This window comes from Talpa europaea, assembly GCF_964194135.1.
Source record: "Talpa europaea genome assembly, chromosome: 10".
Taxonomy (NCBI): domain Eukaryota; kingdom Metazoa; phylum Chordata; class Mammalia; order Eulipotyphla; family Talpidae; genus Talpa; species Talpa europaea.
Window position 1 is genome coordinate 5,747,893 of NC_140077.1, and position 222,011 is coordinate 5,969,903.

The 222,011-nt window shown below is 47.6% G+C and overlaps 2 protein-coding genes across 6 annotated transcripts; both read left to right on the forward strand.

Moving 5' to 3' along the window:
• Positions 1-10,922: 10,922 nt before the first annotated feature.
• NSMCE4A (NSE4 homolog A, SMC5-SMC6 complex component) lies at positions 10,923-23,906 on the forward strand (the record flags this gene model as incomplete). Its single annotated transcript, XM_084245163.1, has 11 exons — positions 10,923-11,214; positions 11,960-12,037; positions 14,184-14,314; positions 16,962-17,113; positions 18,856-18,955; positions 19,606-19,696; positions 20,503-20,597; positions 21,579-21,627; positions 22,243-22,337; positions 22,429-22,515; positions 23,649-23,906. 10 exons carry the CDS (start codon positions 10,923-10,925, stop codon positions 22,501-22,503), a joined length of 1,158 nt encoding a protein of 385 aa, XP_084101289.1. The 3' UTR covers positions 22,504-22,515; positions 23,649-23,906.
• Positions 23,907-31,678: 7,772 nt separating this feature from the next.
• ATE1 (arginyltransferase 1) lies at positions 31,679-130,268 on the forward strand (the record flags this gene model as incomplete). 5 transcript variants are annotated; one of them, XM_084245768.1, is made up of 13 exons in its annotated part: positions 32,138-32,258; positions 34,308-34,371; positions 35,852-35,914; positions 39,662-39,765; positions 41,770-42,024; positions 43,461-43,690; positions 45,459-45,587; positions 46,459-46,587; positions 57,932-57,964; positions 71,203-71,384; positions 76,058-76,157; positions 103,039-103,159; positions 130,090-130,268. In XM_084245768.1, 13 exons carry the CDS (start codon positions 32,153-32,155, stop codon positions 130,266-130,268), a joined length of 1,695 nt encoding a protein of 564 aa, XP_084101894.1. The 5 variants fall into 5 exon arrangements, with proteins under 5 accessions (XP_084101898.1, XP_084101897.1, XP_084101894.1 ...); XM_084245772.1 differs by lacking the exons at positions 32,138-32,258; positions 46,459-46,587 and adding an exon at positions 31,679-31,763; XM_084245771.1 differs by lacking the exons at positions 32,138-32,258; positions 45,459-45,587 and adding an exon at positions 31,679-31,763.
• Positions 130,269-222,011: the final 91,743 nt, after the last annotated feature.

Below are 222,011 nucleotides of genomic sequence, written 5' to 3' on the forward strand. Positions count from 1 at the left end.
CCTGGGCAGTGTGAGGCTGCTCCCCGCTCCCCACGCCCTGCTTTTCCAGGCTGGACTGGGAACCCCTGTCCTGAGATGGACAGAGCTCACCTGGGCTGAAGGTCTCCTGGGGAATCAGATCATTGAACCAGCATCAGAGTCCTGGGGAGTTTGCTGTCTTTCTGGACAACCCTCCGAGACCAGTCAATTGCATTTGACCTGACTCTGCCTTCCCTGTTAGCTGCCCCTCCTCCTAGGAGGCCCCTGGCCCATCAGACACGCAGCCTTCCCTGCAGGAGGCAGAATCCCTCAACACAATCTGACCTGCTCTTCTCCACGCTCATGAAATCGCACATTTGAGCAGGCAAAATTGAGGGCCTGTCTTCGTCCTTTACTCTGAAAACTTCCCATGCCCCATTTTTTCCCTCTCCCCACACCCACATCCCCACCCACAACCCCAACCCACCTCACAGAGACTACTGAACGGATGAGAGACCCATTCTGGCCCAAGTGGGGCCAATCAGATTTCCCTTGATGTTAGATGGGAGCCTGGACGTCCATCAAGGGAGTCACAGACACAAGGCAAGGAGGTTTGGGGGCCACGGGCCAGGTGCTGACCTGGGGAGGGGTAGGATGGGGGTTCCAGCAGAGGAGACCTACCCGCCTTGGGCCAGGGTGAGGCTGGAGGTAGCTGAGAAGCAGGGGTGTAAAGAAGTGCTACAGCCCAAAGCTCTGTCTTTCCAACTAGCCCCTCCTTGTGAGTTTCTGTTTCTCACAACCGCTGTCCCCTGACTGAAACCACACCAAGTTGCCCATGAGCCCCAGACTCCGGTCTTTTCTCAGTTCCCACCCTCCCTCATCTCCTCAGCATCGTATGCTAACCCCACCCCCTCAGCTTCTCCCCACGTGGGGCTTTTCTAACAAGGCTGCCATCTCCTCTCCTCGTCCCCTGACTTGTTTCTCCAACCCTCTTAGCGAGCCTGGTCTTCTCAGAATATCCCACTGGTTCCCACGCCTTCCATTATGGAATCCAGGCAGCTCTGTCTCCAACCATGACTTTCCCTCCTACCCCATCTGCTCTTTTAACTCGCTAGTAGAATATCCCCTTAGTAGACCCAGTTGATCCCCTCAACCTCTTGAGGTAAATGTGCTATCATTCTCTGTCAAGCCAAACTTCTCTCCACTGTCCTGTTTTCATCGAAAGACCATTCAGTCAGTCATGGCCCCTGCCCCACATGGCACCAGCCTGGGAGCTGCGTGGGCCTCTGGCTCCTGAGAGAAGAGCCATCAGCTCGCCCCCACCCCAGGATCTGCACATGGGTCGCTTGCTGTTTGCCGAATGAATGCAAGGAAGGAATGGTTAATGCCTCTTTTTCCCTCTCTGCTCCATTCCTCTTGCATCTCCAAGATACACTCACAAAACCTTCTGGAGTCTTCCTTCCCTTGGCCTCTCCCATTGTCCCCTTTCCAGCAGTCACTTCGCTCCTGTGTGAGCCCTTGTCCGCCCCGCACTAGAGCTGCTGCAGGAACAAGCTGGTCGCCCCGATGACAACCAAGAGCCTGACAATTCTGGGAAGAGGGTGGCAGCAGGGTTTTCAGATCTTCCCAAATCCCTCAAACAAACAGACAAAGCAACGAGAAGGAAAAGCCAAAAGCCCATGGAACTTGCAACTAAGCTAGATGCAGGTATTCCCCACGACCCAGAAGCAGAGCATTTCTTTGAAAACTTTCATAAGCCAAAATGACCTAAAGTGAAGACGTAATTACCATTAATTTATATGGATTTTTGGAGCATTCCTAAGCCCACAAAATAACCTGCCAAATCATATTAAATAACACATAAAATGTAAAAGAACACTAGCTTACAGTAAAAGCAAGAGTGACGTCATGATTACACAGCCTGTGTAAAGCAGCTCCAGGGGAAGGAGCTTGGTGGGGCCACTCTCACTGCTGGGGTGTCCCTGCCTCTAGGAAGTCTCCTGCAAACCAACACAATGCTATTTTTGTTTTTATTAGCAAAAGCAAAATTCCTCTTTGGATTTCTTTCAGGTAGCAAAACCAGGGACTAATGTAGATCTTTCGTAAAAGTAAAGGGATGAAAAGCAAATTTTTGAAAAGTGGGGGGGGCGTACCTCAAATATGCTTTCCCCTGAACCTCAGTAAGCAAAAATCAGAAGACCTATGTGGTATTGGTGCCTGTGCAAAAGGAAGCAACAAGGCACTTGGAGAAACCCCCCACATAGTCAGCAGGTGTTTACAAGAAAGAACGCTTGGCCCATGTGGAAGCAGCTATTGAAACTTGGAGGAGCTTTGCCCCCTACACACGTGCAGATGTTACATGCTAGATCGTAAGTGGGGCGCAAGGGACAAAGAACTTCAGTGTGTGCTCTGTTTTGCCAGCGGTGCATACAGAGGACTCACACCCTATGCGTCAAACGCGACTGTGGGATTCTCTCATCAGGCTTAGAATCTGCCTTATCAGCTGTGACCCTGATGATTCAGTTATGATGGGCAACCAGTCAAGCTCAGAAACACAGTTTTTTGTCAGATCACGTGGCCACTCGAGTTGGGAGCCACAACTTCAGAAACAGTTCTGAAAAGCCACGCGTGTGCGAGTCCAGAGACATTTCCAGAGAGCAGGAAAAGCCAGCAGCACCAAGAGCTCTGGTGCAGCAGGGCCTTCGGGGTGCTCTTAAATCACCAGTCAGCAGAGCCCTAAATACCTGAAAAGCTACTTTGCAATGGGCACAATCACAACAGAGGCCAGAAGAAATTTTAGGCATCATCTAACCCAACCTTTCATTCCACAAACCCAGAGACTAAGGTCAAGAGCAATAGGGTGGATAACCTGCCAGTGACCGGCGACTTATTAGAAAGAAAAAAACACAGTAAGCTGTTTTTAGGAGACACTCAGAGGGGAGTCAGAAGCACAGGTGTGTCTTTAATTTCCTTTCATGAGGAAAGAGAGAGAGAAGTGCATGTATCGCTCAAATCTTAGTAGCCAAACCAGTTTAAAGCCACACGTTGCTCAAAAGAACAAAGTCATCTGTTTGAAACTTACCAGTATCCTCTCAGTGAGGAGCAGAGAGGAGAAAGGGCCTCTCCTCCCGATGTTAGGACTCTCCAGCACTGCCTCTGCCCGCCTGCAGATTCGTTCAGGATCACATGGAAGCGTTCTATAAATGTGCATTGGCTTAAGGTTGGGAACGCTGGCGTGTAAGCAATCTGACCGGGCCTGGCAGTAGCTTTCCAGAAAGCTCTGCAATCCAGGGAAGATTACGGCGGGGGGGAGGTGGGGGAGTTTGCAGAGAGCAGGTACCAGAGGCGCAGCAACTTAGTTTACTTGGAGCAGTTTTATATTTTGACTCAGATGAGCCACTTTTCCAAACAAAACAGTCTTTTTAAAAAAAGCCATAAGGGCCTCCCCGGTGGTGCAGCGGTTGAGCGCTGGGCTGCGAAGCTGCCCGCAGCCTCTGCAGGGCCGGTTCGATTCCCGGCAGCCGGTGAGGGTTCCACATGGCGCGCAGACCTCTCCTGCCACCCCGCTGCTCCCCTCAGCAGTGTACTTCAGTCCCTCTGCCTGTTCTGCTCCCTGCTCTGGCTCTGGTGAATTCTCTCACCCTCCCGTGCTTCTGACTGTACCCAGTGCTTGTATAAATAAATAAGTAAATCTTTAAAAAATAAATAAACACAAAAAAGCCATAAAATTACAAGCGCATAGGGTAAAGAGGGGCAGCTCATCATCCCCTTCCACTAAGCTCACAAAGTCAAGTTGTCCTCAAAAACTGTGGCTGTGCTCCTTTGAGAAGAATGAGCAATAACTGGGCCAATTCTAAATGGCAAAGTTTCCTGAATTCCATTAGTACTGAAGGAATTAATCGTACGGCTATACAGTAGAAAACGAAGCAGCTGCTAGAAGGGGTGTGGAGCGCTTCCTGGCCCATGGGGAACTCTCCAAGATGCATCATTGAATGAACACTGGAAGGCACAGGGCGCCATCTTGAAGAGCGAATGCAGAGGAGGGCCTGCGGCCTGTGTATACCACCTTATGTGGAGTATATAGAGTGTGCTGCGTCATACTACACTATTGTACACAAGTCGACAGCACCTTCTGGAAATTCACCCAAGACACCAGTGACAGTGGCAGCCTGCAGGGGTGAGGAAAGGCCAGGGGTGGTGGAGGCTGACTTGGCTTCACATTTATCTCCGGTGTTCCCAGTTGACTAATGCAGAGTCATTCCTTCGGTCCTCACGCTAGCACCAACGCATCAAGCTCTGTGTGAAATGGCCTTGAGATAGACAAGTTGTTCTTTTTTTTTTTTTTAATTGAGGTGTCATTGGTTTACATGGTTCTTTGTGTTTTAGAGGTATTTAATTACTAGACTCACAGGCCAAAGGTCCCTCCAGAAAGCCTGCTGACAACCTGTCCGCTTACCTGCTGACGTGGCGCCACCATGCGGCAGTAGTGGAAGTGCAGCTTTTATCTTGCAGCCTGTGCCTGCTCCGAAAGGATGCTTCACCCAACACTAATTAATTCATTTAAAAAACAGGTTTTTTTAATTTAGAGAGATTTAAATTATTTCAAAACTCGCTCATAAAGTGAGATTTTATTAACATTTGATTTCATAGTACTCATCTTCCCAATTCAAATGCACATAAACAGAGCTTTGCTGAAAATGACGAATGTGGCACAAAGCACAAAGAAAACAAAACATTTCCCAGGCATTGCTCAGCACTGCTGCTTAGTTAAAAATTCTAGAGGGAAATAAATGCAAAGCAATGTTTAGTTTGACGGTAAACAGGTTGATTTATAAAAATTAAATGATAACGTTTAGGATCCATTAACTGCAGGCACAGTGAAAAGGGAACTCCCATGAACGAAGCAGACAGACCGCACAGATTTAACTTTTTTCCTTCCAGAGAGGTCCTTAAAATGATAGCAGAGGAATTGAAAAATAAAGTTTGTTGGGACCTTCAATAGCCAATGACGAGAGAGAGGGCTCTGTTTTATGGAAACCAGGAAATAGACTAGGGTCTGGCTCAGGGGAATAAGCAGAGTAACCTCAGCCTATAAGTGGGGTGAGAGGGTGGTGGGGGCTTGGGTCTGCGGCCCAAACCAGATCCAATCTCCCTGCAGACCCAAGAGAGGCCCCAAATACCAGGAACCACGGAAGGAGCAAAACAGGGACTAAAAACTAAAAATAGGGGTAAATTGGGCAAATCCTCGCCCAATCCTTCCCAATGCCCCCAAGCCGACAGAAGCAGAACCCAAAGTCCAAAGCCCCCATCTATTTTGAACTAAAACAACTCATGGAAGGCTGAAGGCAAACTTGAATATCTCAAATAATAGAATTAAAGAGAGATTTAAAACATGCAAAAACACAGAGGCTTCGGGAATCCACCCCTGAGGTCCCGCAACCGATCCTCAGGAGATGGAGACACAGGACACAACAGTGGAAGGAAGGGATGACCAAAGTAGCAGTTTTCCAAGGAGGCGAATTCTCAGATTGCAAGGGCCCAGGAGGTCCCTGGCACAGTAATAAAAATCCCTCTTCCAATTCTGTGGCTTGGCGGAGCTCCTCTACGGGTCCTCACATTGGGAGTGGGCTCTGTGGTGCTGCAGAGGCACTGGAGTGAGGGTTTGGGTTCTCTGAAGGCCCCACAGGGGTGGGCACCCCACATGCCACTCACATGGTGGTGGGGAACTCAGGCTTTGGAGCTCCACTGTGCCCCCTCCCTAGGTCTTCAGTTTCTTGCAGCCTGGAGGGTGGGTTCCTGAAGACAGGAAGGGCAATGTTCCAATCCCTGAAGGCTTGGACCCAGACGTTGTCACAGGGTCACTTCCGCTGTGTTCTGCGCTTGGGGAACAGAGCCCAGATGAGAGGGGAGAGGAATCCTCTCTTGGTGGGCGGACGGTCAAAGACTCATGGCTGCCTCCAACCCGCCACCCATCGAAGATGTTTCCAGACACAGAGCAGAATGGGTCACTTGCAAAGTGAGGTGGCTCAGAGCCAAGCTCATTTTCTGACACCGTATCTCGTGGCCCGTGCTCCAAGGGCTCTCCTGTGGTCCTTTTTAATTGTTATTCCAGCAACATCACAGTAGAGCAGGATGTAACTACCAGGAGTGCATCATTAGGCATGGACAGGAGTATAGGCTACATTGAGCTCACCGCTAAAAGTCCAATTCTACACTTCACCAAATAATTGACACCTTTTATCCAGCCTCCCCCCGCCCCATGCCACTGAAGTTTCTTGACTGTGCAAGAATTATTTTATCCTCAAAAACTTTTCTAGGGGCCTCCCCTGGTGGTACAGCAGTTGACCACTGGGCTGCAGGGCTACCTGAAGCCTCTGCAGCGCTGGTTCAATCCCCGGCCATCGGCGAGTGTCCCACATGGTGCGCAGACCTCTCCTGCCCACCCACTGCTCCTCTCAGCAGTGTGTTTCGTCAGTCTGCCTGTTCTGCACCCCCGCTCTGGCTCTGGTGGGTTCTCTCACCCTCCCGCGCTTCTGACTGTACCCAGTGCTTGTATAAATAAATAAATAAATAAATCTTTAAAAAAAAAAACTTTTCTAGGCTATGACTACCCTGCATCTTTGCATGACTCATCCCTCCTCATGATTCCAGCCCCATCTCAAATGTCACCTCTTCAGAGGAGGTGCCCCTGGCCAGCACCTCTAAAATAGCACTCTTCGGTCAGCACTTACCCCTGCGCCTGATTTAAATTCTTCATCGCACCTGTCATCACCAAGTCTTACTGTTCATTTTTGGTCTTGTTTATGATCTGTCTCCTCCATGATAGAAGGGCCCTTGTCTTGTTCAATATCCTATCTCCAGTGTCCAGACAGTGCATGGGATGTTTGTTGAGTAAATGTTGGATCAGAATCCATTTCAAGCAGACATGGGAACAACAGCTTTACATTCCCGATGAAAAACTTGTTTTCAACTCAAAATTCTATATCCAGGCAAATCACCAACCAGATGAGATTGTCAAATAGAGACATGTTTTTCAGATGGTTAGCACTTGTCTCTTTTTCTTTGGGAGAAAGGCAGTCAAACCGAGGCATAAACTAAGAAGGGTTTTAAACATGGAACCCAGGCAAGCAGAGGCCCGTGGTGACATGTGAGCAGCCAAACTGGAACTGCAGCTTATCCAGATTAAGGTGGACGACACATGGCTGGCCCCGGGACTGAGAGCCCCAGAAGACAGGGAGGGCTCCAGGATAGTGATTACGTGCAGAGTTTGGACACTGACAATGTTTCTTCCAAATGCAGTCAAAGCAGCCAGAAGCTATAGAGAGAAGCTAAAGCATAAGAAAGAAAAAGTAACTGGGAACCATGTGGGATCACTAGCTCAGTGTTAAACAACATTCACACAAGTCCAATAACCCCAGCATCGCTCATGATTTTTAGGTGCGAGACTCGACTAAAGTTGAAGCAAGAAGGTTTGCCTGTGATGGTGACAGAGAAGCCCTGGTGGTTTTCTGGTCAACCCTGTGCTGCAGTTTCCAGATCCTCCTCCTTTTATTATCCTTCGAGATAAATGAAAGCACTTATGCCCCAGCTGCTGGAAATGCTGCCGGCAGACTGGCCTCAGCTGCTGTCCCTGTGGGAATGGGCCTCGGCAGGAGAGAGATGCGTGATGTGAAATTCAACCTCCCCCTCCGCCCAGTCCTGCTTCCTCGCCTTCCCAACAGCAACCCTCTCCACACACCTGCCTGCCCATCTGCTTCCTGGTCTGCTTCCTGGAGAATCCAACCTGGGACAGTTGGTACCGGAAGTGGACTGGTCCAAAAAAAAACCCCCAAAACCAGACAGTAGGATATCTATGGGAATGGGATCATCCGCCACCTGGCTGGCAATGACACCATTGCGGGTGGCAGGCAGTGCACAGACCTCCCCTGGTCCAGGAGGCAGAGCAATTTTTAAACATGTCCCTCGTGGTGAGCCCAGATGGCACAGTCAGTGAGGGGAGCCTGAGCTGGTGCGATGTGTCCAGTGTTAGAGACATGAAAGAAAGAGGAACTCTGAGGTGTGCCAGGCTTGAGGGCCACTATGATAAAGACCAGAGACCTGAGGGGCGCTCAGCAGCAGCAATCACTGAGTGGGAAGACCAGAGGGTCAAGCTGGTACCCTGCAGGCTGGGGACAGCACGCAGAAGGAGCAGGGAGGGAGCAAATGATAGTAACAGTAACCAGACTCTCGAGTGAGAAGGAATTTTTAATTGTGGAAGGAGGGAAAGCTGGAAAAAACCCCAGAGGTGTTAGATTGGAATTAGGGGTATTGGGATCATCATCTCATGTTCAATCTATTATCTGTGTATCTATCTGTCTATCTCTATCCTTCTATTTACCTATCTGCCTGTCTACTCTCTTTACCTATATCAGTCTCTATCTCTCTGTCTATCTACCCGCCCATCTGTGTTTCTAGGTAGAAGATAGGTAGAAGATAAAGGTAGAAGATAAATGAGCTGCGTGTAAGTGCAGAGGCCACACATGCACATCCTAGCTCTGTTTCCAGGGACGATCTAGACACCATGATACCCGGCAGCAGTGAGCACATTGGGCACCAGAGCATGGTTTCTAAAGACCACTCCTCTCTAAAAGAAACCAGCATTCCTTGCAGAAACAGCTGCTCTGGATCCGAGGCCTGTGCATCTGGCTGTGCCTGCAAAAGTAGGGTCAGAGGTCAAAAGGGCATGAAATGACAGTGCGGACACTTGGAAGGGGCTCCCAGCTGCCAAGTTCGGGGCAACTGAAGCTTCAAAGAGTGAGTGTAGCAGAGAGCACCCAGGCGACACTTGCACTAGTAGATGAGTGAAGGAATAAGAAGCAAAAGCTCTTCCTGGTGTCAGTGTCCAGAACAAGCAAGTCTGTAGAAACGGAAAGTAGGTTAGCAGACCCGGGGCCTGGTGGGGTGGGTGACTGCCAACGGGAACGGGCGAGACCAGTAGGTACACTTGTCTCTAGGTGTTGACTATGTTCTGAACTTGACCGTGGTGGTGGTTGTCACTCTAACAACAATCATTGCGGGTCTACTTTAAAAGTGTAAGTTTGGGGCCTCCCCGATGGCGCAGCGGTTGAGCGCTGGGTTGCGAAGCTGCCCGCGGCCTCTGTGGCGCCGGTTCGATCCCCGGCTGCTCCCCGGCCACCGGAGGAGGGTCCCACATGGCGCGCAGACCTCTCCTGCCGCCCGCTGCTCCCCTCAACAGTGTACTTCGGTCCTTCTGCCTGCTCTGCTCCCCGCTCTGGCTCTGGTGAATTCTCTCACCCTCCCGCGCTTCTGACTGTACCCAGTGCATGTATAAACAAACAAACAAACAAATAAATAAATAAATAAAACATGCCTCTTAAAAAATTTAAAAAAAATAAAAAAAATAAAAAAATAAAAAATAAAAAAAAAAAATAAAAGTGTAAGTTTGGGCCTCCCCGGTGGTGCAGCTATTGAGCGCTGGGTTGCGAAGCTGCCCGCAGCCTCTGCAGCGCCGGTTCGATCCCCGGCTGCTCCCCGGCCACGGAGGAGGGTCCCACAGGGCGCGCAGACCTCTCCTGCCGCCCGCTGCTCCCCTCAGCAGTGTCCTTCGGTCCTTCTGCCTGCTCTGCTCCCCGCTCTGGCTCTGGTGAATTCTCTCACCCTCCCGCGCTTCTGACTGTACCCAGTGCTTGTATAAATAAATAAATAAATAAATAAATAAATAAATAAATAAATAAATAAATAAATCTTTAAAAAAAAAAAAGTGTGAGTTTGATGGAATGAGAATGCTAACCTATTTACATTGCCCTGCAGCTCCTAGGTCTTGCTTCTAAGCGTGTCTGAGCTCAGCAGCGTCTGTATCACCTGGGCGATAGATGTGGCTGATCAGAGGTCCCTGCCCAGACCTACTGACTTGTAGGTCTGTGTAGTAACTCAACCTAAAACACTGTCCCGTGGAGACGATCTGTTCTCAGCACCAAAGAGAACTTTTTGAAACCAGCGTTTGCAACACAACCCAAAATACCTGGAATGCAATTCAGACATGTGTCTTTAAAACTATACTGAGGGCCTCCCCTGCTGGCACAGGCGGTTGAGCGCTGGGCTGTGAAGCTGCCCGCAGCCTCTGCAGCGCAGGTTCGATCCCCGGCCACTGGGTGAGGGTCCCACATGGCGCGCAGACCTCTCCTGCCGCCCGCTGCTCCCCTCAGCAGTGTCCTTCGGTCCTTCTGCCTGCTCTGCTCCCCGCTCTGGCTCTGGTGAATTCTCTCACCCTCCCGCGCTTCTGACTGTACCCAGTGCGTGCATAAATAAATAAATCTTAAAAACTAAAATAAAACTATACTGAGTATAGCCCCTCGCTCTCGGACCTTTCACAGGTAGTTGAGCGTTTTCGCTCGCGAGCTCTCTGCCCACACGGACGTGCAGCCGCTGCTCGGAAGAGTCGGCCGGGCCAGGTCACTGTGACCGCGAAAGCCAGGCAAGCCTTCAACTCGGGGCTGCGCTCGCGTCCTCGGAGCGGGCCCAGCCGCAGGCTGACGCGCTTCGATGCCCGCGACGAGGCCGGGGACTGGGGTCCCGGGGCGGGGTCTGACGGGGCGCTGGCCCCCGAGTCCAGGCCGGCCCTGCCCGACGGCGGAGGCCCGGGTGCACCCACAGGCCCCGGGGGCCGCGCCGGGATGCTGCGGGGGTGTCCTGGGGAGCCAGAGAGCCCCCAGGAGAGGCCTGAGCGTCCAAGGCGCGCGGGGCGGCGGCCCGGGCCGGGGCGGGGGGCGCGGGGCGGGCGGCGTCGGGGCGCTCCCCCGCCCCCCCCGACCCCGCCCGCGCCCGCCGCCGGCCCCGGCCTCCCGCCACTGGCGTCGCTGTGGCCGCGCGGGCCGGGGCGCGCTCCGCGGGGACGGGCGCTCGCGCCGCCGGGGTTTCAGTTTCTGGCGCGAACTTCCGCCGCCCGAAGTTGCAGGCGCGGCGCGATGTCGGGGGACAGCAGCGGCCGCCGGGCGGAGGGCCGGGGCCGGGCCCGCGACCCGCACCGCGACCGCACCCGCTCCCGCTCCCGCTCGCGGTCCCCGCTGTCGCCCGCGTCCCGCCGCGGCGCCGCGCCCGAGCGCAGGGAGGCCCCGGCGCGCCCGAGCCCGGAGGAGGCAGAGCCGTCGGACTCGGGGGACGAGCTGCTGGACCCGGCCAGCCTGGAGGCGGAGACGGACCACGGCCTGTGCCGCCAGATCCGCCATCAGTACCGCGCGCTCATCAACTCGGTCCAACGTAAGGCGGGGCGCGGGGCGTGGGGCGCGGGGCGCGGGGCGCGGGCGCGGGGGCGCGGGGGCGCGGGCGCGGGGCGCGGGCAGGTGCAGCGCGCAGGCCCCGCGCAGCCGGGGGTCAGCGGCGCCGGCCCCCCGCGCCGCCCGGCCGCGCCCCGATTGGCTCGCCCAGGGCTTCCCCATCTGTCGTGCCGATCGAGCTGCACGACCTTGGCGGGGGCGCGCCGGCCCCCGAGGGGCAGCACCACCCAGCGGGAGGCCGGGCAGGCGCGGGCGGCCAGCCGGGCGCACAGGCGGGGCCCCCACCCCGGCCTGCTGGCCTGACCGCCAGGCGCCCGGCGAGCTGCCGAGCTGCCCGCCCGGCAGGGACAGCGGCGCCCCAGAAGTGTCACACATGCAAACCCTCGCACCCCACCCCGGACCCGCCCTCTCGGAAACCCGGGGGCGCCGTGGGGCCTTCCGCGCTTCCCGGGCTGGTGAAGGTGGACAACCGCTCCCTGCGCAGCGCCGCTCCGAGCCTGCCCGGGGAGCCCTTGGGGTGCAGGTTAGGGGCGCCAGGGTCTCCTTTGAAAGTTGCTGCCGCTCAGCGGGGCGCCTCCTTGCTCTTTCTGAGCTGTCTGGGTGGAAGAGCTAAAGCAGTCGCCCAGGAGCTGCTGGACTTCATGGCTACTGGCCGTCGCTTTGCCCACGACGCGTCAGGGGGTGATGCGCACGTTTCCCTAAACTTGCAATTTTCTTTTTTCAAATAGAAAACCGAGAGGATATACTGAATGCCAGCGACAAATTGACGGAGGCCCTCGAAGAGGCCAACACTCTGTTTAACGGAGGTAATTGGTCATTTGGGGAATGGCAGTGCCTGGTCACAGGCCCCTTGGCATCATTTTGCAGAGTTTTAGGAGCGGGCCACGTGGTGGGCATCCTTCAATTCCCTCGTTTATACCAGTGCTTTGGTTTTTGTTTCTGCTGAAACTGTTTTCATTGTAGCAAGGATAGAACTTGTTGCATCCCCTAAGCCTCAACTAGTCTTTACAAGATGCTGAGGGAGCAGCGGCCACATGTGTTAAGAAGCCTGCAGTGGTTCTGCTGCCTGCTAAGCTGGAGGACTTTTCTTGTTCGCTCCACCATCTTCCTGCTGTGGCTCCCGCTCCATTCCCAGGATCCACCGCCTGCGTGGGTGGCTTAGGGAGAGGCCTGGGCAGGGCCCTGACCTGGCTTCCTTTTCCTGTCCTTCTTCCAGCCTCCACCTGCTCCTCTGAAGCTCCTTGACCACTTACCCTTTGTGTTTTGGCCCACCTGTAACCCAACCTGGGGCATGTGAGAGACAAATCCCAGGCCCCGGAGTTGTAGGCCATGGGAAGGGGCTTTGAAATCAACCTTGGCAGCGGTGGTGTTAGTGGAGCAGCAATCTCTCTGTTTGATGACAGAGTTGGGGACGCCCCGATGTTGGCATGGAGTGAAGACCCTCAAACACGTGTCCCTCTAAGCCCCTCCTTTAACAGTTGTGCAGGAAGGGAGAAACTGCAATAAACAGGGCAGCAAAGAAGTGTCCGAACTCCGAACCCGCAATCCCTCATGTTCTTGGCGCATCAGAACCTTTATTTCTCGTCTTCCTAGTGTTGAAATGTCTCCTCTGAATGCTTTCCTATCTCTGCTCTCAGATCTATGGCTGTGGCCTCTTTTCCCTTCCTGTCTTGGTCTCACGTTTGCTCAGCAACTCTCACGTAGGCCTCATCAAAGCCTCCAGGAACCCATACTTCCCTTTCACCCCATTAAGTCCCTCCTCGCCCTCTACCTTTCCTTCTGGCCCTCACTCAGCTCAGGCCGTGTGCTCTTGGCCACTGTTGCGCGTTCCCTGTTCTGGGAGTAAGTTCGTTCCCGACCCACCCCCTCTGCTGTTCCCACGGTGCTGGCTGGATTCCCCGCTAATGACTGGGCCCCAGGTGCTGGCCGGCTCACAGGAATCCTGGTGTTCATGGATCGGGTCCCAGTTTTACCCTGGAGAGCCATTAAGCCGCCGTGGTATGGAGACTTGCTCTCCTCTCCCCATGGGCCTTGAGGCCAAGGGCGAGAGCTTTCTAGAATGGCCCAGGATCTGCTCCTCTTGAATCTGTCAGTTCTAGTGAGCTTTCCCGAAATAAGATTAAGGGGGGGGAAATCAAAAACTGGAGCTGACAAATTTACCAGCCTGGGGAATCTTCAGGAAATCGGTGATTCAGGTGAAAGGCCTTGGGAGCCAGCTAGGCTGGGGTGTTTTGTACTTGAGCTCTGCCGTGTGGGTTTCTTTGGCCTTTTCAGTTTGCCTTCACAGGGGCTCCCAGAGCACCCCACCCTCCCCTGGCCCCATGGGTCTGCTGAAGCCCAGCCCCCCGGGCCTGCTGTTTCCAGTGGGACCCTATCTCCTCCCTTAAACTTTGTCCTCGGTTTCCCTTTGACTTCCTTCTTGTCTCCTTTTATTTCTCTTTCCCCCTGTATAGCTCACATTAAATCCTCTGTCCTCTGTCAAGCCACCCTGACCATCCCCTCAGAGGTCCCTGCTGTGCGGCCTGCAGACCGTCTGCTTGGCCCAGCACTTGGCTGTTGTTTCTCTTCAGGCTCCTTGTCTACTCGCAGCACAGGGCACTCAGCTCCGCTGACCTCAGTGCTGGCGATGGGGTGACGAGGATGCCTTCCTGGGGCACAAGGGGAAGCTAGTTAACCCTAGCAGAGCGTGTTACACTGGGTTGTTACGAGACGGTGGTGTGGCTCCCAGAAGTGGGAAAACTGGAGAGAGCTGGTTTTTAGGAACGCTGGTCAGCTTCGCATGGAGGGTTTGGTGAGTTGAGGGAGGGGGTCAGTTTTTAAGGGCAGAAGGGTAAGTCGGAGATTGATTTTGGCCCGGTGGAAATGGCAAGTAAGTCATTGGAAACTTGGGGAAAATACCTGTGGCTGCTGTGTATGTATTTTGTCATATATGTATTTTCCTTCTTTGAATAGTGTCCCGAGCCAGAGAAGCTGTTCTGGATGCCCAGTTTCTTGTTTTGGCTTCAGATTTGGGCAAAGAGAAAGCAAAGCAGCTACGTTCTGATTTGAACTCGTTTGACATGCTGAGATACGTTGAAACGCTGGTAAGATCAGAGCTACCGTGTCTCTCTTTTTTTTTTTAAGAGGACTTTTTGTATTTTACTTTTTTTAAAGACTTATTTATCTATACAAGAACCGGGGTACAGGTCAGAGGCATGGGAGGGTGAGAGGATTCACCAGAGAGAGTGGGGAGCAGAACAGGCAGACGGACCAAAGACACTGCTGAGGGGAGCAGCGGGCGAGGCAGGAGAGGGCTGCCACACCATGTGGGTTTCTCCCTGGCTGGCGGGGAATCGAACCTGCGCTACAGAGACTGCGGACAGCCTCACAGTGCAGCACTCAACCCGCTGCACCATCGGGGAGGCCCAGAGCTACCGTGGCTGAACGGGAAACGTTTCCTCTGTCACATTTGTACAATCTAGTTGTATCCACGTGCAAATGGTTTTAACATCTTGTTTTCCTTTTGTTTGGTGTCCAGTTTTCCCAGAGAGGTAACCGAAAGGGACACATGAAGGTAGAACTCCATGGTGGAATTGGGCTGGGGCCTAGGGCAGTTTGAACTTGGCTAAGAAGACTGTGCTGGACTGTCATCACCGTGGGCTCGTCCGCACCCCAGCTCATTCTCAGCGGCCCTTGCCCTGGGTTGAGAGAAAGCCCACGTGGCTGGTGGCAGAGCTCAGTGAGACGTTGCCTGGGGCACGGACAGGTTTTGGTCTTTCTTTGACACTATTTCAGAACCATGCCAGCGTAATTGGGGTTTTGCTTTTTTGGTTGTTTTCCGTTTTATTGTTGCTTCACATTTCCTTGCCTCATACTATGTTTGCGTGCTTGTCAAACTTGAAATTTTAAAACTTTCCCTTGAGAGGGTCACCAGAAACACAGCGATCCGGACCCTGTGTCTTACACGGTGGTCTTCTGTCTCCTTGGTTGGGCTCAGAGTCAACCTCTGTCCTTGTATCTCTGCATGGATATTGAATTTTTTTTTTAAAGATTTATTTATTTATGCAAGAGCTGGGGTACAGGCCAGAGGTGTGGGAGGGTGAAAAAATTCACCAGAGACAGACCGGGGACCAGAATAGGCAGATGGACTGAAAAGACTGCTGAAGGGAGCAGCGGTTGTGACAGGAGAGGTCTGTGCGCCATGTGGGAATTTCCCTGGCCGGCCGGGAATCGAACCCGCGCTGCAGAGGCTGCGGCCAGCTTCACAGTGCTGCGCTCAACCCGCTGCACAACCGGGGAGGCCCCTGGATGTTCAATTTCTAACTGGATGTTTGTGAAATGGTTATTAAAACAGTTTAGCCCCTTGAGATCTGACTAGATCTGTGAACTGTTCTGTAGCGGTATGAGGTAAATGAGATTTTTGCTCTTTTTCAAATTTTAACTTTTTAAAAATTCAAACTTACTAAAATTTAAGACCTTAAAATTTTTGTTAACGTCTCTATTGTGGAGTATAATGCACTTAGATGCCACTAATACAACTCCATAAATAAAGTGAGTTGTATTCTCTTTTTAAATGTTACTTTTAGTTATCAGAGTAAGCTTTCTCCTTTAGCATACCAAAATAAATTCTAGAAGTCTTAATGTATTCTGTTAAAAACCTGAAATTAAGAGCTGTCCAGCTTGAGGGGGCTGGTAAAGGCGGGGTTAGGGGGGCTCTTTAAGTGTAATACCAAATAGACGGTAAGGTTTGACCAGACAAAAGTGGAAATGCCCTCCTGCGAGTGTGGGCTGCAGGAAGGGGTGGCCGGAGAATTGGGGGGGCTCTCATCCTCTCTATAATCTCTCTATTCTACAAAGTTTGATGGCCTTTGATAGGGTTAAGCCTTCTGAGGGCTTTTGGATTATTGTTTCTATATGATATTACCACTTTAATTTGATAACTTCTACGCATCTTATAATGTCACAAAAGTATGCTTCCATGAAAGTGAATTTAGTATCATACATTTTCTGATAGTTTGAGATAGAAGGGACAGTAGACTTCTGTCCACTCATCCCAGGAAGGCCGTTTTGAGTGGACAGTTCTCTCACCACACTCCGCCACTACTCCTGGGTCTGTTGACACCCCCCAGGTCTGAATCGAGGTCTCTGGGTGACTGGCTAAATATGGAAATCGGCCAGCCAGCTAAACGTCCCTGTTCTGCCCTGGAGCTTTTGATCAGGGATATGATTTTATATTTTTATGCTAATACAGGTTTGCTGCTACTTTAAAAATGAGCTACTTGTGACCCAGACCTTCCAGCGGGCTTAGTTCTTCTGGCGTCCCAAACCCCCTCGGCCTGCAGGGGAAAGAATAGGGCTCCTCAGCCTCATGGTATGGACACTGGGGGTGGGCAAGTCTTTGTTGCAGCACCTGTCCTGTGCCTTGTGGGATTTGAGCAGCACCCTGGTCTCACCCACTAGGTGCTAGTAGCACCTGGCTCCCAACCAAAATGTCTCTAGACCTTGGCCAAAGACCCATGGGGCCATCTCACTTTCTCACCAAGAGGTTCTTTGAGCATGGAGGAATCTTTTGTACCTTTGGCAATGAGAATTTATATAAAAGGTTATCTTTATAAGAAGACAGTTAGCCAGTGTTAGGGCACTAAAAACAGGCTTTGCCTCCAGACTCCATGCTTTAGTGATAGATTATTGGACGTGGTGGGTGATTGCCTGTGGCTTAACTGTGGTTTTTTGTTTTCTTCTTTTTTGCAGCTGACGCATATGGGTGTAAATCCACTAGAAGCTGAAGAACTCATCCGTGATGAAGATAGTTCTGACTTTGAACTCATTGTCTATGACTCCTGGAAAATATCAGGCAAAACAGCAGAAAACACCTTTAATAAAACCCATACATTCCACTTTCTGTAAGATTACTTTCAAAATCCAACAGACCAGCCATTTGTAAACCTGAAACTGCTTTTTATTGTAGAGACGAAAGCCAATTTGCTGTTTTGTAGAGGCGATGGTCATGATGTCTTTGTTTAGACTTTCTCAACTTTGATTTAGAAGCCCCTAGAATCTGGCTGTGGTTGGGACCTCATCCTGAATCATTTCAGCCAGAAAGGCTGTGGGCCAACCAGTTCTCCCTCCTGGCCCTTGCTGCCTACCAGGGAGGTTTTGGTCTGTGACAAAAATATGGGCCTTTGTTTCATCATCTTTAAAATCCTTGTCATGTAGAAGAATGATCATCCCTATGGAGGGTATGTTAAGATTATACCAATATCTGGGCTATTTATAATCCCTTGCTAGATGGTCACAGACCTGTATTTAGAAATTGTTGGAGTCACTGTCGCATAAACTGCCCAGTTCCTTTTTAGATACAGCTCTAATTTTGAAAAGCTTTTCTCTATGTGCATGAAATTGTCTTTTGGTTTTAATTTCCTAACGCAGTCCTATGTGAAAATAAGAGCATCTCTTACTGGGTCTTTTGTCCAACAGCCTTGAATACATTGTGTACCTGGCTGTGTACCTGGTAGATACTTTCTCTAATGCAGCCACCTGCGTTGTGTCTTCCTTAACTGATATAGGTTTCCTGGGTGTTTGTCGATTCTGATTCCCTCTTCTAAATCTCCTGAGATGTGTCTCAGAAGGCTTTGGAGATGCAGATGTGGTCAGTCTGTGTTGTGGAGCCAGGCATCTCTCTTTATAAATTTTAACCTTCTGATATCAAAGGTGCCAGAACCAGAGTGAGTGGGAGTGTGTGTGGGAGTGTGTGGGAGTATATTACAGCATTTGCCACAGTATAGAATCCCAATCTTTATTTCTTATTGCTTTCTAGACTCTTATCAGAAATCCTAGGATCTAGAGATAACCTTTTGTGGTGTGACTTAAACTTTCATTGTCCACCCCATTCCAGCCACGAGGAAGGATTCACAGCCTTGTGTCCTTGCGCTTACCGCTCCCTCGGTTCTCACTGTCCTTTCGTTCATCTTTCCCAGTGAGGTTTACTTAGAGGCTTCCGGTCACTTTTCAGAACAGTGGTATGGGTGTAGGGTCAGGTTTCCTGTCTCCCTGTACTCGAGTCCAGAGCTCTTGGAGCCCCCATAGCTTGCTGAAATGGCCCTGCGTGCAGGAATTTCTGCCCATCCCCAGTAGACTGACCTCCCGAGTCTGATCTTATTCTCTGGCCGTGACCTCCGCCTGCTGCATCTATTACTATAACTTACATCTTCTGCATTAGGGCTTTGGGGGTAGGAGCTGGAGGGAGTCTAAAGGGGCAAGGAATCCCATGCCACTATCCTAATTATCCTGAGACAGGTGTGCTCCGTAGTCCCAGACTGTGAACCCAAGACTTTAGTTCGTTCTCTTCCCCTACCTGTTCATGTTTCCCTGATCTCTGAACTTGGCTTTGCACAGTAGAGAAAAGGCTAGCTGGGAAGACCACAGGCAGGGCCACTGTCGAGAGCAAAATATGAAGGCTTTGGAGGGAGGTACTGAGTGAAAACGAAGCAGAAAGGATGTGTGAGCTGACAAGCATCTTGTCTGATGTCAGCTCCGTATCACTGATGCCTGGTCTGAATTAGACTAAATCAGGGGAACTGCTTTCATTTAGTGAAATTAGTTTGTTTAAAAACAAACCAAGGCCTGAAAGCATATTTTTCGTTAGGTTGGGTTCAATACAAGGAGAGTTGCCTGTGCCAAAGCCACGAACCGATCGGCCAAGGAAGGTCCCCATGATTGAAGAGCAGCGAGCAATGCCTGCCCAGGTTGGTTATTTATTTTTTTCTTACCGTTGCTTTTGAAAGCGCCTCGAGTTAAAAGAGCCTTTACTATAAGGTGTGAGCATCCTGGCCGTCTTTTCTAAGCTTTAGCGTCTGGAGTCACGTTCAGGCAGTCAAACACTTTATTGAAGCCTTTAAACATTTTATTGCCTTGACTGCTTGTCTTGACTGTTTTCACCACTCCTGGATTTGGATCCATTCTCCTGAGCCTGCGTGTCTCAGCTGCATCCTTGACAATTGGGGCTGGAGAACTCTTTGCTGAGAGGCCTGCCTTGTGCACTCTGGGGTGCTTAACTGCACCCTGACCACTGCCTGCTAAGTGCCAGGCAGCTCCCACAACCCAAAACAGCTCCAGCCATTAGCAGATGTCCCCTGGGGGTTGAGATCTCCAGAGGAGAAACTTTGAATTGTGCTATTTTAAGCTCAACCTGACAACAGTCCATCTGGTAATGTTACACTTCTGCTAAAAATTAATATACAAATGTTAACTGAAGCTGGAAAACCTTGTTTTAGAACTAAATGTTCAGATGGGGATAAAAATTGGTAGCAATCCCCAGTAAGGTACATGAGAGAACAGATAAGGCTGCAAGGCTGGCAAATAGGTTCCTCAGCTGACACTGACTTTATATTTACAGCTGAACAGAATGGAAGAATCGCATCAGGAAGCAACAGAAAAAGAAGTAGAAAGAATCTTGGGGCTGTTGCAAACGTATTTTCGAGAAGATCGTAAGTATGACACGGAGTTCCCTGATGGGGCCCTTTGCATTTCTCAGACAACATGAGAAGTGATTTGAGTTTAAAAGGCATTTTCCATTGTACGTGATGTTTGAGTCATTTTCATTCTTTTGTGGGATACGTATTGAAGGAGGCTTCCGGTTTAGAAATCCCATGTGAGAACTTGAAGTCACTTTTCATTTTTATTTTTAAACGATGAGGTATTTTTTTCCATTACATAATGAAACATGCTATGGAAGTGAGAAAAGTAAAAGGTCCAGTGCCTGCCCCACCCCCCACTCTCCCAAGAGGAGGCCACTTATAAAACACAATGTATATGTTTTCTGTTTAGGACAGTTGTGAAAATATGCACATAAGTAGTTGGGATTTGGGGTTTTGTGTTGCTTTTTCCAAAACTAATCATAGTATGCATGGTCTCCTGCTACATGCCTTCCACACCCCCTGTTTTCAGTGATCCCCTTTGTATGGCTGTCTCCTGAACAAATGTAACAATTATCCATTAGTGGACAAGTAAGTTCTTTGTAGCATTTTATTCTTGCTTAAATGTGAAAAATCTTGGCACATGCCCATGTGCTCCCCCTGATATCTCCACAGGACAACTTGTTAGAGGACTGCCAGGTCAAGGGCAAACAGATATGTAGTTGCTGTGCCTGACTGCCCTTGGGCAGGATGGCCTGAATCTACTCTACCCCACCAGGATGCATCCATTTCCTCTCTCCTCTCTGACTAACACTTGGAACTGCTGGCAAGCAAAAGTCATTTTCCCATTTTGAAGAATTTCCCCCTTTTCTCTACAGCGGATACACCTATGTCTTTCTTTGACTTTGTGGTTGATCCACATTCTTTCCCCCGAACTGTGGAAAACATCTTCCACGTTTCCTTCATTATACGGGTAAGATTTAAGATTATTTCTCTAATTGCTCGTGTGCCTATAAAAGGATAAATAATAAAAGCTGTAGGTAGGCGCTGACAAAGGTATTGTACTAACCAGTGAGTATTTTAGACCTATTGTAATAAGACATTAATTGACACATAGGCAGAGGAAACTAGCTAAAATTTGTGTGCTTTTTTACCTTTCAGAAATTCAAGAGAGAATTGGCAAAATTTGAATATGGAACTGTAGATTAAGTGGCATAATATAAATGTGGAATTTCCCCAGTTGGATCATTGTCAGGTTCTGTAAGCGAGTAAGATTGTTCTCATGAAATGAACCCCAAAGGGAAAGGAGCAGGTTGTCTGTGACTTACTCACAGAAAGAGTAATCATATAATATATAGAGCGAAACAGTGACAAAATAAATGGCAACACGTGAACAGATGGTGAAGCCAAGGAAAGATTATAGGGGAGGTCTTTATGGTAATCTTGTAACTCTGGGGGTTGAAATGACTTCAGAATAGAAGGCTAAAAAAAAAAGCCCTGTTCAGGAATGGGCAGGTCTCAAGTTGCATTCCTGCACGTGTGAGAAGAGTTTGATTTTAACCTTAGACAAAAATCTTGTATTGACCAAGGTATTTTTCCAAAAATGTTATCAAAGGCATATTTTATCAATGATAAATGATAGAATTATGCATCATAAAAAGTGAAATAGTCAAAAGTCAACCTGAATCAGTTAAACAGGTAGCAGTCTGGGTTGTAAAAGAACATCAGGCTGGGGGCTCTGTCTGGGTAAAAGCTGAATAGAAACCTGGGAACTACCCCGTAAATGAAGGGAAAACTTCAGGAAAATCTCATTCATAGGATCTCATGATTGCTATACATTTTCAACTGTTGGAGATAACAGAATTTTCTAATTGAGTGATTTTTTTTCCATCCAATGATTATAGGTTTTGAATCTAAATGTTGGTCTTCTCCTAAAAACATGTTTGTGTTTTAGGATGGTTTTGCACGAATAAGACTTGACCAAGACCGTCTGCCAATAATAGGTAAATGATACTACATTCAGAAAATTCCTCTTAGAGAAAATATCTTGTTATTAGAGCTTATACAATGTGTTTTCCCAACTGAGTTTTTATCTTCGGTAATAAACTTTTACGGTGCTATAGCTTGTTTGGATGAAAACACAACCATAGGGTGAACCAAATAAATTCACTGCTATCAATTCAACATCTACTGCTGTAAAGATGCACCAAGCACCTATCATTTCCCTCAAACAGAAAGTTTGTAATTACAGATATGATTGTAGTTTCCTTCTGTTTTCCCCTGCTGCCAGCTCCTCCTCTTCCTGAGACAATCTTTAATTTTTAGTTCAGTAATTTCATACTTACTATTACTCTTTTCCCACTAAGGTTTCCTGTAGCGAATGAATCACTTTCACTGCTGTTACTCTTACTTTGAAATTCTCAGTTTCATATTGAACTGACGAGACCTTAGCTTTTTTTAATGGAAGCGCATGGCATGGCTTGCTACCATAATAATAGCACTATAACAAGTCAGTAGTCCACGAAATCGATAGAGATTTCCGTCCTATGTTTTGTCAGTCTCTGCTCAGATTACCTCTTCCGATTGCATAACCTTTGCGAATTTTCTCTTTCAAACAGAACCTGTTAGTATTAATGAAGAAAGTGAGGGAATTGACCAAAGCACCCAAATTAGGAATCAAGGAATTATAGCTCTGAGTTACCGCGACTGGGAGGTAAAGCTCTGCCCCTGGCCCTGGCAGTCGTGTCCGTCATTCTGTCATGCAAGGTGAATCCCCTGCCCACACGTTTTTTATTCTCTGCCAGGAGATTGTGAAGACCTTTGAGATCTCAGAGCCCGTGATTGCTTCAGGCCAGAGCCAGGAGAGGCTAAGTGCGTGACGCCCACCCAAGGTAACATTTCCTGGGGGGGCAATGCTCATTTTTACTAACACGTACCTGGCTTTCCAGGCCTTCCTGCTTCTTCACTTCCCACTAGTGCCCCATTCCTAGAACTGTGAGGCTGGTGAGGAAGGCAGAGCAGGCCCGGGGCCTGCAGTTTCCTTCTTGGAATTGATTACTTGGATATTTTGAAGCTTTGCAGTTGAAAGAGACAGAGCAAGTGTTAGTTCTTGGTTTGGCTTGGCCCTGCCCCAATAAATTGGTAAGGTACATCAGTGGAGTATTGAGTTTTTCCATCAGTTTTGGTTCATTGTCCCATTAGATTTGTTTTTTCAAAAGTACAAAACAGAAAAGGAGGATTAGGGCAGAATTACCTTGGAATGATGTTAGTGAGTGAGCATTTCTTATTTTTGAGTTATGCTAGGAGATAATTGTTCATTTTTATGAAGGGGAACATCGCTAGGGAGAGATCGGAGAGCAGATGTAGTTCTGGTGTGGGGATTCTGCTGCTTCTGCCCTTTCTGATGTCCAGTGATGTCACTTAATCTCTCTCATTTTCATTTCCCTCACCTATAAATCTGCCTGTGGGTGAGGGGAGTTTGATTGGGTCATTGCTGAAGTCTCCTTTTTTCCAAGCTCAAATTTTCTGTGATTTTGAGAGTTAAAATGAGTTTTTCAGTACTTAATATAAACTTTGTTATACATGCTTTAATTTTTTTTTAAGATTTATTTATGCACATAAGAACTGGGGTCTAGGCCAGAGGTGTGGGGGTAAGAGGATTCGCCAGAGACAGAGTGGGGAACAGAACAGGCAGACCGACTGAAATACACTGCTGAGGAGAGCAGGGCAAGATAGGAGAGGTCTGCTGTGCCATGTGGGTACCTCCCTGGCCGGGGATGGAACTCATGCTGCAGAGGCTGTCGAGAACTTGATAGCGCTGAGATTTTAACCCCTGCACGAAGGAGGCCCTGCTTTAATCTTGTCCCAAAATAGCAGCACGTTGGATAGATGATGGGGTTGGTCTGGGCTCTGCTCATTGAAGAGGGCCCAGCCAGTGGGTCTCAGCTATGTATGTTAAGTCGACTTTCCATTTATCACTTAAAAACTGTTAACCAGTAGTTTTCCCTTTTTTTTTTTTTTTTAGGACTCAAGTGAATCGTGAACGAAAAGAAAGCGGGACGTGTTGTATATATTGTATGATTAAACATTTTTAAAGACAGATTGTTTTTAGTAAAATGTAGCTTTTGATAGTTAATGAATTTGTCGTGGTTGTCTTTGATTAAAGGAAACTCACTGCCATATTCACAAAAAGCTACAGTTCCTCTTTATTTCCTGCTCTAGGGAGAGCTGCTCCTTTCTCTAGCCCTGTCCCACTGTGCGCGTTAGTAGCCTTGGCAGAACATTCGCTACTCAAGCCAACAGGCACTAGGTTGAACCATGTGAAACTGTTTCTATAAGTAAAACATGGTCAAATAGCAGCACTTGCGTTTGATTCAGGTCTCTGTACTGGTGCTTTTGCTACTTATTTCCTCACAAAGAAACCTAAGATTTCTGTTTAACTCCTTACAAAGCCTGGTCTGATTCCGTCCGGTCTCTACTCTCCACCTTGTCACTGGGTGCCCTGCATCCTGACTGTCCTTCCAATCTCTCCCTCTTCCTCAAACCCACTTGTCCCTTTCTCAGCGACCACCTCCACCACCGCCCCCACCCCCAGGTTTGAAACACTTCGAGCTCACCAGTGATGTCCAGACTCCTGCCCCATCAGGCCCTCTGCTGACATTTCTAGGCCCACTTCCTCCCAAACGCCAGCCACCTCGCTCTGTGAAGCAGTTTTATTGAGGTATGAAACACATAGCATGTCATTCCCCCCTTTAAAGTGGCCGATTCATTTATTCTCCGGTCCATTCACAGGGCTGTGAACTGCCACAACCACCACCAGTCCAATTTTAGAACATTCTTCCCTGCCCATCCTGTCCCTAATAGCACCCTTCTTGCCCTTAGCCCCGATGAACCGCTAACCTACTTAAATATGTATAATTTTGCCTGTTACTATCCATAAATTGGCCAATTCTGGACATTTCACATACGTGAAATCCCACACGTGTGCCTTAACTGTTCAAGCACGTGCCTTAGAGCTGCCAGCCTCTTTTTTTCCAAATTTCTGTAAGAAACTTGAGAAGTGGCTACCTTGTGCACATTAAGGTGGCAAATCTGTAACTGCATTTTGTGCCTTTCTAGAACTATTTGAGTTTTCTAACTGTGCTGCCTCATTACTTAAAAAAATTACAGAATTTATGTAGTACAGGGAGACCATAAACCAATTTTTCTTTAGAATAGAAAAAGCAAAAATGTGATTCATGTTATCTCAAGCTCCTGTCCTACCCCAAAGCCTCCCTTCCCCTCCAGAACTTGGAACTGAACTAGTGCCGTGTCCTCGCCGAGTCTGGGGCACAGTGTTTCCAGCGCAGCCCCAGGGCTGGCGCTGGGCCAGGCCAATGGTGGCAGTGGGGAGCAGGCATCTGTGCTGGACCGGGCCATGCTTTCCTCCTGACTGCTCTGCCTGAGAAGTGATCATTTGAGGTGTATTTTCATCTTCATATTCCCCACAAACCGCTAACCTCTCTAGTCCTCATTTTCAATATACTTTTTCCACGGCAAACATGGACATGTACAGCTTTATTCTATTGTTCACTTCCCCAAATAGATCTGAAGCCCCTTGAGGAGGGCGTCCTGCAGTCTTGGGTATCTGGCAGGGTTAGGCTGAAGCTTACGTACGTGAGACCCCATTCAGTTTTTAGGTGCACTGGAGAATACAAGAGTTGTGCGATATTCTGTCTATATTCTATGGAGGGAAGCTAGGCCTCTTTATCAAGACCAACTCAGGGCCTCCCGGTGGCGCAGTGGTTGAGCGCTGGGTTGCGAAGCTGCCCGCAGCCTCTGCAGCGCCAGTTCGATTCCCGGCTGCTCCCCAGCCACCGGAGGAGGGTCCCCCATGGCGCGCAGACCTCTCCTGCTGCCCGCTGCTCCCCTCAGCAGTGTACTTCGGTCCTTCTGCCTGCTCTGCTCCCCGCTCTGGCTCTGGTGAATTCTCTCACCCTCCCGCGCTTCTGACTGTACCCAGTGCTTGTATAAATAAATAAATAAATCTTTAAAAAAAATAAGTCTTCTCACATTTAAAAAAAAAAAAAAGACCAACTCAGGAGCGTGGAATTGTAGGTTTCTTTCTTCATAAAAGAATATTGATTTAGTTTTTGTGAGCATTGTTGAAAAGGAGAACAGCTGGCGATGCGATAGACTTCAGAATACTGGAGTCTGGGGGTATAGCTCAGGGGTAGAGCATTTGACTGCAGAATACTGGAGTGAGTCATTAAAAAGTGGATCCCAATTTTTTTTGAGGACAAGGCTGTTTCCTCTCCCCTTGAATTTGGGCTGGTCTTGGTGACTTGTCTGGGCAACAGATAGGGCAGAATGATGTTCAGGGGGCTCAGAAACCAGGCCTCTGGGAGCACCATGTAGTAAGTCCAACTACCACGTGGCCCTGAGACCACTGGGAAGGGACAGGGAGAGGGACATGTTGAGCCAGCCTCTTCTGATGGCCCTGTCAAGGGCACACAGGGAGCACCACCGTGGGCAGTTCAGCCCATCCATCACCTGAGTATCCCCAAGTCTCCTGGTGCCAGTGGTGCTGCATGGGCAAAAATTGCCAGGCTGAGTTCTGCCTGAATTCCTGATAAGAACTGAGAGAGAATAACATGGTGGTGGTTGGAAGTGGCTGGGGTTTGGTGCAGGTAACCAGGTGACTGAAGCACATGGGAACGCCATGTTTGGGGTTTACCTTTTATTTTTTCCAGCTGGATGCAAAATTGGAGAGTATGGACTTTCCTGCACTAACAAGGAAGAGGGATGCTGACCTTAAAAAGAGATACAGTGATCTAGAAAATAATTGAAACTTTATTTCTTTTCAGTTGACTTTTCAAAAATGGTGGTATACACAGGACCTCCCTGGGGGGTCGTTTCTTAATTTCATACTCCTTTTTTGACTTTTCCCTCAGAATTGTCACTTCTATAAGTGCTTTCTGGTAAGGCTGGGCAATCGGATAGGCTGTGACCCACTCATATTCTTTTGCTTCCTCTGGAGGTTTCACCACTGGAGGCTTCAGGGGAGGAGCCACCCAGGTGGAGAGGGTCCCCCTGGCTCGTTCCTTGTTCCTCTGCTCTGTGAGGCTTCTCCCTCGAACCATCCGCTCCTGGTGCCGCTTTATCTGTTCCTTTGCCCAGGCTACCTTGTGCTTGTTCGTTTTCGTTTTTTGTGTTTTCTGGGTGTTTTCCGCTTGGGCATCCTTTGCCAGCATCAGCGTCTTTGTGAAAAGCGGCTCACTTGGAATTTTCTGGGGGAGTCGTCGGTACCTGTGGTCTCTGAGGCCTCTGGCGCGCTCGGCCCGGTGGACGTGTTTCCTTATCTGCTCCAGCTCCCTCTCGGGCACCAGGTCATGCCTTGGCTTGTCTCTTGAGCTTGCACGGGGCGGCTTCCCCTCCTCTGCCTCAGTTTCCCATTTCGCAGCCGCGCTGGGCTCCCACTCCCGGCTCGGCAGCTGCTCCCGGTGGCGCTGGCTGTAGTAGGTCACTGCTTTGGCAAACCGCAAGTCGAAAGACATGGCCTTAAGTTTATCAAGCGTTTCATTCTCCTGTTGGAATTTTTTGGCTAACAGTTTCCTCGCTTCTGGAGAATGGACACCACCTAAACTCTTGTCAAAGGGAAGTATTAGAACTTTTTAAGTTGCTGTCATTTATCATAGGCTGTGAACAGATCTCAAGTGGCTACTGGCCCTGCGCGGTGCGGTATCACCATGTCCAGTTTGGGTCTCGGAACCGTGAATCAGGTCTCCAGACCTCTTGCCCTCCCCTTCCCGGTGTTCCTCGCTGATGTCTGTGCCTCAGACTTCCTTGAAGAAACAGTCCCCCAGGAGCACCCTCTTCCCGCTAGAGCCACCACCAAGTCTCCCCCAGACTCTGCCTTCGAGCCTTTACTGTGGAGACCTTTTCTCTTCACCTCCCAGCCAGTCCTCCCACCTGAGCTTGTGGAGCTCCGAGAACTTTGATTTGCAATGACCACATTCCCTTTCCTGCGCCATTGCTGTCCTCCACACACACACCTGCATTGTGTAACACCCTTAAGCAGGAAAGGAAAGCTCTCCCTTTGGGCTCCATCCTTCCATCGCTCCTACCCTGACCGCTCCCCTTCAGTGTAGCTTGAAGCAGGCACCTGTGACCTCTCTCCACTTTAACACCCCACACTCGCTCCTCAGCTAGGTCTCCACTCCTCAGGATGCCGCTGCATCTAGGTCACGAGCGACCTCCAGGTTGACAAGTGTGATCCCTTCTTGGTCCCCTACTGCGTGTGACCTCTCACAGAGCACAGGAAAATGTAGCAAAGAAATTGTCACGTAAGCTGGAGCACAGTCCTGACTCAGCTTCCTTGGACAGGGACGTCTCGAGCACTGAACAAGGTGACTTACATGTTGGGCATTGCTCTAGAGCAGGGGACAGAGAAGCCGGCAGGACGGTTGAGGCATCCCAGGATGGCTGTGGATCCTCAACTTCACATCTAGACACTCCTTGACCCTGCCACTTGATTCTTCCTCCAAAGTATTTTCTTCAGTTTCCCCTTTCGTCTGCCATGTCTATCTCTGAATGTCCCCACCCAGGTAGCAGCCTCCTTAGCATCCCTCAATCCACATTTCTCTCCCTTGGCTCCCAGAGTGATCTTTGAATTACATACATCTGCGCATGACACTTTCCTGCACAGAACCCCATATCACCCTATTGCTCACAGGACAAGACCCCAAATCCCAAGAGGACATAAACCCTCTGGTTCCTGATCGCCTCTCTAAACCACCTCAGCTCGGCTGCTTGCTCGCTCTGCTGCAACCACACTGACCTTTCTGTTCCCTCAAAAACTGAATTCACTTTCCCTCCATTTTCATGTGTTCTTCCCCTGTGGGCTCCTAGCACATGCCTTGGCACTTACGTGCGTCACTCCCAGGTCTCAGCTTAAGCGTCACTTCCTCAGACCTTCGCCACATGCAAGCAAGAGCCCGCCTTTCCTGACACCACAGTTTGTGGCAAACTATGTGTTTAATGTCAATGGCTCTCACTGGACTAAACCCTCCGGGGGCTTGCTTTGTTCAGTGCTGTCTAGCCAGTACCCCTGGGGCTGGGGCCAATGCTGAACTGGACATGACAGGCCAAACGCTCTCTCTTGAGATACTCGGGCCATTTTCACCTGGGTGATAAACTGCAGGGTCCTAGTATTGGCCCCAAAGTTCACAGGAAATGTATTTCCTCACCTTAATCTTCTTTTCTAGTGGGGACTGGAAACCGACTGCAATTCGAGGGTCTTGAGTATTTTTGGCCCAAGCCAATCTGCAAAATTAAAACAGGAAACTACCCTAGGGTTTGGAGAAATGTTTCAGCAAACACGCTCTGACGTGGAGCCGCTCAGGGAGCTGACTGGGAACTCGAGGTTATGTTAAATTACTATTTTTTCTTAAAGCAAGGGGAAAAGTGCTCTCAGATGAAAGCATAAACAAAGAGTGAGCCTGTATCTGAGGCAGCACTTATCAGAAGCACCTTTAACACTGGAGAGGGGTGATCCAGTTGCTACTTCAAATACCACAAACCACTGTTTGTGTATACTGTGAACAGAACAGCGAATCAGCTTTGGTGAGAAGTTTTCAGAGTTGGTCAAAGTCAGCATTAAGTTCGGTTATGCATAAAGATATTAGCAAATAAATTTATAAATTATTATTAATTTTAACAACAGCAGTTATAACATTTCAGTAGTTTCATCAAAGGTCTTCATTTTAAATCGATAAGCCAATTTGATGGCAAGGAAGTTGTTTTAGTTAAGGCAGAAAAATACAGCAGAGAAACTGGTCCCTTAAGATAGTGTATGGTCATGTAAGCACCCTCAAGACCTCGTTTCTTAGCCTTATTAGTTGGCAAATAGATTCTATGTTTAGCCAACTCGGTTGCGAATATTCTGTTTCTCTGATTTCTTTTAGCAGCAAAAGGGAAGGACTTTAAAACAGAGCTGGGAAAAACAGAGTTATTTGCCTTTTTTAAGTAAAGCTAATTTCTTAGACTCATTTCTGCTTTCATATTTTTCTTTCCTAAGGGTTCTTAAATTATTTCCATAGCAACATTTATTGAACTTGCTATATACTAGGCATTGTGCTAGCAACACAAACGGGCCTTGCGGTTACCTAATCTTCCAAACCACCATATGTGGTGGGTCTCATTATCCTCCACTTCATGGCAAAGAGCACTAACAAAGGGTGGTTTAAGGTCCCAGGGGTGCTTTCAGGGGCTGGGTGTGTGCCTGCGTGACTCCAGGGCACGTCCTTCTCATTCCTGTGCTACCTTGTTCCCAGATAAATGAACATTTTCCTGCCTTTGCTTAAGGCAGGATGAACATAATACGTACTGTTCTTCTGCACTCAGATCCAGCCATTCTGAGTCTGACAGCAAAGGAGGGTGTGAGCATGGGGCCTGTACTGCTGGTTGGCCCTTCCCAGGGCTCCGGGCAGCACCCTCGGGAGCTGCCACTGTTCTCATAGCCTCATACTGCTTCTCTCTGGCGGCTCTTGCTTCAGCCAGTGCCTTCTCGGTTGCTAGCTTTAGGAACAACATCTTGGTTCTTCACTCTCTTCCTCTCAGTGTCTCTCCTCATCAGCTCTCAGCTCTCCTCTCTACCCTCTCATTCTCTGTGTGCCAGAGAACAGTACTCTGAACATCAAGTTTTGGTCCTCTTTCAGATCTCTTTCAGCAGATTCTACTATCTGCTGTTGTTCCTTGGGGCTGATTTCTAGGGCAACCAGCAGCAGTCACAAGCTTTTTATGAGTCATCACTATCCTGGGTTGAGACCACTGTGAGGTGGTAGGTGCTAGCCATCATCTGGTTGGTGAGGAATGGACTTCAGTGTGTGCTGGACCAGTGACCACAAACTGGGGCTGGGGGCTGTTTCACAAACCTGGGCATCCTATTTAAGTGCAATGAAAGAAACTTTTTTTTTTAAAAGATTTATTTTTATTTATGCATACACAAACTGGGGTGTAGGCCAGTGGTGTAGAGGATTCACCAGAAACAGAGTAGAGAGCGGAACAGGTGGGTCTACTGAAATACACTGCTCAGGGGAGCAGCGGGGAGACAGGAGAGGTCTGCTGTGCCATATGGGTCAGCTCCCTGGCCAGCTGCAGTGGCTGGTGATAGCTTCATAGTGCTGAACCCTTATGCCTCCCTTATGCCACCAGAGAGACCCAGTTTCTGCAAGTTTTATGATTTCAATTTTTTAGACATTGCAAAAAAAAAAAAAAAACAACCAAACAAACCCACAACACATCAGCTTTACTGTTAATTGGGAAAAACACAAGGTTAGACAGGCTTAAATTACGTGTGCACACAGATGGAACGATGAAGGAATATTATCTCATTGGAGAGACTCACTTTCTACTCTACCTCAGACTGTCGCTGTCTAAGACATCCTCTTTAAAAACAGTGGTTGGGGCTTGGAGGCCCGTAAGTAAATGTTTTGCTTGGATTATAACAATCTCAAGGAACTTTGAAAGTGACAGTTAAAAATGACATTAAAACACACAACAAACTAGATTTCATTTCTCTTCACAGAGACTAGGACAGGATGGCACTGAGATTCTAGGGGAGCAGGGCGGCAGCTGGCTCTGACAGCTGCTCCCCTTAAAAGTGGCCAGCGCGCCCCTCACCACGCGGGGCAGCCCCGGAGGCCGGCCCGTGGACCCCGGCCCGTGGACATGAGGGTCAGCGCCGGGGGGCGGCTGCAGGGGGCGGTGGGGGGCTGCAATGCTCACGCTGGAGCTGAGCCTCGCAAGACACGACTGTGCCCCGAGTCCCCACCTCCGTGCCTCAGTTTCCTCATCTGTAAACCGGGATGACGACGCGCGCGCTGGGGCGGGCCGGGACAGACTCCGCCGAGGGGGCGCCCCAACTCGGGGCGCCCCCACCCCGGCTGACGCCCCGGGAGGCGGCGCGGGCCGGGTCCGCTCGCCTCCCCGCCGCGGGCCCCCGCGCTCCGCCGAGGCGGCCCCCGGGCGCCGAGGGGCGGGGCGGGGCGGCCGGCGCGGCTCCCGGCGGCGGCCATGGCCTCGGTGGTGGAGTACAAGGGGCTCAGGGCCGGCTACCGCTGCGGCTACTGCGACTCCGAGGCGGGCAAGGCGTCCTGCGGTGAGTGTCCCCGGTGAGGCGGGGCCGGCGCGCCGCCTGCCGCCGCCCCTGCGCACCCGCCGCGCCCGGGCCGCCCGGCCCGGGGGCCGCTCAGGCCCGGCCGCCCGGCCGCCCGGCCCGCGGCCGGCGCCCGCTGGCTCCTTCCCAGCCCGCTCCGCGCCCCGTCTCGCCGCCCCCCCTCCCCGAAGATGGCGGCTCCTCTCGGGGAAGGCAGGGAAGGCGCGGACGGCTGCCCTCGGCCAAGATGGCGCGGGCGGCGTCAGCGCCGCGCGGCCCCGGGCCAGGCCGGGCCGGCCGCGTCGGGACGGCTTCGCGCGCCGCTCGGGGAGCCGCGGCGGGCGCGGGGCATTGTGGGGTGGCGGCGGCGGCGGCGCTGGAGGGCCGGCACCATGGCGGCCTGGGCCGCTCTTTCGCCCAGCATCGTGGAGTACTTCGAGGGCGAGGACGCCTACCGCTGCGGCTACTGCAAGAGCGAGTCGGGGAGCCGCTCCCACGGTGAGCGCGCCCGCGGCGACCCCCGCAGCCCCCGCCCGCCCGCCCGCCCGCCCGCCGCGGCCGCTGCCGGCCTGAGGAGGCGGGACGCGGCTCGGGGGGCGCTCGCGGCGCGGCGGCGGGTCGGGGGGCGAGAAGCTCCGGGGGCCTGTTCGCCTGCCGGGTGCTGGCGCGGGCGGCCGGGGAGGGTCCGCGCGGCGCAGTCTCCACACAGGTGCCCGTCGGCAGGAAACGGGCACGGCCGGGCACCCGCGGGGGGCGCCGGCTCACCTGCGCGCGGGGGGCGCCGGGGGAGCCCCCCTGGGGGGCCGGCGCGGGGTGGGGACCCGGAGCCAAGGCGCGCTCAGGTGCGCCCGGTCGCCGCGGGGGCGAGGCCTGGAGGACGACAGCGGGCACCGGTGCCCGTGGCGGCCGCGGGCGGGCGAGGGCGGCTCCGCACCCCCTTGTTGAGCCTTCCCCAGGGGCCGTGTCGTTCTCCACCCCCGGACGAGGACGGCGCACCAGCCTGCTTTCAGGGTGCCCCCCACCCCACCCCGATCCTTGAGGGGGCCTTTTTTTTTTTGTGAGACTAGTTGTTGGGCAACAAAACCTCGTTTATTTCCTGCCCTGTCCGGCTCTGGCAGAGGCAGAATCTCCTCCTGGAAAGAGTCATCCAGCCTTGTGGGGAATGGGGTGTCCATGGAGATGTAAATTTCGTGTTTCATTTAAAAAAAAAGTATAATTTCTCAACCGTAGAGGAATGATATGGGCGTTTATGGCGTGACCGTTTACTCATTACAGTTATTAAGTGCTTCTTGGAGTGAGAGGGAGTGGTGCAGTATAATGTGGCCATTAGGCCTGGCAGTTAGGAATATGAGTTAGGGCAAAAGGGTTCCCAGAGGGTAAAGGTTAAAGGGAGAAAAGAGACAGGAGGCAGATGACATAATTGCAGCTCCCAGGGAAAAAGAGACTCAGGAGAATTCTACTAAGTGGGAAGAGTGGCTGCCTGAGGGTATTAGATTTCTCCTTTCTCTTTGTCAGAATTTTAGTTTTGTTGCTGTAATGTATATGTAATCAACGAGTCCAAAATCAGTATTTTAGTAGATCGGTAAATATACTTTTCCATTAATTTTAGCAAGAGAATTAATATTGATTCTGACTAAAGTCCTAATGAAATCTGCCTTCAGCTTGTCACCTAGACATAACTGTAAATTTGTATAATTTTTACTTTATTTCTAATAATCTCTGTTATTGGGCACCTTACCTATTGGGTGGACAGTTTTTCTTATTCCTGTTTTACAAATGATGAAATTGAGGCTCATGGAGGAACTTGTTGGTGTTGATGGTCACCTCTAGGCTTCTGGACGTTTGATTTTCATTGTACTCTTTTCTCATCCTGTTCAACATGTACCTTTACATACTTCTGATGCAGCTTATAGCTTGCAAGATAAAAGCTCATTTTTCTTTTCACATTAATTCAAATATACCTTTAAATGTTTCTGCATTCTTCATTGTTTTCATGGTTGCAAAATGATCTTCTTGTATCAATGACATCATAGTCCCTGCCATCATTTCCCTATTCCTGGGCATTGGGTTATTTTCAGTTTTTAGGCTTAAAAGGAATAGTATGTACTTTCGTCATGTTCTCAGTTTTCAAGGCTATGCTGCAAATATGTAAAAACCAAGAGAATTTAAATACGCAAGAAAACATTTGCTTTCTAATTTTTCTGAGAAGATTTGCTTATTCAATTATTGAGGATGTTTTGTGGTTTAGAGGTTATGTCTAATCTGTTTGCAGTGAGGGCTAACATTTATGGTGTCATAAAAGCTATTGCCTAATCCTGAATTAAATGATCACTTTGATGTCTTTAATTTTTTTGGCTTGAAGTAAACATAGTTCCCATTTCTTGTATGTTATGCCAAACTAACAAATACCAAGTGTGTGTAAACTTCCGTTTCTCCAGTGTGAATTAGATTTTTTTTTGGCCTAAGCATTCACATTAAAAAAAAACACTGCTTTAAACAAGTGAAAAATTCAGCCTGCTATAGTTAACATACCACTTGCTTTTTCAGGGATGTGGGCGCATTCCATGACAGTGCAGGATTATCAGGATCTTATTGACCGAGGATGGCGAAGGTATAACTCCTTACTACAAAGATATGTCTACTCTTACTCAGGTTCTTCTCACGACTGAAAAATATTGTCTTCCTTTACAATGTTCTTTTTTTGTTGGGAAGAGGTTTAAGAAGTTTTTATTATATTCTTTTATAGAATAGAAAGGATCTCTCTTAGAGATGTTTATTGGGAAACTTCAGCTTAACGAGCCTGGTGAGCCATCACTAATAAGCTTTAGTAGTCCTTAACATTTGCCACTATAGTTCTGTAACAGGGTGGTCCCCAGGAAAGGGGGAGGTTCCCTGCCCCACCCAAGGGAGGGTGGAGCTGAGCAGGAAGAGGAGAAGCTGCAGAAGAGACTGAGGAAGGAAGCAGGATGGAGCCAGGAGACCTGGAGGAGGCGCATGGAGCCTAGAGACATGTGAAGAAACTGCGCTTGTCTTTTGGTCGTGGACTGGGTGACACAGATGTGGGTGAGACCTGTGGGGAGGTGACCATGGCAGCTTTTATCTTGATGTTGATTTTGCTCTTTTCCTTCCGGGCTTGTCTGGTTGTTTCTGACTCTTTTCTGTGGGTCCCCACTGGAAGATGCTTTAGACTTGTGGCAGGCTTTGGGGCCTTGCTCTGGGCCGATCCCATATGGATGGAGTTTTACCCACGAGGGGACGGGTAACTTTGGGTGCTTCATTTAGAAACTAAATTCTTTGCCTTTCCTGTATTGTTTCCTAGTTTTATTAAAGTTCCTTCCCATTAAAGTCTCCTATGTTTTGTGTTGATGCGGCGGATGGCAGAACCCATTTAGAATAGGCAGGTTTGCGGGGTTTGGGCTGCCCCTCTCCCTGTCCTATAACAGTTCCACTAATTCTCATGCTCCCTGCAGTGGGCTGAATGTTTATGTTCTTTCTCTATTTCTAGGTATCGCTGGTGTCTCTGTGTGTTCCTCTGTATGTTCCTTTTTTTTGACGACACCAGTCAGTTTAGATTAGGGCTCATGGCAACAGCTTCGTTTTAACAGTCACATTCTGAGGTACTGGGAGTTAGGGCTTCACCATATAAATTTTGAGGGGACAAAATGCAGCCCATAAAATCATTATTCTGTTATTAGTGGAGATCTAGAAGGCATGGAAAGGATCAGGTTAGTTTGCGGGTACTTTGTGCTGGTGCATGTCACGGCCAGCTGCGCACATCAGTCAGTGCATCCTGGGCCATTTTCTCTGATTGCCCTTATGGCATTGAGGAGCAGCGGTCAGCGGCGTCACAGAAGGGATTGCAGACGCTGAGGAGATGGTTAGCATTGGAGTGCAGACATAAAGGTTTAGGAAAGGGACTCTGGGTTCTGGTCCCTCGTGTGCCGGCTTTGCAAGATTGTTCCACTTATGAAGAGTTATCAAATCTTAAGAGTGTTTTTACATTTTGATTAGATTTTTGCTCTAATTAATGTGCTCCTGTGCTAATCTCCTTTGGTGCATGTAAGAAATTAACAATTATTTTTTAATTTTAGAAGTGGGAAATACGTGTACAAACCTGTCATGAATCAAACATGCTGTCCTCAGTATACAATAAGGTAAGGATTTTGAGTAATAAAGTGTTTTAAGTATTTGATTAATAGAAATATATGTAAGTGATCTGATAGGAAGATTGTTTATAATTTTTAGTAGAATCTTTTTTTTAAGTGGCAATTTCCATTCTAGGTAGGTGTTGATGGTAAGGAGAAGCAAATGGGTTATTTCTTTTTTACATACTAATATGTACTTGTATGCTAATCTATGGCCTTCATTAATGCATTTCTTCTTCTTTTTTTTTTAAAGATTTATTTATTTATTTATACAAGCACTGGGTATAGACAGAAGCGTGGGAGGGTGAGAGAATTCACCAGAGCCAGAGCAGGGATCAGAACAGGCAGACTGACGAAGAAATACACTGCTGAGGGGAGCAGTGGGCGGCAGGAGAGGACTGCGTGCCATGTGGAACCCTCTCCCGGGGGCTGGGGATCGAACCGCCGCTGCAGAGGCTGCGGGCAGCTTCGCAACCCCAGCACTCAACTGTTGCACCACCCGGGAGGCCCTTCATTAATGCATTTTAATGGTTTGGGTATAGATAAGAAAAAAAAACTATTCAGCTGTTTCATCAGTGGTACCATGGAATATTGGGAAAATAATGGTAAATGCTCAGATTATTTTTAGATGTCAGATTTATGTAGGGTTTAGTTTAGAGCTAAATAGCTTAGGTCTTTGTCCATGCTAGTGTGAAACTTGACACTATTCTAGCAGGCTCTGTAGGAGGAAGAAGAGGGCTGACACTTAATCTGCCACATCTATTTTCTTCATTGTAAGATCTAAATTAAGAAGAGTGTTTTTCCTCTAGAGTGTTTGCTTAACGTTTCATAATTTTTTGGGTTTCCTTGCATCCATCACCCCATCCTAGTATGAGGCTTTTCCTTTTCCTCTGACTCTGAAGAGCTGCCTCCCCTTTGAAGCCTTGGGTAGAGAGTAGGGTAGGCGCTTGTCAGCTTTAGTGGGTTGATACTCCAGGTAGCAAGGTAACACAGTTGTAGCTGTCACTCTGGTGACGAGTTGCTGAGGCTCTCTCCCTACCTAAGTTGCCCTTAACTCTTGTGCTTGGGTTGTAGTCTGTTTTGAGAGCTTGATGAAAGTTATAGATTACTGCAACAAAACAAAAGAATACGAGACGGAGCATGAAGACAAAAATAAGAGAAGTTATACGTATTCATTTTAGGATGATCACAGATTTCCAAAATCCTGTTGATTCCTGGTTAAGAATTCTTTTTCTTATCTAGCTGGACATAGGATTGGCAGAGCCCAAAGAAAAGAGGCAGGTATCTGGCTCGCTGACACCCTCTCGTTATACAGAGGATAAAATGACCAAGTCCTGAGCTGTCCTTTTTCAGCTTGCTGGTTATGAAGAAGAGCCTTCACCAGAGGCGGAAGTCATTTTCCTCCAGAGAGCAATTTATGATTGGATTATGGCCAGGATTCTGTTGAAATAATTCTGTTGCCCTGAATCCTGAGAATCTATAATCAGAAAAGGCCAATTTCATGAGTTAAAGAGAGAAGAGCATCTATAAGTTATCGAGTGCCTGTTACTTGCAAAGCACTATCTTAATATATTGCTTTTTTGAAAAAGAACTCAGTTAATTTGGCAAAACAAAGTATTGACTAAATGTGATGTTTTCATTATTTTGCATGGAGTCAGACCTTTCCTGAACTGTTCCTCTCTCCCTAACTTCAGTGCATATGTGTTGATCTTAAGGAATCATTTTGCACATTGACTCTTTTGGTTATTTTACTTTGTTTGCTACAGTAGTTCCAATGAGACCTAATAAGGGCAAGGAAGTTGTGACCTACAGCTTAGCTTCTTGTTAGGTAGACGTTGGCGGCGGACCAGATTGTGAGTATGAATTAGGATGAGCTTCTTTGGCTGTGAGTTGTTGGGTTTTTTTGTTTCTTTGTTTTTGTTTTAGTTTTCATTAGAATTATATATACACCTAATTTAAAGAATCAAATAGTCCCATCAAACTTATTTTGCTAAGTAGCAGTCCCTGGCACCCCCCATCCTGTTCCTGTGTGGTCACCTTCAAATCTTTTAAATGATTTCTTTTGGCTTTCCCCACCCTATCTTTAACGTGCTTAGGTAATGATAATACTTAATTCCTCCTGGCCTCTGTCTTGAGTGTCGTCCTGGGGATTCTTTTTGGTTCTTAAGCTGTCCCCTGTGCCCTTTTTCTTGCAATCCTCCGTCATTTCCGTGAAGCACATCTTCTGATAACTCTTGAGGAAAAACATGTAGGAGAGGTAAATATTTTGAGACTTTGCATGTCTGAAAATATTTTAATTTACTGCTCACAACTTAATTTATAGTTTGGGTACGGAGGGGTAGGTTGGAAATCACTCTCCTTTAGAACTTGGAAGGCTTTGCTCCAGCGTTCCTGCCGGGGAGTGGCATTCTGGTTCTTGTTCCTTTGTCCAAAACGTGTTCTTTCTCTTTGGAAGCTTTTTTGTTCTTGATGTTCTGATATTCACAGAGTGCTTGCCTCGTGTCTGCTGTCATTCACTGCGCACAGACTCGAGGGCTGTTCTCTGGGTACAGCTCCCATCATGTCCTTCATGAACTTCAGAGGGATGTTTCTGTGAATTATTTTGTTGATCTTTTCTTTTCATTTTCTTTCTTTAATGTATTTGTCATTTTTCCACACATTGAGACTTTTAGACTGGTCCTCTGCTTTTTCTTTCCTCTTTTTATGTATTTTTTGCTGATCTTTTGAGCTTCATTTTTCAAGTCTTTTGCTTCATTTCTGTTTTCTACCGTATTTTCTTCTGAGAGGGCTTTTGGTTTTTGGGCTTTTTTCTTTTTTTTAAATTCGCATCTGCTGTATGGGTGGTAGCTTAACAGCAAGGAAAGATTTCTCTGAGAATATTTTAATTTTTTTAGGTTCTCTTTTTCCTAGATACTCTACATTCTCCAAGTTTCTCTCCCCAGTTTTCAGGGCCCCTGACCCTTCTCAAGAGTCTGGTGACTCAATTTTCCAAGGTCGCTTTGGGAATCCTGTGTACCCCGGGGTCTTGTTTCTGTGGGCTCTAGACAGAGTAACCTGGCCAGGCTGTTCCACTGGGGGGCCCTTATGATAGCCTGTCAGGTCTGCTCACACTCTGGAGAGAACGTGTCATTTGCTGGTGCTCCAGCTGGATTGGGGAAGTGAGTTGGAGGCCGGCCTGGATTTAAATTTCCTCTTTTCAGTGCAACATCACTGCTTTCAACTGTGCCTTGAAACCCCCCCCCCCATGTAAAAACCCTACTTTTTACTCTTCCTAAGATTTGCAGTTTTCTGCTGAATCTAAGTAGATTTCATCTGTGAGGGGTGGGGAGTGGGTATGACATCTCTCTGAACCAAAAAAAGGTTTTCCTGGCATTCTGTTTTTAGACTTCCCTTCACTCATATTATCTGACGTACTCGGTCCCTAAGATTTTGTGGGGTTATACAGAGAAAATTGGGTAACACTTGGCTTTCCCACTGTTGACTTAGGATTCAACTTTCTTTGATCTTTACCACTTGTCCATCTGCTTTCCGAGTTCCAGCCTTTTCTCACATTCTCTTTTTCTTGGTGGTTTATGTTTTTTCCTTTTAACTGTAGTTTTAATGAGATTTGGGGTGAGAGTTGAGGCTGCTTTCAGCCTTTCCTGACCAAGAACTCTCAGGTGTGTACTTTGCCTTATTTTCTTAGACGCTACCTGGGACTGGTTTTACTTCTGAGTTTTGAGTTCACTTTTTAAATATTTTATTTTGCTCTCCTAGGTGCCGACCATTACAGTTTCAGCCATCAAAATCTCACAAGAAGGTTTTGAAAAAAATGTTGAAATTTCTGGCTAAAGGGGAAATTTCGAGAGGAAATTGTGAGGGTAAGAGATGGGATCTAAAAGCTATTTGCTTTTTTGAATTGTTGCTTTTCCCGAAAATTCTCACTTTCAATCCTTTCCTGTGGTTGGTTGTGCCGTTACTTCATGACAGTGAGCACCGCTCGCGCTGCTGCTTCTGCCACCTCTGGCTCCCAAGTCAAGGCTACTGGGAATGTCAAGGCTACAGAGAATGGCTGGCACGGGAAGAGGATTTTGAACCATTTTAAAGATCAGATTTCATGAAGTGTATCGAGATTTTATTTCTTGAATTGCTTTGACAGCTCTTATTTCACGTGGTCCCTAATAAGAGCCTATGAAGTAAATAGAAAGTGTTACTATCTTTGGAGAAAAAGCTCCTTAGATGCAATTTATACGATATTGCGCAGTGACTTTCAATGTACATATTTTCTGTATTTGAGTCAGGCTTTCCTTCAGTAAATTATTTTACCTGAAATTCTTTTAGATTTTAAATATTTAAATATTTAAAAATATTTTAAAGTATTTTACCTGAAATTCTTGATAAATTTTGAGCAAATTTTTTAAAAAGACAATAACAATTAATTCCCTTTGGCTGCGTATACTTTGTTATCTTAGTGTCTTTACTATTTTTTTTTAAGTTGTTCTGTTGGCAGTGCCTACCCCATGAGCCTAAGAATCAGGAATGCCACTCACTCTTGGAACTCACTCTCCCTACTGCCATAGGCGATGCCTAATCCTGGGAACCAACCCTCCGCCTTCCCCCTGAATCTTAGCTTGTTCATTCATTTCACATGTGTATTTTGAGTGCCTGCAATGTCCTAGTCCCTATGTTAAGCACATTGGTCAGCAGGACAGTTAAGTTCTTTGCCCTCATGTACAGCCCTTAGTGAACCAGGACTCAGGACAACTTGGAGCAGACTTGGCCGAGCTGGGCACAACATAGCTCAGAAGGTTCAGGGTCTTAGAGGATCGGGGTCAATTGGAGCATTGGAAACATCACAATTTTATGCGGCTTTTATTAGTATTTTCTGTTCCTAATCTTAAAAGTTAAATAGATTTTATTGGTTGGTCAGTGCAAATTTTTTTTCAGTGGCTGGGAATATGTTTTGAGTTAATATGCAGGTCCTCTTTGATACAACGCTATACATTTGTAAATTGATGGTTGACAGTCTTTTTAGGTAGCTGTTGCATTTGGTTCTTTACTTGACTTACGGGCTTTTGCATTATTTATATCTGAAATTTAGTTCATAGGGGTGGTGTGCTTATTATGGCAAAAGGCTAAACACCTATAACAAGGAGAGACCAAAATGCAGAGACTGAGGGACAGCAGAAATCTGGCTCTTTCCTCATATTATACTCCTGTGTGGGTGTCCCAGGTCTGCCTGTAGCTTTACTGCCCACCAGCCGTTCTGGAGTTCAGCCTGTGATTTGCAAGGTTGCTCTGGCTTTGACTGTTCCAGCCAATGAGGAGAAGAAAGGGTGTAACCTCCGGGTCACAAATCTCCTTTAAAACAAGTTAGGCAGAACTGGACATACAGCCTTGGTTATATTCCATTGGCAGGAGAGTGGTCTCAGCTTGTGGCAGAGTGTCCCCCTCTGTTGCTTTGGAAGCCAGGAGACTGGATTGGTGGACACACAGTCATTTCTTCCACTTGACATTGATGAAGGGGGCATTTTTCCCAGTATGTTTCTTTTTTTTTCTTTTTTAGATTTATTTATGTATTTATACAAGCACTGGGTATAATCAGAAGCACGGGAAGGTGAGAGAATTCACCAGAGCCAGAGCGGGGAACAGAACAGGCAAATGGATGAAATACACTGCCGAGGGGAGCGGCGGGCAGCAGGAGAGGTCTGCGCTCCATGTGGGACCCTCGCTGGTAGCGGGGGATCGAACCGGCGCTGCAGAGGCTGCGGGCAGCTTCGCAGCCCAGTGCTCAACCGCTCCGCCACCAGGGGAGGCCCACTATTATGTGTCTTAACTGTGTCACTTATCCTGGCTGGTGAACTTTGACTTGTTTTGATTTGTAGACGAGCCCATGGAGCCCACTGCTGAAGACGCTGTTGCTGGTGACTTTGCATTAATAAATAAATTGGATATACAGTGTGACCTAAAAACACTCAGCAGTGACCTCAAAGAGAGCTTACAGAGTGAAGAGAAGAAGAAAGGCAAAAGCTCCAAGAAGGAAGAATCTAATGAGTTAATTCAGTCAGAAGATATAAAAGAGAAATTGGGCTCTGGCGAACCATCACCTTCAGTTAAAGTGCATGCCGTCCCTAAGCCAGGTGTGAGCATTTGCTGTTAGGCCCTATTGAAGTCATAGTAAATGATTCTTTTTTTTTTTTTTTTTTTGTGCCTAAGACATAGTATAATAATATATAGTATATGTAATAATAATAATATTATTATTAATATATAGTATAATAAACCCCATATAGTATAATAATCCCTTCTTCCCCCAACTTAAAAAAAAAATGATTACTCATGAAATCTCTAATATAGATCCCTGTTTTATATGACTTATTTCCTGAACTAAGACAATAGGTCTTAGTTTTTTTGAAAGTGCTGAATGTTTCAAAAATTTGAAATAATAGTCGTATTGTCCCCTAGTACAGACATTTTAAAAGAGTTCTATTTCATCTTACTGCTGTAGGGCTCTAGAGATTGGAGAGTCAAAGTTCTATCAGTGACAAAGGTCTAGTGCTTGATGTTTTTATTCTTGCTCGGGAGACAAAGCAAGCTTGGTGAGTGGTTCTTTCAGGGTCACTGTGTCTGGGTACCTCACTTTTAGGGCTGATATCTGTGGCTACCCAACGCCTGAATCCATCAGATCCATCAATCCATCATTTTCATTGACTGACAGGAATACTTCCACAGAAGGAGCCTTCCCTCATCTGTTTATTTCCCATAAGAACTCACCACTATTGCCACTGACTTATATACAGTTGGAATTACTACTTTTAACAATGTATAATAACAGAATCCATAACATTTCTAAAGCATTTTTAATGACCAAACTACTTTGTTGCTTAGCTGTTTAAAAAGTTATGCCAGTCTGTAGTTGGGCATTTAGATTATTTTGAGGTTTTCTTTTGTGTTTGTTATTTGCCTCCACCTCATGATTTTCTCCAGATAGATTCTTTGAATGACTTAACAGAGTGAAGACATTCACTAAAATTTGTTGTTTATATTAGTTATAATTTGTGTATTTTAAGTAAGTATCAGATATTTGCTCTCTTGATTAAAGCAAACTGTTTGGCGAGAGCCAAACTAATGTGACCGCCTCAGGAGGAGAATATTTTTAACTCAGCTAGGATATTTTTTCATACAAAATCCCACCAGTGTATGTTATGGGATCAGAGCTCACTTACTCACCTGGCTCCTGAGTATTTGTCACTGCTTTCAGAGAATTGTCCCTTAAAAATGGGCTTGAGATAGCAGTGACCTGAAGTGGAAGATGTTTGATGATGTCCTTTTTGCATACAAAGGCAGAGAAATAAATTAATATTTTTCAATAAATATTTTTTGCAATGAGAGCTGCAGCAAAAGTTTCTATGGTAATTTAAAGGGAGGACTTAAAGATCAACTTAGACCCCCTACACCAGGATCCTCTGAAACATTTCACCCAAAGCCAGCCTAGCACTTGAAACTCTTTGGACTTAATCTGTAGAGTCTTTGAGACTTTTGGGAAAAAAAATTAATATTTTGAAATTCTTCTTAGGCAAAGGGGCGGATTTGAGTAAGCCTCCATGTCGGAAAGCAAAGGAAATCCGGAAAGAAAGGAAAAGGTTAAAACTCATGCAGCAGAATCCAGGCGGAGGACCAGAGGGTTGCCAGGCTCAGCGAGGACCACCACCTTTGTGCCCACCAAAGGCTAAATCCAATCAGCCCAAATCGCTTGAAGATTTAATTTTTGAATCTTTACCAGTGAATGCATCGCACAAGTTAGAGGTATCTTGGAGGGTGGTGTTTTGTTTGTTTTTTGTTGAGCGTGTTGTTTATTATTATTTTAGTCTTTTTGATCAGATGATGCGTTGCTGTTTAAATAATGGGAAAATACAGTATTGGAATGGAGTAGCATTTGTAGATATTAACTGAGTTATGCTACTTAAGAGAAACTTAAAATTAAAAAATAGGCATTTGACTGCTCAAGTTTCAAACATCTTTAGTTTTAGCATGTTTTTATGTAAGATACTCTGACTTTTTATATTTCTTGAAATTTAATATTTAAAGCAAAAAAGAAAATTTACTGTTTTAAAGACTATTTTTGACAGTTTTGATTTAGACAGTGAAAGAATAGATCACAACAGGCAAATCATTTTATCTATTCTAATAATATGATTTTGATTAAGGCGGCAAATGGTATTATTTTGGCTGCTGGTGCAAACCAGCAGTTGGCAATAACTAGTACTAAATTTGCACTACTGTAACCTTTTCTTCAGTTTCCCAAACCAGTTAGCAAAATTCTGATTCCCAAATTGATTCATATTTCCAGAGTAAATCTAGATTTTTCAGTATTAGTTTGATATTTATAAAATGCTTTCCTAAAACATTAGCCCTAGTCATTTTATCATGTTCTCATACCTGATTAGTAACTGGTCAGCCTTTGAATTTATAGCTTAATATCGTAAGAATATCACTTATCACTAAAGGCCTGATTTTAAAAAATTAACTTGGATGAGGTTTAAGGTCTAGGACAGTGTAAATTTTCAAACCTAAGTTTTAACAACTTGACACTTATAATTCCTTGGCCACTATGATTTTGAAAATGAGTTTCTCATTCCAAAATTTTCAAGAGAATTGAACATACTACATAAAATATTTTTTTGAGTAGTCTTATCTTTTGATCATACATCGTGCTGTATTCACGGCACCACACACCAGGGAATCAGCTTCTGCTTTTTCAATTACTGACACTTAGGGTAGATGGACATTTGGGATCCCCCGGGTGTCACTCTTTCTTTACAGAATTGCTTTTCATGGCACACGTGAAGAATTTCCAGTTATATCTTTTTATTGTATTTCATTTGATTTTCTGTTTTATTGTTCTGTTTTGCTAACACATTTTAACTGGAGTAAATAATGTTAAAATCAATGTTAGCCATTACTGTGTGCAATTACTGTTTTGAACTCATTCACATTTTACCTGTGAGCAAACTTAAGGTATACTGAGTTCACTTGTTTACATGACCAAGATGGAGACTATCTTGATCAACATTTGAGTACAGGAAATTCTCACATTGTGAGAATTGTTGTTTTATGCTCGTAAAAATAAAATAAGTTGTAAGTTGAGAGTTAGCAGCAATGCTTGAAAGAGGGTTCAAGAACTATTTTACATTTTAAGTCTTCCTGGATGATGGACCGAAGGTGAGTTGTATACAGCTATGATTAAAGAATACTCATTGGCATTTGGTGTCGTGAGTGCCGGAAGTGTTATGCCATTGCACAGGAGAGCGGGCTTGGTTCAGTCATTGAGCTGAATCTTAGAATTAGACAGGGCCCTTTACCTTCTTGATGTGTCTATAATTTGGAGAAGTAGCTTTTTTTTTTCCATTATTTACTAACTGGTTGATTTTTAATGTTAAAGTACTATTATCCATGTATGCTTTAATATTTGTGTTGAAATTTTGGTTCTTGTTGGGTGGGTGTAACTGTTAATGAATAATCTGTGAAATGAGTAAATGAATTAATGAGCATTGTTTTTTAACTCCTTCTGAAGGTGAGGGTGGTGAGATCATCTCCACCAAGTTCTCAGTTCAAAGCCACGTTTCAGGAGTCTTTCCAGGTCTATAAACGTTACCAGATGGTTGTTCACAAGGACCCACCTGATAAGCCAACTGTGAGCCAGGTCAGGAGGCCATGTGTAATTTTTTTTGCGCAGATGATATCCACTTGATATCATTGTATGAATTCTTGGTATGTTTGTGGTACATTTTATTTATATTGAAATTGCAGCGTATCTGCAAGGAGAGAGGGTTCTGAGGGGATGGACTTTCTGAAAGTGCAGATTTTCCCTAGGGCCACGTTCAGTGCCATTCATATGTAATTTCAAAGTGCAAAGTAACACCTAAAATAAATGATCTCTATTTAATGGCATTATGTTTGGCTGCCTTTATCTAGAAGTAATAGAGTTAAAATATTTACGATGAAAGAACAAAAAAAAATATTTTTATAGTAGGCATATTTTACACAGCCTGTTCATATACTTTATTCAGACATCATGTGTAGAAAGCTAAGTTCCTCTGTGTTGATGGACTCTCCACATGCAACTGAGTGGGACTAGGAAAGGAAGATAGGAGAATGACTCCTAGAGCCCCTCATGTACTTATAAACTTACACATCAGCTTAACCAAGAAAAATCCTGAAGAGGGAAAGCTTAAAATACCTAATAAGAGTAGAGGTGACAGAAGTAGTGACCGTTGTCATTGGCAGCAGTACTGGCACTAGTGAGCTGGGGCAAGTGCTAGAGAAAACTCCAAAATAAAGCAAAATAAATTGTGTTGACCCCAACGAGTTAAATTTTCATCAATATTAGTATAAAATCAGCGCTCAGGCTCTGCCAGTCAATCTATTCCAGGGTCTATCTGATTCATGAAAAGTCCCAGCGCTGAGCTTTGGAAGCGGATTTGCGGAGATCTTACTCTAGCCTCACCTTCAGAAGCACATCGTCAGGTAGAGGTGTTTCAATAGCGTTTGCTTCTATTTTCCTTGCTCTGAAGGTGAGGTTAGTACCTGTCTCCTTTGAGGACCCAGAGTTCAAGTCGTCCTTCAGCCAGTCATTTTCTTTATATGTCAAGTATCAAATGGCCATACACCAGGATCCGCCTGATGAATGTGGGAAGACTGAGGTACCTTTCATTACATGTTTTATCTTCTTATGCCATTTTCTTACCTGTTAAGTAGGTCTTTTCCATGTAAATTATTGAACTTTTGTCAGTGAGTCATGCCTGTGGTTTCCCAAGTTCTGGGATGCACTTTATCCACTGGAAAGGAAAATCTAAAATTATGAGACTAAATAGATGAACCGAGAAGGCACACCAGCTACCGGGCTAGGAATGGGAAGGTGCAAATAAGGACCAGATGTTGGATGACGTTTGTGAATCACTGCTAGTTTTCTGATGTCTAATGACTTTGTATCTTGTTTGAAGCACCTCTTGTTTTTCAGAGATGTATGCCCAAGAATTTAGGAATAAAATCTCATGATATATAATGTAAGTTGAAATAATTCACACGTGGGGGTGCCTTTCTCCACAGGATGTGTAGCAAACTTTGGCTTTTTTGATAGTGTGTGAGAAATGTATCCCTGGTTAGTTTTTATTTATTTATCTGAAGAAATAAAATTGGTTCGGTCACAAATGACTTGTTTATGTAGATGATCCAGCAGAATCTACAAGAAGCTGCTAGAACTCTAACTAGAGTTGAGCTGCGGGGCAGGACGTCACACCAGTATACAAAAGTCAGCTGTATTTCTACATTGAACAACAGGGAGTTGGAGATTGAAATGAAAACTACCATTTACAGTAACATCAAGAATATGAAATCCTTAGGAATAAATATGATGAAAGATGTGCAGGATCTGAATGCTGAACATTATGAAACACTGCTGAGAGAAAGAAGACTGATGCGGGTGCAGAGGAATCCTGTACCCTTGGGGAGCTTCTAGGCTGGCAAATAACCAAATAAGCATCACACACATTGAGAAGAGAAAAAGCCACATAGAAGGGTGATAATAATGTGTACCTCCTGCAGGCGTGGGGAAGGCCCAGCATGCCCGAGTCACTCACCCAGGTGTCGGATGCCATCTTAGCTAGGACCTTAGCTTAGCTGGGACCGGGAGGTTGGGGAAGAGAGAGGGACCTCAGTCAGGGAACACAAAAGTCGTTCTGTCTTCCCCACAGAAAAAAGAGGAGGTGGGATTATGTCTTTGAGAAATGGATTCATACAGAGTGAAGTTCAGATATAAATGTCCAAGACACCTTCCATCCAGCTTTCAGTTTCTGCTCATACCACACAGATTTTTCCCTTTTACTAAGAGGATGTTAGGAAGAAGAGTCTTATTTTGGATAGTTTCTGTGATCATAGGCAGAAAAGCTTGTTTTGTATTCCTGCTTCATACAATTTTCTGAAACAGGCAAGAAAGATTGAAGGCAACAGAAATGTGAAGAGGAATCAGCAGTAGCACCCACGGGAGGATGCAAGTGACGGTGCTGCCGGTACCCCTATAACTGGGGGTCACTAACAGTGCACCATGACCTTAAAAAATTCTCTAACAAAGGGTCTTTAATGACTCAACACTATTCTCAGTGGGAATGAGACTCTCTCCTGTTAAATCTAGTGACTGAATCCAGGCAGTTGTCTTGATAAAATATTTAAGCAGTGGGCCTCCCCTGGTGGCGCAGCGGTTGAGCCCTGGGCTGTGAGGCTGCCCACAGCCTCTGCAGCGCCGGTTCGTTCCCCGGCCGCCGGTGAGGGTCCCCCCCGTCCCCCCCACCTCCCACAATTTAAGCAGCAAGAAATTAAGCCTTGGCCAGTAGCTCCGTTGGAGGAGTTCTCCATGCACTGAAAATGTGGGCTTACAAGATGCCCCTGTTTCCTCTCACTGGAGGGTGAGCATAGGGTGTGGTTTTATGTCCATATGTGTGCATCTGTAATTCCACATTTGTATTATTATAGAATTAAAAGAAATTTGACTTAATTTTAGGGGATTATATATGCCTATCCCTCTTTTCCCCGATGCGCGTAGTGCGCAGGGAGAGACAGGAAGCCTGCTCGCTCTGTGGCCGCCGTGGGCCGTAGCCCGTGTCCCGCTGGGAGGGCCCCTGGTGGCATCGTTGCTAGCTACCCCCTTCGTTGCCGAAGACCCCGGGTCTGGCTGAGGGTTGGGCAGCGGCTGCCCTTGGGTTGTGACTCCTCTGACTATTCTCCTCCCAGTGTTGACTGGAACCCCTCTCGAACTGCCCGTGCCACGGCTTTGCTGTCTGCCGTGGACACCTGCCTGCTTTTACTAGGTTCCCAGAACGTCTGTCTGGGCAAGGACATCCTTTTCCGAGCGTGCCGCCCCCTGTCTAGTGAACAGAGCAGGTTCTCGGGCTTCATGCCAAGCTTTGCATGTTTCCCCTTCCTGCTGTGCCCCATGTTCAGGAGTTAGCGGCAGGCAACGCAGGAGTGGGACCGGAGCACGAGGGCCACTTTCTGGCCTAGGTTCCATATCACGTCATCTCGCTGAAAGCCAAGTGTGGGCAACACGGTGTTATGGATCCACAGGTGAAACGGGGGGAGGTGGGGCTCTGGGCCACGCACCCCGCAAATGTCATCAGGGCAGTTTTTCTGCTTGTAGAGAATTCACAGCGTTAATTACTGTGCTTTTTGAAAGAAATCTTTTTTGTTTTTTTAAAGATTTATTTATTTATGCATACAAGAGCTGGGGTACAGGCCAGAGATGTAGGGGGTCAGAGGATTCACCAGAGACAGAGTGGGGAACAGAACAGGCAGACTGATGAAATACACTGCTGAGGGGAGCAGTGGGCGAGACAGGAGAGGTCTGCTGAGAGGCCAGCAAGAGATCGAACTCGTGCTGCAGAGTCTGAGGATTGCTTCATAGTGTGGTGCTTTAACCCCTTATGCCACCAGGGAGGCCCCTGTTTTTGAAAGAAATCTTTAGATGGCTTTTACAAAAACTAATACACTTAATTTTGGAAAGCAGGTTTAGATTTTTCAAGATATTTAAGAAGTTTTTTAAAAGGCTTTTTTTTTCAAATAAAGATTTATTTATTTATACAAGCACTGGGTACAGTCAGACGTGCGGGAGGGCGAGAGAATTCACCAGAGCCAGAGCAGGCAGACTGACGAAATACACTGCTGAGGGGAGCAGCCTGCAGCAGGAGAGGTCTGTCGCGCCATGTGGGATCCTTGCCCAGCAGCCTGGGATTGAACTGGCGCTGCAGAGGCTGCGGGCAGCTTCGCAACCCAGCGCTTAACCGCTACAGAGGCCCTAAAAGGCTTTTTTTTTTTTAAATTTTTTTAAATTTTTTTTTTGTGGGACCTTCGCCAGCAGCCGGGGATCGAACTGGCACTGCAGAGGCTGCGGGCAGCCTCGCAGCCCAGCGCTCAACCTCTGCGCCACCAGGGGAGGCCCATCTAAAAGGCTTTTTTGAAAGAAGTTCATATATTATTTGAGACATATCCTTGGGATTAAGTAAATCTGAACTGTATATTTTTACTTTATATATGTATGTATTTATGTGTTTTATTCTAAAATAAATATGTTGTATATATTTTATGTTTAAATGTGTCTCAAAAACTTTAAAATTGAGGATTTCCAGCGTTCATGGGGACGGCCCCGTGAGCCCCGAGCGCCCATTGCTCGGCGTGAGTGCTGTCCACGTGTCGTCATGTCTTATTTTTCTTTGCTGTTCTTTGTTTTTTGGAGTATCTACAAATAAGTCCCTGATATTACGCCCATTAGGATTCCATTAGGTCACCCTGAGGCTATTCCGTCTGCCGTGCTTTCCCAGACAGCACTCTTTTCTAAATTAGTTCAGAGAAGTTTCCAGGAGAGACCCACATATAAGGGAATATTCACTTCCCAGCGGCACTTTCTTTGGGAAGACATCTCACTTTCAGGCCTCCCGGATCCCCGGGACCGTGACTGTGGTGAAGAGGGCTCACCCAGGTGCTGCTTCTGACCCCGGGGAATGAAGGTGGCAGAAGCCGTGGTCGTTGTCTCCTGCAGCCACCAGGTGGCGCTCCAGCCCAGGGCAGCGTTGCTCCTGGCGCCTCCCCAGTGGCCATGGGGCGATGGCACTGCTCTTTCCCAGTAGCCTCGGAAGGAGGGATGCGCGATTTTTTTGCCTCCATATTTTAGAAGAAATTTGCATAGAGGTCTTGAATCTGATAATTGCAGTGATTCTTTGCTTGTTAAACATTTAAATATTTTCTGGAACTTAACCTTAGAGACGCTTTTAGCTTCATTTCTCCCTCTTCACAGTCTTGCTCTGTGTACATGAATAGTTCATATTTAGAAAATTATTCACTGCATCAGAAGGACATTTTCCTTCGATTATGTGAAGAAATAAAGAGGGAAGACATGAAAATTGTGCAAAGAAACGAGACAAGTGTGTATAGGGAAAAACTCTTTTATAGATAATTCTGGCATATAATTAATGGAATTTGAATGATGTCAAGATCTGAGCATTTTGAAATTTTGTGGGCTTTTTTTCTTTTATATATGTTTGTAAGTCCAGGGCTAACTTACTTGAATAAAGTAGAGGGCTTTGGCAGCCATGTATAATTTAATCAAAAGAAACACATTTTTCGAGCATCCCTCTAAGTCAGGGCACTTTTGTATTTTGTTTATCTTAAGCTGCATGACAAGATATGTGTTGTTAATGGTAGTTAAATTACAAGGGCTTTTGAATCATTTGCTTAAAATAAGTCAGAGTAGAGGCACGATGGTCTCCCCAGCAGTGTTAATGTGGGGGAGAGGTGCATAGAGTAGAGTTAAAGTCTGCTCTGGCAACATTTTTCCTTTAAAGAGTCTTTTGGTCAGTAATTTCCAAAATTTGTCTGAGGTCATGAAAGAACCTCAGTGATAATATAGATGAACTTCTCTTATTTAGAGAATTAATTTTCCCAAAATAACGTGTGTGGTCAGCTCAGAGCAGTGTCTGCAGGTTTCACTGCTCTTTAGACATAGCATTACTGCAGGCACAAGTCACAGTGGGCCTAAACAATTACTGTAGAATGTCGGCGAATGAAATGTTCAACCTGAGCTAATTTTCTGCATAACCCAGACACCTTTATGGCTAAGTTTTATATACTCAAGCCACTTACAGTGACATTCTTTCCCCACTGGTGCTGTGTTCCTCCTGCCTTCTCTCACCTGCCCGTGAGGAATGGCTCTCGTGCCCCCTCAAGAGTGTCCTCCCCTTGCAGTGACTCAGTTGCTGCACACCCCAACTGCTCTGCCTTCATCCTCTTCCTTTCTCTTTTTGTGGTCATTTCTGGCCCTTCGTCTGGTCTCATTATTCTTTCTCTGTCTAATTTGCAGTTTTGAAACATTGATTGAGCACATCCTGGGTTTGGGAGGCATTTGGTAGTTAGCCAGGTAGTGCACTGGTCGGTGAAGGAGCAGGTGAAGCGGCAGAAGAGCCCTTGCTCTTGTGGTGTGAGCTCTTTGGGGAGGTGGGGCAGGGCCAGTGCCAGACGCTGGCAGCAAGCATGACACGCTGGTCAGTCACAGTGGCTGAGCAGCCGGTGACCATGTGGGAATAGGGGCGTGGGTGTGAAGGAGACGTGGATGTATTGGTTATGGACTTGGAAACCAGATTGTCACAATATTGTTAGTAAAGTAGCAATCAAGAGGAAAATGGGGAGAGGAACTTGAGGGTCCACCTGTGAGTTGGGGTGTAAGCTCTAGGAAGTGCCTTTTTTGAGTCTTCATTTCCACCAAAGACTGGGGCCTTGCCTTTGTTTGAGTGTCTAGATTCTGGAGTAACTTGATAATTGTCCTCTGGTTGAGGTTTAACTTAATATAAATACAGTAACTATTAGAGTTAACATGCGTATGTTTTTCCCTGAAGGCTGAGGAATGAGACAGAGAGTCAGAATGTTGGGTGTCAGATGATGTGTTTGCCCTGAAATGGATCATGACTCTTGACTGCCTACCTGCCTGGAACAAACGTGAATTACCGATGAATTCCAGGGGGTACAGGCGTGAGGGCGCTGCCATACCCCACGTGCTAGTCGCGTGTGCAGTTCCGTTCATTTGGGCAGTAAGAGCGATAGCACGGAGGGTGTGAACGCCCATCAGACACCCCTTAAATAAGTCTTCACTTCCCCACTTAACACCCACGAGACTGAGCAGGCTCCTGGGCCCTCTGTTCTCTCCACTTCAGGTTGGGGGGGGGGGAATAGCCCAACAGGGTGTGTAATGAGGATGAAGGAAGGTCATGCTCGACTGAGTGAGGGTGCTCAATTGACTAGCCTGACGCGATTTGCTGGGACACGGACTTAGCCCTTGCGAGTCTCGGGATGCGCAGTTGATGCTTCCACCTGTCCGGCCTGCACTTGCAAATGGAATCCTGTTTTTCCTTGATTACATGTTTTCAATTTACTATTAAATTAGAATTAGCCCTTTTAAAGGAAAAAATATTCTTGCATGTTGTTTCATGTAATTTTAGTCTTTAAAATCTTTACTCTACCACATAAAACCTGTGAAAGGTATCCTCTGGTGAGGATTTATTTATATGTGTATTTCTTAATTGCTTTACTTAGAAGTAGAGACAGAGGGGACTCTGTGTTTCTGTTCTTTTGCTCCGGTGATAGCTTTCCTGGCTAACTCTCAGAGTCGATCTCTCCTTCTGAAAATAAGCGGCATCACACAGTGTAATCTGCAGCACTTCTGTGCCCCTGCACTGCTCTCCAGGGATGTGCCGAGGGCAGAACCGCTCGCCGGTGGGGTGGGGTGGGTGGGTACCTGCGGATTTTCGCCCGGCAAGTGAGCAGCTGAGCTGACTGGTAAGAAATAGCCTTTGTTGCCAAGTGGAAAACTACCCAGATAGAAAAGTGTTTTTGAAACTTGTGATGTGAAGCAGAAGGAAAATCCAAATGATGGCAAAAGTTCTTGACAGTTGTCTTCTGTAATAAGTAAAAGCTGCTTTCAATTTCCTGAAAGAGTGTTGAGAAATTTACCTAGAATGAGTTAAGCACATTTTAGTGAGTGCAAAGCTCGTGTGATAGGAATGATCTTGCTGTGAGTTGCCGTTTGTCTTCGGTTTTTGTATTTTGGGTCTGCTTTCCCCATTAAATCTGAGGAGCCGCAAGTTTTATGACTCCTGCTAACAACTTGACAGGTGAACCCTACCGCCTATTGATGACTAGTCTAAACAAGGGAAGTTTGTGTTTTTGCTGTGGTAATTCATTTTATATGCCAAATAATTGTAGCTGACTGCTCACGTGATTAAAAAGCAGCTGACTTTTTTTTTTTTTTAATAGTTAGCTTTTCTGTGACATCATTCTAGAAATAGCTCAACATTTTATACTGAGAATGCTTCCCATTTTTCCTGGGCTGTTGGAGGTGGACGTTCATGCTATTCCGTTACTTGTGTAAACGTTAATGCCTCCCCTGTTCCCGTCCTGTGGTGGATCCTGGGCATGCAGAGATGTGTGGGCACGGGCCTTTGCACATTTTAGCTAACAAAGTGAATTTTAAAATATATTTAACAAACTTCTTTTCATTGATTTGTGTTAATGTTAAAGTGCTAATAAAGTTTTTGGAAATACATGCACCTGGCATAATGTGGAGATACTTGCTCTTGCAGTCAGCTCTTCTGGCAAGTGTGCAGGCAGTGCCTGGAACCATTACTGTGTTTGTTAATCAAGTGTTAGTTTTTAATAATAATTAAGTTATTGATATATTCTGTTATTATTTTGACCAGGGGACTTTTAAAATTAAAAGGTTTTAAAATTAAAAGCCCCCTGGTCAAAATATGTGCTAAGATGACACAGGCCCAGCAGAAGTGTTTTTGCCACCAGCTTATATATGCGGGTGACCCGCAGGGTAGCAGTGAGGAGGCTGGAATCCCACTTCAACAAATAGGTACACCTTGTCTCTATTCCATGGTTTAGAAAAAAATTGTGGCTTATATTTGCCAAAATTGCCATTCATTGTTCCTTTTTCTTTCAAATGTAGAAATTATTAAGCAGGAATGGATGTTTCAGAGACATAGAAACTTAAGTTGCATAAATGTTGGATATTTTACATTACAAAAGAATTGATTATATTTTTATTGGGATATTTTGACAAAATTAGTGTGTGTTCTTGCCTCTCTTCCCACCTCCAATAATTGGTATAATTAATGACAAGTCTTGAAAAAAGAATTTGGTAATCATAACTGACAGGATATTTAGCTGCAATTTTGTGTGCTTGGAAAATTTAGAACCGTTAATTGCTTCTCTGGAAGGAGCCAGAGATGAGACAGGCCGCCGGCACTGCAGGGTCAGGCCTGGGGAGCTAGAGGGAGCTGCCTGGTGGGGGGAAGGGCGCTGGGCAGCAGGGCATCAGAGGCCCCAGATTTAAACAGTGGGGCTGGTGCCTTTAGTGCCTGGATTCTAAAAACAGAACATGATCTTTAAGCTTTTAAAATATGTATGTTAAATAATAAACCAATTATTAGGATAAATGGCAAAGTTTTGTGAATTAAATTTTATGAATGTATCAAATAAATTATTGTTATTGACAGGGAACTTACCTGTTTAAGTTTGAAAAGCCAAATATCAAACAAATTTTCAACTGTATTAAACCCAATTAAATGAAATCTGATATTTCCTACTAGTCATCTTTAAAATACACAGAGACTATAGCCGTGTTTACCACCAGTTGTCTCTAAATGATGAAGTGTATTCCTACCTGCGATATCAGTGAGCTAATTTTGTAAACTATATTAAATTATTTTGTCAACATTATGCCTAAATATCTAAAATAGGATCTTTCTCTTACACATGTTAAATATTCCCATTAAGTGGTATTTTTGGCCACATTCACACAGCCATGGCCATATTTTTTTTTTTTTTCTGGGGCTGGAAATTACTGTAGATTTTATTTTTTAGAACAGTTTCATATTCACAACAAAGTTGAACCCTTTTTTATACTGATCAGACATTATGGTGGTATTTGTTAAAAGATGATAATTTCTCCTCTCAGTGTCAGCAGATATACAAGTATATTTTGTAATTATGTCTGCTTTTTGTAGTTCTTTCTAAAAACATTGCTATTTGTACTGTGTATATGTAACTTCAGTATGAGATAACTTGGTAAGTGAATAGCAGTGGGTTTTTCTGGTGCACTAATGAAGAAGCAGCATTTTTGGAACCTTTTTTATATCCTGTGAGTAGGAGAGTGAATGTGTATCTTGTGATTTGTTATTCTGTTTTTACTGCTTTGGGGATTGAGAACTTTTGTATATGCGTTTCATGTTTTGCAGCTTCAAACGGGGCAAAAATTTTTCGGTCTATTTTGAAAAGCTGTGCCAGGAATGTTTCATAAACACATGACAGAGGTATATGCAGGTTCCTGGAGCTTCAAGGAGACATTCGTTTTCTTTGAGAAGTTTATGTGCTTCTCTGTATCATAATTTAAATAACTTCCATTCTAATTGATGCATCAATTACTAGTGAACCAGAGCTACTAAAGCATACTGTGTGATAGAGTTAACATGCACTTGTTGGGGGAAAGCATAGAAAACTGCAATAGCGCATTTCTCATTTTATTTAATTAATTAATTTATTTAAAGAATAGATTTCGTCGTGTTCTTTTTTTTTTTTTTCAAGATCCACTTCATTTTTATGCATACGAGAGCTGGGGCACAGGCCAGAAGTGCCAGGGGGTAGGGGGGGTAAGGTGAGAGGACTCACCAGGGACTGAGTGGGGAACAGAATAGGCAGACCTACTGAAACATACTGCTGAGGGGAGCAGCAGGCGAGCCAGGAGAGGCCCGCTGCTCCATGTCGTTCCCTCCCTGGCCAGGGACCGAACTTGTGCATGCAGTGGCCTCAGCCAGCCTCGTAGGTTGCGTCCCAACCCCCTGCACCACCAGGGAGGCCGCATTTCTCATTTTAAATAGACACTCACCATGCCTCCTTTTTCTCCACTGTTAGGACTGGCCAGTTTTCCAGCTAGCATTGTTTGCTCTTTCTTGGAAGGGAAGGGATAGTCTTCTGTTGGACTCCTTTAGAAAGAATCTGAAACCACAAAAGTTGCACTTTGAATATTAATAGAATTATTTGTTTCAAATCAGCATTATACAAATTTTTAATTTTGGCATATCTTGCACTTTCAGAAAGTTCTCTTAATAGTTCGTATAATTGAGTATATTTAACAAAAATTTTTATGGTCTTTATTTTAGTGTACTCTTTCTAGGTGGTGTTAGTTAATTATGTGACTTTGGTATGTACTAGTTATATTTTAGGAATGTGTTTGCTTTAGGTTGGGGGGAGGAAGTGTCTGATAAAACTTTTTTTATGGGAAACTTAAAGTATTCACATAGTAGAGAGACCCCTGTATTGAATCATGTATCCATCTCCTGTCTTCACTAGTTTAATGCATTGCTCCGTCTTGTTTTATATGTACACTCCTCTCGTTCTCCTCATTACTTCCCGTCCAGCTCCCCAGTGATTTGAAGGAAATCCCAGACATCATGTAATTTCATTGAGAGGTATTTCAGTGTGTATCTATAAAAGAAAATCAAGTTATCTGTATTCCCTGTGAGTTCTAGCTAGCTTTGTTGTGAAGAGGAAGTCCAAGACAGCTTGGAAACAGGCCTGCACTTACATTTTTTTATTGTAGTGAATTTGCATTTAGAAAGATCAAGAGTTTATACTACATACTTGGATATTTTATTATTACAGTAAATCTCAAAGGATTTGAAATGTTGATTTTGTAAATCATATCAAAGAAAACATTATGAATTGCCATCATGAATACGTATGAAGCTTTGGGACAGTTCTCGTTTCAGTGCTGACCTGTGCGGTTTGCTTGTCATTTGTTCATAGCCCTCCCCCCCCGCCCCCCGCCCCCAGTTTGTCTCTTTATTTAAATGCTGAGAAACAGGTGGAACACTTAGTTTCAGAGGATATTCGATAAACCTCTGTGTACGTGAGAGGGAGAGAACAGAGAAAATTTATGCATGCAGACCCGGGAAACCTCAGAGCCCAGGTGTCTTTACTGTGGAGGAAGAAGTCCCTCCTCACTGGGGCTCAGCCAGCCTCTCTCCCCGGCCTCATTTTATTCCTCTGTCCTCTTGGCTCTCCCTTTGGTTTTATATCTTTTTTCTTTTGGTCGTTTCTTAACTGCCACTGGCATTTGTGATCAGGAAGATTGCTCAGTCCTCCCTTAAAGGATGCTTTTTTATTACATGGGGATTGTGAGATAAATTTTAAAAACCAAAGTATTTCAAGACTAATTTGTGCTTGCTTTAATATAGCTTTAAAAAAGTGTTTAAGACTTCTTAGTAGATCCAACTGTTCTATATTCTGGGTGAATATTCAATGTATGAAAACATTAATATAGACTTTACGGTTAACTTTAGATGCGCTTGCTGAAAAATTGTGTAATAGTCTTTCCCTTTTTTGTGTTTTCTCTTTTGCTGCCCATTTAATGGATGAAATGGATTCTCTTCAAATTGGACTCTGCAGTTCACAAGATTCCTTTGCAGTTCACCTTTGGAGGTAAGAGTTTACTCATTTACCTTGATGCTGGAATTGCTAATTGAGCATCACTGTTGGTGTCTTTTACTAGGCATTTATTGGTAAGTTTGGAGGGATCATTTTGTTGTGACGTACTTTAATAATGTTAATGAGACGAGTGCAGAGTTTTTTCCTCAGAGGAATTCCTGTAAGTTATAAAGCTGTTCATCTCCAAAACAGGTCATTTCTTCTTTTAAGTACATTTTCTTTTGCAATAAAGAGAGTAAAATCAGTCCTTCATTTTACAGCATCTTATTGTAGCTCTGTTACTACCATAACTGTTTAACGTCAGCCTTCCTCTTCATAAGTGGTCCTGGTGTCAAGAGTGAGCTGGAGAATCATGGGCAGAGGCTGTCAGCAAAGAAGTTTCATTTAGTTGAGAGATCATTTGAAAATCCAGAATAGGATGCAGAGGTGCAAAGGACTTGCCTTTCCCTGGGCTCTTAAACACAGGCTCTATTCTGGCTGCTTCGTTCCCCTTCTCATCTAACGCTCCCGTGGTTTTGCAGGGTGGACCTGAGAACCAGTGATAAATTCTTTGATAAAGAAAGAAGTATTAGATATTCCGAGAATTAGATATCCTTGTGAGCTGATGTTGATAAATAACTTGAAGAGGATCGGTGAGACTTCAGGAAAGGAGTAGGCAAGGGAGAAGCAGGGCATGCGCACAGGAAGTTGGGTTAACACCAGCTGGGTCTCATGTGGGGTCCTCACTATCACCAGCTGGCACTGGGAAATCTCACCCTCCCTGAGCATGAGTTTTCTTTTCTTTTTTTTATTTTTAAATAGTTATTTATTTATACAAGCACTGGGTACAGTCAGAAGCACAGGAGGGTGAGAGAATTCACCAGAGCCAGAGCGGGGAGCAGAACAGGCAGACTGACGAAGAAGTACACTGCTGAGGGGAGCAGCGGCCGCAGCAGGAGAGGTCTGCGCGCCATGTGGGACCCTCGCTGGCGGCTGGGGATCGAACTGGCACTGCAGAGGCTGCAGGCAGCTTCGCAGCCCAGCGCTCAACTGCCGCGCCACCAGGGAGGCTCTTCTTCTTTTTTTTTTTTAAAGGTTTATTTATTTATATAAGTGCTGGGGCACAGGCCAGAGGTGCGGGGTGTGAGAGAATTCTCCAGAGACAGAGTGGGGAACAGAACAGGCAGAAGGACTGAAGTACACTGCTGAGGGGAGCAGCGGGCGTGACAGGAGAGGTGTGTGGGGCCATGTGGGTTGCTTCTTGGCAGGCCAGGAATCGAACAGAGGCTGCAGAGGCTGCGGACAGCCTCACAGCGCTCAACCCGCTGCGTCACCTGGGAGGCCCTGAGCATGAGTTTTCTTATCTTTCAAATACAGTTAATAATTCTGATCTTTCAAATGAGCAGTCAACTTGGGAGCAGCTTATAAAGTGTTGTTCAAATTTTAGTAATCTTTTATATTCTCTGCTTAGGCTGTTCTTCACTCCCACACAATAAATTGCTGGCTTTCACTTAGTCTCTCTTTTGTTTCTTTTGTTAATATCACTCTGTTCCCCTCCTCACCCCCATCCCCAGCATGTCAAAATGATTTCCCCAGGCCTCCCTGGTGGTGCGGGGATTAAAGTCTCAGCACTATCAAGCTGTTGCCAGCCACTGCAGCCTGAGTTTGATCCCCGGCCAGGGAGCTGACCCACATGGTGCAGCAGACCTCTTCTGTCTCGCCCGCTGCTCCCCTCAGCAGTGTGTTTCTGTCAGTCTGCCTGTTCTGCTCCCCACTCTGTCTCTGGTGAATCTTTTCATCCCCTGCACCTCTGGCCTGTACCCCAGTTCTTGTATACATAAATAAAAAAAAAAAATCTTAAAAAAAAAGTAAAGATTTCCCTGTTCAGGTGGAGCCTCCATACGACATCGTCTCCGAGGCACACGTTCCCTCTTCTGCCTCTGGAACAATGTTCCTGCGATAGTGAAGCTGTTACTGTCGTATAGTGTGGCCCAGCCAGGGACATGGACCTTTTCTGGTGGCCAGCTTGAAAGATTGCCAGGGGAAACTAACCAGACCACGGAGGTTAGCGCCATCCGTGTCTGGTTACTTTTCTAAATAACCAGGATCAAGTGGAAAGCAGTTTTAGTGGTAGGATCCTAAGCTTTGAAATGAGAGAGTGGATGGCTATGAGCAAACCATTTAATCTTTTGATTAAAATGGAGATAATTCTTATTTATTGGGTGATAAAAATGAAATGAACATGATCCCTGTCACAATGTTTTTAAAAAATGTTTAGAAATGATAAAAATAAAACCATAAAAAACTTGAAGACAGATAAAAGTGATATAACCAATTCTTCAGTGGAAGAAGCACTTTCTAGCATAGAACGGGAAGTAACTCAAAAAAATCCATAATTCTGTTCATGAAAGCAAATGTAGTCAAAAGGCAACTGGAGAAAAAAGTGTGATAAAAAGTTATATATAGTTAATATGATCTCTTAGAATCAGTTTTAGATCTCTTAGAATCAGTTTTAAAACATGCTATTTTTTTTGCATAATATTTGGTTGGATTTTATCAGCTTGTTGATGAAATGCAAATGGCAGTAAATGTTTTGTAATTTAACCTTAAAAGTAATCGAAGAAATGTGATTTAAAGCAACAGTGCTATGCAGTCTTTCACCTATCAGGATTTCTCTGCAAGTGAATTCTTGTGGAGATGTGATGAGATGGGATGTTTTTAAACTTCATCATTTGCAGAAAGCAATTTGGTCCTACACATTAAGGACCTTTTATAAATTCACATCTTTTGCTTGAGTAATTTTGGTCTAAGGCTCACTACCAGAGAAATCTTCAAAGAGGGGGATAAAACTTGCACAAACGTTTGTTACAGCATTACTTATAGTGGTAAAATAAATTATAAACAAATAATTGTGCAGTGTTGTGAAAAGGTCACGTAACTCACGGTACAGCCAATCATGTGGCAGTGGTGTGAAAAGGTCATGTAACTCACGGTACAGCCAGACATGTGGCAGAACCCCTGCTGCCTGCGTGTTCATGAGTGATGTGGATGAGCCAATGAAAGTGCTTTTGCTAAACTAAGAGATAATAAAAGCAGGATGGAAATTATACATGCAGAACGCAATTTAAAAACATGAATGCAGAAATTGGAAGTTAGAAAGGAGACAGACAAAGTGTTAACATTAGCTACAAAATGTTAAATTGTTCTACTGTGCTCTTCAAAGAAGGAGCCCCAACAGAAGAGGAGTTGGATTTTCTAGTTTTGGGGTGATGGCTCTTGTCAGTGTTGGACTGGGGTGGACATGGGGAACTCTGATGGATGTGGAAATAGGGTCTGGACTTGAAAGGAGGGGACTTGGTGATGAGAGAACGCTGGTAATCTTTAGACTTAACTCATGGCAGCGAGAACTCAGGGGTAGCCAGTAATAGGGGTTCTGGGCTGAAGGCAGTCATTGTGCCTGGCTCCCCTATGCAGAGGTACTGGGAGGGCACTTTAGTGGGGCAGGTTACAGGTTGAAGATGTCACTAGACAGTGACAGAAATACTTGTAAGTACACCTCTCCTGTAGACTTTTCTCTAGGGGAAGCCCATTGCAAGAGGACCTTTTTTTCTTGCTTGAAATTGTTTCTTGCTAAGAATATGTTTCCATTCTTAGTAAAGGAGTAGTATATAGGAGGTGCTGAATGAGTATTTGTTGACTGAATTAATGAACAGATACCTAAATAAGGTCGATGGGAATAAGGCTGAACCTCGCACATCCATAATTTGGCAGAACTCAGCTAAGAGCACACAGGTCTAGTGTTTAGGTTTTGATACGGTTGACAGTCTTTCTTCCTAGCTAGATTGGAGGTGCATAGAGGGTCAGGGTCTTTGGCGACTTTGGTTGCTCTGAGGTGTAGATAGAATGGTGGTAGTCATACACCTAGCACCAAATAAATCTATGTACTTAATTACCTCTTGCTACTCTGGTTCAATATTGGAAATCTGTGTGTGGAAGCTTTAGTCTTTGGTGAGAAGTAGAAGGGAAAATATCACAGTGAAAGTTTAGTGACGGTGTCTGTTATTTTCTGTCTGATCTGCTTTCTCCACTTAATCATCTGGGGTTGTGTTTTGCCTTGGTTCAAGCAGTCTTGTTTTCTTACTGGGCTTATGGACATGAGGGAGGAAGGCAGAAAGCAAGCTTAAAAGATGACCAATATGCTTTCTTTGACTGAAGTGTTTGAGAACTATTTTAAGGGCTTTCTGTTGCTGTTTTTCCAACCTGGAATTTCACAGGGGCCGCTTTGTGCGGCTGTTCCCCCCAAGTCTCCAGCAGCACAGCGCTCAGGGATCTGCTCTTCTGCCCCCACAGAGCCTGAGACCCAAAGTTTAGCCAAGGAAGAGAATGTGGGGAGAATATTTGATTTGCCATTAAGCTTTTGTTTTAGCTGCAGAAGGAAAGTGACGAATATGGTAAATACCCAAACGTCTTTCCTAATTTTAAATAAAAGTAATTCCAGGAGAGACAGTAAAATATAAAACTTGCATTTAAAAACGAAGGAGACGGGGCCTCCCCGGTGGCGCAGCGGTTGAGCGCTGGGTTGCGAAGCTGCCCGCAGCCACTGCGATGCAGGTTCGATCCCCGGCTGCTCCCCAGCCACCGTAGGAGGGTCCCATATGGCGCGCAGACCTCTCCTGACCTCTCCTGCCGCCCGCTGCTCCCCTCAGCAGTGTACTTCGGTCCTTCTGCCTGCTCTGCTCCCCGCTCTGGCTCTGGTGAATTCTCTCACCCTCCCGCGCTTCTGACTGTACCCAGTGCATGTATAAACAAAACAAACAAACAAAATAAATAAATAAATAAAACATGCCTCTATAAAATAAAAAAAATAAATAAAAACGAAGGAGATGTTGCCTTTCCCTTTGTCCACAAAAACAAGTGTGAGTGAACCAAGCCCCTTTGTTGTGAAGTCCTGAACGGTTAACCGCCACGTGACTCTAACAGCACTGTCAGGTTATAGTAGTGACATCAGTAATTTGATCTGCTGTCATTTGAATGGAGCCATGTGTGGGGAGTCAGTTACCTCCCTCTGTGGGGCTGACCCTTTTACATTCTTGTAAGCTGAAGACTAATAGAGCTCATTAAGCTTTATGGGAAAAGAGCTTTTATCACCTCGTCAAGTCAGGCCGTGTATTTCCATTATATTCCTGATTTCGTGGGGCTCTGCAGCCACTGCCGTGCCCGCAAGGTTGCACGGGACCTCTCTCTCCCGGCGTCTTTATTGATATTTCTAGGTCTGAATGACATTTTGTGTGGCACCACCTACAGATGTCTTCAATTAATGTAGGTAAACAAAAGGGATTATGTATCAGAGACTAAGAGTCTTGAAATTCTCCCTGTGTCGGGCTCTGCCAGCCAGTCCTCGCTTCGGGCTGGGAGGTGCTGGAGAGCTACTGCGTCAGCCGCACCCTGCCTCCTCTCCGCTGTGTCCTCCTGGGCCATGTCTTAGGTCATGTAAATCATCCTCACATTCACCAAAACTCCCAAGGAGCTTGCACCGCTGGTGTCGGGGCGCTGCACTGGCGCTTCTCTTACCTTTCCCAGCCAGCCTCCTGGAGAGGTGGGTAGTTCCAGTTTGCGTCTGAAGAAAAGCGAGACCTGTGAGGTAGATGGGTTGAACTCAGTGTCAGAGCTACTAGTGTGTGACAGTGTTAAAATAGGAGAAGAGATGGGATGATTCTTCTGTAGGATTTTAAGTTTCACGAAGTGAGAATGATATTATTTTAAAGCAGACACTGATAAATTTGAGATGTATTTTCTAAGCCCTAGAGCAAGGTTTCTCAGCCTTGCACTGTCGACATTTTGGGTCTGAGAAGTCTTTTTTGGGGGTGTTGTCATGTTCACTGTGTGAGGTTCAGCTGAGTCTCAGGCCACCCGGTAGATGTAGCACCCCCCACCCTGAGTTGGGACAGGAAGTCTGCAGGCTTTACTGGATGTCCCAAGGGCTAACGTGGCCCTCAGAGCAGCCTTAAAAAAAAAAAAAGAAAAATAGGTACAGTTAATAGTCCGGCAGTGAAGATAACAGCACCTGTATCATTGTTTTCTGTCTCACAAACAGAAAAAAGAAAAGGTGAACCAAGAACAAGGGAGAAGAATGGAAAACAAACAGCAAGACGGTCCCCTTAAATCCAACCCCTTGTGTGAAAGAATCTAACCCAAAGCTGCTAATGGTTCCTGATAGGAATGTACTGTAATCGACTTATCTTATTTATGATATTGTTTAACTTAATTCTTTCTTCCCAATTTGGAAGTGAGTAGAGGTTTGCTGTCAGTGTCACGGCCTTATTTAACAGCCATGAATCAAGCAGTAGTAAGTTAGGTGCTAGTTTCTGCCAGCGGACACTGAGGGAGAGCCTGTAGTTTCTTCCTCCCTAGTGACTAGATTATCAGTGTAGGGTTTTGATGAAAGTGAGGTGTCAGAGGCTTACCCAGCATAAAGTTCTGTGTGGCACTGATAGAATTGTGTCAATAGGAATATGGAATGAATTCTTCCTAATCTTAAGGATGTCAACGTTGTTATTTTTATTACTTAGTAAAATTAACTTTTTAAAATTTTTTAGAGAGAGGAAATGTTACTTAAAGTAGAATAACAGAAAACATTGTCACTTTTATCTGTATTTTCGTTTTATTAAAATCATTTAACATAATTGTCTTCGGATAAAAATTTAGGTGGTAGTTGGAAATCATCACATTAGAATAAGCCTGTATGAACTAAAAAGTCCGTGTTGCCACTATTGAAGTCATAAGAATACAAAACTGAGATAATTAAAATGTTTTGAAGGCTATGGCCAATAAGCTTGGTTCCTCTAATGAAAATGGACTGTAAAATACTGCTATCTAGCGTGATACCAAATCGGCGTACTTGCAGTGTGTTATTGTCAGAATCAGCCAGCAAAGGACACAGTGACCTTGAAATGCAGACTTGTTTCTTGATGGTTATCATGAGAACTCTCGGTAGCTGAGCCCGTTGGGTCATGTTCCCAGCCACTTCGGGACTGTAGTTCTTCCCTCAGGAAGGGGTTTTGCCAGGAGAACAAGGACACGTTGAATGGTAGGCTTTGCGGTCAGCCTGGAAGGGCTTGGAAGGGCTTGTCTCTGAGGCCGAGAGATGGTCTCCTCTCCTGGTGGGTTGGGGGAAATTGCAAGTTCCTGGGTGGGAACTAGGTGTCCAGCCACCAGGTTTTCTCAGACTTAGACTTTTAAGGTATTTTCATTTCCTATCCTTTGGACATGAACCAGAAACAGGATTGAAATCTTTTCCCAACCACTGTCCCAACTCTTAGGATACACAGCAACGCTGGGAGCCAGCATGTGTGTGCATTTGGCAGCTGCAGTTAGTGTGCAGACTGCTGGGAAAGGAGGAATTAGTTGTATTAGATGTTTAAATCACTCACACAAAGATAAGTGACATATCACCCATGAGTACTGCTATTGCATTCGCCAAATTAAATGTAGTATATCTGATGCCTAATTTCTTAATTATAGAGCATATCATTATAATTATAGAGCATACCTTAAAGTCTGGTTTTTCTGTGTGAGGTTTTTTCCCCCCCTCTTTTTTTTTTTTTTTTAATAAGGGTTTATTTATTTATTTTTTTAAAGATTGATTGATTGATTGATTGATACATGCATACATACAAGCGCTGGGTACAGTCAGAAGCACGGGAGGGTGAGAGAATTCACCAGAGCCAGAGCGGGGAGCAGAGCAGGCAGAAGGACCGAAGTACACTGCTGAGGGGAGCAGCGGGTGGCAGGAGAGGTCTGCGCACCATGTGGGACCCTCCTCCGGTGGCCGGGGAGCAGCCGGGGATCGAACCGGCGCTGCAGAGGCTGCAGGAAGCTTCGCAACCCAGCGCTCAACCGCTGCGCCACCAGGGAGGCCCTTTTTCCCCTCTTTTTAAGAAATTGTGTAGATTGTGATGCTATGATAGTTGAGCGTGTCTTTGGGTTTTTCATTTTTAAATGAATCCAATCTTTAAAGCAGAGTTTGATGAAACTATCAAGAAGTCAAAACAACTGCAAAAGTAAATTATTTTAAAGCATTGTAGGCTTTTAATCAGGTGCTAAATGATAGTCCTTGGGACCACCACACATAGTTCAGAAGATTTCAGGACGCTATTGTCTAATTGTAGATTTTTGAGTATAACAGGTGTGATCCGGGAGACGTACTTTTGGAAGAGAGGACACAGGGGTGCTACTCTCCTAAAGCCCCTGAACACTTTTCCTGATGCTGCCTGTGAACCCCTCAGTCTTCCAGATATTGGCTGTGATGCCTGGCCTATTCCTCTGAGTCTTAACAGTGTTTTTTTAGGGCATAACTGACGGGCAGGGAGGCGGTGGGTCAGGAGACACGTGCACTTTTCCTGAGTAAACATGCATCCATTTGCCGAGCACTTGAACTTGAAGCCAGACTGGTCTTTGAATAGTGACCTTGTTTCTCCATGATTCAGTGGTGTCCTGCACAGTCATCAGTCACAGAAGACTCCTGACATTTAAGATGTTTTTCTTTTGCATAATGGTGGCAAGCTTTATAATTTTCCCCCCTGCTATCAGCTTAAATCCCTGGAATTTAGGAACTTGTGAAAAATAACTTTGCTAATTAATTCTTTGCACATATTCAAAACTACGCAAACTTCAGGCTTAAGAAAAATAAACTACTAAATACTACTAGTCACATCACTAAATCATTTATATGAGGAAATTAAAGGTACTTGCTGTAAGTTTAAATAACTTTGCTAATATGTGAGCTATGATGTAGTTTTGTAGTCATGATCTTTTAGCATGTGTTACTCAGATTCCAGAAAATCAAACATAGACATCGGACCAGATTTTCTTGTGGAGTCCTCTTTTTGTACATTGTCATTTGTTTCTCACCTTTGAGGGTGAGCAGCAGTGTGATTCCTGTTTTAAAATGCAGAAAGAGCTTTCAGCTACCCAGAGAGAGGTGCACACGGCCTTGTTCTGGGTACCTGTTGTGACTTAAAGGGAAACTTGTAGTGTCTGGAGCCGTTGGTGTCCTGCAAATGAAGGAGGACAATGTCCTCAGAGTCCTTGCAGCAGGAACGCACTTGGTGCCATCTGCCTTGACTTCCAAGTGGAACAGTATGTCTGTGGAAGGAGAAGTGGTAGCATCTGCATCATGAATTTGAAGAGAACCTGGGAGAAGCTTCAGTGGCAGCTCATGCCACTGGAAGCCTGCCTGATTTGGTGTCACATTGACCAAGATCACAGGCCAGTGGCTGTGCTGAGGTTTGCTGCGGCCACTGGAGCCCCTCCTGCTGCTGGCCACTTCACCCGGAACCTGCACCACCTAGATCCAGGCAGCTTTCTGGGAACCACCACTTTGGTGGTGAGACATCCCTGCACTGACCCCCAGCCTCTCACAGAGGCATCTGTGTTAACCTGCTAGGGTTGCCCTGTGTAGCAGACTCTGGGCGCTGTGGACGCCACCGTCCCTGCAACAGGAGGGGGGTCCTCTTGGGTGGTGGGTGCAATCAGGAAGTTGTGCACATGCTGGCACTGTCTCCCATGAGCGTCCAGGGGGTTCATGCCTGGTCTCTGCGTCTACAGACCATGAAGAGATGGGAAGGGAAGAGCAGGCCGCTGCTGAGAGGGTGGGTGAAGGAGGGATTCAGGCTGAACAGACAGCTCCAGCTCCCAGGCTTACTGCTGTTCAATGCTGCTGGCAGCAGGCACTCTCTGTGTCCGCCCAGAGTTCCCCTGGAAGACTGGAGCATTTGGCCTGCCAGTGAAGGCCTGAGGGCAGCTTCCACTGCTCAGGCCACTGAATATGCAGGAGTAAGCGCTGAGGGGCCCACAGCTGCTCTTCTAGGGTCTTAAGCAGAAAATGGAAGTGCAATTGATGAAAACAGGGTTTCTAAAAATTGGTAAAAAGATTTTTTTTTAATACAGAAAGTGATACTTTTAAAAGAAGTGAAACTGTCTTGCTAAGGTAAAATAGCCAGAAAGCATCCAGTGGAGATGGTCTCAGCCCAGATGCTCTGACTCAAACCCTGGGGCGAGGCCACTGTCGCCTGCCTCTTCCTTTGTTGTCGTGGGCTTTTCCTTTTCCTACATTTTATTTTATTTTTTCTTAAAAATTGTTTGTTTGTTTATTTATTTATTTATATAAGTACCTGGATACAGTCAGAAGCGCCGGAAGGTGAGAGAATTCACCAGAGCCAGAGCAGGGAACAGAACAGGCAGACAGATGGAGGACACAGCTGAGGGGAGCAGCGGGCGTGGCAGGAGAGGTGTGTGTGCTATGTGGGACCCTTCATGGCAGCCGGGGTTCTAACTGGCGCTGCAGAGGCTGTGGGCAGCTTCACAGCCCAGTGCTCAACTGCTGCGCCACTGGGGAGGCCCTCTTCCTATATTTTAAAATATGTTTTTATCAGTGTTCTCAAGAGTGTGGGCCTGCAACTCCTGGTGGCCCCTGAGGTCTTTCTAGGGGATCCTCAGGTTTAACTTGTCTTATTAGTCCTTTCACTCTCATTTTCCACACATGTATGGGGGTGTTTTCCAGAGGCTACATGATGGCAACAAATTAAATGCAGAAGCAGATGTGAGAATCCAGCTGTCCTCTGTTAAGCCAGGCATTAAAGAGATTTGCAAAATGTATAAAACTACCATTTTTCTCACTAATATTTTGTTGTTTTGGAAACCAGGGTTTTTTTTTTGTTTGTTTGTTTTACAAAATACGTTAACAAGTATTTGGTTTAATATTATTTTAATTGAATTAGCAAATGCACATTTTTCAAGATTTTATTTTCAGGGCCTCCCTGGTGGTGCAGGCGGTTGAGCGCTGCACTGTGAAGCTGTCCGCAGCCTCTGCACCACAGGTTCAATCCCGGCTGGCTGGCAAGATACCCACATGGCGAGGCAGACCTCTCCTGCCTTGCCTGCTGCTCCCCTCAGCAGTATACTTCTGCCGATCTGACTGTTATGTTCCCTGCTCTGTCTCCGGTGAATCCTCTCACTCTCCTGCACATCTGGCCTGTACCCCGGTTCTTGTATGCATGAATAAATAAAATCTTAAAAAAAAAGATTTTGTTTTTAATGTCTAAAACAGTGAATGTCTACAGGTACAGACAATAATCAGAGCCTCTCTGGGGCACTCAGTAGTTCTTCCAAGGAGAAGGGACTCCAAGGCCAAGAGCTCTTCTAAGTCCCACCATGCCCTTCCTACACCATGTTTTTCTGCATCACTTGTATTTGTATCACTTTCCACGTTGGAGCCAGTTAATGCATGTTAATGATTAAATGATTAAGTAAGAGATGAAAGAAGTGTGACAATTGCAGGTGTTAAAGTAGGATTCTCAAGGCATCAAGTAGGAAGTGGTCAGTGACTTGGGCGCCCTCGCTACTACTGTGGGGTTGCGCCCCATGGACAATTAATGTGACTCCTTCTGACCTAAGGAGTCTGGGTTCCTTTTAGTGGGCTCAATCACTTAGCCCAAGTGTGTAAACACATGTTTTCTGTTTTTTTTCTTTTGACTGGTTAGATTTTTCTTTGTTTCTGTTTGTTTATAATGAAAAAGGATCATTTTTGAACCTATTTTTATTAAAGTGATTTTGAGTATCTGTCTACATTAGGGCATCAAGAGAAAAAGATTGTTCTTTGTTCATGGCTGCGTGGGGTACTCTGTGGTCATGCATGTTGGTTGTAGTGATTCACCAGCTCACTGGAACCAACAACACTGCAGTGAGCATTTCTATAAATAAATCGTCTTGCTAATTCTTTTGAAAGGACAGATTCTTTTCTGTGGGATTTATGACTCACAAAGAATATATTTATTATTTTTCCTTTACCTTTATAAGTTGAACTGTAATCAGATACAGTTAATTTAAAAAAGATAGAATTTGCTGATTTACCAAAACCAGTATTGATCATTTATATTTTGTCAGAAAACACATTGGGAAGAAAAATATAGCAAAGCAAGTTTCAAGAAACTTCTTTGAACCATGTGTTGAAATACTTTTCATGTTGCTGTATTTTACTGACTTGAATATGCGAGGGATATTTGAAAAGAACTTATTTAAATGTATCATTTAAAATAGTATGACAACATTGTTGAGTTTTTAGCTATGACTGAATTTTGTCAAATGTGTTTTCTGTATCAGTTGATAAGATCATGGTTTGCTTTTAGCTTGTTGATGTGGTAGATTACATTAATTGCTTTTCTTTTTTATGTTACTTTTCTAATGTTGAACCAACTTTGCATGACTGGGATAAATTGTTTCATTGTGATGTAGAGTTCTTTCTAAATATTGTTATATCTGATAATATTTTGATAAGGATTCTTTGTATATATGTTCATGAAAGATATTCTATAGATTTCCTATATTGTAATTTGTTTCTGGTCTTAGTATTTAGTGTGTCTGCTCTTTTGATTTTTCTCCATTCCCTTCTAGCTTTTGTCTGTATACATTCTCTGTGATTTTAACTGTGGGAAAATCATAGACAGGTCTTGTATTTATTCACTTAAATAATTAATCTCTAACTTCCATTCATTCCCAGCAAAGCATTTTTTATGCTGCTTCATAACCTTTATTATATAGTTTTCGTTTAATAAGTTATATTTGAAATCCTGTTGAACTTTAAAATGAGGAATATCACTCAGCTGATTTTTACAGAAAGATGGTTATACTCAGAAATCTCTATTTCTTCTGTGGGATTAGAGTTACAGTACGTAATGATAAGAAATAACTTTACTGTGCTTTGGCTAATAAGGGGAAATGTCATAGCCCTTTGCGCTGACACAGAAACTGTTTCTTACCACACGTAGTGGGACCGCACGCCTTACCCGTGTAGGGTAGTGCCACTTAGCGGGCCTGACTGGCAGTAGGTGGACAGTTCTTTTCTCACCCAGCCTTCTTTTGTCTTTTCTATCTTTCTCTTATATATCATCTCTTTTCCAACTTTTGTGTGGAAAATACAGTTCAATATGTTACTTACTTTTCTTGTAAATCTTATACTTCGTACTATCGAATAGTAAAACAATTAAATTAAAAAAAAATCCTAAGTTGATTTCTCTGTTTGTTTGCTCACTTTTTCTAACAAGTAAAATGTTTTGCCGGATCTGACTAGGGCAGATGATGGCAACAAAGAGGAAGTTTTAGGACTTACTAATTTGAATAAAAGTATAATTGATTATTAAGATTTTTAATGTAAAAATGACAAGGCATTTATATTTGCATCTGCTACTTTTCTGCAGGCAGAGAATCCTGCTAACGGGCCAGATTGTGGTTATGGCTCTTTTCACCAGCAGTACTGGCTTGACGGGAAGATCATTGCCGTGGGGGTGATCGACATCCTCCCCTACTGCGTGTCGTCTGTGTATTTGTACTACGATCCCGATTATTCATTTCTGTCCTTGGGTGTCTACTCTGCACTACGGTAAGCTGGCTTCTGAGTGCTGTAGCAGGGCATGTAGTGCTTTACATCAGTGCTCATTTTATTATATCTCATCATCTAATATAGAAATCCTATTTGATAGCACTTGACAATTTGTTTTTATCCTAGTCTCTCGATGCTGGTGTTTAGAAATACAGCTTTAGGAACAGAGGCAAGTGCCTGGTGGTATTTCCCTAGCTTGTTCGTCTAGACAGCTGTATCAGAAGTTACTGGATTCATGGGATGCTTTTCATATTTAGTTTATGTGCTTATTTAAGTTCTTTTGACACAACCATTTCTTAAATGTTATTTCTGTTGTTTTGCTTGTCTTCACTGTCATTACGTGCATATTTTGGTAAGGCTGAATGAATCTGGTGTAAATGAATGAAAGCAGTGTGAGTCTGTTGGAAGAAATACAGTCTTATAAGCTGCGTGGAACAGGACTGGGATGTCCCTGAGGGTCTCATTGGCTTTGTGACTCTCGTCAAAAGATGATGTCCTTTTTAGGGCCTTGGGAAGGCATATGTGACATACACACATATTTTCAGGTGTCTTACTGTGTTGTTCAGGTGAGTGGGGTTTTGCGCCAAGAAAATATTCTTATTCCTACACCTTGGGGGGTGGGTAGGGAGGGGGGGTGGAAGGAAGGAGAGTGAAGAATTCTGTTTCTATTGTTTGTCTGCGAGCTTGAGCCTCTTGTATCGCCTTTATCACCGGGTCATTTTCCCGCTTTCCCCGTCTGCGTGTGCGGGGGTCAGCTGCTCGCGTCACGGTACAGTATCCTTTGAGATTATCATATTGAGGTGTGTGTGCTTTTTAACTTAAATTGTAGAAGTGAAGTGTTGGTAATTTCCCTTAATCACCACTTCACTTTAAAAAATTTTGTTACTGATTTTTTTGTGTTTGTGTTTCAGTCGCCTATAATAAAAAGAAGTTGTCTATCTGGGAATTTTTAATCCTGAAAGTTTTCAACTTAGTTTTTAATGCCAAATTATGACAAAATGACTGTAATGTCTTAACTATCTTTGTAATAGTTTTTTATTCTTTTGTGTTTAATTGGGTTTTGTATAAACAGTTAAACATAGTTGTGACTCTCAGTAAGAGTGTTGAAATGGGATCTGATGTGTAAAGCATCACATTTTCTACTTTACAAGTTTATTTCAGAAAAGATAACATTTTATTTGTACCAGAATCAGTCAGTACTTTGAGGATATTTCTATTTTCTGTTTTGTCTCATTTTTATATATCTATTACTTTATAGTGTGTAGCTGTGGATTTTTCTAGACTTCTCAGATGAATATGAAGAATAATATTTAATCTTTCATCATAAATCTCAGCCTATGTATGAAATATTTCATGGCTCAGTAAGCTGAGAGAAATCCTATTTGATTTGAGATAGTAAATAACTAATTCCCAGCAAAACTGGAAGGATTTCTAGTCATGACTTGTCTATCTCTTGCAATTTCTAGAACTAGGGAGCTTTGAGGAAATGGCGTGAAAGGTGCATGTGAGAGTGAGAGACGTCCCTTCAGTGCTCTTGGGAATAGTAGTTTTCCAGTTTATAGGGAAAGGCAGCTGGAAGATTGACGTCGATGCAAAATTGGGGAGACTAGGTTACAAGTTGCTAATTGCATTATTGATTTTAATGTATTTCAGTGAAGCCCATTCAGGTATTGTTCCTCCACTTTTTTCAGTTTGTCATACAACCAGCATAGAGTTTTTTTTTAACATTTTCATCTACAATCAGTATAGACTTTTATGTAATCTAGTTTGCGGATTTGAAACATGTTTGATTGGAGATCATGAACATGTTTATTTTTTTAGCAAATGAATTTTCGAGAAGTAATTATTTTCTTTCACAGATGTTTGAGTACAATCTGTCCTGGCACCATTCACAGGCGTGGGTAAGACAGGGCTTCCAGCTTTGTCAGAGAAGAGAGCAAATTAGAAAATCAACTTAATTTTAGATATTGTGTTGCTTCTTGATATAAAGAAAATCATGGTGATTGGCCATTTTTATATAAGGTGGTCAGAAAAGCTCCCTACACAGGGGACATTTGAGGCACCAAGAAGGAGCCCGTCCTGTAAAAAGCTCATGTAAAGAGATGTCAGCCCCAGGGCCCTGAGGTGGCTGGAATGAGGAGAAAGACGGTCTGGTGGTCTTGGGAACGGGAAGGCTGTGTTGCATGAGTGCCACAGGGGTGCAGAAGAGGCGGTGCTGGTGAAGAGGGGGCAGTGGAGGAGGGAGGGCCTTTCACCCAAGAGTGACACTAACCCCGGTGAGGGTGACAGGTATGGGAACTTACCTGGTCGGGTCGATGTTGGAAAGGCTACTGAGACTGCTCTGTGGGGGTTACAGAGGAGCAAGAGTGGAAACAGGGAAACCAGTCAGGAGACGACTGCTGTCCCCCAGGGAAGCCATTATGGTGGCTTTGACCAAAATACCTGAAGTGGAGATGGTGAGAGGTGGTCAGATGCAGGCTGTATTTTGGAGATAGAACCACCTAGACTTGTTAGTGGATTAAACATAGGAATGAGAGAAGGTCAGTTAGGGATGACTCATGGGTTTGAGGCCTAAACAACTGTGGGAGCAGTAATGCAGCTAACTGAGCCGAGCGGAACAAGCTGGAGGAGGACCACAGCGTCTGCGCTGTCCTGGTCAGTGCTGGTGGTCCCGGGTTTGTTTGGACCTTGAAAGTGGATGAGTTCTAGGAATAGTAAGGTTTATTTTTTATAGTCTGCTTGGGGTTAAAAATACTTTTTAAGCTTCTGCACAGCACAAGAGACATTAACCAAAGCAGAGAGACACCCCACTGATTGGGAAAAAATCTTTGCATTCCATTCAGCTGATAAGGGACTGATCACAAAGATATACAAAGAACTCACAGGGCTCAACAAAAACAAAATAAACAATCCAGTCAAGAAATGGGTAGAAGAATTTAAAATACGTTTCTCCAAAGAGGAAATGCAAATGGCCAACAGGCATGTGAAAAAATGTTCAACATCCCTTATAATCAGGGAAATGCAAATCAAAACCACACTGAGATACCATCTTACACCAGTAAGAACGGCACATATCAAAAAAACAAGCAACAACAAATGTTGGCGAGGATTTGGTTAAAAATGGAATGCTCCTACATTGCTGGTGGGAGTGCAGACTGGTCCATCCACTGTGGAAAGCTCTCTGGAGGTTCCTCAGTCTACTAAAAATGGAGCTACCATACGACCCGGCAATTCCACTCCTAGGGATCTACCCAAAGGACACAAAAACAGTGGTTGAAAAGAACACCTGTACCCCTATGTTTATTGCAGCACTAGTTACAATAGGTAAAACCTGGAAACAACCCAAATGCCCAAAAATAGATGACTGGATCAAGAAGATGTGGCATATATACACAGTGGAATATTATTCAGCAATCAAAAAAGATAAACTCATGCCATTCGCAGCAACGTGGACAGAGCTAGAAGGAGTGAGGCTCAGTGAAATAAGCCAGATGGAAAAAGAAAAATATCGGATGGTTTCACTTATAGCAGGAATATAGGGGAACCCAGTAAGACATCAGTGTAAAAAAATAATAACAGTACAAAACACAACAAAGCAAAAATGGACAATTTTAAATCAGAGACATCCTGCGGGGGAGGAGGAGGGAGAGGATCAGAGGCAGGGAGGGAAGAAAGTCAAGATACATTTCTAGGGCAATAGCCCTTCAACAGTTAAAATTTGAACCTGCGAAATGTGCAGGATATTTCCTTGAAAAATAAATTTTCTCCTTGAATTTCAAGGATCTATTGTTATTTTTAAAAAATAACAAGTCAAGAAAACCTTCAAGAAACATAGACAGACCAAACAACTTTTCTCATACTTTAGAAATGTACTGAAGCTTTGCTTTAAGCTCTCAAGTATGACCAGTCACTCAGTTGGGCAAATAAGATGAAATTCTGTGCCCACATTTATCTTATACAAATTCAAGCCATTTTAAGCATAAACTTTGCTGACAGTTTCTTTGTTCAAGTAATTCTCACCTGTGCCAACAAGTAGAGAAAAAGTGGTGAGATTAGCATAATTTTCCCTTCTTTGTGGGGAAAATAAATATTAGAGTAGCATATAGACATAGGAAAGACTTATTCAGTTGAAAGTGTTTGATTGCGAATGGTCATAACAGTATTTTCCCTGAAATTTTTGGCTTTTGAGTTTTCCATAGTTTGTTGTACTATTTTTAACTTGCTAAACCCAGTCTTTCAGACTGATGAAATACACTGCTGAGGGGAGCAGCGGGCGTGGCAGGAGAGGTCTGTCTCGCCATGTGGGACCCTCGTTGGTGGCCGGGGATTGAACCGGCGCTGCAGAGAGGCTGTGGGCAGCTTCGCAGGGGTAATGAGTAACAACAATATTATATTAATTAGATCTCTTTAATTTTATGGTATTTGAATTTTGGATCAACTACCATGCCCTATAAAGTATTTAGATGCATTTTCTCAAAATAAATTAGCGGGTTTTTGTGTATGTGTGTGTGTGTCTCTATATTAACAATCATCTTACAGTGTTTTAAAAATTATTTTTCATTGGATACATGGATCTTTTTTATAGCTTAATATTAAATTTTGTCATCCAATTACATAGTTCTTTGAATATTGGAACTGGAATTAACTGACTGGCTTCATTCTTCTTTTGACAGAGAAATTGCTTTTACGAGGCAACTTCATGAGGAGGCATCTCAGCTCAGCTATTATTACATGGGTTTCTACATTCATTCATGTCCCAAGATGAAATACAAGGTAAAGTTTATTTTCACACGTGTCTATGTATTTGTGTGATGAAAATTAGTGCTTTCATAGTTTCTCCTCATTTTAGTTTAACTGGCTTGTGTGTTTTCAGTGTAAATCATAATTTATTTTTCAATGTCATAAACTTGTCATAGGATCTAGTTCATTCACTGCCTAGAGCTGTGCCTGACACATGGGCACTTAATATTTGGTTAATCTATAGAAATTAATCGAATTTATAGAAATCTCAGATATACTCAGGAACTTTCTGTAGGACCCTGCTCACTTGGGGTAGCACAGTACAGCCGTAAGGGAATCTACCTTCTCTGGGTACATCCTTATCCATTCTTTCTCCCCCATTCAGGTTTAGTTTTGTTTCCTTTGGTCCCCAAAACAGTCCAGAAAAAGTGGGGCTCTTCATAAGCAGGAAGCTATCTTTTTGACAATATAATATTTGCAAATGTTTATAAGGATTTCATTATAGAAATATGAATCTTTAGTTTGATTTTTTTATCTCAGGGCACAGGATTTGGACCTTTGAAGTGGGGATGAATTAAGGAAACCTATTTGCTATCTCAGAAATCAAGCTTTCTGTGGTGTGTAATGCTCATACTTTGTAATTCCTCAGATTACTGGGAGATTTAAGTATGTTTTAGAACCTTTTTTTTTTTAAGGTTTTACCTTTTATGACTCTCTCTAATGAAAGTGTTAGTAGCCCACTGTAAAAGCTGGAGTGGGCAGAAGCAGTATAAAGGAGCAGGTTTCCCGAGTCCCTCCCTCCCGAGTAACAACCACCAAGCCTGTTCTGCTTAGGGCACAGCTGTAAGCTCTAAAGATGCATAAGAATATAAGCATGACTCTTCCACTTAAAACTTGAATCTAGGTGAAGATTGGGGGCATTTTCCTTTTATAAAACCAGATTCTACTGTGGTCTGGTAAGTGACCTGGAGGTGGTGGGGTTTGCTACGCAGGTGTGGAAGAGGAAGGGGCCTAAGCAGGAGAGGCCCGAGAGGTATGGTGGCGTGAGGGGACGCGTGTTTCAAGGAGGAGCATGTGAAGGGATTCCTGGGAGACAGCGCCTGTGATGTGTTCACATAAGCAGGACTAACCAAAGAGCTGGGGAGGACCTTGAGTGCTCCAGTCAGCTGGGAGTCATTGATAGTTTTGGAGCCGAGGGCATGGCATGTGTAAAGGAATATATTTAATACATTTAAAAATATATTCGTATGCATAAATTATGTTTTTTTTCAATTATGGGAAATTTAAAAACATGCCATATTGAAAAGTGTAATTGAACCCCTTGTGCCCATCACCCAGATCTAGCAATTATCAGTACATTGTATTTCATCTGTTCCTTCACCCCTTATTCCCACCACCGCCGTCTTTGGAATTATTTTGGAACTAATTCAGGTTGTCATTTCATCTCTAAGTATTTTAGTGTATTTCTAAACAATAAGAGCACATGATTACAGTCTTGCTATCACACTTCAAAAGTATTAATATAAACATATTGTTATATCCAGTCAGTGCTTTCATTTCCCCAGTCGTAATATTTCTATAGTTAGTTTGTTGGACTTAGTACCTAAACAAGGTCCATACGTTGTATTTGGTTGATGAGTCTCTTCAGTTTTTTGATCCCTAACGATATAGATAAGATCATAAAGACCAGCAAATTCAGGTCTCATGGAACTTCCATTTTCATAAGGACATAACAGTGTATTAATAAAGAAATGTCCCGAGAGGTGCCAAATATTAACTGGGTCTGACTGCTTTAGGTTTGGTCTAGGGAGGTCCTCTGAGGAGTCATGTTTAGGTGAAGATTTGAATGACAGAGGTAGCGGGGGAGGAGATCTAGGGTCATTTCAGGAAAGCAACAGCTGGGGCAGAGTTGCTTAGCTTTTGAGTCGCTGCTGTCCTCAGTTTGGCTGTACTTTGGACGACCTGAGCAGCTTTCTGAAAATGCTTGAGGGCCCTCTTTCAGAGATTTTGAATAATTGATTTTGTACATGGGAATCTGATTTTTTTTTTAAGATTTATTTATTTATTTATTTATACAAGCACTGGGTACAGTCAGAAGCGCGGGAGGGTGAGAGAATTCACCAGAGCCAGAGCGGGGAGCAGGGCAGGCAGACTGACAAAATACACTGCTGAAGAGAGCAGCGGGCGCGGCAGGAGAGGTCTGTTGCGCCATGTGGGACCCTCACTGGCGGCCAGGGATCAAACCGGCTCTGCAGAGGCTGCGGGCAGCTTCGCAGCCCAGTGCTCAACCACTGCACCACCAGGGGAGGCCCAGGAATCTGATTTTTAAAACTCACGAGAATCCCATGTGAAGTCAGCCTCGAGCTTATTTTTCACATGTGAGAGCCTGGTGATGAATGGGAAGGTGACTTCTCACCTTAGAGCTGCCTGGTTTTTGTTTATTAAATTTGCTGCCAGTCATATTGAAGAAGTTCATATCTACAGTTCCTTATGTGGGGCCTGGAATTTAGAAGACTGATGGAGTAGTCTCTCAACTGGGGTTTCCCACCTGAGAGAAGTTCTCTTGTTTTTCTCCTCCCCTTGCCAGTCCTCTGTACTTGCAAACTCCTCATCCATCCTTTTGCAGCCTGGAAGTCACTCTTGCCAGTAATTTGTCTTCTAAGGCTAGATCTGATTCCTCTTGGGGGTGCTTCCTGGGGTGCCAGGGGTTCAGAGTGCAGACACCTGCACAGGATTTTTAAAGACTGAACTGTTAAATTGTAAGTGTATCACAGTTTATATACATGCCTGTGGTTTATATGTGTGTGTGTTATTATATATGCTAACTTTTAAAAAAGTTTTTAAAAGCTTATTGAAAAGCTTTCAGAATTTTTTTTTTAAAGATTTATTTATTTATACAAGCACTGGGTACAGTCAGAAGCGCGGGATGGTGAGAGAATTCACCAGAGCCAGAGGGGAGAGCAGAGCAGGCAGACTGATGAAGTACACTGCTGAGGAGAGCAGCGGGCGGCAGGAGAGGTCTGCCTCCTGCCATGTGGGACCCTCACCCGGGCGCCAGGGATCGAACCGGTGCTGCAGAGGCTGCGGGCAGCTTCGCAACCCAGCGTTCAACTGCTGCGCCACCGGGGAGGCCCTAGAATGTTTGTTACTTGCATGTAAAGTTTAGTTTATATTCCCTGTTGTGACCGTCTCCCATATATTTCAGAACTCCATGATTTCATTTAAACATAAAATTGGATTGCATAGAAATGGGGTTAGGTGTAATTTTAAAACTCTCTTCTCCGTGTGGCCTATCAGTACTGCTGTAAGGCCGTTCTGTGATCTGAAGGTGTTTTGACTGGATTCCTTATCCAGACTTGTGTGCAGGCCAAAGTAAACAGCAGTTGCAGGCAGTCTGCTTTGGTATCATGACATGGCCAGACATCAGATAGTGGAAACATCAGAAAGGTTCTGAAATATCAGAACGGAAACAAAAGGGTAATTCATCTGTGATTAATCATTCTTAAACTCTGTGCCTCAGCTTGATGGTGGTCAGCCAGACCCTGGAATTCTGCAGGAGTTTGCCTACAAGAAGGCCTTTGGCATTCCTGATAGAAAAGTACCTACAAAAAAACTGGAGTTTACAGAGCTGTATCTGCAAAATCACATGCTACTGAAATCCCCAAGCTCCTGAGCTTTTCAAAGTTTCCTGACCAGACAAATTAACAAATGTTATTTTACTGCCGTCCTACAGCCCAGGGGGATGCCTTGGGGTGCACGTGGTGGTGACTTCGCTACCGCTGGGCTGAAAGAAACACAGATGATCTCATCACCTACCCACAGCACAGAACAAAACACTGGAGTTTTTGATTCATCATCTACTTTTCTTGATGTTAACTGTCCAATGAATTAGACATAGTCAGTAGAAAAGTTACCACAGAGTGATGTTAGTAAGGGCTTTTTGATGCCTCCTAGAGGCATGGGGAGGTAAAAAATTCACATGCTCATCATAGATTTCCTGTTTCTGAAATTGTCGTATGTAGCCTTTTGCCACATCAGAGGCGCTTCTTGAAGGGTCATGTGTGCTGAGTGTTTCCTTGCAGAGGAGAAAATTGAAGCTCAGTATGGCTAACTTGCCCAAGTTCTGCATTTATTCTCACTTGAATTTCAGTAAACTTCAGAGTTTAAAGCTTGAAACTCACATAAATGGCATTGATTATATGATTATGATGAAGGTGTTTATAGCTTTTATTTTAGGAGAATCCCGAAATACTTCCACATTAGTTAAAGTAAATGTTCACTGGGGGAGAAAAGCATTTTTAATCACCTGCCTTTTATTTTCCCTCCTTGTCACCTCTCTTTCCACAATGAAATGAAAACTTGGTATCGTACATGATTCCTAACCTTTGAGAAACAGCAGTTATCTCTGGAGCTTTGGCAGAGCACTAACATCTGCGCTGTGCCCCAACCTGCTGCAGAAGAACGTTTGCTTCCCGCTGTGCACAGCCCCATTCTCTGACTGCCACAGGCTGTGCTCTGTGCCCTTGAACTTCGCTTCCCCTGTACTCGGTGCTGTCTCTCTCATCTCACGTCTTTCACTCATCCCTGCGTGTGCCTGTCGTTGTGGTTTCCTTTCCAGACCAGGCTCGTGTACCAGTTCCTCAGCGAAGCTATTCTGTCTCCCTCTTCAGCCCCCACCCACTGTACTCCCTGGGTACTGAAGCTGGAGATGTCTCTCCCCTCTGTGAATTTTTGTAATTTCTTGGCACTTTGACCGTGTTCTCAAGCCCTCGATGTCTGTAGGTGTCCGTGACCTGCACGTGTTTATGTCAGTGTTTGTGGAGCCCTACTCTGTGTCAGACAGCGGCTGGCTGCCTTGCCTGCCTCCTGGACCCCAGCGTGTGCTGTGCTTGCACTGTAAGGCTGTGATCTGACATACTGTATTACAGTAAAAATACTTGATTTCCCGTCTTTCTCGTTAATCTCTAAGCTTATCGAGGAGTTTGAGCTCATTTATTATTTATTTAGCAGCAATCTCTGATTTATAGTAAATGTTAAATATTTGGTATGGGTGGTTAGAGATTTGAGGATAGTGAATCATTTGATCGTCAGCTAGGTGGAAGTGTGTAACTGTGCCAAATAAAGTGGCATCATTTGGCATTTCTTTAGGGAATCTTTTTATAATTACAGCAATAATTATAATTACATTAATTAAAGATATTTATTTAAAAGTAATGAGAAAGTTGTTATATTCGAGTTGTCAGATAAACAGTGATGCTACTCTTGCATTGCAATCCTGTATCTTTTGATGGTCATAATGGGGCTGAGGTGGTGGGCGGAGTGTGCTGCTGGCATCTCGTCCGGGGAAGCCAGGAGTGCTACCAAATACTCTGCAATGCACAGGACAGGACAGCCTCTGGCAGCAGAGAATTCTCTGGCCTAAAATGTCAGTATTGCCCAGATTGAGAAACCCTTGCTAAAGGGTCACACACTTGCCATTGCAGTTTGTAAGGCTTTTCTAGTTGTTGAGTTTGAATTACGTTGGGTGATTTGACAACTGTTGTCAAAAAAGAACTGCCAGGAAGAGTAACGGTGGGTTCACCATAACAGTCTTGAGATAAACTACCCCATGTGATACTCCGGAGAGAAGTTTCCCGTGTATAATTCATGCCTCTGTGCAGCTGTAAACTCATTGATGACCCCAGGACTGCCTTAAATTTTCTTTGGGGGCTCAATGTGGCCTTCATGTCAGCTGAAGGGTAATTTAATGTTTCTGTACAATGAGATGTGTCTAGCGAATGATGAAGGGCAGCAGCAACCACACAAAAGGTTAAAATTTTCAACATGTGGTGCTTTCTTCTAGTTCTGATGTGCGTGGCAGGGTCTCTCTTTAGTATTTTTAAATCATTCTGTTTTTCTTGTCGTTGCAGAAATAAAAAGAAATGATAGCTTCCTAATAACCAAGTGAATTGAGCTATTCTTACCCTATGGCTAAATCCACTTGCTCTTTCTCAGCACACACAGCACAGTGTTGCGGACACATTTTCCGGTGCGGCGGCTTGACTGGACAGAGGTGTTTGGCACATCCCACAGTAGCATATGAAGCACATTTCTTGCCTAGTATCCCTCCTTGGTATTGATGGTACAGTGAAAACCCATTCCCACCCTCCCCCACCCCAGCACACTTCATCTTGGCTCAGGACTTCTTTCCTCACCATATCCATTCTAGAAGAATAAAGCAACTGTAAAACTTTCATACCTGACACTTTCAAAAGCCTTATTGTCTTCAGTTTGTGGCCTTAACTGAAGGGAAACAGCATCTGTAGTGGGGCATTCAGCAGGCAATTGAAAGTGATGATGCTGCTGCAGGAGGCCTCCCCGCTGGCCCCTCGCTCCCTTCCAGCTCCTGTCCAGTCTCAACCGCAGAATTGGTCAGGGACAATGGACACGGTGTGAAAATTGTTTTGCTAGAAAACCTGTCTCGCACGGTTCTCTTAAATTCAGATTCCTACGTTGGTCTTCGGGGCTTCCCTTCCCACTTCCTCCCTGTGCAGCTTCAGCACAGCCGTGCCCTCTCGGCACGCGCCCTTTCTCCTTCCCGCTGCTCCCGGCTCTGCTCTCTTGTAAGACAGGATTACATTTGACTCCCATGCTGCGCGTCCTGTCTGGCGTGACCACCCCGCTTTTTCAGTATCACTTCAACCAGTATTTAGTCCTAGATATAGTCTAACCTGTGATCCATGTGGGGATCGGCACTTACCCCCTCCCCATTTTTCCCTACTGTGTTTGTTCTGCGCAGAGAAGTCCGGTGCACTCAGGTGTCCGCCACGCCTCTGCCTCTTTGCTGCGGGAAATTGCTGTTTCTGTGGATGTTGTCAGGAGTGAAGCTTTTGAGTTCAGGTTGCTGTGCTCAGCAGCACGTACCTTGGCCATTTGGACCAGTAGGCGGGAGGACTCCACTCCCCCTCACAAACAGTAATGAAAGCCCCGAGGTAGAGGAGTGCTTCACTGACACCGGTCCACAAGCGGTGAATTACAAGCGTGTTTTTGTGAATGTGCATGTTGATACCGAGGACAGAGTCCGGTAGGTTTCTTTCATCTGGCTTTCAAGGGGTTTGGGAGTCAGATGATACCAAGATGAGAAAGCTGTGAGAGGGAGAAGGGGAGCGGCTGAAAATACCCACCAGAGCCCCCGCTGCTGGGGTCACAGTGACCCGTAGACCTCTTGCCAGCTCTTGAGTTCGATCTTTGTCTGGCTTTCCTCCGCTCCCTCGAGGGTCCCTGGGACTGGGGCTCTCTGGAGCCTGACCCTGCATGGGTAATGTTGCTGCCCTCATTTTCTTAAGTGCCTCCCTAAAATGCTCTATTCCTCTCCTCCGCTAGTACCTGCCACTTACGGGCTCACCTGCCTGAATTTCTTTGTTTCCTCAATGCAAAGAGCCAAACCAATACATTCGTCTGTGAGCAGTGTGGATGCACAAGAGACCAGGTTTGCGCCGCGGTGGCTCCCTGTGCCTGTCCCTGCGTGGGCAGTGGCAGTGGTCAGTGCCTTTGTGGGCCGTTCTTGTCAACGAACCATGTGCCCACCCAAGGCTGAGAGAGAGAGTAAGGCGGGGAACAGCTGCTAAAATATTCCCTGTAAGTAGGACTTGATAAATTCCCGTATTATATTCATAATATAATAATTATTATATTCATAATATAATAATTTTTTTAGTGAAACATTTCATTTTCTATTTGCAAGCTCTTGTCCTTCAGTTGTGATGAGGGGGTTCCAAGGAGGGACTTCTGGGCCATGTTTGTGTCTGGACTCGATGTCCTGTTTAATGAGAGAAAGCTGCACGTAACTGACAAAATTAATGTCAACAGCTGGTAGAGGTTATTATCTGGAGTTTGAAAATACCGAAACCGATTACTGAGGTTGAGAATATTTTTCCCTGAAAATTTTGAAAAGCCAAATGATGTGGTCAGATTCTTTGTGGTCATGAAAGAGACACATTTTTAAGGGCCTCACACCTTAGAGACAGAGCAGGCCCTCTCATTCTTGCCTGAATCTGAAAATGGAGGTCAAGGTGGTAGTAATGAGTTTACAGTTTTTCCTAGGATACATAATATTTGCTTTTATAACTTGGAACTAACTAAGTTTAACTTAATTTGAACAGCAATTTCCCAGGGTTTGCTGCTTCTTACTGCATGTTTGGCTAGGCAAAGTTTTGGATTTAATTTCAAATCAAATTATGGCAAAGGATTGAAGAGAAGGGAAAAAATATACAGTGAAAAAATGTGTGTCTTTCAGTCATTCCTCAGTAAAATCATTATCATTAGCAATTGTTTTGGGGGACAAAAATATTTGTTTCAGCTTATTTTGTAAGTGGAAACACTGAAAATCAGAAACATCACTTCCTTAAACAAACTATAGCTTCATTCCTGTGGATTTCAAGGTAGGCAGACTCTTCAGGTGCTGCCTGGCCTCCTTCATGGGCAAATACTCAGAGGCTTAGGAAAAGAAGATCCTGTGTTTTTTAGATCCCTCTGGCTTCTGTGTGAGCATGTACTGATTTTCTTTTAGTTTTTAAATTTCCTTCCCATCAATTTTGGGTGAACAGTGGAGAAAACCACCAGTAGCTGGACACCCCCAGCTATGTGTATGCGCCTCTGGGGTGATGGGGTCAACTCTCATCCGCCACCCCTGTGAGTGGAGAATTTGGAATCAGCCTCCTTGAAGCGACTTTTCTGCCCTGTCTGTGCCTGTAGCCCCGCATTCCAGTACATTCCTGTGAAGTGGCACAGCTCCTGGCTCGTAAGGGCAGCATCATGAGAACGATAACATATTTTTCATATTTTTGGACATAGAATCCTAGAAAGAAGAATCTAGATGCTAAGCATTTTTTGCTTTTTTCACATTAAAACTAATAAACTCATTCCCAGAGGCTTTGTTAAATTCTTTTTTGCGGGTCAGTTTAATAGGATTGGTGAGTTTTAGCTGAAAATCTGGCCAGCAGTTTTACTTGTTTTCTGAGCCTGGGGTAAACGTAGATGGAGGTTAATCCAGCTCAGCTCTGGAAACCTGGCCATTCCCCAGCACGGCCCAAGGCCCACAATTAGTATTCTAAGTGAGATGGTAAAACCAGAGGGTTCAGGCCCGTATTATTGTATTATTGTATTGTTGTTAATACTCAACTATTTATTGAATGTATTAAATGGCATATATTTAAGTTAAATATATTAAATCAAATAAAAACTATTGAAAATATTTTCAGACTTTTAAGAAGTTGCAGTAAAAGGGATAGAAGTATACTTTGCAGATCCTTGACTCATAGTCACCCACTGGGAACATTTTACACACTTTGCTGTGTCTGTTAGTCCAGCTGTCGCTCCCTTTCCATCCTGCCTCCCTTGTGCTCGCTCACCCAGTATATGCGGAGATACTTGAATATGTGCCTTTGTACACTTACATCCACATATATTTTTTTATCCATTTGAAGACAAGTTGATTCTATTCTGGGTGCATTTTATAAGTAAGCATTTATAATTGTTCTTTCAGGCAGTTCTCCTAACAGTCCTATTTATGGGTGTTATTTTCACCATTTTATAGCTGAGAAGCTACAGAGTAGAAGGGTTTAAATACCCCATCCCTGTCCCTAAAACTCACTCCTGCTGGAGTGGAGATGGACAGACAGTGGGTAGGTGGGACAGGCCTGCACCTGCTTCATGTGCTGCTGCCCCTATAGGAAACTGCCAGTGTTAAGACTTTCCTAGGTTTTAAACCCCACTGAGTCATCACAGGCTAATTGAGTCCATATTTCATCTCTTCTTCGACCGGCATTTTTTTTCCTTATTTTCAGATTTTAAAATCTTGATGTAACAGCAGAGGATGATGTCACTGTCATTTCATGCGTGCGTATGTGAATTGGGTTAATTTTGGACAACTGGTCTCCTGACATCATCAGTGGTGGCCACTTGGGGGCGGGGTGTCTGGTTTCCATTTTCCTCTTCAAGGGGAGAGTAATATGGATGACCAGCTCCAAGGGGTGGAAGGGTTCTTGTGTTTTATTTAATGTTGTGGACTTGCTGAAAGAATAGACACGCTAACTTTTTGCAAGTAAAGTATGTAAGTATTTTGAAAAGATATCCAAAATCTCAACAGTTTGAATTTGTACCGCTTCTGTGAAAATGATTAAAGGTCATTGAGTGGAATAACTTGTGCAGTGGTAGATTTGCCTTCCTTGAAATGGTTATTTTCCTCTTGCTTCTGTTTGCCCTACCCCATTCTGTGCTTTTTTTTTTTTTTTTAAATTTTAGAAATAATTCCTCTTGTTGAAAAACAAATAAATAAAGAGTATTAAGAATAAAAATTGCCTACACTTTTTTCACCAGGGTTCACCTATCTTGATATTTTGCCATATTTTCTTAGGCTTTTGTGGACCTTCATGTGTTTCCTCACAGCTGTTATTAGTGATGTTTACGATTTTCTTTCTCCTTTTTCCCACTTACTCCATGAGTATTTTCTATAAACTCCTGTGTCTGTGAGGGTTGTAATATAATAATGTGCCATCATTTATCATTCTTTCCACTTCTTTTTGCTATAAATAATGTGTGTCATATATCTTTTTGGGTTTTTTTTTTTTTTTGAGATTTTTATCGCAGAATTAGTTCTTTTGCACCCTTATGCAAAATGAAATTTTTGTACAAGGAGAGTAAAGAAACATCATGTACTAGAAGCTACTTAAGATTAAACCTTCACAGGAACATAACAAAGGATGCTTCTGTTTTAGGAAAATAAGCCAGTTGATTTTCTGTTTCCATATTTGTTAAAAATCTTACATGAAATTTATTTAATTTGACTGCTTTTAGTTCTCTATATTTACCGATAAAATGTAAGTTTACCTCCCTGTTCCTATAGTTTGTTGGCTTTGTTAAGGCAGCGATACATTTTATACTGCCCTCTCAGAGTCGGGAGTCCATCTCTTGTGGCTATTTTAACTTCAAATTGAGTACTAAAAGGTTACTTTTGTTCTCTCAGTACTTCCCAGCCTTACTTTGTCAGATCTCAAGAGGACAATAAGGAAAGTTGAATAACTCAGTGATGTCAGCCTCCTTTGTAATAAAAGGAAATAAAAGTTCTACTATTTTTAAATTTATTTCTCAGAAGAGGGTAGTTTGGCAGGAAAAATGAGGAATACCTCAAGCAATATAAAGATAGATAGTTGTCATTTGCCTTGTTTGTTCTTTTTTCCCTTCCTTGGTGTCCCTGGAACATGACAGCTCTGTAGGCACTGCAGTGGGGCAGCGTAGTGCCCTGTTTTGAGCCAGGCCTCCGGCTTGCTTCTCCCTACCCAGTGCTTCCATCTCCTGCCCGTTCAGCTTATCTCTTGGTGCCTTCCTTCCGTTCCCTCCACCTGAATGCTACGGCTGGCAGACTACACGTGAGCCTGTCGGCAGGTTAATGTTCATCAGCTTTGTTTTTTGTTTTAAAGATTTATTTATTTATGCATACAAGACCTGGGGTACAGGCCAGAGATGCAGGGGGGTGAGAGGATTCACCAGAGACAGAGTGGGGAACAGAACAGGCAGGCTGAAATGCACTGCTGAGGGGAGCAGCCGGCGAGACAGGTCTGCTGTGCCATGTGGGCCACTCCCTGGCCGGCTAGGGATTGAACTCGTGCTGCAGAGGCTGCGGATTGCTTCATAGTGCGGTACTTAACCCCTTGCGCCACCAGGGAGGCCCTGTTCATCAGTTTTTTAAATTAAATTTTACCTGTAATTTTAATGATATAACAAATATCAAGTAAACTGATGAGAAGTGTTTTGAAAAATAGTTGTTTGTAGTAAACTTAATTTGAGTACTTTGGATAGGCCCAAAAATGAATCAGTAAATTGCTGCCGAATTAGCTGGGCTGAGATAGCTGAAAGAGTTTGGGGTAAAAAGAAAATCCATAAAAATCTGGAAAGATTCTACTCTACATATTCAAGACCCAGTAACCATAAGTCACAATCAAATAACGTCTCACGAATCAAATAACGTTTAATAAATGTGCAGTGTGTTTTATTTAGCTTAACGTGTTTAAGATATGTTTGTATGAATCCCCCTACACACACACACACACAATGTAACGGGCATTTTCAATTAATTCTCCTCTATATCTGTTCACTTTGAATGACCTGTTTAAACTATATGTAGTTGAAGATGCTCAAGCAAATTGTGGTTCCAGTTCTCACAGGATTGCCGTAGACTTGTTAGACAAATAGGTCTAACAAATCAGTATTTCCGTGTAGCTTATAAGCCTTCAGCTTTCTCGTTTTAGGATTTGAGAACCACTGAAAGCGCCTTGTGCTTGTCTCCTTTCAGAGTTGTCATATTTGTTCGCTTCATTCTTCCAGTCCTCCGCCATCCTGGAATTTGGTGTTCAGTCCCAGTCTATGTTGGCGTGTCTGTAACTTGAGTTGGGTATTGCTGTTACTGTCTCCTGCTGCTTTTAGTTTTCTGGAGCCATCTCTAAATGACATTCCTGACTAATTGCAGGTCAATCTGTAAATTCTGTATCTGGCCATCAGAGTCTGGACTGTCACAGTTTAAGCCCAGGTTCTGTCAGTGGCACTGTAAAAAATCACTATTTTACATGTTTAATTTTAGAAACTTTCTGGTAGTGTTATGGCTTTTATACATTTATATTAAATTTGCAGTAATAAGAACTGTTTTTTAAGAAACCTTTTTTATTGAGGCATATTATAAATAAACATGGACAAATGTGCAGAGCCCCATAAATATCACAAGATAAACATATGGGTCCTCGTTGTCTACTGGAAATTGAAATTCCCACCCTGGCACCATTCTGTAAAGGGCCAGATAGGGGTATTTTAGGGTTATGAGCACGTGGTCTGCCATGACAGTGAAAGGAGCCATGGGAGATACGTTAACAAAAGGGCAAACTGTGCTCCAGTAAAACTTCATTTATGGACATTCAAGTTTGGATATCATACAGTTTTCACATGTCAAAGTATTATTTCTCTCTTGATTTCTTTTCAACCACCAAAAAAATAAGTAAAGATCATTCTTGAATTGTGGGGGCTAGAATTTACTAGCCCCCACTTTCCAGCCCACCACTGACCTCCTTCTAGCTCACTCCCCTGCTAATCCCGCATATATGCAATCGTCATCTCATCATAGCCTTCATTTGCCTGCAATCACAGAACCCAACTGTGAGGACAATTTGCTATGTGAAGTTAGAAGATAGAATTCCCCTGCTGTTTCTAGAACACATACTGTCAACTTGGGATACAAATATTAATGGATTCTCGCCTCCATAACTTTAAACTTACACTCTATGAGGTAATAATCCATGAGTTATTCCACAGTGATTTGCAGACTAAACATAATGCTGATTGATTACCTTTGTATACTTTTTCCTTTTATAAAACTTAACTTTCCACATGCTTCATAGTTTGAAGTTATTCTAAATTTAAAGCATTATAATTTGTTAGTCATGATGTAACTCTATTGTGAGTGCTAAATAGTATAGTTAAAAGCCATTACTTGTCACCCACATGGTGGACATGGAAAAAGCAAATGTTTAATTGGGCTAGAATTTACTAGACCTGCCTGAATGAGGCACTGTGAGGACCTGCTGTGACTAGATCAGTTTCATGGTGCTACAGGATTAGACATAGGCGCTGTTTGCAGGGAGCTCTTGGACAGGATAACCACTTACAGGACTGTCCTGCAAGATCAAATGTGCAAATTCTTGAAAAAAAGCAATACAGGTGCACAGTGAACGGTAGTATATCTTCATTGACTCTGATCTTCGCCCCCAATTTTGAAAATTTCAAACCTATGGAAGTTGAAAGAGCCATGGAATGAGTACTCATTTGCCTTCACCTGGCGTCACGATTACCAGCATCTTACCAGATTTGCTATGTCTCCTTGTGTGCACACATGGGGAGTTTCTAGAGGGTGGGGGGGCAGCATGTATATATTTCCCTCTAAACCATTTGAGAGGCAGTGTTGGGGATCATGGCATCTCACCCCCAAGTACTTTAGCATAGATCTCCCCAAGAAAAGGATAGTCTCATACTTAGCTATCCTGTTACCACTCTCAAGAAATTTAATATTCTTACAGTAATAGAATCAGATACACACTCAGTATTCAAGGTTCCCAGTTTGTCCAATAATTAATGTTTCTTTTTAAAAATAGTTTTTTTTTTTTTATAGAGGCATGTTTTATTTATTTATTTATTTATTATATTTGTTTATTTGTTTTGTTTATACATGCACTGGGTACAGTCAGAAGCGCGGGAGGGTGAGAGAATTCACCAGAGCCAGAGCGGGGAGCAGAGCAGGCAGAAGGACCGAAGTACACTGCTGAGGGGAGCAGCGGGCGGCAGGAGAGGTCTGCGTGCCATGTGGGACCCTCCTCCGGTGGCCGGGGAGCAGCCGGGGATCAAACCGGCGCTGCAGAGCTTCGCAACCCAGCGCTCAACCGCTGCGCCACCAGGGAGGCCCAATAATTAATGTTTCTTTACCCCTCAATCCTGGATCTTATCAAAGATTACATATTTCATTTGGTATTATGATTTTTAAAAGTATCATTTAACCTAGAACTCTAGCTTTGCTCTTATTTTATTTTTTTTTCTTTTATAAGCACTGACTTTTTTTGTCTGATCATTTTTCATAATTTTGTTCAGGTATAATTTTTGTGGTCAGAATACTATGCAGGTGATGCAGTGTCAGTCTCAGGACCTCCCAGGAGTCCCTAAAAGTCATTTTGTCCCATCATAGGTGATAATGAGTTTGCTTGCTTTGTTCATGTGATATTGGCCAGGCTTCTGACTGTAGAACTGCTTTTATTTTTTTATAACTAGTAGGTTGTCTTTGAAATTGTGCTTATCCTATTTCCTTCACGTTTTTACCTTAATTCCAGTTGTTTGCAAACATTGAATATTTAAATATTTATGCATTCTCTTGATGGAAAGTTGAATCTTGGGCTATAAAAATATTTCTTGATATAATTTAAAACATTAAATTACCATTTTACCAGGAGGAAGCAGAGTCAAGATCAAGTTCTCTAATAGCAGAGTTCAAATCTTGGTTTCATACCTTCTCTATGTAGACTTCAATGTCTTTTTTTAAAATATATTTTTTCCATCATTCTTCAGTTTTGTACCAAGTAGGCTTTCTCCCCTTGAAATTCCCCCCACCATTTCACCCTTGTGTTCGTTCCCACCCCTGTTTTGATCCTACTCCCTCTTCCTCCCCTGCTGAATGTCTCTGATTTATACAGACTTCAATGTCTTAACCTGTAAAATGGTAGTCACCTCTTCTTATAGCATGATTGGAAGGATGGATGAGGTAGCACATGTAAAGCAGTGGGTGTAGGTCCCAGCTTACAGTAGTAAGCACTCAATAAAATAGTTTATTCTGTTACTGTTATGAATGCTTAAATTATTTAACTACATAGGGATATGATCTTTGCTAAAAATTAGTGATTTCATATTATAGAAATAAAACATTAAACATTTGTTAGTTCTTTTATTCAAAATTGATTTGAAAATATAATTTCTATTGCTCCCAGTGTATTTGATTTATTCTCATTTTCAGTTTTGTTTTTTTTTTAATAAGCCTTGTAGTTAAGGCTGGATATTTTGCTAAAAGTACATACACTTAATTTTATGTGGTTCTTTGTAGTCATCTCATAAGTTCTTCATGCTGTTACTTAGGAAGGAGGTTGTGTTAATGTACTGTTTCCCCAAGACTAAAGTTAAAAATAAGTGGATGCAAGCTTCATTTATTTGGTGATAACTTTTCATATCCATTGCTCAAAAACTGACATCTTAGGATAATTAAACTCTTTTAATAAACAGACTGCTATGTGAAGTTAGCCAACACAGAAACTATAATAAACTAGGGCTCAGGAGCCACCTTAAGTTAACTCCCATTGGCCAAAATATGGACATTTTGAGCATCCAAAGGATAACAGTGGTGGATTGAAGCACATCAAAAACCTTCAGGCCTGTGAGTTCGTGATGCTGCTGAATGTTGCTAGAGGTTGTGCTGTGCACCACCTTGCTGTTCTGAAATGCTGCATTGCCAGTAGCCTGCAGCTAGCCTGTAGGCTGACAGCTTTCAAACATTCATTCTCCACACTTTTAGGCTCAAAACCATACAAATACCATGATTTCAGGCTCTGCATAATAGTAATGTCACATTATACTTTCTCACATCTGGAAGCTGTGAGTTTCACCTTCAGTTTTATTTATACTATCCCCAGAGCATTGCAGCATGGTGAGCTGACAAGATAATTGTGCTGTTTTGATTTCTCTAAATTGTTACTGAATGGAAAGGTGATGACTGGCTCCTTAAAATTTTAGGATAATGTATTTTTTGTGGAAATTCAAAGAGATACCATTGTAGAAGAACCTTAGTGGTGTAGCCACTTAAAACTTTCCTTTCCTATACATACATATATTTTGAAATTAAGTCCTAAATAACACTTTCAAACCATGCATGGGAATATTAAAGAATCCTTACATCATAAAGGTTTTGTTTTGCGGTTCATGTATATATGGTTTTGTAATGGGCCACAGAAAGGACGGTTGTAACATTTAGAGAGACATTAATGGTTGCAGTGATCCTGAGGGTCTTTATAGCTCTAAATTCTATGCTAATGATATGGTTCATTGAGTTTGGATCAATATGATACTTGAGGCAGGATGTCTTAAAAGGTATGAAGAAGTAAGATTCCTCAAGTGGTCCCCCAGGATTCCTTGATGTTTGTAATATAATAAATTTCTCACGATAATTTACCTAAATTCTGTGACAGGGCTTGGTTTGCCCCCCTTACAAATAATTTATGTTTGAGTTAAAAGTGTTTGTGTTCTTTTTATCTACATAAGTGATGATTTAGTAGGAGGGGAAATACGCTATTTGAGATTGCTGAGGCACAGGCCCTCCTCAGAGCTGCTGCGTGAACTTTCTCCCAAGTTCCCCTTGCGGGGGCACGCACAATACCGAGGACATTCAGGAGGGTAGGATGTGAGTTCTGCAGGACTCCTACTGCTACACAGTTGAAGGGGAAAAGGTTATCCTTAAACCTGAAGCATTTAGGTCATTTGTGATGAATTTTCCATCAGGCAGAAATAAAGGAATGATTACCAAAGATCACACCCCTGGGATAAATATGAAGTTATAGCTAACTTCTTATTTCCCTCAGGGGTATAATTAAGCAGACTTTTACGATTAAGGTCTTCAGGCATTGAAAAATGTTTACTGGAAAAAAAACAATAGCTCTAGTTAGGCTATGATCAGGCTGAAGACAGTCACCGACTTACTAGAGCTGTGTATCTAGACTCTTCTTAGCATTTGTCTGATTCAACTTAACAACGGTTAAAAAATCAAACCAATAATGTTTCCGGAGAGTCCACATTCTCAGTGTAATTAAACATTCTTCATCAGCGAGAGCGCAGGATGTGGCTGCACACATTAATTGTTCATATTTAGTTTGGGAATTTTAACCAAAAAAGATGGTTGAGGTTGAGGTTTTAATCACCAGTACTTGGATTTATGTTGCTTTAGTTTTCTGCCCTCCCTCCCCACCCATAATAAACTGAATACTAACTGGGAAGGTCCAACACCCTTTTAGCTTTAAAATGATCTGTTTATTTTTTATTTTTTTAAATAATAAATTTTATTTTTATATTCCCCCATACAATTGCAAACCTCCCATTCTGACCCCAATCCCTCCCCTCCCAGCCCCCACCCCCCAAAAAGTGTCTCTGGTTCATAGTTTTTTGTTGATTTTGATTTTCACTTTCTTATAGTTATTCATTTTCCTGGTCCCTTATTTTTCTAGATTCCTGCTATGAGTGAGACCATCCGGTATTTTTCTTTTTTCTTTTTGGCTTATTTCGCTGAGCATGATCCCTTCCAGCGCCATCCATGTTGCTGCAAATGGCATGTGTTTATCTTTTTTGAATGCTGAGTAATATTCCATGGTGTATATGGACCACATCTTCTTGATCCAGTCATCTATTTTTGAGCATTTGGGCTGTTTCCAAAGCTTAGCTATTGTAAACAGTGCTGCTATAAACATAGGGGTGCAGGTGCTCTTTGGAATTGATGTTTCTGTGTCCTTTGGGTAAATACCTAGAAGTGGAATTGCTGGATCCTGTGGAAGCTCTATGTTTAGTAGGTCCAGAAATCTCCACACAGCTCTCCATAGTGGTTGGACCAGTTTGCACTCCCACCAACAGTGCAGAAGAGTTCCTTTTTCTCCACACCCTCGCCAACATTTGCTGTTGCTAGTTTTTTTAATATGTGCCATTCTCACTGGTGTAAGATGGTATCTCATGGTAGTTTTGATTTGCATAAAATGATCTGTTTATTTTTAAGGAATCCAATATGACACAAGTAGTTTAATCCTATAAATATTCAGTAAGTATTTATTGAGAACTCGGTTAAGGCAAGAAGTGTTACCTGGGCACAAGGATGCAAAGTCTTGATGTACACCCAACTCCTAGGAACATTGGGGCTGAGAAGAGGCCAAGGGGGCGTTGCGGGAGAGAAGCGCAGTGTGTCCACAGACAGTATAAGTTGTGTTAAGTTCTAGAATAGATAGCTCTAGAACCTCAGATCTCCCCTAAGGATGCCAACCCTGCCTGTCTGGGTTAGATTCGGCTTCTCTATGTCTGGCTGTGATGTGCTTCTTTCTTCATAGTTGTCACCATACTTTGTAATGTTTCTGTAGGGCTGTTTCCTTAAGGTTGTCTCCCCTTCTAGACTAGAAGGTCCCGAGAACCAAAATGGGCGGTGTTACTTTTCATCATGGCACGGCCAGGACTGTATTGGCACTGAAGCCGGCAGATGGCAGGCTTTCAGTACTTGCCTGCTGACTACAGGAATGAGCGTGCAGGGGGTGATTCTGCCTCGGCATGGGAGCAGCTGGAAGAGAAGCAGAGTGAAGAAAGCGTGGTAAAGAAAGAGTCAGCAGCGCTGAGGCTCAGCTTCAGAAGCACAGTAGGCATTTCCACCAGATGGCCACTCTAGGGAGAGCACCCTGTGCCTAAATGTGAGTGACCTGGGGTGGCTGTGCTGGAGCAAGGGGGTGGGCTGACCACAGATCTTGTGCCACTTGCTCACATACATGAAATTTAGCGAAAAGTCTAGAAATCCATTGGCACATTGTGGGTTGTACAGACTCGTGACCTTGTGAGTCTAGTGCTGTATTTCACAGTCATGCGTAGCTTCTCTGAATCAGTAAAATCCAAACTTATTTAAAAACACTTACGAATTTGTGGTGACTTTTATGTTGTGTAATTTCTGTCAGCTGTAACTAAAATGACAGTACTCTCAGAAATCTATGAATTTTTTTGTTTTAAAAAGAATCATCCATTTTCCTGTAGATACGGAAAGCCAGTACAGCTTTAAATGAGAGTGTACCCACTCTGTTTCTCTGATGGCCGCAGGAGGAGGGCGTCAAGGGAGGGAACTTGAATCAGGCCCACTCACATTCGTGCAGCTGCGGGTGACTTCACCTAGGGTGTTGGCAGAACCAGTGATTCCAAGCCCCGTTTTCCAAGCCTTGGCCTAAAAGAGCAAATAAACACCTGAATTGATTCTTTTTTCCACTATGGTGAAAACCACATTTAATATATACATACAAACACAAATATTCACTTGAATATTTAATCTTCAACAGAAATTAAAGAAGCTTTGGATTGTACTTTTTAAATTTTGCTATATTTTGTTGATCGTCATCTTCTATTTTTTTTTTTTTTCTTCACCCTTTTCAACTTATGACCCTTTAGTTTGAAATTAAATTTGGGCTGTAAGTTGACTCCTTTGAATCTTTTCTTCACAAGATTTCTTTGTATATTCTAGGAGGAAAAAGATTAGTCCAGGGTTTCCAAAATAAAAGCAAAGGTGGTGATTAAAATTGAATTAGAATCTCTATTCTGTGTTATTTGCTAATGGTAAAAGAACTAGCCCAGTCTTAAGGAAGGTTTAAAGTAAGTCCTGGAGCCTTTGCGAACCCTCAGATTTTAATTAAAGAACACAGAATACCATCACTTTCTGTTTGTCAGTGGAAAAAGTATGTATTTTTAAATGTTCAAAGCTTAGCCTTGCAGCACATGGAGCACAGCTGTTGGCTTTCAGAATTTGGGGAACACAAATGGATTCAGATGTTTAGGCTCTTTGTCTTCGCGGGTCTCGGCTCACCTCGCCAACTGAGCGTGGCACAATCCAAACACAGTTTCTGAAAACAGAGCAGCTAGAGTTACTTCTAAAGCACTCTCTTGGGGACTGATAAAGTCAATCTCTGTTTATGTAATGAAATCAGGGAGCAAGGGGTCTGCTGTAGTACTTTGTGGATGGGATTCCATTGGTGTTGTCTTTCAGGGAGAAGACTGGATTTAATAAGCCTTATTCTTACTTTCTCTGGAGGGATAGCCCACTCTAATGGATTATTTTGAACTATTTTTGTTTACATAGTGTTAGAGCTTCTATTCAAGCAATTGGTTTTAGTAAAATCAATAGGTATTTTGTGGGAAAATAGGGTACTGATAGCAGCTTGACCCGATAAAAGACGTAACTGTCTAGTTAGTCTTTCTTTTTGTTCAGTGCTACTAGTGTTCTGTGTGTAATTAAATAATATTGTCTTTGTAGTGTTCTGACATTTTAATTTAACTTGAATTTTCAAAACAAACTCTCCTGGCTTGTCTTCGTCTCCAGTGTTCACAAAATCCTGCCTGTTTTTCAAAATATTTTTCAAGTATTCTTGAGAGTGAAATCTCATCAAGATCTTTGCTTCAGGACTGGAGTTCAAAGGAAAGTCCGTTTGGTTTTAATTTGAAAACTGTAAAAACAAAATACCCTCTAACTGTCAGGGTGTGAATTGGTAACTTCAGTTTTATTGCCATCGGCCAAGCCCATCCCCAGATGTTTCCGATTAAAAGCCAAGAATGCTAACTTGGGTGAATAGCATATGAAAGCATTTCTTTACTTTCCTCTGATTTTTTTTTTTTATGAGAAAAATAACAGTCTCAAATCCTTTAAGTTTAATTAAAGCAATAACTTCTCATTTGCATGTTTTTTAAACCCGTACCAAGAAAAATGTAATATTCAAAGAGAAGTTTTATGTGTCAGCTTTGTAAACATGTAGTTCTCGATGCATAGGTGGTCACACGTGTCATCTTACAGAGGCCAAAAAAAAAAAAAAGGTCTAAAAAAGACGTTAAAGCCTTTCAGAAATTAAACCCACATATTTCAGCATTTACTGCGGTCAGAGTGGACCTTTTAACATTGGGAATTTGGTTTGCAAAGGGAAAAGGGGGTGGTTGGTCACTCACTGCTTTTCTTCAGGATTGTTACAGGGAATTTTCCACTATGTTGCAAATTATGTTTTTCTTTTCTTTTTGCCCAGTTGTGCATTGGGTTGTAAAGAAGAGTTTCTTTAGGAAGATGTAATAAGACAAAAGAAACCAGAATGTAATTTTAAAACCACATATTTCATAATCGTACTACAGATAATAGCAGGTTTCAGTAGGATCCATTTAGAAACTGGAAGGTTGCTTTGAATCCATCATCGCTGTTAAGAAGCAAGGTACCTGCTATAATAGACTTTGTGGACATTGGTATTTGTTCAGAGAAAACATGGAGTTACTCTTTATACCTGACCTAACATCAACATCTTTAATGAAAGCGAAAGATAACACTAAATTTTGAAACCTCCCACAAATCATAGACACAGGACCACATACTTCATCTGTAGATCTGAAGCAGTCGTTTCTCATTGGTTTCCTATTTGGAGAAGTTTTGATGGATGTGTATTTGGGCGCTCAGGAGGGAGACAGCTGTGTGGGTCTTGGACTTGGACTTGCTCTTGCTCTTGGAGAACACTTTTCTCCAAACATGGTGTTCTCGGACTTGAAGCACAGTCTCTGGAGAAGGCTGGTGGGCTCAGGTGCCTCTTCCACCACAGCTTGCCTGTCGTGCTCGCTGTTCTTCCCAGTGTGGCCCAGGAGACCCCATGTCACCTTGTGCCCTGACTCTGCATTTTCCTCTACCCCTGGCAGCCAATAGTGTCCCCCTGGGACCTTGTATCTTTTCACCCTCAATACCAAGCAGATGTGCCCTGTGCCATTTGAACTGAACTGTGATTTTTTAAATTTTTCTGCTGATTTAGAAAATGCTTTAATAAATTGAGAATATTTTTAATTTAGGGTTAGAAAGAGGTGGGGACAAAAGTCTAGTTTTGGGTTCATCACTACCATTAAACAGTATTGTTGTTTTATCTCTATAATAGCAGAAACGGCTGCATTATGGGACTTAACCTAGATCTCTGAAGCTGTGTTCCTGCAGACACAGGTGAAGCTGGGTGTTGTCGTTGCTTCCATCATCAGCCAGCGTGGCATCGCTCAGCCTTGACAGATGCAGAGGCCTTTTCTCCAGTGTGTTTCCTCTCCTCTTTTTTTTTTTTTTTTAAAAAGAAACAATATGTAAAGTTTTGCTTTAAAAGAAAGTAGATGCCAGTGAAATAAGGAAAGTAATATTTTCAGTTTTGACAGAAAAAAAAAACTAAATTGGCGTGACCCAGGAGTTTATCTTGCGTATGAACACCCCTTTTTAACTCCAGTAACCCCTACATACCGTCTCAGGATATTGTGCCCGAAACACTTTCAGCACACAATGATAATCCACCAAGTCCTCAAAGGTTGGGAATTGTTCTTATATAATAAAAATGTGGTGGAGCAGCTTCATCAATACAAGCCCAGCAAATCCTGATTGGTGGTGTGTGCATGTCTGTGCAGGGTGAGTGCACCGAAGTAGTGTCTTCCTTTGTTTAGAGACGGAAGCAGAAAGGGGCGGGGGGTACTGAATTCACTGTTCATTCTCATCCATTCTGTAGCAGTTACTACCCACAGGCTCTGAATCAGACTAAAACCCTGAGCCTGTGTCCTAGCAAGGAGTTTCCTGTAGATACAACATATGAGTAAGTTAACAAGCCTAGGAGAAGGTGAGCGGAATGAGTAGGGGAACTTGGTGGGTTCGGTGAGAAGGTGACATTTGAGCAGAGAATTTTAAGCCTCTAGGGTTAGGCTTTGTCGAAGTGTGTTGACCTTTTCCAGGCATCTTGAGCTACGCTGCCCTCGCCTGCATCCTCTCTTTGAGGTGGGCTCCCAGCTCAGGACGATGTCACCTGCCATGTCCTTGTTGGGGGATTTTTTTTTTGAGATGGGGTGGGAGTGGGGTCAAGTCTGGAGCTTATTTCTAAACAGTAGGTCACATTGAAAGAATGTGCTAAAAAACTGCGACATAAACCCTGTCAGACCAATTACATTTTGAAGATGTTGAGTACTTTAGAATCTGGGGTAACTCAGATTTCTTCTTATTTATAAAAAGTCGGCACCCTAGGAAAGAATTAATCTGCTTTTACCTCATTGTTCCAATAAGAATGAATGTACTTAGAAGTTGATTAAATATTTTTTCTTCTGGCCACAGAAAAGTACGTCCAAATCCTTAAGTAATTGCATTCCTGCAAGCAGACAGTTCTCGCTTTCTTCCACTTGCCAGAGGCCTGCACTTCCCAGGCTCTTGTGTCCTGTGTGCGGGGCCTCAGCTTGAGCTCCCGGCGCTTCACTCACTTCATGCTCACCCAGCTCGGCTGAGAGGCATGACATTCCAAAGCAGTTTATTCCATAAAACTCTTGGCTTGCTTTGATAGCTTGAGAGCATATTTGAAGTACTAAAGTATTAAGTCTACATTTAGGAGAAAAAATAATGTTTCAACCTAATCCAAAAATTTGATTTCAGATGATGAGCAGAAGTTAAAATGTCTGCATATATGCGTTTTCAGTGAAATAAATAAGTGCTTAAAGAGTTGGGAATATAATATCTGACTGTCATGAGCAAGTATTGCCTGAAAATAGCGTCATGAGCATGTAGGAACTTTGGGCAGTTGTACGTGATCCCTCAGTACCTTTTTATTTGTACTGGCCTTGTGTAGGCCTGTCACTCCCGGGAAAGCGTGAGGCACTAGAAGCCTGCATTTGTTTGCCCTTTCATGCCTGGCAGCTCGGGCCTGACACGGTCTAATTCTGAGGATCACCTCAATGTTAAATTGGGTGTTGGGGGTCAGGTGACTGTGATGAACCTGCATGTCTGCATGGGATATGCCTGTTTGAACCGTACAGACACAAAACGATGCCGGAGCAACCCCAAGCCCCTGTATTCCATGTGTGCGTCTTAGCCAGTCAGCATTCAGTTCCACCTTAAATTAGAAAATGGTGTCATTTGTATGCTCTGGTGTTGTTTTTTTTTTAACTTTGGATGATACATATTTTTCCTTTTACTAGATGTTCTTGATTCTCTATTATGCTCTGCCATCACAGTAGATAGATGCGCCATTTTCATCAGCAATATGCTTTTCATGTATTGCTAATATTTTACTAAATATAGAATCCTAGATTAATTAAGCAAGAAGAGCCAGAAAATTCTACAAATGAAGAACCATGAGGAAAGGGGACTTATATTTACCAGATATTAGAATACAGTATAAAGTTTTAATTCTTAAAACTATGTGGCACAGAAACATGGCAGAAAGATCAGTATAACAAGATAAATTCCAAAAAGAAATTTAAATATGCATGGAAATTTAGTAATTTATCCAAAGATATTTTAAATCAATGGAGGAAATGAAGAATGTTCACAAAGCAGTATTGAGATCACTTGGTAAACATCTGAAAGAAATTACATTGGATCCTTTTCTCACACCTTACACTAAAATAAACTCCAGACGGAGAATACATGCAAATGTAAAATTATGAAACTGTAGAGGCAGTAGGAGAAGAACATGAAAATGTTTTTATTGTCTTCAAGCAATGATGGCCTTTTTAATTATCTTGCAAAGCTCAGACACCATTTTAAAAAATAATTATCTTGACCACTTAACAGATTTCCTCATGGCAGAGGAGTCTGGCATACAAAAACAGGTTATCCAGGATAACCTATATTTGCAGTATATTTTGCAAAGCTAATTTCCTTAATATATAAAATTTTTCAGCTAATAAGGAAATGAAAGCAGTCTAACAACAAAATTGACAATTGTGGAACAGGAAATGCAGCAGAGTCCTGTTAACAGTGGGAAGATGCGAAGTGCAGATTCAGTCACAATGAAATGCCACTCCTGGCAGAGGTCGGACTTTTGTAGGGTATATGTAAGAATGTGGGGAGGTTAGCGGTTGCGTACATAACACTGATGAGCAAAATGAAAAATGGCTCAACGCCCATGGAAAATAGTTCTGTGATGTAAAGTGTAAAGCCCTTATGCCCACTGATTGCAATTCAGAGACTTTATCTTAAGCATATTATATGAACAAGGATATTTGTGCTTTCCCAATGATTATAGCATGGAAAACCAGAGACAGCTAAGTTCTAGAAAGTCCAAGTCTGTCCCAAAACTTGTTTTTTTTTTTTTTCAGCCTTTTTAATTTTATCCATTCTAATTGATACATTAGTATCTTACTATGGTTTTAATTTGAATTTCTGGTAACTGATGATAGTGAACACCTTTTCGTGTTTGTGTTAAGCATTTTTGGTGAAATATTTTAAGTCATTTGCTTTTCTAAAAATAATTGGATTGCCTATTGTTGAGTTGTTTTAGATATAACTTTTGTCTGCTACATGTTTTGTTAACATCTCTTGGTCTTTGGTTTGCCTATTTCTTTTTAAATAATTTTTTGAAGGCAATATGTAATATCTTTTGATGAAGTCCAATTCACCCTTTTTTTCTTTTATGGTTAATGCTTTTTGTGCACTAGGAAATCTTTGTTTTCAAAGAAAACACACTTCCTTGTTTTTCCCCAAGAGTTTCATAGCTTCAGGTTCTTATATTTAGCCTTTTATTCCCATCAGGTTTTCAAAATGGTCTCTAACCAGAAGGAAAAAATGGTCTCTAACCAGAAAGGAAAAAAAAAAATGTCTTAGCGCACTGCTTAAGATTGCCGCCTGGCTTCTCGGCTTCGCCGACAGCATGGGCAGCCCCACGTCATGCTGTCTTGTCCCTCCCGTCCAATAATACAATTTCTGATTTACTGAATGATAAGAACAGTATCTGTGGACTATCTGGCTTTATTACACTCCTCAAGTAAATTACTAATTCATTTCTAAGTAATTCTGTGCTATGACTGTTAATGTTAAAAAAGAATGTGGCCCACTGAGTGCAGCCTTTACTGCTCAGGGGCTGGGAGATCTCAGCTGGGAGTCACCCTGGTCTTTAGCACAGAAGCCTGCATCCTGGTTGTCACCCTGTCATGCTCTCTCCCTCAGCCAGAAGCCCCATCTCATCTAGAATGAAGCCCAGAACATGACTTTTGAGGCCCCCCAGAAGGTGATCCCAGCTTTCCTTCTCTTTTCTGCAGTGCCCTGTTCTTTGCTGTTCCTCAAATCATCTTGTTCTAGTCCCAACTGGTGATTCCCTTGCGCCAGATTGTTCTCATTCCTTTCATCTTGCCCGCAACTTAAGCCAGCCGGTCTGGGTCCACGAAAGCTCCATCTCCTCCTTGACGCTCTCCCAGCCTCTCAAGCAGAAATTAATGTGCTGGCTCACATTTTGTTTATGTGCCATCTCTTCCATATAATAGCCTGTAGACTTCTGAATCCTTTGACTGCTGGGGGACCTGGGGCTCATTTTATATCTAAGTGACTCTTCACATGGTGGCTCTAATCTACAGAATCACCATGGGTATCCCAAATAGTAGGGCTACCTTTAGAGAAACTTGGAGTCTCTGCACTCTTGAGATGGGAAAACAGTCATTAGAGTCACTGTTATTTACAGTGGAGCTGTTTCTGATGGATTTTATTTAAATCTGTGACCCACCCCATGCCTGGGCTCGAAGGTTCCTGTGTCAGTGATGCCTGTGCCTCTCTCTTCACTTCCTCCAGGGTCAGTACAGACCGTCTGACTTGTTGTGTCCCGAGACATACGTCTGGGTTCCCATCGAGCAGTGCCTGCCTTCACTGGAAAATTCCAAGTACTGCCGTTTCAACCAGGACCCAGAGGCAGGTATGTCTGGAGCAGAGTTCGCCCGGAAATCATTGGCTTTGTTTTTAGCATCCATGCATTTGTGACCTTGGCTTCTAATAGGTCCAGGTAGCTTTTTATACAGTGTGGAAGGTGTCTCAGTGTGCATGCAGGTGTGCATTTGCAAGGAGGGAAGACCTCACACCCCTTTGGGGGCACACACGGAACACTCACACTTTTGCAAATGCAGAAATCTTACGTGTTTGTGTTTTTTACCGTCCCACATTGCCCCCTCAGATTAGTTTTTACGTGCTTTAAGGGCTGACACTGTTATCCTTTTAATATTTTTACAGCTATCACAGTGCATACAAATAGTTCACTGGATTATTTAGTCACTTGATTATTTAGTAGAGAAGATGGAAATATTGACCATCTGGACTGAATAAAGTTGTGAAATAGTTTCATGGGGCCAACAGATGGGAATGGATTTTCTGATGATACTCTCTTGACTTCTGCAAGCATCTCTGGTCCCTTTTTTCTCTGCTGGTCCTTTTCTTTTCCTTCTGCCTCTTCCTTCCTGGTTCTCTCCCGCCATGTTGATCTCTGGTCATCAGCCTTTGGCCAGTCCGTGCCCGAGTAATACACACGCTGTAGAGCCTGGAGTCAGATGCTGGCGTTCAGACCCCGGCTCCATCATCTGCTGGTAACTGTGCCCTTAGCGAACTCAGTAATCTCCCTGGTCTCACATTCCTGACCATCAAAATTAGGGTGACAACAAGACCTCTCTTTTTGAACTATACTGAGGACAAAGTGAGACCCTCATGCCAAGAGCAGCCCCTGTTGTGTGGTGGCAGTTAGCTCCGTGAGGAGGCCGCATCCCATGTTTGCTGCAGGATTTCCTCTGCGGCCTTGTCATGGGGGGAGCTGGGGTGGTCTTTTCTGCTGCCTGGACCCACATCTCGGCACGTTCCAGTGTGTTTCATTGACCTCTGAGTCCTCGCACCCACCAGAGAGGGTGCCCAGTGCACACATTTTTCCTTCAGTCACCTGTGGTCTCTGTGTGGAAAAATGAAGGAAAGAAAAATGTAAAGCCCAGCGGAGGGCAAGGGAATGAGTGGAAGGATTAAAGAGGAAGACCACGGGGGCAAGGAGAGAAAGCTGTGACCTCCCCTGTTCTGGGATGCACGCTTTCTTTTTCCACAGACCAGGTTCTTTGATAAACCTGGATTGTGTACTTTGTAGGTTATCTCCTTGGAAAGCCGCTCTGAAGTCGAGAACACTTCTTCCACATGGTGACACCTAGTATCTGATGGGGGTGGCCAGGGACCAGGCCGACTCCTGTGTCAGGACTCCTGGGTCGGTCAGCCCAACTTTTCTGCATGTTTAGGCCTCACAGAACAGCCAGGGCATTATAGATCCCACATCTTAAGTTATTAATCAGAATCTGATTGTTTTGTTCTAAGTAAAGTTACACCTTATTGATCAAATAGATACGTTACTTAAAAGCAAACACCGAGTTTGTCAACTATTTTGGGGTCAGGCTCACAGCCAAAGACAATAGTATTTTAGAGGAAAGCAAATACTCTCTCAAAGTTTTTTTTTTTTTTTTTTTTTTTTTTCTTTTCCCTTTTTGCTTTTTTCAAGGCCAGGTCAGAGCCAGCTTCTTATGGTGAAAGATGCTGAATATCTTACTGCATTATTTCTGTTCATTCTAAGTTCCTCTGCACTGCAAATGATGGTCTTAAATAGGTTTCTGGCTCCCCGTCTTATGACCCAATTTCACCTTCCCCTTTGCCTTCTTGATCTCTTCGTACGTGATACTTGGAGATGAAGGTACTCACAGGCTCTCCCCGTTTTATAAACTTGAGAAGGAGGCAGAATAATTGCCATGCTCTGAAATCATTCATGTGAATAGATTTTATTTTCCAAAACAAGCACGCTCAGCGCTCACAACAAAGCCCAGTCTCACGTGGACTGTCCTGTCAAGTGTGCCCGCCCCCTGCCCTGCAGCGGCGCACTGTGCACCCTTCTCCTGCAGGCCTGAGCTGCTCCCTCATGGCCATGGCTGCAGCTGTTAATCTTCCTTGTTGAGAATTCACTTCAAAGTCAGGGGAGTAAATTTCTTTGAGAATAGTGCTTCGAAGAAAAATGAAGATTCTTTTCTATGAACTGAATCTTTCAAACTTTCAAGTGAACACTGTACAGTTTTATCAGTATTGAATATCACAGTCCAGACACTATTTGAAATCAGACTTATATCCTGTGGTTTTAGGAAATTAAAATGCAGTCACATGCTGGAATGCTCTGAGCATGCTGTGAAACACGGTCATTTGAGATTTAAATGGCCAAACTGTTGGCCTCTCGGGGCCAGCTTCACTTTCTCCTGACCCAAACTCTGATTCAGAGAAAATGCATCGCTTACTATGGACAATATTGTTAGTCTGCTGGGTGCTTTTTTTCCCACTAAATTTTATTTCTCCTCCCAGCTGTTCAGTAGTTAAAGGCACAGCTGATGATGACTTAAGTTCTGTAAACCAAGGTTTGGCTACAAGGTGCATCCATGGACAGTTGGGGGAAAAACTACTCTGAATTGCTTAAGCCTCTGAAAATTGTCTCCCCACCTCAACTCTCTCATTTTGGGGGCTTGGGTTCTGTGGTTATTTGCTCAACTAGGAAGTCAGTGTAACAATAAAAACCTACTGTGTTTACTGCCTCATGGTTCTATGTGGGACTGAAGGGGCTGACAGGCAGAGGTAACTTGGAAAATTCTAAAGATATCCTTTGATCATAAATAGGCCTTTTATCTTTCAATTCAGGATCTCTGCCTGCTCCAAAGAAAGTTCAAACATAAATGATTTTTAAGTAGAAGTCTTGCTAGATCGCTTTGTCAGTTGGTAGTCAGGTATATACAAGTCTCAAAGATTCTGTATCACAATTGCATCTTACTTTTTGGTTGTTATTTTAAAAATATATTTACTGGGACCGCTAGTAGAAAATTTACCCAAATGCATAAAACCACTACAAAGAAGAATATTGAAGTACCCCATATTGTTGTCTCGGAATAGTAATCACCGCTGATATTTTTAGGCTCTCCTTTTGTTCTTTATTTTTCCTGTTCCTGTATCTGTGTAGTTAACAAACAAAACAGGACTCGCATTTCATGCTTTTGTTGGCGTTTACTTAATATTTCTGTGTTGCTTTGTTCAGCAGGGTGCTCTGCTGGGCCACATGCGGGGCAGCCCGCCGTCCGGCCTCAGTGCTTCAGCAGCGTCACTGCAAGTGAATCAGATTTTTGGAGTTGCTTTAAAGCATGATAAACTGTCATTTGATTTAACTCCTGATGTTGGACAAACATTTTATTTTTTGTTGTTGGTAGTGAAATCCTTTTAGTTCCAGATTTAAAAAAAAGTGTGAAACTTGACCGAGCAGGTGCTCTTCTCAGGCACATCTTAGCCTGTTGCGTCCCCTTAGCCTCAGAGAACCATAGTCTTTTTTTCCATAGTATTTGTACATAATATTTGTATATTGACCACAATGTTTTATTATTAGTACTAATGTGAACCTAAGACTTAAGAAGATAAACTTTAGCAGTTGTCAATGACTTTAATTTTTTGAGTGTTCTTATGTCTTGCAGAGAAATTTTTTAAATACTATTTTTTAAATTGTTACCAGCCTGTCTTTGCTCCGTAAGGCATGCATGTGCAATAAACCAGTGACTGGAAATTGTTAAAGTTCTGGCCAAAGACAGGCTGAAATACCTCTGAAATGGGTTTGAAAAGCAGAGTTATTTCCATTTACCTACTACAGAAACATTTCTCTGATCTCTTTCTTTTTTCTTATGGAATGATAAAAAATTTAAATAAATAATTTCTTTTATAATCATCCAGTTTTGTTTTTTTAATGTTAAGGAACAAAAAGCTATTTTCTCACATTTCTGGAGACTGTGAGTCTGGGGTCAGGATGCTAGCATGGTTGGGGTGTTGTGAGCGCCTTTTTCTAACCCAGTTTTTAATTTAATTTTCCTGAAATAAATAATAATCATTCAGCAGGCTCAAAAATACCACGCTTTCCAGAAGCAGCCCATAAAAGCCTCACCTTGGCATTTCACTCTGCCACTTTGTTTGTTAAACCTCCTTCAGATGCCCTGGGAAAGTTTGGGGAGATGGGTGACTGTTTCACAAGGCTATCTTATTGAAATGACAGTAAAAGCTTTATAATACCCAAAAACACAGAAGTCTGTGAGCATTGATGTTTTAGAACAAATTTAAAAAAAATTAAAAGCCTTGTCTAATGTTGGAAGGCAGCATATAGATAATATTAAAACTTCGCTAAGTCTATAAATTCGCTGTCTGACAATTGCTGGAATGATTAACGATTAAATTAGAAGAGGGCAGAAGGTGAGGTGATATCAACAAGCTTGTCATCAGCCCCAAAATAATCTGTTGCTAGTTGGACATTTCCCTGCCTTGGGAAGTATCATTAAATGTTCTTGCTTTACCTTGTCACTTTCTAGAAACTGAACATGAATTGTTAGTTTAAAAGAGAAAAACTCTGAAAGGGGACTTGGACACTGTGCTTTGGAACCTGCATCCTTTGACACTCAGTACAACATTTACTGACTAGGAACTGACCCAAAGCCAGACATAACAATTGAAAGGTTCTGGAATCATTCACACACAATTTCCACATAAGAATGGAGTCTCAAGAGGGAAGGAATTATGATGTCTGGTGGTGGGTATGGTAGTAACAACTGTTGAGGGTTCCCCAGTATTACCTGTTAAAAATAAATTGTTGAAGAATAGCGTCTCTGCATTTGTCTGCAAGATTGTTTTTCAGTGTTTAGATTCTGTCTTGTAGAAAAATAAGCTATGACATGAGAAATGAGGAGGTCTGTTTATTTTGTGAGTGTTGTGTGGTGCCAGCAAAAGGTGTTCTTGTTAGAAATGTGTTTTCCTAGTTGCCATTTGTTTGAAATAGATGTCACTTAGTGGAGATGTGACTTACGCTTCTGTAGCGTGTTTGCTGGTAATAAAATGAAATACACTAAAAAATAAGGACATTTGACAGTAGAGAAAGAATTAAAGTTACCTGCCTTAGTAATATCCCCTACCAAATAAGAGAGCAGAAGTGAAATTCTAAGCGGTTTTCATGCCAAACAGATTTTCTGCACCTGATTTCCCTTCAAAAGCTGACCCTAATACACAGGCTTGCCTTCAGGTAATTATTTGCATTTGGGGAGCAGGAGTTGGTTCCAGTTGGAGGTAGGGAGACCAGTCAGGAGAGTTTTGCCTATGGTAATCAAGCAAAAGACGATGGTGGCCTGGACTAGAGTGGTCAACGGTTGAGAAAGGAGAGGGAGTGACTGGATACTGAGGATTTTCAGTTATTGGAATCCAGAGAAATAGGCTGAATATGTGCAGCAAGAGGAAGGAGTCGTCCAGAGGATTGTGTGGGGCTTGATGTGAACTGACTTAGTGCTTCCTTCACTCCTGCATTGAGGGCATAGGAGGAGGAGTAGGGTTTGTGGAGGAGAAGGATGGTGAGTTGGGCTCTGGATGCATTGAATTAAAGGTGAGTAGAGACATTTAAAGGGGGTACAGGGGATGCCTTGACACGCAGATCTGAACTTCTGATGAAGACGTGGGCAGGAGGCGCTAGTGAGTGAGTGGACACTCACAGTGAGTGTGTTTGCCTAGGGTGAAGAACGGAGGTCCCGGGAGCCCCAGTAGAAGTCAAAGAGGTAAGAGAGGTGGGGTCAAGAAGCCACAGAAGGATCAAGGCAGGGGGCATTAGGAGGGTCAGATTCCGCTGAGAGGGCCTGAGAAACATCCTGGAAGGATCTCGGCAAAGATAGGTTTTAAAGTAGGAATGAATTGTGTTGTGGCTTAACAAATGAATGGAAATTAAGAAAGCAGTCACATTTGATTTTTGAAGACATTAGCGAGATAAGGATGATGGAGAGAAGGAGGGATGCCTTTTAATAAAACGGAGAGGTTTGAGCCTCTTGGGAAGCTGGTAGGATTTAAGGAGAAAAAGACGACCAGGCCTTGTTACAGTTGGTGATGGTGACATTTGTCCATGTGATGCTTCTCCCGCAGCCGGAGAAGCAGACAGTTGCCTTGTTTCCAGGGTGAGAACTTGTCAGGTTGCGGCTGCGGAAGGGCAAGAATTTAAGCCTGTCGACAAGAAGTGGTAGTGGCCTCTGATGAAACGGGATGACTGCTGCTAAATGCCATAAAGGCGTCTCTGTAGCGTTGGCGGTCTCTGAAAATGAAGGTAGTGGGGTACCTGAATCAGCTGGAAGGACAGTAGCCTTCAGAGGCTGTCGGGGTTCCTTTGTCAGCAGGCTGTGGCCTTGGCTGTGCGAAGATAAAGCAGAGTTAAGGTATGAGTTATCGGAAGCAGCTGAGGCAACTTCACGCTATTTATGGCAAGATGGACCCGTCAGGGATATTGTTCCTCGGTGCCATTTAGGGGTGAGCGTGGCTATATCCTTGAGCGGAGCCCCTCTTCGTTTGCTGAAATGTCGTAAGTGCTGCTGCTCCCAGCAACGCAACGCAGGTGAAGTCCTTCCTGTGTGTCCCGTGGCAGAGGCTAATAAACAAGACTGAAGTTTAGAAGAATCTCATTTTGTGTAGATGGTTATCTTTAGTGCATCTTTCTTTCCTAGTGTTTTCAGTTTTAACTACAACTCATAGAAGTGCAATTTGCGTCTCGGATGTGCCTATATCCACATACATCCACATACATCCAAGTACATCCACTTATATCCACGTATGCGGGTATTGTGTGTATGTGTATAGATATAAAATCGAGACCAAAGTTTCATGAAATACTGTTTACTTTTTTTAGATAGAAGGTACTCTGTTTTCTTTGCTGTTCCATCAAAAGGAAAATGCTGTATTAAATTGATTTCACAACCTACTAAAAGATCATGATCTACAGTTTTTAAAAAAGATGCTGGTTTTTCTCAACTTTTTTTTTTTTTTTAAAGATTTATTTATTTATTTATACAAGCACTGGGTACAGTCAGAAGCATGGGAGGGTGCGAGAATCCAGCAGAGCCAGAGCGGGGAACAGACCAGGCAGATGAATGAAATACACTGCTGACGGGAGCAGCGGGCATGGCAGGAGAGGTCTGTCGCACCATGTGGGACCCTCGCCGGTGGCCGGGGATCGAACTGGCGCTGCAGAGGCTGCGGGCAGCTTCGCAATCCAGTGCTCAACCGCTGTGCCACCAGGGGAGGCCCTTTTCTCAACTTTTAAAGATATATATTGGATTTTCAAATTTGTCAGTGTACAGGTGTTAACTGTTAACTGCTACGTTTCTGGTGCCCCTGAACATGAGTTTTGTTTGCAGCATGGCAATTCCAAGAATACTACAATGTCAGAAATTACTCTTCAATTCATTAAAGTAGCAGTCTATTAAAGTAACATCTGTTTCTTCTTTAAACATTTAAATTCAGATTGCAAATCTTACTTTCAATATATGTCTTGCAAAATTTTACCCATCATTCTTAAGGGGCTTTTGAATAACATTTGATTGCATTTACAAAATGCTAATTAAATTTCTTTAAACATTTTAAAACTTCTTTCATAAATGTAATGTACTCAGTTTCCCTCTTAATTCAATTGTCTGACAAAGTACTCTTGTAAATCTAATAAATTTATAGACGTAATCAACCTAAATTTTATTTAGTTTGAAATCACAGGTCTGAATGAGTTATTTAATTTTGCATTTCCTTTTGAAGACACATAGAAAGTTTTTAAAAGTTCACCAAACAGCTACTGGAGATAACTGAATTTTAGTACGGTCACAAGATGCAAGCTTAGTATACAAAAATCAATTATGTTTTTACATACTAGCATCAAATAATTGAATTTTTTAAAAAATCCACTTACAGTAGCATAAAGAACATACAATGCTGAGAAACATATTCAAGACTATTAACACTGGAAACAACAAAGCACTGCTCAGAGACCAAAACAGTGGGGAGATTTACCATGTTCATGGACTGTAGACAATACTGTCAAGATGATGCCTGAAGTCATGAGACTGATGTGTTGTTATTCTAAGGCACTCAGTTCTATCAGCATTAAGGGGTAGAAAATAGCAAATATGCTCGGATACTTTGACACCATATCCAATCCCATGATATTCTCAAGTGTATTCCTTCTTCGAAGTTTCTCCAGGTTGAAAGGCCCTGAAGTCTGTTTATAGTGCCTTGTCAGAGACTCCATATCCCAAGTTGCTGGGTCACATGGTCCAGCAGCAAGGGTCCTTACCTGATGATTGGGTCTGCTCACTGAAGTTTATGTCCCTCAGGCCCAAATGCTTATTTCTTGACTGGTATTTGCATTGCATTTAGGTTTTAGGGGATGTCATCCATTTCCATCCAGCTCTAAAGATCTTTGGACTTGTTGGAATCTTCATTATATTCCTAGGATCATTCGAATTATGATTTGAGTGACATTATACTCCATTGAATTTTAGGTACCTTTCATAGCATTTTCTGACTGTTCACAACTTCCAAAAAAAGTCTGTTAACTTTATTTATACTGAAGACTTAACTATTACAGTTATATAATAGCAGGTAACTTGAGCAGAAACACCAAATAATGTTATTGTAGTATTTAAACTAGAAATCTAAAGATAGAGGTTATATTCTGCCCCACGTTAACTTTGTGACTTAAGTGGGTGCCAAATTCTCAGCCTCAGTTTCATTATCTGTGAAGTAGAAAATTCGTATTATATCAAGTTAATATTCTAGTATGTTTTGTAACCTCTGGACCTTTAAGACTTTTTGAGGATTCAATTGCTTAAAATTGGAACATGTTGCCTAAAGGAAAGAGGTAGGATATGGAAGTGCCCACTTGATATGCACCCCAACATCTCCCACAGTTGTGCTGAGTTTTGCTACACCGAATGCTCTCTTCCGCCTTTTCTTTCCCTCACTGCTATGATCAGAACACTACATTTCTAGTATCAGGTGAGGCTGAGGGTTTAAAAATGTTTCCACTTCTCAATCTCGTGACTTTGGTCCACTCTAAGAAATGTATTTTAATAGCATAGTACACATTTCCATACCTAGCTGCCCATCCTTTCACCTACACACAGACACACGTGGGCGTGCACATACACTGCACACACTCCACACACATGAAACAGAAGCGCGCAGACCAGTGCTCGTCCTTCTCATGTGATACATTCTAGTATTTCCTGGCCTGGCTTGGGTTTTTAATTTTGGGGCAATGCTGGTCACGATACATTACATCAGCTTCCCAACTACCAGCCACAGTTGAAATACAAGTGTAGCAGGAGTGAGAGAGGAGGCGGGGAAGCCGGGGTTTCTGCTCCAGCTCTGCTCTTTCTGTTTGGGTCGATGCGGTCTCAATGAGGGCTGTGCTCGCTGTGGTCCGAACGCTGAAGTGCGTGTATCCTCCTGTTTCATCCTCACAGTGACCTGATTTCTCTTCCCCCTAACACACTGTTCATGAAGCAAAGAACTAATTGGAAACAGGGCTGGCACAGAGAGGCCCTTGCACAATACTCCTGTCCCTGCAGGGACCGGTGTGAATTTGTAACCAGACAACTCGCAGTTGTGGGTCTCTCTGTGCGGCAGATGCTGTCTGTAGAGCCGGTACATTTAGCCCCTGACCCTGAACGCTGAGGTGGGACCGAGGAATCTGCCCACATGCCCAGTAACTGTCCTGAGTGGCTGTGCTTGAGTGACAGTGCCCACCCTGGGTAGATGCACTAGAGGGGCAGTAGATGGGATATTGTGATGTGATGAGATTCGGTGTTTGAAATAACTGTTCCTGCTCATCAGAAGCCAGGGGGAAGTTCTGGCTGTAGATGAGAACTGGGCTGTAGACAAGCAAGGGAGTAGACGTTTATGGTCCACAGTTGTGCCTTTCTGGGCTTTCCGTGTGTGCTAAACAGGCCTCTGCTCCCTCTCCATCCTACTGATGCCAATACCTGAGAACAGCTGCCTGGGGCGTTCATTTAGACATGTATTCCAGCTGCGCGCAGATGCAGGCTCTGGGTGAGAATGGTTACTTGTGAGTTGGTGACCGTTCTGTTTCCTCCTTACCTCTGCTCCAGTAGATTTAGTCTTGGGACCGCAGCCCAGGTGTTTCTGTTCTTATAAGGGATCTGCAGTCAACCTTGCTCGAGATTTTTTTTTTTTTTTTTTTTTTTTTACTTTACTAGGGTCTAATTTTATAACTTATTGATCAGGTGTGTATATATATATATATATATATATATATATCCAAAGATTATGTCCCTAAGTAGATAGTAACCTGAAAACTGTCAAAAGGCTAAACAAATCCTGTTTTGTGGTTTCACATAATAATACCACCATCATCTGTGTTTTCGCGCATATTGCATTCATATGCTGTTTTTTTTAATATTTAAATCTTTATTTTATTTTTTTATTTATAAAATAGCTGGAGTACAGGCCAGAGGCGCGGGAGGGTGAGAGGATTCACCAGAGACAGAGTGGGGAGCAGAACAGGCAGACAGACCGAAAGCACTGCTGAGGGGAGCAGCGGGCATGACAGGAGAGGTCTGCCACACCATGTGGAACGCTCCCTGGCCGGCCAGGAATCGAACCCGTGCTGCAGAGGCTGCGGACAGCTTCACAGCGCTGCGCTCAACCTGCTGAGCCACCGGGGAGGCCCCGTACACTATATTTTTAAAGCTCTTTGCTTTGCAGGGTAACTGGCTTTGTCACCCAGGTGCCAGGGTCTCCACATGTGCTGCCTTTTGAGAAGGTGTTCTCATGGGCTCCCCTCGAGCCAGCTCTGGACTGACATGCATGTCCATTGGTTTTATTATGTCATCAAGATGCGTGTTTAACATTTTATGCTGAATAAACATTACTTGAGTATGCTAGGGGAAATACATGTGTGCTTTTCTATTTTCTTTTCTTTTTCATTTAGTGTCAAACAGCACAGATAATGTCTTTGACCAGACAGCAGCTGAGAAGTTCATACGCAGTCGGAGCCTAGTGCAGGAACACTGAGTTCTCACTTCTTCTGAGAACTGAGAAGCTCATCTCTTCCCAAGAGCCAGGTGTTGAGGAGGGCACCTTCCTCGCGAGAGGCTGCCGGGAGTGCGCAAGAGCCCTGTGCACCCATTAGAAGTTATGGGGAAAGAAAGGTTGAGCTACTGACATACTGACTAATGTCAGTAATTCTGTCTGCACTGGCTTACTAAATTTTCATAATCCTTTTCCTTCTATGTTTTCAGAAAAGCCGCCTGATATCCAATGATCACAAATTGTGCTATTTTTAATGGCTCTTTAAAAAAAAACACCCTGTTGTTAAATCCATTGCCGTGAATCCTTTGCTAAACAAAGACTCTTTTGCAGTGCAGCCAATTAGCCAGTATGTTAAATTGTCATTTTTTTAAAAAGATTTATTTATTTATTTATACAAGCCCTGGGTACAGTCAGAAGCGCGGGAGGGTGAGAGAATTCACCAGAGCCAGAGCGGGGAGCAGAGCAGGCAGAAGGACCGAAGTACACTGCTGAGGGGAGCAGCGGGCGGCAGGAGAGGTCTGCACGCCATGTGGGGCCCTCCTCCGGTGGCCGGGGAGCAGCCGGGGATCGAAACGGCGCTGCAGAGGCTGCGGGCAGCTTCGCAACCCAGCGCTCAACCGCTGCGCCACCGGGGAGGCCCCTGTTATATTGTCATTTTTTTTTTTTTTAAAGCAAATTGGCTTTTTTTTTTTTTTTTTTAATTTTCTAGAGGCATGTCTTATTTATTTATTTATTTGTTATTTGTTTGTTTGTTTGGTTGGTTTATACATGCACTGGGTACAGTCAGAAGCGCGGGAGGGCGAGAGAACTCACCAGAGCCAGAGCGGGGAGCAGAGCAGGCAGAAGAACCGAAGTACACTGCTGAGGGGAGCAGCGGGCGGCAGGAGAGGTCTGCTCACCATGTGGGACCCTCCTCCGGTGGCCGGGGAGCAGCCGGGGATCGAACCGGCTGCAGAGGCTGCAGGCAGCCTCGCAACCCAGCGCTCAACCGCTGCGCCACCGGGGAGGCCCTATATTGTCATTTTTAAGAGTAGGATTTTTAAACCTGTTTTCTTGGAAAATGTGCAGACTGTTCAGGAAGGCAAGAAAAAGCACAGAAGGGACATTTCATTCACTTACGCTTTTTCAGTTTGCCAGTGGTGCGCGAGTTTGCTTTTGAAGCATTGCCCTGGCTTTAAATTATAAACTGCAGCCATTTCTTTCATAACTATCCACTTTTGAAGATATTTTTAAAAACAAATTATTTCCGAAATCAAAAGGAGTGTGAGTAGATGGAAAAGCAGTCCATTGTTTTCAGTCAGAATACATACTTTATTTTATCTTTCAAAATACATTAAAGGAATCATTGAGATTTCTTAAAAAGCAACAGAAATGTGTTTGGGTTAAAAGGAGGGCCTCTGAAAGGCCTTCTGGTTCTTTCCCTCTGTGTTTTTGCTCTTAAAAGGCCTCTATACTCACCTCAAGACTTATGAAGAAGCACTTGGGATATCGGAAGGTCTCTTAAAAGATTTGCCTTAAACTTATACTGGTTACTTTAGACAGTCTCAACTTTTAAGAATGTGTGAATAAGTCAACAATGTGGAGGGACAGGGCCTGGTGTCTGTGTCGGAGTCTGTCAGAGCTCCGCCAAGGAGGGGCCTGGTGTGTCCTCTGCTGCCTCTGTTATCTGAGGGTCCATGTCGTGATGGAAATGTTTGCCCTGAATTGGTGTTGGTTAGCTTGTTTATTGAATGTTCTTATTATAGTGCCCTCACCCTTTCACTGTTAAACAATTTTGCTTCAAAGTGGACATTTCAGTCCTTGCAATGAAAATGAAAATCAAGAGCATTAGGTTATTTGGGGAGATTGGAGTCAGTCGGTGACAGATGGCCATTATCCTAAGCCATCATGAACTAATGAAAGCGCAGCACAAACACTGGGCGTACGTGGAAAATTCCACAGGACTGGCCGCACAGACAAAGGGATGGGCAGGGTCTAATAGAGATTCAGGCAGAAACACCAAAACCGGAGTAGCTGTCAGAAGTTAAAGTGGGGCTTCCATGAGCACTGGCGAGCGCCCCAGGTGCAAAGTGGTGGCGCTTGCTCTGTTTGTTCCGCTCTCACCTTGGAGAGGGCGTCTCTGTGGAAGGGATCACCGGCCCCATCCTGCAGCCAAAGAGGATGGACCTTTTACGACGCTCAGGGGATCATGTGCTTTTGCGCAGCAGTAAAGCAGCTGTGGCGCTTGGCTCTGTCAGGTGACCCTAACTCCATGCCCACACCTGGGCTTTGGCTGAGACTCATGGGCTCCTTCGGGCCCCAGTCACTCTCTTCGTGCAGATCATCCGCGCTTTGTCAGTCACTTGAAGATCTGGAACTTGGGTTTTCTCCTTGCATGTCTTGGTCCTCGGCCGCTCTGGCAAGCAGACACAGACCTGTGCAGGGCGTGTGGCACGAAACAGCCCTTTTTATTCCAGATGAGCCTAGAGCTTTGGAGCAGGTTGCATTAGCAGCACTTCCTTACATTTGTATTGCGGTTAATGAGTTTTATGGAGATTTCAGACACCGTTCTTGTTCTAAAACTGGATCAGCAGAGTACAGTGTAAAGCTGTTGTGACCTGATTCATTTCAATGTTTATAACACATTCAGAAATGAAGGGAAATAATCCAAGAATGATTTAATTTGAGAATTCAGACATCGAAAAATAAACATGTGGTGCTAATTAACAAGGAAGCTGATAATCGTCAGGCGGCTGCTCTGGAGGTTTGTCTTCTGTGCTTGTTCCCCAAGAATGTGAGATTAGTCAGCCCCATGAACCGCAGACACGGCACGTGGCTCCCCGCCGGGCCCCCTGTGTCCGTATCCCCAGAGTCTGGGAATGTGGTGTCTGGGCACCGGTTGTGCAAGGAATTGAGAGGTTGGGTTTCCACCCTCACGGAGTATACAGTCGGCTTGGGGGCCACACGCATAAAATGATAAAGAGCAGCTAGAATACGGTTCCCACAAATCTTGGGGTTTGTTCAGGGATGAGCACTGTCTGTGTCAGTTACCTTAACTGTGGCGAGGTGTGGGCATGTCTAAACATCATATTCTACACTTCATGTATCTACAACTTTCATTTTTGTTTGTCACATGTCCCTTAATACAGCTGGGGTGGAGGGAGAACCGTTTCTAAGTGGTCAAAATGAAAGAGAAGCAATTAAGCTGACAGGAACACAACTGCTGAGATGTTAACCGCATCTTCCCAAGCGCTTCGCCGAGGTACGAAGGAACATGAGTGCGTTTTCCTCACTGCTGATTCTGTCCAGTAGTGAACAAGTGCTCATCCATTTCAGTCTCTCAATTGTGAGCACAGACAGGAATTAATGGAAATGTAGCTTTGCCTTTTTTAAAAAAGAGCATAAAAGGTCTTGGAAACTTTTCCTGTAGCCATCAACCTTTGCACTACTGCTCCTGCTTGGGATTAAAAATAGAGCTAAAGCGTATTTCATGTCTTGAATGTGAAAAAGCTTCAGGATCCGGGGACAGGATGGATTCTGACTGCTGGGCCTGGGGCCCAAGCAGCAGCTACCCCACGAGCTCCGCGGTATCTGTGCTGTGTCAGGCATGGTTCCTAACACGCAGACGGGCTCTATTTTGGAATTCAGAAAATCGCTGTTTTCAGTAGAGAAGAATGGCTGTGTGTAACTTTGCCTTCATTTGTCTCAGTCTTTTGTGAAGATTTTTGAGGGATCTATTAGATGGAGTTTTTTTTTTTTTTGTTTCCTGACAGCCAGGGTTTGATTTGCTCATGTTAAATGTTCCTTTATTTAATTTTTTTTTTTTTTTTTTGGCAAGCTTAAACTAACATGCCTTTCTTGTAGATACTCAGGTTTGCTTTAAGACTCGGGTGTTTTTATGCATAAGTAGTTTTAGATACTGATTTATTCATTCATTTAAGATACTTTAAAACAGTAAGTGTAGAAGGCCTCGTTTTGAGATTGCTGCTAATTGCAGTGGATAATGAAAACACCTGATAAGACTGGATTTTTTTTAGTTAATGAATTATAAATCCCCCACTCATCTTGAATAATAAATTATTTAAAATTAAGCACAAGTTTTTTAATTTTATCAGATCATATTTATTAAAATTTGGCTTTATTGATCAAAGTATTTGATTTATAAAATTGTTTGACTTTTAAATTACAGAAAAGTAATTGATTTCAAGTTCAGAAGCAGACACACTTTCAAAGAGTGGATACACATCGAAATCTGAGACTATTTTGAATTTATACGGAGGATGCTGTAGTTTTGCCTTTGCTTATGAAAATCAGTAAAATCCTAAAATACTACTTCAACTACTTAACTAATCTCAGAGATTATTAGGTATTTCATGCAAAAATAACTAAACTGAAAAGATACAACCCAATAAGAATATCTTATTTTACTATATTTTTTTTGTGTGTGTCTCTGTCTCTCCCCCACCGAGTCACACTCTCTCTCTCTCTCTCTCTCTCTCTCTCTGTGTGTGTGTGTGTGTGTGTGTGTGTGTGTGTGTGCGTGCATGTATTGCTTGTGTCCCTTTCTGTGTCTTTTCTCTCTTCATTCCTCATTCTGAGTAGTACTCCCTGGGTGAATCGAAGGGCCTGTGGGTTACCAGTTTAGGACGATTAACTGAAAAGCTGCTATAAACATTTGTTGGTTTTGTGTAAACTTATGTTTTTGTTTCTTTTGAATAAATGCCCAGAAGTATAGTTAATTGCTGAGTTGTATATTAAGTATATGTTTAATTTTTTAAGATGAGGCCAAACTGTTTTCCAGAGTGGATGTGCTATTTTACATCGTCACTAGCAAAAACTTTTTAAAAAAGAAAAGAGCAAGTTTCTGCTAATTAGGAATTTGTTAACTATCACTCTTATTTTATCTGGATTTCTGACTGCGTATGCTGTGAAGAATGTTAAAGGTGTTACAGGTGTTTATGTGGTACATGGGCGCCTGAGAAAATTAAAGTAAATTCACTGCCTGGTAAAGATTCACCACGACAGTGTGACCCAAGGTTTATAAAAGGCTGATTTGTGTCACTCTCATGTATTAACTTTCAGGGAGGTGATATCAGCCTGTTTTGGGTTTAAAAATGCAAAAAAAGAAAACCAAGTTTTTTAAAAAATAAAGTGTAACAGTGAAAAACTACACAGCAGTTCCTTCCTCCTGGGGCTTTGATGTTCTTAGGTTGAGTTTTCAGGGTCTCTTTCTTCCTCTGGTTAATATAACTGGTTTTTTAGTCTTCACAGGTTTACATTATCAAGTTACAGTCCATTACAAATTAATGGAGTAAGGGCCTCCCCAGTAGCGCAGCGGTTGAATGCTGGGCTGTGAAGCTGCCTGCAGCCTCTGCAGCGCCAGTTCGTTTCCCGGCCACCGGGCGAGGGTCCCACATGGCGCGCAGACCTCTCCTGCCCCCCCTCTGCTCCCCTCAGCAGTGTACTTTGGTCCTTTTGCCTGTTCTGCAACCCGCTCTGGCTCTGGTGAATTCTCTCACCTTCCCGTGCTTCTGACTGTACCCAGTGCTTGAATAAATGAATGAATGAATGAATAAATAAATATTTAAAAAAAACAAATTAATGGAGTAATACTGGCTTATTAACTGCAACAAATGTATTACACTAATGCAAGATGCTAACAGGGGTCCCTCCAGGTGGGTGGTTATATGTATAGTCCATTATATATATTAGAATATAGAGATACTCCATTAATAAAATTAAATGGAAGTCTGCTAACTTCTAATATCAAAATAGTGAATCAAAACATTGTTGTACTCAGAAGATGACAGTGACTTACCTGTATGTTCTTTGCACTGTTCCTACATGAACCTGAATGTCACTTTCATTCAGAAGCTTTAATGGGAGCAGAAAAATGGGAGCAACGTAAACGTGGCAAGAGTTTTCCCCAACACATTCTTGGTTTTATAGTAATTCTCTGTCCTGGAGCACTATTTTAAAAGCCAAATGACAAGAAATTGTTAACCGCCGTTAGGTCCATATTTTTTAAGGTGTGTGTATGTCTGCGAGGTGGTGAAGTGTTTCTCCCAGAGACTGCAGCCCCAGAGCGCCCTGAGCATCGGCCCTGCTCCCAGCTTCCCCGCAAGCCTGAGGCGCAGCGGTCTGAGAACCCCCTGCTCAGGTGTCCTGACCACGCTCAGTGTCACGAGCGTCTAGGAGAGATTTTCCCCCAGCTGCCCAGACTGTTCACCTGTCCTGAGGTGGGGGTGAGCCCTCAGGTGGCTTCTTGCTGAGAGGCAGGTCCGGGCCTGGGACTGCTGTGCCTCAGGGACCCTCTCTGTCTCTGAGCAGGGACCCAAGAGAACAGTCAGCCCTGACAGGGACCTCCACTCCCCACTCTGTCCAGCGCTAGCCCGGGACGCGGTAAAGGCAGCACCAGTGTGAGCGCTCTCTTCAGCTGCGGTCCGGGTTCAGGTTGTGCTAAGAGCAACAGTCAGAATAGTTACTGCTCTCATCTTTGTGCCGGTTAGCACTGGATGCTTCATATTTATTTATTGGCCGACACTTTAACTCTGTAGGCAGCTTCTTTTAAGTTAGAAATTCTTTTTACTAGAAACATAGTTGATTATATACTTGTTATTATTAGAAATCTGATGCGAAAAGTGGAAATCGCCTGAGACATCTATTGCACACACGTGCAGGGCACACGTGCCCACTCCCCTGTGCCCAGGTATGGGTGCTCTTGAGTCTCTTCTTGTGCTTATAGTTTCTTATTTTAATTTTTAATCACATTGTTTATTTAAACATATAATTTACTTATATAAATGAAATTCTCTGACTTGTTTTTTACATTAAAATCAGGGTATCTTGAACATCTTTATTATTTTATAAAGAACTTTGTCATTCTTTTTAAAAAACTATTGATATTTTAGAACAGTTGTATATTTATAGAAAAATTGCGGAGGAAGAGCTTCCTCACAAACCCCACGCTCAACTTCCTCTGTTCTCATAAAACCCACTCCCAATTTCCTTTCTTACTATCTCACATTTCTTTTTTGAATGGACTTTTTTTTTTAGTACTCAGGTCTACAGAAAAGTCGAATGGAAAGTAGATCATGCATCTACAGTTCCTCTGCATCTTTCACGGCTTGATCATTCATTTCTTTTCACCATGGAAATAATAGTCCATTGTGTGGATGTACTACAGATTGTTGATCCAGTTACTTATCGAAGGACATCTTGGTTGCTTCTACAATTTGGCAATTGTGAACAAAACTGCTATAAACATTTGTTTGCGGGTTTTTGTGTGGACATATTTTTCTCAGAGGCACATTTACTAGAGCATATGACGCAAATGTGTTTACCTGGTCTAGTGGTTGCATGTTCTGATACATATTATAGATAATAACTCCCCCATTTAAACATTTTTGCTATTACATGCACCGATACTTTTAAATATATATCATTTTGCACACATGCTAATACAGCTGCAGAACAGATTCCTAGAAGGAGGATTGCTCTTACCAAGATAATGTGATTTGCCCAAAAGGCAAGTTGTAGCGTTCTGCCCACGCAGCACACAGTGTTAAGTCTCCTAAGGCTCAGGAGACTCAGGCTGGGCCTGAGAGTTTGGAGGTCACACTTAGAGATGATTATTCAATCCACAGTATTGAAGTTTCCTGGGAAGAAAGTATAGAGAAAGCAAGCATAGAGAACAGTCTAGAATGTAATGCTAACTTCCAGCATTTGATGTCAAGTAAAGAAGGGAGACGTCAGCAACTGGAAAATAATTTCCCTTGTGCTAAGAGGAAAACCAGGGTAGGTGATGCCAGGAAGGCCAAAGGCAGTGATTCCCGGGAAGAGGAAGTGGTCCTCTGAGTTTACACTTTGCTGAGGGTGATGAGGACTGAAATGTGCTCATTGTATTCAAGAACAAGGAGACCCTTTGACCCTGGTGAATAGAGTAAAGGCAGCTGGGCCAAGATACACATTGAAATAGATTATGGAATGAGTGGGAGGTGAGGAAATGCCTTTAAATAAATACTCTCTAAAGAAGGAGAGAAAAGTGGAGTAAGGTAACTCGAGGGTAAGTGGGGGGGGGGGGGTCACAGGGAGTTTTGTTTGTTGGTGCCAGATGGCAGAGTCTTAAACTTTAGTAAAAGTTCGTGGCAAGGAACTAGTGCAGAGAAAACATGATTAACATGATTACCGTAATCTGCAGAGATTATGTGCTGATTGGGTTGAATCCAAGAATGGGAAAGAGAATGAAATTCTGGATTCAAACCTTTGGCACAGACAAGAGAATTATTAGTATGTGCCCCTAAGGTAAGGACTGTAATTTCTAATTTGACTTTATTCCCCCAGAAGATTCTCAAGTTTTTGCCACCTAAAGGTACTTTAATAGGATGTCTGTCTATATTAAGTCCCTTTGAAAGAATCAGAGCCAGACCACAGCCCAAATTCACTTTCTGGAAATAGCATCATGGCGAACTGTCATTGTAAACGCAGATTTGGCTTTGCGACCCCGGGGGTTACCTCTCAGTGACATTACCAGTTACCGCCGTGGCCACAGCGATCCTGCGCTGTCAGATGTGGTGGAATTTAAAACTTGATTGCCAAAAAAGTAATTTGCCACACCAGCTGAACAGCATAGACCCTGAAATGAACAGATTCATGTAGTTGATAATTTAAAATACTATCAACTATCCGTCTGTTGACTGCAGTGATGGGAATATGTCAGAACAAAATTTAACAGTGAAAACAGTGGATGTGTGATGCTTGGTTTGCCTCCCGCCCCCCCCCCCCACACACACACACAAATATGAGGGACTGTGGTGGAAGGCAAAAGAACACAATTTAGCTTTGGCATTTGTTAATTCTTAGTTTGAGGTGATTTTAAATGTACAGGAAAATTGTGAGAACAATACGAAGAAATGCAGCCCCTTCACCCAGATTCCTCCATTGTCAGCGTGTTGCCACATTTGCCTTATCATTTCCTCCCTTGCACTTTTTTTTTCCTGACCCATGTGAGAATAATGGTGAATTGATTGCACCATTATCCTGAAAAATTTCGCTGTGAATTGACTGAAAACAAGGACATGTTCCTACATCACCCAGGGACCGTCATCAGAACCAGGGAACGGCCCTGACACATTGCTCCCATCTCACCCACAGCCGGGCCTGTTGATGTCACAGGTTTCCCAGGAATGTCCTTAAGAACACAAAACACATGTGCGTGCACCCACACACCTACTTTCTTTTTCTTTCTGAACCAAAGTACAAATCCAGATCACACGTTGCATTTAATGTCATGTCTCTGTTTTTTTAAAGATTTATTTATTTATTTATACAAGCACTGGGTACAGTCAGAAGCACAGGAGGGTGAGAGAATTCACCAGAGCCAGAGCGGGGAGCAGAGCAGGCAGAAGGACCGAAGGACACTGCTGAGGGGAGCAGCGGGCGGCAGGAGAGGTCTGCGCGCCATGTGGGACCCTCCTCCGGTGGCCGGGGAGCAGCCGGGGATCGAACCAGCACTGCAGACGCTGCGGGCAGCTTTCAACCCAGTGCTCAACCGCTGCGCCACCAGGGAGGCCCTAATGTCATGTCTCTTGAATCTCCTTTTATCTGGAGAAGTTCCTTGGTCCACCCCTGTCTTTGATTACTGTGACTTTTTTAAGATACAATTCAGGTACTTTCTAGAACATCCCATGGTGTGTGTTCATAAATGTTTCTTCATAATTAGATCCAGGTTATGCAGCTCGGGAGAGATCGCCCTGGAAGCAGCGCCATGTTCTGGTTCAGCATCCGTGCGGCCGTTGCCAGCCGGTCTCGTTGCTGCAGACTGGAGTTTCTGTCACTTGCTAAAGCGAGATAGGCCAAGTGCTTCCACTGTAAAGTTAGTATTTGTAAGTGTTAATAAGTAATTCATATTCTGTAGGGAGATACTTTGAGATCACCTGAGTGCCCTGTTTTTTTCAAACTACCATCTACTAATTTTTACCTCCATTGATGTTTCTTGCTTGAGTCATTTGTACCTGAGATGGCTGCCAACTGATGATTTTCTCCTTCCTTGCTCCTTCTCCTTTGGTAGAAAGGGCAGCCCCCTGGCCCTGTGTGTTAACACCGGCGAGCACTCAGGGGGCCCGTGGCAGTCAGCACTATAACTTGATATTGTCGTTATTTATTTTGATTGCTCACATGGTCTCAGGTTTGGCCAGTGGGAACCTTCCCAAGTTGCCTCCGTATTCCTTTCACGTGTCCCTCCATTCTTTCCTGTTTCCTTACTTAGTGGCAGAAAAGATCCCAGGCTCATTCTGTGCTTTCCTGACCCAGCTTGGCAGTTGGGCACTTCTCCAGGGAGCGCTCTTGCTTCTCGTGGAGAGTGAGATTTGGAAAACAGGATCTGGGTAATAAGTATTCTCATTGCTGCTGGGGTGCATTGCTTCCGAGCTCTCGGTGTGCCGGGGCGCACGCACACCGGCCCTGGCGCCTGCAGCAGATGGACAGCAGCAAGCCCGGGAGTCCTCACCAGTCCCTCCAGTTCTCATCCAGTGCAGCAGATTTGTCTTGTGGACCTTCCTCTCCACCCCTGTATCTCTCCTCTCCAACAGAGAAATCTGGCCCCTCGTCCTCCATATATATTCATGTGCACGGTCACCTCCCTTGTTGTAACTGACCTCCTGGCCATGCAGGCCAGCGGTGACCTGGTCCAGCCAGCCCTGAACTCGCAGACTGCCTTCTGGGCCCAACACACAACAGCAGCTGTGCAAACAAGCTTCCCCTTTGTCTGTCAGGAATTATGTAGTGGCCTGTTTTGCATGTTTTAGCTTACATTTCTTCCATTATATTTTCAGTTTTTAAATGTAACCTTTATTAGGGTAAACGTTGATGGTGAAATAGGAAATATTTAAGATAAGAGTACTTAAGAGTCAAAATACATAGAGTAGAAACTGGAGAGAACACACAGTCCTATTCATCACCAGGAGGGTTTTTATTAGCATTTCACTTAGATAACCTGTACTAACAAGCCCTGCCAGCACTGTGCTGGGGCAGGAGTAGGAGTAGGTGTGATAGTTGCATGGAATTGACTGTAGGTCTGGCATTATCCTACCTTCCCTCTGGATACTTTTAACAGGACTGTGATGCCAAATGACAATAATGCCCCAACTAACGTAATCTGGAGTTCTTTCTGGTCAGAAATCATCTTGAAGGATTATGTTTTATATTCTGTTATGTGGTTTCTGGAAGCTGAGAGTTATTTTTATTCAAAATATCAAAAGTTTAATAAAATTAGAATTTTTTTCCCCTTTAAATAGTGATTATTTTGCCAAGGCAGTTAGGCAAGAAAATGAAGTAGATTGGAAAGGACGAAGTAAAACTCTATTTGCGGGTGGCATGATCCTGTGTGTTGAAAGTCCTAAGGAGTGTACTTAAAGAAGGACTGGCTAATAAGCAAGTCCAGGATGGCGGTGGGTCAGAGATCAGCACACACATGTCAACTGCATGTCTATGTGCTTGCAGTAAGCAATCTAAAAATGAAACTAGGTAGACAATTTATAATAGCACCAACAAGCATAGATTTGTTAGGAATAAATTTAACAGCAGTATAACACTTAAACAAAAATATCACATGTTCATGTTTTGAGAGACTTAATATACTTAGTCCTCCTCAAGTGAACCTACAGATTTACCACAATTTCTATTAAATACCAGCTGATTTCTTGAAGAAATTGAAGTTGAGCCTAAAATTCACATAAAACTAAGGGAATGCAGAATAGCCAAAACAGTCTTGAAAAAGAAGAATAAAGTTAAGTCTGTGGTTCTGGCATGCAGATAAGCATATATATGTCAGTGGACTCATATTGGGTGTCTAGAAATAAACTCATTTATAGTCCATTTTCAGAAATGATACTGAGACAATTTAGTAGGGAAAGAATAATCGTCTTCAACAGATGGTGCTAGGTCAACTGGAGAGCCGCATACAAAAGAGTGAAACTGGTTCCTTTTTCACGCTGTATACAGAATTTAACTCAGAATGGATTGGACCTAAATGTAAGAGCTAAAACCATAAAACTCTTAGAAAAAGAAATAAGAACACACCTTTGCCCTTGGGGTAGGCTATGGTTTCTTAGATTCGGCACCAGGAGCACAGGCAACAGGAACAAAAAATAAATAGAACTTCTTCAAAATTTGTGATGTTGATACTTCCAGAGACACTATCAACTGTGTGTAGATGGGGGGAACTATGTGTAGTGTATTTGCAGATCAAGTATCTAGTAGGATCTGCTATCTGGAATATATAAAGAACTCTGTTAACTCAGTAAAAAGACAATCTAGTTTTAAAATGGGCAAATTATTGGGTTGTCGGAAAAGTCATGAAAAACATAAAAAGAAAAGTCATGACTTTTCCGACAACCCAATATTCCAGTAGCTATTTCTTCAGAGAAGATACATGAGTGACCGGTGAGCACATGCACCTCGGCATCACTAGCCGTCAGGGAGATGCCACCTCACACCCCTGGGATGGCTGTGGTCAAATAGAACAAGTGCTGATGAAGATGGAAGGAACGGGAATATTCATACACGCTGTCGGGAATGTGAGAAGGTGCAGCCACTTTGGAAAAACACCTGGCGGTTCTTCAGTAGGTCCAGCATAGTTCCACGCCAGGTATATGGCCAAGAAAAATGAACAAGCAAAAACATACAACAAATGTTCACAACAACATTATTCATAATAGTTTAAAGGTGTAAGTGACCCAAGGAGCTGCTGAGTCGTGGATCCCTACAGTGGCGTTATTTGGCTGATCCACGCCACAGCATGGACGAGCCCTGACAGCGTCGTGCTGAGTGACAGGGAGCGTGAGGAGAGGTGACCGGCCAGCAGAGAGGGCGACCAGGTGCCAGAGGGGAGGGTGGGTGGGTGTGCCCTGGGGCTTGGGAAGTTGGGGGAAATGAGGAGTGACTGCTCTTGGGCACAAGGTGTCTTTCTGGGGTGCAGGAAATGCTCTAAAATTGATTGCCGTGATGGCTGCTCACTCTGGATATTCTCCACATCACTCTTTCGTCCACTTTAAATGGGTGAATTGTCTGGTATGAGATTTCTGTCTCAGTGCTGTTACTGTCTTTTACAAATAAGTTGTTTGAATTTATTTTCTTAGCTTTTATCAAAAAATGATCTGAGCGAAATTACTAGCAACAGTATTGAGAGTGCGAATATGAGAGTGAGAAATTCTCCCTGTTGGAGTCCCAGAGTAAATGGGCTTGAAGAATTAGCAGGTTGAGTCTGTGACTGCTGTGCGCGCCTTGCCTTGCCTTTGCTATCCTCTACTCACAGGTTTCCCCTTAACAGTTTCTCGCCATCCCCTGCCCCTCAGCGATCAAAGCATTCATCTAATGCCTTCTGTCACTTTGAAATATTCTAAATCATATTTTACTTTGAACCTTCCAGAACTAAGTTGAGTTCTGGCATACGTTTTATTCAAAATTTCAAATTCATCCATTGCATCAGGTTTGCCCCAAATGTATTTAGTTGTCGTGTACTGTGTCTGCCATTTATGCAGGTATCTGCGTGAGAAACTGAAAGTATATAACTTGTCTTCATGTTTATATAGTGATGCTGTAGTAATAAATAATGAAGTTAAGAAAATAGACCATTCCATCATTTTCTGGAAAGCCTAGAGGTTAATCTCTTTAAGAATAACAAATGAGTTAAATCCCCGTAAGAAGAGGTAAAGCTTTGATCTCTAGATTCTTTTCCTTTGAAAGCACCTGTGATGTGCAGTTCATCTCCTCTGAATAAAAGTTGGGGAAAAATCCGACAGTTGTTGCCCACCAGAGTTTTCCTTGAAGATTAAAATGTCATAGAGTTGACAGCCTGTTGGTATCACTAGCAAGCAAGTGCTCGCCTCAGAACGGAGTTTGTAGGATCGCCTTTGCTGTTACTCAGTGAAATCCAACAGTGATGCATTAGAAAAAGGAAGGGTGGACGGAGTTCATGTTGATGCATGTTTCCAAGATGTCTCAGGAACAGCTCGTTCCCCGTGGATGCAAAGGGAAACGGACTTTAATCTCAGAATGGCTTATTCTGCTGTTGTCCTCAGGGTCCCCTCAAATCTGTGGTGCTGGTGGGTTTAGCTGTATAATTTATCAGCACTGATGATATTTATTAGACACGCAGTACAAGTGATAGGGTGTCCACAGAAGGGTTTTATGAGGATTTGGGAATGGTGGTTTTTTTAAGTTTAGTAAGTAAGTTATAACTGGTATATTTTCAATATTTTTATATTTGGTTGAATTTTTCTGGTGTAGATTTTTAATTGGTTGTAATACTAATTAAGTGGAATGAAGAGAATCCAAACCTGTCTTCACTGATCATAAAACTGCAGGTTACTAAGCCCAGAAAACAGAAATGTGTTGTATCAGTAATGATCGTCAGTGGTTGCTGAAGTTAAGGACAGTAGACAGTATGCTCATTGAAGGAGAGGTGGATTTGATTTTCCTGGCCTTAGGTTAAGGTATGGCTATGAGACTATGGGCCTAGTAAACTCTATTTCAATATTTAAATGTGTCTTTTGAAATGGATCCACCCTGGGGGCCTGGTTGGGAGCCTGGTGGGCTGGAGGAGAGCACAGGGGGAGGGTTGTGTGCGGGCATTCACCTCCCTGTTCACACTGTTTGACTTGCACAGCAAGCATTACTTTTATGCTTTAAAAAGATACAGAATGAAAGTTAATATGCCTGTTATTGAGTAGTCGGTCATTTCAAGTTACTGAAATGTCCAGTTTTAAAAACCCGTAGTGTGTCCTGGTCTCTCGCTCTGCTGTCTATTGCTCTTCCCAGAGTACCGGCTCTGGGCAGGCGGTTTTCGGAGTCTGCATCCTAAGGTCGGGTTGCAGTTCGGCTTTCCTCAGGTAGGGCAGGATACACTTAGGGCTGCTCTTTCTCTCAGGTGTTTCAGTGCCTTTTTATAGTCAGAGGAAGGTGATGAGTGTCCACACTCCAGGCAGCAGAACGCAGGAAGGACGGTCAAGAAGGCAAAGGGCGTAGGCCAGTGTCTTAAAAGATTCCTGGACGGGGCCTCCCTGGTGGCGCAGGCGGTTGAGCATAGCGCTGTGAAGCTGCCCGCAGCCTCTGCAGCGCCAGTTCAATCCTGGCTGGCCGGCGAGGGTCCCACATAGCGGGGAGACCTCTCCTGTCTCGCCCTCTGCTCCCCTCAGCAGTGTACTTCGTCAGTCTGCCTGATCTGTTCCCCACTCTGTCTCTGGTGAATCCTCTCACCCTCCCGTGTATCTGGCCTGTACCCCGGTTCTTGTATAAGTAAGTAAATCTTTTTAAAAAAAAAGATTCCTGGACACCACCGGGGAATACTCCCACTTAATACTCATGGGCCGCAGCTTGGCCAGCAGGCAGCACCAGCTGCAGACATAGGCTTTCCCGGGTGTGGCCATTGTGTCCCGGAAGAGGAGGAGACCCCCAGGAAGGCTGCCCCCGGCAGTCTGCGCTGTGCCCCATGAAAGCTGTTTTCTCTCTGCCCTCCTGCCCACTGAACACCAGGGCCCTCCCGCCAGGACCAGGCCAGACCCAGGCCACCCAAACTGCAGCCTCAGCAGAATGCTCCCTGCACAGATGGGAACGTCAGCCTGATGCTGGCACGGGAGAGGCCAGAGAAATTTCCATCAGACTCAGGAAAGACGCTTGTCGTGAATGAGAAACTCATAAAGGGGCCGAGGCCAGCTTTTCCATGGCGCGCACTCTGTCCCCGAGGTTTCCGCCCTCTCGGGGCGGGCACCCGGCCCCTTTCAGCAGACCTTGTGTTTCTCACTGAGGCCTTTGTCTCCGTGCCGCACGCCTCGTGGGACGCACTGCTCTGAGACGACGGCGTATGCGTGATTGTGACATTTCAAGTCACTGGTATTTTAAAGTAATAGGTGAAAACTCGTTTCTAAATGTGTGTCTTTGTTACCACAGTGGATGAAGGCCGCAGCCAGGAGCCCGACCGACTGCAGGTGTTTCACAAGAAAGCCGTCCTGCCCTACGGGGTTTACAGGAAGCAGCAGAATGACCCCAGCGAGGAGGCGTCGGTGCTGCAGTACGCCAGCCTGGTGGGGCAGGCGTGTTCCGAGAGGATGCTGCTCTTCAGGAACTGAGGCCCCGCGCCGCCCACAGAGGAGACTGTCTTATTTTGGCTATTAGATGGCTTTTCTAAAATATTTTGTGGCAATGTACTTGTGAGAATCTCATGGTTACTATAAAGATTTTTTTAAATGTTCTGACCTGGCCTCTGAACTGGGGCTTAGCGTTTTGGATGTTTGTTTTATGAACAAGGTGTGGTCAACTCTTACTGTTAGTGTTTTGGAATGTGAATCAGTGAGTCCCGAGTAATCTAAATGACAGTCATGCGTCTCTCTTCTGTTAGAGAAATTAAGCAGCTGTTTCCTCAGACCCGCTTAAACCCGCGGCAGGGTGGGGAAGGTGGGCGTCTGCTTCGTCACTTAGAAAACGTCTTGAAAACAAAACTGCGACTCCATGTTCAGCGGTAAATTATTCAGGTGTGGCCTGCCCCTCGCAGAGTTACTGCCAGCGCCCCCTTGACTCTCAGCGTACCCCAGTTCGGACAGGGAAACATGTTTGCGCTGCTCACATATTCCATTGTTTGCTCTGGCTCTAAAAACTCTAAGAAATGGAGTTTATTAAGGAAAACGTGGGCCCCTGCCTCGACCTGAGTCCTTTCAAAAGCCTTTCAGGCCCCAGAACTCGGGACACCGGCTTTGTCCCTGAGTGAAGCTGGTGCACACGGACGGCTTTCCGTGCCGTGCGCTGGACAAGGAGGAATCCCTTAGACCTCCGCGTGGCGGGGTGCGAGGTGAAGCCATCCCCCTTCTCGCCCTTGCTTTGGGAGCCGAGAGAGAAGCTGCTCTTCGTGATCTGAAGCAGAGCGAGCCCCGCCTCCCTCTCACTTCCTCTGGTTGCTTCTCTGGCCGTCCAGCCAGCGCCCCTTGTCCAGCCACGTCAGGTGGCAGGCGGGCGGGAGGGGCAGCCACATGTGCTCTGTTATGGTTGCTGCGGCAGCTGCCGTGGGAGGGGGTGAGGCGTGTCTGCTTGTGCCCCTTCTCAGCCGAGCCCCGTCTTCTGCTGCCAGCTGCCTGGCCACCGAGCCTCTTTTGGTTCCTATTTTTCTATTGATTGATCATTTAAAAAAAAAAACTATTAATTTAGTAGTTTGAATTCCACTGCTGATTTTAAACTTTTCTCCTACATGCCCTTCCTAAATTTACCTGAAGCATGAGGAAATCTCTTCTGCTAGCTAGAGTAGCAGGAATGTGCAGAGAACAATGATTTTAAAGATCAAATGTCCAGAAATTAGAAATCCAAGCAAACTAATTTTTCATCATGTACGTAACACCTGCCATGTGCGGGTGCTTTGCTACGGAGCGAGCAAAGGCATTTTCTCTAGTAGCATGGACTTTCCATTCTTCTGGAGTTTTATCCTTCAAATAGTCTCCTGAGAGCATTTGATACTCTTATTTGGAACTCCTCCAGAATCTGCGGACCCCTTTTCTTTCTTTTCCCTCTAAAGTGAAGATAATTTTTAAAATGATTACAAAAATGATACTCACTGTAAGCAATTAAAACATTAGAAGTGTAAATAAGAAAGTTAGCGTAATCTGAAGTCTGAAGACATCGACCATATCAGAGAAAGAATTGTTTTACACACACACATTTTCATATAAAGAGCATGCGATTCTACATGCTGTTTTGTTCTCAACATAGTTACGGACATATCTGAAATTTGAAAGAAATGTCACAGAGGCATTTCAGAAGTGTTAGGAATCCCAGAATTACTCAAGTAGTGGGTGGGCAGCATCAGCATTGGGTACCTTGGCATTTTGAAGTCCAAGCGGACGTCCCTGCTGTGTCCCCTCCCATCTCAGAAATGAGCATGTAGAAGAGGGTCCACAAGGAGCACAACTCTTGAGTAAAGATGAAGCGGAAACTTAACCTTTCCATCTCGCCACAACCATGGTTTCCTCCTGTAGGATTCAGTGAATGGTTCCTCCAGAGGAAAACGCCCAGCCCTCCGGGACCCTGGCTGTCCCCGCGGTGGCGTCCTAGCCCGGCGCCCTTCCAGCAGGCTGCGGAGTAGAGGGCATCAAAGGGCTCCTCCTCCTTACTGTGTTCACACTCGCTCCTTGCTGGAGGTTGGGGAGTGAGATGTCTCCAGCAATGATTATCTGCTCTTGGGGCCCTGCCCCTGTGACTGTTGACAAGGGGCTGGAAAAGGACAGTCAAGGAAAGTGATGTAACGTTGTTGTCAGTTAACAAAGCAAACCAGCTGGGAAATGTGACTTTATGTTAGTAACTTAGATCTAAAGACGAGAGAACCTTTCAAGGATGGTTTCTGTCTTTCCGAGCCTGGTTGTTTTGCATGTACGATTTTAGTGTGAATAGTTCCTTTCTGATTTTAAATGAATTCACACCTAGTGGTCTGTCTTGGTGCAGAGATGTAGTAGTCATTCCCCATGCTACCATCTTTAAATTATTTCATTTCTGTGAGATTTTCATTATCTTATTTTTTTAAATATAATCTGAGCACTTTTTTATATTCTGAAAGATAGAGGCTATTATCAGATTAAATATATTATTCATTTGATTTAAATTATTTAGATACAAAACTACGACTGTTTGCTTTCAAACAGCTTATCCTATTTTTCATCCATTTTGCAAAATACCAGTTGTGTGTGATTTCTTAACACATCGGACTCTATTATGTAAATGAACCCTTTCAGATTTCTACAGTATGTGGTTTGATTTTATTGGCTTTATATTACTTTAGTATGAATAAAGATGAGAAACAGTATAATGTCCAGTTATCTGAAAATGTATCTTCCTGCCGCTAACTGTAAGAAAAAAAGAAATGAAATGGAAACATTTGGGAAATGCTTACATTAGAAGTTATTCAAGTGTGTATTCTTTCCCAAAAGAAAATCAGTAGCTATAAGGCAAAACCAGTTTGGTTGCATGTGGTCTCTGTTGCTCTTGTAAATGCTTTTGGAACAGTCCATTTGATAAAGCTTGAATGGAAAAAAAAATAAATAAAGCTGTTTCCATCTGCAGTGGCTCTTCTGGTCCGTGCTTACGTCAGATGTTTTCGTCTTTTAAATTCTCAAATACATTTTACCTGTAGTGACTGTGCGGAAGACAGAAGGGAAGCACTGGCTCTAGAAATCATCATCATTTAATTTTTAGAAATTGGTTTTTGGTTGTTTTTGGTTGTTTTTGTTTGAGAACAGAGAGCATTGTGATCCTAATGCGCAAAGCATCTTCAAAAGACACTTTGGATCCGCATTCCATGGCCGCCTACGTCGGAGCACGCGGGCTGCCTTTCTCAGGAGCGAATACAAGTAAATCCGTCTCAGAGCAAAACGTCTAGATTTGCCCAAGATAAATTAGGGAATGGACGTTCTTTCAAAGAGTTTCAAAATAAACCTTAAGTAGTAAGTGCAAATAAATTTTTCTTTGAAATTTAAGTTGACAAATTTCCATCCACATCTCACAAAGCAGAGTGTGCTTTCAGCGTTCGTAATAGTCACAGTGTGTTTACAGAATATGTTTAGAAGTGTGCTTGTAGGGTTACGATAAAATAAATCCTAGTTTCCAAGTGACTTAAATATTAGTTTTAATGTCCACTGGTACTTCTTTCCAGAATGGAAATAGCTTTGTTGTTTCTCGTAATTGCAACTGGACAGTGTTTGCCAAAGAACATTTAGACTTTATAAAGTATACTGAAGAAAATAAAAAATCACTTTTAATTCCATTACTACTACCACTCTTTATGCTTTGGGATAGATCCTTTCCACTTTTTTCTAGCTACATCTATGTATATGTTTTGTTTATTTTTAAATAAAAATGGAATCACACCATGTATTGTCTTTATAGTTTTTTGTCTCATATGTTTTAGCATCTTAATATATTGTAAATATGAAAACAAATGAGGAAGAATATAATCATTTCAGTGACTGCATAATATTTCACTGTGGGGCCTCCCCGTTGGCGCAGTGGGTTGAGTGCTGCGCTGTGAAGCTGTCCGCAGCCTCTACAGCATGGGTTCGATTCCCGGCCGGCCAGGGAGATTCCCACATGGTGCAGCAGACCTCTCCTGCCTTGACTGCTGCTCCCCTCAGCAGTGTCTTTGGTTCATCTGCCTGTTCTGCTCCCTGCTCTGTCTCTGGTGAATTCTCTCACCTTCCTGTACCTCTGACCTGTATCCCAGTTCTTGTATAAATAAATCTTAAAAAAAAAAAAGATTTATTAAAAAAAAATATTTCACTGTGACGTATTCTGAGAAAGGGGACTGAATGCTTGCGTCCCTTCAATGAATGATGGGTGTTGTGATTCACAATAACAGTTGTTTTTTTGTTTTTTTTTTTAAGATTTATTTATTTATTTATATAAGCGCTGGGTACAATTAGAAGCGCAAGAGGGTGAGATAATTCACCAGAGCCAGAGCGGGAGCAGAACAGGCAGACTGAAGAAATACACTGCTGAGGGGAGCAGCGGGCACGGCAGGAGATGTCTGCGCGCCATGTGGGATCCTCGCTGGCAGCCAGGGATCGAATCAGCGCTGCAGAGACTGCGGGCAGCTTCACAGCCCAGGGCTCAACCGCTGTGCCACTGGGGAGGCCCTTCCCAGTAACAGTTTTTATCAGTTCTTTGTAAAATTTGTAGCATTATTCTTATTCCCCATTTCTGTCTTTCACGGATCAGTTGGGATTTTCTCCTTACCTGAGGGTTTAGGAAATACATAGCTTTTAAATTTGATGACCCTTCTGTCATTGTTACTAAACTAGATATTTTGTGGGAGACACCATAGTCCTTTTACAGCCCCCACACTACTGAAATTTCCACTTAGGAAATGTGTTAGTTGAAAAAGGTTATTTAAGACAAATTAAGCTTTTGATTCTTCAATTCTTTATAGGATAGAGTCTTTCAAATGGATATGCTGGAAAGGGGGTGGGGGTAACTATACCACCCTTGTTAATATAGCTAAGTTTTTTCCTTTAAAAAATGTTTTTAATTGTAATAACATTTTGAAATTTCATTCTAAGTAAAATCTCCACTTCTGTGTCCAGTTGGTGTTTGAGTTGCTATCTTCAGTCTGGTCCCATGCAAAAAAAAATACTTCGCATTAACTTTCAATTAGATCAAAAATTAAAGCTACTGAATTTCACATTCCAGATTTTTATTGTGTAGAGCGTCAGAATAGCTTTTGCAGATTTTTATGGCTTGATGTCCTCACCCCATCACCTTACTATGCTCCGAAGAAGCGATTCCAAATAGAAGGCTGTTAAAAATAAAACAAACCTAGATTGGGAAATCTTAATGTTATGTGGCATATGTGATTTTTAAGAGTTAATTGCCCTTTAATAAGGCTTTCAGAGTATATGTCTCAGCACCTTGGAGTGAGAGAGAGAGAGATGGCCTCACTGCCTGGCGTGCAGAGAGCTGACTGCAGGACCAGTGCGAGGAGCTGTGTCTCTGATTCTTAGTGTTTGATGAAGCCCATAGGCAAGACGCAGTTTTTAAATTCTGTTTATTTAGTTTACTGAGATGTTGCAAGCTGGAGCCATTATGCCAAAAAGGTATAAATGAGGTGCTCGTCACACACATGTCACCTGTCTGACCGTAGGTCATATTCTTCCCCGAGCCTGAATTTTCCATGCTTTTGTCAGCCTATGTCAGGGTCTTAAAATCATTTAACTTAGACCTTTTTTTTTTTAATTAGTGTTAAATGAGAACTCATGAATACTTCATGAAGTCCAATTCATCAGACTTTGTTAATTCAGTATTCAGAGAGTCTGAATAGCATCTCTCAGCTAATGGAGCTTTTGATCATGAAACAAGACAAATAGCATTTTAGGTTTGTGAATTCAGAGCTTAGGACTCAATTCCCTCCTCAGTGGACAGGTCCGCGTGCTTCTCCAGGGTATTTGAATGTGAAGATGGCCAGATTGTGAACCGCTAACTGTTGCTGATGTTATTTTACTGTCTATTAAAGTAAAGGTGGTCTGTCCTCCTACGTTCACACACGAGCATCTACTAATTAAAGCTTGCTGGTAACAGTATGATTTGTTCTCAGTTTTAACTCAACTGAATAAAGGATCTGGGTTTTTAAGACTGTTACAGATGTCATACACATGGACAAAACTGCCCTCTCTGGAGAGGTGGGCACTGGTCACATTGGGTAATTAAAATTTCAAATTTAACTTTAGTTCTTAAGGCTCGCTAGCCACACTTCAAATGCTGGGGAATCACTTGTGGCCTGTGGCTACCATATCCCTTTCCTGTCTGCAGTAGAACAGGTGACCACAACTAGGGGGGCTTTAAGAAGTCATTTGTGGGTGTCCCTGGTGGTGCAAGGGGTTAAGCACAGCACTATGAAGCTATCTGCAGCCTCTGCAGCATGAGTTTGATCCCTGGCCAGGGAGCAATCCACATGGCGCGGCAGACCTCTGCTGTCTCGCCCACTGCTCCCCTCAGCAGTGTCTTTGGTCCGTCTGCCTGCTCTGCTCCCCACTCTGTCTCTGGTGAATCCTCTCACACCGTCCCCCCACATCTCTGGCCTGTACCCCAGCTCTTATATGCATAAATTAAAAAAAAAAGTCATTTGTTCTCTGGAGGCTGGAAGCTCAAGATCAAGCTGTGGGCAGGCCAGGCTCCCTTGGGTCTTGGGGGAGACTACTCTGCCCCCTCAGCTGTGGGTGGTTGCTGGCCTTCCTTGGTGTTCCTTGCCTGGCAGCGCCATCACTGCACACTCTGCCTTGGTGCTCACGTGGCCATCCTTCCTCTGAGGATGGCGGTCATATCAAAGAAACTTTTTGGTGGGGGCCAAGGGGTCCCCACCATCCAGTGTGACCTCATTCGAATACATCTTCATCCAGCTGCCGAGACCCTAATTCCAAATTAGATCAAATCTGGGGTTAGGACTTCACCCTATCTTCTGGGGGACAGAAGTCAACACACAAGAGCTGCCTTGTTGGATGGAGCACGGGCCAATTTTATTTATTTGTTTATTTATTTTTAAAGATTTATTTATACATACAAGAACTGGGGTGTAGGCCAGAGGTGTTGGGGGGGTGAGAGGATTCACCAGAGGCAGAGTGGGGAGCAGAACAGGCAGACTGAATGACACACACTTCTGAGGGGAGCAGTGGGGAGACAGGAGAGGTCTGCTGTGCCATGTGGGTAGCTCCCTGGCCGGGGCTCGAACTCGTGCTACAGTGGCTGTGGATAGCTTCATAGGTTGCGCCACCAGGGAGGACCCACAGACCGATTTTAGAAAATTAAAATGTGTCATGGTTTGATCGTTTCTATAAAGGTTTATAGCAAAATACCATGGAACTATTACAGCAGAAGGTGGGGCAATTTGTTTTGTCACTTTCTGGTTTCTCGTTTGTCATTTTCACTGTGCCTTTGAGTTCCATTTCCAGTGCCGCTGCACGTATGTGTGAATCCAGTGTCTCAGGACCGTGGGCTCTGTCTCCTGTGATAACTTCCACGTCATTAGATTTACAATTAAACTATATACAGAGAGAACAAAAACAAAGCAAACAAAAAAAAAGTTTCTTTGAGGAACAATTTCAATGACTGAACGATTAATTCAGAAATATTTACACTGGATTTCTGCTATTTTATTATTTCCACTTTTTATATTGTGTCTTGAATTTTCTTATGTGTTTCTGGTTGCTCTAATTGTTTATGTTCATCAAATCATAGAGAAACTTGTTTAATACACTTATCGATAAAAATCTCTGGCTCTATGACAATAAAAGGATTTTTTTTTTTAATTTTATTTATTTATTTATTTATTTTTTATAGAGGCCATGTTTTATTTATTTGTTTCTTTGGTTGGTTGGTTGGTTGGTTATACATGCACTGGGTACAGTCAGAAGCGCGGGAGGGTGAGAGAATTCACCAGAGCCAGAGCGGGGAGCAGAGCAGGCAGAAGGACCGAGGTACACTGCTGAGGGGAGCAGCGGGCGGCAGGAGAGGTCTGCGCGCCATGTGGGACCCTCCTCTGGTGGCCGGGGAGCAGCCGGGGATCGAACCGGCGTCGCAGAGGCCGCGGGGCAGCTTCGCAACCCAGCGCTCAACCGCTGCGCCACCGTGGAGGCCCTATGACAATAAAAGGATTAAAGTGCATCTATCTACCCAACAATATCCAGGGACCTGACTTCTTTAAAGTGGGAGAAATACAAAAATGAACAATGATGTAAAATAAATAAATATATTTTAAAAAATAAATAAAGTGGGAGAAATAAATCCTCATTCCTACCCCTCTCGCACTGCTTAATACACAGTGGAGGGTTAACTCACAGGAGCAAGTCAGCCCAGAAGACAGAGGAGACTGATTAGCAGCCCTGCCTTTCAAACATTTTTTATTTCTTTATTATTGTATTTTAAGCATAATTTTAATTACTGCCCTCCATCATAGCCTGCTCCTAACGAAAACTGCCTGTCAGTGGGCTCCACTCAGAAATCTTCAGGCGTCTCCGTAGAGGCCTATCATCAGACAGAGACGTTCGTGTGAACTCACTTCACAAACACGGTGCACTTTCAGCCGGGGCCGGCCGTGGGGGACAGCGGAAGAGCCTCTGGGGCTGGGCATCGGCCCCCAAGACGCCTCGTGCCATGAGGGTCGACGTCTGCAGGCGAGTAGGCCTGTGCTCTCCTGGCTCCCTGCATCTGTGCCTGTTCCTGAGAGCCACACTGTGGCTTATTCCATATGCTCTTTTATGCAGAAAACCAGCAGAGCGTCAGCGTGTGGCCAGCTGTGTCAGGAAGGGCCCGTGTCTGCAACTGCTGAGCTCATGCTCGAGGTCACTGATGCTCTGGTCATGTCACCAGAGATTCTGTGGGGAAAGTTCGGGAGTCAAGGAACCCAGTCGAGAGGAAAAAATCTGGAGAGCAGTTTGAGCTTAGTATAACAAGTGCATGATTCACTTCTATTGCCTCTTCCCTGCCTCGGTTGAGATACGGAAACTGCTACATGTCAGCATTATCGGTGAGTGATGACGAATCGTGGGCCTCACTTATCTGCAGGTTGCTTATCCAGTCACTTCGCCATCTGGAACATAAATGGAGTATCAGGAAGTCGGGTAAAAAAAAAAAAAAAGGAAAGACACAAAGTGCCTCTTGGCTAGAATGAGCTGCAATAGCTGGGATCCAGGCACGAACCACACTCACGCCTTGCTCACAGGAGAGCTTCTGAGGCCCCGGGGCACCAAGAGCAGAAGGTTTGGGGGCCAAAGTCAAAGGATCAAGCGACCTGGAAATGGCAAGTTCCGGGAAGGGTGCGCCCCGTCTCCACACCCCACCGCCCGTGGCCCACGGCGCTGGCAGCTTGGACCCAACAAAGGCGGGTGGGCCATTGGCTGGGGCGAGCTGGTGTCAGGTGGGGACAACCTTCTAACCACATTCCACTGGCAAACAGCCCTTTTATTAACTTTATCGGTTAAAAAACAAAAAGTGGGAACTTGATTCTGGCCATGGGGTCACTTACTAGTTGTGTGACCCTGGGTCAGCAGGCCTCAGACCCCTCGGCAGTGGCCAGCAGAGGGCTAAGGCCTCGCCTCGCTGGAGGAGGCCGTGAGAGCTGGCCTCGCACGCTGACTGTCTGCTTGTCAGATGCCAGCAAAAAGAAAGGTAATGAAAGTAAAGCTTTAACAAAATGCTAAAGAATACATAAAACAAGTAAACTGCGAATTCAAGGCCCGGAACCCTAAGCAGGTCAACAGCCTTGCAGCACAAGCCTCGCAGGCCAGTCCCACTTGACACTGGCGGTGACAGTGTTGAGCTCTCAAGGAAACAGCTGACGCACCTCTAGCACACTGGCACAGGAAAATAATAATGCATTTTAAGTGTTTCCTTCCAAAATTGTTTTTTTTTTAAATCTTAGTGCTTTTTTTTTTTTTTTTAAGATTTATTTATTTATTTATACAAGCCCTGGGTACAGTCAGAAGAGCGGGAGGGTGAGAGAATTCACCAGAGCCAGAGCGGGGAGCAGAGCAGGCAGAAGGACCGAAGTACACTGCTGAGGGGAGCAGCGGGCGGCAGGAGAGGTCTGCGCGCCATGCGGGACCCTCCTCCGGTGGCCGGGGAGCAGCCGGGGATCGAGCCGGCGCTGCAGAGGCTGCGGGCAGCTTCGCAACCCAGAGCTCAACCGCTGCGCCACCGGGGAGGCCCCATCCTTCCAAAATTGTTAAGATAAGAAGAAGATTCATTTACCGGATAAATTGCTTTAATCTGTGAAATCCACGAAATTGGGTCACCTGACCATGGAATCGGAATCCATTTTAAGCACCTGCTCACAAAGGGTCCTCTCGTGGTAGGAGGCCGAAAACTTCCTATCTGTGGCCTTTCTCTGCCCGGATGCCGCTAAGCCATTATCATAGCTGCCCACACTTCCTTGGTGTAATGGGAGAATGGAAAGGGTTTTGAGGCCTGCTACAATTACGCACATTTTTGTTTGTTTTGTTGGAGACAAAACTAAACAAGCGGCCTTCTGCAGAGCCCACAGCAGCAGCAGCAGCAGCAGCAGCAGCAGCAGGAGCAGCGTTGCTGCCCACCACAGGAGGCTGCCCCCAGGAGGCCGCCCCTGCGTGGGCCTTAGCTGGTAAGGGGAGGACTGTTTCCACCTGCCCCAACCTCCTCCTGCTGTCATCCTCCTCCTGCCTTGTCCTGCACATTCTGGAAGAGCATTCCCTCCTCAGACTGGCTTTTCACAGAGCCCCAGGTTAGCCAAAGAGCAGAGCAAACAGGTCTGGGACTCACCAGCACGTTTTTCAGGGCGCAGTGAGTGCGTGTGCAGGGCCGCCGAGTGCTGCCTTGGTGGGAAAGATAAGCGGGACTTGGAAATAGCTGTGTAGCTAAAAAATAAGCCTGTGCATTCACAGAAATGCTCGGCAGCCAGATGGGACGCAAGTTCTGCTGGGAGCGGGGTGCCCCAGTCCCGGGCCAGCTTTCCTGCCGCATTGTCAGCTCCGCTCTACTCCGGGTCACGCTTGGGCCACCCCACCATCCCCGCAGGAAGCAGTCACAGCCTGCCGCCACGCCGTGCCGCTGGGAGGTGGCAGAGGGGCCCGCTTGCACTTAGGACACAGCCCTGACCCCACCTCCACTTGCCAACCTCAGGCAGAAAGGAGCTCAGGGGGGCACCGAAGGGCCTGGATGTCTCCAGCATCCTTGTGCAAAGTGGTGTCTTCCTGACACTGGGGCAACCGGGAGGGCAGCCCCTTCCCTTTCTGCCCTTTCAGTTAAATTTTCCCGAAAGCCACCAGGGGGCAGAAGGCAACTTCTTGCTCTTTCTCTTTTTTTTCTTTTTTCAACTACTGTGGTTCCAGCACCCAGAGAGGTAAACCTTTCTTCTGGTCCATTGGGCCAGTGTTTTTGATATAAATTGTATTTCCCACTCTCCTTATCTAATTTTTTTTTTAGATTTGGGTTGGCCTGGGATTAATTCTTTCTGCAACGGAGGCCACTGTAAGTAGGAAGCTTGCACACGAGCAGATTTTATATTTATATTTTATATTGATGAATGATGCAGCTCCTGGCCACAGCTGACAGGACCCCCCCGCTCTCTCCGGCATTGTTCTGTGTTTCCAGCCTCACTGGGCAAGCTGGGCATCTCCGCCTCTTCTGAGAGTGCGGGGTGGCTTTTCAAACACTGTCCCCGCTTCACCCCAACAGCTTGCTCTGCTCAGGCCTTCGGTTTGACCACAGACAGCAGCTCACGCCCTCCGGAGTGGGGCCCACCCGGCGCAGTCAGGCCCAGCTGAGGGTTCGACCCTTTTCTCTGCCTCCCTCCGCCAGCGCAGGTCTGCTTGTCCTTCCTCTCTGACCAGCGCCCCGGGTCTGTTCCGCACCCATCAGCCCGACCCCTCCCTGCTGTGTGGCTCCCATGCGCCAGGCCCAGGTCGGGTGCCCCCTCCTAATTTGCCTCTTGTCTACGACATTTGATATCTTCTTGGTGTGGAAATTCTTTAAGACTCTGGAAAACCAACAAGACGACAAAGAACGAGGCACTTTGGTCCCCCACGGGAGCACAGCCGGGTCCTTTGAGAACCTCCCGAGAGGTGTCCTGTGCATGGACACGGGCGGGAGCGGGGGGTGGGTTTGCCTTTCAGGGCGCCTGGGCCGGTGTTGGGAGTTCTGAGTGGACCGTACTGAAGGCTCTGGTGGCACCACGAGCCTTGGAGGGCCTCGAAGGAAGAGGCGTGAGCTGGAGGCTCAGAAATGAGTCTGTATAGCCCTGTGAGCGCGGGTCCGTGCGCCATGGCTGTGGCACCGACACCCGGGCCCCCTCCAGGCGGTGTGGCCTGGCCTGTGGCACTTGAAGTGAAGGGGAGGGGGGAAGCGGAGGCAGGGGACCGACAGACGGGCGTGGACGTGGTGTCCTGGTTAACCAGAGGGAAGATCACACTTGTGAGGACACTTTCACCTCGGCAGGGCCCTGCGTGGTCACCTGCTGCTGTGCACACGGGGAGGCAGGAACAAATGAAGGACCCACAGTGGGTATGGCGGTGACGTCAGAGGGTGAGGGTGACATGGGGGGCGATGACGTGGGGGGAGGTGTGTGCTTGGGCAGGGAAGGGCGTGTGCCCGAGGGGCTGCCTGGGGACATCACAGAGGATGAGCGTGTCATGAGTTCCTGGCCTAAGGGGGGTGCGGTCGGGGTCCTGGGGCAGGTCTGTTTTTGTTTAGTGATCACACATTGAAAAAAAAAAAACAGACTAGACTGCACTGATATGCATTGAAAATTCTTAAAGGGGATCAGTGTAATCCCCATTTAATTTGGACTTTTCCTCTTAAATTCATTTTGCATATGGGAAGACCTGCTTGCAATGGACCCCAAAGCAGTTTTACACTCGCTGAATACTCCCCACCCTGGGGGTGAGCCACTTGCCCCTAATTAAGATCCTGAAAGGAGGAGAAAAACCTTGCAGATTTCTGCAAGTGCAGAAAAAGGCTCTCGTCACCACCCAGGCGGCGTCTGTAATGAAATGTCACCTTCCCCGCAGGGGCTTCCGTGCTGGTGATTCTTGATTGTGCTCAGGCGGTGCAGACGGAGGCTAAACATTCGTTGAGAAGATTTATTGCTCTTTCCTTTTACCTGGTATTCAGTTCTGCGATCTCTTCCGATATTCTGCAAGGCCACGGCTTTTCCTTGAAGTTCTTCTGTCCCGGGGGAGGCCCAGCTGGGCCAGATATGCCACTCGTGTGGACAGAGGCTCTATGCCCAGTCACCACAGGCCCATTACAAAGGGCTGATTAGGAGGTGGGGCTCTGGGGCAAAGGACTCTAATACCAACCCAGCACAGCTGCGGAGACAGCTCTCCTCAGCCTGACTCCCAGCCGCTCACTCTGGGAAAGCTCTGTGCAAAACCCAAGTCCACCCGGGTCACCCACTCACTTTTGGATTGACTGTTCACCCAACTCCCTGTACCGAGGGTGTATGTGCGTTGAGGTGACACAGTCTTGGAACTGCATTCTAGGGAGGGAGACCATTTCCAAGTAACAGACGTCAGTGCTGGGTTGTGCTGAGGAGTGAAACAGCCCCGCAGACTGGTGGTCGGGGAGGCCTTTCTGGAACGGGGAACAGTGTGTGTGTGTGTGTGTGTTGGGTGAGGACAATGAACATGTGAGCACCTCTGCTCGGATACGCTAGGACACATGTAGACAGGAGTCCTGAGCACAGAGCGTACCTCCCTTTCCAGATGTTCTGCCCACCTTCATCCCACCTCTGCTGGACTACCACTGAATCCAAAAGCCATGGGCCAGGCCTCTGGGGGGACACGTGGTCTGTCACCACCAGCAGGACTGCTGGGACCTGGCCTGGAACAGGACACCTGTCACGCGCTGCTCGCACTAAATCCGATACCCTCACCCCAGCCCCTTGGTGAGTTTTCGGGCCACACTTCCCAGACTCCCACACAACCCCCGTGGACGTTAATAAGAGGCGTGCGGCGGAACACATGCGCTGTGGTTAGAAGACGTGGGGGCTGCCCCATGCCGCATCTCCAGGGAGAAGATGCCCCACTGCCCCCGCCGGCCGAGGACAATCGAAACCAAATGTGTGTGCGCTGCACGCAAGCCCATAGGGATGGGTTCACACACACACACACACACACACACACACACGTGTGCACACACGTGCTCTCTCCCTGTCCTTCACTCTGTAAATATTCATTACCCGCGAGAGGTCACGGGCAGGTTCTGCGGTTGAAATGTAAACTTGTTGATGGTTCCATAGAAGGCAGAATGCTCAGGACTGGAATAATTTTGCTCACCATGTACTTTGCTTCCTGCGAAGGCGACTTTATCAGCAAATCATATTCTGCGGGAGAACAGCTGGTTCCACAGTCGGCGGATAAAATGTCACATGCATCGAAGCTGGCCCGTGTTTCAACCTGGAACATAGATGCCAAATTTTCTTAACGTTTCCCTCCGCGAGAAGCAATCATTGCTCAGTTGTTGGAGGGTGTGTGGGGGCTCCCCCCCAGCAGTAAAAAGGTACGACGCCTTCCCCTGCAGCAGCAGGAGATTCAAATCGATTTTCTCAGAAGTGCTTTGGCCTAAGCCCCCCTCGACAGACGGCTGCATCCTGCAAACGCGGAGCTGAAGTGCCCACGCTGGCTGCGGGCGGGGGGGGGGGGTGGTGGTGGAGAGCTGCCCAGTGCCGCCCGCCCCCCCGGCCCCCCACCCCGTGTTGTGTGCCTTCACTGGAGTCTTTTGACCTAAGTGGGGAGGCTTTGGCTCTGCTAGGGTCAAGTGGCTGGCAGCACACGTCACCTGGGGCAGCCTCACGAATATCCCTTTATTCCAGCAACTGCCCCTCCACGCCTCTCCTTAGCTGCTCCAGTGGGGGCTGCACGACCTCTGCTAATCCTCTAGAACTGAGATCCTTCCTTGGCCCTCTGGTCCCCACCGCCGGCTCCTGCTTCTGCCGCCCGGCTTGCAAGTGACGCCAGCAACCTGGTCACCCTCTGGCAGCCTCAGTGCTGTCATGGAAGCGTCTCTCTTCCTTGTGTCCCACACAGTCACTCGCAAAGCTTTGTCAGTGCCTCCTCCAAAGTAGCTCTGGCTTCTTCCTGGCTCACTTTGCCCACGTGCTCACTGCCTGTCAGCTCAGCCTTGCCAGAGGGTTCCTCGCTGGACCCTTGACGGCGGAACTGTCTTTGCAGTCCAGCCGACGTCAGCGAAATAAAAGGCAAAGGCCATTCCTTCCTAACGCAAGGGAACGCCTTCCATGCCTGCTCACTGATTCCTGGCATTTACTTGACTGAGGCAGCCTTTTGCACAATTAAACACCAAACTTACCATTTTAACTTCATGCCCATTAGGATGGCTACTATTAGAAAAAAAAAAAAAACAGAAAATAAAATAACAAATGCTGGCAAATATGTGGAAGGAAGCCTTGTGTATGTTGGGGATAAAAATGGGGCAACTACTGTGAGGGGGGTGGCCTCAGTAGACATCCAAAGCACAGGAAGCAGGGCCCGGAGGTGACGCCTGGTCAGCCGTGTTGGTGGCCGCATTATTCCCAGCAGCGAGGAGGGGAGGGCCGTGGACACACAGATGGGTGAACAACATGTCAGACAACGGAATATTCCATGCAGACAATGGAATATTACTCGGCCTTCAAAAGGAAGGAAATGCTGGCACCTGTTCCATGAATGCACTTTGAGGATGTTACGTAGAAAGAAGCCAGTGAGAGAGAGACCAGCACCACGTGGTTCTGCAGGTGGCTGGGGAGAGCAAACAAAGGAGACAGAATATGGAGACAGAGTAGAAAGGCGGTTTCCAGGGCTTGGCGAGGGCGCTGGAGGCTGCTGTTTGGCGAGGAGAGTTTCAGTTTTGTGAGATGAAAGATTTTTGAGGGCCACGTGCAGCTCCCCAGTCCTCTCGGGACATGCCAAGCAGGAGCCTGAAACCACAGAGAGCACAAAACCTAGGAGTGCTGGGTTTCCCCTGTACACGCGTACCTGTGAAAAAAAAAATTTTTTAAGATTTATTTATTTATTTATACAAGCACTGGGTACAGTCAGAAGCGCGGGAGGGTGAGAGAATTCACCAGAGCCAGAGCAGGGAGCAGAGCAGGCAGAAGGACCGAAGGACACTGCTGAGGGGAGCAGCGGGCGGCAGGAGAGGTCTACGCGCCATGTGGGACCTTCGCTGGCCGGCCGGGAATCGAACCAGCGCTGTAGAGGCTGCGGGCAGCTTTGCAACCCGGCGCTCAACCGCTGCGCCACCAGTGGAGGCCCTGTGATAAAATTTAATTTATAAATTAGGCACAGTAAGAGACTCACAACAACCAAAAGCAATTATAACAATACGCTATCCTGCATGTTATGTGATGGCGTTTTCTCTCTCTCTCTCTCTCTCTCTCTCTCTCTCCCCCCACTTTCCCCTTCTCTCTACCCTCTCCCTCCCTCCCTCTACCCCCCTTCTACCCCTCCCTCTCCCTCCATGTCTCTTTGCACATAGCAGTGTTTTCAGACTTTGGTTGACCTGTGTAATTAAAACGGTGGGAAGCAAAACCACAAATAAGGGGGTATACGGTGGGCTCATTGCTATTAAACTGTACATTATAAATTGGTTAAGATGGTAAATTTTATTCATATGTATTTTTAACACAATTAAAATTTTTTTTTTAATTAGGCTCACATTGTGACAAGGAAACCCAGTGGTCTGTTATTTCATGAAGATGAATTTCAATATTTGGCAGAAGAAGTTAACTTTGAACACTAGGAGGAACGCGTAGAATAACAAAATGTAAATCATCGGGACAGAAACCCCATCTCTCTTCTAGAAAAGATAGCCTAGGTTCCATGCAAATCTGTAACATTTACAGGATTCTCTTAGACAACACTTTCCAACTAAAACACGGTTCTGTCACTGACACGACCACAGGTCTTGGGGTTCCCCTGGACCCAGCAGCTTGGGGGTGCTGAGCGCCTAGAATCTCAGCGAGAAGGGCAGGAATGCGATCAGTGTTGAAGCACGAAAGGACAGGAGCCCAGGCAGTTACAGGAACCTGGGCCGCGCACTGCCCATTTATCAGGAGATTTTCCATCCCCATTTCAAAGGGAGAGAAAGAATAATAAGAACCACTGTCCAGACCATTTTAATAAGTACAAAACTCCCCAAAAGACCCAGCGTTCCAGACCGTACGGCTCCTGCCAAATCCTGTAAAAATAAAGATTAAACCATACAGAATATTTGTTTTGTTCTGATGGCTGTTATTCTGTTTGGGTAATAAAAGTCCCCAGGCATCTGGCCTGAGAGAGTGCTGACGGCTCTGGCTTTGATGCCACTGCGCCCGCCCCAAGCGGGGACCTCTTCTTCCCAGGCGGCCTCGCGCCCCCTCCTCTGGGACTTGGCATTGCTCCTGGGGAGCGGGTGGCGCTGAGCACTGAGGACCTGGGTCTCGGCACCCTCATCTTAATATTTTGGGTCTTTAAATAATGTTGAGCTCATGGGAAAATTGCAAGAATTATGCAAAGAACCACTGCAATCTTATACCAGGTTCACCGACCTTGTTAATATTTTGCTTCTCTGTCTCATAATCACAGCACGATGATCAGAATCAGGAAATTAAACCGGGGTTCAATAGCGTTATCTAATTCCCCCGTTTCCCAATCATGCCTCCTCCGCTCACCTTTCTGGGCCGGATGCTCGCTGGGTGCCGGGCACAGCACGGGTGCGTTCGGTCCTGAACCGCAGGTCAGCAGCCAGACTTCCCCCTTCCCCACCCTCCACTAGAAGCCAGTGACTCCAGAGAACTGGAGAACATGATTTCTTGTTTCCAGACTGCAGGAATCAGGCATCCTTGACCTGGTGGCTCAAGGGGTTAAGTCTCAGCACTACGAAATGATCCGCAGCCACTGCAGCACGAGTTCGATCCCCGGTCGGCCAGGGAGCTACCCACATGGCACAGCAGGTCTCTCCTGTCTTCCTGCTGCTCCCCTCAGCAGTGAATTTCTATAAATCCACCTGTTCTGCTCCCCACTCTGTTTCTAGCGAATCCTCTCACACCCTGTACCTCTTCCTGTACTGTAGTTTCTGTATGCATAAATAAATAAATCTTAAGAAAGAAAGATTCATGTACATATAGCTTTCTATTATCGATCTGTGGTATTAATCTAAATAACTGGAACTAGCCCAAGTGGTTGCCCCTGTAACAGGGGGGTCCCCAGGAAAGGGGGAGGTTCTAGGTTCCCTGCCACACCCAAGGGAGGGTGGAGCTGAGCAGGAAGAGGAGAAGCTGAAGAAGAGACTGAGGAAGGAAGCAGGATGGAGCCAGGAGACCTGGAGGAGGCACATGGAGCCTAGAGACACGTGAAGAAACTGCGCTTGTCTTTTGGTCGTGGACGGGGTGACACAGATGTGGGTGAGACCCGTGGGGAGGTGACCATGACAGCTTTTATCTTGATGTTGATTTTGCTCTTTTCCTTCCGGGCTTGTCTGGTTGTTTCTGACCCTTTTCTGTGGGTCCCCCTGGAAGATGCTTTAGACTTGGGGCAGCTTTGGGGCCTTGCTCTGGGCCAATCCCATTTGGATGGAGTTTTACCCACGAGGTGACGGTCACTTTGGGTGCTTGATTTAGAAACTAGACTCTTTGCCTTTCCTGTCTTGTTTCCTAGTTGTATTAAAGTTCCTTCCCATTAAAGTCTCATGTGTTTTGTGCTGATGTGGCGGATGGCAGAACCCATTTAGAGCAGGTAGGTTTTGGGGGGTCTTGGGTGCCCCTCTCCCTACCCTGTAACACCCCCAGGAGGGGGTCCCCCACAGAAATGGGCAGTAAGGACACAGAATACCTGGGCAGCCGCGCCAATATCTGTTTGCAGGTTAAGATTATGTTGTGGCGCTGCCCTCCTCAGGGTCAGCAGAGCCCGAGACGCCCAGCAGGAGACGAGGGGTGAGGACCGGTCAGGAGAAAATCTCAAAGTCCCCTTGGCTTTTTGGTGTGTCCCATTGCTCCAGGCTCATCCTGCAAATTCCTGCCTGTTCCTGGAAATCTGGCCCCTTCTTCAAGGAATTCAGAGTATTTTTCTTTCTCCTCTGACTTATTCCACGTAGCATAATCCCTTCCGGTTCTCTCCAAGTTCTTGCAGGAGTTTATCTGTTTTGATAGCTGAGTAGTATTCCACTGGGCACAGAGACCACTGTCTCTGGGCTCTTAGGCTGTCGTGTACAGAGTGCTGCCATGAAAACTGGAGTGTGCTGGTCCCTTTGACTTGGTGTTTTTGCGTTCTTCCGGAGGAGTGGACTGGCTGGATGAAAGAGCAGGCCTGTTTTTAATATTTTGAAAGCCTTCGCATTGTTTCCCTGGGGCTGATCAGGCCACATTCCCCAAGCGTGTCCAAGGGCTCTGTTGCCGCCAAGCGCAGTGAAAGCGCAAGGCAGGAGGAAGTGCTCAGGGATCACATCTTGCTGGATTTGAGAGGGGGAAGTTTTCACTCCCAATAATTTGCCCAATGGTGAAACCATTTTATTAGGAATTAGGTTCGACTTTATCATCACTCACAAGGAGTCAGAAACTATTAGGAAAACGGGCAGGTACAGTGGCCAGCTCGCTCTCGGGTATCTGACTACAAGGTCCTGCAGTTAGCATTTCAGAGGCCCCCGATTTTAAAGAAGAGAAGCTAATGCTAGGCCATCTGAGATCCACCTTTTGAGTAATAACGGGAAAGGACAATATCCTTAAAGGGATCCAGGAAAGTACCCTAGGTTTCTGGTCCCTTTACAAGAAAGGTAAGTCTTTCTTCTAAAGGCAGGGAGTGGGGAGAGGAGAACACAAAAGATTTGAACATGTAATTCACAGAAGAACCATCACCGACAAGCACATGGAATGACGAGCACCTTTGGGTCATAATTGAAGAAACAGCACAACGTGCTGGTGACATGCAATTCAGTCACTTGCCAACAGTGTTAACGTGCAGAGAACGCTGCCCTGGGGGATGGGCATCACACACATTTCTGCCAGGAGTACAAAACATTGCAAAAATGTGGAGAGTATTGTAGGGTAAAGAAAAGTGTCAGGCTTTTCTGCCCTCCCGCCATCAGGATAGATGATGGATCCCTGCGGTCCTGAATGCATGCCTGATGGCGGCACCTGGAGCAGGGTGTGGGCATAGGGAGATGGGATTCACCTGGGCTTTTAAGGTCGGCATCACGGGGACGCCAGCAGAAGCCAAAAGAGAAGCTGAGAGAGAAGCAGAGCCATAGAAAGAAGCAGAGAAGGCCAGAGAGCCCAGATAGAGTGAAGATTTGCTGGGGTCTGGGAGGCCTGTCAGCCTCCCGGCCCCTCAGCACCCCTGCCTGCCGTGTACCTGGTAATCCCAATAAAAACCTGCAAAAGCCACTGAGGACTCCAGGACTCCACCTTTACCCAGTCTTCTGGATCAGAAAACCTGCTCAGTGGCCCATTCTTGCCTCTACAATTGGCGTAAGTCAGCAGGATGATCCATGCAGACGGGTATGGAGCCCTCCGAAGACCTGGAGGGACTAAGGAGTGACAGACTGTGTGTGCCTGTGACGACGCTGGAGATGTCATGGCGGCACAGGAGATGGACAAGGCCCGGGAGCTGCAGGACGAGACCTCGCGTGGAGGAGGAGACGCCTGAGAGGACCAGCCAACGACCCCCGAAGCAGCAAGAATCGTCGGGGAAGAGAGGACCACGATTCGGAGCTCGCCAGTGCTGATGCAGGGAGAGGCCTAATGGACTTGGACTGACAATCCCGCCAGAAGGCAGAGGAACTTTGGCAAGTTGTTTTGGGGCCCTGGGGGAGGATGCTATTGTTTGCACACCCCAGGAGATGGGAATCTGAGGGTGGCCAGTGGGCCTTGATGGCCAAAAGCAGCCTGTGTATGCCCAGCAGCCAGGCGGAGGAGAAAAGCCAACTGAGAAGCAAAAGCTGGTGCTGATGCTAAGTTTGGGAAGCCCTGAGGGGCTGTTAAGCACTAGGTAATCTGAGGAAGGCCAGTGAGTCTCGTAAAATCACCTGTGGGTGATGCCCTGCTCGTTCTTGAGTGAGGGTGAGGAGCTGAGGAACCCGTCCTTGGGGGACAGGTGGGGAATGTGGCTTGGGGTGGAGCCCAAGCCGAAGAGAGGACCCGAGAGAGGCCGCATGCAGGGTTTGGATCCCCAACCCAGGTGCTTGTGCGGTGGGTTGGCCTGAATGCAGGGGTCTGCGGGTTGCATTGGTGGCTATGAAAGCCGAGTGTTGGAGTGACCACAGACAGAAACCCTGAGGGTTGGCGATTACCCCCAACAGTATAGAATCACCAATCCCAGAGCGAGCGCGTCCTGGGGGTGGATGCTGTGTGTGGCTTGTAGCCGAGACTACAGCCAGAGAAGGCCAGGAAGCCTGACGGCTCCTGGCGTGTTACAGTAGATGCCGTGATTGGTTCCCCTCCCTCATATGAGCAGTGGCTTCGGCAGCAGATTTGGTGGCTCATCTGCTGGTGCCAATAATTGTCTTTTGCCACTAGGTTGGGGCCCTGCCTGGACTTATTTCTGTTGTATTTTGTTATATTGTGATATATTTCATTTGCTTTTGTGGGCCATGGCTGCGGTGTTCATATTGCCAAGAGACGTGTGTTTATGACTTGTACATAGAGACTGATAAAGACTATATGGCAGAAAACCCTGAGGGGGTGGACTGTAGGGCAAAGAAAAAATGTTAGGCTTTTCTGCCCTCCCGCCATCAGGATAGATGATGGATCCCTGCGGTCCTGAATGCATGCCTGATGGCGGCACCTGGAGTAGGGTGTGGGCCTAGGTAGATGGGATTCACCTGGCTAAGACTGGGCTTTTAAGGCCGGCGTCACGGGGATGCCAGTAGAAGCCAAGAACAAACGGAAGCCGAGAGAAGAAGACAAGCAGAGAGAAGGCCAGAGAGAGCCCAGATAGAGTGAAGATTTGCTGGGGGCTGGGAGACCTGCCAGCCTCCCGGCCCCCCAGCACCCCTGCCTGCCATGTACCTGGTAATCCCAATAAAAACCTGCAAAAGCCACTGAGGGCTCCAGGACTCCTCCTTAACCCGGTCTTCTGGATCAGAAAACCTGCTCAGTGGCCCATTCTTGCCTCTACAAGTATTTCGACAATGTCAGTCAAAATTCAGAATGCACAAGCTCTTTGACCCAGTGATTCTGGGACTGAGAGATCTACCCCAGGGATCTGCTTGCAATTATGCAAAGATCTCTACACATGCTGTGGACCACAGCACGTCTATAGCCAGAATGACAAGAACCTAAATGTGCATCAAAGAACCGGTTAAATAAATAATGGGACAGATATTTAACGGAATACTCTTCAACTATGGAAAAGAACAAGGCAGAGAGATAAATGCTGCTAAAATATATCATTGAAAAATGCAAGGTAAAGACTGGTGTGTGCGCTAAGGGCAAGCTGCAAAAAAATAATTGCAAGAACAACACAAACGGGCCTCATTTACATAGATTGTTCTTTGGAGCTGCAGGCACGGGGCTGAATAGTTACAGCTGGGCTCGGGGAAAGGAGGAAGCAGCTTTCAAGTTCATCTGACATCTTTTTTTACTGTTTTATTTTTCATTCACAACGTGTGCTAGCTAATTCTATTTCAATTCTTCGCCATGAACGAGGTCCTTACGTAGTAGATGGTCATTAAAAAATGAAGAATAGTCTCTTACATGAATGTTCATCAGGTTATTTAACCACAAATAAATGTCGTAGAGTTTTGAACCAAGTGAAGGAGGAAGGAAGAAAACTACTCGGATTTAGTATTTTAACCTTCACCCTAAGAGCCGGACAATGTTCCCAGCCTGATGGGCGGCAGGGAGGAGTGGCAGGGAGGAGCAGGAGGTACAGGGAGAGCAGGGAGAGGGAGTCTGCTCCCAGCTTTCTAATGTGAGTGTTTGCACCTGCAAGATGACGGGGCTGAGCCAGAACTGAACAGACCCTCAGCTTTCTTCCTAATTCCGAGTTGAGACTGATGAAGGGGTCACAACCACTAGTTAAAATGAAATCTCGGAGTCAGCAGGCTTGGATGGGTGGACGATGGTGTTGGGATGTTGTCCCACAGCCCCTAGGCAGACAAACGCTGTCGGCACTTGGACCACATTAAGTACAGGACTTGAGGGGTGCAGATGACCACATAGGAGGGGCTGTGACCGACCACTGCCTTTTATCTGTGGCTGCTACTATTGCAATTATTTGCGTATACCCTCTGGAGAATGTTATGTGTTCATATTTCATACCCAGATAATGGGCCAGGGCATAAATTGTAAGTAGAAGGCTCTTTGCCCACAGTCATTTGTATATTAGCTTCTGTTTAGAATTTGGAGTTTTCCCTTAGGATTAGAAAGTTAGGGTAATAGTATTACTAGCATAATAATAAAAAATGAGTTATTTTTTAAGTAGAAAACAAATCACAGTAGCACACAGATTTTTTGGCATTATAAATATTTAGATTTGTGGCCTTCATCCAATTTTCTTCAAACACTTTTGAAAGTGTGAATAATTATACTTTATGCCAGTATAAATAGCATTTTTATTTCCCAGAGAAATCTAAACACTTCAATACCCTTTAAGTATGTTATCTTTAAAATTTTGTTAATAAAAATGTGGCAAGCACCCCAGGGTGCTCCTCCCTCCTGGGAGTCCCTCTGACTCTGGTCCCCCTGGCCCCGAACGGTCAGCCCCAGGATGGCAGGGCTGCCTTGTTCCTTTCCACCCGCGTCCACTGGCCTAGAACTTTCCCAGCCCCCAGGACTGGATTTTGAAGTTTGGGTTTCTGGCCTTTTCTGCTTGAGTTGGCAGTTCCCGGGACAAGGGATCAGATCTCACTCCAGCGAGGACCGACCCACTTTCTAGAACAAGTCAGGGTTTAGGGCTGGCGGTTAGGATAGGAGGATCCCACCAGGGAAGGGACGCGGAAGTCCTCTGAATCAGCGTGGAGTGGGGCTTGGCTGTGTATTAGTCACTGGATGATTCTTCTAATTGTGGAGGATTCGCCATGAGCCAGGAAGGAAACGCCGCCTGCAATTCTCTCCTTTAATTCTCTCCATTCCACAAATAGAGAAACTGAGGACCCACGAGAGCAGTAACTTGCCTGAAGTCACAAAGGCTGGGGACTCTGGAGCCCTTCCTCTGAACGAGGGTGTATTTTCATCCGATCCCGTTATAAGATGAGAACTTATCTTTGGATGTGTTCAGGCTTGAGTCTGGGTCTTTTCATCACAAAGATAGTTCATTTCTTTCCATATTCCAAACCTGTCTCCAACTCCCCAGCGCCTCGCCGCAACTTTCAGCTCCTGGCGTGGGAGGTGTGGCCTTCAGTCTCGAGGTGTTGTGCAGGAGGCCTGGGCAAACTTTGCGTCCAGGAGAGCTAAGCCTCCTACGTTTGGTTCACCTGCGAGCGGAGGAGCGAGAAGGAACGTGGCCGTGGCTTCCCACCCGCCCTGAAATCTGTCAGGACTATTATCTCAGTTCTGCATGTTTTAGTCCAGATAATGTTTATTCCCCACCTCCCTCCAACTTTGAAAATCACTTACCCTACAGTGTCTAGAATAGGAATGCTGCGTGCTTTAGAAAGACGCACAAAAATGGAAAAGGAATTTACCTACCCCCTCCGGGCGTCGCCATGGGCATTTTTAAAGATGCTTAATGAAGCGTGGGGTTTCTGTGCCTCGGACTCCCATTCAAGCCGCCAGCTTTGCTTTTTCCTCCTCCTTCCCCTGAAGGAGAGCAGGAGCGGACCTCATCTCTCTCCCCACCCCCTGCTCCAAACAGCTCTCATCCACCCCCCACCCAGGCGGCAAATACCCCGTGACTCCCTCCCCCCAGTCAGCCTGAAAATCCGCTCAGAGGGAGAGAAAGAGGCTTTGGGAGTGTGACCTGAGCAGTCAGCTTAGGTGAAACGTGCACAATCGACTTCTCTGTGGACTGAATTGTTCTGTAAAGTGGCAATCACTTCCCAGACAGGCAGGCCTGGAGGACCCGCCATTCTGCATCTTTTAATCACCGTTGCTATGGAGAAAGCCACTATTTCATTAGACAGAGCGCCTTAACGCAATTAACACATAGTTCAGTTGTTCCCCATCCCTTTCGGGCCCAGATGGAGGGGGTGCCGGGTATTGCTGGCCCGCGCCCCCCGGGCTGCAGGAGAGAGCTGGCCAAGTGGGGCCGGGAGGGTTCCCAGGAAGTAGATTCGCGACCAGGCCTGGCCGGTAGATGAAGGGACACCAAGCGCAGGGGCCAGCTTCAGATGAACAAAAAACTCAGGGCGAGCAAAGCAAAGTAAAACAAAACAAAGAGAAAGCCCCCTCTGCTACTTTTAAAGTTTGGACGTGTGCTGAAAAATCTCTGCACACCATCTGGCAAAACTGATTTTTAATATTTTTTTACTATTTCTTATTTCAATTTTTTTTTCCCCCAGGGTGGGGATAAACCAGTGGCCCGGCTGAGCTGTGTAGACACGGACCGGTTCGTCCCTGCACCGGTGCCGAGCCTCGGCCCGGCTGCTGTTTTAAACTCCCTTTCACTGCAAGACAGGGCGGATATTATTTTCTATTTGATGGGGCCAGCGTAAGAAACTTTCCTCAGGGTGCCTGCCTGGCTAGAACAAAACTCATGAAAATGATGAGTTTTGATGGTTATGAAATAAATAAGGGTTGGAGGAAGAGTTTTCTAAAGCTGTTAAATTCTGGGCATGTCCCCAGAGCAGGGCAGTCGTTTGTGGCTGCCGGCCCTGCTTTTCTCTAGCCCTGTCAAGAAAAAGACTCAAGCGACAATTTAACTCTCAATTAACAGCACTAAAAAGAAGAAGAAAAGTCTACGCTCGCATCCTCTCCTCAGAAATCTGTCTGGCGAGAGAAGGGCGGCGGAGGAGCTGGCCCGGGGAACAAAGCAGCAGCATATAGATCTTGTAGATCCATGTTTCGCATCGTCTCTAATTAGCTAATGTATTTCTTTCTGCGGTTCTCCGGGCCGAATTCTCAAGCCTGTCCCCGGCCGCTCCTGGAGACCGCAGAAAAGCAAATGACACCGAATTTTCCCTTCTTAATTAAAATGTTAAACAGGGCTCCGATGCCAAGTTTCATCAGAGATATTTGTTCCCCCGTGGACTCTTAAGTCCTGCTGGGGTTCAGTTCAATGGGAGTTATTTGAGTCAACAATGTTATTAAGTTTCTAAATGTAATCAGCCCAGATATTTTAATGGAAACTTTCTCCTTTCTTTTAATAAGCATGTGGTTTGGTTAAAAAAGCACTTGGGGTAGGTGCCCTGCCTTGCCCTTCCGTAACCAAATCGCCATAGCAACAGGCAGCTGGTCCCTACAAAGCCGGGCAGGCGGGCGGGCAGGCAGGGGGGCAGCAAGGGAGCCCAGCCCCCCGCGCTGTGCTTGGCCCGGCACACGGCCCCTCGATGGGATGAGAATGTGGAAGGGGCGAAAGGCTGTGGGAAAACTTTTGTGGGCCATATTTCTCTCTTCTGCTGTTGTGTCTTAACATTTCCACTCGGTGAACAATGGGGTTAGGAGTAAGAGCAAATGTTCTGATGGGTTCATTTTGAATTATGAATTCATGGCTCTGCATAATCGCCTTTGACTGTCCCCGCAGAGACGGGTGGAGGGCGAGGCGGGTGGGGATGGACACCCGGGGACAGCTTCAGCGTGGAGAATGAATTACACGGGGTGAGGGGAGACGCTTAGCTCCCTGCGTGGACGCGCCGTCTCTTGGAGACAGGCCTCAGGCTCGAAGCCCTGCCCTGGGGTGACGACCATGCAAAGAACAGACTTTTTCTGACCAGTTGATTGTGGGGGGAGAGAGAACAGGGAGGCAGGTGTTGCTGCGTCCTGGTCCTCCTCGGCAGACTGGGAGAGGGTGCCGAGTCAAGGGCTGTGGAACAATCCCCCTGTTGTGAGCGGAGTGTATTCTCCCGCCAAAATCCACAAGAGGAAGGGCCAACCCGCCACACCTCCGTGCGTGATGGCTTCGGGACACGGGCTCTTTACTGAGGTGATTAAGTTAAAGCGAGGCGACGAGGGTGGCCCTCGTCCAGCCTGGCTGGTGTCCTTACGAGAAGAGGTGATTCAGACACAAGGAGATGACAGAGATGGGGGTGCCCAGGAGGAACCACGTGGGGAGCAGAGAGAAGGCCACCAGCTGCCCGCCAAGGGAAGAAGGCTCAGGAGAAGCCCGGCCGGCCAGCGGCTGAGCCTGGACTTGCAGTCTCTGGACTGCAGAAAGTGAATGTCCTGGTGTAAGCGACCCAATCTGCGGCATTTTGTTGTGAGAGGCCTAGCGGGCAAACCCATCCCCCTGCACCGGGTTCACTTTCCCAGCGGGATCAAGGACATTGCCTTGCGCTTGCCGGAAGTCAGTACCAAGTCCTGCAAAGGACGCAGGCTGTGGGCCGTCCCTCTGCCCTGCTCCCCGCTCTCTGGAGAGAGACTGGTGTTGCTGTCCTAAACCCAGGACAAATTCCCTCGCACGTAGACGCCCCCTTCCACTTACTAATCGTGCTCTCCAGTGGAGTCTGGAGTTTAATGGTGCAGATGTTGAAATATTCACATTATCTTGTAAAACTCCTGGGCTAAGTATGACTGAAACAACACACTGGTCCTCACCATGCATCCTGGGTCCCTGTGGTTGAAGGCTCAGGAACTTCCCCATATGGGTCCTTTGCTGTGTTCCAGCCCTGCCTGCCCTGCACAGTGAAAGAGGGCGATCTGGGCTCCATCTGCCCAGGAGGAGCAAAGCTTGATGTGGAAGTGGGGCTGGGATGCCCTGACTTTACACAGACCTGGTGTTTGAAGCTTGGATTTGAAAACAGATGAATTCAAGGTTGATGCCTTACACTTCATAGAGTGCCCTTTGCAAAAGCGTGCATGAAGTGTGCACCAAATGACACCCCTGCGGTGCCTTCAGAGTTGGACCCAGTGGAGAAAAATGTGATTGGTGGGAAATTCTTTCAGAACGCTTGGTGAAGCGAGGCCCCCCTGTGCAGAAGGCTGAGATACTGCTCGTAGCCAGGTCACTTTCTCAAGGGGCTTGTGGTCAGGGGCGGGGTCCGGCCACGCTGGAGGGCAAGGATGACTCTGGATGAATATGGACACGCGTGAGGACAGACACACAGAGCTATTCGTGTACAGAGAACCTGTGTGCCCACGTGCAGAGTGCATACGTAGACACGAACATATATGTGCATGCATGTGTGCACACATATCTATACGTGAATATGTGAATGGACACATTATGTATTTGGATATGTGTCGTATATGATACATACCTCTGAGTGTGTGCCTCGGTCCATGCATATTTACTCTATATGAACGTACACATGTATTATTTTCCCAGCTGACACCTTATTCAAGAACATTTGCCTTGTGCTTGCTCTGTTTGCTATTGTGCAAGGTGCTTAGAATTCAAAGACGGCCCTTGGTTTCGGTTCTGCTCTCGAGGAGTTCACGACTCCCCAGATGAGCGAGCCGTGGAAATAGGTGATGAGAACAGAACTGACCTGCATGAGAGAAGTCCCCACACCTGCACGCTCCCAGGCTGGGTCTCCCCTCGCCTCTGTGGTGTCCAGCGCCACTGCCAGGCTCACCAGCCCCTTCTGCCCCAGGCTCCAGGGAGGACGGGAGAAAATAATTCTGTGTGCAGAGGTGGGCATGAAGATGCCTGTCCATCGGAGGTGACGAAAATGTGCAAAATTAACGACACAATATGTTGCAAATTCGGCTGAGGATGATTATCTGAGTTTTTCTTTTCTGAAATTAGTTTCCAAAGACAATGTAGAAAGTGAGCAGGAAACTGTTTCATTTGGCTTATGAAAGTCTCACTGCCCAAAGCTCTGCTGGCGTCTGGCTCCTGGGGTCTCCGTGTTTGTTGAGCCCATGGGGACTGTCTACATGTCACGGTTCACACTCTCTGCCACCCCACCTCCCCTTGACCATGCCTCCTGGCACAGCTGCTGACCAGGGAGCTGAGCCTGCTTGCACAGGTGTCCTCTTAGATCAAAAGCTTCAGCACCTGCCCACTGGGGTGTCTTAGCACTGCTGGCAGCACCCACCTGCTCAAGAGTGTGCACATGGCCCCAGAACAGCATCCTAAACTCAAAACCAGACCTTCTTCTGGGTCCTGGGTTGAAGCCCACCTGGCTCCTGTCAGGCCTGGCAGATGCTGGGCGCCAGGTGCTGGCTCTGCTGTGCCCACCCCCCTCCACTCACTCTCTGCCCCCCAACGCTCACCAGCATGAACCTGACCTGGAACAGCTCACAACAATGAGAGGAGAGCCTTGGGTATGCTCATGCAGAGGAACAACACTTGTGTGATGAACAATGAACAAGCAGGCAGGAACTCTCGTGCAGAAAATATTTTTTGAAGACAAGACACTAAAAAATTCAATTTTGGAGGAATGGAGACCACAGATGCACTTTTTTCTTCCTTCTATTTTCTTTGTTTTCCCCAGTTTCTAAGATGGAAGTATTTAGCTTTAGTAAGGGGAGGAAAGGATTTCAAAAATAAAGCCTACATATTCTTCATGACCTAGCTGGGATGATAGATATGAGTTTGCATTTTCAACTCTTCAGACTTAAATTTTGAGCTTGCTCCATGGCTTAGTGGTTAGTATGAGCTGTGTGAGCCTCAGTTTACACTTCTGTAAAATGGGATAATGTTCTCAAACTGTGGGGTATATGGTATAATGTCCACTGACTCCCTAGCACAGTGCTCTGTAGTAGGGGTTAATTCATTTCCTGCCCTTTCTCACCCACAATGAAGTCAAAACACCCGCTTGGGAGATCTTCTCCTACCTTGGTGAGTCTGCATGGTGCTGTGTGTGGGAAAATTTGAGAACAGGAAAGGTAATCAGTCACCTCTCTGTCTCCTGCAGCCAGTCTCCCCAAAATAGACACTCAATGAACATGTTTTGAACAGAAGTAAGTAATCTCTGTATTGAAATAAAGAATTCACCAGAAAAGTCCCGAGAATCCAAGAGATAATGAAAAGCGGACTTGACACCATTTATTGAACAAACTTTCTTTGCTCCATTGCATATTCTTTGCTCCTTTGTCAAAGATTAGTTGACCATAAATCTGTGGGATTATTTCTGGATTTTCTATTCAGTTCCATTGGTCCGTGTGTCTGTTCTTGTTCCAATACCATGCAGTTTTGATTATTACGGCTCTGTAGTATAGCTTGAAGTCTGGGAGTGTGATACCTCAATTCCCTTTTTTTCCAGGAGAGCTTTGGCTATCCGGGGTTTATTGGTGGCTCCATATGAATCTCATCAGTATTTGTACTATTTCTTTGAAGAATGTTATTGAAATTTTTTATTGGAATAGCATTGAATCTGTAAACTGCTTTTGGTAGGATGGCCATTTTGATAATGTTGAATCTTCTGATCCATGAGCAGGGGATGTCTTTCCATTTCTTTGTGTCTTCTTCTATTTCTTTTAACAGTGTTTTATAGTTTTGTTTGTATAGGTCCTTTACCTCTTTTGTTAGATTTATTCCCAAGTATTTGATTTTTTTTTGTTTCAATAATAAAAGGGATCGTTTTCTTGATTTCTTCTTCTTCAGATTTATTGTTTGTGTATAGTAATCAGGGAAATGCAAATCAAAACTACCATGAGATACCATCTTACACCAGTGAGAATGGCACATATTAAAAAAACTAGCAACAACAAATGTTGGCGAGGGTGTGGAGAAAAAGGAACTCTCCTTCACTGCTGGTGGGAGTGCAAACTGGCCCAACCACTATGGAGAGCTGTTTTGAGATGACTCAATCTGCTAAAAATGGAGCTTCCATATGATCCAGCAATTCCACTCCTAGGTATTTACCCAAGGGACACAGAAACATTAATTCCAAAGAGCACCTGCACCCCTATGTTTATAGCAGCACTATTTACAATAGCTAAGCGATGGAAACAACCCAAATGCTCAAAAATAGATGACTGGATCAAGAAGATGTACATGTACACAATGGAATATTACTCAGCAATCAAAAAAGATAAACACATGCAATTTGCAGCAACATGGATGGAGCTGGAAGGGATCATTATCAGTGAAATAAGCCAGAAAGAAAAAGAAAAATACTGGATGGTCTCACTCATAACAGGCATTTAGAAAACATAAATAAGGGACCAGGAAAAAGACTAATTATAATAAAGTAAAAATCAAAATTAACAAGCAGCTATACACCAGAGACACACTGTGGCTGGGGGTGGGATGGGGGGGAGGGAGTAGGATCAAAACAAGGGTTGAGGGAATTGCATGGGGACTATAACCAAGGTGAAAATGCATACATTGTGCAAAAACAAAAAATGATGTAAAAAATATATAAAATTAAAAAAAAAAGAAAAGCAGAGTCGACCTGAACCCAGGTGAGAAGGAGTCGCTGTGTTAAACTCACTTTCAAGTCAGAGCTCTAGAAAGCTTGGGCTTAGGACTCCGCCCCCGCCAGAGTGCCTGGCATCACACGTGTGCAGCAGCCGTGAAGCCAGCGTGACGTTGGGTGGGACACGTGACAAGCAGCTGGCAGTGTGCGGTGGCGTCACGGCCTGGGCCACAGCGAGCCTCTCCTGCTCATGCCTTTTGCTGCATCCGTGGTTGCTGCGCGGGAGAGACGGGGTACAGCCAGACCCCACTGCCTCAGCCTCCCCTGCACAGGTCCTGGATCTCATGAGCTTACAAGCTTCCCAAGTGGTCACTTACAGAGAAGTATTGGACTAAATGACATGTTTTCCCGTGACAAAGCATTTTGCTTGCATTTACCCAACAGTACTTATTTTCCATGAAAATAAATGCTTTCAGGCAAGGGCTGCCTCACCTCACGCTGCTGTTGACACACCAGGGTTTGGGGAGCCTCAGGGCATAAGAGGCCATCGCTGAGGCTGGAGGCTCGTGTCCCCCAGGACTCGGGAGGTCTTGCAGATGTCACCTTAGGCAGGAGCTGCCCGTACACAGGATGGGAAAGCTTGGGCTGAGATGTGAATGGGGTCCTGTTGTTACCACAAGCAGAGGCCCTCGGCGTGGCTCCTGCTGCCCCTCTGCTCCTGCCTGGGGAGCAACCCTGCTCTTGTCGAGACTGTGCTGCAGCGAGCAGAACCTGGCCCTGCAGCAGTGAGCCCTCGGCGGTGGGAGCCAGGCCTCTGTGGCTCCTTGCTCCCTCATTCTGCTCCAGACCTTTCCTTGTGGTGTCTTCTCCCGAGGTGGAGGAGCAGAAGGAGGACTCAGGAGCCTTCAGAAGCTGCAGGGCCAGGCTAATCACGTCCACGAGCTTGCTTGAGACTTCTTCCTAAACCTCCTTTTATCGGTGCTGTCCTCTTCTAGCAAAGCCTCTGCTCTGGGGAATCAATACAGTCTCCAGGTAAGTAAGTGCGAGATTGGGACTGAACCTCAAATCATTTGGAGTCCAAGGTGGAGCTTACATGAGCTCTTTGGAAAGCTTTTTTTCTTTTTTCTTTCTTTTTGTATAGAAGAACTGGGGTGTAGGCCGGAGGTGTGGGGGTGAGGAGATGCACCAGAGACAGAGTGGGGAGCAGAACAAGTGCATCTACTGAAATCCACTGCTAAGGGGAGCAGCGGGAGACAGGAGAGGTCTGCTGCGCCCCGTGGGTCAGCTCCCTGGCCGGGGATTGAACTCACGCCGTAGGATAATAGTGCTGAGACTCAATCCAGGGCCACCAGGGAGGCCCTGGAAATTTTTTTCTTAAGCAATTGTCTAAATCGATATAAGCGAAGCCAGATCAGCATCACACACACACTCGCGCTCCACGCAGATGGTTAAAGCAGCGGAGGACTCACCAACACGCAAGGTGCTGTTTCTGTGCTCGTTTCTTCCGAGGTGAGTCAGCTGGTGAAACTGAGGGAATGTGTTATGTGTTATGAGCCTTGGAATGTGTTATGCGCCGACATTTTATCTTCTGTTTAGTTTATTTTGGTGAGTGTCTTTTGGAAATTCCTGCCAAGGCTGCATTTTGGAAAATTGCAGGCACCATCTTGACAATACTTTGGAAGAAAAATCTAGAAGTATGTTGGCGTGAGGGCCAAGCTGCCTGTCCCTATGAGGTTGTGTGGGAAGGGGTGTTCAGAAAAACGGGTAGAGGGTCAAATTGTTTGCGCAAATAAAATGCGCTCGATGCTTTTATGAACTTTCAAAAGTACAGAACATCTTTGAGCAATTCAAAAAACAAGGGAGAAATGCTCACAGCTTTATGCCTTTTGCAGGGAAGTCAGGAGGCCTTCAGTCCCACCAGTAAATCCACCTGAGGCGAATCTTTTTTCATTCTCAGGTGAGTGTCTCCTCGGGGTGTATAAAACTAGGGAATGGCTTAAGATTTCTCTGAGAAATCTGGCGGATATCAAACTTTACCATTCAACTCATCAGAGGTCTCTAAGGCACAAACATCACTTCCACCTGGATTGTCTAAACTTCTTTCTTGGCTAAGTAATTTGGTTTGGCTTGGGGACATGTGGTTATTCTTAGTGGCGCAGCTTATTCATTTAGTCTGGGGGGACCTCAGACACCTCTGAGCTAAGAGGTCTTACACTCTGGGACCCAAGAGTCATCGTAATTGTACTTCACTTGCCTGTTCATTCAAGTGTCTCCAATGATAATTTCTTCTTAAGGTCACAAAGAAATCTCTGAAGGAGTATACTATGTTCTCCTCAGGATAAGGGGTTATGTAACTAAATTCTGTGTGCAGAGCTTGACGTCTCAAAATAAAAGCATTTGAGAGAGATTTAAACGAGAGAGCGATCACCAATCACACATCATGGTGATGCTTATTGTCGTGGTTCTATCAGGAAGATGGGCCCCGATTAGATTAGGCTGAGAGTGACAGAAAGCCCCAAGTCATATGGGTTTCTGTGAGAGGAGTTTATTCTTCTCTCTATAAAGGCCCAAGGAAAGGCAGCCCAGGCAGAGACGATGGCTCCATGATCATCTTGCCTCCTTCTGTCTTGCCTCTCTGCCAATCTTAGCTTGTACCTCATGACACAAAGTAGCTGCTCAAGCTCCAGCCATCACATTCCTCTACCAATACACAGGAGGAAAGGGAAAAGTTCCACCTTTATGCCTCTCAGATCCTGTTTGCCAAGAGTTAGTTTATAGTTCCACCTGGCTGCTAAGGAATCAGAAAGACACGGTTTCTATTCTGAGTCCCTATGTGCCCAGCGACAACTCTTAAGATCTGTTATTAATAAAAGGCACAAGAAGTAGTATGGATATTCACTCGTAAGGAAATCAAGACATTTTCCTGCAATTTATCTGTAAATTATAGCTATACGAGTGTTCATTTAATTAAATTGTGAAGTTAATAACAACACAGGTAATTAATCAGGTCTCACCGATTCAGAGGGAATGACTTTGAAAACTGGGAACCTCCTAAAAATGGCTGAAAGGTGAGATTTCAGTGCTCTCCAGAGCATTCGATATAGGCGGCCTAGCCCCTGAGCACGTGGGACTGATGACAGGCATCGGTGGCTTTGTGGGGAGCCCACATAGGGGTCCCCCTTGGGCACAGCACAGCGTGCGGGTTAGAGAGGCTGAGACGCTCAGAGCCCCGGGGCGGGGCAGCCAGGACCTGCGCCCGGTAGGCCAGATTGCGCTGGGCTCACACAGCAAGCTGGGGTTAAACATCTCTTTTCAAACCTACAAACATGCTTCAGAATTCCCACCATTTTTGCAGCTCAGCTTGAAGAAGAAAGCCTTACTGTCTCCCAGTGCCTATGAGAACTTGTAAAAGGCTCGGGATGGCGTGTTTATAAAGCTGATGTCGGGAACAGACGCGGATAATTACTGCTGCCTTTTGTTTGTGCTTTAAAGTACTCATTAAGGAGACCCAACGCTTTTTAAGGGGAACCTGAGTCGGGGCGGCCGTGGCTCCAGCCGGCAGGGGTTTACCCCCGTTCAGCACAGGTTTTCTCACGACCCTGGGAACAGCACCCGAATGCCCACTGCACCCGGGTCCCTGCTGGGCCGCCCACCAGCGTCTGGGCTCGCCCGCCTGGCAGCAGGGCGGGTGGATTTGCCCTCGACTTGGTGCTATTTCGGTAACCGGGCGCACCCCGGCAGCTGTCTTCCCTTTGATCTGACTATCTTGCTCTGACCTGAAGCCCCGGAGGGCAGCGTCCCCCCACCATCCTCCGTCCAGACACGTCATTCCACCTCTCAGGAAGTCGGCTCGCGCTGGGGGAATGCAGGCCCCTGGGCGATGGCTGGGGGGAGATAAAAGGCACCCAAGTTGGCACGCACAAGCCAGTGAGGCGGAAACCCTGCTTGCTAGTGCCAGGCCAGATGGCTGCTAACTGCAGAGCTGCGGAGCCCCAGAGACCCACAGGCTGTAGGGAGGGTCCCCTTGGCTGGTGCACAGCTGGGGTTCCTGTGGGGTACTGGCTCATGACAAGGAAAAGAATGCTTTCCTCTTCTCTCTTTGCTTTGCTTTTTCTCTCTCTTTGTGTGGGGTCCCACAACTCTTTGAGGCACCCTCTGGAACTAGCCCTCCATTCTCCAAGGGCACCCCCACACCCCATCTTTCTGGCCACCGCCTGCTAGACTCTGGTTTTCTGACACCGGGAGAGAGGACTTGCCCAGCCAGTGTCTAGTCGCAGGCCACAGGGCATAAACTCGCAGGGCTGAGTGCCCCCAGCTATGGGCCCTACTTCCTGCCCACAGGAGAGCTGAGCCTCACTTCTGAGCTCCTTCTCCATCTCAGAGAGTTTCTCTGCTGGAAACTTCTGGCTTCTGTAGCTGAGCTATTTTTTCCTTTGCCTTCCCAGCCTTAGGTCAGGGGGGCTGGTCCCGTCGTAGGGGCTCACAGATAATGTCAGTCTCCAGCCCAGATTCAAGTCCTCACTAAGCAAGACCTGGGAGGGATGGGTCACCATGCCTGGGTCCGGCAAAACTAGCAGCCATGGCAGGGGACCCACACCCTGTGCCCAAACCACCCCCAACTTTGCCAGTCACCAGCTGCATCACCGTGGGCAGTCACCGACTCTCCCCTCCAGGGTGGGGCCTGGAATGGTGCTTCTGTCCAGAGGGTTGTAATGAGAGTCAAATGAGTGGATACGTTTGAAGGGCAGACTCAGGGCTCGGCCCACAGAAGCTCAAGAGCTGTGCGCTATGATCTCTGGTTCCTACAGGAACTCAGTTTTGGGGGGATTAGCTAGAGATCATCTGGCCTTGGGCACAGTGGCTTGGGAATGCAGGACATGGGCTCGAGTCAATCAGCAGACCCTAGGACTTGGGAGGCTTCTGAAGACCAGAGGGAAGATCCGTGAAATAGCACAATGGTGGTGCTTGTGGGTCGTGAAGCAGGACCTGGGCCTTGAGGCCAATGGATAAAACTGGTCTGACGTCTCTCATTCATTCATTCATTTGATCATTCATACAACAAATTATTTATTGAGTGCATATTGGGGGTCAGGCATGGCATTGGGCACCAGGGACCCACCCCCCACCCTGATGACAAAATGGAGAAGTTTATGAGCTTATTGGAGGGGCTGGGGGCCAGGGTAGGCATGGCGTAGGTCAGGAAACCAGATCATGAATGAGATGGATCATCTCACATAGTGGCCGGTTTTCCTTACCCAGGAGTCAACCCTGAAACAAAGTGACTTTGCTCCATGCGTTTGCTCCAGATCCTGCAGTCTGGGCGGCAGGGCCTGGTGCGGAGAGTTGCTCCATGTGGAATCTGCTGGTTTTCTCCTTGGCGGGGAAGCTTGGTCAACTCTTGCTCGTGTCTGTCTTCTCACAGTCCCGGTGGCTTCTCGGCAGCGGCTGGATTGGCAAGGAGCATTCCAGGATGGGTGGCAGGAGGCGGGCAGGCCCCCAAGGGTGCCGGCCGGATGGAAGGGAGCGGATCAGTTGCAGGCTTTCTCTTTCCCCCCATTTTTCTATTCACAGCTGGAGTTGCTACTAAGGTCTCTTCCAGCTGATTTTCCCCAGAAAAGCATCAATTCTTTGGTGGCTGGAATTTTAGATTTGGTCCTTGTCTGCCTCACAATCTTACCCGATGACCAACAAAGACCCAAAAGTTTCCTGGACCCTTTAGGAGAAAAGACACAAACCTGTTAAGGATGGTCTGGGCAGTTCTCCAGGCTGTTCTCTGGGCCTCGTGGTCAAGAACATGCTGCCTGCAGTTGGACTTTTAAGCTGAAGTTCTGTCGAGCAAGAAGGAATAACAGCCATCTATGCATTTCGGAAGGTAGAACTCTGAAGACCAGACCAACACAAACCAAATTCCAGCAAAAAGAATGATGGTACCTTCTGCTCAGTGGCCTGGCGGGAGGGGAAAAGTGATCTGAATAGTTTTCTTTGGAATTAATTAGATCAAGGTGTCTGATAGACCCTGAAGGAGGGAGTGGAGCATTGAACATTACACTAAAGATATTTTTCCCCAGGTATCTGTAAGACGAGCCACGAACCTATCAAAATGTGTGATAAGGAAGCTGCTTGTGTCATTTTAAACTCGTCCAAACCAGCTAGGATGCCCCCAGCTCTGAGCTGCTGGCTATGAGCTGTCATCCACCCTGGATGTGAGACAAGCAGGTGGATAAGAGAGACATCATCTCGTCGGGGCCTGCAGGAACTGGCAAGCCGGCGCCAGGCATCAGCACACATCTCCCAGGCAGGCTCAGGCCCCGGCACGAAACTCCATCTTACATGGGCTTTTTCATTTAAATGACATTTTTTGGGGAAAGGTTAGAATTTAATCCTCTCCCAGGATAGAGGGATTTCAGTTGCTACAGATCCTTCCGATAAATGAGACAGGGCTTCATTTTTTTTCCTTGCTACCAAGCGATCTCATTTTAGAAAAGCCTTCAGCAATGTAATAATTTATTGCAGTAACAGGATGGCAACGTGTAACGACTCGTCTACTTTCTATTAATTTTCTAGGCGAATCTCTTTCCCTCACTGCCCAGAAGTTAGCTGTGCATGCCTTTCTCTGTGGGTTTCATTAAGACTGTTTGAAGTCCTGATTGCAAGGTCATTATGATGCTTTTGAAAGATAGTAGAGTTGTACTTAGGAGACTTTAAAAGCTTCATTATCTTAATTTCTGTCTTCAGTTATTTTTTTTTTCGGAGCTGTGATCTGGATGTGTGGTAACCGGCATTGTTCCCCTTACAATCTCACCCCCAACTTTTATTGTTTTCACTATTCCTGCTCCTCTTCTGAGCCGATGCAGGCAATAAGAGATTTAAAAATGAACTGGAGGGCCTCCCCGGTGGCGTAGCCCGTTGAGCACTGGGTTGTGAAGCTGCCCGTAGCCTCTGCGGCGCCGGTTCGATCCCCGGCTGCTCCCCGGCCACTGAAGGAGGGTCCCACATGGCGCGCAGACCTCTCCTGCCGCCCGCTGCTCCCCTCAGCAGTGTACTTCGGTCCTTCTGCCTGCTCTGCTCCCCGCTCTGGCTCTGGTGAATTCTCTCACCCTCCCGCACTTCTGACTGTGCCCAGTGCTTGTATAAACAAATAAATAAATCTTTAAAAAAAAAAAGATAAAAACCATAAAAGTTTAAAAAAAATTAAAAAAAAAAAAATGAACTGGAATGGAGCATCTCCTAAGGGATCCAGAGCCCATGCAGAACTGGCTGCATCCACAGGCCCACACACAAAACGTTGCTATTATGCGTGTCTTCACGGAGGAAACTGAGGCAGGGATCTTTGGTGAGTGGAGCAGCTTAGACAGCCCTTTCTTTCCATCATGCCATGTCCATGCCAGAGTCATCAGCCAGATGCCAGTACATGGGTCAGTGAAAACATCTGGAAATCCTTCCAGCTTCAAAGGATGGGGCAGAGGGGGACAGAAGGAAAGAGGAAGCCCATTCTGCTCTCAGAGATGCGAATGGGGTTTTCTGCTAAGATGGAGACGGGGAGGCCGGTTCGAGCCACGTAGTTTCGGGGAAGAAGAACTAGTTCTCATGCATTCCTAAGCTTGACATTTCTTTACAAAGAAGTATTAAGTTGATGTGATGATCATTTCGTTCTGTGACTGAAATTCCTAAAGCTCCTGTTTCGCGGAGAAGTTAAATCAGGACCCGAGATGTCGATGATGTTGTCCAAGCTCATAGAGGCCGCAGATTAGAATGAAATTCCTGATACTTCTCATGCTTGACTTAACCAGCTGTCCTGGCTGGTGTTGAGGGGGGACAGGAGGTTGGGGGGGTGCTGAGCTGGGCGTGACTGAGCAGGTTCTCCCGCCCTGCTGGGTGAGGTGTCTGTTATGCCAGGTCTCCGACAGCAAACACTTTGTTGGTTGAGCCAAATTTCCAACCCATTCAGGGTACATTATTCTATAGGTCTGTCCTTAACCTGGGGCTTTGATAGTGTCGTAGATATGTCCCCCTGCCCCAGCCCAGTGTGTCTGACTAATTTCTTAAAAGTGGGGTTGGATGTGGCCCTATGGGAGACACAGAACAAGGACCTGCCATTTTTTAGAAAAACAGCATTTTCGACAAAGTACGAATGAATCAAAGTTGTTACAGAGAAATTTCCTCCTGGCAGCTAAGGGAATATTTTAGAAACTGAACATGGGGGGCGGGCTGCAGGGAAACAGTTGAGGCAGAAGACCCATGTGCGGGGTCCAGAAAGGCCCCTGTACCTTATGGCCACGCCGCAGGACCCACGCGATGGCTCCTCGAGGCTGAGTCTGCTCTTCCCCTGCCTTGCAGGCCCAGCCCCGAGGATGAGCCGGGCCCTGCTCTCTGCTGGCCGCGGGCTTGGCGAGGCCTCCTGGGCTTCGGGAGTGCCCCTCTGCCTGCAGCGCGTGGCCCCCACATCCGGGCGCCACGGCCTCTCCTGTGGGGCCTGCAGGCGCCAGCGTCGGGAGCTCCCTGACGTGGGATGACAGGACCTGGAAAGAATTTTTTGAATGGAAGAGAAGTGAAAGGCGCGGTGTTGTGAGGGTTATTTTTGCTTTTTAAAACACGCTCTCTCAGACACCCACAGCGGCACATTCTGGAAACACATGAGCTCCAGCCACCGCCAAGGGCTCTGCTGTAGGAGCCCTTTCTACCCGAGAGGAATTGCTTGTTAATAGCTGTATTCATGGGAGTTAAAATTAAATTTCTGTGTGTTGATGTAAAGCCAGCTTTCCCCCCAGGGCTATTTATTTTAAAAATCCAAAATAGTAAGGGGCCTGCAGCCGTGCCGTGACATCAGCGGGTCGGCCTGGTGGAGCAAAGCCTCCTTTGTACGCCTCTGCCGTGCAGCCCCTCCGGGAGGGCCCTGGCAGCGTCCTGGCTTTCCCGTCCACATGTGGCAAGCTCAGGCAGCTTTCAGACTCGTCTCGCGGCCGCTGCTCAGGATTTTCGTACCTGGAGGTGAAGGCCGCGTTCAGCGGGGCTGTGCGCGTGTCTCTCTGGGCCGGGCCGGGCCGGGCGTGGTGGTGCCAGCGCGGGCCTGTGTGCCCGCGTCTCCGCAGGGGTCCAGGCTGGGCAGCCGCTGTGCTGGTTTTCAGGTTTTCTTTTTTCCTTAACTAAAAGTAAATATTACTAACCAAAAGGAGAAGAGGCTGCTGAGGCTAATGAACAGAGCTAGGGCGGGGAGCGACGCTGACATGCAAAGTTCTGACATGTAGGTGTTGGTTAACAATAATAAGCGAGAGGACAAGCGGAGGGCAGTGTAGTAGTGAAAGGCGATTAGAAGAAGCAGAAGGCATTTGTCCTTCCTGCTCCCTTGGTTGGATAAAGGAGTAAGACTCTTCAGAAGGGTTCGAAGTCTCCCAAAGCCCTTTAGTGACGGAGTAAACAGCATCCCTGGGAAGCCAGATGGGGCCGCACAGACCTCCCCCAGGCAGCCCCCGCCTTCTCCCCCAGCTTCAGGGGCCGTGGAGACTGGCTGCTCACTGGGTTCTACCCTGGGGCTTTTTATTTTTACCCAGAAGAAAGCTCTGCAGTTCATGGGAAGGCTTCTTTCCCTTCTCAGAAGCCAGCCGTGTGTACTTCTGCCTGCTTAACCTCATCACTGCCTAAATAGTTAATATTCCTGCAAATATTTGTTCAGAAATCTAGTTGTTGGGACGGTGGGTATCGGTGTGAGAAGAAAATACTGATGAGCAACTGTGAAGTGTCTTGCTCCTGCTGGTTTCTAGTTTTCTTCAAGAATGTGTAGAATTTTAACCATCATGGCAATAACTAAAGGCTGCCCACCTCTCAGTGGTGCTGTCGCTGGCCTCAGAGTAGGGGGTCTCTGTATTGTACCCCCAGGGCTTCTCCCCGACTCCTGCAGGGATGCGTCCATGGGGAGGGATTGCATTCGCCCGGACTATCAACCGTGTCTGTACCTGCAGCCCGGGGGGAAATGGGCACAAAGCAAAAGTCTCTCCTGACGGCTGCCTCCACAGAGCCCAGGTTCGTGGTCCAGGTTTTGTCCTGGACTCTCGAGCTGGGAAGGGATGAAGAAACCCCTGTGGATCTGGGTGCCCCTTCCTTTGCCCCTCCCTTGGGATCCCTGAGTGGTCGGCGCATTGTACATGAAAGCGACCTCTCCTTCAGGCAAACCGAACAAAGCTGGAGCCATAAAAGCAGAACCATAAATCAGCTCCCCCACAATAGCACCGTTCTTGAAAGCACCTAAAAGCCCTCGTGCATTCCTCCTGGTTAATGAACAACAAGGTAAAGCTACAGGCGCGGGCTTGGTGGAGGCCAAGTTAGAAGCAGAAGATGGATGTGTGAAAATCAGTCACCCAGGAAAATCTAAGCCACCCAAAGAAAAGCAACCAACTTCAAAGGTCCTGCTTCTTCTCCAATACAATGCTCTGCTGGCTGGTGGTCATGTGAAAAGGCAGCTGTTAGAACACAGCTTGCGCCTTCTCTCTCCCGGGGGGGGGGGGGGGGGGGGGGGGGAGCTTCTCTTCCAAACTGTCTTCAAATCATCCCCCTGGCAGTGAGGTCCAGAGTCCCTGTGACATGATAGAAAGCTGTCAAAGAGGGGATGGTGCCCCCTCTTCTCACAGTTGGGGGGCGCTGTTGTTCCCCTGATCTCTCACCTGCTCTAACTTCCAGGCATGTTGGTGACAACCTGCGTCCTTCTCCCGCCGTCCTGGGAGGCCTGAGACCCCACACACGTTCATGGTCAGTGGAACTAAAATAGATTCTCGCTGATGGATTGAAATTTTGTCAGTTTTTCTTGCCCTGTGAGATGCTGCCGCCAGCCTCTGAAACAGAAGGGAAGGGAAAATACAGTTGTCAAGCAGGGGCACTCTCTCTCCGATCATGCGTGTGTGTGTGTGTGTGTGTGTAAATTCTAGGTTACTGGTCCCACCTTATTTTCTGTGGGCTAATATACGAACCATATCATTCAATTCTTTGTCTTCATTTTCGGATGAATTCTAGGTTAAGGTCTGGGCTTACCATATGCTGCATGAGGCCCCCCAACCCCATGAATGCCATTAAACACTAACCAAATGTCCAGGCATTTCAGAAACATAAGACAATCTGCTCCTTCTAGGGTGTGTTGCATTTGAGAAGAAATATTTACCTGGAGTGGTAATAGATTTAATCACAGAAGGAAAATGCTTCCAATCATCACACTTGTAGGACGCACACCTGCCATCACATCTTCTTTTTATTAGTGTGACGGGCTCTCACCCAGTCCCTGCAGAAAGTGCCCCTGCTGGCCCCGTGTTGCAGGTGACATGTGTGGCTGAAAGGCCAAGGTCCCTTGGTGTCTTCAGTTTCCAACACGTGTTCCTGCCTCCTCTCCCCAACCCCTGGCCAGCACGGTGGCTGCTTTCGGAGATGCCCAAGCTTCCTCCTCTGGCCCAAGTATCTGCTCCTCCTCATTCAACCATGAAGGCAATCATCCCAAAACCCCTCTAAAGAATCTGGCTTGGTTCACATGGGCATTCAGAAAAGGTTAGTTCCCCTAAAAGGAGGCTGCTCAGCCTGGGGTCCCTGGACCCTAGAGACTCCATGAATGGGATTAGGGTTGCACAGCACCCCTCGAGGTCACAGGCACAGTTTTGTGCGTGCGGATTCCTCTCGGTAGAGGGGGAGCAGGCCCGTGCTTCTCAATGGCCTCCAAAGGAGCCCAGATTTCCTGCATGACCCTGACTGGTTTCCTGCCTCTGGTTTGCTCTCTTTTCATCCATCCTGCACACACTAGTGCATCTATTGAAACTGCTTTTCCAACACAGGGTAAAGTCTCCCGGGCCTGCTCCCCTGCAGGAGGGTGGACAAGCTGCCCTGGCAGGTGGCCCTCCTGGTCCCGCCTCCCACCACCCTGCTCTTCACCTGCTCCTCTGCGGTTTAACCGGCGGTCTCCCCAACACATCAGGCTCGTTTGCACCCTAAGTGCCTTCGCTTGTCTCCTAGAGGCAAGCTCCCCTGAGAGTCTCTTCCACCAGCCAACAGTGTCACTCTCGTCCACAAACCTCGCCACCCACACACTTGGCCTCTAACGCCTAACTGCCCTCTCCAAATGCTGTTTATATTTCACATCATGAAGCTTTCACGGGTGTGTTTTGCCATCCAAGCTGGACTGTGAATTCCTTGAAGACAAAGGTCCATTCATTTATTCCTCCATTTGTTCAGCAGACGTTATCCAGAGTCTTCTACTCGCAGGCACCAGGCCTGGCGTGGGCCGGGCCAGGGCCACAGGGCCGTGTGCACAATCAGCCCTGAACGTGTGCGGGACGGTTGGGTTAAAGCCGTTTCGGGAACACTTGAGCACCTCTGAAGGGAGCGTACAACCAGTTCCTCTCGGTTTCTGAAGCCCAAGCAGAACATTCAGGGAGGCAGTTGTTAAAGTGGAACCTTCCAGAGGGGCTCGGAAACAGCTTCCGCCCGCTTTGGGGAGACGGCTGAGCCGCAGCGGTCATGGCCCGCCTGGCTTTGTCTCCTGCCTCCTCTGTTCCCAGGGACGGCTGAGCGGGAGCCTGAACAAAGTCTCCCATTTCAGCAGCGCTCGTAACCTACAGTGGGAAAGAAAATGAAAACCCCAGTTCTTTCTACCCTTCAGCGCCTTCTCACCCCTCGGGCCTGCAGCTAAGCTACTACTTCTGACCTGCTCCTTCAGGACGAGCCCACCTCAGGTGGGGGCGGCAGCCGCCATCCAGGTGGAGGGTCGAGGTCCCACCCCTTCAGGTGGGCACAGGCCCTGGGTGCTGGGTGCACGTGGCTCTAAGGGGCTGCTTTGAAAGCCCCCTGAGTGTTTATCTTGGCGGACTCCAGGGGCAGTTGAGCGGCCGCCACGAGAGCCGGCCAGGCCCTTAGTCAGTGTGCTCGCCTCGGCAGTGCATCGGGGGTGGGAAGGAATCTGCAGCTCTGCTCCTTCAAGGGAGAGGGGCACAGGGCCCCCCCAGACGCCCAGCAAGTCTAAGCTCTGTGAGGCACATCCTGGACGACTTGGTGCTGCCTCCATGCCCCGGCCACCCTCTCTGCAGCAAACCCCAGTACTGGCTGTGTTCCGAAGGCCCCCCAATCTGCTGTTATTCCTTTCCACCACCCGCTCTCTCCTGCCAGGAAAAATAAGAGTGAAACTGCTTTGATGCTGGACCTCCCTCAAGACAACTTTGTGGGCGCCGGGAGAGACAGAGCTTGCACGAATGTGTTTCGGGGTATCTTTTACACCGTAGGGTTTATTTCTCGCGAATGTCTGGCAGAAGTCCCCTGCAGAGGTCCTGAGCAACTGCCTTCAAAATAACATTTAAAATTTACTTCAGTGTGGCGTGGCTGGGAACACGGTCGCTGGCTCTGTGCTGGCGCAGGGAACCCACCTTTTCCTCATTAGAAAGTGCACCCACAGGCTCAGCCACCGCTTTTGTGTGTGTGTGTGTGGTGAAATACATGTACTATAAAATTTACCATTTTTAATGGAACAATTCAGTGGTGTTTAATACATTCTCAGTATTGTGCAATTATCACCACTCCCTACTCCCAGAAAGTTCTTATTGCCCCTTCAGGAAGGCCCTAAAGTGGCCGCCCGGGGGCATCCCCCACCCTGGACCCCTGGCAACCCCAAGCCAGCCCTCTGCCTCTCTGGATCTGCCTCCCCCGGGTGTTTCCTGTAAGTGGAATCCCACCCATGTGCCTTTGTTGCCGGCCCCCGTAGGGCAGTCAGCACTGTCTGTCCTCGTGGCGTGTATCAGAACTTCATTTTCATGGCTGGATAATGACCATTTGGCTGTGGATTCAAGTGGTTTTCTCTCCCTGGAACGTCTGTTCCCACTCCCACCTTTGCCAGTGGAATTTGCTTCCTCCTAACTCGCTCCCCTCTGAAAGAGCCAGCCGCCCCGGCTCAAATCATTCCTGAGCAGACGGGTGAAAACCCAGCCCTCCAGCTCCTACTCCCTGGGGCCGGGGCCAGGGAACCCGCCTGTCCATCAGGCTCCCGACTCTACTAGGGGCACAGGTGTGCATGGGTGGGGAACTGGGGGGTGAGGGGGTGCGGTCTCCACGAACCTCAGCCCAGGCCTCGGGAGCGGCTGCATTCAGCCCCGTGAACTCAAAGGCCACCTTCCCGTGGTGGAAGCGAGGACTCAGACAGGTGGACACCTGTTCCTAGCGGCAGCGTTTATTCGCAATTACCAAGCCAGAGTCCATCGGCGGGTGAGGGTGATGGATAGACAAAACATGGTCTAGCCACACAATGGAAGGTTCCTCAGCCTTTATGGAAAGTATGATAGAGGTTACAGCGTAGGTGCAGCTTAAAAACGTGCTTAGAGACATCGGCGGACACTAAAGGACAGTGATTGTGTGATTTCACCTGTGTGAGACACCCAGAGGAGACAAATTCGTAGAGCCATGCGGTAGACTTTGTGTCTAAGTTTCCTTCCCAAAATGAGAACATTAACAAGCCTTACATGCGGAGAGCAGAGTGTCTTAAATTTCTCTTAGAATTTACCACGGACTAGGGGAGAAGGTAAGGGAGTGATTGCATAAAAAGGGACAGAGTTTTTGTTTGAGGTGATGGAAAAACTTAGGGAGTAGTGGTGGTGTTTACCAACCTTGTGACTATAATGTCAATGAACTGAACCTTTAAGACAGTTTTCAAAAATGGCAGATTTTATGTTGCATATAGTTCACCACAATAAAGGAAAATCTCAGCTTTCCTCCTCCACCACTATAAAAAAATAAAGAACCGTGGGTTTGCCAGATCCTGTGGCGGAATCCTGGGCTCTTAGGACCCCTTGAATAGGGCTGATCGGGAGCCCCAGCTGTAGAGCTCATAATCTGTTTAACCTCCCATTTTCCCGCCCCAGCTGCTGTGACGTGGGAAGAAAAGGGTTTTTGGCTTTCTCTGAACAGCCAATGTCACCTGAGCGTGGCCTCCCTGCCTCGGTGACCCCTCCAGCTATTGTCCAGGGCAGTCATGCCCTAGGGCACCTGCTGTCCCCCCTGGGCCACTGAAAGAGGTTGTTTCATTGTGAGGAATTCCTGGTAGCTGCTCTCTGGGCCTCAGGGAACTGAGTAAATGGCCAGGTACCCCTCCAACCCGTGGACGAGCCTCTGGGGGTTCTGGTGCAGGATGCTCAGGTCTTGCTAAACCCGCAAGGGAGGAGGGCAGGGACCCCGAAAATGTTACTGCCGACAAATCAGGCCCGCGGTAGGTTGCTGGTTGTTCTCGAAAACGACTACCATCCAAAGCATGTGGCTCGTAATCTTCAATCAACTCCACTTTATTTGCACGTCAAATCAATTTTACACGCAAAAAGCATCCCTCATATAAATTAAATGCTCTATCAAAGACCTCTGCGCTTTCCCAAAGCCTCATGCCCTCCAGGCTCTTTGGAAAAAATCTTAGCACTAGCTTAGCTCTCCTGTAAAGTCAGTTACACATATTTTATTTTACTGCAATTTTTAATTGTTAATTTAGAGGCATATGCACAGATTCAGTGTGTGCCGGGCATGTTCCAAGCTCTTTACAGATTTTACTTCATTGACTCCTCCTACTCAGCTTAGGAGGGGTGTCCTTTGTTACCCCATATTGAAGATGAGTGCACTGGGGCACAGGTCACTGGGGTGTGGGGTGCAGGTAAGAGACAGAACAGCCTGCTCTCGCTGAGGCCCTGCAGCCCGTTCCTCCTGGTCACTGGCCGAGGACAGTCCCCGGCGGGACAGTGTGAGGACAAGGGCGGGTGGCCTGCAGCCCGGCTCGGCTTCCGTTTCCCTGCTTCTCCCTCGTCGACCTGGTCTCCAGCGTCCCTTCCACCTGCCCTCTGGGGCTCTTTTGGGAGTAGCTGGCGAGGGAGGTAAGATTCACCGAGGATCTGAGGCGTCGACACCATAACCGTGAGTGTCCCGTGATTTCCAGGCGCAGGGCTGACATCCCAGCTTGATGGAAAATCTCAGGAGGACACTGAACATCCTTGTCTGGGTCCAAGCAGGGCTGTGGGGAGTCCCACGGTCGGGCTCCTGGTTGTGACGCTGTGAGATGTTATCTGGGCCGAGAGGAGAGAGCGGGCTGAAGGGTACGTGGGCCCCCACGGCACTGGTTTTGCAACTTCCTGCATGTTAATGATAACGTCAAAATGAAAAGGGTTATATAGATGCGTTGTTTAAGAGGCTGCGAAGAGGCCTCTTTGCCAGCCACGTGCATGTTTCTCTGAGGGGTGAGGGACCACATGAGGGGGGGCCCCCGGGGTCAGTCTCAGGACCACTGGTCTCTTTCAGAGGCCACCCCCCCTCCTAGATTGGGGGTTCTCTGTTCTGGAGCTGGAACATTCTAAGCTGCTTCCTTGGGCCCCTCCAGGAAACTGCTGCGTTTCCCATAAATCTCAGGCACCCTCAACTGGAGACTCTACCCCCCAGCACAAGGCCTGGTGCACCCCCAGCCCCAGGTTCTTGTGAATGCGCCTTCTAGCCCCTGCTGGCTCCTCATATAAACTACTGCACCGTTCTCCCAACACCAAGGAGGGGTTCTGCCTGGAGAAGTGTGGGTGTCTGGGGGGAGGGGAAAGGCACCCCAGGTGGAGGGAACTTTGGGGAGCAGAAGTGGGGAGGCAGGCTGGGGTGGGTCACTGTGATCGTCGTCAGGCCGGGGCAGAAAGGGTGTGGGATCTAGGGGGGTCAGAGCTCCGAGGGCGGGAGAGGGAGTTGAGAGGAACAACTCCCAGTAACTTGGGGAGCAAATTCCCGGGTGGCACTGAGTCAAACAGCTTCCTTCGTGGGCAGTCCACAGGCCTGGTGGCAGATTTTTTTTGCTGGCCATAAAACTCCAGGATTTCTGAGTTTGAGATGTAGCTCTGCCTTCGTTCGTCTTGCTGCTGTGGATTTAAACTATTGTTTAAACTATTAAACAGTTTTAACTATTAAGCTGTGGATTAAACTATTCACCTGGCGCTCATGCAGTTGCCCCATCAGTGGGGTACAAGCTAGCAAAGCGCAAGCCCAGGAGCTCCCTGGGAAGGCGGGCCCAGCTGGACCGGCGCTGAGGCCCTGTCTGCTCGGGCAGCCCTTCCTCACGGCCTCAGCTCACCTGCTCACCGGCGGGGTCAGCCACGGGAGTTGCTAGAAGAGTCACCTCCCTCCCTTTGGCGCCTCCAGCACACACCTTGGGTCCCCAAGAGGGGGTGGTCAGGCTCAGGCACGTGCACATTTCTTGTCCCGGGGGCCCCCCAGGCCCCCACTTTATGCTATAAAGTGAGAATAAGGATCAGCTACAGATCTGAATCTTTCTTACTCTGAGTCTCAATTCCGTCCCCGGGCAGGTTCTCCTCCCTGCCCTGACATGATCGATCATTATCAGCTGATCGATCATTATCAGGTTCGTCTCCTGCCCTGGCTCCTGCCGCTGCCTTTCTTGCCAGGGCGCGAGTGGACGAGCAGAGCCGCCTCTCCTGCTCCTGTGGGTGCTGACGGCCCAGGCTCCCCGCAGACCCCTTGGTGAACCTGCGCTTAGTGTGTTCACGTCCTGCACCTCGGGCAGCCGTTGCATTGAAAGGATTCACGTGGCCTGGGGGATGGGTGGTGAAGAAGATAGCCCCGGGGGGAATACGCCAGAAGCCAGCAGTGTGAACCCCACGTGTCATTAACAATTTTCCAGTCACCAGATTAAGAAAAAATAAAGCGACAGTGAAATGAAATGCCTGTTTCCTTTATGGGGGTCATGTCTGTAAAAGCCGCATTTCAGCATGAGATCCAGGCGGCCAGGGTGCGGGAGAGACGGAACCTCTGCAATGATAGTTGCTTGGAATCCGGGGTATTTACACTTAAGGCCTCTCTCTGTTTCGAGGCACCTGTTTCAAGGAGGCACCAGCGGGGGAGACCGCCTCCTGGCCAGTTGGGGACCGCGGCAGGCGGAGTCGGGCACCGCGTGAGATGGCCTGGGCGCACCCCCGGCGCCGGCCCGGGGGAGGAGACTTCCACAGCTCGGAGGAGAGGGCCCTCATCCCCCTTTCTAGTGAAATCACAGTCTCTTCTTATCTTGCTTTTTCTCCTCCCCCCATCCCATCTGGGCCCCACATCCAAAATAAATTTCCTCCCTGGGAGCCAGCTTTGCAGCACCCAGCTGCGCGCCTGCTGCTGTTTCCTGTGCTGTCTCCCCACGGACAGCTGCCGGCCAGCCCCCCGGGATCTGGTCCCGGATCTGGAGCTGGCGGAGACTTGGGACACGTTCCCGCTCACTTGCGTCCTCTTGCTTCCAGCCCCTTCTGTCCCCCAGGCTCCTGAGCCCCCTGTCCTGTCCTTCAGAAACCCCAGAACCTGAGCGGGTCTCCAGATAAGAGTCGCCGGGCTGGTTGCCAAGTTCCCCAGGGGCAACTCCTGGCAAGGACATTCTGATGCCACAATGTGCAGAGCGGGCAAGAGCAGGACTGTCATTAGGCCTCCGCCGCCACCCCAGTGACCAGCCAGAGGACCGGGCCTTTGATGTCACAGTGGGAGCTTGGGCTCGGCGCGCCGAGACGACTAATGTGGGATTCCTGAAAACGCGTTCCCGCTGGCACGCGCTATCATTGTGCTTCCACGATTATCTTTTATTTTATTTCCAAAGGTAATTAATCTTCTTTGCTGCCCCCTTTTTTCCCTTTTTGCATGTGCAGAGTTCCCAGTCTTTGTTGCATTTCGAAACTGTGAGCTGTTTGGGAGCATGTGGTCAATTGGCTTTTATGCTCCAAGTCTTTGCTGAAAGCTGAGACGGCAGGGCTGGCTAATGAGAAATATTTTTTTCCCAAGTGCTATAAATCTTAGGCATGTAGCAGGTTTCACATGAAAACTTGGAGAGATTGATGGGAGGTGACCCAATTTCATGGCATTATAGAGTGTTGCCACCGGACTGGTTCGGCAGCTCCATCACCAAAGATTTATTGAGTGGCAGCTGTGCCCAGGGCACGTGACGGGGTCCTGGGAGGTGCTGCAGGGACAGGCAGGATGGCCCTCAGGTTGAGAAAATAAGACAAAGGGGCAGGGAGTTAGAAGCGAGGAGGGGTCGTGTGCTGAGTAGAAGTCCAGAAAAACTACGTTATACCTACACGCTGCTGGGGTGGCCAGAAGGAGGGTGATGAGTAAAAGCTCCCCAGAGGAGGTGGGTGCTGGGGCAAACAAGAAGAGCAGGCTCACTGCTGACACAGCAGCCAGGGAGGGTTCCGAGTAACCACTCCGTGCAGGTCCAGACACGAGTACACGGCTGATGGTGCTTGGAGGTTGGAAGCTGCTGCTTTTCGTGGCAAAAGAACATTGGGTTCTCTTGCTGACGTCCTCTGGTGAGTGGCCAGTGACATCCCCACAGGATGTACCCCTCCTGGGGCTGACAGTACCTGTCACTGCCATTCCTTCTGTTGCTATTCAGGAGTGATCAGAGATCGACACTTTATTCACCATGCATCCACCTACCCACCCATCCAGCTAGAAACATCCACCCACCGTAAATACACGTGTCATCCACTCAAACACCTGTCCCTCCATCTATCCACCTGCCCCTCCAGCTATCCATCCACCCACCTGTAGGTATCCACATCCCACAAACACATGTACCCATCCAATCACACACCTATCCAGTATCCATCTGTCCATCTCTCTACACCTTCACCAATCCATCCATTCATCCATCGGATCATCCATCTACACCCTCAACCATCCATTCATCCACCCCCCAACCATGCATCCATCCCCCACCCTGCCCATCCGTCCATCCCTCCCACCCCAGCCAGCCATCCAGCCATCCACCCATCCATCCATCCATCCATCCATCCATCCATCCATCCATCCATCCATCCATCCATCCACCAAGGTGTTGCTTAGTCTGGAGGGCATTCCAAGTGACTTTCTCCCTGGCTCTGTGGTAGCTGTGTCCTGCCCGCATGTCCCTGTCCTGGGACTCCCACGCATGTGGGTCTAGGCTGGGGGGTCTAGGCTGGGGGAGGAGGGAGAGGAGAAGGCACAGGGGCTGCAGCTCACCCAGCAAGGCAACACTTACAGGGGGCATGCAGACCCACCCCTCATGGCCACAACAGAGCCCGAGACCCGAGGGCCTGCGGCCATCATTTCAGCGGGAATGCAGCAGGGGCTGCCAGGGCCATCTGATCCGGGCATGGGCCAGGCCGTGTGACAGCACAGGGAGGCCCAGCCTTGTCCGCACCGGGCAGACCATGTGGGGACACTGAACTCTCAGGGGTGCGCCATTTCGGGGTGGTGATGAGCTGTGTCATGTCCCCTCAAAATTTGCATGTCACAGTACTGACCCCTCCGCCCGGGACGGCATTCGGAGAGGGGACTCCCCAGAGGAGATTGACAAAATGAGGCTGTGAGGGGGCTCCTCGTCCAGGATGGCTGGCGTCCTTGAGAAGGGGAGGACGCACAGAGGCGAGGGCCCCTCACAGACCATGTGAAGACCCAGGGTGAGGTCAGCCACCTACAAGTCCAGGGAGAGGCCTCGAAAGAGCTCCACCTGCGGACACCATCGTCCTGGACTCCCGTCTCCAGAGGGGTGGGGCAGCACCTCTCTGTGGCTTGAGCCCGAGGGTGTGGCACTTTGTCATGAGAGCCCTGGACCAGGGGAGAGGCCCAGCCCGGCAAGGCAGGCTGTGTCCAGCCAGACCAAAGCAGACCCGTGGGGGGTGGGATGCCCGCCGTCCATTGCGAAGGGATGTCCTTTACAGCCCCTGGCAGAACCAGGCCCGAGGAGCTGACTCTTGGGGGAGACAGAGGTGCTGCCGAGACTGAGCGTCCTGTCAGTGAGGCAATCAAGCTCAGCTTGGACGCCCCATGAGAGGAGTCTCCTAGAGGCGGCGGGAGTCAGTGCCTGCTCCCTTCCAGCTCGACGGCTGCGGCTCTGGGCTGGCGCTGCCAAGGCCCCCTGGGGACAGACTCTGGTGGCCTCCAAAGTCAGACTCAGTCGTTTGAGGTCTGCCCTGAAGCTCTGGCAGAACACTTGGAGTGCCTGACAGGAGAGCCCAGGCCAGACCTGGACCGAGGATGGTCACCTGGAGCTTGGGGCAGCCTGGACGGCAGGGGTGAGGAGGAGGATGGGCAGGGCAGTAGTCTGGGGGCCCTAACAAGATGCTAATGGATGAAGGAGTGGGCTAGGTGCCAGGGGACGAAGCAGGCAGTGGTCAGAGGTGATGGGTAAAATGTGCCCACTGATGAGCAGAGGGCATGGACGAGAGAGCGAGGGAGCACCTCCTGGCCCAACTCCGTGTCCATGCTGGGAGGGTCCCCCCACCCGGTTGGCTGCTCCCTCCCTCCACGCAGGGCTCCCTGACTGGCCATTCACGAGGTCCTCCTGAAAGCAGACGCCAGACTGGGTTAGCTGAGGAAGGCATAACAGGAGCAACTCGGAGGAGGCAGAGGGGACAGGCTGGGAGCAGTTGGCTCTCCAGGGGAAGGAGAGAGGGAGGCGTCTCCGTGGGGGTGTCTAAAGCTTCCCCCAGGCTCTGTCCTCAGAGAAGTCCCTGCAATGTGATGATATGCAGTTTTATGTGTCGACGTGGCTGGGCCACAGCGCCCAGGTTGAGTCTGTGAGAGTGCTGTTTCAGAGAGGTCGGCAGGCATGCTCGGAGATGTTGTGGGTTTGGGTCCAGACCCTCACCATAAAGTGGACATTGTAATACAGTGAGTTACACGGATCTTTTGGTTTCGCCAAAGTAGTTACTTTTGATTACGATATGTACCTGAGTAGACGTAACTACTTTGGCGAAACCAAAAGATCCGTGTAACTCACTGTATTACAATGTCCACTTTATGGTGAGGGTCTGGACCCAAAATAAGGGGGGTGGGAATTGTATGGGGACTAGAACCAAGATGAAAATGCATACATTGTGCAAAAATAAAAAATGATGTAAAAAATAAATAAAATTTAAAAAAAATCAAAAAAATTTTTTTGTTGCTAAATCATGAAAAGTGAGGTGAGCACAAGGTGCTGGAGAGATGACACCAGTAGATTTGCACCAGGCAGGGTGACCCCAAGCCCGCCGTTTGTAAAAAGCACAATTGATGCAGAAGTGCACTCGGGTGAAGAGCAGTAGCCGAGGCAGCCTGTGCATGGAAGTCAGTGGACGTTGGGGGAAGCAGGTTGCCCTCCATAATGTGGGTGGGCCTCGGGAGTCAGTTGAAGTCTTGAACAAAAGACTCACCTCCCAGGACAAGGAAAACTCTGCCAGCGCGTGCTGCAACCTGGCCTCGTCCCTGGGTCTCCAGCCTGAGGCCCACTCTGCAGACGTGGACTTGCCAGGTTCCATAATTATGTGAGCCAGTTCCTTAAAAGAAACCTCTCTCTGCACACACTTCCTATGGGGGTTCTGGAGAACGCTGATTGCTGTGGTGCGGGCTCCAGGTCAACAACAGAAATGGACCATGTGAGAAGTGAGGGACTCAGTAGGTGCCTTTGCATCACAGAGGGCCCTCTAATCAGCTGGGGGAGGCCTCACAGTGGAGGGACCCAAAATCAGTCCCAAAGGACCCTTGCCATCCTGCTCAGATAAATTGCTTCCAGGCGGAGTGTCTTTGCCGTCATGCTGGGAGCACGCGCTTATGCTTGTGGACCACTGGTCACCTTGGCAGCCAAGTGGTTTTGTCCTTGTTCTCCCTGTTCTGCTCTAGACACATGGGAGGCAGCCTGCTTGCCTCATGCGTCATTTGAATATTCTAGATGAGGCTGTTCTACAGAACGGGAGACCAGCAATGGCTTGGCATCCTCCAAGGCCTCTTCACTTGGCACCCTCAGTGGGAGGTCAAGGAAACCCACTCATCTGAGAATCTAAGATGAGTGTTCCCCTCCTTGCCTCTTACATCCCAGAGACAAGCTCTGCAGCCACCCCACCCCCAAAGCTTTGCCTCCCTTGGGCCCCTATAAGGACTGTGCAAATGGGCTCAAGTAACAGCATGAAGTCAAGCTTCGTAGGTTCTCAGATCCCCTGGTTCTGGACTTTTCCAGGACTTGAGTCTTCAGCCTTTCTTTCAGATCTGTTAACACCTCTGTCCAAATAATCCCTTCAATCCAGCGGAGAGGTTTCTGGTGCTTGCAACCAAAGGCCCTCACCCGCATCTCTTTGTGAGAAGGGGCCTGGGTGCGCTGAGAATGCAGGATGGAGCGGAGGGGTCACCTCGTCTGTGCTGGACACCCCTCCAGCGAGGCAATGCGCCAAACCTCGTAGAGGCAAGCCTGCCCATCCCCCCGATGTGCGCATCATACCCCGGGAAGCTGGCACGCTTTTATCCTCGCTGGCAGCCAGGGGCAGCTGTCTGTTTCTACCTGTGCATGGACACCGGCTCTTGCAGGGTCAGTGACTAGGACAGAAAATCCCAGAGATAATGAGGACCGTGCTTTAAAAGAAGGCAGTGGACTTACCAGAATGAGGATGTTACAAAATGCTGTGTCTCCACCTGACGCAGGGAGCAACACTGCGTGGGGTAAGTGGATAGTGATGGCAGCTTTTGGTTAAAAAGACAATCGAAAAGAATAAGGCTCTGAACGAGAAGGTTAGGAATATTTTAGTTAATGTGATTCCCTCACAGTGCTCATTTCATCAAGAATGCCCACGAGAGGTGTAGGATTAAAAAATCTGTTCAAATAATTTAAAAGTGTTCTCTTCCTATGGATAAAAAACAAACACTCTAAGTCAGGTACTGGCAACACTTCTCTTTGAAAGAACCAGATCAGAACTATTTCAGGCTCCGTGGGCCAGACCATCTCTACTGTAACCACAGCTGCTGTTGTGGCACGAAAGCAGCACAGGTGACACGGAGCAAATGTCACAACTGGGGGCCTTTCCTGTCTTGGCTCCCTAATGGCTCAGTGATGTACGTCAGGGTCCATGGAATCCACAGGCATCCTGTGAGGTCCGTGATGTTTCCAGACAGGGACCATAAGAGAGATTTTTTTTTTAAGCTGTATTTATTTATTTATTTATTTATTTATAAGAGAGATTTTGTTGTTCAAGGTCAAGCTGTTAGTAGTCCACAGAGTTTCAACCCTGGGTCCATTTAACTAACTAACTAGCTAACTAACTAACTAACTAACTAACTAACTAATTAACTAATGAGAGAGAGAGAGAGAGAAGAGAGGGCTTTTAAGATGGCAGGTCAGATGTTCTGACATGACGCCTACAGGAAAAGCCAGGAATAGATTTAAAGACGCCCCTTTCATTTGCTTCTGCCTCCTCGTGAGGACGATCACAGGGATTTAGGTCCAGATTCTGGAGCCTGCAGCCTGGCTGGCCCCGTAGGCCCCTGCTGTGTGGGAGCCGATGGCAGGGTACAGTGATTTACACACAGTTTGGAGGGCTGTATTTTTGATAAGATTTATCAGGCTCACTGTCCTTATCCACCTCTTGAAATGAAGAAATGCATTTCTATGCAGAGAGAAAAATGCAGATAAAAAGAATTAAGTGCAGCTTATAATGAGTGCGACGTCTAACATGCAACTGGCTGCTGCCACCTCCCCAGTCTGTTCCCACAGCCATTTCTGGAACATGGGCAGGGCGGTGGCCACCCCACGTAGCTCCCCCAGCGGCCTGGAGGGACAGAGGTGGAAAAGCCTTGTGGTTGGTGGAGAACTCACAAGGCTTCTGCTCTGTTTTCCAGGCACTGCGCTGTGGGCAGTTTTCCTGGACAGTCCTCTAGTGAGCTCTACACCCGGATGTCCAAGAGCAATAGGATGCGAATGGCCTCTCTGGCCTGCCAAAGCCTCCCACCCCCACCTTCCTCGGGCCCTCTCCCTGGGACAAGTCCCTCCCTTGGACCTGAGAGGCTTGGTGGGCACAGCACAGACCTGGGGACCCGGTAGGTGACCCACAAACTGTGAAACCACCCCAGAAGGTAGTGGCAAAGAGACTGAAGCTGTGGGGCTGGGGATAGTTCCGGGCTGGCTTGTGCCCGTGGCAGCTCTTGGGAGGCCTTGCTGGGCCTTCTTTGGGTGCAGTGTGAAGGAGTGAAGGTTTTGCAGCTACGCTTGATCCTATTAACAGTTACCACTTGTGCCAGAATGGTTCTGAACGTCAGTACCATTGATTCCTCTCCTTTTCTCCCCTACCAGCCTTTGAAAGTTTTACAAATGAGGGAGCTGAGCGCTGGAGGGGTCAGACTCTTGCCCAAGTCCTAAAGTGGTTTAGGGCCTTTGCTGGGATTTGAATTTGGTTCTATCTTCCCTGGAAGTCTGTGCTGATTTCACTTTCGGAAATGGAGACTTTGAAGAGCTGATCAAAACCAGTGTGAACTCCTAAGCAAGGCCTCTACCGAAGCAAGGCCTCTACTGCATCCTGCAACCCCTCTCATGGGCACTGTCTCCCCGAAGCCCTCGCCCACCTCCTCCTAGAAGCAGCGACCACACGCACACGGAGGGGAATGCAAATGCCTCCCACCTCCAGGACTGGACTAAGACATGAATGATGGGAGCAAGTCATTTCTTTTCTGCAGCTGCTGCACCCCAAACAAGCTTCATAAAGTTGCCGGCTCCACGCATGAAGACACCTTCTAATCACCCCGCCCGCTGTCAAAGGAGCTCGGGTCACAGGAGAAAACATCCCTGTTTCCCACGACCTGGGAGCTCTTGGGCCGCACCCCGTCCTCAGTCATCAGAGGCTGCTGGTTTCCACGTCAGTCCGCATGTGCAAAGCCAGCTCCCAGCCTGGTGGACACTTGGGAAGGGAGTTTTTATTATATAAACGGAATGTACTGTGGAACTTACAGGTTCTCTTGAAGGCATTCCAATTCTAAGGGTTGTATTTGACCATGAAAATAGTAGTGGGTTGTTGAGAGCGGGCTGCATATTTCTAATCTGGCAGGCAATTTGGAAATCTCTAAGCCGAGAATGCAAAGCATGTTGCAATGTTTATGGGAAAATGAGACACACTTGTGATTAAACACTGCGACATGGAGCTAATTGTCAGGACTGTGTGCTGTGGTTGAGCAGAGGAAATGAAACAGAACCAACATCTCCGACATCTCCAGTGACATGGAGAAGCAGCTACGCGGCACGTCGGCAGGCGCAGTGGCTGTGCAGGCTTGGCCGAGCGCGCAGACTCCCCGCTTCGTCTGGATAAATGGGACAAGAGTCTACCCCGGCGGTACGGTCGTTTTGTGCCCTCTGTTGCCTAGTGGCGCTCCATGGTGAGTTTTCTGGTTGAAATGCCTCTGGAATGTCCGAGGAAGCATTTCAGAACCTCACAGAGACCTTGCAAAGGGCACGTTTTGTAACAACTCGTTACGTAGATTTTTACTAAGGTTCGAGTTGGGAGATAATCAAGAAAAGATATGCAAACCAGTAGCTCCAGCTGTGTAGACACGTGGACACACAGGGGACCCGGGGTCCACATCTGAGTTGCCTCAAGAGCAGCCCAGAGCCATTTGTGAGAATGGGGTGCACTGGGGTGGGGGAAACAGGCCAAGAGGCCGCTGCTGCCCGCAAGGACTGATGCTGCTGAGGCGAGACGGAGGAAGACAAGCAGCAAAGCAGGCAACGTTAGTTAGCGCCCCACTGAGGGGCCCCATGACCCCAAACTGTTAAGGGGTGTCCGCTCTCGACGGGGTCCAGCCACCCACGGGCACAAGGCAAAGGAAGCAGACTCCTAGTGTGAAAACTCCTTACTAGACTAGCGTGACTGGAGAGAGAGAGAATTCCAAATAACAGATTCCCATCAACCCCCCAAGAATTACCCCTCCCCACGGCCCAGTCCAGCCCAACAGGCCCGGTCCCGAGTGGGGCGGCCGAGGCAGAGGCTGGCCCCGTCCGAGCTGCCTTCTGATGGGGCGCCACGCGAAGGAGGTTAGGCCCTTCTCAGGAGCTGGCACAGGAGAGACTCAAAATCCAAGATGCGTTATATCATCCCAAGGAGGTCGGCGGAAAGCCCACCGTTGTCTCTGCCGAGGACAGGAGCCGCTTCCCCACGTGTCTGCACCCACGTCTCCTGCACGCACCCCTTCCCGTGCCCCGCCGCCATTGCAGAAGCCCTTGCACCCCACCAGCCAAGAGGCAATGGTGCCGGGGCCAGCATGCGAGCTGGAGAGAGCAGAAGCGTGGTTGCCCTCGGGGTCCGTTGTGGAAACAGATGACAGGGGCTGATGGCCGGAGGGGCCGGCGGGGAGGCGGCATGGAGGACTCGGCAGCTGCCGGCTGGGGCCTGCGCAGTTGCCGGACGGCAGCACCAAGATGGAAAACCAGGGAAAGGCGGAGGTCGGGGCTGGGTGGACCCCCAGTGCCGCAGACCAGCACAGCAGTAGACGATGAGGCCACCTCAGGGTTGAGAGAAGCGTGCAGGGTGGTCAGGGAGTCGGCGAAAGAAATGACAAACAGACACACTTCAAGAGTGAAAATCTGAGTGTAATTTTCTTTAAGTTTGTGACCAGTATATATATGTTTTCCAAAAGCACAGGAATGAATATCAAGGAAATTAGCTTGCTCATGGGCTCAGTCTATCACTATCAGGGAGGTGATCTACATAACAAGCAATGACCATTATAGAAGAAAGAAGGAAGTTTAGAAAGACAAATAAGGGATTAAAGTTTGTAGTTCTAGGAAGAGGGATAAGATTTTTAGCATTCTGGTAGTGGTTCTTGGTGGTCGTTATCGTTTGATAAGCTTCTGCTTTTTCAGGGAACTCCCGCTGACCTTTCTCTGCTTCAGGCTGTTCTCCCCCCACGCGCTGGTTGCCCAGCCGGATCTAGGGACCGTGGCGAAAGCCATTCCTAAAGATCACTGCGGGGGGAGGTGCAGCACCCCAGAGTTCTGCTCCCGACTGCACCAGGTAGATCTCCAAATCCTGTCGCCAGCCTTCAAACCCCCCTGCTGGGCCCAGCTGCACTGGGGCTCGTCCCCTGCTGCTAAGGCACACGCTGCTCCAGTCCCAGCCAGGCCTGCCCCCGCCACACCTGCAGCGCTCACCGCCTCACTCTCCCACCCACGACCCACGCCTCCCACAGCAAGGCCCGGCTGAAAGCGCGTTGGCACCCCTCCACAACGGGAGGGGGAAGCGAGAGGGGCCCAAGGCCGTCGGGAGGTCGTGGGAGAGTCTGGACAGGAGACGAAGCAGGCAGGGACGGGAGCGGGAGCGCCGTGTGGGGTACAGAGGGCAGGGCTGGGAAAGGGCAGGGTGGGGCTCGCAGGTCACCACGGCAGGTCGCTGCCCCAAAACCTAACAGCGCTGGGATTGCGTCCATCCGCACATTTCCCTGCCAGCTAGAACGTGGGGTGGGGGGTGGAGAGGGAGGTCATTGTCCCGGGACTTCCTCTCTCTTGGGGGCCCATTGTTCCCACACAAAGGGGCACTGATACATTGCTTGTTTGCAACTTCTGGTGCCAGCGAGAGAGGCTGTCGCCTTGCCCGATGCCCGGCCACGTGGGATGCCAGATGATGCGAGGCCTCCCAGCCGGCCAGGGGCTGCGGAGGAGGCGGGGCTCGCACCTGAATCACAGAAGAGGCATTGATGGGCCGCGAGAGGCCAAGGACCAGGCTGGACCCAACTGGGCTGGCACAGGCTGCCCTGGGTCTGCGAGCAGCGAGTCTCCTCTGTACGGCCTCCCTCCCCATGCCCGCACCTCCCGTGTCTCGCCTTCCTTCCTCTTCTCTTTTGCTCTCTCCATATTCGCCCACGTCCCTTCCACTCCTGTTATTTGTCACTTTCTAGCCCGCACAGCAGGCACTACCAGTTAAAATCCGGTTTGCATCATCCTCTCTTTCCTCCCAAGAGCCCCGGGCCCTCATCCGGCCCCTCTGTGGCCAGTGCTCCCATCCAGCACTCTGTCCCCTTGCCTTGTCTGCTTCCCCAGCCCTGCCGACCCTCCTCAAAGTGTACCTGTCCTATGTTCCAGCACTCCCAGCTCTGCTGGCTGGGGGGAGCTCAGCGCTCAGCCCAGGGACTGCTTTCTGAACTCAGTTATCTGTTAATCTGAGGTCCTCCAGGAGGTTGCAACTGCCAGAGTCAGTGGTCAGTGTCCCTCTCACATCACCTGTTATTAACGTGCCTGTCCCTGGTCTTGATCCAGGGCCTGCAGGTCTGGGCGAGAGGATGAGGGCCCTGGCTGTCCTAGGCACTCAGCAGTGTCCCGCCACCTTGAATCCAGCTGCCCAGGGAGGAACATTCCAATAGGGCCTCGGCCTCCCAAGTGGTGCTCCCCTCTTCTGGGCACCTGGTGTGCACCTGCTCCTTACCTACCCCACCTTTCTGCTTTCTTGGGTTGACCAGTGGTCTGATCAACTAGTTCACACCAAAGCTAGTTCTGAGTTTCACAGAGCCCCTGTAATGCAAGTGACACAGCCTGTGGGACGGTGCTGGTGTGACATGTGGCCTTGTACCTGGCTTCTTTCAGTTCAGGTGATGTTCGCAAGCTTCAGCCACGTTATAGCAGATGTCAGAACTTTGTTCCTTTTCATGACCGAGTAATATTCCTTTGTCGGGATAGCCCACGTTTTGTGTATCTGGTCTGGTGCACTTTGAAAGGTTGTGTGAGGAGATTTTACTTCTGTGGAACATCACTGTCTGATCAGGTGCCTTGGGAGCAGAAATTCTGAGAAATGACTCTTTGCAAAGGAGCTGACTACAGATCAGCTTCCCTCAGGGGTCCCCGAGGAGGCAAATGAAGCTCAGGAATGGATGGGGTGGCGTGTTAACATCCTTCTGAGTAGGTGTGAACTTCTACCCCTAAAACATAGACTGTTGTAAGCCCCTGTTACCTCAGTAAGAAGTGTTACCAAAACATGCACACACAATAAAAAAGTTTCTAGCTCATGGTAAGTTTCCAGTAGCTGTTGCTGTGAACAGTATGATCATAATAAGAATTGTTCCTATCATAATATAAAGCGCTGGGAGAGGCAGTACGCGACAGCTTGTCTTCTCTGCCGCCCCACTTCCTGGCTTCTCTGTGGCTTTGACTGGAATCCTTGGGTCTGTTTCACGTGGAACCCAGCTTCACCTTGCAGCTGACCCCTGCGGCTACCTGATCATGAACCTCAGGGTTCCCAACCTCCGGTCAGCCCCAGACACACAGAGGAGCTGGGCCCCGCACACAGGTGTGGGGCTCGGATTTCACAGCCTTCAAACCAGAGACAGCCCTTCCTGTGCACCCCAGCCTGGACCTCACTCCATGCCCTTCACACTCGGACATGTCCCTCACGCCCCCCACGAATGCCCCTCCCTTCCTCCCCTCCTCCCAGCCTGTCCCCAATGGCTCGGAGGACAGAGCCACCTTCATACATCACCCTGGAGCAGATTGCTACCTCGGAAGTTCTTCCTGAAACACAAGCTTCATAAACTAGTGTTTCTTGAACGTTAGTGCCCTTTCTGGCCAGCTGCCTGCATGGCCAAACCATAGAGGCAGGATCAGCAGGTCTGGCAGGGCCAAGATCCTGGGTTTCGAACACACTCTCAGTGAGACTGGGCCGCCGGTGCTCTGACCAGCCCGAGGGGTGGGGGTGGGGGGGACCCCGCGCTGTACCCCCTGGCCAGGGCTGTGTGTGTGCAGGCTCAGGCTTCATGGGAACATATAGAAAGGCCCTAACAGGGCCTTCCCACCGCCTGTGTAGAAGAAAAGTGTGTTCCTTGAGGAGGCAGGAGTGGGAGCTGCAGCCATGGCCAACTGCTGACAAGAGCTGTGGCCTTGCTGCAGGAATGACCAGGGACCCAGCACAGGCGCCCCATGGATGCAGCCCAGGTTGCTGGAACACTCCGTGTGGCGCTCCAGGGGGCCTCTGGGGAGGGCGGGAGCTTGGGCCTGGCTCCCCTGCCTTAGTTCCACTCTCAGTCATGTGTCAACAGTTAGTGTGACTTTGGGTGTCACGTTACTGCCACATGGGCAGCTCAGTGCAGCAGGAGACAGGCGGGTGGGGGTGGGGTGGGCTAATTCCCTTTCCTGGAGCCACCCGGCTAGATCCTGCACCATCTGGACCCCCAACTGCTGTTCCAGAGCCTACCAGAGGGCGGTCCCATTGCTGAGACTATGGAGTGCTTGGAGGCATCTGGAATATTCTAAACACAGAGGAGAATGTGCATCTTAATCCTGAGAGCATGTGGGGAATGAGCGCCCCACTTACAGTGGCCAGCAACACCCCAGTTCCATCCCTGTCACCCCACCCCTTGGTAACAGCTGGCAGTCACCAGGCCTGGTGGCTTTCCCATAATTTGCAGGGCAACAGTTTCCTCCAGGAAATGGGGAGGAGAGGCAGGAATCGTATGTTTTGTTCTTTCCTTTCCTTCAAGGGGAATAGGATTGTTCTCAGAAAAGGAATTAGCTGGGCGTCCCCACTTGAGTTCGTGAATTTCAGGCTTCCTTTGTAGGGTGAGATGTGACTGAGACTCGGGCAGGAATTTTAAAGCATGGTTGGGAGATGGGGGGTCAAATGGCCAGGGGTGGAGTGACCCAGTTTTAAGCTCTTTAAAAGCTTCTGTCCTTCAAACTTAGGGCAGATGCCGGGGCAGCCCAGGCAGTGAGGTGGGGGTGAAGATTCGGGGAGACAGCCCAGGGGAAGTGCCGGGGTTCGTGGGAAGGAAGAAAGGAGGCTGCAGAGTGAAGGCTGATGGCAGCGAAAGGAGGCTCCTTCTCAGAGCAGGGGGCAGTGCGGCAGGCTGGGGAGTGGGGCCAATTCCTCCCAGAGGGAACTAGCTGTCACCAGGGCTCTTCCCTGAAGATGGTGCTTTACACACGTATTAATCCTCAAAGGATCCCACAGGGAGGTATTTCCACACCTGCTTTATAGATGCAAAATCTGAGGCTCCTTGACAGAGACAGGCCAGCAGGGGTGGAGCAGCTGTCTGCCTTTCACGGGCCTTCCAGGGAACTCTGAGGCACTCTGAAGCAGGAGCCCCCGCCCAGGGTGGTGGGGTGGGAGCTGGTTTTTGAAAAGCCCCACCAGGGCTTTAAAAACTGAGAAGTGCATTCGTGAAAGATTGACAGAGGAAAAAAAGCAGCGCTTGCTCGATGACCTTCTGGAAGGATCCCGAGAGCAGAAGTGAAGATGAATTGGGGCAACAGGAAAGCCCCTTGAGTCTTCCCTTGACTTCCCCAGTGATTTGGGTTTTATGGAAAATATACTTTTCGCCACGTGTCAGAGGAGATGTGGCTTTGTAGGCTCCTCTCGCCCTGAGGAGACAGAGGGAAAGAAGCAAGAACCTGCCAGCATCGCGGGCCAGGTCCTGTCTTAGGGTCCCCAACCCGCCACAGCAACTTCATCAATATGTGGCGTCGCAGGCACGTCTAAAGAACATTTCAATGACCGTGATGACTGCAAGGCCCCCATCATGAAGTTATAGCCCATATATCCCGCTGAAGCGGGTAGGGAGGGATTTCTGGATGCTGTAAGTAGGAGGATATTCATCCTCCCCGATTCCTAAAGAAGTGAACACTTTAGTAGACAAGGAAACCAAAAAGCAACATAACTACAGGGGGGAAAACACCACCTCAAGTAGTAACTGAACAAAGAGTCAGAATCAGGAATCACCTTTGTGTCTAAAAAAGTCATGACCTTGGAAAGAAGCAGAAAATTCTGATGTTGTGCAGCTCCTGATTCCAACCCGCGCGTCCAAGAACAGGACAGCGGGCTCGTGCAGTTCAGCAGGAGAGAAACAGGATCCCGACCAGAGAAGGCAAGACTAGGTGACCCTACGAAAAGATCCCTTGAGCTTGGAAGGCCCTAAATGTCACCGTTAAACCTTGGGGGAGCAAGGAGGGGCTGCCAAGACTTGCCATTGTGCAGGAAGCCAAAAACCACACAAGTGTGGTCCCGCCTCGGCTGGATGGAACACACTGATTTATGGTGCTTAGTGGCACCCCAAAGGAGAGAGCAGAGGAGGCCATTGGCCACGCTGTCTCCCCCTGACCTGCCCTCCCCCACCTCGGAGTCCTCACACTGTGGAAGAATGGAAACAGTAAAATCCACCCCTGTGCTCGAGCCTTTAAGACAGAGAAGCCCAGATAATGTGAAAAGGGGGTGAAAGACTATTTCAAAGTAAACAGATGCATTCAGAGCTGTGCTCAGTAAACCTGACTATGGTGAGTCAGGGTGTTGCTCGCAAACTCATTATGGCAGGCAACAGCGAATGCAAGGAAGGGAACAGATCTGGCAAAAATCAAAAAAAAAACCCCATGAAGAGTCTTTCCTGGATAAAAACACGCTTTAGGAACTACCTGTGAACATTCTGGATAACAGGAGAACTGATGAAGACAATCAACTCAGTAAAATAAGACCACCAAAGGGAGCTGATATAAAATAATGGAAATAAGATTTAAAAATAGTCCAGAGCTAGGGAAACACACTGAGATGTTTAGAAAATAGGGAGGACTTCATACATCGGAAGTAAGAGATGATAAGGACACCTCTGAAAAATCAAATTATCGGCAGTGAAGAATTACTGAAATTATGGCAAATACACAGGAACAAGGCAAAGTGCAAAGTAGGTTAGAGGAGTTGATAGTGGGGGACAAAGCCGAGCCGATACAATAATTGACATCTCTGAAATAAGGACCCAACATGTGAAATAGGGGGACATGCACTCAGGGAAATGATCGGAGGTGAAGTCTGGAGCTTTAGATCAAAAGGGCATTGGGGGAGGGCCTCCCAGGTGGCGCAGCGGTTGAGCGCTGGGTTGCGAAGCTGCCCGCAGCCTCTGCGAAGCCGGTTCGATCCCCAGCTGCTCCCCGGCCACCGGAGGAGGGTCCCACATGGCGCACAGACCTCTCCTGCCGCCCGCTGCTCCCCTCAGCAGTGTACTTCTGTCCTTCTGCCTGCTCTGCTCCCCGCTCTGGCTCTGGTGAATTCTCTCACCCTCCCGCGCTTCTGACTGTACCCAGTGCTTGTATAAACAAACAAACAAATAAATAAATAAATAAAACATGCCTCTATAAAAAAAAAATAATCTATTAAAAAAAAAAAAAAGGGCATTGGGGGAAAATGATATGTAGTTACTGACATTAGCTGCATCCTGGTTAAGATATTGAACTTGGAGGGTAAACAAAGACTTCTCAGACATTCAGACAGAAGAATCCCACAAGAGGAAAAGGAATCAGCGTCCCAGACTCACTCAGACAAGACAATAGAGCAGAGTGTTCTGAAGGAAAGAAAGCAGAATCCAAAAATATTAGACCCAGGCAAGCTGTCACTCAAGCCAGAGAGTGGCAGGCCGACTCGGGTCTGGGGAGAGTTGGGGGCTCTACACATCCCCCACGCCCTTCTGGGAAAGACCCAGCCAGCCAGAAAGATGACTTAGGGAAACTGGGAATAGAACACGTTAACAAAAATTAGAAGGCGGAAGTAAGTGAGCCCTGCTCCCTCTATTTTTGTAAGATTCAGAATCAAAATTTAAACACAAAAAGCTCACCAACGCCAATCACTTTGTAGCTTTCCATCACCATTTCTAAGCCTTGGCGGAATCTATAAGAACTAATATTTCTTTTGGAAAGTCAGTGAGTGCAAACATTTATTTGAAGTTTAGAATTTCTTTCCACTTTTTTACCTCCTATAATTAAAATTAGCTTAAATCTTTTTTATCTTAAGGTGGCATTTCAGTATAAACAAATAAGTAATAAATTTCAATACAAGCAATTTATAATTTATATTTATCTAATTTATTAATAATTTATTCATCTTATTCATTAATTTCATTATGAACAGTGCTGAACATCTCTCCACAACCTTGTTAATGGGGATTATATTACTTTTTTGGAAATGTCTGTTACATATTTGTATGCATAATTTGTATGTTACAACATACAAATTTCCTATGTAGAGAGGATTTCCTATTTCCTATATATGTGCACGTGGTTGTTTCACCTTTGCTATTTTGACATGATTTTCTTTGTCGACAGCATCATTCCTCATCTTGTTTATGTTTTTATTATTAAAATATATTGTTCATGGTCATTGCAGAAAAATCAGCTTGCATAAATAAAATTGAAAAAAATCCCACACAATTCCACCTATTCAGAAACTATTTCCATTAACACCTTGGTGTACATATTTCCAGATGCTTTTCTATATAAATTCCAGTTGGGAGTGTTTTGCTTTTTTTTTACAAAAATGTCACAATCCCACACTGTTTTTGCAGTATGTTTTTCTTCACTTAATTTACGGTGAACATCTTTCCATGTCATTAAGCTTTTTCCTAACGTTGAATGGTTATGTACTGTTTTATTATTTGGCTCTTTATTTTTAGTCCATTCACTCTTGGCCATTTACATGGTTTCCTGTCTTTCACTATTATAACGCAGAACACAGTGAAGGTGCTTTAGACGGCAATGTTTCTGCACACCTCCTAGATGGTAAGTTGCTGGGGCAAAAGCAACTTTTATTTTTATTTTTAATTTTTTTTCATTGAAGTAACATTGGTTTACAGGACTGTATATGAGTGAGACATACAGGGTCACACCTTCAGGTGTATGTGACCACACCCCACGCCACCAAGGCAGCCACAACCTTCCGCCACAGTCTGTTGTGCCGCGCCCCACTTTCCACTCCCCCCACACACCCCCCCCCCCGCCCCGATGCTTCAATTCTGCAGATTTCTAGGGTTGGTTACTGGTTGGCTCTTATATGATCCTTTGCTTCGTTTCTCTGTAGTCCACATAGAAATCACACCATCTGCTATTTGTCTTTCTCTTGTTCTTTTTAAAGGCCATCTGACAACCTCTGGCACTGGATTCTAGGACAGCTGACCACATTTCACGTCCACCAGAAATACATGGACTTTTGTTTCTACAGCTTGCCCAAGAGCCATCCCTTTGGCTTCTTAAACCTTCAATGTGAACTGTTTTAATTACTAGCGAGGTTGATTTGTTTAAAAAATACTTATCAGTCATTTCTGTTTCTTTCGTAAGAACCGCCTTGCAAATTGGGATTTGCCAGTTTTTAAAAATCGGGCCTCTGTTTCTTCTTGTTTTGGAAGAGTTGCTTATGTCATAAAGAGTGTAACCCTTTGCTATTTATTTTATAAATCTTTTTCCTGGTTGAACTTACTTTTGTGCAGAAGTTTTAATTTTTTTTGGCTACCAAGTTTGTCAAAATTCTCCTTCAAAACGCTAAGGAAGTTCAGAGTGGACTTCCCAAGAGTGCTGGGGTGGCAGGCTGGCAGATGAGGGAGGACAGCCAGGAGCCCTTGTATGCTGAGAAGCCGGTGCTGTGAGCCCAAGATCCCCTTAGCACCAGAAAGGAACAGAGGAGGGCTTGTTATTCTTTAAAATGTGTCTTTTAAGCGTCTGGCAAGTCCCCGTATGTAACAGCAATGCGTGGTCCGATGAAAGGTGGGTTTGAGTGAAGAAAGCCACAGTTCACTGTGGCCCGTCTGTTGGACTTGAGTGACGGTCAGAAGGACGGGTGCTCACTTGACATTTCTCCCCCAGGGGAGCATCTAATGCGCTGCCCATCCTGCCGGCAGGTTGGGAAGCTGGGGACCCTCTGTGCACTGGCCGGCCACTGGGCAGCTTCTTTTTTTTTTTTTTTTTAAAGATTTATTTACGCATACAAGAACTGGGGGGTGAGAGAGTGACAGAGTGGGGAGCAGAACAGGCGGATCCACTGAAATACACTGCGGAGAGGAGCAGCGGGGAGACAGGAGAGGTCTGCTGCGCCATGTGGGTAGCTCCCTGGCCAGGGATGGAACTCACGGCACTGGCTGTGGACAGCTTCATAGTGCTGAGTCTTAACCTTGCGCCACCAGGGGGGCCCAATAGCAAGATTTTATTTGATTTTATTTTATTATTTTTTTTTTCCGGCGCGGAAATGCTGTTGGCAACAAACCTCCAGGATGGACCTTAATGTCTTTATTCCTGACATCCTAGGGGCTGTGTTCTGAATTCTGCCCTAAGTAAGGCTGCTTGGCTGCTGTGTCTGAGGGCAGGTTGCTTGGCCTCTCTGCGCCTTAGTCCAGGAGCAGAAGGTGAGATTTGCATTTGTTGCATTTGTGAAAAAACTTTAAATCGGGGACTATGGTCCATGGGTCAAATCCTGCTTTTGTATGAGCTACGGAGGCACAAAAGAACTTTACACTTTTATTTTTTTTTTAATTTTTTTTAATAGAGGCATGTTTGTTTATTTATTTATTTATTTTTATTTGTTTGTTTGTTTTTTTGTTTATACATGCACTGGGTACAGTCAGAAGTGCGGGAGGGTGAGAGAATTCACCAGAGCCAGAGCGGGGAGCAGAGCAGGCAGAAGGACCGAAGTACACTGCTGAGGGGAGCAGCGGGCGGCAGGAGAGGTCTGCGCGCCATGTGGGACCCTCCTCCCGTGGCCGGGAAGCAGCCGGGGATCGAACCGGCGCCACGGAGGCCGCGGGCAGCTTCGCATCCCAGCGCTCAACCGCTGCGCCACCTGGGAGGCCCAGAACTTTACACTTTTAAATCATTGAGAAAGTTTAAAGAACAGTGTCTGTGACAAGCCAAAGTTGTATGCAATCCACACTTCTCTAGGGGAAATAAGTCAGACACAAAAGGATACAAAGGGTAGGATCCCAGTACAGGAGGTAACTAGAATAATCAAATTCATAGCGACATAAAGTGGGGGTGGGTGGGGAATTATTGATGAATTTCTACAAAGTTTCAGTTGGGAAGATGAAAAGGCGGGGGGCTGGGCCGGGGGCTGCGCTGTGATGGGAGCGCTCTCAAGGCCACTGACCTGTGCACTTAAAATGGCTAAAAGGGTCAGTTTTAGGTTATGTGTATTGTACCAGGCTAGAACAACGACATGAAATTGAAATGTTAGTGTCCACGAATGAAGCTGTAGCGGATCCCGGTCTCCCCCTCACTCATGGCTCATCCGTGGCTGCTTTGCTCCAACGGCAGAGCCAAACGCTTGCAACAGAGATTGGGGAGCCTGCAACGCCTGGGTAGATGCTGCTTTTTTGCAGAATGAGTCTGCTGAGCCCTGACTGAGAGCCATAAAGCCTATTGCTTCCTGCATGACTTTACACCAGAGCATGAGTTCAGAAACTCCACCCCCACATCCTCAGGCGTCCCGGGGGAAGAGGGGAGGGAAAGGAAGAGATGGTGGCACTGGGGGTCTAGCTCCCTGCAAGCTTTCAGGGTGACTCTGGGCAAGTCCTGTCCCCTTAGGGCGATGTTTTATTTAGAGGTTTAGGCAGAGGTAAGACCCCAGACCCACCCACTGTGCCTGTGTTCCTGTCTAGTCAGAGCCATGTCTGAGCTGTGGGACACTGGGCCAGCTGCTGCGCCAGTCTGTGCCTCAGTTTCCCTATCTGTGAGTGGTGACAACAGTGGCCTATCTGATTGCATTAAAGCACAGCTGTGCAAAGCTTGGGACAATGACTATGCTCCGCAGACGGATAATGGTGACAATTGCCCAGCAGTGTGGATGCACTTAATGACCTGTACACTGAAAAATGTCTGAGATGTCATATTGTGTACACAAATGTCATATTGTGTACATGTTACCACAAAAATTGACAGAGCGCATGTGCAAACAGCACTTGGCGTGCACCTGGCAGCAGCAAGCACTCTACCAATGCAGGTCGTCTCTGTGATGAGGGTCTCAGAAGCGGCTGAAACCCTATGGCGCGTGACCTGAGGTGTGTGTCCTCCAAGCCCCACAGAGCTGTGCACGTTGGCCTCCAAACCAATCGTGTTCCAGTCACTGCTGGAAGCAGAGTGTCCTTGTGCGGTGCTAGCATCCCAGACCTGGCAGGTTTCATTGTGAATTCAGGCAGAAGGAAAGAATTTTGGAGACTTCAGTGTCTCTAACGTGACTTTAATGGTGAAGCAGGGAACCGGACTCAGAGGCCACCGCCCCCCCCCCCCCCCCGCCCCTGCCCCCTGCCCCGGTCTCTACGCTCTCTCTCTGCCTTCTCTCCCTCAGTCTCCCCTGATCTCTCGCTTGGGCATCCGTACTTATAGCTGTGTGTGCCCCGTGATCACGCTCCCAAGCGCCTTTTGCGCTCACATGCTGTCACGTAGGGTAATCAACCCTGGGAGGAAAACAAGGCCGCAGGTGGTCTGAGTCAGCACATTTTCTCACAGCTTGACCTTGGTGCTCACCCAGGGCATCTGCTTAGGGACAGGCAGGGAAACCAGGCTGCATTAGGGTTTCCCTCCCCACCGAAGGGGGCCCCAACGGAAGGAACATCATGGAATTCTGCCTGCGTGGCGGTACCAGGTGGTGAAAATGTGGCCCCACCTGTCCCTCCCACCTGTGCGCCCTCCCTGAGACCCAGTAAGAAGCAAGCGGCCCGGGTGGCCTGCGTGGTGAGCTCAGAACCAGACCTCCTGGCCTCTCGCCGTGTGAGCAGAGTCTCCTGCGGACACGGCCGAGAACGTTACCGCAGCCTGATGAGGTGTCTCAGCACCGGCTGCTCTGCAGTGACCTGCCAGTCGCAGTGAGATTTTCCAGTCTCTGCGTTTTGTTTCCCAAATAACTGAGTTACCCCTAAATTCCCGAGGAGTGCTCGTTTCTCTGCTGTGAGAGGCGTGTGTTGTCGCGGGGAAGGTGCCAGCACCCCACGCCGCCCTGGCTCGCGGGGCTGAAGCAGGCAGGCGGCAGCGCACTTGGACACGCCTTCTCTTCCTGGGCACACCCGAGCTCCGATTTTTTTTTTTTTATTTTCTCTCCAATTTCATTCAGCCGCCAGTGTGCGCGAGGACACAGCTCCACGCGCCGCTTGCTTCCAGAGCAGCCAAGCGCGCGCCCCCCTGCTCCTCCCTCCCCGGTATTTTTCACAGTATCTTTTCATTTTTTTTAAAGATTTATTTATTTGTGCAAACAAGAACTGGGGTGCGGGCCAGAGGTGTGTGTGGGGTGTGTGAGAAGATTCACCAGAGAGGGTGGGGAGCAGAACAGGCGGATCTACTGAGATACACTGCTGAGGGGAGCAGCGGGGAGTCAGGAGAGGTCTGCTGTGCCGTGTGGGTAGCTCCCTGGCTGGGGCTCGAACCCGTGCTGCAGCGGTGGCGATAGCTTGATAGCGCTGTCTTTGACCCCTGCGCCACCAGGGAAGCCCATCTTTGGTTTTTAAAACAGTGGTTATGAAGTGTTGACAGGGAAAGCCAGTTGAAGCCCCATCTTTCGGTACCATCACCCCAAAAGCCTAGCCCGTGGACACAGCCCCAGACGAGAGGGCCAAGCAGCACCCAGGTGAGCGGGCTGGCTGGTGTCACCGTGGCTGCAAGCCCGAGCTCAGGGTCCCGCCTGGGAGGGTTGCCACAACCTGGGGCCGTCGGCTGAAACTTAATTGTGGGCATCGGCCTTCCTCTGGAGGAGACGCCTCCTTGCGAGTGGCCGGAGCCTTTCGCCCCATCAGCTCTGTGAAGACTGGATTGATACTTGAGACACTTTAGCCTGTTTTAAGAAATTCAGTCCGTATGTGGATCCCTGACAAGACCCAGGGTGTGCTGGAGATTAAACAATCTGATGATCACACTTTGTTTGGGGCATGGGAGGGGCACTGGATAGTTCTTTCGCAAGTGCAGGCATACCTCCGAAAGAATTTCCCTAAACACGTTTTTACAATCAGCGGGGTAAAAGGACTCACTGGAGGGGGAGACTTGGTTGTAAAGTCGTGAGCTGACTGCCCACAGATGCCAGGGTAGGGCAGGAGAATGGGGAGGGAGTGAGCGGCTGCGGAGGAGCATTTCGGCGTGTGTCATGCGGGGTGAGGGTGTGGGTGCAGGGCAGCTTCACCGCGGGCTCCCCGGAAAACAAGCGCCCCTGACCTCCGTGGCTCAAATACTCCTGCCACAGCCAAGCGGGAGCTGTCCACGCGCACTCCCTGGACGTGGCCTTGGCCAGGGCTGCACACAGCTGGTGCCCGCGACCCGGGGGCCAGCACACGCAGGGTGCGCATGGCTGCAGGACAGAAGCCGCCCATGGACTTGTGCCTGGAGGCCTGAGCGCCTGAGAGAGCGCGCCGGCTCGCTTCCTCGGTAGGCCAGGCTTCTCCCCAGAGCTGGGCCATCCGGTGGTGATGTTTGGGGTCCTTTCTGAGAATGCTCACGTGCTGAGGGGGCCATGGGCTGTCAGCAACATGGCGATGCCGAGAACAAGATGGCCAGCCAGCCTCCGCTTGAGGGTCAGTGTCCTGCCCACGGGGCCCCGAGCAGCAGTACCAGGACAGACGTCTGTCTCTACAAACAGATCGATGGACAGTAATGATGCCAGGGTGGGGACAAGTTTGGGGACGAGGTGAGGGCACTAGGCGATGTCTGTTGTGTACAGCGGCATCAGGGCTCCGTGGGAGCTTGGCCACAGACCTGCAGAGAATAGGCCGGGAGGGAGAAGGAAGTTATTTCTGGGGCAGGTGCTGAGCCCCCACCCCCACCCCGTTAGAGACCACGTGGTGACGTCCTGCTGAGTCTCATCTGCATGGGAGGAGCATCTGGGCCACCAACAGTCCCAGCGCCTGCACCCCCTGCTGTGTGGCCTTGGGAAAGTTTCTTAACTTCTCTGAGGTTCACGGTCATCCTCAGGCTGCCTCTCAGCGGTGCTGGTGGACTGGAGGGCAGAGAGCTCAGCACTCGAAGCTTGGGCCCTGAACCTGGGGTCCGTAGGAGTATACCCCTGAACAGACAGGGGGTGCTGCAGATCACTCACCACCGCCTGGGGCTCATTAACTCACTTAGCTTCACGTGTCCAATAAAAAGGTTGAATTTAAAGATCGCTAAGGATGTTCCGCGTTGAGGTCATAGCAAAGGAGGCCACACGCCCTCACTTGCCCGGGACAGTCCAGGTGACGCCTGCTCTTCTAGTGTAATTATCGCAGCCATCACGTGCTTTGCAAATGATTTTATTGAATCATTTTGCTGTCATTTAATCATCTAAGCTTACGAAGATATAAGCTGGAAAACCTAATCTTGCAAATGGCTACAAACAGAACCGGGACTCAGACCCAGGGTCTGCAGGGCGCCAGCATCTCAGCACCCCCAGCCTCCAAGCTTCACAGCTAAATGTCATGTTGAGCCACTCAGCAAATATTTATAGAGCGCCTGCGATTCTATTCTAGTCCCTGGTTGGGAGTGGGTTCCAGAAACCAGCTCGAGAAGCTCCCATGTGTAGCTGTCTATTGCTAATAAGCGAGAGCGTCCTGACTCAGCCCGTGCCCACAGAGGGGGCTTTTGTGCACGTGCAGGGCATGCGCGGCTCCTCCAGCCCCAGGAATCCTGCAGGCAACGAGCTTTGCCTTTTCAACTTGAAACTCTGGCGAAGCCAAAATAACGTGAAACATTAGCCTACGTCAAGCCCCAATTAGGTAGGTGTGTTTGGTGCAGGGCGTGCTTCAGCTTGATGGCTGTTCTAGATCGTCCACAGATGTGGGTCAGATTCCCAGAGATGCCCAACCCTGATGCCAAAGGACATCAGGGAGACCGGCCAGGGGCTTAAAGAGACAGCACAGCTTTTCAGGTGCACCTGGGCTGCTCAGCGCAGGGACTGGGGGAGAAGGAGGGCAATCAGGGGTCCTGGAGGAGGGTAAAGGTGAGGTTGGGGAGATGGAGCTTCTGTGTTCACCACGGTTGTTTCGGGAGAGTCCTCTGCATGTCAGGCACTGTTCTAGACACTGCCGTGCATGACGTTTACACGAGGCTTCTCTGTGACTCCCCATGCTGCCTTCTCCCTACCGGCTGCAGATTTGCTTACACTGCCTGAATCCCGAGAACTACCAACCGCGACTGCCGTGCCACTGGCTTCTTATAAATCCCCAAATAAGGGTCCTGGTCTGCCCACGGCGAGGCTGGTAAACGCCAGCTTTCTGGAGCTGACTGCTTGTCCTGCTATACTGGGGAAGCAGGGCAGCACTCCAGGCACTGAATGTGGCACAGGGGGGCAGCCAGTCCAGGGGGTAGATGCATGTCAGCGATGTAGCTGGGACTTGAGTGCCATTGAGTCCGACAGGTGCTCATGCCCAGCACCCCGGGACCCCTGGAGATTGAGCCCAGCTCTTAAAGACTCAGAGACGAAAAGGGGCAGACCAAGGAGAGCTATGTGGCTGAGTGCAGAGAAGCCCCTGTGGCTTCCATCCACACACACACACACACACACTCACACACACTCACACAAACATACACACACTCATCGTCACACCCCACCTCCCAGTGTTTCCTTGTCTGCCCCCCCCCCACCACCACGCACACTGCAGGGACAGAAATTTTTTTCAGGCAAAGGTAAATTTGTTTAAGTTTCCCGATGGCTCTGGCACCTGCAGGACACCTGCGTGCCGTCCTGCACGGGTGTTGGGGACAGCTGAAGGGCACGCCGCCTGGTGGGGGTTTGCAGGGAGGCGTCTGGTTCCTCTCTGAGCCCCTGAGGGGCTCCCAGCATGTGAACCTTTCAGCCCCCAAATGAGCTGGAGGCCTCCCTAAGGGTGTGGGCTGCCCGGGAGGGAGGAGGCTGCTTGGCCTCAGGAAGGAAGGTCTCTCCTCAGCAGAGGTGAGTCCACGAGGGGCTGACACTCAGCGGCTGAGGGAACAAGCACCTGGTCCCCGGGGAGCCCGAGCCCCATCCCTGGCTGTGTGCCAGGACCCAGGGGGATGAGGACAGGCCAGTAAGTCCAAGCCTTCTTTCTGGGAGAGGGGATATGGGGTGGGCCTGGGGTGGGAGGAAGGGGCGGGGCTGGAAGACCTTTTTTATTCAAAGTTGACTTTGGAAATTGCTGGAGAAGGGTTTTTTCAAAAAGATTTATTTATTTATGCATGTAACAGCTGGATAGAGGCCAGAGGTGCGCAGAGTGGGAGAGTGAGAGGATTCCCCAGAGACAGAGTGGGCAGCAGAACAGGCGGATCCACTGAAATCCACTGCTGAGGGGAGCAGCGGGGAGGCAGGAGAGGTCTGCTGCGCCCTGTGGGTAGCTCCCTGGCGGGGGTCGAACTCGTGCTGCAGAGGCTGGGGATGGCTTCACAGTGCTGACACTTACCCCTGTGCCGCCAGAGAGATGCCTGGAGAAGCGAGCTGGGAGATGAGCTGCTTCTGTCCGTCCTCCCCCAGCGGGCTTCCCCGGGCTGGGGACCTCCAGGTCTTCGCGCACCACAGGCCATGATGGGGCTGCCTCTGGGGGAGGGGACAGGGAATCCCGTCTCCCCTCTTAGCCCACAGCCTAGGAGGGTGGCGGATGGGGCCTCCCCGCCCTCTCCCCACCTCTCCTTTTCTCCTGCCGTCCCCTCCTCCCTTCTTCCCACTGTAAACCGGGAAGCCTGAGCCCTGAGTCCCTGTGCGGATGGGCCACCAGGCCGCCGGATGCGGGAAATCCCTCCACGCGCGGGCAGACGCAGGCTCAGGTCTCTCCCTGCCACCTCCCAGGTGAGCCTGGCCGCGCCCCTGAGACCTCTCTGGCCCGGGTGCCTGGGCCTTAAGCCCCTTGAAGGAAACCCCGGCCTTGCTGCCCACGGAGTGATGGGCTCCCGCGGGCCCAATATCCTGAGGCCTGATCGAGTGAACGAATAAAAGACTCTCACGGGGTCACCTGACCTCACCGTCGTGCGGCTGCACTGAAATGGCTGCAGTGGGTGCCGGTGCCTCCTGGAACATTTGAAGAGCCTGGTCTGCACCGGGAGAAGCACTGGAAGGATCTGCTGCTTGCACGATCCCTCCACTACCCCCTAACAAGGAGCATTCCCCCCCCCACCCCAGGGTGGCTTTTGCACTCGGTCTGAGGATGGGACCCATAAACTGAGCTTATGAACCAGCTGAAAGGCCAGGAGCCCGGCACCTAGGCTTGTGACGGCTGGAAGACTCAAACATGACCACATTTGTTTATTTCTTTAAAGATTCTGAGTGAATGTGTAATTGTGCATGTTTAGAGACTGGCAGCCCTGGGAATGAAGTTTATTTATCTACCAGGTACACATCACGTAAACAGCTGCAGACGCCCCCCACCAGCACAGTGGCTCTGCATTCTTGCCTGCTCTGCCCTTGGCCGGCCCCGGGGGGTCGAGGGACGCCTGTGGGAGGTGGGGCACCTGGATTCTGGGCCCAGGTGGGACTGAGGACAAGTTTCAACTGCAAGTGGGGGCGGCTTCTGGAATCTTCTCTGGCAGCCTTGACTCGCATCCAGGCATTTGCTTATTTGTTCATGCAACAAACCGATACTGACATTTCGCAGACGAGGTGCTAGACCCTGATGATGCAGAAATAGCAGCCCAGACCCCAGGAAACCCTCCCCCAGGGCCAGCGTCTTGAGGGGAACAGTGACTTCCCTCTGGACCCCAAGGGGCCCTCTGTCTTCCGCTCCCCCAGCTGCAACAGCTGTCCCTCGTCCGTCCAGCCCTGTCCCCATCTGCGCTGGGGGAAGTGAACTTGTGGAGCTTTCCGGAAATGAGGTGAGGTCAGGAAGCCGAAGTGTTTGGAAGTCCTCCGGGGAACCACCACTGAGCCTTGGTCTCCACCGCACTGCACTCGTGGGGGGCGGGGGGCTGGTCTGGCTGTGCACGTGCTCGAGTTTATTACTCACGGTGGGACTGAGAGAATGGGGTGAGCTTCCTGGGCTGCAGGGGAAATCTATCAAACCTTCCTCCCTTGAACTTTCGGGGTGGGGGGCAGCAGAAAATAAGTGTGCCAGGGAGGTGATCAGCCAGTTCCAAGAGTCCTATGGGTAACAGATCCCCCCAAAATGACAGCCCCTGGGAGGCTCGCTTGGCCAGTGTGTGCACGGTATTGTTTCTGTCTCTAGGAAGTGAGGTTGACATTGACAAGACAGATGCTTATGGGCCAGAGTCGGGAGACAGTGCAGTTTCTTGCCTGAAATTACTCTTCTGAACTTTCCAGCCTCTGCGTCAGCACCCTGGTTTCTCTTTATGTCCCCCAGGCAGGTGGAGTTTTCCGTCTGTGCTTCCTCATAGGAAGCCCCTCTCCCCAGCCTGCTGAGTGCTGGGATGGCCAGGGCAGCGCAGCCTTCTCCCTTGTCCATGGGCACAGCCCCCGAGGGACGGCCTTCCAGAAGGAGTCGGGCTTGAGGAGTGGCAATGTGGCTCTGGATGGCCCAGGAGAAAGGAGAGGGCATCATGGGACGGGGGTGGGGGTGGGGTAGCTTTCATGAGGGGCTCGAGCGGGAGCTAAGCACAAGATGAAAAAGGGGCACAATTTGCCAGATCTCCCATGTGGGCCCGCTAGCTGGCCCACGCAGCCCCCGAGTGTAGCAGGCTGGGTCTGCACAGGGCCAACTGCTGCTGTCCCTGAGCACCGCAGGCTCCCGGGCCATGCTAGTGTTGTGAGGTGAATGATGTCCCCCCAAATATACGTTGAAGTCCTACCCTGCTCTCCTGATATTTCTGACTGTGGCTCTATTTGGAAATCTGATCTTTGCATGGGGATACAAACTAACATGAGGTCTTGAGGTGGACCCTCATTCACTGTGACCCCTGCCTTTTAGGAGAGGGAACACAGGCACAGACCCACAGGGACCAGACCAGTGATGACAGCTGCAGGCCAGGGAAGGCAGCCACGTGAGGAGCTTGGAGTGAGGGTCTCCTGAAGGTCTCCAGAGGGAGATGGCCCTAGGGACTTCCAGGAACTTGAGCTGTGAGACAATACGGTGCATTGTCTTAAGCCACCCAGTATCTTGCACTTTGTTCTAGAGGCTCTTGGAAGAGAATATACCTCATTTTACCTCACCCATCTGTGAAAGGCAGAACAGCACCCCTGCTCCCCATAGGTGTCCATGCCCCAATGCACAGAAGCCTGTGCAGGGTCTTGGTGAAGGAATTAAAGTGACAGAGGGCACCAACAGAGGGAGAAGGCCCTGGTGGGCTCATTCCAATCACGGGGGCCCTTAAAAGCAGAGAAACTTCACTGGCTGGAGCGGAAGGGATGCAGGGATGAGTCACTTGGTGTGTTGGGCTTGGTGTGTTGAGCTGGGAGCCCAGGATGGACTGAAACCAAACTCACCTGTTGGAAGCTGGTGGTTCCTTCAGGAACTCACCTGAAGGAATTATGGGTGCAGGAGCTGGGATACAGAGTGTCACTGGCATGCCATGAGCAGGGCTGACAGAGGGGACAGGAGGGCAGACCATGGATATCTTGATCCCCAGGGCTGCTGTGGAGTGCAGCAGCAGCAGATACTGGACAGTTGGTGGTATCCTGAGAATCCCTGGGGCCCAGCAGGTTCAATCAGAAAGGCTCTAAGAATTTCAGACAGGAGTAGGAACTGGCCTGGAAAGGGCCAGAAAAATGGACTGGGCATGCGGGGACATAGAGGCAGGTTTGTCTGCCTGCATGGTGGACCAAGGTTCCCTTGGGCTCACCCCCTGACTCCCCAGAGGATGGCAGAGACGGGGGAGGGGCCAGCACAGGCACTGTTAATCCCTCTTAAATCCCCACGAATCCTGGGCAGGGGGCAGGTCCTAGAGAGGCCAGTGAGCCGTCACGCCTGGGGGACAGGATCACTGGGCCCTGGAAATGGCAGGTGGTGGCATTCCTCTCTAGGACGGACCCCAGCAACCACTGGGGCTGGCTCGAGGTGGGGCTGTCAGGTGCCTTCTATGCTTGGGGTCTCGAGGGACTCTGCCCAGGGCACTGACCACAAGCACACTCCAGGCACACGCCTCATCCCCAGCAATGCAGAGCCGAGACCAGAGCCACTGCTTCATGCTGGGGAAACCAGGCTTTATGACGGATCGTTACAATCATCCTGAAATACTCAGAAAGCTCTGTCCATGCCTTAATTTATCACTTCGAAGTAGGCCCACATCCACCCAGGCCCTGGAGAACCAGCCCTGGAGAGCAGGAGAGAGTTTGTGGTCTGGCCCAACCCTCCAGGACCTAATGGGGTCCTTTCTGTCGTCGGGCTAGGGCAAAAGAGAGGTGGCTGGGAGAGCCTCACCTCCCTTGGATTTGGGAACGGGCTGGCCCATGGGGTGACTCTGACCGCAGACAGGGCTGCTGTTTGAAACATAGGACACTCAGGGGCCTTCCTGGTGGCGTAAGAGGTTAAGAGGCAGCACTAAGACGCTATCCGCAGCCACTGCAGGACAGCGCGAGTTTGATCCCTAGCCAGGGAGCTACCCACTAGGTGCAGCAGATCCCTCCTGTTTTGCCCGCTGCTCCCCTCAGCAGTGTATTTCAGTCAGTCTGCCTCTTCTGTTCCCCACTCTGTCTCTGGTGAATCCTCTCACCCCCCACACCTCTGGCCTGACCCCAATTCTTGTATGCACAAATAAATAAATCTTAAAAAAAAAAAAAACTCGGGGCACTTTGGTTAAGCTGAATTTCAGACAAACAAGCCTTGTTAATTGCATGTGTCCCATACAGTGTGTGTCCACGTAATATTGGTGACATAATCATGCTAATAAAATGACTTGTTTACCTGAAATTCAGACAGAAGGGGTGTCCCACATTTTTATTAGCTAACGTCTTGGTACCCCTTAAGAGCATTCACCCCAACCATCGGAATGGGGTGTCACAAAGAAGAGGGGGTTCTTTTCCTGCGCCTGCAGGCTCAGTTGGATAACAGTGAAGAATCTGGTGGCCCTTGGGATGAGCCGGCGCGGGAAGGAGTTTCTAGCTGAAACTGAGAGCATGTTTAGAAGACAGCGAGCAGGTACTCCGCCCTGGACGACACGCGCTGCTCTGGAACGGGACACTAGCGGTGAATCTGAAGCGGTGACAGCTAATCATCACAGCTTACAAATACGGATGCAGAGACACAGAAAGGTCAGGTCACTTGTCCATGGTCACACAGCAACAAGGGTACAGGAAATAAGGTCGGGTTTAGGCCAGGGCTACATAGGGGAAGGCCTGGTTGTCTTGAATCTAGAAATAATAATCCAGCTCATGGGGACTGACCATTCAGCAGCACCAAGTACCTCTCGCGCTTCCCACTCGAGCCACACAAAAGCCCCATTAAGCATTAGCAGGCGGCCGGGGATGTGGTGAGGACAGGCAGTAGTGGGCCCGCAGCGGGCAGAGGTGAACTCTGGTTCACAGCCACTGTCTAAAAATTGGGACAACTGTCTCCATCCGCATGGGGTGGCCTGCTTCTCCACCTGCAATCCCATACATCAGCTGTATGGGCCCCAGGCCCTTCCCAGCCCCCCACTAGTTCAGGGACCACAGGCTGGGGCAAGCTCTCAGGTGTCCAAAGTCCTATTTGTAGAGTGGGGCTGAGGGGTCACAGTGCACCTCGGACCCAGGGTCCTGCGTGGATATGTGATGATCCACCAGAGGCCACGCTCACAGCTGCCTGGGACATAATCAGCACCCGGTAAAGGGCAGCCACCAAGCAGCCACTCTGCGCCCTGCCTTGGGAGGCTCCAAGGCTCTCAGTGACCTGAGGAAAGAGCGGGGCAGTGGGTCCCGGCATCCTATAGGTCCCTAGAAATCTAGGGCAGCTGCAGTGGTACCAGGAAAAAAACAACTCAAAAGGCACGGGATGCCCAGCCTTCAAAGGACAGCCCAAGGCTGGTCGTGCAGACCTTGGTGGGAGGGGCCCAAGTGGCCGCAGGCGGAAGCCCAGGCGGGTTTGAGGGTGGGGGTACCGGGGTGGATCCCCAGCTTCTTGCTGATCCTGGTGGAGAGGTCACCACAAGCTGGAAACGTGGGGCCACCACCCAGGGCCAGAACGTGCTGTGGGCAGAGAGGACCCTAGAGGTAAGGACAGGCCAGGCCATGGCAGAAGACTGCTGTCACCCCCAAATCCTGCCAGATCTGGAGCCCCAGTCGTGGAGCAAGGCATTCCTTCGCCACCGGGCTTGGCCGGCTCCAGGGTTCCTTCTGCAGAGGCGCCCGGACACTGATCACTCATTATTACCTGCAGAGCCCCAACCGCCTCCGGGCCCCCCTCAGGTCCCCTCACCCGGCCGCCCCTCGCCCCGGTACCGCCCGCCCAGGGCGCGCACGGGACACCCGTGGCCACAAGGGGGCGCTGGCACCCGCCGCAGGCCTCCCGGCGCGCAGCCCGAGAACAAAGGAGCCCCGGGGCGGCCCCTCACCTGGAGCACCTGCTCCCCTGCCGCCCGCAGCAGGCCGGGCTGCGACCCCAGGAAGAAGTTAATTTTTGCTCAGCGCTGCTTTCCCAGATCTGTTAAAGACATCGCTTCCCTCCTGATGGCCTTTCTCCCCGGCCAGGGGACTAAATACAAGCGCTCTGGGGCTTTATGAGGGTTTAGGAGTTTGGGGTTTTACGAGGCCCCTGCTCCGTATCCTCTATCTCCTTCCCAGGACCCAGAATTACCAGGATCCCGGCAGCATCGTTTTCCTCCCCTCGGGTTTATTAAAGTGAACTTCTTGTTGCTTGGATGAAGGAGACACACGCCCTGGGGAAACAGAATAACACTCTGAAGGCCGAAATCTAGAGACAAGAGGGAGGAATCTGGTCTCTGCCGGGAAGGTAACTTCTGCCGACAGCTCGGTGACACCAAAATGGCTTTTAGTCTCTAGTTTCTAAACATACTTCGTGGACCAGGCCCCCCTGTGAATGTCCCCAGAGGTCCTGATAAGGAGACCCCCAAGGAAGCTCAGTCCCAATGAGTACCAGCCAACACACACCCCGCAGGCAGGGTGCCCTGCCAGGACCCAGAGGAGGGCAGGCAGGCGGGGCTTCTCTGGGTGTTCTCATTCAGTGCTCCCCAATGAATCCCTCTCCCCCCAGCTTGTGGCCCAAGGTCAATTTTGATCGGGCTTTCTCCAAGGTGATAGCCCTCTTGGTTCGGCCGTCTCCTGCCCACGGGGACCGTAAGCCCGGGCACATAGCTGTGGATTCCTGAGAATTTGCGGGACCACCATCCTCCCAGAGAGGAACTCCACGGGGATCAGGCGGACCCCAGAGCCAGGAGGTGAGGCTGCCAGCACCTACTCACTTCCATCCAGTCCAGAGTGAGTATCTATCGCATTTGCCAACGAAGGCCCGGGTGTCTCCAGAGCCTTGGTCTGAGAGTGGACTTCCTGCCCTGCCCCCAGCGGCAGCGTGTGACGGTGGCAGTGTGCGGCTGTGGAGCGGGGCAGGCGGGAGTTGCTTCCAGGACTCCTGACGAAGGAGATCTTGGGGGAGGCAGGGGGAGCAGGGGGCAATCTCCAGCCAAGTCTGGTGCAGCATATGGTCATCGTGACAATGAACACCCAGGCTGTCCAGTCTGGTGGCCCTGGCCACCACATGTGGCTACTGAGCCCTTGACACGTCACCGGTGCTACTGAAGAGCTGAAGTTTAAGTTTTCTTTACTTTTATTAATTGACTTTGGAATGATCACCCCGGCGAGCGGCTGCCATGTCGGAGAGCCCGGCTCCGGGCAGCTGGAGGGCTGGGCAGGGTTGGGTGGGGGCATCGCGGCTGCTGTCTTCCCGATTCGCCCCCACCAGCTAGACCCACTTGCAGGTCTCGTGTCCAGTCCCCTGAGAGGCATGAGGCGGAGGCGCTGGTGGCCGAGTGCCGGGTGGGGTGGACAGAGGACAGAGTCCTGCTCCAAGCAATGACATGCATAAATTGCCCTTAAGCAGCCATAGACCAGGGATTAGGGGCCTTTTCCGCAGATTCCATTACCAGTAGACAGGGGTCAGCTCGGGGCCCCCGGACTGTGGTTTCAAAGACTTTAGAGTGAGCGTGGCCTTCCTGTCACAGGTTGCTCCTGGTGATGGGTAAATGACAGCACCACAGGTGCCTTGGGCACTGGAAATACTCAGGGAGGGGAGGGGCTGGACCAGGGGCAGGGCAAAGCTGAAGGGGGAGAGCTCAATTATGCAAAAGACAGTGAGGCCAAGGGGTGGGGTGATAGTCAGTGACTTTCCCAGGATCACATAGTTAGTCCTTGATAACGGGGAGGTGAAACCCCAGGTCTGGGTACTGGGCACAGTGCTGAATCTGCCACGCCACGTCTGCAGTGTAGACCTGAGCAGATGCCAGGTGGGAACTGTGGCTGGTGTGTGTTGGGGGTGGCCTTAGGGTTGAAGTCAGAGTAATATTCCCTCCATGACACCCCCCGCCCCCACGGTCTTTATGGTTATTTTTGCTTTTCTGGAGCCGGAACAGTTTCCAAATTGCCCCTCCATTGTGCTGTGAGTAACAGACCCTCTGCCCAGTGGCAAGTCGCAAAGGTATGGCAGGTTTGGGAGCTTCCGCTGAGCCAATGCAAGTCATTCCTCAGGATTCCCCATTTCTGAATCATCTTAGGAGCCACCCATGTTGGCCCTTCACTTGCCCCTATTTTGAAGACCATGCAAATCCAGCCCATGACACTGTGGAAGGGGACCTGGCACTTGAGCGCCCCACTAGCCCCGCCCCAGCCTTGAGGAGAGAGGATGCTCAGTGCCTGCTGGGTGGGGGGCAGTGTGTTGGGAGGCAGCAGGCTTAGGCCCACGGCTCTAAGCCCTGTGCTGAGCTGGCTCAGCTGGGAGAGCAGGCCCCCTGGCATGGAGAGTGACCAGACCACTGGCTCTGGTGCCCCCCATGAATCCCAGCCTGATCAGGAGACCAGATTTCTGGGGTTCCCTGCCATTCATCAGTGGCCTTGCCCAGTCAGTCGCCTCCCCTCTCTGCACAAGGTGGGGGGCAGCGTGATGGTTTGACCTCACGTCCTCATCTTTGGGCCTGGTCTCCTCTGCCCCTGTCACTCAACCCTGGGGCATTCAATAAACAGAGCCAGGGACAGTAGGCATTTTTATTGAGGCCTCCTCCTGTTTCTAAACTCTTTGGGGCTGAACTATTCAGGGGTGTTAACAATGTCCCCCCACCAGGGACTGCTTCTGGGGAACATTGCAAAGTGGCAACAGCCTCAGGTGCTGGTGCTGGCGGCCCTTTCAACGAGGGCGCGATGGGGGAGCCCAGTAAAGACTGCAGCCCTGTTAAAACCAGGTTCATAATCATATCCTGGGGGAGCGAGTGGGTTTGAGGGTCTTTGCTGGAAAGACTTTCATCCTTTCCAGTACTCCCAGGGATGGGGAATAAATAAATACACACTGACCATAGGAAACACAGGGCATTTCTCTAGAAACACGAGAAGTGTCTAAATAAAAGGTCTAAATGCTGGTCACCCCTTCATCCATCTAATTCTCTCAGTGACCCTGAGAAATAGCTACACGACAGGTACCATTGCTTACCAGTGTTATTCACAGCCCAGAAGATGGAGGAGTCAGAGGATTTAGGGGACTCGCCTGAGGTCACACAGCCCCGGAGTGAAAGAGCACCTCACCTGTCGGAACCGAGGTCCCCTCGCCTCACAGCCAGGCAGGACTCCCTGCAGCACTGGTCTCCAGGGGAGTCTTGGCTTTGAGCATCAAGCCCAGTTTGAAGTTTAGAATCACTGATGACGTTCAGGTCAGGAGCCCTGGTTTTGTTTCAGTTAAAGGCCACAGCCCCCTGAAGACAGGCCTGAGCCGGGGGGGGGTGTGGGGGGCGGCCCATCCCCTCATCCAGGGTCACCACCCAGGATAGTGGACACAGGACTTGGATTCTTCTCGGCCTCTCCTTTCCAGTGCTTCTCGTATGCTGCACACGATGGGGATGTAGCTTCTGGAAGGAAATTCATACTACGGGAAGCAGGGAGCTCAGAGCCCCACAGAAGGCGTCATTCACCCAGAAATGTCCGCAGCTTTATCCAGCGGACTTGTCCATAGGCTGGGGATACAGCCACCTGCTCCAAAACGAATTATTAAGAGAAATTCCAGCTCACCCAAGGAGCGAGGCCAGCGGCAGCGAGGGCGGCCCCCCGGCCTTTTCTCTCCCAGAACCAACGGGCTGGCGGTCCAATTTGTTTCTTGAAAGTGATGGGCTTCTGGGGTCCTCATCTGTCATCCTCCAGGCATTGGCGTATCATTACGAGGGCAGAAAAAGAGAAGGGCTTCTCCAGGGCTTTTGGGGAAAAAGAAAAAAGGGTGACTACTCACGACATTTTGTGAAGGGGGGAATTGTGAAGGAAGGGGGCCTCGGTGGGGGGCGGGGGTTCGTGAATGTGGCCTTGTCTGGCGGCTCTTTCAGCTGAACCCGGGGCCCGAGTCGCTAGTTCAGCTCAAACTGTCACCTTTAGTTCTCACTGGCTTCGCTGCCCTCGGCCCTGAACCTCAACAGATTGGGCCTTATTTACCTATTCACACCCGGCCGTGGAGGCTCATTGATAGGCTTATTAGCAACGCCATTCATGGGAGGCCATTGACAAAAGGGATTCCAGCCACTTGAAGAGGGAAGAGAAAAAAAAAAAAGACTGTAAAGAGATTATTTTCTCATTCAGCCGCCTCGCTGGTGTGAAGGCTTTCCTGGACCCTCTGAGGTCACTTGAAGCCTAAATATGATGACAGAATTGTTTTTTTTTTTTTTTTTCAAATTCCAAGCATGCTTTCACTTTTCTCTGAGCCGAAGCGTTTGCCGTGGTGGGCTCCGCGTACTCAAGAAACCCTCACTCTCAGGGACTGAGGGGCTTTGGGTGGGCGGGTGTCTTTTCATTCCCCTGAAGAATAACCCGCAAGCTGGGGCTGGACATTGAAGGAGATGTTATTATTTGTCATTTTCAGTGGAGGGCCCCCTTTTTATTTGGCCTCTGTAAAGCCGTGGCTGCATGGAGACAGGGACCACCGCTCCCCGCACCAGTAATTTATGTGAGAATGTGTGAACAGCAGTTTCAATGGCTGGTGGCTCAGGGGCAGGATGGGAGACTCTCCTGGGATTTCTCCATGGGTGGGACCTATGAAGATGTAAGTGCCAGCCTCTGGGCAGAGACACTCACGTCTCTTTTTGCAGAGGGGTGGGTGTGTTATAGGACGGGGAGAGGGGCAGCCCAAAACCCCGCAAACCTGCCTATTCTACATGGGTTCTGCCATCCGCCGCATCAACACAAAACATAGGAGACTTTAATGAAAAGGAACTTTAATAAAACTAGGAAACAAGACAGGAAAGGCAAAGAGTCTAGTTTCTAAATGAAGCACCCAAAGTGACCCGTCCCCTCGTGGGTAAAAGTTCATCCATATGGGATTGGCCCAGAGCAAGGCCCCAAAGCCTGCTACAAGTCTAAAGCATCTTCCAGTGGGGACCCACAGAAAAGGGTCACAAACAACCGGACAAGCCCGGAAGGAAAAGAGCAAAATCAACATCCAGATAAAAGCTGCCATGGTCACCTCCCCACGGGTCTCACCCACATCTGTGTCACCCCGTCCACGACCAAAAGACAAGCGCAGTTTCTTCACGTGTCTCTAGGCTCCATGCGCCTCCTCCAGGTCTCCTGGCTCCATCCTGCTTCCTACCTCAGTCTCTTCTTCAGCTTCTCTTCTTCCTGCTCAGCTCCACCCTCCCTTGGGAGGGGCAGGGAACCTCCCCCTTTCCTGGGGACCACCCTGTTACAGGTGTGGTGCGGGGGATGCCTGAGGGTCACCTGCTCAGGTGTTCATTAATTAGGAGGTTTGGAAACCCATCCAGACTAGAAGACTTGACCCAGACAAACTCCTCTCCCAAGCATATATGCTGATGATTTTCCTAGAGAACTGGACTATTATTTTGACTGTCCAGCTTCCAGACTGTGTTTCCCAGCCACTGGCCTGGACATTTCAGGGGATTTGTTACTCCAGGCTTTCAAGTTATTTGCATAGAAGTTTTCTAGGCGGTATCGTGAAGAAAAAGGGCCTTTTTCTGCTGGTGTGGTACGCACAAAACATATTTTCAGACGTCCACTGAAGTGTGCCGCTCAGTGGCCGTGAACAACAGCCTTCCTCGATGCAGGGAGGGTGTTTCCCAGGTCATTTCATCCTTACTGCTCCACGTCTTCAGCCTCCAGACAGTCCCCAAGCACTTCTGGACTGGATGACCTTTCCTAAAGGAAAATCAGTGAGGGCTTCTCTGCGTCGTGCTGGACTTAGGAATGCCCACCGAGGAGTGGCTGAGTGCGCGGGAGAGAAAGTGTGTGAAAACATGAATTCCCCAGGACGCCCAGCCCAGTGGAAAAGGCCGTGGAGGGAGGGAACCGGGACCGGGACCTTGAAGCGGAGCCGCTGGGCCTTCAGTGGAAAACTCTGATTTTGCAGCTGAAGGATCTGAGATTCAGACAAGTGGATCTGCTGGAGACCACACAGCTATTCATAGCAGCGTTGAGTCTTTAGAAACTTTGGAAATTCTTCTTACGAACCCACAGAGCTCATGCCAAACGACCCCTGGCTTGCAGGTTTTGATTTTTCTGAGGCCAGTCACCTGCTGCGCGACCCTGGGCCGGTCGCGCCGCCTCTGTGGGAGCCGCGCTCTGCGGGCCGGCTGGGCCGCGGCGTGGCGAGGGACCGGCGCTCAGCGCGCCCTGCCCCGGCGAGGGGAGACCTGCCGGCCCCCGGGGCCTCGGGCCTCCCCTCATTGCTATGGCCTGGCAGGGCGGAGACGTGCAACGTGCGCACGCATGTGCTTGGTCTCCCCACAAAGTTGTAGCTGCAGCTCTTGCTCCCCCATCCCCTGCAGACGCATTTGAAAGCGCGCGCGCGCGTGTTGGGGGGCCCGCTGTCACTCGTTTGGGGCTTTGCAATCAAGCAAGGTCGCGCACCCCTCGGCGGGCGCGGGGCGCGGGGCGCGGGGGTCGGGGGCGCGGGGGTCGGGGGCGCCGGGGCGCGGGGCCGCGGGGCGCCCCGAGGGTGGCCGGCCGGGGGGGCCGGGGGCGTCTCTCCGCGGCCCGCGGGCCGGGCGGGGGGTGCGCCGCGCTGATTGGCAGAGCGGGCGCCGCCGTCCAGGAAACGGCTCGGGTTTCAGGGGGGCGTGACCCGCGGGGGGCGGCGGCGCGGGCGGGCGGGTGCGCGGCGGCGGGCGGCGAGCAGCGCGGCCGCCACAAAGCTCGGGCGCCGCGGGGTCTGCGGGCGCGTAGCCGGTCGGCGCGGCGACTCCTGTCCGGGCTGGCGGGCCCGGGGCGCCCCGAGGCCGCCGCTCCCCTGCGCGCTCCCGGCGCCCGCGACTTGCGAGCGAAGTTTGGCGGCGCCGCCGCGCCGGAGCCCTTTCTCCCCCGCGCGCCCCGGCCGGGCAGCCGCGCGTCATGCCCGCGCCCCGCCGCCGCCCGCGCCGCGCCTGAGCCTCGCGCCCCCCGGCGCGGACCCCAGGCCGCTCTTTCCTCGGGGCTCGGCCGGGACCCCCGCCCGCTCCGGCCCGACCCGCGCCGCGCGCGGGGACAGCGCCGATCGCCGCGGAGCGCTGCCGTTCAAGGTAATCCCGGGCCGGGCGCCCGCGGGGAGGCTCGCCGGCCGGGGAGGGGGCGTCCCCGAGCGGAGGGCGCGGGGCGCTGGCCTGCGGGACCCCGCGCGCGGCCAGGGTGCGGGGAGGCCGGTGCGCGCGGGCGAGCCCCGCGCTGCGCCCCATCCCGACGCTGACATCGCCGCGGCGCCGGCACCCCCGCCCTGGCCGCTTCCGCCCGCGGGCCCGTGCGCCCCGGAGCGGCCGGGCGCGCGCGGGGCGCCTCGCCGGTGGCACAACCGCGCAGCCCGGGGCATCTGGGGGTCCCTTTTCTGAGGCTCCGGGAGCCCCTTATCTGTCTCCTGCAGCCCCGGGCCGGGCGCTCCTCCCCGGGGTGGGGCCCCGCATCTCCGCAGGGCAGCGCGCGGGGGTGACACCTCGGGGGAGCAGGGGTGCGCGGGCCCCCAGCTCCGCGCGCGGAGCCCCTGGCCGCGGCTGCGGGGGCGCGGCGGGCCGGGGCCGGGGGGCGAAGCGGACCGACTTTTCCAGGCGTCTGCCTGCCCCGCCGCCGGGCGCTCGGGGTGTCGAAAGCGCAGGCGAGTCCTAACTTGCGCGCTCATTCCTGCGGCCGCCGCGCGGGGAGGCCGCCCGGGGCCCTGCCAGGCGCCGGCTCCGCCGGAGCGGCCCGCGCGGCCGCGGGGTCGGGCCCCGGCTCCGGCGCCGCGCGCGCCCCGCAGCCCGCACCTCCAGCCGCGCCCGGCCGCGGGCCCCGCGCCCCGCTCAGGCGGACTTACTCTCCAGGCCAACCTGCCTGCGCTCTCGGGCACCCTTCCTGTGCTTGGTGTGAAACGCTATCAGCTTTTAAAACCCCATTGTGCCCTCTGTCCCAAATCCCCGTAAATCTTCCACCGGCCTCAACTCATTTTCATCTGAAAAGCCTGTTTAGTTTGAATAGAAAAGCAATCAGGCGCCCCTCTACTCGCCCTGGAATGTCAATTAAAATGCAGATTTTTTTCTGAGCTCTTTAGCGCCCAAGAAGGGGCAGAAAAACAGGATATTCCGGGCAAAGCCCTGAAAGAAACGCGGCAGCGAACCCTGGTTGGTGATGGCGAGGCGGCACCCCAAGCTGCTGCGGTCCTCATTGGCCTGCAAGCTCCCAGGGAGGGGGCTGCGGGGCTGTATCTAGCTTTGAGATTTCAGTGTGTTCAGGAATTTCGCCCCCTAGATTTGACCTCTTGATAGCTCCCTCCTCCACTCGGCTCAGGGGAGAAGGGGGGGCTGCAGGGGGCCTGGAGTCAGGAGACAGGCCTGCCCTTGGGTGGTACCTGGGCATCCCTCACCTGGCCTGGCGCTGCTCACGTTCCCGCAGTGAAATCCAGCAGGGGCAGAGGGGACAGAGCGCTGCTGCCCTCAACATGGGGGAGCCCCCACGGGTCCCATCCTCCCAGAGGTGCAGGCCCAGTTAAGGCTGGCGCTGCGTTGGCTCGCCTGCTTGGAGCGCGCAGGGTTTGGGAATGTTCTGGTAAATTAAAGAGCTCAGCGTAGCCCTGGCACGGGGACTACTCCCCAGCCCGGTCCCCTGCGTGGTCACTTTGCCCATCTTTGGGGGCAGGCTTGTCCTGGGGTGAACATGGCCCGGGGTGCGGGTGGTCACGAGGAGACATCCATCACGGGGAGGGTGACAGTCCCTCCCGCGCCTGGGCTGAGAAGAGAGTTCCCTTTCAAGGGGAAAAATAAACACGCCGGGGCTTTCGCTGAGGCTGACTCCAGGAAGGATTATGGTATTGACGGCAGGAAGCTGGGATTGTGGCCGCCAGCGGCATGCTGGGCCTGTGTTCCCAACACCGAGCCTCAGGACCTCATTATCCTGCCTAGGGGGTCCCTCCGTACCTTTGTCTGCTCTGGTGGGGAGCTGTGCAGACCTGCCGCCTTGGGCCGCGCCTTCCAGAGGCTTGGGGAGGGGGCTGCGTGGGGCCTAGACCCGGACATGGTGCAGGCGGGTGAGAGTGGATGCAGGGCTTGCCCCGGAGCTGAGGTCACTGTCCATCTTAATCTCCCCGGAGTAAAGGAGGCTCCTGTGTGCCAGGATGGATGGGTGAGGCGACTGGGGGCGCATCCTGGGGCGAACTCTCCTGCTGGACTGAAGAGTTAAGAGGCAGAACATTCCCATGCATTCTAGAAATGCTTAGTGAATCAATGAGAATGCCTGTGTTCTGTCCTCCCACATGTATGTAGAAATAGATATGGAATTATCTCTTGAGTCTCCCGAGGAGGAAAGAAAGTTGGGGGAACATTCTCAAGCAGTCTGACAAAATGGGGCACGTGCACGCGCGCTCCCACCACACCCACCGCACACTCGCTCACTCTCGCTTTTCTTGCTTTTGCTGTGAATTTCATTGCACATGTGCTTTCTTTGATGCGGAGATTTTATTTCTCTCTTGGAAATGGTGCAGTTCTTCCCCTGCCCATGTATTCCTTCGTTTTTCTGATGTAGCTTTGGGGGAGGCTCAGGCAGGGTTGGAATCCTGTGTCATCATCCAAACATCGACGCAGCAAGCAGAAAGCAGGCGTTTTAGATTTTGTCTATTAAAGTTCTCACCCCCACCCCAATCTTATAAAATGTGGTTCCTTTCTATTGTTCGCAGAATCTGTGATGTTTTCATTAGATTCTCCAAAGCCTGTGCCTTTAAGCTTTACGCTTAGTCATGGAGGCTACTGGGCCCATTTAAAAGTTGCTGGGAATATAGTCACTTCGGAAATTTCTCTTTGCCTTTGGAGCAAGTGGGTAAACCAGAAGAGTAAGTGGAGCGCCCCCTTGTAAAATTTCTGCTGTGCAGTGTTACCCAATAGGTTAGCATATTGAAAGTTATCTACCCAATCACATCCCGTGACAGCACTTTACAGCTTCTCTTTATGTAAATCACCCTCATTAATAAAGGGTGCCGTGCCTCGGTGTCCACTCCATCTCCCAGCCCACTGCGTGGCGCCTGAGCGGCGCTCGGCCGGGCCCCCGGATGGAGTCAGCCCCGGCCTCTTTTTGGATCACTCGCTCCGAACGCATGGCAGCTCCATTCATGCTTCCTAAGTGGCCGCTTGGCGAAAGATTGAGTCCCGTCTCTGCATTGGAAAATGAATCTTGACAAGTGTAAACTGGTGGGAATTTTGTAACCTTCCCGGGATTCTTTTTATTTGCTGGTCTCCCTTCTTCCAGAGAGCTCCAGGAGGGTGGAGCAAAGCACTCCTGCAGCTCCGCAGAAATATGTGTGTAAGCAGACGCCTCGGTCCAGCTTGCTAAAGCCCTGTTGGCTGCAGAGACGTTAACGAGGAGCCCGCGCGTTGTGAACTTGCTTTTGTGGTTGCCCTTGAAAGTAAGGTCACGTTTTGCCTCTGCTTTTTGAGGCCGGTAGAGGTGATAGTGGATAGAAGAGCGTGCACTGGCCCAGCTGAAGTGGCCGCACGTTATCTGTGCCCTGTTAGCTGTGCTGCTTATCTCTGTTTCTTATAA